The sequence below is a fragment of the Aulonocara stuartgranti genome (genome assembly GCF_965226115.1).
Source record: "Aulonocara stuartgranti genome assembly, chromosome: 6".
NCBI lineage: Eukaryota > Metazoa > Chordata > Actinopteri > Cichliformes > Cichlidae > Aulonocara > Aulonocara stuartgranti.
Window position 1 is genome coordinate 17436054 of NC_138944.1, and position 249914 is coordinate 17685967.

Below are 249914 nucleotides of genomic sequence, written 5' to 3' on the forward strand. Positions count from 1 at the left end.
AATGTAACAGCCACCCACTCAGTCAGTGAAGTCGCTGAGCTCTACCTAGTGGCTGGGCTGTATATTTAACCATCCTGGTTTTGTAACTGATTTATATGTTAGGGTGAGAAAATATACTTAAATATCTATTACACAATTTAAGGGCGTGGTGACGAAGCAGACCTCTGAGCGGAAAGTTGCTAAACTATCTGGGAAAATATGGGTGGTGAAAGACAGCATTTTGAGCAGAATTGCTCCAGTAGACTTTACTCAAACATCAGAGTCTGAGTCTGGATTAGCGCTGCTGAATAAACATCACATTCATTTAATGTTAAAATATTCCTTGAAGATGAAAAGATCAGCATTTAAAAGTAGGCAGATATTATCAGCTGTTCTAAAGCACAGCACTTGGTTTGTTTTTTATTTCATTCAAATGGAAATTTGTGTGTTTTCTATTGAAAAAATTTTGATTTATGTGATCGTTCTGTGACATCATAGATGTCTGCATAGTGAGCTGTGAGCGCAGCAGTTCAACTGTATCTCCTTTCTTGGCAAGTAAAGTTGGCCAGCAGCACACAAGCAAACAAAATGCCCATTGTACCACGAGAGCCCCGAGCACAAACATCAGCAAACTGTGCCACTGTTACCTACAAGCTCCAACAAAACAGGGCTCTCATTCATTTCTACTTCAGTTCAGCTATCTTTGTGACCTTTGTGAGACTTTTCACTGCGCTGTACATTCCAGCGTGGAGTTATTGCAAATGTCCTTGGTGGATCACCATAAGGACGTCTGAGCGGTTAAGACTGCATGAAAAGATGCAAAGAAAAGCACACAATGATTGATTAAATTCCTCTTTCAGTTGTGTTAATCTATTTTGTTTTGGGGGTTTTTGGAGGATTTTTAAAAACATGAGAAGCATCGGGAGTCACGGACAGAGCCGGGAATTTTGAGATAGTGAAGAAAAGATTATCTGTGGACTCTTATGTTCCAGCGACAAGTAGGTGGTGTGGTGATGCAGCGGTTAGCAGTTTTGGCTCACAGGAGAAAAAACAAACAAACTTCTGCACGTGAACCTTCCTGAGGCCTGATGCGTAGTTTGCATGTTTTTTCTGTGCCTGTGTGGGTTTTCCCCCGGCGCTCCAGTTTTCTTCTACAGTCCGAAAACACACATATCTTGGTGATTATAACTGTTGATTTTAAGTTCATGTGGATGTGCAATAGATAATAAATAATAAGAATGGATTGCATTTTATATAGCGCTTTTCAGGACCCCTCAAAGCGCTTTACAATACCACTATTCATTCACTCTCACATTCATACACTGGTGAAGGTAAGCTACAGTTGTAGCCACAGCTGCCCTGGGGCAGACTGACAGAAGCGAGGCTGCCATATTGTGCCATCGGCCACTCTGGCAATCACCAGTAGGCGGTAGGTGAAGTGTCTTGCCCAAGGACACAGCGACCGACCGGCAACCTTCCGATTACAAGACGAGCACCCAACTCTTGAGCCACGATCGCCCCGATAGTGGGTAGAATAAACGTTTGATACGAATATGCTGATAAATGTGTCTTTATAGTGTAAAGCATTTGGTGTGGGAAATGCACTATGTAAATGCCAGTCCACTTCCAAGTGTTTTTTTTATTCCTATTTTACTGAACAAAAGTAAAAATATTCATTTTAATCCTCTTGCAACCGTGATAATTTACTCACCCCATCCCCCTTCGTTCTCTACATCAGGAGTGTCAAACTTATAGGTCACATGCAGTTCAATGGTAAATGGTAAATGGCCTGTATTTATATAGCGCTTTTACTAGTCCCTAAGGACCCCAAAGCGCTTTACATATCCAGTCATCCACCCATTCACGCACACATTCACACACTGGTGATGGCAGGCTACATAGTAGCCACAGCCACCCTGGGGCGCACTGACAGAGGCGAGGCTGCCGGACACTGGCGCCACCGGGCCCTCTGACCACCACCAGTAGGCAACGGGGGAAGTGTCTTGCCCAAGGACACAACGACCGAGACTGTCCAAGCCAGGGCTCGAACCGGCAACCTTCCGATTACAAGGCGAACTCCCAACTCTTGAGCCACGATCTCATTTTAACAGTAAAATCATTGCACCGTAACCTATTTTAAAAAAAACTAAGTGTAAATAAGTACTTCCTTAAAACATTAAACCTGAAATAAATCTAGCCTAAGAACAAAAAATAAATTTACTTACAGCAAAATTTCTGTTTTTCAACTTTCTATCATTAAAAAAATGTTTCAATCAAACTCAATGAACCAGGTCAGCATGGCTCTTTGTTAAAAATTACAGAGTAGGAGTTTTCACCAATTTACCCAGCATCCAGTGGTCCAGATTGTACCCCACCAGGCCAGTTCTGACCAATGGCCACTAAAGCTCAGAAATTAAAATAAAAGTAAATCACTTCCTTTTTAGCCTTTTGTTATGACACCCTAAATTCACACACACCCACACACACAAAAAGCTGAGATGACCTGAGTGATCCCAGTGAGCAGAAACCCAAGAGCAGTAGCTCTTACTAGCCAATTACAGAATCCAAATCAAAATGAAAAGACAGCAAAACTTCAAGTTCAACACTTTATTTTGTGCTTTCTTCTTCAAATAGTGAAGTGAATAATCTCACTTAGATTTTAAAAGTATTTATATAAATAACATTTCAACAAATCACAATAAGGGTTGCTATTTACAAAGAGGAATATTCAATCCTATTTTAACAATAAATAGGAGTAAATTCAAACTCTAAGTACATCTAATTAAGAAACACAACTATGCAAAGCAATCAGGGTGCACAATGTCAAGTTTTGTAAATTAAAAAAACAACAACATACAACTGTTACAATTCTTACACAAAGGAAATAATTAGAAAACACTGGGGGCGGGGGGGGACTATCTACAAATGTGCACTCCCAATTCATAGGGAAAACAGATATATATGTATATGTTCATATAAGGTGCCTAAATTGCACTGTGCAAAAGAGGTGTCTACAGTATATAGCCACCCATCCACTGAAAATAAGCTGCCAAGACAATATGTCCTGTCACATAATAATGCTGAGCCACTGTTAACAAAAGAAAAGAAAAATCCTTTACACAGCAACAAAAATCAAGTTACCAGGACTGAAGCGAAACAAAGTGTGAGGTTAGGGTTAGGCAAAATACACCCACTTTTCAGGCTAACTATGAATGTGCGAAAAAAGCAAGTCAATCATATCCGGCACACCTGAAGCTCGGGCCACGTCTACCGCTGTCTGACCGCTGACGTTGGCGTGTTTAAGGTTGGACCGTGGCGCCAAATACTTCACAACATCCCGGTGGCCTTCCCGGATGGCGATGTGAATAGGAAGCGCGCCACTCCTGTCCGGGATGTTTACTGAGGCGCCGTACTCCACCAGAACCTCCACGGTGTCAAGGAAGCCTGTTCGAGCTGCGTCGTGGACAGGCGTTATCCCGTGCCTGTCCTGGACGTTGGGGTTGGCTCCTTTTTCTAACAACAGGCTGGCAATCTTGGAGTTCCCCATCATCATCACCTGTTGAAGACATTAGAGGAGAGGTGAGGAGGGTGCACTCTCAAATTCAACACCAGTGTGCAACCCTGAGAGTTTTTTTTTAACAGTCTTGCATCAAGCCGGATTCTTTTTCAATGTAATAAACACAAGCAAACAAAGTAGGAAGAGTTAGGCCTTTAGTACATCTATGCAGGAAAAACAAATCATGCCAATACAGCAGCCCTACATTAAATTTTACACCAGTGTGTTGCATTCATCTAGTGTTTCTGGGTTTTTTTTTGTTTTTGTTTGGGGGGGGGTTTAGAAGAAAATGAGTTAATGTTAACTATTGTACTTAAATAATACTTGAAGTCAGTTATAAAGCATAAATATCAAACAGCTTTTTAGTTCCACTTCTGAAATTTTGAGGGATTTTTAATATATTTTATTACATATGAAACATCTCAAACTCAAAGTTTCGTCACCCTGAGTTTAGAGAAATTTTGAGGGACACTTTGTTTTCACTAAATTTGAACAGTGAATTAAATAATAAACACAATAACTGCAGGCGACATCCCTGTTCGGGGTCGCTCTATAAATGTTGAGGACATATTAGGTGGACTCCAGTGTGAGGTATCACTCCTATTCACTGCTGTTTATAACATGACTATAACGCTAAATACAGGCCATATAACTAAACGGGCTGTGGGGGCAGAAGCTTTCGCTTTAACTTAAATAATTTATAATTTTACTGTCTTTACAGACACCTTTATTGACACGCTTTATTCTAACATTAAAAACATGGCGCTACAAGCATATTCGAGAGAAGCGGCTGGTAATTTTTCCGCAGGCCATCGTTACAAAAGAGAAGGAGATTATTCTCAGACCGTAGGACGAACTATGTTTGTCCACCAAATGAAATGTGGGCTGTTAATACTTCTGTATATGTTTATAGATCTCACGTGAACACTTGAATTGATCCTCACCTGTAGGGCAGTCCTGCTAAACTCATTTGGAGTATCAGGATGCACTCTGCATTCCTCCAGGATCCTCTGCACCTCGCTGGTGTTCCCTTTGGCTGCTGCCGCCGTCAGAGCTTTGCCGGCATCCATCTGACTAAGGACCATTATAGTCTGCCTTCCTGCCTGCTCGGAGAGAGACGTACCACAGTTACGAGGAACGCAAAACAAACACGATAAGAGGGAGAAAAAAACCCAAACTGAGGCTGGCAGGTTATTGTCGCCTACAGCTAACGTTACTACAGCATCCGGCTAACGTAAGCCGTAGTTCCCCGCTGACGCCATGTTATATGACTCCGTGCTTACTATTCGGAGTTCTGCCGGCCGCTTTAACAAAGCGTACTGCTGAACAACACAAATATAAGCTCTACCGCCAGAGGCAAGTCAACTGAAAGACACAAACAACTAGCCTCCCGGCTAACAGCTAACGTTAAAAAGAGAGCTAAAAAAACAAAACGAAAGCGCATTCAAGCTACCTGGTTTACTTCCACAATATCCAACGCGTCGCCAAGATTTTCGACCCCGCTGTCTCCACGAACCAGTAATTTTTAAAAGTAATTAAAACAACATACGTTTATCAACATTACAAAATACATTTGCGCGCTGAGCGCTATACAGCGGTGTCTCCAGACTACAATTTACAAACATTGGGGAGAACATACGCTGGCCAATCGCAGCTCGCCAAGAGGGTGTTGCGCTTCCATATATGGTAAATCGGGAGGAGTTACAACTCTGTTACTACGCTGTCACTGTGGTAACAGGAGCATTTGACCAATCGGCGCACACGGCTAAGAAAGCGGGCGATTCGTATACGTTGAGGTCTTCAAAGGCAGTTCATTCACATTTCTAACCTTCGAGTGTATTTCTCCAGAGGCAAGTGTGGAAAAAGGCGGGTGTAAGCATTTAATTTTGGGCGGAATTTAGCGACTGTGATTGCACAAAGCCTTACTACAATACGATGGCAAAATCCACCTTGTGTGGTGTTTTAAACTCAAGAGAAAGACAACGTTTTTCATTAACACCAAGGTTAATGATTACAAACTGTTCTAAGTGAATCATTTTATTAATTTAATAATTAAATAATTTGCAGTGCTCACACAATAGAACATCACAATCAAATTGCTCATGGATTTAAAAAACACAAAACAACACACACAAGGATCAATGTTACACAGAGCAGGTGAAAATTTAAAGACATTCTTTCAGTCTAGTTAAAGTGATCATTTATGCTCCTTAGGAAGTCCTTGAAGTGAGGAAAATGTATTCAAGTTTCTCCACAGGTGTTACACATTAGTCCTCAGCTGGTAATCTAAAAAAATAAAATAAATAAAGAGAGTTAGAAAGGTTAAAATTGGACTCAGTTATTGCATCTGGGTAGGTCACTTCCTGCTTGGTAGAACCAAAGTCCAACAGACTACTAATATACCTCCACTTTGTGTTATGTAGCGGACCCACGGTAAAGCCTGGTACCCACTTTTTTCTATAATCTTCATATACCGCACCTGGTGGAAAAAAGCAGCAAGACACATTTGCGTAGTTAAAGTCCAGCTTCCCACAATCATTACACCAATTGATACTGGACCAAAGGGGTGAACTACGAAGTGAGATTAATGGGTTAGTGAGCTATACTGAGCTTAAAGAGCCTTCTGTGCCAGGAAAGTGGCTCACTTTATGCCTGGCTAAATCACGTGTTCAGAGGTTTTGCTTAAAACCGGATGAAAGTGCGATCTTTTATCTACAGCATGTTTTAAGTGCGTCATAGATTCTCTGCTGGGGAACCATTTACATTTAATATTTAATACTTTAGAGTCTAAATGTATCCAGTTTAATGTCCAGTCATCACCTTAGAAATGAAGAGGATCGCAAAAGAAACTTACGGATAAATCAATTAAATGCTTATTTTAACCTTCTCTGTAATTGCTAGATTAACAATTGCCTGCAATATTGCATTTTATTATTATATTTAGATTTGTAATTGCCATGTAATTATCGTATGATTGTGATAACGTCTCTGATTGGAGTAGGATAGTAGTCATTTTGTGTGGAAGAAAAGTCACACGACCCATGAAACACACCTTTTTGTATGAGCGAGCACAGACGTTGAGGCAGAAAGCCCGGCTTAACAGAGCTGATAACTGCCAACATGATACCCATTATCTCCAACTGGGGTTTTAGGTTTTGTTAAGTCAAGTAAGACAAAGAAAGCCTGGCTGTGTTGAACTTTATTCATAGTATAATAAGCAGAATAGGAAGCTTCCCGGGTACCACTTAGAACTTTATAATGCATAAATAATAAAAACAGTATACAAGACTTTCCATAAAGATGCTTTGATTGTAGTTTAGTCACACTACTTGGGTTTTTTGACGTTAAAGGAAACCAACACACCTGTATTCCTGAGACTGTGAAGTATGGGATTTCAAATTTCACAGTTATGGGAGGTTTGCTCTCCGCCTCTTCATTCTCCACGCTGGGCAAACCAAAATGAGCTCTCATGAGAAACTCTTTACCTCCCTGCATGGATGGACACACACAGTAAAAATGTGTAAGACACAAGAAAGCATAACTTTAGTCTGCAATCCAGTCTGCAATAGTTACAACATGTTGTGAATTTCTTACAGGAAAAGACTTGATGGTCCACACAACCAGGTTCTTCTCAGGCACATATTTGGCATTTCCTGTGCTGGTTTTGAACTTTGGCGAGTCTGCATCACTGGGGACAGGGACCCTCACTTCTACGTTATTTGCCACCGACTGCTTTTTAAACTGTCCCTTTGCCTGCAAATACAGGAATGTTATAGTAGGATATCTTATGAAAGTCACCTTTTTCCTGTTGTTTAAGGGAGACTGCCCCGTCACTGGACAGGCAGCGTAAGGACGTCATTGGTTTTTGAAACCGAACAAAGACAGTTAGTTACTGATGGTTAACAGGGAGTCGTGTGATTGTTGGTTTGTTTTTTTCTAATACTGTAGGGTCTTTACCTTACGATATGGAGCACTTTGAAGCAACTGTTTCTGTGAAAATCAGGCTATAAATACAATGGAACAATGGAAATCACTTTTTGCTCTAACAGTTTGTCTCTAGCAGGTTTGGGGCTAAACAGTTAAACCATAGATATAAATGTAATTGTGGTTAAAAAAAAACCCAAATATAATTGAGTAGAGTACCTTAACCATAATTTCCACTCGACTGTGAGAAAATTTCTCTATGACAGATTCGATCCATATCAAAGGCTTCACCTTTAAAAGACAAAAGGTAGAGTTTAGTTACACACAAGTTTAACATTTTATCTACTTAACATGCAAATAATTCTGTTTAAATGTTAATTTAATCCACGTGTTAATGTATAGTACTGTAACGCTCACATAAGTTTGCTTTCTTTCATTCACTTACTCTGTTTAAGTCTTTACACTGTTTCTTTTCCTTATCATGTGAATTTCTCAGTCATTTTTATGTATTTATTTATGTAACTAGTACAAGGAAGTAATTCTATTAGCAACTTCTACAGTGCACAAAACATAAAGATTAATAAATGCAACAAATATCTGAATTTCATATGAGTATAAAGTAGTGAGCTGGACAATACATGAGTATTGATGCGGTAGGACATGAGTTCAGACTCCCCATCTGGAGGAATGAAGGAGATTGTTCGATCGCTCTCAAAACGTGAGAGACGGACACACTGATGGAACTTCACGTCCTCCATCATCACCGTCTTTCCTTTGTCACCTGAGCATAAATCAACACAGAGTACTTAAAGTACAAATAAACAGCACCAACTTGTTTTTCCTCTAAGACTGGGGTAACACAGTGATAATGGGTACACAGAGGTCGCATACGTACGTCCAGTGAGGCCAAAAAGCACTCGATCATTGAGGCCCAGGCGCAGTTCGGGCATCCCCGACAGCATGGTTTTTAGCTTGATGCTGCCCACAATGTCACTGCTCATCACACTGCCATTAGCATTCACCTAAACAAATGACATTATTAAATCATTTAAAAATGAGTTATTTTGACAAATATTTGAACAATTATTAAGGAGAAGAAACGGATTTAAATAAAGGATTTTGACTTTGTCACAAAAAGTATTTTGTCACTTAAACTGACAAAATACATCAATGGCTTCACTAACACACTGCTAAAATTTAAGGGTACATCACAGTATAATATCAGTTACACATATCAGTAACAGTTACACACCATAGCCTCGGAGGACTAAACAGACTTCATCATGCTGAATGCTGCTAGGTGCCAGGTTGAAATTCAGGTCACATGCACTACTACGTTTTGCACTTACAGTTTGTATAGTTTCTAAGACTTTAAGACTCTCTAAGACTTGTTTTTTTTTTCTTGCTTTTTATATATACTGCCTATTTAAAAAACATAACTTTTTTTGCATGTAGAAGAGTAAAGTGAACAAGTCAAATTCCTTGTTTGTGTGGACAAACTTGGCCAAATCCTCAGACCCCCTGCGAGACCTTACACTGGTGCAGTGGGCCCTGGGTTACTCGTAGTGCAGGACATTGCCTCATCTCATGAGACATGATTTCCTGGAATATCAAAGCCAGACCTGAACCCAATCAGAGCATCTGACAGCACTACAGACTGTCCAAAAGCTAATTCATGGACTACTCGAGTTCTGGGAGGAGATACCACTGGACACAGTACCAAAATGTGGGAGCTATATCAGCCCGTGATTTCAATCTTTAACCTTAATTTTTGGGGTGACTTTGAATCCACCCCTGAAATGTGTATGTCAGCAAAGATTTTTTTAATTTGAATATTGCATTCATCCAGATCCAATGTGTAATTAAAGTGCTCCCTTTACAAAAATGTAAATAAGCAGTTAGTCCTAAAACTAACTTAGTTATAGGACTAACTATAGAACTGAATTGAACAAGACTTCAGAAATGAATCAATAATGTAGTCGTTACATAACCAAACCAATAGTTAGTATGCAAGTCCAATGGATTGAGGAATCCTTCCTTTCATCTTACCAATACATTGATGGACTCGATGACATCAATGAAGACCTCGTTCTTTTTGTACTTGATACCCTCTGACCTCCAGGACACAGCATTGGTCACAGTTGTCGGCACCTTGCTCTTTGCTACTTCAAGCTTGGCACCTTCCTGAGTAATGTACCTACAGCAGAGAGGTGAAGATTTGCTGTCATGCAACACCAGACTAGTTTTTAAAGATATATTTAAAAAATGTGTGTGTGTGTGTGTGTGTGTGTGCATGTTGAAGATTCTCACTCTTGTAGTATCTTGCTGTCAGTAGTCTGAGGGAATCCAAAGTCCATAAGTTCATCCAGCAGCTCATAGACAACCACAAAATTATCCTGAATGCTCTCCTCTTCCAGTTCTTTAAAGTACTCTGTGAACACCTGTGTACGGACATGCAAACATCGTCATTATCTGGACAGGATTTGAGTAACTGCCAGAATTTACTCTGGATTACAGCCATCTTTGACTGTCATGTTTCACTGATGTCCCAAAACAACAAAACCATTTCTTTGGAACCAGGATGCACAGGCAACAGGAAATATTTACATTATTCACCACACCAGGCATCACTCACCTCAACTAGTTTGTAGAGAAAGGCATACACCAAGGAAGCGTTGGAGTTCTTGTTTGTTGTAGCAACAACTGTATCGAGATCAGGTCAAGGAATGTTATGAAGTTAAAAACACTGCTGTAAAAATCAAGGACTCATCTTTTCATATGATTGCTAACGGTCATTGCCTGCAAAGGATGTCATTAAACACTTAGGACAGGGATACGGTAGAGGTTGCTGTGTTTGATCCACATGAAGTGAACGTTGCCGTGTGACATTACGGGACAGAGAAGACCTTCCTCTTCATGCTGCATGAGCAAAGGCATGAAGTGGTCTATCTCTGACATGTCCACATCACCTTTGTAGTTCCGACAAATCAGCACCTGAAGAAGGAAGCATACCAGCACGTGGTTACGAGACAACTGTTAATATAGAAATTACTACTTATGGAATGGCTTCTAGTGTCATTCTGTTAAATGATTGAAGGACAATGGATATCAAAATAGCAGAGTTTCAAACAGACCCTCAACTGGAAAAGCAATTAGAGAATGATTGGATATAATCACAATAATAACAACTGATCTTGTGATTCTCAGTAAAAAGAACTAAGCTCACAGATTTTAAACAACACTGATGAGGAAAAATATTAAAATTGTCTTTATTTTTAAGAAATACTCTTCTTTCTCTTTAATTAAAAATTTCTCAGATTAATTATCATTTTGTCCCTAATAGTGGGACAAAGTGATAAAAATTTGTCACAGACATTAAGACAAGACTCAGACATCGACCTTTTTTTAAGGTTCCGAGTCTTATTCATAATATTTCTCATACAAACATGTAATCTGTTAAAACACCAAAATATCCATAAATATCCTTTAAAAAAAACAAAACAAACCAAGCCTTTATCTACCAGAAATTTACACAAATTAATCCATCTTTAATTAAACATGGCTTCATTTAGACATTTAAACCTAAAAATTCTGATGTGTGAATAAAAGTAAACAAGAAATTGGAACATGGCCTTACTCAGCGTTCACATTCCTGTTTAGGAATGATATGTACATTTAATATACGTTAAAATACACAAACAACCAAGATGGGCAGAAATGTGAACATCAGAGGGACAGGACAAGCTGAGCACTTTGGAAGCAAAGTTAGAGAGGTGAGGCTGAGATGGTTTGGAGGGCAAAGGATGTTCAATATGCAGTTGTCAGACAGAAAGAAGACAATAGAGAAGGTTCATAGATGTAGCAAAAGGAGACATGGTGAGGGTTGGTGTGACAGATGAGGATGCTACTGGATAGGGTGAGATAGAGGCAGATGATCCACTGTGGCAGACTCCAAAGGAAGCAGCCAAAAATATTGAAGATTCTTCATGGAAGTAAGCACCTGGGGAAAAGCATATCGTCGAAACTTTTGAACCCTGACACCTGCATTTTCCTCCCTTAACTGATCAGACAGGAAAAGAAATTTTAATGATCAGATTATGAGATAAATAAAATCAAACAGGCAAACTGCATTTTCAAAAGACAAAACCACTAAATATAAGAAAATACCAGTCATTAGTAAAATAATAGCAGAAAATTAATGCTTTTAATCACCAATATGGCAGCACTTTACAACAGATGCTGAGACAATAATTACAATGATTAGTTACAATGTGACTATTATTATTATTATCATCATCATCATCATCATCATCATCATCATCATTATTATTATTATTAGTTCTAGCTATAAAGTAGACAAAAATTCACCAGCATGCAGCCTGTTTCAGTTGCTCCTGCTTTTCTTTTCTTTTTTAATTTTTTTCTAGTTACTTATTTCTTTGTCCTTTAATACTCTCTAAGGAAATTATGTAAAGTATTCCGATTCTAATTCTGAAGTGGTTGCTAATCTACTCTAAATGGAAATAATCATCCTTTTTTTGCCCCTTCATTTTAAAAGTATTAAAAAAAATGGAAAGCTCGAAGAGAATAGTATTTTTGATAGCTCTGTATAAAGTTAGGATCCATAAATATTTTTCTTTTAGTTGTTGATGGGACTGATTGTGTCATGACATGTATAACAACAGTCTAATTCACCCAGGTCATACATGAGAAGGACATATTATTATCTGGTGATGGAACCTTAGGTGTAGGGGAATAAAAATGTAAATAAAAGTTTTTGATGATGATTTGTTTAACCAATCAGAACCCAGACCCCTCCAAAAACAGAGCTATATTTGGTACATCCCCTCTCCATCTCAGTGTCGACTGGCCTTGGAAACGACACATGCAAAACCAACCAACCTTGAAACTTGCTGGTGAAAAAATAAATAAAAGAATGTATGGATTGAGCTTGGGTTGGAGTAGATAAATAGTAATGTCACCGCATCGCACACGCAACATGAAGCCACGAGAAACATTAACTCGAGGGTAAAGTTACATGTTCTGTCTGTCATGCCAGAGTCATGCAGGCTCCTGTGTAAACATAAACGTGACGGTGACACAAACTATCTACCTGAAGGCTACATGTGCTGCAACACGCTTTCGCTTCCATTGTTTAAAGCTTAATTTGCATTGCCATGTATCCGGAAGTAGAAAACTAAAAGTAAAATAAAATAAAATAAGAAATATAAGAAAGAGTGTGTCGCACGGTCTGTTATAAATTTTTAACAACGCGTTTAATGTTTAACAATTAAAAGAGCACCAAAAAAATTCAACCCAGCAACCAAAACTAGTTGCTGTGTTGTTACTTATTCCTGCGCGCGTGGCAGGAATAAGTAATTATCAGTTGTCTAAAATTAGCTCGAGCTTTGCTCTTACCTTTCCCTTCAGATCCAGCACAAAGATAGCGGAGGCGGACATCGTGTCTGAACCCGGAGGACCAACAGCGTGAGATTTCACGAAGCGCCGAAACTGAGTTTAAAGCCTAACTCGAGACTTTTTGCTGCAGCTTTGTCCTGAAAATGTCAGGAACCGTTTAGGCCGGGCTGATCGCGGAGTCCACGGTGTCTTTTTCCTGAAGGTCCAGTGACGTCACAGCATGCAGGTGAAACATTAACTAGCTCACCTGAGTAAATGAAGTCCAGGAAGGGTGTGCTCCCCGCTTTAGCCGCCAGAGTGCGCCACAAACCGACAAATCATAGCAGGCACCGCGACAAGTGTGTGACCTCGTGACCTCTGTTGATCGAGAGGTTTTTCAGCGTTGATCCACCCCATCACCCCCTCCAAATGCTGCTTCATATTACAAGTTAAAAAATAATGTCATAAACTTATATCTGGAATTGGGTTTTCAGAAGCAGTAAAAGCAGCACTTCTTAAGCACACCTGATTATTCACCTGTGAAGATTGTGGGTAGGTATGATGTTAGCTTAAATCTTAAGTCGCAAGTAACATTTTCTTATTTTAAGCATTTTCTTGTTGCTGTGTGACTGTTGTACAAGTTAAAAGAAATACTTGTTATTTTATTTTATTGTATTTTATTGATGTAATTGTGGTTTTTAAGTTATCGGTTGATTGTCTGTAGATCGATGGTTGGATGTGTTGTGTTGTTTTTATCTGTGGACCCCAGGAAGAATAGTTATCGCTGCGGTAACAACTCATGGGAATCTGAATAAAGAAAGAATAAAGACTGAAATTATTATACTTCTTCTTCTTCTCATAATGATAATGATAATATTAATAAAAGTACTTTGAAAGTTGAAAAATTCAAACAGAAGACCAAAAATAAAATTAAAAGTATACAGATCAATTTTTAGACTCAAAATTCAAAAGTCATGCAAAACATCTATCCATGTCTATAAATATTACATGTAAATACAAATTTTTACAGCAGCACAAACAGAAAAGCTGCCAAACCTGTTGTACGACTTTTTGTTTTCTTTTTGCTAAAAATCTAAGCAGCACCTATTGAAGTATGTATTACACACTGGGGATTTTAGACTTCGTTAGTTAGTTGGTTATTAGCTTATTGGTGATGCAGTGCTCGGCGCTGTCACCTGTTTCGACCCTTCTTGGGCTTTCTGCCTAGAGTGTTTGTCCTGCCCAAGTTGAAATCTTTTTTGGATTCCTCCATAAGTCCAGTTCACCCCCTATCAGATGAAATATTCTCCAGCACACCTTGGCTCTACTTTTAGTGTAGTACATGCACTTATACTTGGAATGACAGGTATTGCACAAATTTATGAGCCCTATTAAGAACCCCATGAAGACAGAAATCCAATATAAACATATCTGAGACACGTGGTGACCTCGGCTTATGCTTGTTGCTTTTTTAAAGATTATTCTTCTTTGATTTGTTTGCAGTATTTCTTTCATTGTTTAAGCTTGATCATTCTGTATTCACTATTGACATTTATAATATGACATTTCTTCTCTTAAATGACACCTGTCAGTACTTCTTCAATGATCAAGCTATGTTTTAAATGAACAATAGAAACAAATAGTTGCAGTGTTGCAGACAAACAACACGTTGGGTGTTATTAATCCCCCGAAGATTAAATCCTGTTCTACGTTGATCTGCGAGTGTGGCATGCTGTCTTTAGCTTCAGGGCTGTACAAACATTTTTCTGCTCACATGCTTCGGGAGCTCGGCCTCTCCGTATGGTATTATGCCTCAGATCTCAGCCTCCACTTATCATCTGTGTGTAAAGAGGCTTGCCTTAGAATAACATGCGCGTGTGAACATTTGCATCAGGACACCAGATGGAGATCAGTCGTTTCCAGTATCCCACTCCTTTTGACAATATAGGGTTGGTTCCTCTTATCTCGTCACTTTTTTTTCCTAATGATAAATTACTTTATCTTAGCTATAAAAAAGAAAGGCACACCTTAGACATGTTGCATTCACACAGGATATAAGATACAGTAGAAGTGACTCAGAATAGGCTGGTGCGCCGATATTAGTCATTTTATATGATGCATTTTAATTAAAATTGTGTGCCGCTACAGTTTCTTAGCACTGTGCAGCTTTTTCCATTCGAGATCTAGAAATGTTTTTCGTTTTAGGTACCAGCGTCTCTGCGTCTTCATTTAACATTTAGCAATGAGCAGAGTAGAGTATGTGTTTGGCTCTCCCTTATTAGTTGATGTTATCTGAACTATACAGAAATGACAATGGCAGAACAGAAACGGCTGCAAACATAGGGAAGCAATAGTCAGACGAGAAGAAAAATAATTTCCTGCTGCTTACACACTTGACAACAAAACAATAGTATTCCCACTCCTAATTGTATTAAAATACTTCAGATGTTTTAATCTGCATCCATTGGAAATTGTGTCCATGTCAGCTTAAGGAAGTGAGCATGACTGAGGGTTGGTTTTGACCTGAAATGTCTGCAGAATCTAAAATTCAGCAGAGCATTAAATATTATTTGCAATGTTGTAGCCAAAGTGGGATTTAATCTTAGATCCTAGCTTTTTATCTTTGAGTACAAAACAAACAAATAAATAAATAAATAATTAAAACTTAAAAATGGTTTTCTTTGATTTGGATAGAATTTTTTTTTTCTTCTCTTTCACCTACCTTTTCTGCATTTTGATGGCAAAACAATCACTCACAATGCCCTAATGTTATTAACATGATTTGCTGTGCAGAGTTTTCCACAGTGCCATCAATAGAAAATGGTCATCGTCAATTTTAACAGGGTTGATACATTTGTCTTACTATGACACTGGAAATATATCTGTTGCGTATATCTAAAGTCTCAATTATTTTAAATCCATTCATTTATATATAAAATAGAAACGGTCTTGATCATACCTGTCTTAATGTGACTTAAAATCAGGAGCAAATGTAAGACATTTCAGCAAAACACCACTCAAATTAAACCACTTAATCATTGTGATTAATGTTAATGTAAAATTAATATTAATTAATTTTCTTAACTGATGCTCCCATGATATCTCCAGATACAGTAGGGTAGTATTTTGTACTATGCAAGATACCAGTAAAACTCACCTGAACATGGTAAATATACAGCACAGCAATAATAATTCACCATATTTAGGCATTAGCTAAGCATAAGAGTTAATTTCTTACTTATAATGACTCGAGATTTGTATCCTTATCTCTCCACAGGTGCTAGAAACATTAGTGAGCTTGGATGTGTGAGATAAAGTGTAATACAAAATCATGATTCTATGGGAAACACCAAAACTTTGACTGTCAACACTATGCGAAAGCAAACGGAGGCTGCTGGGATCAGGGCGGTTGAACTCAGCATGGTGGCTCGGGGGGTGAAACTAATATCATTGAAAATAAAGGCTGTGAGTGCTAGCTTTGGACCGGATGTCGACTGTCCAGCAGAGATGTACCTGACTTTGCACTTTTCTCCTCATCCAATGGAGCCTCTTCATTTTACAGTGTGTTAAAACAAACAGCTTTCCATTTTACAGCACACGTATCAGCCGAGAGATAGCCAACCCGTTTGGCCTCTACAACGTCAAACAAAAGCAAAACAGGTTGTTGCTGTTACCTTGCCATCGGGACATTTGGTACTCTGTTTGGTAACCTGACAGGGGAATATCTGTCCTCCATCTGTCACCCATCTCCTCCCACTGCCGGTTTTCGTAAACACTCCCCTTTGCTTACGAATCAGTGGTGTGAGATTGAGCTCCACCCTTTTTTTTGCCACTAGGCCAATCGTAAGACAACAAACATATGTAAATGGTGAGGCGATTAGAAGATGCAGATGAAAGCCAGCATAGCGGGGAACAGGTGTCACTAGTCACCTGAGCCCCAAGGGTATCTATTGTCTCCTGGGTATACAGACAATGGTTCTCAAGCAAACTATCCGAGTGTCAACAGTGATGCTGGTGGCGAGGGAAAAATAAGGTTTAGTTTTCTGGATATGCTGTTTTACCGTACATGCAATCAGGCCAAATCGTTTGATTTAAATATGCAACCACAAGCTGACTGAAAAGCAATTGTGCAAAATATAGAGATGACATTTGGCCTCGAGCAGATGTGAGACTGTTGGGTGTGGAAATTTTCAAGTGGAATGTGGATCCCAGTTCTTGACAGACAACATACCACAGCTTTCCAGTGAGTCAACGTGACGATGATGCAGCATGTACCATCGTACGAGCAGGGCCCAAACGTGACGTCAAATCACACTTTAGTTCTCTTTATGATATGCCATAAACACAGTCCTAAAATAAGTCCAATAATTATTTATGTTATTTATCTTTTGATGGCTTACTTTGTGTCCTGGCAAAGAGACATCCCTCTAATATGCAAACAGATAGATAGTACAGTAGGTAACCATCACACGAGTAATACTTGTGCTGCATGCACAGTCCATAAAATTAAACCTTTATGACTTAGTTTTAATCATGTCTTTACTTCTCTGTTAAAATCAGCCGAGTATTATGAGGAAAACTCACTTAACTTCCTTCTGTCCTATCATGATGTTACCTTTTAGCTTTTATAGAAAGACCTTTTTTATTGTTTATTGTGCAGAACACAGAAGTATACCACATATATGAATTGGAACTTATGGGTTAGCATGACTGTTACTCTCTTTTACTCAGCATACCTTAGAGTAGTGCTTTCACAACACAATGATACAGTAAAGAAGTGAGTGAGTGTATATGACTTGCTGTAATTTACAGTCTAGATTAGATAACGGGCCCTTTTTACTAACTTCAACACTTTGCAACAAAATACAAAACTGTTTATCTGAGTTTATCAGCCCCCACAACTTTCGCTAAACAATCTTTTTGCTGTGAGGCAGCAGTGCTGATCACTGCACCTCTTGTTTTAAAAACTTAGAGTAACAATGATGTGAAACTTGAGTTTTGACTCACACCCTATGCTGCAACCTAGACACATCATTAGTGGTGTAACCTCTGGTTTTTCAGGTCTTTCAATATGATCCGCCCTTGTCTAGACAACTCAGTCAGGGGTAACCAGTCCCAACTTGTATAAAGGTAGCTTGTGGGTTCACCCTTTTGGTCCACAACAATCTTGGTGTCTTTTCAGCTGCATCAGTGATGTGCCTGATGGCTATCTTGCTGTGCAGTTCCCTGATCCCCAGTAGCTTGATAGACCTGTAGAGTGGCTCTCTGGAAAACTGTTGGCTGCTGACCTCATTCGGGGAGGAATGTAAGCTTCCCTCTTCCTCTCAAATGCCACTGACATCCCATCTTCCCAGCGAGCAGTCAACTCCAGGAGGACTACCTGCCTCGATGGCTCTGTCATTAGAAGAATGTTAGGCCTGATGACAGTCACACCTATCACCTGGTTCATTGTCTGCTCCCCTCCACACCCTGTCGCATCTCAGCCGTTCTGCTCAAGTGGGTTCCCTCAACACCTGCTTGGATCACTGCCTGGACCACCCAGCTTCTGTCTTTCCCTGGTGTTCTTGAGTATTGACAAGTCCTGCCTATCCTGTCACTACCAGCAAACTGTGCCACAGCCACTCATTAATCTGATCAACAAACTCTTTACGATAAATTTACAACACAACAATACCAACAACACTCTGGAAATTAAGCCAACTGAACACAAAAATAAAAACTAAATAAGATAAAAACAAATGAAAAATAAGTCTCATACCACAGAACAAATAGTGTCATAAACTGATGGTGTTTTCCTAAATATTTCCAGTTTGCATCTTTTATTTCTTTTTGTCATTTTCAGTTTTCATCTCCTCCCCGACTATAGAATTAGATGCCGAAAGAGGCGCAGGCTTCATCAGGCTGTTACTTAACAAGTCTTCATGGTCTCTGTCATTGGTTTATATACTTGCAGTGTGTCTTAATTTTTCCATGAAGTGGACTATATCAGTTGGATGAATTATTCTAGTTGCTATTAAAGATACAGCACCTCTTCCTTAGTGACCAGCACTAGTGTTCTCTGCACCCTTTTAATACACAGAGGAGAACCAGAGTTATGTAGGAGGGTTATTAGATTTATGAGGGGATGTGTTTTGGTTGTTCTTGTTTATTAGTGTGTCGGGCCATCTTGGACTCTTCAAACAGTGCTGCACTTTCTTTCCTTTTCTTTAATGACTTAGGCTGAATTATGCATGTGTACTGCTTGACCACAGGGCATTAAGGATAATGTGTTTGGCCATTTATCTTTAATGGATATCCATATGCATATGGGTAAATAGAGAGCAATTCCACTCGGAAATTCTCAGTACAGAGATGAAAAAAAAAGAGTTTATTTTCAAACTTAATTTTTGTCCATTAAGATGACAAGACAAGAATATAAACCACCAACTCAAGTCCCATTAGTAAACTCTTTGCAGAATTAGGACAGCCATTAAGTTCCCGGTGAAAAATAAGCATTAGAGTACATGGATGCATTATTCTCTGCTGCGCTGTAACCGAATCAAAAAGCTGCCCCTGTCTGTTGTAATGAATAGAGGGTATTGGCTTTTCTTTATTTAAGTGTTTTAAACCACATGTCTCTCTGTAAAAAAAACAAAACAAAACCCAACAACAGGTGAAATGACGCTTATTTGAATGTGATAAAAATGATTTGTTTATGTTTGCTTAAGGACACAAAGTTCCCCATTGTTCTCTGGAAAAATACAAAGAATAGAATTGCTGGATGAGAGTTTAATGGTTATTAGCTGCAGCACTATTATACACTGTGTGTGCTTATTTTATTGTGTTTGGAAAGTAATGGCAGCATTTCTAGGCAACAAAAGAAAAACAGGGTCAACAGACATCCATTGTATGTTGTGTTAAATAATTAGCCCTGGCAGTGAAGGGCAAACATTCAGCCAGGTGATCAGCTTCACATTTAAATGCTTTAAACGTCCACTTGAAAAAAGAATTGGGCTCGAGGATGAAAGATTTTTTTTCCCGACTATTATAAGTCTCCCTATGTTCATCATCAGGGGTTTTTCTTCAAATTACAACCTTATAAAAATGGTATTAGTGAATACGTCCATTGTGGATCCTCTTTAATTAATACACCTCACTCAGAAACCTTCAAAAATAGCTCAGGTTGTTCTTTGGTCTAAGTACAAGTGTCCCCAGGGTTGAAGGTGCTTGTGTTATGAGGTATGTTGTGTATGATATAATTTTAATCATCACACTAGGGCTGTGTAGTACTTACAAACCTACTGTCAGCTTCTTCTTATTCACAGATGGATACTGTTTCTGATGCAACCCCCGAGGGACTTGTGTCTCCTCCTGAGATTGAAACACAATGGAAATTTCTGGCACAACTTCACCTATTGCTAAGTTTGTGGAGAAGAGCAGAAGAGGTTGGTTGAAGCTACAGCAACAACTTTATTACTTGACCAATGCAGATGTCGTCATCCCAGAATTGAACCAGGGATATTTCCCTTGAAATGTGTAAACCATTACACTACAGAGGCTCTCAATGTAATGGTTACACTATTTTTTCACCTGTGAGAAGTTTATGGAGTTTATTGCACTGCATTTCCTGAGACTAGAGTACTTCAGCACCACATTCATACATGCTATCTCTTTTTTAAAAATGAGCCAAGGGAGACATTAGAAATATTTCCTTTTTTGTATTTTATTAAAAAAATACCAACACAACCGAAAAGGAAAAAAAAAAAGATATGTGCATTTAACAAAGAGAAGAAGATATACATACATTCTGAGTTGAATGAGAACATTATGCTTTGTGTACAGTCGTGCTGTATGTGCCTCAATCCCACAATCAAAACAAAACATCACAGTAAAAGAAAAAGAAAAATAAGTTATCTGATTCACGGCTGTATTGAAAAAGCAAAGGAGTAAGGAATAATAAGTTTCTTCAGTGCTGCTGTGTAAACCTTAAAATGCTAATAAGAGTTCTCAGGTGTGGTGACTTGTCCGGGAAACTGAGCAGCGTACGCAAAGGTTTGACTGACATAACTTAAATAACAGCTGCACGACGTAGAGGTTAGCCCACCTCTATTAAAACACCTCACTTAACATGTAGTAAGTACCACATTCACAGCCAGCAGACAACAATCAAAAACCGTAGCTCTCATATTTCCATAAATAAATAAAATAATCTATTACCTATTTACAGTGTTTCTCGATTAAAATTTACAAACGTAAAAAGACGACACCAAGATATATTTACAGAAAATATATACAGAAACAGTTCATAGAGCTGTGTAAGAAATCATCTACAATCACTTTTACCTTAATTATCTTCATAGCAAGAAACAGAAAAAAAAGAAGAAAAAAGGATTTTCAAGCATTTTCTTCATTTTGGTTAACTTCAGAAAACGTAGCAGCTTTGGTGATTTACAGTGTAAACCATATGTAATCCACCACACTCATATCTTATGGATTCAAACAGAAAACATTAGAGATGACGGCAATATAAATGACTGACTGTCAAACTCTGTATGCAGGATAACAGAAGGCTATATATGATGCTGTGAAGACTATCAGTGGAGTGCGATTACTAAGGCATTTACTGTATGTGCATCCATAAACTTCACTAACCTAAAAGAGTGTGACTGGAAGGCTTACGGGAGTGTTAAGACAACATGGTTTAGGCTTTTCAAGTTAAGCTCGTAAATCGGCACCTAAAGGTGTTGTAACAATCTGTATCTTTTTTTTATCTATGTTTTTTAGGCATAAAAAACATAGATAGCATCAAAAGAATCACGGCTCCAGGACTAAGAACATCATCTACTGAAACTATCCAATAGTCCTTCATTTAGTAATAATTTAGTGGTCGGACTGCTTTATGCCCTATTTTCCTAAGTTTCAAAGATTGTTTCCTTTTCTTTCAACCCTTTTGCAGGCTTGGACGGCACAGTGCTGAGGTCAGAGACATAAGCCACACAATGAGGTCAACGGAGAAAGGGAATGATGTTGTTAAGCAGCGGTTCTTGTTTCCAGCACTTCAAATAAAACGAGTTTTTTCTTCATTGGCAGGTCAAGCCATATCCGTGTCATCCATGCTCAGCATTTGCCGCTGGAAAAAAAAGGAGCAACATCGTATGAGCAAAGCTTTCAAACTGATTAATTAATCTTTTTTTTTTTTTAGAAACAATATTTCTAAAATGGTTTTAGGTTAAGATACCTCAGGATACACGTAGCCGTCAGAGCCATTCCTGCAGATGTGTAACTCATCCTCGGTGGTTTTCTGGTACACGGGGTTGTCAAAGTGAATGGTGTTGGTGTTCTTCCTATGCCAGTGTCTCCAGAGGTACATTGCTCCAAATACCAGAAGAGCCAAAATCACTGCAGAAGAGAAGAGTTACAATGCCATTCAATGAAAAAGAGAGCAGATTAAGTATCCTTGAGTAAGTGAGCAGGTTTAAGATATCATGTTTTGTTTCACAGAGAGCTGTGAAGAGCTAAAAAGTAGGACTTACTCAGTGGCAACACAACGTAGAGAGCAACAGGGTGGGAGGGTGGGGCTTCTTTAGGCTGCACGGCTGCTTGTCTGTCACCTGCAAAAGCAGAAAATAAATGTTTTCTTCATACAGTCTCTTAAAAAACGATAACATCTTATTTGACATGAGCCAGAAGACAGTTAGCTTAGCGTCACACCCAGTGGAGTGAGTCTAGGAAGTTAGCCATAAAATTACCCATAAAGATATAACTCAACATCATATCACCCAATAAATAAATATCATTCAATAAAACTACTACTGGTCATTTCAACCAGGCAGTAAGTAAGTAGTTAGCTTTCTGTTGTTGTAACAGTTGTAACAGTGCCAGTATACAGTAAATGTCAAAATAATAACTTCTATTTTGGCAAAAGTTAGAAAAATACATACATACAATATGATACCAAAAGCAGCATCAGTGTTTTTGGCCACAATTTAAAAAAAAAATCATAAATAGGATGAGAACAATAATCTGAGTGTCTAAAAATGTAAAGAAAGTTTCTGTACCTTGAGCAGTGACGGCAGGCTTCTCTGTTTTCTGATTAGGCTGCACAGCAGAGGTAGTTGTGGGTTTCTTGGTGGTTGTAGTTGTGGTCGGGTCTGGCTGCCTGGGTGTAGCAGGATCTGTGGGCCCTTTTGGTGGGAGCGGAGCAGCAGTTTTGGGAGGCGCAGCTGTGCTTTCTGCAAAATAAAAATAAAGGGTTTAATTTCAGGATTTGATGTCAAATTCTATCTTTTTTAGTAACAAGAGGAGCGGACGTTTACCTGCCACGCATTTCTTCATGTCAGGTCCCAGGACCATGCCATCAGGACAGGCACAGGTGTATCTGGGAGACTGTGGGTCGTTCTGAGGGGCAGGTAGGCACAGGAACTCACAACCTCCATTCGTGCACCAGTTCGAACCTAAAATAAAACAGGGAAGGCATTAGAAAAAAAGATTCTAATTTCACAGATTATTTTTTAATATCTCTAATGTACAAATGTTTCCTTACTGGCTGGCTGCTTCAGGTTGTGGTGCAGTATGATGTCTTCTGGCTGGCCCAGGTCGTTTGCCAGCTCAGTGATGTCGCTTCCTGTCAAGCGGTTGGCACTAAACACAGCAGCGTTGTTCATGTCTGTCCAAAATACTTTCTCCTGTTTTTAGAAAGAAATACAACTTGAGTTAAACCGATTAAGAATTAGTGCGGTGCTCAACAATTGAAGCTCTGGCTTTGTATGTTAAACCATTTCAGATAAAAACCCTCCGTGAACTTTGTTAGACTTGGACTGGCTGGTTTTAGCAATTTAAGAAAACAACTAGTGTTGCCAATAAGTCAGGCAGATTTGTGGTTCCCGTCCTGCAATCATTACCAAAAGGATTCATCCTTAGTGGCAGTTTAATCAAATAACAACAATCCCTTTGACCTTCACTGAGTCAAAGTTAATCTGGGAATACACTGCCTTCATCACTAACCTCAAAGACTGTCAGGGAGAGTGGGTGGGAGAGTTTTTCCTCATTAATAATGAGACTGTGTCGGGCCCCTCCATTCACATCGATGCTGGAGAGAGAGTGCAGCTTGGAGTCCACCCAGTATAGACGTTGGTTGACCATGTCTGGTAAGAAAATGAAACACACAAATAATAGTTTTGACTACGATATTTTCATTACACAGTAAATAAAAATCACTGCTAAAAATGCATTCAGGAAGCTGTGCTTACCCAGGGTGATGCCATTCGGCCACACAATGTTGTCTTTTACTAAAGTAGTGCGATCTGCACCGTTCAGCCCACTCTTCTCAATCTTAGCTTCTTCACCCCAGTCTGTCCAGTACATCAAACTAAAGAGGACACAGTAAAGAAATCATGAGGCTAAAGACAAAACGCACCAGTTCATGTCAAACTATAATAATACATTTTATTTATAGGCGCCTTTCAGACCCTCAAGGTCACCTTACAAAAACACATGAGCAATAGCAGCAATAAATATATATTAAATATGGTAAAATAAAATTTAGACATAAACAGTCATAAAAGTATAAAGGCAAATATAAAAACTGGGCAAGGTAAAAATGGACTCAGACAGATCAGGTGTATGCAATTCTAAATAGATGAGTCTTGAGACGTGATTGAAAAGTGGTGAGACAGTGTGTGGTCCGGAGAGCAAGTGGAAGTGCATTCCAAAGTCTCGGGGCAGAACAACTAAAGGCTCTGAGTCTAATGGTAGTCAGGCGAGCAGGTGGAACTGACAGAAGGGAAGCTGAAGAAGAGCGGAGTGTACGGAGGGGTGAGTATGTATGGAGAAGATCGGATAGATATGGAGGAGCAAAGTTATGAAGCGCTTTGAAAGTGAGAAGCAGGATCTTGAAATTGACACCGAGGTAAATTGGAAGCCAATGGAGCTGTTTAAGAACAGGTGTTATATGTTCAGTGGATCTAGTGACATTAATGTAAGGAAACGTACTCGCTGTGATGTCTGTTTAAACACTTACTTGTTTACTGGATCGACTGTGATGGCTCGTGGCTTGTCCAGGTCCGTTGCGATCAGGGTCTTCCTCATACCGCCATCCGTTGTTGCTACAGAAATAGTCTTCAAAACACTGTCAGTCCAGTAGATGTTGCCATGGATCCAGTCCACCGCAATGCCCTCTGGGGCCTCTATCCCACTTTCAACCACCACATTGTGGTGAGAGGAATTGCCAGCCACATCTATCATAGAGCTGTTTGGAGGAAGGCAAGAGTGGAGAGATTAATTTCATCTGCATCATGGGTCTTGAATGAGAGCCACTCCATACTATGCAAAATGAAGCAAGAAACTCATAAAGAAATGTAAAAAAGAAAGGACACAGATAAAGATTCTTACCTGTAGATTTTCTTCAGAGACAGGTCAGACCAGAAGATCATCTTGTTTGGCATATCCATGTCGAGAGCCACTGCGTTCTTCAGCTGTGGGATCACACGCACGTACTCGCTGCGGTCCACTGTCAGCTTCCTCACCTCGTGTTTGATGGTGAAGTACAAGGTGGGCACTGAGCCTGGTGGAGGCAGAGGAGGACAGTTCGGTTAAACTTGCTTGTCTTGTCTGAAGGTTGCGTCACAGGATCAAGCGTTAAGTGGGTTTAAGTGGGCTTTCTTTCTAACATTACCTGATTCAGCCTTGCAAGTTTTGGTCGCAGGGTCAATCATATAGCCCTCTTCACAATCACACTTGTAGCTGCCTGGCAAGTTGATGCAGATCTGAGTGCAAGTGTCTGGCTCAGCACATTCGTCAATGTCTGCAGAATTGAAGAAGTTGGCTCATTTGTTTGTTTCTATTGTGCACATTGTTAAATGACATGTTTACGATCTGTCTGGTTCTTAAGAGGCAGAATTTTAAATGTCTCCGTCCGCTCACCTTCACAGGTTTTGTTGTCCGCCTTCAGCCTGTATCCAGCAGGGCAGGAGCAGTTGTAGCCAATCTTCAGATCGTTGCAGTAGTGAGAGCAGCCGCCATTTCCGGTCAGACACTCATTGTTGTCTGCAGAGACAAACAGGCAAAAAGCTTTCAAATAATATTCACGACAACCAAATCCTTAGCTGACCGGGAATTTACTCATTCAAACCACAAGCTATGTAGGTCAAGTCAGGTATTCTAGTCATATTTCCCTACAGGCTGGCAGCCATGAATGTGTACAAGATGACTTCACTTACCACACTCTTTCGCTGGTTCATCAGACCCGTCCTTGCAGTCGTTCTGCTTGTTGCACACTTTCTCCGTGTCGATGCACTCCCCACTGCGACACTGGAACTTGTTTGGGCCTTCACATACTGTGGAAGAGACCAGGGGAGTATGAATGAGACCGCAATGTAATCATGTGGGACTTTCTTTCTTTTCAAGAAAGAAGCTTTTGATTACAGTTTGTGGGTGAAACTGAATGAAATCTTTTTACCTGTATCACATTCAATCTCATCAGTGAGGTCCCCGCAGTCAGCACGTCCATTACATTGGAGGCTTTTGTTAATGCAGGTGCCGTCCTTACACTGGAACTCATCTGAGCGGCAAGTGGAATGAGCTGGAAGAGAAGGAAGAAGGTAAATGAACGAAAACACAAAAAGAGAGATGGAGAGAGAGAGTAATGGAATAGAGATTAGAATAAGAAGAAACATAATACCAGTACCTCCAGAAAATATTTACTGTCAGTCTCCATTAAAAATGTAATGTGCAGGTTGGCTTTAACAATAAAGAAATTTTTAAAAACTCACTGCAATTAGCCTCGTCCGAACGATCCTGGCAGTCGAACCCTCCGTCACACTTCCAGTTGCCAGGGATACAGTCCCCATTCGCACACTGGAACTCGTGAGGTCTGCACGTCTTCTCTGGCTTCCTTCCTTCACAGTTCTGGGGCCACTCGTCAGACCCATCGGAGCAGTCTCTGTCTCCATCGCAGCGCCATATCGCAGGCACACACATTGAGTTGTTGCATTGGAAGGAGCGAGAGTTACAGGTGGGTTTGGGACAGGACGCCTCATCTGAGCCATCTGAGCAGTCGTTGTCGCTGTCGCAAACAAAGCTCTTGGATATGCACTGGCCATTGGCACAACGAAACTCACGGTCGTCACACTGCTTGGCCGCTGTGGTGAAACATGAGAGGAGGATAGGAGTTAGAAATCGATCAATTATGATATCAATAACAACACTTATTACATATTTATTTATATGTATTAACTAGACTTCAGGATTATAAATACACTACTAGTATTAGCTTTTTTTTTAAAGATTACTTGACTTTAAGTCTGTTCTTCAAATCCCTTTTGAGATATTATTATTATACATTGAACAAAATTCATTCTTGCCAAAAACACTTTCAGTTAGTCGTGTCTTGTTTGTGGATGCTTTAGCATGAACTTTGAGGTGTAGAAAAACTCGGCTCTGGTAGAAAACTTACTGCAGTTTTTCTCATCAGCGCCGTTAGTACAGTCGGCTTTGCCGTCACATTGCCAGTCTTTTGGTATGCACTGGCTCATGGGATCGCCACAGTTGAACTGCGAATCCCGACAGATTTTGACTCCTGAGGAGAGAAACATGAAGCGTGACTCATTTCACGTGACCACAGAGAGACACAGCTTTTTGCTATTATGTCGTAAAGCTTAACAATCATTTACTTGTAGAAGCTGCAGTGACTTTGTTAATGTGTTTCTGATTCCCTGTGGTGACAGTTTGATCCAAAACTTTTTTTTAATTTGAATTATAAGTTAGTGAACTTTCTGTTTTTTAAAATATTTTCTAAATATTAAAAAACTATCAGGAAATTGGTCAGTCAAGCATAAAAAAACCTCAAGAATCCCAAGTGTAAGGTGTAGCTGATATGTGATAACATACCGCAGCTAGCGGGCAGCTCATCACTTCCATCACCACAATCATCAGTTTCATCACAAATCCACCTGCGGGTGATGCACCTCCCATTTCCGCACTTAAACTGATTGGCGTTGCATATGTAGGCTGCATCTGTGAAAGACAAAAATCACAACTGGAGTTCAGTGTGACGTGAGGACAAACTGCCACCCTGGTTTACATTCAATATCACCAGATCTTCTTATCAGCACTCATCAATTAGCTCACAGCTTATTGGCCCTAAAAAATGTTATTACTGTGCTGTTGAATGACTGAAAAATACACACGGAGGGAAAAAATTACAACTGAAGGCCACTGAAGTTCAGACAAACAACGGTGTAAAAAAGAAAACAAATCCAAATGTGCTAACAAAGGAAATTTGTTAATGTGAAGTACGGATAAGTGATGCTGTAAAAAAGGGAGAGAAAAAACAGGTTTTTCTTATTGCTTCACTCAGGAAATTAACAAATTAAGTTATTGACACTGTGTCTCATGTTAGAACTAATCAAAGTGACTTCAATATAAAGTATTTGGACAAAGAATTATTCCCCCGAAGTCATTCACATGCAAGGCCCAGTTTTTACAAACTTAGTCAAAAGATATAGACAAAAACAGAAAATGTATTCAGTCTCGTTTCTCTCTTCAGCAAAGAGTTGTTTATCTGGGTAAATACCCTGGTTTATGTGGCTTAAACGTGTGCCACATCAGATGTGTACAGATGGACCATGGCAAAGCATCGTTTCATGTAGGAGACAAACGTTTCACTACTGTGTTTAAAAGTTTAAAGCTTTGCAACCTTAAACTGACCATGGTTTCTTTCAGGCTCACAGGTCGCGGCGGTCACCTCAGTGAAATAGCCATTAAAAAAAGCCGGACACTGCCCCAAATATGCGTCATCCTCCATCCCCTCCTGAGTGCCTGTCCCTCCTGTGACCTGGAGGCTTAGCTTATTGTCAGGCTATCCCTTTAAGACAATAGCATGGGAGGAGTTGAACCATCACACCACCAGTTGCTGATTGGTCCCAAAGTGGCATTCCTCATAACAGCATCACCACAGTGACCCGCAGATGGAGGCGGAGGCTCTAAACAGAAGAAATTCTGTCATCCCAGAAGTGTAAATGAGTGATGACGCGTTACAAAAGAAACAGAACAGGTCTGACTGATTACGATAAGTTGGTGCGGATGGTTATAGCACAAAGAGAGGATGCTTTCTCAACACTTGATATGTGGCCAAGGGTTGCCTCCCTGCTTTTCTGGCACTGTGAAAAGTAACACTGAATTGAGAAATGTACTGTATTTCTTGTCTTGCTATTTTAGCAACATTTAGTTGAGTCTCAGTTTCCCTTAAAGGGGGGAAAAAAACGCTCTGCATGTCCACTTCTGACACAAACGTAGGATGAAGCCTGGCAAACAGCCAGCAGAGGTTCCAGGAACAGACTTTCCAAAACATACTAAAGAACTAACGCACATAGAGCACGTTATTCAGTGCTCATTTTACATCTACAGCAAACTTTAAAGAACTCGCACTCATTTCCCCTTTATGAAGCAGCCATTTAAATTGAATCCACTGAAAAAAAAGGAGGAACCAAAGCAGGTTAAAAGCTGCTTCTTCCCGATCTTTAAACCTTCAACCTCGTCCCCATGGGTGGAAAATATAAACTTCCCAAGCCTATGTTTTCATTTTCCACTGCTAATGTTTCCCACAAGTCTCTTTAGTCTCTCATTAAGACTGCTAAGTAAAATGAGGTTTCCATGAACTCTTTACCGTAAGTCTTTCTCAGAGACAAAATTAAAGTTTGCACCTGGCTGATGACAGTGATATACTGGTAAGTTCTCTCTGTTTTGTGTTTGACATTTTTAGACCTCAATGTTCAAAAATTCCCCAACGGTTCGTGGCCTCGTTTGCCACTTTGTTCATAACATGTCATAAAGCAAATTTGTGAACACTGCAGTTTAAATAGAAACTGATCTTTATCACTTTTAGTCAGTTTATAATCTGAAAACTAAGTTCAGAAGTATCACTACTGCATCAAAAACTACCTCTAGTCTATCTAGTCAGCTAGAGCCTTAAAACCTAAGACCACAAACTGCCAGTATGTTTACTAGTTTGAACAGGATGTCAGACAGCTCAGGTAGAGCGTACTTTGTTTCTGCAAGAGAAAGTGCACCCTCCAGTTTCTATTTATACCCACAGTATAAACCTTCAAAGCCACCAGACCTCACACATACAACACTACCATACAAGGCTATTCAGGCACTACCTTAAACACATGCCCGGCCGCTATGGTTCAGTTCAAAATGTAGTAAAGCTGAAGCTTGTCTGACAGCAGAAACTGGCTTTACAGAATCAGTCACAATGCTGAGTGACAACAATCATCCCTTGTGACTACATGAGACTTTGTTCTCTAACAATGCATTGCTGTCTTTCTGTGGTACGTGTCTGCAATATACACACACCAGAAGCCTTCATAAAGAGAAGGTTTTATTTATTCAATCATATACCCAGCAGTTAATTAATAACCAGGATGGATATCCATCACGAGGACCGGCAGCACTCACTTGTGCATTAGGTCTGGATTTATGATGATTAGTCCGGTCATGTAGCTGCACTTTATTGAGTCCAGTGGAGTCATTGCCTGATAAATGAAGACAGTAATGTGCTCGAATGACGTTAGATTGAAACATGCTTTGAACAAGTGCAAGACTTGATAGTGAGGTGGCCATCTGCAGAAGAGCAAAACTTGCAATGCTTTACTTTGTAACCTTCAAATAATTTTAGTATTTTAAGCCTATGAAAAGACTATGTTAATGCGTGAATGATTCCTATACTCTAAAGCTGGAGGTATTTCTAAATGATAAATAGGCAAGACTATAAAGTGTCTCTATTTGTGAGTCACTGCATTGTAAAGGTTTCTTCTCCCATGTAGGAAAACGAAGGCTTTTATTACACACACACACACACACAGACATGCACAGCTATACATACACTAGCAAATATGATGAATGGAAGCGGAAATCTGAAAAGCTCTTGTTGGAGAGTACAGATTTTAGGGAGGGTTAATGAAGCAGGGGGCAAAATTGTGCTGCAGAACATTGATTCCTCCGAGGGAGTTCACTCATTCAGTGACCATGTTTGAGGACGACAATGGTACGATGTAAGGATCAGCCCGAGACTTAACATGGCACAAAAGCCTGAATGCTAATGATATGAGGGAACAATTAAACACGTTTTAAATACTGAATCTTCATTAAATGAATGTTTCATTCCCTTTTTAATGAATGTTAATGTTTCCTCGTGTTAAATATTCAATTTAAGCCAGTTATGGGATATATCCGCCTTTTTATTATCTGCTTTGTTCAGTTAATTCTCTTTAGTTCATATTTGTATTCAAAGGTTTCTGCGTCTCTTCTGGCTCAGTTTCCCCCATTTTGCGTCACAGTGGAAAACGTAGGCTACATCCTGTCTTCTGTGAGGCCTGGAAACCTCTGAGTGTCCAAACTGTCCATTAACATGTACATTAACTCATTCTTTATGCAGTCAGTAAAAGTACTTCGAAGCTATTTCCTCGGATACTTTTCAACAAATGTGCGCAGCTACAGTAAAAATGCAGACTTTCTTGCATCCAATTTCCTGCATCCCGCTTGAAGGAGGAAGCCTCGCCTTTCAGCCGCACCCTCCACCCCTCCCAGCTCCATTCCTTGACAACGGCCTTTTTGGGCCACGCCCACCCGAAACTCAAAGCCGGCCGGCAAGTCGAGCATGGTTGGATGTTCTGTTTCATTTTACAGCGAAACGAACCAATCAAAACGCCGTGCGTACATTCATTCATATATGCAGAAATCGTAAACCACGTTGTGGAATTATCGTCAAAATTATTGACTTGTATATCTTTATGTACCGATACAAAGAATCAGGTTATTACACCTTTCATTTAAAAAAAAAAAAAAGAAAAGAAAAGAAAAAAACACGAGAAAGGAAATGCAGTTACCGTGAAATCTATTTCCTTACCTGTTTGAGGCAAACAATGAATAAGCATCAACAGACACCAGCAAGCGGACAGCCCGGCGAGTCCCTTCCAAATCCCAAACATGTCCCGTTTCTTCTTATATTGTCAGCTACAAAATAGAAGTCAGCTGCGCGCACAGATGTGAAAAAAGAAGGAAGAGTTCGCGGTTGTATCTGTGCGTAAAAAGAATCCGGAGGAGACAGAATCACAGAGGAGAGTCACCCAGTGCTGGTCCGTGAATGTCGAGTGTGAGCAAAATATATTAAGGAGCCCGTGTCACATCTCACCACTTTCTATGAGGCTGGCACGAGGGCGGTGCCAAACCAGTGGTGTGATGTTTGAATTTGGCCTTGAGCATTGCTTGGGGGTGGAGCCTGCTGGTTCCATCACTCCACCATGAAAAAGCATAGCTTCCTCCTGTGTGTGTGTGTGTGTGTGTGTGTGTGTGTGTGTGTGTGTGTGTGTGTGTGTGTGTTTTAGAACGTATAATATGTCTGAAAGGAAGAGGAAACTCTGACTGCACAATAAAGTATCTATCTGTAACACATTGATAGCACCTTTTACAAAAAAGCCACAAAATATATCACATGCAGTCTCACTACAGCCAGACTGACTGTGATGATAACACTTTGGTAAATGAAAACAACAAAAAGAGCAAGTGTGAGAGTGTGCTACAACATGTGGAGTTAAATAGTAGCAAGAAAGACACAGTGATGAGAGCCACACACATTTAGAGTGTGGTTGTTGTACAACTTTCAGCCCCCTCCACCACCACCCTTTTATTCAACCTAAATTCCATATTAAAAATTAACCAGACAATTCATGAATGATTCTAACACAAAAATGACTGAAAAAGCAAAATAATGATGATAAATAATTCATATTAATGGGCCGAATGCAGCGCAGATATGTACGATACATATCTTTGTACTCCATCAGTTTCGCTGCAGCCTGACCGCTCTCCTGATCATAATGCCTTGAATTGTCGGGATGCTTTAACGCTGACAAACTGCCATACTTTAGCTTACTGTATTAACCAGGTCTATGCAAAGGTTATTTGTGTCAACAGTCACTGTTCGATCTTCAAGCGCAGGCAGATCATTTGCAAAGCAAAATATCGGCTTTATAAGTGAAGCACTTTGTTTGCTGCAGAAAAAGCTGCAATTTACTGGAATCGGTCAGGTACTCTGGGGGCGAGATGCCTTCTTCCCTGGAAAAAACTCTACAGCCAAGAAAAGTGGTCTGCCACATCACCGTCTGCTCATCCCTCCCCATAATGCTGCTTGATGTAACTCCTAAAAATTGAGTGTCTGGTTATACAGAAAAGTGATTCCAAGGTTTTCCTGGCATGTTTTGGGGAAAATCACATTTTTAATAGGTTTGAGATCAGTGCCAATGACGAAGAGAGAGTTTTGCTTCAGAATACATGGACATGATACATATGTAGAAGTCAAATCAGGCAGATAAAATGTTTTAGTGTTTTTAAAGTGCTGTGTGTGAGTGCTCCCAGAGTAAGAAAGAGGGAGGAGGAGCTGGGCTTGGCTTGGCTCCTTGTAGGGGCAGGGAATAATCTGTGGGAGGCATTCCTGGAATGTAAAAAAAGCAGCTGGATTACATATTCTGGTTCCCGGCATCCCCACACACACTGCTAACACACACAGAGGTGCAGCTCTTAAACCATGTGTACACTTTAAATAGTGCCTACATCATGGCCGGTACCTTTAGTCAAACATCAACTCTACTTACTTCCGTAGAGGCCTGTGAGTCATTAGAAAGGCTCCTTAATAATGACTTACAAACCCCATTTTGTCCCCTAATACAAACACAGTATCACCACTGCTGTTAACAGGTTGGACCTGTTCCACTCTAGTGTGACACTGGGCCACCTGGACCTCAAACTGCTAAATGGAAGTAAGCCATTATTTTATTTTATTTCAGAACAATGTCAGTGAAAACATTTTTTTCTAGCATATACATATTATCATTATATACAGTTGTTGTAGATTTGGAACATACAGTGGTACCATGACTGGGGGGAGCATGGGTGCAAATAAACCATATGCTGTTTCTCGTTGCTTGTTGCCATTAACATGATCTTGTTCTTTGACATAAGAGTGGGAATGTTATCCAGCATCACTCAGTCCTAATTAATCAGCAGCTTTCTGAATTATTGCCAACATTCTCCATCTTATCCTGATGACTACTGTGTCTCCAAGTCTCCCTATCTACAGTGTTGGTATTCTGTGTTCACACCCTGATTGCCAATCACTGATTCATACCCTGAATTGATATTTTGCTTCCCTCCATTAGCAAACATATTAATAGTTGAAGATACCAGAGATGGAATAAATAGTAGACTAGTTCCTATAAATCTTCCCTGCTCTGTGAATTCAGGCAGCCTTGAATTCTTATTGACGCTCTTCTACTAAAGAGAGAACTGGACTCAGTCAGAAACACACCACATCATTAAATGCCTTGAGTTGTGAAAATTACGAGTGTCTCAGGGCCAACAAAGCTGATAAGTGTGCACATGCATACGTAATTCGTGTGCACACTCTGATGCCCGAAGGCCAGATGTGATGGCAAAGCAGCTAATGTCTAACAGGTTCCAGTTAAAATACAACTAACAAATCAGAAATCGGAAGAGTACAGACACACACGCTCACACACTTACACAACTTTTTCCAAGAGCACGGGTGTGTCTTTATCTCAGTGTTGCAACAGTGAAATTTTTGCAACTCACAGTCTTCCCCTAATTCAGGTCTGTCTCTGAACATTTGTGGTTCTGAAATCATATAATATTGTCAGCCAAATCGTTTTTCTACTTAAAATCAGCACTTCTCTGTGCTGCCTGTGAACACAGTGGAACTTCCTTTAGAGCAATAAATTATTTTATTGCTGACAGAAACGCAGAAGTATAAAAGTTATTGTGAAGCCATTAAAGGGAACTCTTCATGGACTTGGACTTCAAGCTTCTTCTGACAAAAAGCTCTTATTATAATTTAAAATTATACAAGGAAAAGTAAATAAATAAAATTACACACATATGTCCATGTTACCAGATATGTGTGCTGTTTGTGTGACGTGTATGTTCACTGCTTTGTCGTGGCAAAGAAGCCCAAAATTAGTGTGAATTACTTTTCCACTGCTGCTGCTGCTGCTGCCCCTCCTCCCTCCGCAGATGTTAACAGCTGCTTTTAAGTTGCTGCAGGGGCAGTCCAAGGGTTTCTAGAAATAAGGAAAACTAGTTTGTCCCCTTCCTCCTCTCATCCTTATGAATCAACAATGTGGACCTTCTGGAGTCTGCGATGTGTACATCTCCTTAGGCATACTGTACATTCAGGAGCAAACATTTTAGGGGAATAGCAGTGCCGTTTGTCATCTGCAAGAAGAGTTTCTGTTTTGATTTGCTGGTATCACCATACTTGGAGTGAGACTGTTACAACATCTACTTTTAGATTCTCTTGGATGCTTTGACCATGGTATTATTAATAAGAGGATTAAAGGTATAAATGAACTGAAGGACTCCTGATTTTGTACTTCTGGGATATTTTTTTTTTTAACTCACTGAAGAAAGCTCTTTGGGTGTATGGGCTTAAAATCACAGCCAGATCTAAAGAGCATGAGTGTGAGTTCACTGGGTCAAGCCTAAAATATTTCTTCTATTTGTATGAGACTTCCTCCTAGTGGTGAAATTGGATAATTACACCTTCCCACGTGTTTCATGGAGGGAAGAAATAAATAGTTTCCCCTGAGATGTTTCTTACTTAGAAGACTAAAACTTATAAATACTTCCAAAACTCACTTATTGGGATTTCTTCTTGTTGGCCTCCAGCTGTTAGGAATACAATCTAATGGAGTAACATCATCAGCAACTAACTTTTCAGTTCTGATAAATGTGCCAATAATGCTGAGTAGTTGTTTATACTGAAAATAATTCTTTAAAGTTCTTTGCCCAGCATAATCTAAACTTCACACAGTCTCACACTAAAATAAAAACAAAGCCGTTTAAAAGCTCAAATGAAAAAATGCCTTTAATCTAAAAGTATGCCTAATCTATGTCTCACCATATTATCGGCCCCTTAGTATCAACTGAGTGTCAGTTTAGATCATTTCAAACTGGTTTCCTGAACATGACAATGAGTTCATGTCACAGGGTGGAATGGACAAAGTTTAACTTAGTATTTTTATTTCCTTGCATGTAGTGTTTTGTTTTATTCTTTGATTTTTATTTATTTTTAACATGTAGTGTTTTATTTTGTTGGGTTTTTGCATGTTTTTGTTTTGTTATGTGATTTGTTCCGGGGAGATGCCCTCCTGATCATTAACCTGGCACACCAGAACGAAGAGTCAGACAGGACGACAACGATCCTGTTGGTTTTTGCGCCGTTTTGTCACGGTCTGCAGAGGCAGGCCGTGCGGTGGTGTGTGTAATGGACCCAGGAGCGTACACAAGTGAGTAGACGGGAGTGAGTTTAACAGAAAGCGAGCCTTTAATATGACTGAAGACCAGGAATACAAACACAGCAGGGATAGCGTGGCTAAACTATAACTAAACGGGGAAAACTAATACTGTGACAAACTAAGAGAACTCTGAGACGAAGATGATCACAAAAGACTGATCGTGAAAACATGGGGGTGAGAACACAGACGACGCGACACAGACTACATGAAACACAGAGACTAAATACACAAGAGGGATGATCAGGGGAAGTGGCCACACATGGGAACACAGCTGACACAGATAAACATAACAAGACATGGCAGGAGTAAACAACACTGACGGGAGACTGTCAAAGTAAAACAGGAAGTACACAGAGGTGCAAACAGGAGGAGAGAGAGAGCACGGGCATAGTGGGCTGGGGAAACATGGAATGAAACACAAGGAGGGGAGATGAGGGCTCACAGATACATAGAGGGGCACACAGGGGATAAAAGTCACAAGGGGAAGTCAAATAAGGAACAACATAACAGGACAACTCAGGAAACATGACCTAAATAAGGAACGAAATACAAAAATACAAGAAACTAAGAATACTGGGCCCACATGGCCCAGGACCATGACACGTTTGGACTCTTATGGGACTTGATCTTCATGGCTGAGGCTAGTGCATTTTAGCTGTATTGTTTTAACTGCTTTTAATGTTTTTAACTTCATTTTTCTGCCTGGCCAGAGTATTTTAGTGCTTTATTTTTGTAAATAAATTATAGTTTTAACAACTTGAGTTTATATTTACTACTTCCCTTGGCTGCTCCACTGCTCTTCCCGTCAGAAGCGTTTCCCTTCTGTTTTAAACTTATCACCCGTTAATCCTCTATTACATTAACAGTACTCAAATGGTCTCCACAGCTACCAGATCATCCAATGAGGCACCAGTGGGATGTGGTGACATGGTAGATTTGCAGGATGGATGGGCAGCTGACAAATCTGCATCAACGGTGTGACACTGCCACGGTTTAGGTTAGAAACCCCAAACAGTGATATCTGCATGGAGCAAGATCTCAGACTTGTTGACTTTATGCCATAAAGAATTGAAGCATTTCTGGAAGCAAAAGGGGTCCAAGCATGACATTAATGCCCATGATGAGTGTATGTAAACTACGCTACATGTGTGGTAGAAGAGGTAACTAGCTATGTGTCCATAAATTATAATGATTTTGCAAGCGGTACATCCGTGCATTGAAATTATAATCTGAAAATACTCTATGCAGTATATCCAACACCACACAGCCACAGAGAGGAGCCAGTGTCCAAAATCCAAAGCAGAAAAAGTGCAGAAATAATGAAACTGTTCTGAAGTCCCAAAGTCACCACACATCAGCAGAAGAACAAGTTACAGTACTCATGTATTACAACCTTGTGATTCCTGAATTCTACAATCAGCAGTTGTAAGTGCTCATACTGGAAGTGTAACAGGTAAGCCGCAGCAGCAAGGTTTTTATTCTGTAAAGTAGTGGAGAGTGACTGGGCCTCAGCTCCATCGAACCTCAGACAAATAAGAGCTTCTGAGAAGTCTGGAAACACCCTGCGTACACAGCTGGCTGGCTTTCCAACCTAAACAGTCAGAAACATGTGATGTACACACACCTCAGGAATCACAGCAGGTCCAGAGACTGTTGTCACAAAACATCATCAAAGTGAGGCAGAGGTGAAACAACAGCTCTGTTCATATCCAGAGGATATACGGAAGGTCAGGCAGCAGCTTAAGACTGTGTTAAAACACAGCTCAGTTGGCCTTCAGTGTTTATTTCCTTAAAGGTGTGAAACAATACTGAGTAAAGCACAGACTTCAGGTTATATAAGGAATTATTTACAGTTTGTCCAAGAATTAGAAAATACAGGTAACTGATTTAAAGGAAGCTAATGTTTTAATAGTGAAACTTGTGATGGCAATATTTGACCTTAAGACCCATGTTTGACATTTCAAACATTTTCTGTAACTCAGTGAGTGTTACATGGTTATGTTTATTCCAAGATTTGGTCATTTGTCCTCCTGTTGGCATCCATAAGTGGATACGACAAAACAGACAATTGGTGGCAGTATAGTAAAATGTAGTATTAATATTGGTCATCAATACCAATGCATTAACTTTTTATATATAACTTTTTATACAGGTCTTGGTGGCAGGTTCAATCTCATAGCCCTCTTCACAATCACACTTGTAGCTGCCTGGCAGGTTGATGCAAATCTGAATGCAAGTGTCCGGCTCAGTGCATTCATCAATGTCTGCAAACAAACAAATAGAAGAAAGAACTTGGCATCTTTGGATTCTTAAAAAAAGTAGTTTCTAATAAACTTTCTTAAATCACGTTTATGACCCATGGCCTGCTTGTTAGGGTGCAGAAATGTGTCTGTTAGCTCACCTTCACAGGTTTTGTTGTCTGCTTTTAACCTGTATCCAGCAGGGCATGAGCAGTTGTATCCAATCTTTAGATCGTTGCAGTGGTGAGAGCATCCGCCATTTCCGGTCAAACACTTGTTGTTGTCTGCAGAGACAAAGAAATATTTTAAATAATATTCATGAACAAAAGATGATTAGCCAACTGAAAACTCACATGCAGAAGCTTTGCTAATGTGTTTCTGAACATAACAATCAATGATCAGTAATATTCAGATAGGTGACACATAAAAAACACTTATTTAATCTAACACCGCATCTTTAGTAAGTCTGCTCTTTAGCAATGAATATGGCCCCCACTTCTTGTATGGTGCCTGACAACATCGGGACATGCTATTAACGACTGATGTCATCGGGTATCTCCTCACAGATCTGGACCAGGGCATCACTCAGCTCCTGGTCAGTCAGAGGTGCAGTATGGCTGTGTTGGATGAACTGAATCATAATATCTCCAGAGCTGTTCTTTAGGATTAGGCTGCACAGCAGAGGTAGTTGTGTGTTTGTTGGTGGTTGTAGTTGTGGTGGTCGGGTCTGGCTGCCTGGGTGCAGCAGGATTTGTGGGACCTTGTGGTGGGAGTGGAGCAGCAGTTTTATCTTTAAGGGGAGGTGCAGCTGGCTGAATTTCAAGATTTGATTTTAATTCCATCTTTTTTAGTAACAAGAGGTGCAGATGTTTACCTGCCACGCATTTCTTCATGTCAGGTCTCAGGACCATGCCATCAGGACAGGCACAGGTGTATCTGGGAGACTGTGGGTCGTTCTGAGGGGCAGGTAGGCACAGGAACTCACAACCTCCATTCGTGCACCAGTTTGCACCTAAAATAAAACAGGGAAGGCATAAGAAAAAAATATTCTATTTTCACAGATTCTTTTTAATATCTCGAATGTACAAATGTTTCCTTACTGGCTGGCTGCTTGAGGTTGTGGTGCAGTACGATGTCTTTTAGCTGGCCCAGGTCCTTTGCCAGCTCAGTGATGTCGCTTCCTGTCAAGCGGTTGGCACTAAACACAGCAGCTTTCCTCATATCTGTCCAAAATACTTTCTCCTGTTTTAGAAAGAAATACAACTTGAGTTAAACTGATTAACTATAGACAATCATTCTTTACAATACAATTATTATAGTTCTACAACTGTTTATACACTCTAAAAAGTAATTCATCAGGCCTTTTACCACCACTTGATTAAACCCATGGCTGCAACATAAAAATTCTAATTTATTGATTAAGATAGGCCTTCTAAGTTGCAAACTTTATTTTTTTGGGTTGTGTTGAATTAATAATGTTGGTAATTACATTAAATTAATTTTATATGTAATTTGAAATTAAATCCCAATGTTAGTGGGTTCAACCAATGTTAGTGGGTTCAAAATAAAATTCAAGTTGTAATTACTTAAAGAAATTTAATACATAACTTATTTTTTTCCACTGTAACTTCTGATTTCAAATTCCCTCCCCTACTGACTTAACTAGCCCGGGCAAATTCACACATGTTGCGTTGCATGGTGCAAGCTTTTGTAAAAAACATTTCAAGGTAAGTAACATTTCATTTACAAATAACAGTTCTACCAAAGCAAAGCATTTGTGCTAGTCACCTTTAGTGGATTTGTGTATGATGTGATGCTCATACAGATAAGGAAATACTTTGCACTACCACATGTAGCTAATGCTAGCCATTCTAAACTTTAGCACAGCAGAGGATAAGACTTATAAAGTTTCATTTGACAAAAGTCTTCAGCTAGAGAGTGCAACTGTGGCTAGGAAAAGCATGATTAAAGTTTTGCTACACAGTGCAATCTAATTTCGATCATAGGCTGATTTTGTTTTTCTTTTTACCAAAATTAGAAGCCTTTAAACTGTGAATAGTTCTTTCAGAGGGATAACCTAGAGGCTTCTTTTTTCCATCTGGCTCACCTATTTTATATCTTTATAAAACTTGCATGACCCATACGTAATATTACATTGATTTTGGTTAGTATTGTGATACAGCTTAAAGTAAGTATTGTTCTTGATCTTAAGAGTTGTAGCTATCTTTGTTTTGTTTTTTTTGTTTTTTGTTTTTTTAAATCAGACTGTGTGAAATATTGTTAATGTCATTCCAATAGCATTATTCTGGCATGGGCTATGTGAATCTACTTAACATTAAGACTTTATGTAAGCAGTTAGTATAGTGTGATAATCTAGGGTCATTAGTGCTTTGTTAAGTTGGGACACATTTTTTACAAAATGGGCTGGGAGTGAACAATGTGCAAATTCGAAACCTCTGCAAAAACAGGGTTGCTAAAGCATTAGAGATTACACCACGGTTATGGTGGGGAAGTCTCCCTTGTCTTCACCAAGATTGTTTTTGTTCCCTCAAAACTTGGGGTAGCCTTAGATCACATCTATCCTCTTTAAATAATGTATTAGAGCATTCATTAATGCAGTATAGCTAATAGTCTGCAAGGTTTAATTCTTCTCTTTCTGTGGTCTACAGATAAAGGAGGAGTTCAAGAGAATAACCACTGTAAGCCTTGAATAGCTACACTTGACCATTGCACCCCAAAACTGATGGATGTCATTTTATCAAGGGGAGGAGCTAAGGGAGTGAGAATCAGGCAGATCAAGGACATGCTTCTTGAGGTAGGACAACTATTTAGACTTTGGGTAGCTTTGAAATGCACTTTGTTGGCAGTCACCCATGTATTTTATACTCATACTTTATTTTTTCTTAAATAGCACAATACAATTGAAACATGCAGAGAAGTAACCATCTGCTGCCTTATCACTTTCCTTGGAGAGAAGGAAGAGGACCTTTTCATGGAGTTCGGTTTAAGTAATTCAGCATTGTGTGTGTGTATGTGTGTGTGTGTGTGTGTGTTCCATTGATCATCTGAATTCATTAAGTTTCAGTAAGTATAAAAGTCTAATCTATAATTCACTAACCTATTAATTACTTAACTTAAGGTTGGCCTTAAGTTAACACCGAAGAACTTAAGGCCAACCTTGAAAGGCAGGTGATGAAAACTGCCATCATCAGTGACCGGTACAAATGCAATTTTATTGCGTTTGACAAAAAAACTGAATTCAATTCTATTGTATTCTATTAACAATTAGTGCGGTGCTCAACAATTGAAGCTCTGGGTTTATATGTTAAACCATTTCAGATAAAAACCCTCCATGAACTTCGTTAGACTTGGACTGGCTGGTTTTAACCGTTTAAGAAAGCAACTAGTATTGTTAATAAATCAGGTAGATTTTGGGGTCCTGTCCTTTTCCTAACAATAACAACAATCCCTTTGACCTTCACTGAGTCAAAGTTAATCTGGGAATACACTGCCTTCATCACTAACCTCAAAGACTGTCAGGGAGAGTGGGTGGAAGAGTTTTTTCTCATTAATAATGAGACTGTGTCGGGCCCCTCCATTCACATCGATGCTGGAGAGAGAGTGCAGCTTGGCGTCCACCCAGTATAGACGTTGGTTGACCATGTCTGGTAAGAAAATGAAACACACAAATAATAGTTTTGACTACGATATTTTCATTACACAGTAAATAAAAATCACTGCTAAAAATGCATTCAGGAAGCTGTGCTTACCCAGGGTGATGCCATTCGGCCACACAATGTTGTCTTTTACTAAAGTAGTGCGATCTGCACCGTTCAGCCCACTCTTCTCAATCTTAGCTTCTTCACCCCAGTCTGTCCAGTACATCAAACTAAAGAGGACACAGTAAAGAAATCATGAGGCTAAAGACAAAACGCACCAGTTCATGTCAAACTGACACTAATCTAAGGAAACGTACTCGCTGTGATGTCTGTTTAAACACTTACTTGTTTACTGGATCGACTGTGATGGCTCGTGGCTTGTCCAGGTCCGTTGCGATCAGGGTCTTCCTCATACCGCCATCCGTTGTTGCTACAGAAATAGTCTTCAAAACACTGTCAGTCCAGTAGATGTTGCCATGGATCCAGTCCACCGCAATGCCCTCTGGGGCCTCTATCCCACTTTCAACCACCACATTGTGGTGAGAGGAATTGCCAGCCACATCTATCATAGAGCTGTTTGGAGGAAGGCAAGAGTGGAGAGATTAATTTCATCTGCATCATGGGTCTTGAATGAGAGCCACTCCATACTATGCAAAATGAAGCAAGAAACTCATAAAGAAATGTAAAAAAGAAAGGACACAGATAAAGATTCTTACCTGTAGATTTTCTTCAGAGACAGGTCAGACCAGAAGATCATCTTGTTTGGCATATCCATGTCGAGAGCCACTGCGTTCTTCAGCTGTGGGATCACACGCACGTACTCGCTGCGGTCCACTGTCAGCTTCCTCACCTCGTGTTTGATGGTGAAGTACAAGGTGGGCACTGAGCCTGGTGGAGGCAGAGGAGGACAGTTCGGTTAAACTTGCTTGTCTTGTCTGAAGGTTGCGTCACAGGATCAAGCGTTAAGTGGGTTTAAGTGGGCTTTCTTTCTAACATTACCTGATTCAGCCTTGCAAGTTTTGGTCGCAGGGTCAATCATATAGCCCTCTTCACAATCACACTTGTAGCTGCCTGGCAAGTTGATGCAGATCTGAGTGCAAGTGTCTGGCTCAGCACATTCGTCAATGTCTGCAGAATTGAAGAAGTTGGCTCATTTGTTTGTTTCTATTGTGCACATTGTTAAATGACATGTTTACGATCTGTCTGGTTCTTAAGAGGCAGAATTTTAAATGTCTCCGTCCGCTCACCTTCACAGGTTTTGTTGTCCGCCTTCAGCCTGTATCCAGCAGGGCAGGAGCAGTTGTAGCCAATCTTCAGATCGTTGCAGTAGTGAGAGCAGCCGCCATTTCCGGTCAGACACTCATTGTTGTCTGCAGAGACAAACAGGCAAAAAGCTTTCAAATAATATTCACGACAACCAAATCCTTAGCTGACCGGGAATTTACTCATTCAAACCACAAGCTATGTAGGTCAAGTCAGGTATTCTAGTCATATTTCCCTACAGGCTGGCAGCCATGAATGTGTACAAGATGACTTCACTTACCACACTCTTTCGCTGGTTCATCAGACCCGTCCTTGCAGTCGTTCTGCTTGTTGCACACTTTCTCCGTGTCGATGCACTCCCCACTGTGACACTGGAACTTGTTTGGGCCTTCACATACTGTGGAAGAGACCAGGGGAGTATGAATGAGACCGCAATGTAATCATGTGGGACTTTCTTTCTTTTCAAGAAAGAAGCTTTTGATTACAGTTTGTGGGTGAAACTGAATGAAATCTTTTTACCTGTATCACATTCAATCTCATCAGTGAGGTCCCCGCAGTCAGCACGTCCATTACATTGGAGGCTTTTGTTAATGCAGGTGCCGTCCTTACACTGGAACTCATCTGAGCGGCAAGTGGAATGAGCTGAAAGAGAAGGAAGAAGGTAAATGAACGAAAACACAAAAAGAGAGATGGAGAGAGAGAGTAATGGAATAGAGATTAGAATAAGAAGAAACATAATACCAGTACCTCCAGAAAATATTTACTGTCAGTCTCCATTAAAAATGTAATGTGCAGGTTGGCTTTAACAATAAGAAATTTTTAAAAACTCACTGCAATTAGCCTCGTCCGAATGATCGAGGCAGTCGAACCCTCCGTCACACTTCCAGTTGCCAGGGATACAGTCCCCATTCGCACACTGGAACTCGTGAGGTCTGCACGTCTTCTCTGGTTTCCTTCCTTCACAGTTCTGGGGCCACTCGTCAGACCCATCGTCGCAGTTAATGTCTCCATTGCAGCGCCACACCGCAGGCACACACATTGAGCTGTTACACTGGAAGAAGTGAGGGTTACAGTTGGTTTTGGAACAGGAAGCCTCATCTGAGCCATCTAAGCAGTCGTTGTCGATGTCACAAACAAAGCTCTTGGGTATGCACTGGCCATTGGCACAACGAAACTCATGATCTTCACACGGCTCGGCCGCTGTAATGTGATAAGAGAGGGAAATAGGAGTTAATATGGGTATAAAGGTGGAAAACACATCAACAATAAAACTTTTAAAATACATTTTTTAACTTATATTAACAAATTTTTTCCTACTGTAATCTACAGGTAAAAAGCACACAATCCCAGTCAAGTCTAGTTTTTCGCATCAGTTACTAAGCTTTCTTTCTGGTAATTATATTGCAATGCACTGCTGTTATAGTCAGCTTTTCGACCACAGTGCCATTTCTCTGCGACACAATGGTTCACATAGTTATGAACTGCTAAACCATTTCCCAACATGTTGTAGCTTTCATTAGTACCAAAGCAGCTGAAGCGGATAAAACAGCCCCTCTGCTACTTAACTGACCAGATCAATTTCCCAGAAGTTTAAATGACTTGATGCTGATCTCTGATTAAAAAGAAGAAATGATCGTTTTTTGTCTCAAAATGCAGGTAACAAGGTGCTCAAAGATACAGTGGGAATTGTATAAAAAGTAAAAAAGCTCACTGCAGTTAGTCTCATCTGAACCATCCTGGCAGTCAAACATTCCATCACACTTCCAGTTGTCTTTGATACAACTCCCATTCACACACTGGAACTCATGAGTTTGGCAGTGTGTTTTCTTCTCTGGTTCCCTTCCCTCACAGTTCTGGGGCCACTCGTCAGACCCATCGGGGCAGTCAATGTCTCCATCGCAGCGCCACACCGCCGGCACGCACACTGAGTTGTTGCACTGGAAGGAGTGAGGGCTACAGGTGGTGTTGGAACAGGAAACCTCATCTGAGCCATCTGAGCAGGTTTCGTTGCTGTCGCAAACAAAGCTCTTGGATATGCACTGGCCATTGGCACAACGAAACTCATGATCGTCACAATATTTGGCCGCTGTGGTAAAACAAGAGGGGAGGATAGGAGTTAGAAATCGATCAATTATGATATCAATAACAACACCTTGAGTCATTGCAATGGAAGGAGTGAGGGTTATAGTTGGGTTTGGGACAGGAAGCCTCGTCTGAGCCATCTGAGCAATCGTTGTCACTGTCACAAACAAAGATTTTAGGTATGCACCGGTCACTATCGCGACGAAACTCATGATCTCCACACAATAACAACACTTATATATTTATATGTATTAACTAGACTTCAGGATTATAAATACACTACTAGTATTAGCTTCTTTTTTTTTAAAGATTACTTGACTTTAAGTCTGTTCTTCAAATCCCTTTTGAGATATTATTATTATACATTGAACAAAATTCATTCTTGCCAAAAACACTTTCAGTTAGTCGTGTCTTGTTTGTGGATGCTTTAGCATGAACTTTGAGGTGTAGAAAAACTCGGCTCTGGTAGAAAACTTACTGCAGTTTTTCTCATCAGCGCCGTTAGTACAGTCGGCTTTGCCGTCACATTGCCAGTCTTTTGATATGCACTGGCTCGTGGGATCGCCACAGTTGAACTGCGAATCCCGACAGATTTTGACTCCTGAGGAGAGAAACATGAAGCGTGACTCATTTCACGTGACCACAGAGAGACACAGCTTTTTGCTATTATGTCGTAAAGCTTAACAATCATTTGACTTTGTTAATGTGTTTCTGGTTCACTGTGGTGACAGTCTGATCATTTCCTTCATCATGCACATCATCCAAAACTAAATATTTTTAGTTTTGTGTAAGGTGTAGCTGATATGTGATAACATACCGCAGCTAGCGGGCAGCTCATCAGTTCCATCACCACAATCATCACTTCCATCACAAATCCACCTGCGGGTGATGCACCTCCCATTTCCGCACTTAAACTGATTGGCGTTGCATATGTAGGCTGCATCTGTGAAAGACAAAAATCACAACTGGAGTCCAGTGTGCCGTGGGAGTCCATTCATACCTTGCTGGGCATTTGTAGTAACGTGTCGGACATGTGCAGAAGAGGCATAGCGGATATACTGGACAAAGGATGTTGAAAGTACAGCTGCCAAGCAGGAGGAAAAGAGGAAGACCACAGAGAATATTCATGGAAGTAGTAAAGGAAGATGTGCAGAGGGTTGGTGTGATAGAGGAGGTAGGATAAGGTGAAGGCTGATGATCTGCTGGGGGGGGGGGCTGATAAAAGAAGCAGCCGAAAGAAGAAGACAACAGTGTGTGGGGTTATGAAGCTAAACTGTGCCAAATATAACCGTTCACCATAAAACTATTTGACACTATAAGCCAAGCAAAGTGTTTCTGACTAACAAACAAACATCTGTCCTAGAGGGAAAGTTTTTTTTTCTTTTTTGCATGTAAACAGATGTACTCTTGGTTTTATCACACTCAGAGGAGGAGCCAGACATTTGAAACACCCGGGGCTTAGCCCTAAAGGGTAGTATGCATGTGGGATTTTTTTTTTTTTTTTTGAGGGGGGGGGGGGGGGGGGGTGTAGAAATGACTGAAAGATTAATAGGCTCTGTTTTGAGTTTTGTTCAAAAAAGAATGACTTCATATAGGGAAATATATATATCACACATGCAGGACACCTTAAACTAGTTTTTTAATTAAGCAGCAAGACAGAACGAAGTCGGGGCTGTATCAAGACACAGGGACTAAACCCCAATTCAACCAGACCCAGAACTGATCCAGAATTAAAACAGGACTACAACAGTTCAAAATCAGGACTACTGAGGACTTAACCAAGACATAACCACAATCAGAACTAGATGATAGTAGCACTAAAAATCATCATAGACCTGCACTACACTTATTTATTTAATTCTACCAAAGTACAATATTTAGATTGAGAAAAGTTTATATAATTATTTAGCCTTGTTGTGCAAACAAGCCTGCAGAACTTAATAAATATAGAATTTGAAAAATAGCAAACCTAAAAAGAAACACTAGGTACGAGATACATGAGTACCTATGATACAGTGATACTTTTAGTAAGCAACCATTTGACTAACATGTGTGTCTCACCTGCTCTTGTTCATCTCTGTTCTGTCCTCATTCTCCATCTCAATCTCTGCTCCTCTCTCTCTGTTCCTCTCTCTCTCTCTCTCTTTGTGCTGACAATCATCAAATATACAGTTGAAACCAGATATTTACAAACTCTTCAGATCAAAACACAAACACTTTTTTAATTGTAACATCAAATCAGACTAAATGTTTATTTTTTTAGATTGATAAATATAAAAACATATTTGTTAACTTTAAGAGTAAAGAGAGAAACTGTCTGTGTTTTTTAATTGCAAATGGCACCAAATTGTATTCAAACTGAGCCACACTTATGGAGCTCCACAGTTCTTTTCCTGGTGTTTTGGTTGACATCTCTTGATTTTCCCATGTCACAGAAACAGGCTTTGTGTTTTGCCTTATATGCATCCACAGCTGTGCCACCAATTTACTCACATGGACTCTACTAACCTATCAGAAGCTTCTTCAGCTCAGAATGGAATCCTCTGGAGTTTTCTTATTAATTAACAATAAACTTAGTGTATATGTACTCCTACATTTAATGAAAGTGATAAAAAATAGACAGCTCTGTCTCTCTTTATTCTGACATTTAACTAATTCAAAAGATATTTCAATATTTATCTAAAACAAAAGTTTACTCTAAATTGATGTTGTACAGTAAAAATGTTTTATGTTTTCTCCCTAAAGTGTATGTAAATATCTGGTTACAAATGTGAATATCCTGCTGTGTACTGAAATCCCTCTTGTTTTGCATAGAAATATACTGAACAACATACAAAGCATAATATATAAAATAACATTTACCTGAGTTTTTTCTTTGAAAGAACCCTCTAATGTCCATTCTTATATTTCAGTACATAACTGAAACCGAATTAGTCGGGGAGGGTAAGAACTGAAAATATGAAATAAACACACGTAAGCTAAGACTCTCTAAAAAATAGCATTTGTTCGGCTTTTCATTTCGCCATTTGTTGATTCACTTGAAGAGCAAGTAAAATAATATTGGTCAAGTGATCAGTTTCATATCAATCTTTCGTGATGCACCGTCATATTTACATTATTTGTACGGTACGAATGATTTGCTTTGGTACCTGCTCAAACTTAAGCTCTCCTTAGTATGGCTGGCTCCGTCTCTCCAACAGCGCACTCACGTGCAGCAGCTGCCCCGCCCCCTCGCTCAGTCGCTTAGTGCCTGAGCTTGGATCATACCAATATCAGGGGGGGATTCACGCACAGTCGTAAATTCCCACAGTGTGCACTATGTGCTTCGAATATTGTGTGTACTTTTTGTTTTATACAGTTGTCAGCCAGGCATCTAACTATGAAAAAATTACACTCCAAAATACCCCGGGCTTCTGACAAAACAACCCGGGCTTAAGCCCCGTAAGCCACCCCCACGCTCCGCCCCTGATCACACTTCTCCTTTCTTCATAAGTTTTAATGAAGCACATCAAATCTATTACAACACAGGAGGAAAGAAAGAGTTGGTGAAAAGTTCAATTTCTTACCAGTTTCAGACGAACAATGAACAAGTGTCAAAAGACACCAGCAAGCAGACAGTCCTACGAGTCCCTTCCAAATCTTAGACATGTCGTCTTTTATCTTCTTTTTCTTTGACAAGAATAAAAAGATGACTGTGAGCAAAACTATATAGAGAGCCTCAGTCACATGAGTGTTGCACCAATCCCAGCTGGGGTGTTTGAAATTGGGAGCAAGCAGCGCTGAGCCCACTCAATGTGCTTATCTTCGTCCCAACCAGTGGGTTTTCCTCTCTCTCTCTCTCTCTTTCTGTGTAAACTGACAAATACCAATGAATATACCTGTATGTTTTATAATGTTGTGCACAGATTTTAAAGGCGTTTTTGGAAACAGGTTTTTTTTATTGGCAAGAAGAGTTATTGCTGTAACACAGGCTAATAGGCAAAATATAAAAGAATGTTTTTCTACATTAGCAACAACACCCCCGAGAGTAAAAATCACTTTTTCTTTTTTAATCAGAGGTAAACATTCACTCTTTCAGAGTATCCGCTCAGGTGATGATATGGACGATCACATTATTCAGGCAGTACTATGGAGACAGGGTATCTTCTCCGGGAGGTGTTGGAAGGTGGCTGGGGCACTAAGTAAGCCAAAAGGAAATGTGTCAAATTGGTAAACACCATGTGGAGTGCTGAAAGAGGTCTTTGTCATTAACTTTGAAGATAAGGGAATCTACCAGTAGTCATTTGTTAAATCCAGTGTCATTAAAAAACACGGAGTGGACAACAAGTACAGGAGACTAGATGTGAGTGACACTGGCTTCAACATATACACACACGCTAGTTCACAATAATAACAACAGGGCAACACCAGGCACTCTGCGACTCTTCCGTTAGCTCCATCTCTACCATTGCGTTCAGTCCTTTCAGAGTCACCTTTTTCTCGTGTGAGTAAGATCGTACCATCTCACAGTCATTGTAACGTTGTATGAGATTTGTGTTTCCTAGCTAAGGAACAACACCCAATGACAAACCTACAACTTGGTATCATCTGGCCTCTGGACCAGCGAGAGATGGTCCTCAGAAAGGAGATGGCTGAGATTTGGAACCTGCGGCCCCAACTCATCTCTGTCATTCACAGGGCTCACCAGAGAAACAGGCTCCACATCCTTACTTGCTTTTAGGAGACCGAGGTGGTAGATTTGTTTCTCTCTGTCCCCTGATAGACAGATGCATCAACACACTGTCTGTAGATGCATCTACATGAATGACTGGGCGGGTCATCTGCTTCTATCATTTTATGCAGATGAAGCTGGAAATTGGTGACAACGGCACAGACGACACCATCATACCCTCCCTGCACCACTCGGGGAGCAGTTCCGGGTGCCATTGATTAGCCACTCTTGCTTCGCATGATTTACAGACATTTGATGCATTTAGGAAACAACTGATGATTTATTAACTGTTTCCCACATGGAGTAACAACACTCACGTCACTTTCCTCAGCTGGCACTGCTCCCTCAATCACTCCTCCTGGCAGCTGGATTAGAGATTCTGCTACACTCACTATTACAACACGCTGGTAAAACACAGAGTTTCACAAGTTTGTTTTGTTTGAGTTTGAGAGACAGACTGCCTCTCCGGTTGACCTTTGAGCTCATAAATCGAGCTTCCTCTCACTCATTCTGCTGAGGGTTGCACTCGGCACTTCTTCACTCCAGCATTTCATTACATCTTTCTTTTCTGTCTGTTTCCCTTCATCAGTGTTTTGTTCTGTCTACTTTTCTCTTGTCTTTCTTCTTTTCCCCGCACTGGTCGCAGCTGGCCCTTCCTTGAGCCTGGTTGTACCAGAGAAACGGGAGTTTTTTTTCCTTCCCACTGTCACAAAGTGCATGCTCACACTGGCTGGCTTGATTGTTGGGGTTTCGCCCAATTCTGTAGTGTGTTTACCTCACAGTATGAAGAGCATTGAGGTATCTGCTGTTATGAAATAGCGTTATATAAATAAACCTGGCCTAATGTTGTTTTTTCATTTTTTTAAACAGCGTAAAAACTAATGAATTTAGACAAAAACTCACAATGTAATGAAATTATACAAGATAAAAATACAAAAATGAAGCAAAATACACACATAAACAGTTTGGGTCATCAAAGCAGAGCCAGGTGAAAAACAGCTCAGCTCCCCTCTCAGCAGATGTTACATGTAGCAGCTAATTTTAAGTTGCTTAAGGGGTAAGGGTTGTGTAAGGGTTCCTGGAAATCAGGAATATTGACTCATCCTCGTACTTTCCCCTCTTCCCCTTAAGGCTGTGGCTACACTGTAGCTGCCATCACCAGTGTGTGAATGTATGTGTGAATGGGTGGATGACTGGATGTGTAAAGCGCTTTGGGGTCCTTAGGGACTAGTAACGCGCTATACAAATACAGGCCATTTACCATTTACCATTTATTGACATACAGTAAACTCACTGAGCTTTAGTTTTAACCAAAAAACTCGCACATCTCAACCTGTGACTCCTCTAAGCATGCTGTACATTCAGCATACTTCTGTGCTGTTTGCAAACAGTGCTGTTTGCCATCTCAGTGAAGAGTTTCTGTTTTGATTTGCTGGATCATACTTAGAGTGAGATTTTGGCAGCACAATTCTACTTTCACATTGTACTGGATGCTTTGAGCAGTAAGAATAAGAGCATTTTATGAATGCTCAGAAAGACACCTGATTTTATAGTTTAGGAATTAAAAAAGAGAAAAAAAAATCACTGAAGAAGCCTGTGGGACTGTTACAACACAGTGCTAATTTTACATTATGTTTGATGCTTTGGCCATGGTAAAAACAACTGCATCTAAAACTCACTGAAGAAAGCTCAATGGGTGTATCAGGCTTAAGACAACTGACAGACCTAAAGGGCATAGGTGTGATTTTACTGTTCTACTTGTATGAGACCTCCTACTAGTGATGAAATGGAGTCATTACACCTTACAGTTGATCCTAACAGCAGGTTTGTTTGGGTCTGAAGTTAAAAATCTGCTGAAATGAAAACTACTGCCGTAGCACTTTTAGTTTGTAGACATAGGATTTAAAGAGTGTCAACTGAGACATGTAAATACCCCCAAAACCTTTAACTCAGACGAACTTACTGGCGTTTATCCTTCTGGGCTCAAGTTGTAAGAAAAATAATAAATATAGCTGATTGCCTGACGAGCAGCTGACATTTGGCATTTCAACATTAAAAACTCGTGTTTTACTTGTGAATTTTGCCTCGAGTGTTCTGAACTTTGACCTTTACAAAATACAGTCCACACATGCCTTAATGTTAGTCATAGACTACAAGGAACACAGAACTGGGCTATCCAGTGAGCAAAGACCACTTAATCCTGCTTTCTTTTTTTTATGCTTGTTAAGCCCCTTTAATATATGTTATATGGGGCTATGCAAATAAAACCAAATTGAACTAATCCATGTAACAAGCCCTTATATGTTAGTTAAAGTGACGCAAACTATCAATTACCAACATACGGACTAATTTTGATTCGTTTAACCACAGCACTACATCACACACTGTCAATAATTTATTGTTTTGTTCCAAGTTTTAGCCACAATGAAACAACACAACACAGATGCAAACACCGATGCTTTGGTTCACTCTGGTTACCTACTGTAATGAGATAAGTACAGTACTGAATTTGCAAGCTGTACATACATGCATTGACATTATAATCTGAAAATACTCTATACAGTATATCCAACACCATACGGCCGTGAGGCATTCACAAACAGAGAGGAGCTGACGTCCCTCTGGTCCTTTGTCTTAAAAATTAAAAGCAGAAAAAGTGCCAAAATAGATGAAACTGTTCTGAAATCCTAAAGTCACCACACAACAACAGAAGAACAAGTTACAGTACTCATGTATTACAACCTTGTGATTCTTGAATTCTACAATCAACAGTTGTAAGTGCTTATACTGGAAGTGTGACAGGTAAGCAGCAGCAGCAAGGTAAAGTAGGGTGTTTTTATTCTGTAAAGTAGTGGAGAGTGACTGGGCCTCAGCTCCATCAAACCTCAGACAAATAACTGTGGTGTGTTGCTAAAGAGCTTCTGAGAAGTCTGGAAACACCCTGCGTACACAGCTGGCTGGCTTTCCAACCTAAACAGTCAGAAATATGAGATGTACACACACCTCAGGAATCACAGCAGGTCCAGAGACTGTTGTCACAAAACATCATCAAAGTGAGGCAGAGGTGAAACATCAGGACAGTTTGTCCAAAAATCAAACTTAATGTCTAATAGTAATAGTCTTGATGATAACATTTGAAGCTCCATATTTGGCATTTATAAGCATATGCAAACATTTAATGGTTACATAGCTGGATTCATGTATTTGTTAATAACTGTGACATGGCAGTATAGTCAAACGTAGCTCTAAATCAATAGAATATCTTGATGTTATAACCAATTAGTAAAAATAGGTACGCTGAGTCATACTATACTGGTCACAAATATACATTAAATGTTTATATATAGCTTTAAATAAATGCCAAACAGTGGAACTTTTAAAATAAAGTGACATTGCAGTACATGTTTCCATTAGACTAGAATTTGCCTCACACAAAGCTTCAGGGCATTTATCTGAAGACAGGCTGATGAAGACTCCTAGCATGTTATCTCTACACTGTTATCACATATAATATCTAGATAATTACTGAAATAGGTCTTAAATATTGGTACACTAAAATTAAAGAAGAGATCTGTTTTTAATTATAATTACACATTTTACTTAAAAAAAGATGACAATAAGGAACTTTTCCCACCTTTGCTTATTACAAACATGCACGTCCTGCTCTGTGTAGTGGGCAGCAGCTTTTAACTTATCAGAATACACCTTTATGTTACCGCCTCATGGTTTGCTGACACAGCATCTTTTGCTGTTGTGTTTTTTGTGTGCTATTCTCTTCATAGTTGTCACCAATGAAGCAGTAATTAGATTATATCTGTATACAAATATCTCAACACTCCCTGTGCAACATATATTTTATGGTATATGGAGCCATCTGATGATCACATGTCTTTGCAAATGTACAGAAAGAAACTCCTCTTCTTCGACTTCTCTCGAACATATTTGACTGAGGGTGGATGGAGTGGACCGAGGCATGTTTTATTACTTTAGAAGTGTTGATTGATTTGGTGGGATATCCCTTTATACACCCTTCTCTCCTAATTCACAGTACAGTTCAGGCCTCCTCATCGGTGGCACTTGGGGAGCGCTCCTGAAAAAAGGAAACAGAGATATGTTTTAGTTGACTGGGAAGGACTTCTAGTTTCACACATTTTACAGGTTTCCTGAGATATCCTGCAAACTAAGAAACAAAAAAACCAAACGTGTATATTTGTGCATCTACCTGCACTGAGCAAAAAACTATCAACCCCATAAAAATTCCCCACACAAATGCTTGCAAGGTTTAAAGGAAATTGACAAAAAAGTTACCTCTTCCTGCTCATCCTCAGAGTCATCATCACTGACGACCGGCTTTGCTCTGGTGCGTCCCGTCCGTCTGCTGCGTCCCTTCCCTCGATCTCCACCTTTATCCTTCCTGCTCAGACGGATTTTCACCTTCACTGAACGGGCTGGAAATCAACACACATGGAAAGAACATGTTGTCAGAGTAATCATACAGAGAATTTTGAGATGTTTGCCAGAGGACATAAAAGGACAAACTCAATCTAAATCAGTTAGGACACAGTCAAATACAACTGAACAGTTTCTCCTCTTTATGCACGACATGCACAGGCATGCTCACATTCGGACTCTGATCCTTCCTCCTGCTCTTCCTCCTCTTCTTCACTCTCCTCTCCCTCACTTTCCTCCTCTTTCTCGATCTTCTGCCTCAAGCTGGTGAATACCGACTGTAGAACGATGGAGTCCTCGTATATCTGCTCATAAACACAGCGGGCAGATGCTGATTATGATCATGTGGCTGCAGGGTAAAGCATTCAGCCTCAACACATCATTTAAACACTAATCATTTATCAGCAACTAGTAATTAAATGTCTGATACATTGCCCTGCATGATGAGTTTTCCGATGAGGTCTTTTATGCCTTAATGCGACCTCAGAGTGCTCGCTTTCGTCAGCTTTAATCAGGCTTCACTTTCAACTGTAATCCATCCACAGGAACTAATATGTACCAGTTAAATAACACAAATTCTGATTCAGATTTGTCTTGTGCAAGTAAAAAACAAATAAAACAGCAGGTGTTTTTCTATACAGCACATCTGTCTCACCAGCGACCCCTCCAGGTTGAAGGTCTGAGCATTCTGGAAGAGCAGCATGACGTCTCTCTCCAGGTCACCCAGACTGCGGTAGCGATGACTTCGAATCCTCTCCTAACATTGAAGACGCAGCACAAACATTGGGTATGTAAGCGAGAGAATAACACACCAAGCGAGTCTGTTAACCTTTAAACACGTTTTTTTTTTTAATGTGCTCTGCTGCAGGAATGAAAACATGTTACAAATAACACTATTTAATCTTACCTTGATCTTCCTGAAGTCTACCGGCTTGCGGATGAGTTCGTAGTACTCGGGCAGCTCTTTTCGAGACGGCAGCTGGATGAACACCTCGCTCAGCTGACGCCCACTGGCGCTGCAGGACATGACATTATTATCACGAGACCAAATATCTGAAATATGTCTGCAATATCAATCCAATTGATCATAGCTCTCAAAGCGAGTTTGCTGTTGGCTATTTATTAAAAGTGTTACAGGGTTTTTTGCCACCCCAGACACGTGAATGTGTTTAGTCCAGTCAAAATATAAACTGCCACCCCGGTCTTCCTAAAGACCAAACCTAACAACTGCTATCAGATCCTCTTATCATTATATACATTTGGCATAATCTTCAGTCTCAGCATTCATGAAATCACTTTGTGACATCATGGGGGCTACAATCTGGGGTTTTTACCCCTTTCTCATGACACAAAGAAAGCCTGGCAGGTTGAACTTTCTTTCTAAATAGACTAAAATGACTGAAAAAAAGTTTCAGATTTTCCACAATCACAATTTCTGCTACCTGTCTTTGTATTTGATGACAGCGTCCACAATTTTCTTCATCTTTTTTGTGAGGGTGGGAGGATTTGGTGAGAGTTTTTCGACAGGTGGCCGTCCCCTCTTCCTCTGCCTCTTCCCATCATCATCTTTATCCCCCCGTCCACGTCCCCCTATGGAAGAGGAGGGACCAGGGAGATCCAGGTCACGGTCTCGCTTCCTCTTGCGGGTCGTCTTTTTGTGCCGCACCTCTTCCTCCATCTCCTCCAGTGTGCCTTCCTCTATCGCCTGAACAGGGAAAGATACAGAGTGAGAGATTAGCATATAAGTGTTAAAATTACCCCCCCCCCCCCCCCCCCCACACACACACACACAAATTTGCCTTTTCCTCCAGAAAGCCAGTTAGTTTAGAAGCCAATTTATATCCTGAAATCTTTGTCTCAGGCGCACCTTGAGCCACTGCTTCTCAGTCAGCGAATCGCTGTAGTCCACTTCCTTCCGTTGTCGGGAACCTCGGCCAAACATTTTCTCCTCCTCTTCCTCACAGGTAAGTCGCTCAACCTCAGCATCGTCCTTCATGATCCACGTGGGCAGCTCGTCCTCCTCCATCAGCCGTGGTTTTCGTCGTGGGTTACGAGCCTCCTCGCGGCGTCGGTCCAGGTCCATACGCTACGGAAGCAAGAAGAAGAAAACACAGGGAAAGATGTGGGGACACAATATTATTGCGCGGTTGAATCTTTACCTCACATTCAAACACACAGAAACTCACCATGAACAGCTCGAACTCCTCTTCACTCCTAGCAATCATCTGGTTGACCGTCTCATCATCTGGCACCTCATCCTCCTCCTGAATACAGCAGACACACAATGGCAGGTAGAGCAGAGGAAAGCACACTCTTTCAATTGTGTGTTGGCGATGCACGCACACACATTCATGTGTAGGCACACGTCTTGACCCCAGACCTCGTCTTGCTCCTCGTGCTCCAGGATGGCCTGCAAAAAGGCCCTGCGCTCGTGGCTGGAAGACTTCTGGTCGAACATGCCGGCCTGGATAACTTTTTGATCCACATTTAGTTTGTATTTGGCCGCTGCCAGGATTTTCTCCTCGACACTGTTGACTGTACAGAGACGTAGCACGCGTACCTCATTTTGCTGACCAATGCGGTGAGCTCTGTCCTGTGCCTGCAAGTCCTGGGTAGGAGAGAAAGATAAAGAAAGTTAAGCTGTGGAGCCCAAACCTTGCCATTTCTGCTTTCACTGTCAATAAATTGTGAACACTACAATATTAAATACTGAAACCTAAATATCTTCCCCAGTATTCTGAGGACAGACCCTGGACTTTTATCTTCAGCCTCTAAGTGCAAAAAAAAAAGGCAAATCAAAGCTGATATGAGCTTGAATGCTGATTTGATTAAAAAAAAAATCAATATAAATATGCATCACACCTGATGTGGGTTCCAGTCGGAGTCAAAAATAACTACAGTGTCGGCAGACTGCAGATTGAGGCCGAGGCCTCCAGCCCTTGTGCTCAGGAGAAAAATAAAGTACTCTGACTCTGGGTCATTGAATGTCTTCAGTAACATTCCTCTATCCTCAGCCTTTGTTGTGCCTGAGAGGTATGAAGGTGGGAAATAAGAGGAAATGCAGGCAATAATTCACAAAAAAGATAAACCAAAGGGAAACTAATAAAAAGGGGACAACAAGAACTGATACGCATACAGATCAGTGTCTCACCATCCAGACGCAGGTATTTGAAGTTACGGTAGGCAAAGTAGTCCTCCATGATGGTCATGAGTGAGGTCATCTGACAGAAAAGCAGCACTTTGTGGTTTGTGGCTCTCAGCTTTGGCAGAATTCGATCCAGCACCTCAAACTTTCCCGATGCCCGATACAGGTCAGGACTGAGGGAGCGAAAGGAGGATATTTTTTTTACAAAGGCTGCAGTTTGTTTGTGCGTGTTTGAGATCAGGACCTAAAGAGGAAGCAGTACTTACCCCTGAACTATCCCACCAGAGAATCCTAAATGTTCAGAGAAGGATTCCTACAAACACAATGTACAACCGAACATTTCAGTTCAACGGTGGCTTTATTTTGATGACTGTTAGCTCACTGACACATCAAACAGAAGTCAGAAATGGCTGCTCTTATCCTCAGAAATTCTCTTTATTATAATAACAAAGAGAACCTCTGATGATAAGAGCAGGACTGAGAAACACAGGCAAATAACTACAGACAAAGTATTTATGTGTCGGGCTCGTCAGTGTTACCTCTATTTGCTGAAACATATAAGGGTGATTGCAGATCTTCCTCAGCTGCATGATGGTGTTCATCAGTGTCTTCGTGCCCCCTTTACCCTATTGACCGTGATATGATAAAAATGTTTTTACTGCTAATAACTGGGAAGTGTGGGGCGTGGACTTGAAGTACATGCAAAAAAAAAAATCCAACATGGAAAGAAAAGCGTCTGGACTTTCTTTCCAAGCTCCTTAGACTACGATGACCTGGATGACTGAGAACCTTCACAGACATAATACAATACAATACTTCAAATTATGTGTTCCTTCACCTTCTTGTCTTTCTCTGATCCATCAGTGAGCAGGACTCCCTTGGCCTGCATGTGCCTGTAGAGGACTCTCTGAAGAGAAGACATGTCACACTTGATCACATACTCCACCTGAGGGATAGGAGAAAAACATGTGTTTCCATTAAGCATGAATGCACAACATCAGAACAGAAAACCTTCATTTTCTATACGTCTCCTCAAGAAATGATGCTAAAGAAAACAAGAGCTGCTTAAACGGGATGTTGCCTTTACAGTGCGTGTGAAACATGCCTTTTCTGGAAGCTGTGCCTCCACCTCCTTCTTCAACCTCCGTAACAGGAAGGGGCGTAGCACTTTATGGAGACGACGAATAATCAGAATTGTCTCCTCTTCATTAAGGTCCACCTGAAGCGGAAGAAAGAGAAATTTCACACTCTTATTTAGCAAACCAGACCCCTGCTGCAACCTCAAAACTCTTCCTATATTTCTGCACACCTTCTCTCCAGTCATAGCGAAAGGGGCGTTAAACCACTGTTCGAAGGTGCTGCAGCACTTGAAGATAGTGGGCAAGAGGAAATTGAGCAGCGCCCACAGCTCAGGAAGTTTGTTCTGCAGCGGCGTCCCCGTCAGCAAGACGCGCCGCGGAGCAAGGTAATGGGTGTTCAGGACCTGGGTCAGTTTACAGTGGTGGTTTTTCATGCGGTGGCCTTCGTCTACAATCATGTACTTCCAACGGATCTGAAGGAAAGAAGAGGATCACGTGGGCGAAACCACAGTGCCAATACCCTGTATCACTGCTCCTGTCCAGCCACATCAAACCAATAACTGAAAGTGCGTAAAAGGAGGATTTTTTTTTGTCCACTTTGTCCTGATGACTCAAGTTGGCCCAGTCCCAGGCTAGTACCTGTAACCATCACATGGGAAAGCCTTGCCTGAAGCGCAACACCCACCTGTGAGCACAGTCAGGAACCCTATATGACTACATGAGTGCATAGCAGCATGATGGTCACAGAGGACAGTGGGAGACGTGGTTTACAGGTCGTGTCAGTGTGTTGCAGGACCTAGGAGAGAGAGCACTGAGATGCAGGGGGAGGTCAGATTGGCCAGACTCAAAAACTTTTAGAGGATTTGGGGGGATTTAAGGAGCCAAAGACACAAAAACCTTAAGTAAAACAGAAGTATGATAAATAAGGTATGAAAAGAAACAAAATGTTTTTAATCTGTAAAGGAAAATCTACGCCATCACAGCCTCAATGTGTTCGCTCATTTCCTTGAGTCCGTGTTTGTCCGTGCAGTCAAACTCACCTTGGCCAGTACTTGTTTGTCCTTGATGATGTACTCATAAGTGGTGAGCAAAACATTAAACTTGCCACTACGCAGCTGAGGGACAAACGCTCTTCTAGCAGCAGGAGACCCCTAAAAAAAAGGTTCAATATCTCAATAATTCTTTAGAAGATTTTAAGATAAAGACAGGCACGCCCATTTTTGTGTTACCTTGTAAGACACTTTAACGACTGATGGCGCCCATTTGTCAAACTCATACACCCAGTTAGAAAGAGTTCTGTCAATGAGAGACAGCTTACGTGTAGTTAAACAATTTATTACCGGTACATTCGTCTTTATTTAAGTGCTGTGCAGGACTGAAACACTGTCATAGCAAAAGCGTGCGAGCTCACGAAAGAGGTACAATGATGAGGTAGGGTCCGTTGAGCCGTTTGTGATCCATGAGGTATGTGATGAGAGCGATAGTCTGGATGGTTTTTCCCAGACCCATCTCATCGGCCAGGATCCCATTCAGGTTGTTGTTGTAAAGAGAAACCAGCCACTCCAAACCTTTAATCTGAAAGTCAAAAAAAAAGGAGGGGGTTATTTATTACTGCTTTGAAATCTGAGAGACTCTGTTTCCTATGATGTCCCACTTCAATGTAAAGTCCTACTTTTTAAGAATCTGCCAAAAAGGACACTCACATAGAAAATCGTAAAAAAAACATCCCAAGAAAATAAGAAAACATTAATGTGGGCATTAAAGAAATACTTATTTTATTGAAACAAATAGAATATTGATGGCAATGGTATAAGAATCTATGGGGGTACACCTATAGTAGTTTTTGAGTGCATGCTGGACAGACGGCTCAACAAATCTATAAGATTTACTATAAATTAAAGAATTAATTGGGTCTGAACAAATTTGAGGAGAAAGGCTAACAGAAAAGGCAAAAATAATAGATAAGTAGTGGAAATAGTCAAAAGAAATTATGAAAGAATAAAATAGAAAACGTTAGCCCCCCCAATAGACCCTATGACAGCTGCCCCCCTAAAGAGAATAGATAGACGGATGCAAAATAGAAAAGCCTATATTAAAAAATTCTACCCCTTCCATCCATCCATTCGCTTCCACTTATCCTTTTCAGGGTTGCAGGGGGCGCTGGACCCTATCCCAGCTATCATAGGGCGAGAGGCGGGGTACACCCTGGACAGGTGGCCAGTCTGTCGCAGGGCTAACACACAGAGACAAACAACCATTCGCACTCACATTCACTCCCACATTCACACCTATGGGCAATTTAGACTAATCAATTAACCTATCCCCACTGCCCACTACCCCTCCGCCTCAAATTAATTTGAAAATCCTACCTTGTTTTGTAAGAAAGAGCGTTTCTTTGTAAGTCAGCAAACTTACAAATTCAGCAGAGGATCAAATAATTATCTCCCCCACTGCATTTTGTAATAAAAAGCCTGAAAACCACTGAATTATGGCAACCTTCAAATTAATTCGCCTTTTAATGTCTCTATGTCTTTAATTAATATGGCAACAACCAGAAGAAGAAGCAGAGTAAGTGCATAATTTCCTTTGGGATTATTAAAGTATTCTGATGAAGTATAAACAATATCCAGTCCTGACCAGCGTGCAGCTAAAGATGTAAAATGTCTGAACTGCAGGATTTGTCAGTGCTTCGTGTACTTGCTTGTGCTTGTGCGTGTTCACCTGATACTGTTTAAGCTGCCCATTTATCAACAAGCTGGACTGTTTCTCCACCTTCTCTGTGACAGCGTGAGCCACAGAGTAATACGACTGGAGTCCTCGAGCAAACGCTGCACCGCTATACTCATCGTCCACGTCCTGTTTAGCATTTCTGTAAAATGACACGTAAAGTCTTAATCAGTCACAAAATTAATGACATTTGGTGGAATTCGCTGTATTTAAACAGCACATACGTTGCACAAAAATGAACGTTACATGAACTCACTCAATGATGTGTCGGACGTCCACCTCTGACACATCTTCACTGTCTGGGTCTGTAATCTTCATCTTGTCCTCTACTGGAGCTGCCGAAGGCTGAGGCTCCTCTTCTTCCTCCTGAGAGACAGCATGTGAACTAAAAGTTGCTTTTAACTCCCACTGGACGAACAAATATGAAGTGGCTTCAAACACATCTCACAAAAAAATAAAAAAATAATTAAACCAACCTCCTCCTCTTCCTCCTCCTCGCTGTCTTCACTGTCTGAGCGGGGAGCCACCTCATATCTGGACAAATTTACATAAATACACTTTGAAAAAATTTGTCCCTTGATATTGTCCTTTAACGCTGAAAGTAGCTGTCAGGGAACGACAAAACCGCTGAATGACAAATAATGACAAAGAGAAGATGTTGCTGTTCTTGAACATTTTGAATAAGTGGGGCAGAAATGTATATATGAGACTATTTTGTTAAAAACTAAATTTCTCCAAATGATTTAATCATCCGTAAAGCTCAATCTCTATCTGTGCTGCGGGTGTCGTTATGCTCAGCTGTGTCATTTTAAGTAAATGCTAATCACTTGTACAGTTAGTATGTGGTTGTGTGAAATTTTGAACAATTGGACAGATCGCCAGTCTATCGCAGGGCTAACATACTGAGACAGAGTCAAAGGAGCTTGCAAAGAAAAGCGTCTGGACTTCTTTAAGTTGCTTGAAGACGTTTCACCTCTCATCCGAGACGCTTCTTCAGTTCTAAGGTCAAATGGTGGAGAGTCCCAGATTAAAACCAAGTGGGAGTGACCCCCCACAGAGGGACAAAAGGACCCCCTGATGATCCTCTAATCGCCTGAGCTAAGGTGTGAAAATGGGTGTGGGTCTGGGGAGGGAACTCAAAACTGGATTATAGATGGTGTCAGGAGAGTCTTCTCCAAGCATTTCAGACCCAGCAACACGCTCAGACAGAAACTGGTTCACCCGAAAGACAAAACTCCTAAACACAAACTTAACAATGTGGTGTATGCTGTACAGTGCAGCGAGGAATGCCCAGACCTCTACATTGGAGAGACCAAGCAGCCACTTCACAAGCGCATGGCACAACACAGAAGAGCCACCTCCACAGGACAAGACTCAGGAGTCCATCTGCATCTTAAGGACAAAGGACACTCTTTCGAGGATGCCAATGTTCACATTTTGGACAGATGGTTTGAAAGAGGAGTGAAAGAAGCCATCTATGTCCACTGTGAGCGACCATCTTTGAACAGAGGCGGTGGTTTACGACACCAACTCTCTGCCATCTATAATCCAGTTTTGAGATCCCTCCCCACACGCTTTAACACCCACTCACATCCTGGGCCATCTGACCTCAGGAATTCGCATGAATAGGTGGGGCCAGGTTTCACAATGAGCTCACCTGAAACTCTGGCTGATTGGGACCCACACCCATTTTCACACCTTGGCTCATGTGATTAGAGGATCATCAGGGGGTCCTTTTGTCCCTCTTTGGGAGGAAACTCCCACTAGGTTTAAATCTGGGACTCCCCACCATTTGACCTTAGAACTGAAGAAGCTTCTCGGATGAGAGGTGAAACGTCTTCAAGCAACTTAAAGAAGTCCAGACGCTTTTCTTTGCAAGCTCCTTTGATTACGATGACCTGGATGACTGAGAACCTTCACAGACATATACTGAGACAGACAACTATTTATACTCAAATTAACACCTAAGGCCAATTTAGAACCACCAGTAAAACTAACGTGCATGTCTTTGGACTGTGGAAGAAGCCGGAGCACCCAGAAAGCACCAACAGGGAGAACATGCAAACTCTAGACAGGAAGGCTCCAGCCAGCGAATTCAAACCCAGGACCTTGTTGCCACGAGATAACACGCCGCTCTTCCACCCCTTAACTAAAAGTGTTGTCTGTGCTGTGTGTTTTGTCTGTCCTAGACATAGCTTTTCACCAGATTTTTTTGTCCTTTGGTGCATTAAAAATAAAAGTAATACGCATATCTATACTCCTCAAAAGCTGTAGATCACTGCACATGAACTGAAATCAGTTAACAAAAGAAAAGAACAAAAGACAGGCTAGTTTGATGTTTTTTTTCTATGAAAAGTGTGGAGTCAACTGAAGAACCTTTGTAATGTAACGACATAATTGCAAGTGTAATGTAATTACAGTTTTAATGAATTTGAAATGAATTACACCCAACAGGCTGTGTGATATCACCATACCCTCAAACATCAAAGAATGATCCCTCTATCCTTGATCCTGAATGTTTGTGTTAAGATCTACCTAAGAGACTGTGTTCAGTATAAGACGTGCAGAAAAATTAATAACCTGTAAACATCATCTCTCTGGGCAATTGCATTAAAACATTTATATGTCTTTTCTATAAACATTTGCACAAGTTCCTTCCTCTTTGCATCCAGACTCACCCAGGGTTCATCTCCAGCCAAGTTTCCAGCTGTCCAGCTTTGGGAGCGTCCACCCCTGTCAGGATATTCCCACTGTCCACGTGGATGACCTTCACCGGCAGGTCACTCATCTGACTCGTCTCATCTAGAGGCTGCAGGAGTAGAGAGGGTTTGTTTAAGACTTTAAATGCCGACAGAGATTCAGATGGTTAATCACTGGCGCTGCAGCTATTTGATCAAACAAACAAGTTCACAGTATCAAGCAAATTCCCAATTATTTGTAATTCAGTACAACACGTGCTCTATAAATATTTTTTACAGCGAAACCACTTTGCTTTCTTGTTGTGATAAAGTCCAGGTGTTTATCATTGTGCTCAGTCAAATAGCGGGTGATATTTTGCTTGTTTTCCGAGTAGCAAAAGGCTTTTGTTTGGTCTCCTGTTGCGGGTTACCATGTCATGTGATGTCAGCGCCGTTTGTGCCTGATGAGAATCGAGCTGAAGAAATGATTCCCCGCAGTGAACAGTGACTTAAAACTGCAGCTTCTACTCCTGTACCATGTCTTTATCTCTACAGTCTTCATTAAGGCTTCTGCATTTGCTCACCTCTCCATCAGGACCCATAGCAGGAGTCTGACCCTCTGCATTCTCCACCTGCAACATAAGGGAAAAATAAGTAATCAGGTTATACGTGACAGAACATAATCAGAAACAAAAATCAGTGTTACGCAGACTTTACAGTGGAGTGTCTGTGTTTGTCGATGTACCTTCTTCTTTTTCTTTTTCTTCTTTTTCTTCTCCTTGAGGGCCTGTGCAGCTTTGTGAGCTCGGACCAGCTCTGTGAGGTTTGCAACGTACTCGTCGGTCTGCTGCAGCAGGTAGGCCAAGCGCTTATCCTTCTTCTGGTCGATGAGTTTGCGGTAGCCCTCCTCATCCTCAGCCTGGGTAAAAAATATGGTACAATGTGTAGGAGGGATTTGTGTACTGCTACGTTCGTGATGGGCATTAAGTGATATTATAGTTTCTTCTTTTTACCATGAGCCTCCTCATCCTCTCTTTCTCAATACGCTCATTCTCCTTCTTCTGCTCCCGCTCGGTGTTGGCGTGGTAGGTGGCCACAGCTTTGGTCAGTTTCTGGATTTTGCCTGTGATCGAACGGTGGTACTCCTTGAAGTCTTTGGCGTGCTGAAGGATGCTGTTGAGGTACTCCTTTGTTTAGATTGGATGAAGGACAGAAAGAGATTATCAGTGAGAAGCAAAACTTTAAAAAAATATCACAGTTAACCTCGAAGTTTGGACTCAACCTGATGTTTTTGTCTACGTTTGCGTTCTTGTTCAATCTTCTGCTGTTTCTCCAGTTTCTCTGTGATGCGGGCTTCGCGGAGAGACTGTCGCTTGCTTCGCTTGTAGGCCTTGGCATCAAGGGCGGTCTCTAGAGCTGTGTCACGGCGCATACACACCACCACCTCTTGACGCAGCTTTTAGAGAGAGAGAGGAACAATAGAAAACACACAGAAAATTAAACTCACCAGCAGAACCATCCACACTGAAAACACACACACAAACCGTAATGGTCTCTGATTCACCATAACTGCCAACGATGCATTACTGTTAAGGTTCGAGGTGAGGATGTGACTGTAGTGCATACCTGTCTCTGGAAGTTAAGTAGTCGCAGGGCTTTGAGCTCTATGGTGGCTTTGGTTCGTAAATCACCAGCCAGAGAACCCGGTAGATTCTCTAGCTCAGCAATGCGATGGGTTATACGAGCTTGTAACCTGAAGAAGCAGGTACAACGAGTAGTTATATCCCAGAAAAAAATGTTGTTTGTGCAGGAGCTGATGGTGAGAATTATGAAACATCAAAACCACAACTACCATAGCACACAGAAGAGAAAAGGTACTACTGAGATATTAACAGCCTTTAGTCTAGGTGTGTAGAAGTATGCTAACACTAACATTGTGCCATACAACTAAATAAGAACTAGAAAACCAAAGTTCCCTTCAGAGAGAGGGGTGCATTGAAACCAGGACAAAAACAAAATCACTTTGCAACTGTGTGAAGTGTTTGAGGTGTTGGAGTCGAGAACTTTGCCAGTGGAGTGCCGACATCTTTAAAAGATTTACAGATGACATGCTAGGTCCTTACTCCAATGAGCTGTCAATCATTTAAATAAAAGAACTGATGACATATTACACAACGCAGAGGCAACTTAGTGCAGGCACGAGTACTCATGTATGGGCTTTGAACTTTAGCTTTAACTTTGGTGTGACTTATGCAAACAAGTTTGAAAGTCATGAGGTTTGTGATCACTGCCATCTGTTTGTCTCCTGGTCAGAAAGATTACATAGAAAGAGTCGAGCCAAATTTGTGGGAATTTGGTGGAAAGGCAAGTGGAAAAGGAAGAAATGATTCAATTCTGGTGTGGAAAAAAACAGCAAAACTGGGTTTGATAGAAGATTTGCTTCCCAAATGTCGATGCAAAAAAATGATGTATTGTTTTGTACTTTTGATTTTTTTGTACTATATTATAAACATAAGATAGAAAATATACAAGAAAAAGCTTGTGGTAAATATTATATGCTTTAAAAGTTTTAACACAAAGTAAAGTAGGCCATCTCTAAATATATGTACTGATTATGGTACATATACAACCCTTAAGAGTCAGATAACTAAAGCTCAATTTAGCTATTTTGTTCAACAGATAAATAAATGGGACAGAGGATAGCGCATCCCCCAAAAGACTTGGTTACCTGTACTCCCTCTCCTGCAGTATCTCCACGGGGTCGAGGCCACAGGGTTTCTGAATGGGTGTAATGCGGTTCTGTTTGGCATGGTAAGGCATCATGGGAGTAGGCTGCGCAGGCTGGCCGGGAGACTGGGTCTGCGGGGGCATCACCGGGGAGGCAGCCGGCGGAACTGAAGGGGGAGCAGGAGATGGCCGGCCAGTGGGCTGAGGGGGGATGAGTTTTTGTGGAGCGTTGGAGGGGGCTGCTGCATTCACCATGGGGCCTGGAGGAAAGTGTAGTGAGGAAAAGTCACTGTGGTCTACACAAAATGATGAACGTCTAAAGGAAAATTAGGAATTACAGCAGAACTAACACTGTACGACAGCATAGTTCATCTCTTCTATCAGCACTTAGTCGGCCGTTTTTACGCTAACAGCCTAACTAGGTTTCAACAAAGATGCTCCTAGTGAAGAGACAGTCAGTTTTCACAAGGTCTTATAGCAGCACCACGTACCTTCGGGCCATGACTTGGGAGGTCCATTAGTATTTTGACCCTGCATCCCAACTGGGGTTCCTGATGGGCCGGGGGGAGGCATATTTGGACCCATCATTCCTAAGAAATCAAAGAATGCAGATTGAATACGGCTGATATCCATAACAAGGCCTTGTTAAAATTTTAGAAACAATACTGTGGGAGATTTATGAAACGCTGAGGAAGACTTAAAGTGGAGGTGTGAATTAGTCTTCTATGTATTCACCCTCAGGTTATAAGAAACAGTACTGCTATTTCGGACATTCCTCATGCTTGCTCACCGTGACCTCGGCTGTAGCCTGAGCCCATTGGCCCTGGCCCTGGTCCTGTTGGACCACCTCCTGGCCCTCCTCCAGCTCCGGGAGCCAGACTAGGCATGGGCTGCTGCATCCCTGGCATTGGCCTCTTTCCTTGGACAGCTATTTGAAGGTGGTCTGGGAGGGGCTGTCCCCGGGCTAGCATCTTATAAGCCATGATCTGGGCTCTAAGTTGGTGAAGCTGGTTCTGGTTAAAGGGAGTTGGACCACCAGGACCTCCAGGTCCCGCAGGGCCGCTGGTATCAAGGCCAGGACCAAGGCTAGGGACACTGGGGCCAAGACTGGGTCCAGGGCTTGGACCTGGTCCAGAACTGCCTGGAGGGACGGGTCGGTTATTAGGACCCAAAATGTGCTGATCTCCACTGGAGCCATCTAATGGTGTAGAGGCAGAGCCAGGACCACCAGAGGAAGAGGAGGAAGATGATGAGGGCATAAGGGGCCCAGAGGGGGGACCATTTGAAGGGATGGGACTTGAGTGATCAGAGCCACCTAATGGAGAGTGGTAGCCTGGAATACACAGAGAAAAAGGCAGGCAGGTAGAGAGAATCACTCTCTACGGGTCCTCAAAGGAAAATTTGATAATAATCTTACAGTCTTCAAGCCAAGCACAAAACACAAAACTTATCATCGTACCAAACCTGAGGCAAACTCTAACAAACAATAAATTATTGTCTAAATTTGATCAAATCCTGGATTATTATTATTATTGTTATGATTATTTCCAGGAGATTGTTAACTGTGATTCACCACGTTAAGCCTGTCTATATCCCATCCTTACAGCACAGAGCAGGCTGTCTTTGTCTGAGCCAGACTGAGCCATGACAGTTGTATATCATTCAGTATTTCAATAATGAAACAGTGAAACGGTTTTCATGGTTCATGTTACAGCTGGTGACAACAGAGACACTCCCCTCTGAGCCAGTCAGGACACATAGTCACACCACTGCCGTTAAGTCATGCTTAAAAGCCGTCACATGTCTTACGCAATGTAGGAATTAAGCAAATTGCTTAAGAATGGTTTAGGTAACATGCCTACCTTGTGAGTGTTGGTCTAGAGGACTGGGTGGGGGGCCCATACCACTGTGCCCGCCCTGTCTCACTGACAGTCCCTTCATCTGACTTAAACGGCTCTCCTCACTCAAGCTTTTCTCGTGCAAACCCTCCATGGGCTGTGGGAGGAATCAGACAGTACTGAAGTTAAACACTATCAGTTTTGTCAAAAGTCGCCATTGCAGAGGATTTGCAGAAGTTTCACTGAGTTAAAAAGCAAATACCAAAGGCAAAACTTAAGTAAGCAGAAGCATAGTTATATGAAAAAAAAAACATGTAGAGTAAGAGCAGTTAACCAATGTCAAGTCAAACATGTTCGATTTTTGGGTCAAATATGGAAGAGGAGCATTGATTGCTCACAGGCACAGGTGCTACTTAGTGCATATCAAGTTTTCAACTCTCAGTGAATAATAATGTTTAGAAAAAAACACTGAAATAAATCACGTACCCGTAGTTAGTGGAACAAATCAATGGTTTTCTTAGGTTAAATATTTCTGATACATTCTCCTTCAAGCTTAGCTAGTAGTTAATCATTTATTTAGTGAATAAATATTAGATAATATGTGTGTCTATTAACATTATACTGATATTTAGATCTAATAACTACAAAGAGCAAAATTAAGCATGATGAAAACATCAAATTTAAATGAAGATGGAAATCTGAAGATGAAAATGCTTGAAAGCTTTGCTGTACATGTGCATCATCTACACTTCATTCTTAAGCAAGTGAAATTAATGTTTAAATCCTTTCTGTTTAAGAGTCACTGTAAATATGTAGCAATGAGGTTTAAAAAGTAATTGCTGACAAACTGCGGTTCCCTAAAGGACGGCAACACGAGCAGCTGCTGAGAGCGTCTCACTGGGACTGCTGCCTGAATGCCCTTACTTTGTGCAGAGGGTGCATGCTGTCCGGGCCATATCCAGAGGGCCCTGGCTGGGAGTGTCCAGAGGAGGGAGGACCAGGGCTGGGGCCCATCATACTGTGAGAGGAGCCTGGGGAGGGTCCGGGGCTGGGGCCAAGCATAGCCCCAGGAGAAGGACCCGGACCAGGGGAGGGACCAGGGCGAGGGGTGCCTCCCATGGGGGGATCAGGTGTTGACATGATCGCCTGGGATCTCCTGCTCCTGGATGAGCAGGAGGGACCTGAGAGAAGGAAGAGAAATGACAAATTTCAGTAAGAGGGCAATGAAATATGCACCAATTACTTATCTGAGAAGGAAGTAATAAGGTTTTGGTTTGGACAATTAAAAAATCATGGCAATAAAGTCTGCATATGACTTCAGCTGCATTTCTAATAAATGATGAGGGTGCACAGTCTTTGCGGGATAGGGGTGAATTTTTGTCCAGCCTATCAGATGTAGACTCTCTGCTCGCCAGCTGCGCTGCACCAAATCACCCGTTGCGCGCATATGCAATTACAGCTGCCGGGTCTACCACTGAACTTGAGCTGAAGACGGGGAAATACAGTAAATTATGCACAAGAGCCCGTGCTGCTGAGAATCTTTTCACTCTGGCATGAAAGGGTGTCTCGTTAAATATAAAAAAGGGGAATGGCGGACTGTGCTTGTGCGACAGACCTACCCGCATCAACAGGATTGGCAGTCCTGGGTGGATTTCTGCGCTCCCGAGCTGATATTTGCGGGTGATGAAGGAAGATGCAGCAGTTGTCGCAATTAGCCTACTCACCCTCTTTGTAATCTGCCTGCAAGCGTTGATTTCTTTCACCGACGTGGCTCGAGCGCCCCCCTCCACAGCTCCTATGACCGAATGTCTAGTCACGGCCGCACGGCAGCGCGCATGCGTGCGCAGAGACGGCAAACCTGTACTCGGCGTGCATCAACCCTGAATTCTTGTTTGAAAATCCAAAATAATCGTGGAATATTAAATGTCGAGATAACCTGTGGCTAGATTTCACCCACAACAGTGAAATCGTGAACGGTGGCTGTGAACACAGGTATTAGAATCACGCGACTTAATAACTGCAACCTTCAAAAGCAACACACACAACCAAAATACACCGTTTTCTGCAGTGCACATTTGGCATTTTTAATTTTGAGAATTTATTGTGAGGTTTTGCACTTTTCATTCATTGCCTGCTTTCTTTTAAATATGCAGTGTTATCCCGTTTTTTTAATTTAGTCTCGATTCTGTAAAGCACAAAAAAAAAAAAAAAAAAAAAAAATACATACTGCATGCTTGTTTTCCCCCACAATTTAAAATACAATAAGTGGTGTCATGGTGGCGTAATGATGTGGAGGATATTTATCATATATTATTTAAATGTCACAGCCTGCCTTGGTGTTGTTGAACTGATGATAAAGTCACTGTACTCATATCGCCTTCAAAGTCCAACATCTTTGAGATGTGGTGGAACAAGAGATTCAAAACCTACAAATCTGCATTAACTGTGCGATGCAATCATGTGATATGGACAACAATCTCAGGAATGTTTCCAGCACCTTGTTGAGGGCTCCAACGTGGTATTAACAAGGTGTGAGTAATGAAATTATATGCCACATGTTACTTCAGCATCTGCTGCATAAACTTTACAACAAGCGTATTTGCTCTGACCCTGCTAACTACAGAACATTGAATTGATCATTTCCCATCGCTCTCGTTCCTTTGACAGCGTATATACCTGCAGTTCAAATCTACACAAAAAACGCAGTAACATGTACTGTAATTCCAGTGTCTGAAGTTTAATCAGGACAATAAACTCAATAACAGTAGTAGTGCAACTTGCAGTAGTAGCTTTTACAGAAAAAGGGGACAAACAAAAACACAGAGACACTGCAGCAGAAGTCTGAAAATCAAGCAAACAACAAAATAAATTAAAAAAAAAAAAAAAAAAAAAAAAGATCTCCATTCAGCTTCGGTTTGTCTCATTACCTTGGCTGTGCAAGGTAAAATCTAGAACACGTACATAAGTAAGAGCTGGGTGTTTTACTTTGCAAACATGTTTATATAATAGTATAGCGGGAATGATTTAAGCCACAGTTTGACAGGCAAAAATACAAAAGTCATCTCCAACTTTAGGCATTGTTTTTCTTTATACCTGACCTTTAGTTCTTTAAGCAGCAGGAACAATGTAACAGCAGATTTCTTGCAGATTTTCATATCCTTAATGAATAAAGAGTCAGAGCTGAAAGTGCATGGGCTTGAGACCACGATGTCTAAAAATGAATTTACAGCTGTTCAAGACGCTCGTGGAAGAATCTGAAATTTATCTGGGATGTAACACGGCATAATCCTTAACACAATTTAAAAGACAAATAAATTACACTAACAAAACACTCACTCGCACACAAAACACACATTCTTAAATCTAATTAATTTAAAGAATAAAAATTAAAAAAAATATTCAGCAGAGGGAATGTGATATAATACAAGTCATGAACAATATCGGGCAGACGAGTGAGCCAATTAAAGATGATGCAGACACCACTGAGGCTTTTTTTGACGTCGTCTGATAAAATGAACCAAGAACATTTCAAGTACTTGAAAACGTTTCTATCCATTTTGAAGTCACCTTCGTCAGGTAAAGCAGTGCTCCAGCCAGTAGTCACTAATGCCTGTTAGCTTATAACGCCACCCACACAGAGGTGATGACAGCAGCCGTGTTGACCAGTGAGGAAGACAAAGCACAAAAGAGTTGTGCCCGCCTTGCAGCCGCAGCATCGACAGAATCAAGTCTTTTAAAGGCAATTGAGTGTCCACTTCTGCACCCTACAGATGGGAGAGCATCGTCCTCAGAGCTTTACAGGAAGACAAACTCTTCACTGCTTCTTCTGTTGTTGCTTCTGCCTAGTCTCCCTGGAGGCAGGATATGAGCTGGAGGTCCACTGTGATTGCTGCTGTGACCCTCAAGTCCATAATCCTGACTGTGGCCCTCCACAAAGGTGAAGACAGGATACTTCTCCTTCGACGATGACAGAGCCTGGAAGGACAACAAAGTCCAGTTAAAGCAGATAATCTTAAAAACAAAACAGAATATATCGCACGCAGAGAAAAAGAGGAAAAAAAAAAAATCAGTTTTTGACATTTTTCTTCTTCAAACTATCATAACGATATCTCCCAATTTATTATATTTAAATTTGTTTTGGGAAAATATTCCAATTTTGTTCTCCCACAATGGTAAATAATACTTCTAAAAATTAATGCATGAATTACTGAGAACACTTCAAGACTGGGCCAAGCTCTAGCAATGGTGAAAAATGTAATAATTTTAATGCAAAAGCCCAAACAAACCAATTACATCCTTGGCACATATATTATTTGAATGGAATATGAAGATCTACATACAGTACCTGCTTCGATTGTGTAGCACTCGCTTTCTACATTTGCTCTCGTATTCAACTGACTGTTAGGCATTACAAAGAAAAGCAGCCAAGTCTCATGTTTTGACCTCAACTCAGAAAAAATAAAATCGGAAATCTTTGCTTGAAAAATTTGTGTAACTTGAGCTATTGAAATTGTATCTGTGCAGAAATGAAAACAGCAAGATGATTATTCAGCTTTCTGGAGCCGAAAGTGATGGCTTAATATTGCTTTTTTTCCCTCCAAACCAACTCAAACATATTTAACTGTCAGAAACAGGACAGATTTATCTCTACGAAAGAAAGAAAAAAAAATGCTGCTCATTTCTAGTATGTTGTATAAATTAAATCAGAGCCACAAAAATGTGAGGAGGTTGCAAAAACTCACCTCACTGACAGCAGAACATAGAGACTCAAAGTCCTTCTTGTTCTTGGCGTAGAAACCGATGGTGCAGCTCGGATCCATACGGTTGAAGGGCATCTTTTTAGGAGAGCTACAGTGGAACGACTGCAGAGTGGTAAAAGGAGACATGGGTCATACAATAAACAGATCAGAGCCAACTAAGCAGACATGTTATCTTTAATGACCCGTGAATGAGTTTGAAGTCATATGATATGATCCCAGGAAAAAAAAGGAGATAAAAGCCAGACAGACAGAAGAGAAGAGTAATGAAGCAGGCAGCAAACCTCCAGTGAGAAGTTAACTTGACTGACATCGACCACTGGCTGGCAGTAGTGAGGATCCAGATACAGCAGCTGCTCATCTGCCAGACAGAGAGGAATCCAAGTATAAAACAATAAATCAAATAGTTAAATGATGAATAGTCTCTCATACTTTTTATAATTCAGACAGCTTGTTCCTGCTGACCTTTGTAACAACTACCACAGAAGCCCAAAGCTGTAAGTTACAAACTCTACTTCCTTAACAAACCACCAAAACATATGTATAATATTATATTAGACATTGATACAAAAGGCACAATTTATATTTTTAATTTCAGAGAGGCTTTGTGATGGTTCATACAGGAAGTTTCCATTTGTAGTGTGAAGATTTATTTGGGATGTGCTTTTTTGCCTTAAGGGTTTTAAACCATTGTCAGGTAGCAGTTAAACACATTAGCAATCAGCTAATAAGCGACAAAGTGACAAATGACACCACAGTTTTTAAAAGCACATTTTACTTATGCTTCTAGATATCCTAAGTTTAAGAGTAAAGTGTCGTGAAGAGTAATGCAGAGCGTGATAAGCAGAAGTAGCAGTTCTGCACCAAAGCAGCGCGTCATTATCCACACCTGAGAGAATGTGTGGCTCCTGCATCGCCACTGCAAGAATAATACGGGTTGCAGAGGAGCATAACAGCAAAAAATGTCAGTTCTTCCCTAGCTGCCCTTGCTTCGGCTGGATTTATGCAAAAAGATAAAAAAAAATAAATGTACAGAGTATGTTTTTGGCAATCCTCACCTTGGAAACCAATGAAATACAGCGAATGTTTTGGTTTGCCTCCGATTATTCCAATACAGCATTCCAGTTTCAGGAAGTTCTGAGAATGAACACAAATATTTTTAATATGAGTTTAGACAGTTAAAATCCTTTAGGAAGTGGGGTCAGGCACTGGATGGTTAACAGACCTTGACACAATCGATGTAGGATGGATTGAGGGCCTCCCCTCCCAGCCGGACAGGGACCAGTATGATAACAGACTTCCAGTCCTGACTGGACGGATTGGAAGAAGTCTGATTCAGTGACCGATCACACAGATGCACCACATCTTCTTTGTACACTACAAGGCACAGAAACAGTGAGGGTTAAAACAGGCATGATGTAGAGAGCAGACACTTTATTAGGTACACCTAGTTAGTACTGGTTTAGACTCCCTTTTGCAATCAGAACTGTCTTAATTATTTCCGGCACAAATTGAACTAAGCACTGGAAACATTCAGAGATTTTGGTCCATACTGATGTGACAGCATCACAGAGTTGCTGCAGATTTGACAGCTGCACATCTGTAATGCAAATCTCCTGTTCCACCACATCCCAAAGGTGCTTGGTTCATGTGAAATTTAAGGCTACGTCCACACTAATGTGTTTTTGTTTGAAAACGCATTGTTTTCTCTCCGTTTTGGCCTCCCGTCCACACTGAGACGACGTTTTCCCGTCTCGATGACGCATTTTAGTCATGTGGTGCAGTCATGTGACCAATTAAACAAAGATAGCGGAGTGCATTATACAGCAGTTGTTTTGATTGCTCTCAATTCTGACAGCCCTAAAAATGATTAATATCAGTTTGTACATGCTCCGGATAGCTTTTCTTCAAATTCTTTAATTCTCACTCGCTTTTGTGCATGCGCAGGACTGGAACGTAAGCGTTTTGGGTCGTTTCAATGTGGACGCACAACTCTGTGAAAACGACTGAAAACGCCAGTGGAGGCGGAGCGTTTTCAGACGAAAACGCAGTTTTCAAATCTATACAGCCTATCCGTAGCCTAAGGTATCAGTCGGTACTAAGAAACTATCCCCCACACCATTACACCACAACCTGACAGGATCGATTTTATGTTGTTTATGCTAGACTCTAACCCTAGGATCCAAATGATACAGGAAAAAATAAGACTCATCAAGCCATTCTTCTGTTGTTTTGTTGAGCTTGTGTGACTTCTAGCCTCAATTTCCTGTTCTTAGCTGGTAGGAGTGGCCCTGGCATGATATTCTGCTGCTGTAGCTCATTACCTTCAACGTTCAAAGTGTTCTACATTCATAGAGGCTCTTCTAAATACTTAAATTATAATGAGTGGTTATCTGAGTTTCTGTTGCCTTCCAATCAGTTTGAAGCAGTCGGGTCACTCTCCTCTGATTTCTGGTATCCACAAAGCATTTTTGGCCAAATAACTCCTGCTCACTGGATATTTTTCTTTACTTTGGATCGTTCTCTAAAACCCAGAGATGATTGTGTGGGGAAATCCCAATAGATCAGCTGGAATATTCAGACCGGCCCGCCTGGTGCAAACAACCATGCCACATTTTAAGTTTGTTAATCCCCAATTCTGATAAATGCTTTTAACTTTAGATGTACAAAAACACTGACCGGTGAGTGTATTTACACTCTTAGTGCAAAGCAAATATCAATCTGCTCTTTTCTCATTATTAAGCTAAACAAATATCTGCTCTATAAATCTCACCTGTACAATCCTGAGCCACATATACAGCCAGGTTTGTGACCACAAATGTTTTGTCCACTGCTTTCCTGAAAGGGACAAGAAAACAATTCCATAATTCTGGAAATGCTTAACAGCTGTGTAAATGATTTCAGAACACAGAAAAGCCTTGCTTGCAAAAACGAGCCCTTACCGTAGTATGTGTGCGACTACAGAGGGGCCATACCAGTCACCAGCCTTCTTCCCCGAACCTTTGCCAATATCCACCAGCTGGTGAACGCCAAAAGGTGCTGGGGGCTGATCCCCAAACCAGGTAACAAGCCTGGAGTGGATGTGCTCTTGCCTGTCCTTTGTGGACTCGTAGACCCTTTTCTTCTGGCTGCATCTAGGTGCCTGACTGCTTGGCAGGGATTTCTCAGGGGTGCTGGAACCTCGTGGAGAGCCAAAGGAGGGTATTGGGACCCCTCCAGCCCGGGCTGGGGAACGTGGACGGAATACCTCAAAGTCCACATCAGTAAGCTGCTGAGACTCTGGCCAAACCCAGTCTAGAAAAACAGAAACAAAATGTATTTATTTTATTTTTTTTCTTCAGACTTTAAACGATCAGAGGATGTTACAGACATGAGTATACACACAGAAAAAAAAACAGTATAAAACTGTGTATAAAACAAAAGAACGGAGTTAGAGAAAGGATGGGTTGTCAGTTTTTGAGTCAACCATAGACTGTATATAAAAGATGGACATGGCTACCATGTGGGAACCTGTAGGCGAGATCCCAAACCTGAGGGTTTTCTCCTTGCTATCATAGTGGTGGTTGATGTGACTGAGAAACCGAGGACACTGCTCACTCATCTGGAAATGACACCTAACTTTTTCTGTAACTGACCGAGGGGTGACGGGCGACGAACTGGGATAGTAAATTAAATGGTCTTTAACTGGCCAGTTCCAGAGTACAAAGTCAATGAATGACAAATGTCACACTGAGATTAGCACAGGTTATACCCTGGTGAATTCATAGCTTCCTGCACCCTCTACTCAGGTATCTCTCTTGGCTAAACCAGAAATGAGACACGGACCATCTTTAGCTTTGAGTTATATGTGAGGACACATCTTGGTCAGTGCCGCAACCTAATTTTTATGATATTTTATATTCTTAATGGATGAACACTTCTTATGTTTAAATGTAAAAATGTGTGTACCAGATGGAGAGTTCTACCTCTGGGCATCAAGTGAACCAGGAGCCCCTGTGCCAGCAGCATCTGCCCACTGCGCAGCATGCAGCCCCAACCACAGTCTGTTGTCCAGGTGGAGCCCTCCAGCTGAGGGAACTCTCTCCTATAGGTCAACCAGATCCTGGACACAAACGCTAGGCGGAACCGCTCCACCTCATCTGAGAGGGAGTGAAATAGAGAGGTGGAGCAAGAGACACACAAACACACACATATTTAGAGCTCTAGCACTTTGTTCAAGCATTAAGCTGTTTGTATTACTAATTTTAAATGATGAAAAAGCTCAGTTATGATACCTGCATATAATATTTTGGAAATAAAAGCGCAGGTTTTGTCTGTTTTAGTTCCTACTGCTCAGCTTTCTCATGTCAAATAAACATTTAAATAGGAAACGGTTAACCAGTGTGGTTAGCCACAGCACACATCACTACAACACCTGGGGTCTATTCTTCTTTACGTTTCTCTAGAGAGGAAATAGTTTTAAGATGTATGAATACATTTAGCACTTACCTTCACTGTTAAGCAGATAGGAGTGACCCAGGACAGTCACAGGAGACATCTTGTTGAAGGAGGTTTTAGACTTAACAGTCCAGCCTGCAGACAGAGGCGCAAAAAAGATTCTCAAAGCAGAAATCTCAGTACTCCTCTATATAAACAAAAATCCAACACTCAGTCTTCATTACTTTAAACTGACTACAAACCATATTTGACATTATTCCACGCTGACATAAGTTTGGCCTTGAGTTTGTCCATCTCGTCAAGCTCCCCGGCGGCTTCTCTGCTGGCACCTTGAGTTTGTGGAGGCCTGACTCCAAAGCTGCCCTGCCGCTCCATGGGCTGCTGCTGCCTCCCCCTGTCCACCAGCTCATCTTGCATGACTCCCCCTACGTATTGTGCTGCACTCGGGGAAACTGAGTTCATGGCTCCGAGACCTCAGAGCTTACCTCTTGTGCTCCTCATTGCGACACAGAACTGATGAATGAACGAAAAAGAGGAACAACACAAGAATCTAGGTAAAAAATTAACTACTGATGCATCTTGTACTCAAAACGCTTTTACACTCATCCTGCCACTCATATACTTATTAACTCAAATATTTACTTGGATTTAAACTCATTTTAAAAGTGGCTTTTCTTCTTTGAATACACAGCACACAGTTACACTGGATTTTTCCTGGCTCTTAATTATCTGTGCCATCTTGTTTAACAGAAGTCTGAAATCTCCCTGTTATTTCTAGTTTATAAACACAAGTGGATTTTATGTTTCATCAAATTAAACTGTAGGTTTGAAAAGCCTCTTGAAATATTTAGTGCTGAATGTTTTTCATCTTCTACATTGCCGTTGTCACATATATCCAGTTATCAACGGATAGACGTGACATTTGTCATCCATGTGATGGTAATAAGTAATAAGTTTCCATTCTGTAATCAGAATGCTAAATATACATTTACTGATGCCTTTTGCTTCTGGTCAAGTACCACCCACAGGTCTTGAAGTCTGGCGGTATAAGAATACTGATAATCCTCTGTAGTGCCTGGTGTATTTCCACTCAATAGTTTTGTTTATGCTGACATTCTACCTTGATGTAAAGAGCAATTTGGAAAAAAAAAAAAGTAAGATTCAGAGGCTCCATGAATCCTGTACTGATCATTTTCTATGGTATTTTCCTTTTATATATTGATTATTAGCCTGTAAATTTAGAGAAACTTTTCATTGTTTAGCAGATTCTAACTAAAGTACACATTTTCAGTTTCAACACTGCCTTCAGAGATGAGCACCTGTTTCTGGTTTGTATGCTCTAACATTTTTTTCTCCTGAAACCTGGTTGTGTGTTTTCTGTTTGATGTAATAGGAGGACCAGCTGTGTTGGTGGTTGTGGGGAGTGTTGTCTTGTTTTCATGTTTCATGTTGCTAAAAACAAACAAACAAACAAACAAACAAACTCAACCCAATTTCTCTATTGTTAAAACGGAATTGGTAACAACCAAAGAGGCAGAGTTTGCACTTTGGCAGATAAATGACTAATTACATAAACCATTAGGGTAAAAGAAGAAGTCAAATTTTTAGCTGATGTATGCGGGTATGTAATTGCAACAAATTTTATTTCCCCTGAAAACATCAAAGTCATTCATTAAATAATACTTCTTATAAGAAGGAGGATTGTTATCCATGGCTAATCACTTTCTAACATTCACACAATAAAACTGAAGTAGCACGTACAACTCTGGATTCAGTGCCCAAGGACACTTCCGCAGGTAGACTTAAACGGTGAAGGAACCTGCTGACTGACAGATGACCCACTGAGCCACCTGAGCCGCAGTGACTAAGACAGAGAGCTGGAAACGAAAAGACCCATTCTATGTCCAACTTCCACATTTACTATAATTGCTGTATTCTTTTATGTAAATGTCACTGGTATTTGAATATCATTTTAATGTGTGCCCCTAGATATTTATATTTTTCTAAAAACTCTGTAAGGTCATTATTAATAACTACTGAGGAAGCTGCTTGCTTTTGCACCTTCTTAATCACATGTGCATTTGAAGCCTCCCTTGTGTATTTGTATCATCAGCTTGTATAACTGATTGAACTGTTGCCAGGATACTATTGCGAAAGAGATGTTTAATCTGAGTTGTCTGTCTGGTTAAGTAAAATAAAAACATGTTTGTATATGCACAATTTTCTTTTTAGTCCTCTTGCATTATACAGTCTGTCAATGATCCACACTCATACTTTCTGCTGAAAACAATATGCTTGCGTTTGAGAGATCTGATAACAGCCTAAGGACCTGAGCAGTTCACAGGTTTCCTTGTTTCATTATGGATGTTTAACTCTAGAAAAAAAACAAGAACAAAGTAAGATCCTTCGTTTTTTAACATCTGTAAGTCAGAATCAAGGGCAAACAGCACAAAGAAACATTAAAAAACCCCAAACTGTCAGAGTAAATCCGAGTAATCATCCACAGCTGCCCATTTGAAGCACCGCAGCAATTTCCTAATGTTGTAAACCTGCTCAACATTTGGCAATAAACCCCATTCTGATTCTGATTCTGATTCTGATTTCACAATTTGAAAAACACTTAAGGAAAGTACCAGAGACCTTTTTCACCCTGCCCTGAAACTGATGAGTAGCACTTTCGACAGGGAACAGAGAGTATTACGATGAGTACTAACTGATCCTGCTGATGGAAACGTTTCTATGGTAGAGAAGAAAAAAAAACACTCATCATGTGATAACCATTTGACAACCGGTATGTCGGGCTTTTCAACGTCTGTAAAAGTCATCTGATGATGATGGTGGCTACCATTTTTCATCACCTGTAAGTCAACCGGTTTATTAACCATAATCTATTATAGAAACACTCTCATGACACGACCAGTGTCAGGGTATATGAACGGATTCTGACCAGCAGCCTCACTGTCAATTCCCATTTACTGCTCTGGTCACAAAGACTCACCAGCACTATAGCGCATACCTAATTTAAAAAGCGTCTTTCACCATTATTAAAGAATCAAAGGCCAGCAACAATATACCTGATGTAAAGGTCGGTTAAGCAGGTCGGTACCCCGTAATAGAGCCACTCATTTCGGATATTTCCTCCCTCCTGGCGTACAGCGGCAGCCTGAGACTAGCTGGCTGAACACGCTAACTTCAGCAGCTAGCCCCGGCGTTAGCTCTCTAGCACTGAAGACGGAATCCCCGAAGAGCTTAATGCTTTTATAATAAAATACAGTTAATGTACGAGTGGTAGACTTCCTCCCATTTAACACAGAAAGTCATTTATCTACACGGTTACGAAAATAAGCTACTACATAGCGTCTATACTGCTCCGTGTGACAGCCCCTGACCGGACAACATTTACTTCCTGTTGTCCTTTTCCGGCGCACCACTATTGGTTGAATTAAATCCTGTAGCAAATCTGATAGGATAATATTGCACTAATGCGCAGTGCACGGTGCTATTGGCTAATAATAAGTCCTGTAGTTATGCAATGAGTGACCTGGTTAAAAAGTATGCGTTACTAAACATAAATAATAAATTTAGGTACAAACATGCCAACAATTGAAAAAAGTTAAAATAATAAGTAACATACAATTTTGGTTTATATATTAGTAAATAATTATGGTGTAATTAGTTACCTTTGTGCAGCTTTCAACCAGAATAACCATCATACATCCAAAATCCAACAAAAAAAATCTCAAGCAGGACCCAGTAAGGAATTGGCAGAAACGCCAGCTACTGATAGATAGAGCAGTTTCTTGAGGCTGTAAGACCAGGGTGAGCACTGTAGACAGTCCAGGTGTTATGCCTGGACTGTCTACAAGAAAGCCTGTGAATCAGTCCCTCATGCATGGATCCTGGAGTGCCTAGAACTATACAAGACAGGACCTTAAGAGCCTTCTTTAGGAAAGTCACCATCAAGAGTGGGATTTACCAAGGAGATGCTCTGTCCCCACTGCTGTATAGGCATAGGCCCGAACCCCCTTTTAGCCAGAACATTAAGAAGACTAGATATGGATACAGACTACAAAAGGGAGCAAACATTAGCCACCTCCTCCATAAGGAAGGAATGAGTCTGAGCACTAATGAGTGTCAGAACCACCATCAAGGATGAAACAGCAAGGTCCATGAGTACACCAGGATGATGGTCACAACTGATTATGTGAGAAAGAAGAGGAACCATCATGGAATGATAAGCCTGTGCAGGGAACCCTGCGGGACTTCTTAATACAGACAGACAAACTAGTGATGGCTAACCAACTGGACATAGTAGTGGTGGATACGCAGAGGAAGACAGTCATAGTGGAAGATGCAGCTGTACCAAGTGAAAGCAACATGAGGGAGAAGAAACATCAGGAGCTCAAGAAATACCAAGGGCTAAGAGAGGAGCTAGAAAAGATGTGTAGGGTGAAGGCAACAGTGGTGACTGTGGTAATCCGATGACTGCCAAACAGGGGAAGTGGCTCCAGCAGATCCCATAAACGATATTCGAGAGCTCCGTCCAGAGCAGTGCACTGTGCAGGACTCTCAAGCCCCCAGGGCTTTGGTAGAAGACTCAAGCTTTAAGGATAAAGAAGGGTAAGTAACTTTATACTATATACTTATAACATATATTTTTAACCTGTCATCCTATCCCTGGCATCCTCCTGTGTCACACCAATCCTCTGCATGTCCTCAATCACTGCATCCAATCTTTTCTGTGGTCTTTTTCTCCTGCTCTCAAGCTCAATATTCAACATTGTTTGTCCAGTATATTCACTTACCCTCTGCTGTACATCTAACCATTTCAGTCTTGCCTCTTTAACTTTCTCTTGAAACCCCTCAGCCTAATTTGTCCCTCTGACATACTCATTTCTAATCTTGTCCATATCAGTAACTCTTAATGAAAATCTTCTCTGCCTCCTGTCTTTTGTCAGCATCACTGTCTTCAAACCAAACATCATAGCACACACCACTACCATCTTTTAAATGAGTAATATATTAACAGACCTGTCATATGTCTTCAAATACATATGGATACATTTTCATGTAAAAATAAATTACCTCCAAGCATTTGATTTTCAGGGGTTAGACTGATGGTTATAACATTGCTTAATTAATTAGCTATGAAAGTAATAATTTATTGCACCTGTACAGCTGCACAGCTGTTATAGGGCAAACTGCAGACAGGTTGCCAGTTTACTGTATCACAGAACGGTAGACCACTTAACCTCACATGCATGTCTTTGGACTATGAGAGAAAGTCAGACTACCCACAGAGAACATGCATCTCTACACAGAAAAGGCCCCACCTGGCCTGGTTAAGTCAGACCCAGGGCTTTCTCATTGTGAAGCAACAGGACTAACCACTGTACCACCATGATGCCCTAGTTCAAGCACACTATTTTGATTTAATTTATCCTTATTCTAAGAAAAGAATTCAGTGCGAGTATGCACAAGTAGTGCAAGTATTTGTTTAGTTCCGTCTTAACACGGCTTCACGTGTGGAGGTTACACATACATCATGCCCTAGACTTGGTCCCTAAGGTTAACTGGTGATTCCAAACTGACTGTAGGCTCAGATGTCAGTGTGTGGTTGTCTGTCTCTGTAGTGGCTCACAGCTTGTACAAGGTGTGCCTTTTTCTTGCTCTGTACCAGCTAGGAAATTCTCCAGCCTCCCTGCAACTCCAAAAGTAGGAGAAAACAGATGGGCCGTATTGCTCTTAAAGGATGTGAATGTTTTCTCCACTAGTCAATGACAGTTTTGTTTTGTTTTTTTCAGTAGAAGAAGAAGATTCCAATCCATTTTATTTTGTTAATAAATGCAGCTAACTGTAATCTTGATAGTCTTGGTAGGATCAGAGGCCTTTTCATTTGCAAAGGAATCAGCTTCATAAACCTTTTCACAGCTGGAGAAACACAGAGATAGCTAATAACATTAACTATGACTTTATTCCAGAGATTATAGCGCTGCAGCAGCTGTGAAAGGTTATTAGCTACACCTGTCTTTGACGGCTCTAAATGCTCTAAAAGAAGGTCTATTTTTTAAAAATGATTCATATTTGCCCCTAGGTAACACCCTTTCATAAAGTAGGACACTGAAGTCAGAATTAACAACACCCACCAAGCTCTCCTATTAGTAACAGCTACGATGACATGAACATCTTTTTTCAGGTGTAAAGAACTTATTAATAATTACCTGCACGCTGTAGCCAGAGGTGTGCTTACTGTGATAAATGCTGCTGTGGGATTAGAGGTTAAAGCCAAAAAGAGTGAGATCCTGCAAGTTTTGGAACAAAAACTGAATTTTATTCCACGTACTGCACTTCAGGTGTCTGCATTTAGGTCACACCTATCACAAACAAAAATGCCGCAGTGGTACAACTAAATACACTTCGAGTGAACAGAGAAATGTGGAATGTTTTTATACTTATCAGACTTTTGTGTTCATTTGTAGAATCCACATTGTATACAGGATAGTAACTTACAAACAATATCATCAACTCAAGATTTTTTTTCTTTCAAATAAAGTGCATTTCTACTACTCTCTCTGTCAACCACGGAAAGAAAAAGACATTTTAAAACATGTATTATAGACACCACTGATCAGCAAAAGGCCTGAATTTTGATACAATAACTGCAGGAGTTTGTTTTCTTAATCGGGTGATTTGAGATGACCTGATGACTCCTTTATTACATCAAGGTATAAAAGAACTCCTTGCTGTGAATATAAGACAGTATATTTAAAAACGTAACTATTCACAAAGATATAATTAACAGTCACAACGGAAAATTAATAATTCATGTTTCAAGTGTTCATTTTATAATTACTGCAAATATTTTGTCATTAGAACTTTAAATGCATATTTGGTAACCGTATGGCTAACAACAACCATCAAATCAGTGCTCTGCACTTCATCAAGGAAACACTCACTCCAATAGATTATGATATTTCAAATGTTTGATATTGATGCTAACCACTGGAGGGCAGTAGAGTAGTGTGTCAAATGGGAAAAGAAATCCCTGCCAAGCATGTAAGGCATGGGATATGTTTTCATATTCATGAATGGTTATGTGAAAAAACTGCTGCCAACACAGCAGAGATCAGCCTCCTGGTTTGTAGCTCTATGCAGTCTTAAGCTCATTGTTGCGGATTTCCAGGCAGATACAACAATGTAAAGCAACAAGCGGCTGCTCTTCGTTAAACTGTACACTGAACACCCAGTCGGAAGTGACCGAGACAAACTTTCACTAGATATGTTGTGCAGATGAACCACTTGTTTGAGGTTTGGAGGTAAAAGTACATTTTAATCCGTGAACTTCTGCATTGGTGTCAGATTTACATGCTGTTGTTGGCTGAATCAGTTTCCCTTTTATGTTTTTAGAACCTTGAATATCTACAAAAAATCTAATCACTGGCAGAAAGTGACAATTAACAATCACATCTGGATTAATCTGTTTAGCCACCTACTCTCACACATGGATTTGCATAAGATTATGTACACTGGATAGTCATGAATTACAAGAAAGTGACTATGACCAATGAGAGAGGAACATCTTTTTGTGTGTGTGTGTCTCCTGTGAACATTTCCCAGCATTCCTGCTGAGATCACTGACAAACACTTTTATCTGTACGTTGCACAGCAAAATGTGAGGATTATATTAATCAGTCTGGACAAGCTAACTTGTAAGTACCTAAATACAAAGTCATTCTGATTACACTGTAGATAGCCTGGTTTAAAGAGAACGGGCTCGATGTGATATTCCATGTATGCACAAACCCTACTTTTGCTATAGAGCCCTTTAACAAGTAGATTATAGTATGCTACATCCATGACTGCCTGCTTTTTCAGATTTGACTGAAAACAACACACGGGGTTCACTGCATATGTGCATAATACATTTTTCTATGCCTTAACATGCTATAGTCTCCCAAGCAACCTTCACTGTGCCGGTTTGATTTGTTGGGGAAGGATTTCCTTCCTGCTTAAAAAATAAAATAATACTTTAACTGTTACTGGATCCTGACTGCTCATTTTGAGGAGAATTTTCATGCCAATGACCCTCGCTGAGTCTGCCGAGTCTTTGAACAGACACAAACATGGTCACACGCTTCTTAATCCACTCATAAACACACTTGTGTCCTAATTCGTGTGACCACAGGCGTATGGATTTAAATGCATGAAAATCAGCTGCTGACACGGCTGCTTCCTGTGGCGATGTGCGAGTGTGTGTTTGCGAATGTGGCAGCAGCCAGAGATGGAGTGAAGAAAAGGGCTGCGGTAGCCCATCCTGCGAAGGAGAGATAAGCGCCGAGGTCTGACGTTCTTGCTTTCCTCTGTGGCCTTCAAGAACCACCAGAAATTGTCCCAGGGTAGCTAAACGCACATGCGCTTGCACACACAAACACACACACACAAAATCCCCTACGACAGAGATTGCGAGACTGTGCTCGCTGTGACGTCCACTGACAGAGTGCCTGCTTTGGCTTCGTCTGACCGTTTAACTCAGGAAAGTAAACTGCTGGATGATGAATAAAGAGCTCAATTATCTTCTTACTCAGTAACTGTTTGATGTGTCAACTTTGATTTGACTGTTTCACTGCTTTGGTTGACGAGCAGTAAAAAAAAAAAAAAAAACCAAAATCAAAAAAAACCCAAAACAAAAAAAGGGCTGGCTGAAAGAAAAAATAGAGTGACTGGATTTGGTATTCACAGTATTCAGCATGTTTTGATCTGTAAAGCACTTTTTGACCATCTTGTACCTATTACACATGTACAGTACAAACCATGTGACATGCATTCACACAGACTCACATATACATCTGATAAAGTGTTTCACATTACATTTAGAGTCCTCTTATTAAAGTATTTATAATAGAAAATCAACAGTTAATGCACCTTTACAGTAGATCTTTTACTCCTGGTTTTAGGTTAGATTCAGTCAGTGATTGGAATCAATAAATAACATTTTATACTCTTAAACTGGAATGTACATTGGTTTTAAGTGCTAGTCTTCTGTTGCATTGTCCAAAAAAGGCATCTTCTTTTTTTTTTCTTTTTACTAAAGTCCCATTTAGGGACTCCATGAGGTCACATTTTCGGCAGGCTGCTACCTGTTGCCTTCTCTAGCGGTGAACCAGCAGGACTCTGGGTCACCACTGCAGCCCCAACAACCACTCGACCTCCAGCTGGAGAGTCAGACTTTCCCACTGTGCCTCCCTGTTTTTCCTCTGCTGCTTTAGACTGCTGCTCTTTGCTCTTGGCCCCCTCTTGAGAGCCGAGCTTGATCGGCCCGAGGACGTTTTTGGCCACAGTGGTCAGCTGGCTGACGAAGCTTGTCTTGTCACCAGGGGAGACAGGCCGTGACTTACAGAGGGAAGGTCCACAGAGGGAGGGGGTTACCGCGGTTGGGGAAGGAGAAGGAGAGGGTGAGTGCTCCTCCACCACCTCCAGACGACATTTGTCCTCCCAGTCGAGTGATCCCCGGTAGCAGTTGACAGCCCCGAGTCCCTGCCTTACTTTGGCCAGTGACAGCGCCTGCCCATGCGGGGGAACGACAGGAGGGAGGACCCGAGCTGGTAGTTTGGGGCTTTTGGAGCCAAGGTCTGGTGTCCTTGTGTCACTGCTGTCAGTCCCCATCTTTCTCAGGGCGTCTCCAACTCCTGATGGTTTAAAGGTTTTGCTCAGAGGACCTCCTGTCACTGTTGTGATGATGCCAGCGGACTTATCTGGAGCAGAAACAGAGCTTTTGCTGTAGGCAGCTCCAGGAAGACCACACCGGCTCTTGTTGTCTCCTTCCTGCTTTGATTCAGGTCTGCCCCCTAGCTGCTGCTCCTGTGGATGTTTACTGTTAGAAAACAGACTTTTGGCTATCTTGGAGTCTAGCTGTTTTGGAGACATGTCCGCCTGACTCTGGGTGAACTTCTCAGGCCCCTTGTGAGCACCTAAACCCCCTGTTGTTTTGGTAGGCGTGCTAGGGGTTATAGCTTTAGTAGTTCCTGCACTTAGTACAGAGCTTTGTGAGTTCAAAGGCTGCTCACTTGCATGAGGTTTTCTTCCTAAGGATGACTGCGATCCTGTCCCAGCCTCCTTCTCCCTCTCCACTCCTCTCTCTTTCTCTTCCCTCTCCCTTCCAGCCAGTAGTGTTTCCCTGCTCAGTGGTGACTCCTGTCTCCCTAGTCTCCTCGCTGGCTTCAGCACACCAGTCTCTGGGGAAGTTGAGGATGAGGGTAGAGGGGGAGGATTAGGAGGCAAATTTTCCCCTTCTGTCTCCAGCAGGCTCTGGAGCCCAAGCTCGCAGAGGAAGGCGTCCTTGCGGTACTCAGAGTGCTGCACCTCAAGGCTGTGTTTCCTCAGTGGACCCCCCAGCCCTCCTGTAGAGCTTGACTGGGTTAGAGGTGAGCCGAGCTTCTCTGCTGACTGCACGCGTTTGAGGAGAGGTGATCGCGGAGGCTCGGCACTCTTGGGCCTGGGACGTACCACCGGCGGGGAAGAGTGGAGCTTGGCAGGGAAAGACTGGGTTGTGTTGGAGCTCCCTACAGTGTGACCTGGTAAAGGTGGAGGTGAAGACTGGGTGGGGGAGGGCGTGTGAGCCAACGGGGACAGTGGAATATTACCGGCAGACTTACAACGGGCAGACCGATACTGGCGATGGAGTTTCGGGGAGAGGCCGTGCAGTGAGCTGGGTCTCATGTGCTGTGAGGGAGCTGGGGAGTTTGGAGTGCTGGATGCTGCAGAGCTGCTCTGAGAGGACGCACCTGCAGAGAGCAGAAAAGATGAGTGAAGCTGTCAAAACCCCCAAGGAAGTAAAATTAATTTGTGCACTGTTTATTTTCAGTGTCCTACCCAAGTATGAGGGCTCAGGGGTGGAGCGATAGCCCTGAGTTGGAGACCGTGCAGACAGGCTGTGAGTTGGGGAGCCGGGAAGACTCTCACTGGAGGACAGAGAGCGATTCAGGGAGGACAAGCTGCGGCTGGTGTGCAGGAGATTGGACTGTTTTGTGATCTTGCGGAACAAGGAGCTACGCTTCTTACTGCGGGATAGAGAAGAGAATAATTAAAGAAGGAAGAAAGGTCTGAATTGGGAACAAAAATAACCGACAGTAATTTACAGTATTTATTAACTTCGTTTAAAAGCACAGTACTGATGGGTTTGCAAGTAATGCGTACTAGCTACATACAGTACACTGAGTATTTTAAACTGTTGCTAAGCATTTCTCAAAAACACTGCACAATTTTGCATTAATTCTCTATTATTTTAATCATATCAGACATTTTGTTTTTAACTAACCACTCAGGGCGATGTGCTGCTCTACAGTGTTTTGACAAATTTCCTGTCATTGCTGCATTCAAGATAGCTTTGACCTTAAGCAGTTACTGACTTCGAAGTCTTGTTATAGTCTCCGAAGATATTTTTTTTTGTAGTACATTAAAATAAACAGAAATCAGGTTCTGCTTTAAATGTATAATGTGTACCTCAGCCACAAAACTGTTATAATCAATAAAGCAAAACACGTAAAGCTCTTCAGTTAGTAAGGCTAACTCTTCTTTGGTCTATAGCCATTATAATAATGAAAAATATGTTATTGAGGCGAGAGTTCAGCTGAGTCGTTGTATAAGTGCAGTGTAGCAGCTACTTGTCCTACTTGTCCTGGCTGTCTTTGCCCATCGTCCTCTTGTTTCGCCGGGCCATCTTGCACTTGTAGCTGGCCTTACGAGCAGGGCCCACTTTAATGGAGGTGTTCTCAAAAGGTGTGGTTGTCACCGTCACCTTGTTGCCACTCTGCACAGAAGAGCAATAATAATTTCCGCACTGACAAGCCCATTTACATAAAGCCTTCTCTTGAAATTGAAAGCTGGTTATTTATATTGCCAGCGTGGAACAACTGAGAATAAATAAGCCTGCTGACCTTGAGGATAAGCTCCACTACTTCAGTGTGGACCAGACCGTGGACGGGCTCCCCGTTGACATGAGTGATGAGGTCACCAGCACAAAGGCCAGCTTCCTGGGCGGGGCCACCGTCCTCCACATGCTGCCAAAACGCAAAAAATATTCAAGTTTGCGGAAGGGGGAAAATCACCTCCATGTAAACAGAATGCTCATGTTGTGATTCTCACTGGTAAATCTCAAGACAAGACAAATATTTTCAGATCAGATTATGTAGCATATTTGTGTATGGTGAGATTAGAAAAGTGGCTCTAACGTTCAACAGCAGTGATCTTGTTATGTCCCTATTGTCCAGCTTTACCGCCGTCCTAATCCTGCTCTGCATTCTAAGTGCTTCCCTTCAGTTTAATCCCCTTTTTTAAATTATTGATTCCTATTTAATGGCAGCTCCACTTCTAAAAGCACACTCACAAATCAAAACACAGGCCATCCCTCTTTGCGTGAGGTTATGGAGTTCAGCTACAACATTAATACATGTCTGAGAGTTTCTTACCCAAACAATGTGATGTACGCTGTAGATATCACTGTCTCCAATGTAGACTCTGATGGCTCTGAGAGTAAAGCCATATTTCTTTCCGGAGCGGTGGATGGTAATGGGGGAGCGCAGCACACTGACTGCTGGGAAAAAGTCTCTGCTGGGTGAAGAGTCGCGTGACGAAGGGTTGGAGGAGAAAGAGTGGGGCGACATGGGACTGGCCAGCGGGGAGAAGCCGCCATGCTGCTCCACTAAAAGCAAGGAGACGGTAAAGAGGAGAAATAAGTATGACGTATCAGTAGTATTATTAAATGTTTCATTGTCTCTTTCCTTGCCCTTCTTACCTGACGGTATGATAACAGACAGGGCCGTGGCAGAGGCTGATTTAATGACCTTATTGCCTGCTCTGGAGTTTCGCTTCTCTCCCTCACCAGACAAATGCTGATGGCGTGCCCTCCGGAGGACCAAGTCATTTGTTGCTCGTGGCCCCAGAGGGTCATACAGAGGAGTCATCACATCCCGGCCGGTTGCTGCAGGACCTGGGGATAATGTGGTGATGGCTGTGGTAATGCCCGGTGTCTCTCCTGGCCTTGGAGATTTGTCTGTGAGCACACAAATTAATAACAATGTTAAAAATGACTCAGCTGACTCAACAGTAGCCATCTTATAGGCAAAACCTCTTTTGCTTTGTCTATCTGCTCTAAAATCTGTCACTTTCTCTCCTTGCAAACATTTCACTATCTTTGAGGCTTTCCCGCCTGCTGACACACCTGCCCCATTGATCTCCTTCAGACTGTTCCTTTGCTCCAGCAGGCTCGGTGAGGGGACAGTAGTCCCGTCCAGCGAAGTGCCACGGACCTTCATGTAGTTCTGGCGGGACAGGAATTCGGACTCGCCCTCTAGAGGTGAGGCAAAACGATGCGTGTCCATCAGAGCTGAGAAGCGTCGTCGGGCACCAAGAGGAGGGCTCGCATCACCTTCTGTGTAGAGGGACTCTGAACAGGACAGGCGCTTCCTGTAAGAGAAGGATGCAGTCAGAGAAGGTAATTGCACAAATTTCTCTGCAACCACGCAAGTGACTGTCTGCTCTAACAGTGCAGCAATGACTATTACAGCCCTACAGAACCTGTGTGGGTGTGTTTTGCTTTTCCTTCCCTGCTTTTGGTAATTACCATTCTACAAAAATTCAGCCGATGGGAATGTCTATGATTCTAGACTAGGAATAATAAAAACTCACAATTTAAGAAATATGACAAAAAGTCTGAGACGATACTTTTTAAAAAAATTTCTAAGGAAAACATTTCTTTCTAGTTAATGAACCACATCACTTCACTTTGCATTTGAATTAGCAGTAATTAAACACCAGTGATTTTTTTTAGCAGAGAAAGACAGGACACAATCAGATCATGTATTTTTTATTATTTTTCTAATTAAATCATAATTAAATAATGAGCTGTAAGAAAAAACACTTGGCTGAAGAGAGAGATGATACAGATAATGTCCATTTGTTTTGGCTGGGGAGAAAATATGTAAGGTAATAAATAATGAGTCTCTTGATTTTCTATTATGGAGACAGAACCTATCAGTTATTTCCTTTCACGTGTGAATACAGAGTGATTTCAATCCCGACAAACAGCCTGAGGTGAAATGGAGACATGAGAAGTAATGGAAATCTGTTTCCTGTGTATGCAAACCACAGTATGAAGGAATTAGATCTCACAATGAGAGTAAATTTTCCATTTATGCGAGCTACAAACTAAAATGATTGATGCAAGCTAATTAGAGGTCTTTAGTTTTCAATATTAAGATTGAGGCAGGCGTTTCCTGTAACAGACGAAGAGCTAATAAGCTGTGTCTGTTAGGAACTGAAACAGCTTCAGAATCAAGGGTACAAGTATCATTGAACCACTTGCACTCAAACTAATGAAATGGAATAAAACGAATGAATCTGTTGAACAGAAACATATGAGGCACCAATCAAACTCGGCTCTCCTCCTTCAGACTGGGTGGATCTGATGCTGTTTTTGTCTCAAAGTGAGTGCAAATCCTCACACAAAGATCTTTTTATACAACGAGTGTCAGAACTGGTGTGAGTGAGATGGAAATAAAACTCCAGACAAACTGAAATAAGTGAGGCTGCCAAAAGGAAAAAACCTTCAGGGAATCACCTCATGAACATCCTCATACGTTGCTTAGGTGTAAAGAACACCCCTCCTTACTGTGTCATACCTACAATAAACTGAACCTTATTCAGTGCTGCCCACCACTCACATCTCAGGGGATCCAGTCCTCCAGCTCTTGTCCCTCATGCTGAAGCTGCCCATGCTCTCTCTCTTCGTTACCTTGTCCTCCCGTGGGCCCTTGTGTTCCCGACGGGACACGGAGCACGTAGCTTTCTGTTCCAGCTGAGAAAGATGCTCCATGCTGCTGTACACCTGCAGCGGGACACAGTCAGATCGATGAGCATTTGGTCTGTTGGCTTTGATTAATAGCTCAGGAGAAATGTTGCTTTTGAGTTGGAGTTGCAGATATACATTCTGTGTGAATTTGTTTCAGACACATGCCTTTATTTCAACAATTACTGGTGATATGATGGTTTTTATTATTCAGTTCAGGTGGAGATAGAGTGTTTTTGGCATAGACTGTAGATAAAAGTCTGTGACATCAACCAAAGCTTGATGTCATTTTTTTCCCCTGAAACCAGCAACTTCACAAAGCTGCCCAGCCTAAAACGCACACTGCTTTATCATCTATTTTACTCTAATTGGTAACATAACTTACAAAATTAGTAGCATGCAGTATTCAGTATGATTGTCAAGACTGAAGTCTCTTCAGGAAGGTATTTATGAGGTTATAGATTAAGCGAGTGCATAGTTTGCATAGCTTTCCTATAGAAAACTATGCAATCCCACTTCAGTTTCCTTTGAGCCACGTCCCCATTTGACCTGGAAACTCAATCTTTTCAGTCTATAGTTTCTGGTAGCAACCTGGCATAAAATACACAAATAAATGGACTGGTACTATCATTGACACCTTTTGTCTCGTTGTGCTTTAGACTACAAGTGTCATTTGGACAACCACCGAGTGCACCTATACGCACTTTTATCTAACATTGACCGATGGATTGGTAAGAACTTCAGTTTCCGTATCTCGCCCCAAAATATTTTAGCACATGGACAGGAGGAGCCAGCGATACTTCTGATTAGAAGGCAACCCGCTGCATTGCCTGAGCTACAGCCAACCAGTGGGGAAGATGTCAGATTCCTTAAATTTCACCAGCTTTTGCACTTCAGTTTATTTTTACAGGTCTGCTTATGTATGAAAGTTGCATAAAGGATAGAGCCAGCAGTATAACAAATAAAATAATCAGATATTCACCAAACGTCTGTAGCTCACTCATAATCACTGCCTGAGGCTACATCCAGTGCTGTATAACACACCTGAATCCCCAAGCAAACTGTGGTCGCACTGCAATTTCAGTTATAGGAGATAAAACCGCCCGCCATGAGTCTGAAATGCCAAATCGATGGAGGACTTGTTAATGGAGCATCTCGGTCCAGGTTTTAGCTTTCAATGTGGTCTGCCAGCTCAAAATGTGTGCAGACCATTAAAAAAAAGATTTTACTCTTTTAGATGATTCAGCCTTTAAAACATGCATATATGCCTCCTTAGGAAGCCTCTAACAGCTCAGGTTTGCAATTTCTGTGGAAAATTATGTGTCACAGTCTGGCCAAAATACTTTAAGAGTCTGATAAGGAGAACATTATGAGCTGTTAAATTTTAGGACATTCTGGCAGTCGTAATTTTCACTATTGGCAGCTTCAATTCAAAAATACAAATTTCCACCTTGGCTTTTGCAGATATGTGAGTGAGCAAGACTGGAGAAAATGTCCATTTGGAATTTATTAACCAGTTTGCTTTGATGCAAGTCTGTGTGCATTATGTAATCATGGCAAATGGTTACTGTGCTATATAATCAGTGGGGTTTTAATCGTGGGAACACTGTGCATCTAAAAGTAAAATGCAGTTAACTCATTTGCCTAACATATGTTTGAGAGCAGAAGGAGGCATAAATCTTTGGGAGCATTGTGTCAGGAAGGCCCACCTAGGGTAAAAAAATAAAGTGGATCTCTCAGCTGCCTGTTTTTAGAAGATATTGTAGAAATATTACAATATCACTAATCTATGAATTTAAGTACAGTATTTTTGGGGGGTTTTTTTATTATCAAATTAAGTGGTTAAGAAGCTTTGCACTACTGTAAAGACACTCCCAGCAGCATGAATGTTTTCTCTGCATGCAAGTGAGTATTAACGTACCACAAAGACATGTGCATAATTCAATTGTAAGGCCTTTATTATGTGCAGAGTAACACAGGAAAGCTAAGCTGTGTGGGGGAGGACAAGAACTGAGCTGTGTTAAGGAAAGCCTGAAGAATATTCTGCAGTGCACCATGGAAACAAGTATCAGCTGAAGACTGAGCTATCGGCTTAGCAGGAAAAACAATGTTAACAGCTACAAACAATTTCTTAGCTTCATGCATTCCTTCTTTTGTTAAATGCACCACAGTCATTTAGCAGCAGTTTCTTCTGTTCTATCACCTAGTTTTATCTTTGTTTGTTAGTGGTTCAAGATGATCAAGACAATACAGCACTATGTAAAACCCCTAATTTTGCTTCAAAGGAGTCAGATTTTCTTGTATTTTTAAAGTGATCATCAGCAACAGTTCTCCAGGCGTTCTGAAGGTACTTAAAGTCATTAAGCTCATTTACAGTCATTCACTCTCAGTCCAGTCCTACCTGATACTTTTTTTCATTTAACTCTATGAATCCCCTTAACTCTATAAATCACTCAAACATTAAAAGACACCTAATTCAAGGGAACAACCAGTGTTGTGTCTACAAATAACAGGCAACTTAACTTAGCAAAGAATCAATTTTACGCTGTACCTTCAGGCACTTCGATACTAGCAGTATGTCGTAAAAATGGATAATTTCTTTAGTTGAATATGAAAAATGACAGCGCTAGCAGAGTTTGATAGGCATAAAATAGCATTTTTGCGACTGGAAAAAAATCCAGCAAAGATCTGACACAGGACCTGAGAGATGCATCTGGCTCTTCAGTTATCCAACCTACTGTTTGCTGAAGCCTCATCAAAAATGGTCTCAGTGGAAAAGTGTCTGTCAACAAGCCCATTTTTAGAGAAGGGAAACAGGAAGAAAAGGCTGAGGACTGAAAATCAGTGTGATGAATTAAAAATTACATTCAAACTGTTTTCAGTATGTAAGGAGGAAGTTTGGAGAGAGGTGTCCAAAGACCACCTTGTGCCATACAGCATGCTATTTAAACTTCCCCTAACTAAGACCCTTATTCAAGTGACCTAACTGTGTTGATGCACATTCATTTTGATTCTTGTTTCAGCCAGAATGCTGATCCATGGATAACTGGCTGCTCACTGCAGCCTCCATGCCCGGACACACCTGCAAATGCTCCTCGGCTTCTGGACAAATCCCCTGCCAAATATAAGTGCTTGTTAAAATTGAAGCTTGAGATTTTACTGGGGCACTTGTCCCAAAAAAGGGGTCTAGCAACACTGATGTATGAGGTGACACATGATATTCTGTTATAGCATGCAGAAAAAAGATTAATGAGTGTCACCGAACCTACTTTAAAAGTGTGCTGGTCTAAGTTTTGCATTCACGCCCTTGTTGGTTGCAGAACGACATTACAATACTAATTAAATTGTTCTTGAATTTCTTGGATAATGATCTAATAGCTTGGTGTCACAGTGTCTGGGTTTTGTCTTATTTTGAGTTTGGAAACCTTGCTAATCAGTAATCACTTCCTTGTGTATAAACATTCCTGTCTTCCTTTTAGTCTTTATCTGACAATCTGCTTTCCCTCCTGCATGCTCCGAGTAAGGTTCCTTGTTCCCGTGCTCATAGTCTGGTGTGGACAATGTCAGAAAGCTTTCAAATAAAATACCAAAGTTTGTCTCACTCTCAGTCCAAATGTCAGAGATTTATCTTTAGGGCTACACAAGTAAGAGAGAAGTACCCAGTCTTCACACCAAAGAAAGTCAAACCAGCAGACTTTTGCTTATCTAAGCCACTTAACTAATAATTAAAGTAGTTTATGATTAAATTATCATTATTAATAATGATATTTCTACAGCAGTACATTAAATTAGTGTAATAGTGTATTTGCCACAGATCTTGTCGTTTCAGGGTGCTTGGCAGATGTCTCTGTTCACGTGCAATACCTGTAAAAATCTGCCAAACAGCCTTGCAACGCTAACTGTAACGTTATTTTAAATTTAACTGAAATTGGGATTTCATTGAGGCACTTTCTGTTTCCAAGCAGGGGTGGACGGAGCAAATGGAGGGAAGGCAGAGCGAGTTAGACAAAGAGATATGAAAAGACAGCATGAGGTGAGAAAATCCCATCAGAGAGAGAAAGTGTGACAGAAGAGGGAGTCACAGATCAGAATTGGAGGAGCCAAGCAGAAAGTGTGAATGTGAAAACAAATATAGTTAAAAAGATGTCTGGATCATAACACATCTGTAGATAGGAACAGCAAAAAATGTAGTGTGAGGAATTAGAAAAATAGCAGGTGGAAGACCCTGACTGTCTTAAAATAGAAAGAGAAAAGAGCATCAGTGATGATGGCGGAGTGAGTCCAATTAGAGTTATTAGCAGCAGACATGAGACCTGGTCCGACCTCCAGATGCTACACTATGTACAGGATGACCTACTTTTATCTAAAAATCTTGTCTCTTCACTCATTTAATCCTGTCCGATGTCTGTGTGACAAAATGTGACAGAGTGAGGAAAAAAAAAGTAAAAGTGACTGAGACAGAGATTTAAAAAAGTGAGAGGCAAAGTCAGACAGACCTTGCTGAAGCGAGGAGAGCAGGATGAGAACTGTCTGATCTCCACTGGCTCATCGTCATTGGTGTCATCCTCGTCGTACGTATTGATGTGGTGATAACGATCGGAGCGAGCTGGCAGACACGAGAGAGAGAGAGGCAGAGAAGATAAAATGTGATTTTCCGGCTGGGGTTGTGTCAGAACATCTTTAAATAACCCATGAACCTAATATTAATGTCATTTCACATAAATCTAGACACACGTACTATCAAAGTAGCTTGTGTCCTCCTCTGACTCCAGGTGAGGGATGAACTCTGCCTTCTGTCTCAGCAAACTGTTCCAGTCCAGCTCACTGAAGAAGGAGTGCTGCTTTACCTCAAATGCGCCCCCTGGTGGTGGGGGTGCAAACAACATTAATTGTTACCCTCATCCAAAAATAAAGATGAATGAGATGAATAGTCTTTCAAGAACAAATGTAAAATATATTGCAGAATGCCAAGTGGATATGATAAGATTTTTTATGATACTTTTTTATGCATTATATAAACGCTTGTGCCAGAAAGTTATAGGTGGACAGGGGAGAAACAGCTTTCCTGTCTGTGTCAAGAGGTGAAGGATTATTATGCTCTCTTAAAGCCACAGCTTGTTTTAGGTGGCTTTATCTGTCTTTCAGCTAAGCTAGCCAGTGGCTAGCTTTAGCTTCATATTCTGTGTGCACAAAAAGAAACAAGACCCAAAATACTTTTGTTTTATATTGCACATGGTCCTTTTAATGTTACTTTGCATTCTTATTCTTGTTGCAAATAGCTGCACATGTCAAATCAGATATCAAGTGAAAGAGCAAACCAGTACCTGTACCGAGCCTGACCAGAGGGTTGGTCTGTAACAGGGCAGAGATGAGGGATTGGGCATCTGCAGGCAGGGCCTCATCACCATCTGGCCAAACTATGTCATCTACCAGAGGCGCAAGAAACAGAGAGAAAAAGGTCAGAATAATAATAAAGAAAAAAAAACATACTTAGTTTCTGGAACAGAATTTTAAATCTTTGGTTTCTAACCTTTACAGAAGGCTTTAAGTCTTAGTACACTTATCATTAACCACTTATAATCTTTGCAGTTTGAAAAGGCGTTTAAAACATAGTAGCAACATAGGTTTATCACAGTTTCCTCACCTGTGATGACCTGTCCAAACAGCTCCTCAGGAGTGTCTCCAAAGAAAGGCACACAACCCACTAAGAACTCATAGAGGATGATCCCCATAGCCCACCAATCCACCGGCTTCCCGTAGCCTTGGCGGAGAATCACTTCTGGAGCGATGTACTCTGGAGTACCGCAAACCTGTGAGCAATGATTGAGACAATTTGGAGGAATGGAAGAAAAAAGAAAATGAGAAAAGGAGAGAAAGACAAGTTAATCATCCTTAATAAAAATAAGCTGCTACTGTGGACATCGGCGTAACTTTGTGCTGAACATTGGGGGGGTCAAGATCTCTGTCTAAATAAATAAATAAATCTGGATAAATTCCTAGATGATTAAACATGCAACTATTTTGCTGGTAATAACTGAAATTAGTAAAGAAAGTCAACAGCCTATCTATGCAAGATAATTAATAATTTTATTGGGGGGGTCATAACCCCCCTAACCCCCCTGGAAATTACGCCCCTGACTGTGGATGTAATGGAAGTGTTCTGGATAAACAAACAGTACATCAAATCTGAGTGACACCTAGTGGGAACTATCCAAAACAAGAGTTGTGGACAAATTATATCAGACACATCAGGACAGCCCAATAGTAAAAGTTCTGACTGACTGAGAAATTCTCTCTCCGCCATAATCTCCACCACAAAGCTGCAGTCTGTTTCTGCAGATGTGAGCTGATTACTGGCAGAAACACAGATGCTTGCTTCCACTGAGAAGATGAAAAGGACACGCGGCCCAATCTGACTGCTCATGACTGGTTTAATTCAGAGTATAAACAATTACTGTAATTGCAAAACAGGATTGTTATGGAGATGGAGGGCATTAATGATTCACTTATTCAGACTAAACAGGAAGCATTATAATGCAGCATCTTTGTTCGGATAATATTGATTTTGCCAGATGACTTGGCAGGTTTGCATGCGTGGTTGAAAAAAGGATTTTTTTAAATGGGATTCAGCTAATTAGCCTCTAAGTGGACATGCACCTCATTCATAAAGTTACTAATTAAAAAGTGAAATTAATTATTACCATGTTACATTGATATGCTGTACTTCGTGTTTTAACATGTTTAATGCGACCGGTGTGAGGTCGTGGGTACCGTACCTGCTTGTCCAGAAACTCCCTGGCATCTTTCTCAATGTGTCCCTCATACAGGTTGGTGGTGAGGCTCATTAGGCCCATCTTCGACAAGCCAAAGTCAGTCAGCTTAATGTGGCCCATGGAGGTAATCAGGAGACTACAAGGAGAGAGAAAACAGGCATTCATTCTGGCAAATGACATGAAAAGCCCCCCCAAACAAAACCAAAAACAGAAGTTTTTATACACCTATAAGCCATAAAGCAATCCAAACCAATCCCTCAGCAATTGAGGAGCTGTGTAAAATCTGAATAAAACAGAATGCAGCGATTTGCAAATCTTGTAAACCCATATTTTATCTGCAATAGAAAACATTAAACACATCAAATACTTAAACTGAGGAAATTAAATACATTAAACATGTTGAAAAAAAAGAAGTTGGGACTGGGCCATGATCAGAATACTTTATTAAGCTCTGATTATGTGAAAATATGCAGTCAGAGAAGCTCCGACACAGTAAGTACCGAACCAATTAAAGTAAATTAAATGATACAATACTGTATATTACAAAGTTACAAAACATGACAAAATAGTTCTAATAGATATAAATACCTCTGATTATAAATACCCCAGTATATTACACAAATTACATAAGGCATTACAAATACCATGGCCACAGCCGTGTCGGGAAACTGAGGAGATCCGTTGTTGAACTTCTGGGAGAGGAAAGTCTCCTGTTCCCATATAGGATTCAGTCTGGGGTCTTCTTTGTTGTATTTTTGGTTTCATTATTATTTTTAAGTTTCCAGTTAGTGAAAGGACAGAGGACACTGGACACGGACCAGTTCAGCAGCTGGACTTGTTTAATAGGCTGTTGCACTCGATGCAGTTTGCAGTTTTGATTGTCTTGTTGAAATATACAAGGCTGTTCCAGAAAAAGACCTTTGGATGGGAGCGTGTGCCGCTCTAACATCTGTGTATACCTTTCAGCACTGATGGTGCCTTTCCAGATGTGTAAGCTGCCAATTCGATTAATGAATGCACCCGATCAGCGATCCAGGCTTTTGACTTTTAAAGTTTTATCAAGGGTTGTTTGTTAAAGAAAAATTTGGATGTTTTGTTTTTGCATTATCTTAGGCTTCGGTCCATGTCTATTATTATTATTCGTTTTTATTACTATTATTATCATCCATTCAGTCATCTCTCCATCCACTTTTATGATTTAGGATCACACGGGGCTCGAGCTGTCATAGGGTAAAAGGCTAGGTACACCCTGTGCAGGCCATCAGTCTTGACTATGTCTACAACCCAAAATGCACTGGGTTGCTGCCATATGATTGGTTAATAATATATTTGAACAGGTGTAATTAAACAAGTGATTATATTGATTGATAATATAAATTTTAAACACTCACTTGTCGGGTTTGAGGTCTCTGTGGACGATCCCATAGTTGTGCAGATACTCCAGGGCTAATACAGTTTCAGCAAAGTACATCCTCGCAAGCTCAACAGGCAGAGCCCCGATGTTCTTCAGCAAAGTGGCACAGTCCCCACCTGCAATCACATAAACAACACACGTTACTGTTAATGTGATTTTGTAGTTATAACATAAATCTATGCTCGACGTGTTAAAACTTTCAAACAAATGGTGCCAAACCCCAGAAAGACATATTTTGATGCTCTGATTAGGGAGAACAAATTCATTAAATATGACTCATTGTTTTTATCACCAGAACATTAGAAGTCTTTTCTGAATTAGTAAAACGATTTGCTTTTTATGTTTCTATTTTTTGGGTTTTTAATTAATTTTTGTGCCATCCATATTTGGCACTGCCATCACACATGAGTCATAAATTCGTACCTACCGTTGACAGCTCAGTGTGTCTGTGAATCAACAGCGATCTTGACAAAATAATAGAATTCAGCACAAATAGAAGGAAAACTGAGTCGAGCTTTAGCCGTGAGCCAGTAAAACTCCCCTGCCCTTTTTTGTAACTGAGACATTATACTTCACTGCACGTTTCCTGAATGCTTGACCTTCGGTTTAGAAGCCAGAGGCTCAGGTGGCAATTTTTATTCACAATTTTAAAAAATAAGTCCAGGAATTGAATGAAAATTAAAATAAAAAATGTAGATAAAACAGAAAAGGCCATGGCTACAGCATCCAAAGGAAAGGTGGCGTGAAAAGCGCATCCTGATGTGCTGGAGGTTATTTCACAGATGTAAAAGAGTCAGGGAGGAAATGTGTTACTTTACACACAAGGCACAAACTTGACCAACACACAACAAAAAAGAAATCAAGGCACGTGTTTAGAGTAGCTTCATGCGATCTTATCAATTTGAACTCAGATCTAGTGAAAAACCACAGCCGACCCCCTTACCTTCAACGTACTCCATGACCATGCAGAGGTGTCGTCGCGTTTCGAAGGAGCAGAACATGGAGACGACGAAGGGGTTCTCCGCAAATGTGAGTATGTCCCTCTCCACAAACGCCTGCTGGATCTGGTTCCTCAGGATCAGATTCTGCTTGTTGATCTTCTTCATGGCGAAACGCTGGCGTGTCTCCCTGTGTCGCACCAGGTAGACGGCGCTGCAACGCAGGGGAGACAGAAGAGTACAGAACAGAAGAAATGAGGTATTGAGGAAAACAGCAGGTGGTACAAACTGCAGAGGATATTTCATCTCCTTTCAGACACGAGCTCAATAAAGTGTGGCTGTGTGGACACATCAAGGAGGATATTAAGACTTGAAAACCTCCAGCACAAAATGTCAACCCCCGAGCTCGTAATCTTCATTTTATGTTTGATCCTGAACAGAGTTTTTGAACTACACCTGAAAAATAACCCATTTTCTCTCGTGGGTAGATAATGGTAGAATAATGCTGGCCTGCCAAGTACAACTCTTTCTTCGCTGATCCACCTTACTCAGCTTTTGACAGCCTTTAACATGCAGCAGCATGTGACCCGGTCAAGGTGGAGAGGAGACCATATGTTACTCGTGTGTTTACATCCCCACTGGCCGTCTCTTTGCTGTGAAGTGCATTTTAAATGTATTATTATTTTATTTTCTTTCAAATCATTGAACCCCGACAATCCCGATTCCTGACAACATGTCAAATGTGCATTTTAAAATACATCCCATCTGAATCTCTCTGTGCGTTTTAATTATTCTCTGTGACAGAATGAAGGATTAAGCGCTGCTTTTAGTGTCTGTATTTATTATTTCTTTTTTTTTTTCCTGTGCCGTGCCAATTATATTTCATCCCTCATGGCATTACAAGACAATATAATATATTTTAACACTAAAAATACATAAAACCTTGCTAATAATTTTTATCTAAACAAAAATTTACAACCACCAAATTCTATTTTTGGTAATACTAATAGAAGTACCTTTGTTGTTTTGTGATCTAACTCAAGTTTTCAGGGGTTTTTCCCAAGCTTCATCATCTTTTAGTTGGTATTTTTGGCTCCTGCTCACATTTCCGGTATTATCATTAGTATTTATATTAGTATTCACAGTGCCACTGTCTTCTTTACATCCCAGGATCCTGAGGACTTCAGTGACTGCTACCGTGTCCCAGTAACATTTTCTATTAAATGTTGATTCATTTGGATGCATGATTGGGATCATTATGCTAATAGAAAATCTAGTGATTACCAACCTTCAATTTATGAACCCAGGGCATTATGATTTTGTTTTTTTTTGGGAACAGAAACCATTATCAGCTTTGCAGCAGTAACAACATATCAGCAGATTACATTATAGGGAAATCGTTTACAGGCGGACACAAGTACCAAAACTGGTACATAAACTGTTTTATGATCACTTGTTTGATAAAGCAAACTAGCAATTTGAAAACACAAGATCTTGGCCACTTTCACTATGGCTGTTGACAAAGGCAAGAACATGTAATTTCTACAGTAAACTAGTCTTGCTTTCTGAGTGATCTTATCGTTAAATCATGCATATTCAACCATTTAGATGTCAACTTGTAGAAATCTGAAACATTTTTGTTTTTTTAAAACTTGCTGTCAGGGATTTGGGAGGAAACTGAACCCCACATACATGAACAAAATAGTGTCTGTGGATGCAGCTTGCAGTGTAACAAGTGCTTTGAATACCTTGAAAGCAAAAGGTTAGGTTAGCTGGTGATTCTGAAGTGGCTGTTGGCATGACAGTAAATGGTTATCTGTCTCTCTGTGGTAGCCTGCTAAAAAAAAATAGACTAAAAAAAAGGTGACGGATGTGCCAGCATGACAGAGCTGAGCCAAGGATAAAGGAGACTTCATGCATCAAATACATGAAGTTCATTAAATTGCACAGGAAAAAAATGTCACCGGATGAATGTTAAATGTCCTAACATAGCGCTATCACGTGGGTGAAAAGGCAGTGCCTCCACCTGCACAGCACTCTGCAGTTGTCATCGGACTACTGAAGTAACATGTAGCAAATGTGAATTGCTCGGCTTTACTTAAGACAAATGCGCTCTTGAGAAGCTTTGAAGTTATAAATTTCAGTTATTTATAGTCAAAGGTACGGTGGCCCTGAAAGCTCAAAATACACTCCAACTTGAAAAAGACTGCAAAGAAAAAACGCTGTATAAGCACACAAAACACAACAGAAATGAGGCATTTATCTGAAGGACCAACTGCAGCGGTTACAAAAAGTAAAATATGTAAAGGACTGCACCGAGACACGCTTAAAAGTCTTCATCAGTTTTGTGAGGAGAAGAAGAAAAAGATGCAAGATAATGTTTTTTTTTTATTCGCATGATTCATATAACACTGTAGATACGCTTGCTATTAGCCGTGTAGTGTTAGCTTGTTACATCCGCAGCTGGTCCGTCACATTATTATCTCTCTAAAAATACTTCAGTTGTGTTTTTCTAGTTCTGTCGTGTTTTAATCATGTTCTATTTTATTTTGTGTGCTTTTGCGTGTTTTCTCTTTGTTGTATTTTCTTAAGTTGTGCATTTGACCTTTCGGGTCCACCATACTTGAGCATTTAAGTCAAGAGTGTAACTGGTGAAATTTAGCCAGAGGTTGAAATTCTGTAATAGGCTATGTGCGCCTCAGCATATGCTACTTCTGGTGGGAAAACTCGTGTAGAGCGCTTAGTTTCCGGCGTGATATTCGCGCCTTGTTTACGGTCGGGTTTTCCAAAACAAGTCAACCAAATGGATGAATCAAGCGGTGATTTATATTTCTCAAGACGTCTTGGGCATTTACCGAATAAATCTGTGGATGATGTTCATCGACTTGTCGATATTTTCCCCCCGCGCCTCAGAGCAAAGGAGAGAAAGGATTCAAATTTGATATTTCTCAGTATTTGTAGAATTTTGAAGGTAAGTCACAACATACCCTTCGTAAATACTGATATATCGAGACCCTTACCAGCAATCATTCATTCATTTTTTAGATCCTGTGACTTTTTTTCACGATTTGTTGACGTGCTGTGTAGGTGTGTACTTGACTGTGCACGCTGATGTCGACATAACGGGGAGACATCTGGCTTTGACTAATGTTCGCCTGTAGTTTGAATGCTGAACATTTGCCTGTTTAAATCATTAGAACTGTCACTATACAGAGACGTGCTTCTGAATGTGGACGATGTGTCTTCTCATTTTGTAATGCAGTTCTGCTTGTGTTGAGTGATGTAAACAACCAATCGATCTACACTCTTCAAACGTCAAAACTGATAATTAGATTTTTTTATGACACAGCAATGGTGAGTGTTCCCACCTTCTGCTCTTTGTAACTTAACGCAATCTTTCTGTTTTCATATTTTGGCCATGATTTTGGAGTCCATCTTCACAATAGCGATTGACCGCAAAATAAAGCTACCGGAAATGTACATCCGGTCTTAAAACAGGAAGTTACTAGAGTGGAAAGTTTTTGAAAGCTTAACTGGCTAATGAATTTTTCAAATTAATGGCTCCAGAGGGACAAACATGTAAACTCAGCACCAGCATCCACTTTTGAAAGAATGTTTCAAATATTTGTTGCACTGCTCCTGATGGATTTGACCAGTTCCAATTTAGACTGAACAAATATTTTTTATACACATTCAAGTCCAATTCTAGATCTTTGCTGTTCAGTCTGACAATCTTTCTGCCGTTTGTGTTAGAGCTTGTTAGAAATCTCTTCATAAATAGCTTTCTTGGATGTTTTCATGATCCAAATTCTTCATGCTGTTGCCCTGTGTGTAACATAAAGACAGACAATATATCTGTATTGTAGCTCGAATATAAATGTTTTTAGATTCATGAGCTTTACCAAGTTTAACCACTGGATTAGTTTTAAAGCTCAAGGAAAAAATTGGATACGATTAGGTTTCTATGTGTGATCAGTGACGTATTAATCAATTACTCACCCATAGGCTCCATTGCTGATCAGTTTTATGGTCTGAAAGTCTTCCTCAGTTGGTGGCTTGATGGCTCTCCCTTTTCCCTGATGAAATCCCCAGAGTTTTACAATTATAATTCAAAGTTAAAAACAAAACAAAACAGGTAATTTGTTTCCTGTGTCTGTGCATGCGTGTTTCTTCGTCACCTCTGCTGAGTCATCGGTCTCTGGAGTGTGCGGACCCTCACTGTCGTAGCTGTCAAAGCCCACGATTTCTGTTGGGACACGTGTTAGTTAACAGACAAACCTGAAGTGACAATAAAAAGCGACACTAGGCCCCCCACACCGCTGTGAGCAGTTAGAAAAACTGCAGCTCTCAACCGCTACAGACCAAATCCCACAAAGTAAAATATGAGAATTAAAACAGCTTCTTTCTATTAATTTTTCTTCTCTCTTTCAGATTTCCCTCCTCTTCACTTTGTTCTTACTCCCCTCATGAACAGTGGCAGAGGAGTGGCAGCTAATTTCCAGTGTTCTTGCATTTTTTATATGTGACAGCTGCTTGAATACACTGATTACACAACTGTTTTGTTGAAATAATTGAATGATAATTACCTTTTGAAAGCCCCTTTGTGGTTCTAAACTTTATATAAGATAAAAGTCACTGAGCTGGAAACTGTATATTCTGTCAGTGTCTGTTTGACACTGTTTCTGTGTGAGAAACCAAGAAAAGAAATGTGAGTGCGAAAGTGTAAGCAGCTATGTGGGTGCGCATGTGTGCCTATGCATGACAATGTAGGTGCTAAAGAAAGTGCAAGATCAAGATATCAGCAGGCACATTGTTAGACGAGATTAACTCACAAAGACATAACCAGATACATCTCTCATGAATTCTGAAATAAAAGCACCGTGGCTTATTGTGAAGAGTCATTCTGAGCCATTTAACCCATCAGCTAATGCGAGCTCTTGATGGATTAGACTGGGAGTGGCTGAACAGATGGGAATAGTGAACTGTGAGTTTGGGGGCTGATTTCGAGCCATGATGATGAATGAAAAAGAGAACTGCAGCCGCACCACCAGACAGCAAATGATCCAAGCAGCTCAGACTCTTCATCTCAATATATCCTCATCATGGACGTAAAGAAAAGCTGATCAATATCTCAAAGTGGCACTTTTTAAAGCTTCATACTGCCACCACCCAAAATAGAGATGAAACATTTTTTCTGTGGATTTCTCTCACATGCTTGCAGATAGGATGAGAGGAAAAGACACAAGTGAGAAGCCACGTTAGCTAAATGAAATGCACTTTTGCAACGACGACTGCTGCCAAATCTTACTAACATACTAAAGCAAAAACATCAAGCTGTTAAAGTGTGTCACTATTTCCTACTGTATCAGTTTAATACTAAGATTATGTGAAGTCACTGAACTGGAGAGTTATAGCACAAAACTCCCACCAAAATCTTACATTATTTATGCTAACTTGCTAAATTAACAGGCATAGCATGCTAATCTGTACAGTCAGTTGTATTGGTGGCTCAGTTTCCCCCCTTGAACAGTACCAGGCTAGCTCTTTCCAGCAGCATTCGGCTTTTATAGAGAAGTAGGTTAATCAAATCTGGACTCAGACACAAGTGGTATTGATCTACTTATCCAGCTCTGGGAGTGAAAGTAAACAACTGAAACCAGCAAACATCTGTTGGAAAGCATTCTTGCAAATTAAAAACTTTACACTTTCATTTGTTTTCATATTTTCTATTATATATACACCTCTGGAATAAAACCTGAAACCTATTATTCCCATTTCTTACCCTCCAGTGGATCCCTGGTCAGTCCCAACTGACTGATAATATATCGAGGGATGTCTGCCTTCATCAGTTGTCCCTCCTTGGCGTGGTCCTCTGCTGCTTCGAGTAAGTGATAAAACTCTTCTGGGTTGAACTCCTATAATTCCAACAACAAACAAGGAGGGGTCAGGAAAAGCTACAAAACACTTGTACTGTACATGCATCTTAAATTAACATGATCTCACATACAAAGACCACTGCTGAAGTGGTGACGTGTGCAACACAAGACAATTGAAATCATCACAGCCTCTCTGAACATGTGGAAAAATTTGAATTATGTTTGCAATCATCAAATTAAAGCAGTCCTGAAGGCAAAAGGACACCCAATGTGGCACTAGCAAGGTGTACCTTAAAAACTGGCCAGTGATTATATATTTCATGAAAGGTCACATAATTTTGAGAATCACCAGACTAAACACTCAAAAATCTACATTTAATTCAGATTCAACTGATAAACCCAACAAATATTTACACTGTGAAAGCTATAAGTTAAATTATTACCTCGTATTATTTCTACTTCTATAGTTTCTATTTCAATTAAAATCACGAACCAATATCCTTCTTTATATACTTTAAAATATCCAAACTGTAGTGTGTTGATAAAACACAATAACAAAGTGAGTGTCAGATTACGTTTTTCCAGTTCAACAGCCGGCTACTGAACCACAACGCTCTAGTGTGGAGTCACAAAAGGATGTGATAACAGCTAACACTAGTCGAGCATAAAGAAAACGATGTTATGTTGTGCCATGTGACATAAACAGTAAGTAATTCTAAGAGTACATCCAACTTATAATCATAAAACTAGATTTTAGTTCAACCTGCAGCAATTTCATGACCGAACACTGTTACAGGGCTGTCAAACAAACACAATCAGTGTTAATACACTTCCAAACTTTAAATTGCTTTCTCTGAAAATGTTCATTTTTTCCTATGATACAGCCTTTTGTGGTGTCTTATGGGATTCGGTCTCATTGCTGTTGGTGGAGTAACGTTTTGATTAGAAAGCCTGGGGCAGCCAGGATCATTTCTTTCCATGCTCTCTCTCATATCTGCTCCCTTCGACTAGAGGGAAAAAAAAGGAGTATGGAGATGGGGAATTAACCTGGCTCTCTGATAGTTTGCGCTGCTGGAGGATAATATTCTTGCAGCTAACAGCCTTCTGACTGTGTGACATTTTCACCAAATCAGACCTTGTGACTGACTTGAATGCTAAATGAACTCTACGGACATGGACAAAATTTCATCTGTGTGTGCCTTCTCCTCTCTAACCCACGGGCCGTGAAGATCTAAAGTCCCCTCCACATCCTGCCTGACCCTATCGACCTTTTCTGACGGTCGCCTTGGTAACAGAAAGATGAGCCGGGAGGGTTTGGGAGGAGGGACCGCACCATCAATCAGGGAGCTGATATTCAGGTGTGTCCTGTGGATGCAGAGAGGCTTGTTATTACTAAATAAGTTTTGTTGAATTAATGAATCAGCATGTCAAGGACACAGCTCCGTCTTGGACTGGATTTGATGTTCTGTTGTGAAAACGAACAAGTTGAGGAGGTGGGAAGAACAAGAGTGAAAAATATCCTAAAGCAATAATCATGCAATTTGCAGCAACACAGGATGACTGATGTGCTGAATGACACAGCTTGAACAAAACCATGACCTCCATGTATAATACAGTGTGTTTCAACATTCATACACTCCCATGTGTTAAGAATGCTGTAGGTAAAGCAACGTTTACGGGAAGCAAGAGAATGGATTGTAGCAGCTACTTCCAAATGCAAGCAAAGGCATGTCAAGAGAAGACAGGTGTGAAACAAATAATGGTACATCTTCTGGCTTGGTTTAAAAAATATCACAAATTCATGGCAATCTGGCAACTGGTATGTCTAAAATTTCAAATTTTTACATATAATTAACAGGGGAAAAATATGACATGCTACTAAATCACATCGTGATGAAGTTATTTGTACTCTGATGGTCAATGTCAGTATTTCTTTTAAAAACGTGTTAGCTAGCTACCTTTGACTGCTCCCTTATCACAAGGGTCACCACAGCTTGTAGCTGCGTATGTTTGATTTGGCAGTTTTATGGCAAATGAAGCTCCTGATACACAGTATTTTATGCTGATGTTAATGATAGACGAGGTTTGGACCTCTGCAGTTATTTAAGCAGCAGAGCATTTGTGACTTTTCACACTATGGACCTCAGCACTTTAACTTTATGTAGTCAGACATTTCATGGCAGAGTGGCTGTTGTTCCTGAAGGCTTGATTTTATACACCTGTGGCAATAGGGGTTGAACTACCTGAATTCAAAGATTAAGAGGTGTTGTGCATTGCCTTTCTTGTCTTTTATAATCTTGCTTATTTCATCTCCATGTTCCACTGGATTGGGCCTGTATCTCATTACCAACTGGTGATAAATGTGTTATGTGTGCGCTGAAGTTATGACAGAATAAAAACAAATCAAGCAGAGTTGGTTAGAGCTTCAAATATGCAAGATTCAACACAGGAAATGCAGGGAATTTAAAGGCCCAAATTGCTTCTGAATTCTCTAAAATCTGAGACAGAGGTGTTTGCCATGTTTGATGAAATTGTATGCAGATTTTCTTTTTTAGGTGTAAAAAAAAAAAATCTTACTTCTGTAAAAATGTCAGGGTTAACGGGGAAAAAAAGCAGTAGCAATGGGATACCCCAGGGGATGGTCTGAGGTCAGTTGGTTTGAGGTCTGTTGCTATTTGGCAATAACTTACCACAGACATCTTCTCTGGCTTAGTAGCCAAAATGTTGGCCTCCTAATGCTGTGTAGAGACACCAGTGTTGCTGTAGTTTTATCTGTAAATTTGGACCTTTATCCTGTTCTTTTTTCACAGTTTTATTCCACCACAGTTTTATTGCTGCAAACACTACTTGTTTATACTTGTAAGTTGCAAAAGTGAAACACATAAAGAAGACATCCTGTCTTGTCTTTCTCTGTTAATAACATACTGGTAAAACAGATGCAACATAAAAGATTAAACAAAACTTGAACCTTTCCTGACTGGAGTGGCAGCATAGCTTCCTGCAGTGACACACTTATGTTTCATCTGTTCAGAATGAACGAACAGTCGACACTCTGCCCTACTTTTAGATTCTGTAGTACCAGTTCAGCATATTCGACCCTCCGTTTCCATGTGGGAGGATGGGAGTATCTTCGAGCAGCTCAATGGGGTAGAAAATGCCTCCAGAAACAAAGAAAGTCTGGATTCTCGATGTGTTTGAAAGTTTAGCCACAATCAGATAAGCAGGGCGGAACTCACCAAGCACTCCAGCAGCCTGGCAGGACGAGATATGATGATGAAGAGCTTTTTGACAAGCTCGATGACGAAGGTGAGCTCCGAGCTCTCCGAGCGCTTGTAGACCTGATGAAGAAAGACAGAAATTTGGAGAGACAGGGTCAGTTAGCGAGGTTTGGAAGCACATCACATCAGATTCCTGCTACACAACTCACGTCGTGCAGCATCTTCTCCAGATTCTCCTGCAGTTCACAGAAGTAAACGCTGGTAATGACGCCCTCGCGTGATTTGGTCAGGCAGTCTCTGGCTAGCTCGGTTATCTGGTGGTGGATGAAGCTGAGAACCCCGTCAGCCAGTGGCAGAACACTCTCTGGGGAGTAGTTCTGGATGAAGTCTGCCAACCTCTCTTCCATCTGAGCTGTGGCCTGATTAGAGACACAACAGTGGTTAATAGTCAGTGAGTGTAAGATAATACGATCACCTGTCTTTATCTCAATATACGGTGCTCAGCCAGCTCCACACATTCTATATATGGCTTTAGACACGACACTCATTGTTTTCTGAACAAGCCTTTGTGGAAGGGCCTTGATGTTTTTTTGCACTTCACTGTTCATTCCCTGCAGAAAAAAAAAAGATTTTTTAGGATGTTTCTTTCTCAGGCTGCAGAAACTCAGCTCAGCTAAGGCACCTCAACGAAAGTGATGTGTGAAGTGATGTAACACAACGTGACGCGCCCTGTGTTCGGTCCTTGTTCATTTGGTTGCTATTGCACCTCTTTTGACTGTGTTATTCTTTTTAGTATTTCCATCATATTCATAAAACTCAAACCTCAGGAGGAGACCGACAACCACATTAGACTTTGCAAACTTGTGTGTATAAAGGCTTATCTTGATTTGTTGTCACTTTTTCAACCTTCATATTGAGTGCATTTTTGTGCTTCCAATCTGTATGTATTTCAGCTTGCTATAATTATGCCACAGTAAAGTGCTACTTTAGAGAATTAATGTGCCTTTTCTGCCTATTTTATTTTCAGAAATTACCAGTACTCATGTATGGTGAAGCAAACAATTATCTGGAAGGATGCTACTATTATTTTCTAATAAGTAAAGACATTTAATTGTCATTATAATTAATTCAGCTGTAGGGCTGGGCCATATCATACCGTTCACGGTAATACCGGTATAATGTTGGGCAACGATAAGAAAATGAAATATCGCGATAGAATATGAGTAAAACGCGCATGCGCAGTGCCTTTGTTTTCATACGCAGACGGCGGAAAAATCATGGCGGCGATGGAGAATGAGAAGGGCGAAAGCGGATCGTTGAATGAAACGAATGAACCAGAATTGGTTTGTAAAAATGCTGCAACTTCAGTGGTGTGGAACTGGTTTAGCTTTCGTCCCTCAGATACACAACAAAGCACTATTTTTGGTAGAGCATGCTAGCGGGCTGTCGTTATTACCGTGTTTTTTGGAAAATACGGCATTTTTCTGAAAATCGACAGCGCCCCTTATAATCCCGTGTGCCTTATGTATGAATTCTGGTTGTGTTTACTGACCTCGAAACGATTTTATGTGGCACACGGCGCTCGAAAATCTGTCAAATGTTTTAGTACGACTTTGCTAAATTTTTAGATAACTTTAATGCACATAAAAAACAGCTGCTTGTTTAAGTGAAAATACATTGATGTTTTTGGGGTTTTTTTGCAAGTTGTGGAGTTGTAAAGTATTTTGTCTAGTGTCAATTATATCGTGAGTTATATCATTATCGCAAATTTTCAAATGTATATCGTGATAAATATTTTTGGTCATATCGCCCTGCTCTATTCAGCTGACAGGTTAACGCGCCCAAATATAAACAGATTTCTTGGGAAAGAGCAGGGAGAGATCTAGAGGTTTCATTAACTGGAACCTCTCCTCAGTGCTTGAGTTTTATACAGTTGTTGCAAGTCTTTTTCAAGTATGCAAATGATAACTACTCCTACAGTAACATTAAAAAAAATACAGCAATATTAAACCTGCATTCACCAACTTGGGATTTGTGAGTGGGACGACTCGTGCTGCTTCACAATGCATCACTGTGAATGAGCAGGATTATAATTGTGTGTGTGTGTGTGTGTGTGTGTGTGTGTGTGTGTGTGTGTGTGTGTGTGTGTGTGTGTGTGTGTGTGTGTAGGCAGGTGTTTGAGGACACCTGCAATGTGAAAGATTTCCTTGCACACACTTCACTGTTCATCAAAATGGTTGGCTCCCTGAGACACCGAGTCATGTTTACACGTCTCAGAGTCATTTAAACACATCTAATTGACTTTTTAATTATGATCTGCTAAAGGACTTTAGACATGGATGACCTTTTAACAGCTTACCATGAACCATGTAATAAATTAAGAGTGGTGAGCATTGTTTAAAGTACCAAGCACACAGATACCTGCTTGTTGTAAGAGAAGTGTGCATTAGGAAATCTGTGGCAGCAGAAAACCCTGAAAGTGGAATCCAGTACTAACTGAAAATGAGTAGAAATGGGCACAGAGTGTGCACTACACTTTGAAATAATTACATGTTAAATTCTAGTTTTTAAATGGTTTAAAATAGGGTGTGTGACATTCATTTTGAAGCATTTTTAAACACAGCCATGAACCTCAAACTGGTCCTGGTCAGTAGTCACTGGTCTGCTGGTTGGTGTAGCAGCAAGTAGTTTAATTGGTGTATATGCCATCAATGTTTTGGTCTCTGCAGTCCATCAGGAGTGCAAAAGAGGGATGGCAAGCTTCATCATGTCACCAAAGTGTGCTCAGGGAGAAATCTTGCAGTGTCCATTCATCTCCCTGCCTATAATTTCTATATATTCATACTCAAAATCTGTTTAAAGCAACATCAGGACCTTAACTCAGTTATTTGTTCCCTCTGGAAATAGAACTTAACATTTTACCTTTGAATTATTTTAACATCATCACAGTAAATAAGCGCAGCTTTTATCACTGTCTGAAATTCCAGGGAGCTGCTTTGCTGCTTTTTTTGTTTTACTTCTTGTTTTGTTTACATGTTCAGCCCCTCCAGCACTTTTAGATCATCAGCTGCTTACTTAAAACAACAGATTCTTGCAAATAGTGACTCACTTTGGATAAAAGAAATATAACAAATATTTTAAATGTAGCTGAGAGATGTCTGTTGCCAGTATGCATATTGTGTATGTGTGCGCTCGCGTGTGTGTGTGTATTTTGAGGTGTGCGTGGAGGTACAGTTTACACTTGCGTATTTGTTGTGCGAGCCTGACCTTGGGGAAGCGCTCCTTGTAGACATGGTTCATCATCACTATTTCATTGTCATAGCAGGATGGTGAGCGCCCCGGGCTGAAAACAGACAAACAGAGAGCAGGAGTGTAATATACAGCACCGACTGAGCAGAACAGAGTGAGAGGAGGCAGCCCAAAGAGAAGCAATTCTGTATTTTTCACCTGAACGGAGAAAATATTCACCGCACTCCCTCATGTCTGTCCTGTTGGTATATAACGCTAATAAACCGATCAGAAATTCAGTACGCCACGTTTCTATTATGGACGCAGTCCCTTCCTACATCTCCTCCATCCTGACCGTGGCAAAGATGTCACAAGCATGTAAACATGAAAGTTCAGCATATCCTTTCACAAGATGTAAGCTAAACCAACATATGGCAGCAAAAGTCTACTTTGTTGATTTTATTTCTCAGGAACTGAGCTGATCTACACATCTGTAAAGAAAAAGGAACTGATAAAAAGTCCTTTATGGGAAAACACATTATAATTTAACATATACACAATAAGGAAAGTCTGCGAGCTGATTTTATCTAGGCCAGGAACTGCTGAGGAGCTTAATATGAAAACTGATTTCTGATTTCTGATTTCTGAATACTGATGAGTAGTGATGTGTCGGATGTAGTTAGGACATGTTGCATCCAGAGGGGAGGCTATAATAGGTGTGGTTGCAGGGAGTGTACACCAGAGGCTTCAGCTATTAAAGAAGCTGCTGCACCCTGGAGATGCTCAACACACTGGAGGCTGGACTCGCTACTGATATAATAACAGTGGTGGAAAATACCCTAACCCTAAGTACAGAGACATCAGTGGTGTGCTACAGTTTGAGGCACTTGTACTTCTACTTCACTGCTTTTCAGAGGAAAATATAAAAACGTCCTCAACCATTTATCCTTAACTGTTAGTTTATTATTCTAAACTGTTTATTATAAATAGGGACCAGTTTAAACTGTTTATGTACGTTCTTAGCAAACTGCACATGACAGCTGACATCTTAGAGATAATTACTGGTTATTTTTTGTTGCACTGGTGGAAACAGTAGACAGATTATTCACTTAAGTAGAAGTACAGCTAGTACTTGCATTCTGAAAGATTTAGGTAGAAATATTAATTTAATTTCTTTTAGGTCAAAGTGAAAACTAGTGCTACCCCTCAGCCTCCTATTAGACACACCTATGGTATCAGTTTGAAGCTCCTACGTTGCCTCTTTGTTGAGTTATCGCATTCACAAACGTAGGTGTCCACGTGGCTCGCCGCCCCGGCAGCTTAACGACAAAAAAAGTACAAAGTAACTCTTCGAGGGGTATTCCTATCCGCTAGTTTTGTGAAAAGCTAACTGATCAATATCTTTGTTTTTGTTTGTTGTGTGTCATGAAGCTGCTAATGGTACTTTTTTCTGTCACAGGTCCGTCTTTGCTCTCTTCCCTGCATCTCATCTCTGCGTCTTTTACGCCAGTCAGAAGCAATAAGCACTGATGCTGGATCCACCAACAGGATTGTCTTTCATGTTCCCTCTATTTAGGTTCAAATGGGTTTAATGTGTGAAAGGCAAAATATTCTCCTAAAATGTGTTAAAACTAGAGCCTAGAGTGGTAACAGTAAAGTAGATACTGTTACGAAAAGTAAAGAAACATGTCAGAAGAATAACTAGTCATGTAAAGTGCAGGTACTCAAGTAACATATTTGTACTTTGTTACTTTCCACCTCTGTCGACTGTGTCCTGCGTACTACTGCAAACCTATCGCTATACCATGATAAAGGGACATTTTACAGTGTTGCATTGGTGCCGGTACAGCAAGGACTTAAGTACTGTTTATCAAGGTAGACACATCTTCAAAACAGAGCATGCTGTGTTTGATGAAAAGGCCTAACAAACCTAATGTCCCCTCTTTGTAAATGCGAGCTGCACCAAATAAAGCACTGGCACATTCACAAAAGGCGACTCATCTGAATTAATGACTGAGAGCACGCCACACCTCTTAATAACAGAAAGAAGTTGGTCCTGCACAGTAACTGAATAAAAATCGCTTTTATCATCTTTAATGGCTGCTAAATGTCCTTTGATAACAGCTTGCCATGTTGAATTTTGGCTAGTTTTGTTATGTCTTACACAGAATACTCAAACATTTACAAATAAAGCTTTGATGTTGACATCTTTATTCTCCAGTGTCACACAGGAGGGATGGGATCCTTTACTTAAACAGTCTTTTGCCCATTACCTGTCACGCTCTCACCTGAGGCTTCGGGAGCGAGGACGGACGTGCGGCGAGCGGCGCCCGCCGTCGTCGTCTGTGATGCTCTCTGTGCTGCCAAAGTGCTTGGACAGGAAGTGCAGCTCATCCATGGTTGGCTGGAAGGGCAGCTGGTGCAGACGCTCCTGGGATGAGCTGGATGACTGGAGAGACATGAAAAGGAGGCAAGGTTAAAAAGTGAACTGGCCGTCGTTTGATTTTTTTTAAGCCTCTGTAAGAGCTGCAAGATCAATAGTTTAAAAATAGACATCCAGTGATGAAAAAGAACATCAAAAACAAAGAGAAGAGAAGACAAGAGAAGAGAAGAGAGGAGAAGAGAAGAACAAGGTGTTCTATAATGTGAGTGGGTGTAACAAAGAACTGAAATGAAGAAGAAACCAAGTTAAAAGAACAAGGAGAGAGGTGGCGAAACAAGAAAAATATCCAGAAGGAGTTGGTGTAGGAGTGCAAAACAGAGTAACGCAGACTGAAAAACAGAGCAAAAAGACTGCAGGGAATCAAAAAATCACCCCGAGTAAAAGTTGACTGCTGGTTAAGCATCTCATGCCTCTGGGCGATTAATGGCAGCGCTGCCTGGTTTTAAACAAAAGACTTTTCTACAGCACCGAAGGAAAAAAACAGCCTGGATCAATGGGAGCCTTAATGAACACATCTCCCAATGGGACATAATGGTTGGCTTTGGCCACACAATGATTTCTGCTATAAAAATCCATTAGAAACTCTTTTCAGGTCTTACTCTCGCGCAGGCTGAAGAAAAGTATAGAAATTGCAATGCTTAGAGTGCAACATGATCAATTAAGAAGTTCCCCAAAGACAGAGCAAGATTGAAGAATGAGGGGAAATGCCACTGAACATGATGGATGTCATGAATAAATAAAAGTTTATATGATTTGGTTTTGCTACTTCATTTGGAGCATTTCTCCAACTTGTCAGTCTTTCTTCACTTCTGCTTACTTACTACTAAAGAAAAACAAATATGATAAATATCTCCAACATTTAGTTTTGTTATTATGGTGGCACAGCTGAACCACTGGTCATTCAACCTTAATGCTTCTGACCTTTAATGGCTTTGAGGCTAAACAGAAAGCGAAATTAGTCTCTGCATGTTTTTCCTGAAATATATTTTGAAGAATATGCAGATTCATTTCAGGTGCATCGGGCTTATAAATGGAGTGAGAAAGATTTGCCGCTGAGAATAGCCTGAGGAGGAAATTTTTGAAGATCATAAAAAATGCTTGGCTTTAACAGCTTTATAGGAGAATATAAAGTCAGTCCCAGAATGGAATATTTACTGGAAGCATTGCCTCTATATAAAATGATTCTTTTTCACTGCATTTACTAAAAATCTCAAAAAAGTGAATAGCAGCAGATCCTTCCAAAGAGTTGAAAAGTGTGGCTTAAAGATTCAGATTCATGATAAAATGTGTTATAAAGTCACTACTGGTTTAGGGCACGAACATAATAAATTACAAAATAGTCTCAGCAACATATAGGTTGTATGCTTAGAACCAAATGCACACAGCACTTATAATGGTACAAAAATACCAGGTTGTATGAGCGGAATGCATTTACCATTGGATTGTGTATTGACACTGCTGCACTTATAAGCTATGAAACTTTTAATTATAAATGAGAATGTCTCACCATTTGAACAAAAAAATTGGAATTATTTTCTTTAATCCATCCATCCATCCATCCATCCATCCATCTTCTAAAGCTCATCTGGGTTGCGGGGGCAGCAGTCTAAGCAAAGATGCCCAAGCCCCCTCTTAATGATCACCTCCGTCAGCTCTTCTGGAGAAAAACAAGGGTGGTTTTCTCCAGAACTCCAGCTGGAGAGATGTAAACTCTTTAGTTTGTCCCGCATGTGCATCAGGGTCTTCCTCCCTGGAGGACCTGCCCGAAACACCTCACCTCAGAGGTGATTAAGAGCTAGATGTCCAAACAAATTCAACTGACTCCTTTCAATGTACTCCTATCTCTAACAAAGAACCAAGACAGAAATGTAAAGTATAATCCGACATATGGCAAAACATAGTTTCTTCCCACTACAAAGGTTTTCAGGGAAATATTCAACATGTTATTTTTAAAAGACCAAAGTGCTTTTTCAGCTCATGACTGCACTATCAACTATAAACAAGTTAAAGGTAGAAATAAAAATATAAAAAAATAATAATAAATCTGAGCATTGGGAGTAATATGACAAGCCTGTACCTGCCCTGGTGTAAAATTGCTGTTTTGCTGTGTGAGGCAGGATCTAAGCAGAAATGAGGAATCTATTGTTTGTGTCATCTGTAAGGCTTAAACCGTTACATATCCACTGTCTGTATACACTTCCAACTGTTTCTGTAGCTTTTCTCTAAAATATTATGTCATTTCTACCTATAGGTATACACACACATACACCTTGTACTCTGATCTGCTCTGTTCAGTATACAGCGGCCCTGCTGTATCTAATCAAGCAAGTAATGGAGAACAAGGAGAGCACTGAAAACTGATTGATGGGACGGAAGGCAGGGTAGGAGGAGTGATGGAGGTGGAGAAGATTATGGAGACACAGAGCAACCACCTTCAATCTCAGTAAAAACAGATCAATGGGTTATCTACAGTGTGTGCGTGTCTCTGCACGTGCAGCTGTGAGGAGAAGCCGGGAGGCAGTCAATGAAAGAAATGATGTGCGAAAGACAGAAGAGAGGCTGAGGGAACGATCGCGTTCAGGACGGCACAGAAATGTACAGGGAGTGGATTATGAGTCAACGCATCCACCTGAGCATCAAACACATTAAAGTCCATTTCTCAAATGGAGTCTTTACCAAATGGGCCTTGGCAGTGTTCAATTCTCCGGGTAGTCTCTTATGCCGCAAACATCTTGCACTCAAGAAGAAAGCGAACATTGTTTTTGGCTCTCTGTTTGCTTCAAATCGAGTTTCATTTCCACCTACACTCTCTTTTATTTGTCTCTGTTGTCCCTCTTTATCATCTCTCTCTGTCTTTGTGAAGAAATGATGGATGAAGAAATACATACTGGAACAGGCATGAATACAGACTGGTTACATTTCAATTATCTCTGCTCCACTTTTTCCAGAGAGGCCAAGTCATCAGTTTCAGATAAATCAGGTCGAACATATCTTAGCAACTGATTACTTATTTTTAGTTCTGATTTACACATGATGCATGTTCTTGCCACTGAAAAGCTTCTTAACAGTCATCTGGGACTGACAAGAGGAATTACAAAGTCAAAGACTGCGGAGTTGTGCTTGTTTGTGTATGCATGGCATTTAGCCGCGACTGTGGCCTGTAATTGTTTCAAACGGAACAAACGTAGCACATGCAACTTTAGAATATGAATTCAGCAGCGCCAGAGCTGATTTTGTGCATGTAAATATATGCAAATGAATTCTTTGAGTGAAATCCATATTCATGCACAGGCTATAAAATGCACCTCATCTATTTAGCAATGGAAGAAAAATCGAAAGTAAAGTTCTGGTGCAGTTTCATGACTTAGGCAGCAAATTAGCCAAAGGAAAAAAAACAAAACAAAATACACATTTCACATTTTCTTGTTGTCATTTTTCATGATTCTCTGCTAAAACTATAAATGAACGTACGTAGTATCTGGTCATACTTCTCTGTTTTGCACTTTCGAAAGGGAGCGCGGGGGGAATGTCTACTAAAAAATACGATGATCACAGAGGCTCAACAATTTACTTCAGAAGGTTTATATGAAGCTCATTGCACCTACACTGTGCAGCATAGTTTGATAGACATGTTTTGTCTGACAAGGACACATTTAGTCAGCAGCAGTGGCTGTGCAGTTAATGATACACAACAGATGGAGGAAAGTTGTCGCCAAGGAAGCCACATCTGTTGTATGGTCAATTATGCTAGTAACCTCTCATACACCTGCTTTCATTTATTCTCCTTCTTTAATATTTGTATAGGAATAAGTGTCCTTAAGCATTCAAGTACTTAAATACTCAAGGACTAACCAACTACTCAGCAACTAATGGTCCACTCGCTGTATCATCTGAGCTCCAGCTGCCACATATGGTGGTGGAAGCCTTTGTTGATAATGAAGGACAAATAAACTGCTCTTACATAGTGATTTTCAACCTTTGCACAGCACATTTCTTTACAATTTGCCTCTCATTCACTCATTTAGACACACATTTACAGAAATGGTGGCTGAGATGGCAATGCAAGACACCTGCCCAGCATCATTAACAGGAGCGACCTCTCGATCGATTTGTCTATATATAGTATGGATCATCTGTCCAGGCTGAATGCCCATGTGCTCAGTGATTGTAAATATCTTCATGCAGGCAATAATCAAGTAGAAATATGTCAATCAAATGATGACTAGACATTTATCGCCCTCTGATAGCTAATAGTGGTGATTCTGACTTGAGCCCTCAAGGCCTGTAGGTTATCTTCCACCAAAGAAAACACCCTCTGATTTAGTGGTGCCGGAATGAACAACCTTGGGCTCGACGGATGAGACGCATGGAAGATTTTTGAAATGCGATAAGTCTCCTTATCTTTACCCACAGCCAGAGTAAGATATGAAAAGCTGCGGCAAGTAGGAACAATTTCATTTCCACCTTACGGAAAGTGTAAATTAGCGAGTCAGCCTTCTAGCAACAAAAGCTTTACAACAATGAGTCAGTAACACTGATGTTTTTGAAGATCAAATCTGACAAATCGGATTAAGCATAAATGAAATGGGACAAATGCTATATCCTTTTTTTGTTCCATTAATCTGTATTTGCCTTTCAGGTAGCAAGGAATGTAGCAACGCACCAACAAGGTCAGGAAAAACAGACGGGATGTAAAGAATAAACAATGAAAATATGATGAAATCAGCCTTGCATATGTTTTACGGCAAAGGAAATGCATTAAATACATTAACCAGACAAAAAAATTCCAGCAATGATCACATTAAACTGCAGGAATGATAATCAAAGAGTTCGATCTTCTGCTGAAACCTACCGTTGAGCTGGGTGTGTTGGTGCCATATCCTGAGGAAGGCAAAGAAGCCAAAGACCATCTGCGACCATCGGCCCTGAGAAAAGAAATGAAAAACAAAAGTGAAAAACAGGAAAGCATATGTTAGACACAAAGGGAACCAAAAACTGTTTTTCTCTACAACTTTTAACAGCCAAAATTCAAAATGTCAGTTTCTATTTTTGTTCCTCCAAACAGGACAATTGGCTGTTATACCGGAGCAATTCTGCCACCTTCACTGCCTTTTAATCTATCCAATTACACTTTCACTCCTTTCATCCCTCTCTTCCCTGAGGCCTCCTCCGGCTGTCCCGGAGTCTGACACTTCCCCTGAGTGAGTGATGAGGGGGGACTCGTTTGGGCAAAGTCCAGGCACTTCGCCTGATTCATGTCGGCCTGTTGTCACGCCTCAGTCACACAGACCCAGGACAAAGCTGCAGCTCCATTTTACACGTGTGTGTGCGACTGAGTGGGTGTGTTCCCTGAAGGATTTCACTGTGTGTTTGTGTGCGTGTGTCTCAGAATAATCCTAACAGCAGTCAAGCTCCAATATTTTGCACAAAAGAAGTGATGCCAACCTTCGAGAAGAGGCAAAGGAGAAGTGGGCAGGTCCGCTTGGTGAGAAGTTGCGCGGGCTGTCCAACGGACTGCTTCCTAATAAGATACATATGGAGAAAAAACAGTTTAAAAAAAAAAACAGACGCTCTGGGTTACCGGGCAGGGTAATAAACTAAAATACATTCTGTTTGTGGCTGTTTTACATTAAAAGTCAGTTGGTTTTGTTCACTTCCTAGAATATTCAGAATAACTGTGTCAAAAGCTTTAGGAAATGTGCATCTCATTTCTAATCCCTCTGCTTATAAACATATGGGTCCATGTTTGCATGAGCGGGTTCTTGGATGTTTTTCTGCTCCTGCATGCAGATGCAATGAGACAGCCATGGGGATATTTTACAGCTTTCTACTGATCAACCTGACAGGATACACAGCCAATGCAAGCAAGCTGCAGACTGCATGCAAATGCAGAAAGAGTCAACAGAAAAAATATAATGACAATCCTTTGGCTGGTGTAAAAACAGTGAATGTAAATTTTGTTTTATTTTCAAACTTTGCACCTCATATAATTTTTCTTTTTTTCTTTTTATTTCAAATTTTCAACAATTTATTTTGGCTTTCATAGCAGATAATTGAGATGCTAAGAAACAAGCGGTGGGACAGACTGATATGATGTTCAGGAAAGGCAGCTGGAATCAAACTGGGAATGTGGTAAAACATATACATTGGGCATACTGACCTATGTGTCCGGGCAGTGGTGAGTGCGGTCGTGGCAGGGTGGGGGAGGTACTGGTCAGGATGAGGCTTTTCCGGTTACTGGTTCTGCAACTACAAACGTAAACAAGAACAAAGAACACCTCAGTATTTGTCTTCATTAGATCAATTAACAGCTGACAGCCCAAACGACTCAGGGAGCCCCAGGTTAATGAATACACTCGCCGAGCTTGGCCGTGCGCTTACATGACAGCCCAAATAACTCTATAGCCTGCAGTTAAATATTTGTGTGCACAAGTGTGCATGCTGTTTATCTTGAGTACACTATGTCATTCTGTGTGTGCATGTGCCAGAACATAATAGAGGATTTTATTGACATCTGCAGGTCCACAGGGGAGTGCGACAAAGCAAGACAGATTTTAATTTCCTCAAGGTCCAGCTGCATGATGGCTGCCGCTGTGAAATATAAAGGCTAGATTGATGGAGGGCAGGAACGAAGACAGGGAGGAAAAGAAGGAACAGGGAGGGCAGGTATAGACCATAATGAAGGAACGAAGTTATTGAACCATAAAGACTACACATGCTGCCGCCACTAGAGGTGCCGCTGTGCAGTTTGATGGAGAGTGCACAAGGGTCATTGTTTTATGTAACAGCTCATAAAGAGGGAAGAGGAATTTTCAGGTGCTCTTTTCCTGTAAGGATTGCTCGCAGGGCTTTAATGTCTCTGTGTGTGAGTCACATTAGTGCCCGTCAGAGCAGATTTTAGAAAGCAGCACCGAATCTGACAATCAACACAAGTTTGCTTCTTATTGCATCAGCTAGCATGCTGCTCTACATCTGTGCAGAAAGTAAAAAACAATCACAGCATTTACACCCAGGAGTAAAGAAAAAAAAACCCAAACATGGTCACACAACACACAAACCCTGTAATCTATAATCTACATCCCAGTCTTAGAGTTCCTCCCTACCTCCCTCATCTCTATCCTCTTTTTAAATGCAAATCTTCAGCGCTTGTTTCTAGCAGTCTGAGAAGTCTAACTGGCAGGATTTCATTGGTGGCAGTGCGCCTCTGTGGGTGCCAGCTGAGGGAGAGCTTGTACTCAGTGTTGCAGAACAGAAGACAAGCACATTGAAATATTTAAGGGGAATGCATTAGCTTTGGACAGAGGGCTAGAAGTGGCTTAACACCATACTTTGCTTCAACTCTCTTAAAACGAGAACAGAGGAAGGGGGAAGGGTAGCAGAGGAAGGAATAAAAAAAAAAAAGGCACAGAAGACTCGAGTGCACATTTCCTTGAACCTGTTTGAAACTCACTTTCATTTCCCTTCCTCTTTTTTCCTAGAGGCATGAAAAATCCACATTCTCACTGCTGCTCTTTCTCAAAACGCTGAATCGCTGGAGCGTACACCACTCAAGCTTCACTTCAGAACACGTTCTCAGCTTTTGATTCATGATTCATCGTATCTACAGGAGAAACACTCTATCAGTGACTCGTTAAATGGGAGTGATTCACTTTCAGGTCTAGTACCTAATGTTGCAAACCACATAATACTGGGAAGGAGCATTAATTCTACCTGCCTCCTTTTTGCGACTTTCCTCCTATTCTCTATTATCCCCAGTCACAACAAATGGTGTCACCATATTCTGATATCTCCATTCATGCCCAGATCCATATTGCTTTCTCCTTCTCCCAAATTAACTCTCTAAATGATGAATAATTGAAATGTGTGACGTCAGGAAAAGTCATTCTCTCCCCTAACTCCCCTTTAAGGCAATACAAGGTTGACTAAACTATTAAAAGCAGAATGAAAACCCTACAAAGGCAAAGCCATCTAATCTTCCTGTGGAGTTGAGAGCCTCTTTGCATTACAACATTATCTTAAATGAAATGCTTCAAAAGGGTATCTTGCCCTAAGCATTTGTACTGTAGCAAAGGTTAAATAGGAGCTCTGCTCTTTATTCTATACTCCACCTGCCAGTCACACCAGTAAAGGTCACCGTAAGAGCCCTGCTACTTCAATTCTGTTAAAACTAAGTGGAGCACATATGACAGACACAGTGGGGGAAAGGGGGGGCGGGTCGTAAAACCATCCTACCGTGGTGGTTGTATATTCCACTGTTTGTTTTTTTTGAGATCTCTTTCAGTGTACCTTTCTAACATTTACCAAGAAGTCCTGTTTTTAACAAAACCAGCATGAACACACATTTACAAAAGCTTTTACAAAACTGAAACCATCGACCTAGCTCAGTGCCTTGCAACCTACTGCAACCTGGTTTGTTTGGGTTACTGTTGTTAGACAGACTTACATACAGAGGCCAAATCAGTCACACATCAAAAGAAAGCCTCATAAAGTGCTTTAGTGCTCCTCGGCATAAAGAACCGCATTCTAGCATCAAACTTGATGCAGCATAATTAGGAATTTGAGTACATAACAGTAAAGACTATACAAAAAATGAAATAACACAAATTAAATAGCATTGCAATATTGTATATTACATTGCATTGTTCTAATATATATATAACATTGCATAATATATTTTCCTTTTTTGTTTACAGTTCATAAAAATATTGTTTGTTTTGTATAATTATGTGTGCACACACGATTTCCAGCTTTCCTGTGCTTGTATTTTAAGTTTAAACAACATATGAATGAAAATACTGGCAGTCACCAGCGCTGCCGCACAGCCTCCTGCTAGATGAATCTATGGCATAAATGTGAAAATTGGAAAGGGGAAATCTTTGATTTATTTTGTTCACAAGATTTTCAGAAAACTTGACCTCTAACCTCGACCCTGAGGTCGAGGTCACAGAGGTCACCATATATTGATCATCAACAGCTGTATAGCAGCATTTGTAAATTTTTCCTCAGCTTACGTGTTTATGTTCTCTTAACAAAACGTCTGTTTCTGTTTGTTGGATGTCTACTATATTGTCTCTCTGGCCACTTTATCAGTTTTAGCAGCGACTCTGATAATTAGGGGTGCGACGATACACAAAATTCACGGTTTGGTTCGGTTCGATACTTTGGTCTCACGGTTCGATATTTTTTCGATACAAAAAAATGTTCATGCTTTTTAAATTTGTTAAATTTGCCATGTTGCAACGAGCTTAGCTTCTGTCTTGCTAGCTTGCGCTGCGCTCAGTGGATCTGCGCTCGACAGTGCAGCCTAGGCGGAGTAGTCGAACGCAGATCCACTGAGCTCTCAACACAGACAGCATCGTCAGAAGAAAAGTTGATAAAATAAATTAAAAAATTTGTATTGTTCGATACATATGCATACCGAACCGAAAGCACCGTATTGAACAGTTCAATATCGATACGAGTATCGTTGCACCCCTACTGATAATTTGTTGTGATCCAGACTCAAGAAAGTGCTGGAAACATTCCTCGGACATTTCGGGCCATAGTGACACGATACTACTCAGATGCTGCAGATGTGTTGGCCTTAAATTTTTGATGTATTGTTTAAACACTGTTCATTATACCACCAGAGCAACCTGAGCCTTTGATTCCAGCTAGGATGTTTTTACCGCAGATTCTGACCGTTTCATCTAAATGTTGCAGCACAAATTGCAACTCATCAGATCAAGCAACACTTTTCTAATCTTCTATTGTCCAATTTTGTTGCGCATGTGTAATAGCGGTTTCAGAGTCCCATTATTAGAGGTGGGTGTGGTCTTCTGCTGCTGCGGCCCACTTACTTTACTGCATGTTTTGTGTTCAGAGATGCACTTCTGCATGCCTTAGCTGTAACAACTGGTTATTTGAGTAAGAGCTGTCTTTTTATCAGCTCAAAGCATTTCGGCAATTCTCCTTTAACCTCTGGCATCAACAAAGCCATGTGATTGGCTGATTATTTATCTGCCCTAATGTGTGTTTGAACAGGTATATCTGTGGTTCCTTTTTTACTAAAACTACAATTTTAAGAGGAAATGGGAATGTGATGAGGTAAGACATGAAACAGTATTAAAACTGAAACAGTCAAAACACAGAAAAAAAATCAGTCCTCGTGGATAATTAGCTGATGAACCAAAAACATTACAGTTTGCTGATTGCTGTATCTGGCGCACATTTCTGTCTCTTATTGTCTATATGTGTTAGAATGAATATGTTTGTATCTTGGACTGTTACTTTGATAAAACTTCATGTGGTTCACTTGATATTTTAAAGTCAAATTATAAATTCACCAATCAATTCCTATTAGCTGCAGCCCCAGTTATTATGTGTGACATCGTGGGGAGTGAATCGGTACAAAAAGGCTCACTAATGTAGCTATAGTTGCTCTGTTTTATGGGTATGCACACTCTATAAAAACTGTGTATTTACACCATTGTCCCTTCTCTAAGTTAGTACCAATAAGATCATTTAAGAAAGCTCATTAACTGTAAAATCCAATCATGTTCACCCTATATCCCTTCCTGATAATTAGTAGCAGTCAGTGAGGAATATAGGCGCTATAGGCGGCTGTTGGGGCTTCTGACTAACACGCCGTGGATACACTTCACTGGGAAAGCAAAGGAGATAAGAGAACTGGGAAAGCTGGTGTGTGTGGTAATGTGACTTGGTAATGTGACTTTAAGTCACTCCGTCACGGTTATAGCCGTGCAGCCTGAGCTCATCTTCTTTCAGTCTGGTTAAGAAGATGTTAGTATGTGTGTGTGTTTGTGTGTCTCTGTGTGTATGTGTGGGAGAAACGTAGACGCAGTTAATACGCTGTACACTGCCGTCTTTGGATCATAAATCTGCCTCTAGTTTAGTAGTCAAATACAAACAGTTTACAGTTTGTCAGTTTACAGCCAAACAGTCCTGCAATACATCATCTGCCAGCTTCTCTGTTTTCAGGCTGACGGTGATATTTGGGCTCATTCAGTCATCCGTCTCATGGATGCATGAATTTTAAACATAAGAGGCTGAAGCGTCACTAAAAACAAGACTCTTTCCTTTTAAAATATTCAAACCACTTCAGATCAGATTAGGCCAATCAAGAGAAAATTCTCTCGATCCATACAGAAGAAAGACGAAGAGAAACTGGGGGGGGGGGATGTACAATGTTACCATAGCAACAGAGCAACAGATTTAGAGTTACACTCATGAGAAGCAAACGGCGTCATCTACAACTGTTTGGTTTTAACCAGAGCGCGCAGCAAGAAAAGAGACAGCTTGTATTAAATTAAATAATTAAGGTGAGTACGAGACTGAATCAGCTCTAACCTACAAAAAAATGTGGAAAAAGATTTCACCCGGCAGTGAACCTCAGTACTGAGAACCAGAGTCTGCTCACACAACAGAGCCAATGAGCATTTGTGTGTTTTTCTCATGAATGCCAGTTTTTTAATCCATCATAATCCATTGTGTAATCCATCATGCAGACTCAATCTGTGTGTGACAGAGGGCTAGTGGCGAGGCGGGAGGTTAGTGTCAATCAGGCGGCGTGTAATTCACTGGGGTCAGCGGTGCATGCTGCCATTGTGTGGGCCTCTGTGGACGGCGACCAGAGCTGACGAGAAAGCTGCGAGTGTGACACTACTTTTAATATGGGAGGTAGAAGTAAAGTGTGTCTGCGTGACATTGTCATCTCTGTCAAAGCATAGCACATACATGTTTTTGTTGTTTTTTTGCTTCTAGGTATAGTCTAAAGAAACATCTCGAGCATGAAGAAGAGGTGGACATACTTGTTAAATGTTAAGGCTTTTCTTAACTGCTCAACAAATTAAGGCTGGGGAGCTGGCATGTATCCCAGCTATCATATGGGTATCATAGGAAGGGTACACCATCTCAGAGCATTCACTTTCTAAATAAGAGATGTTCTTGATTCCACTGGCCAGCAGGGGGTGACTCCTCTGCTTGCAAAAATAAGTTTGACTATGTAGAAGAAACGATCGAAGTGATCGCAATTCTTACTTCGTTTATAACATCGGTGCCAACTTTTACTACTGACTTTATGGTCTTGATCACAAGTGTGAAGTCTTTGTTAATACAAAGTTCCATTGGTTTTGTAAATGATGGTTTCCTTTAGAGTAAAACAGAAGTTAAAAAGAGTAAGAAATAGGGTGTGGTTCCCTCTGGAGTGAGAAGTTACAGAAGCTACAATGTGAGCGTGCTGTACTCTTTGATTACAGTCAGAGCCACTGCTAGCTAGCCACATCATCAAAACATGGGAAGCAAGCCAAGCTCAAGAATTCATAACGTGTAGTGTCACTGTGCTACTTCCATCTTTTATATACAGGCAATCATCTTGTAATATTAGCTGATTTTCCTACAAAATCTGCTGTTAATATTAATCAGTGACAAAGAGCAATTTTAACATGAGATTAATGCTGAGTGCAGATTAAACAGTCAACAAACGGAGCCCTGAGGTGCAATTTATATGCAATACGCTGGAGACATAGCACACGGCATCCAGGTTTGTAGCAGAAACTATCAAACATCCTCAGCAATGACAAGCTTCTGCTTCATTCACGTCCCCGTCAAGTACTTCTAACTAACAAGAACATGGTAATAAGCCACTTAAGGGAAACTTAACTCAACAATGTGATTATACAGAAGTTAAATACCACATACCACAAATATACATGTAGACAGCCAACAACCCCTGCCTGTGTCCCAATCTCCCAGTGATGAAACCCAGTGCTGTAAGTGGTTATGATGCTCTGGTCAGCTCACTGCGAGGGGGTCAAAGGTTAAATCTGTGGTAATGACTCGTGCAGAAGCTTTGACGAGCAATTATCCCCCTACAGGCATCTGGCTGGCATAGGGCCATTAGTATCTTACACACAAACACACCATGGAGAAAAACACAGGGTCAGTCCCCATAACACCGACCAAAAATTCAATAAACTGAAAATAAAAATGATGCAAACAATAACACATGGATGTGGGGGATTAAATCTGGGATATTTAACGCAATGCTGGGGCTGATATAGTCTCTCTCTGGAAGGATAAACAACCTGTTTTTAAATCAGCACAGATGTGACGTATATTGTAAGCTTCACCCCGAAGGCAAATTTGGGTTAATTAAAATCCAGATCTTCATGTGATAATGTAGTATGCCTTAAAGTAAGAACTGGGAGCTGAGAACATAACGGTATTGGAACAACCGTGAAAACCACGAAACCTCAGGAAACACAGGAAGTGATGCAAATGTGGCTGTGAAGAAGCGATTCTTAAGAAAGGGAAATGAGGAGAAAAGCCTCAGGTATCCCAAATTAAACACAACAGTGACTGTCTATAGCACACTGGAGCCTCTGTCATGGTTTAGGGATGTGATGTTGGGGATCTTGTCAGAATTGATGGGATTCAAAAAGAGCTTTGAATGTATTTCGAAAATCTAGAAGAATTATTCCTGAAAACTAAAGAAATTACAAGAAAGTTTGCCTAAGAGGTTCAGCCTCTGAGGTTATCAAACACTGACTTTCAAGCTCATTAAAATGGTACAAACTCTGTTTTGGGGTTATTTTGTACATTTCAATAAAACGCTCCAACTTTGTCCCATTTTGCTAGCAACACATTAACAACTCAAGGGTGACTCATGACTTTTCGACAGCACTGTACTAGTTTGAGATATGAAACACTTAGGTTTCTTTTCTCATTGATATCATAAAAGATTTCAGCTGTCTGACCACATTATAGTCAGACAGCTGAGCACACTAATTACAACAAATGGTCACTGATACAAACCCAGCAGCTCCGTATTAAATACAATCAATTAAAGGACAGCAGATTCTGAATGAACAGCCTAACAGTGCATGATGAGGGGTTTACCTGTCATAGGCTAACATGTGCATGCAAATAGAAAATCAGTCATGGTCCACCGGCGTACACACAACACCCACACGCACACACACACATGGAATGGAAACACACACGTTTTTACCTACGTCCATTTCACCATCCATCAGATGGGTGTGAGCGAGCGCCTGTGCATGCTTAATGTGCTTTACCTTGCTGATTATTAACTCTCTCTCTCTCTCTCTCTGTGTGTGCGTGTGTGTGTGTGTTGTCTATCAGTCAGTGGTGTCATCTTCTGCTCTAAGTGCTGACTCACAGGGCACACAGGACACAAGACCTTTTCGATGGGTACACCATCGATCCATCCAGTCTCACTTCCTGTCAGGTGACATTCTCTGTCTCTTGCCAGGACCTCTTAAAATAGAGTGCATATTTACAACTGTGGGAAAAGGGCTGTACCTTATAAAATGCTGCCCCTTTAAGAGACTGGTCCTTGTTAGTGCATCCTCTGTTCTTACAGGCACATTGTGAAACGGTCACTGAGACCTGGATCGATCCCAAACTTGGGAAAGTGTCCAAATCAAGCCATGTGGGCAGATTTTTTGAGCATTGGACATCTAGATGGAGACTGAGAGAATGAATGAGTGATTCTGACAGGCAGCAGATGAAATAAAACAGGTGATGCAAAAAAAAAAAAAAAGACAAAAGCAGAAAAGATAAATGATGATGAAGAAAACAGGAGAGCAACAACAGGACTGTCTGGATGTCAGGAGTTGCTGCAGGGGTTAGTCACATGGCCTTCTTGTTGCTATGCCATGTAGCACAGAGAGACATAAATAGAGGCTTTTGGTGTTATTCCTCATGAGAGACTAACCGAGGGGAAAGCGTGACAAAGCCGGACAAAAAAGTAACACCCATAGCTTCACCATTGTACAAGGCAGAAAAGAAAAGGCTATTTAAAAAATGACAAATAGAAGAAGAGGATTGAATAAAAGAGGTCACAGGAAAAATTTCAGCATGTCAAAAAACTATTTTGGAAATTTATGAAAAAGGGACAATGCTCACTTGTTACTAGGAGTTGCTGCCAATTCATTACTTAATACATTGCTGTGTTTTTTTTAAACCTAGCTGTTTATGCAGCTGTTGATTGTATAAGAAAGTTGGCTAACAGACAGTGAGGCTGACTGTTTAATTTGGTGACCGGTCTGCTGAAAACTTGTCATTCAGACTGACTTACTGGTTGAACTTGTGACTGACCATGTGGGTAGCCGATAGAGGAGACTGACAGAGTGCATTAACAATGAATAACGAAAGGATCGTGAACTCTACAAAAGCTTATGACTCAATTTTTAGCATTTTGTAAATGATTGCAAGTAGTTCCCATGAATGTCTGGCCACAGATTGAGCGTACAGCACCTTTAACATTTGCATGACCACTTTCAATTGGAAGGCGATTGCACAGACTGACTGCAATTACTCTGAGATCAGTTGGTGAAGGTTTGAAAATAACTGAAGTCTAATTGATAAATGCAGGCAGATTGTAAACATGCTGCAATCAATCTGAGTGAGTCTGTGCTGACAAGTGCAACTTCCCTGCGACATGTCTCTTTGCAAAAAGAGACTTAACTCTGGTGTATGGTCGTATACTATATAAAACCATGCCTTTCACCTGTGCTTTTTTTTGTTAGATCACTGTCCTGCAGCAACTATGTCACTATTTTGGTTTGAAATGTAAAAGGATCTTGTTGGACTTGTTGGATGTGAAATTCTGTTTAATGTTTCTATGTACGGTATGTAGACAGCAGAGGTCTTTTGATTTTTACCAATTTTTCACTGTTATACATTGTATTATTACAAACAGATTTGACCCTGATCCCACTGATTTCCCTACTGTTTGCAGCAATAAAGGTGATACAAAAAAGGTCACAGAGGAGATCGTATCACAACATGGTTAGAAGCAGCCAAGTACTCTACAGATGGGTTATTCAACCTGGTATGCATGTAAACCTGGTATCTAGGTTGCATTTTTTTTTAAAGTTAAACATCTTTTGGGAAATCTGTTCAGATTTCAGATTAATAGCTCAGCTGCAATATCTACAGATCCCCTGATCTCAATCCCAACCCAAATCAGCTGATCTCCACCCCACCTCTTCATCTTTATGTGTCTGACTTAATCAGTGTCATTTCTGTTAACATGGATGCCCTCTCTGCGCTGGGGTCTTGCTGCTGCTCTGCCTTTGGCTTTCCATGGAACGATGGAGAGTTGCCAGCAGAGAGCTACACGCCAAAAATAAGTTACTGTGGATGGAACTAATTTCCTTTTAGCTGTAGTTGTTCTGGACTGCTTTAATTCATTGTTAGGTGTTAATTGAAAGATGCCTATAAGTCTTGTTTTGTTGTGTACTGAGTATACACAAAGATCAGTAATTAGCTTAGCTTAGCATAAAGAACATAAATTAAGGTTGGTTGAGGAATGACGGTATATTAAGCTGTACCGAAATCTTCACCGGTTCTTGGAACAAAACCTGGACGCCTCACCAAGTTCACACGTGTTTGTTTGCTAAAAAGTATCAAAGTGTCTGTTTAATCAAATCAACATGGACACGTCACACCAATCACAGCTAATAAAAGACTAATTTAAAGGCTGCAGCGCACACTGCTAATTGATTGTGGTTACAACCTTGTGAACCTTCGTGAAAGGTTCTTTCCTATCAAGAGAAAACTCAAGTTGGATTAGATTTCTTAACTTAATTTTTATAACTACTTAAAAAAGACAGCTCACATTATCACAGAAGCAGCAGCACAGCACAGCTTTCTGTGTATTATGAAAAAAGTATGATGACACAACATAGCATTCAAAGATTCACTGGTCTCAAAGCAGTGCCTCAGTCAGGGCCGAGCTCATAAATATGACAAATAAATAAATAAAGTACTGGGTACAATAAAAATCCAGACATCTATTTCAGTCACATCATTCCCTCTATAGATGAAGGTGTTGTCAGATGTCCTGTTAAGGTGTGGAAGTGTATCCTCAGGCAGAGTGATGCAGCAGGAAGTTGCGGTAGTGCGAAGAGCTATCTGGCTCTTTCTGCATGTGTCTATCAGGCCTTTCATTTGCTGGTTTCCTGTTTGTCTGCATTACTCTCTCCACATTGCGTTGATAGCTGTGTCAGCTGTCTGCAGAGACTGCATGTGGAGACCCGAGAAGTGCTCTGAATCACTGCAACAACGGCATTTCACTTTGTTCCCTTCGTGACCTCATTCACAGCAAATGATCCGTAGCCACCACCTCATAAAGAATAAAACCCTTCCATGAGTGAGCAGCACTCGTTTGCGTTAGTAGGGAGTCTCATGTCTAGCACACATTAGAAATCACGTGATTATGGGTAATGCATGTGAGTTCACAAGAAAGCAAAGGCACAACATCTCTTGGAGATAGCAGTGGGGAGATTAACTCAGTGTTCCAAGACAGAAAAATGACTCAACTATAAATGAAACCATTTTGACATTTTCTTATCAGATATGTGACAACGCTGTTACCACAAGATGATTTAGTGCTAGGAAGTATAGATGTGCCTTTACAAAAACAAAGCTGTTCTCAGTTTGCATTTCTTTCTACAGTCGCGAAGTTTGAACCACTGTCAAAATTACTGTGCATATAGAGATCATCAAGTGCTCTGTTCTCTGTCTGTAGTTAAGTGTGCATCACAGTGTACCAAGAAATACTGTGGCCATCAGCATGAATACAAGGCAGAATGGACCTCTGGCCTCAAAAAGGCATTTTCACCCCGAGAACTGCAGGTCACTGGATATTATCTCCTTTTTTGGACCCTTTCTGCAAACTCTAGAGATGCTTCTGTGGGAAAGTCCCAGTAGATCAGCAGTTTCTGAAATACTCAGACCAGATCATCTGACAACAACAATCATACAATGTTGAAAGTCACTTAAACTACCTTTCACCCCGATTCTGAAGCTCAGTTTAAACTTCAACAGGTCGTCTCAACCATGTTGTATTGAATGTCTGCCATGTGACAAGCTGATTGTCAAAATCTATTAATTCACATTTTTATTACTTTTAAGTTGTTGTTTGTTTTTTTTATAAATACACCAAATCATGCATACTGCAATCACATCTTTCCAAACATATTTAGTTTTTGTAATCACAAGCGAGTCAAGAGCAGAGACAACTTCTCTTTCTCACATTCATAAAACCCACCCACAATCTTATGATTATTAGGACAAAATTTGAATAATCAAGCAATCGCCTTAGTCCTACTGTTCGGTACAATATGAGGGCGTTATGTTAAGTTCGTAAGTGAAGTACTGCTGCAGTCATCAAAAGATGCTTAAAATGTTACAGAAGTAACATTTTATATGAAAATCCAGGCTGATCATGTTACCTTTAACCAGAGATGGGCACGCGTTACTGTAATCTGATTACTTTTTCAAGTAACGAGTAAAGTAAGTGATTACTATTGCAAAAACGGTAATTAGATTACCGTTACTTTCCCGTAGTAACGCTGCGTTACTGCGTTACTAAAACCGTGATTTTTTGCGAGAATGTCTCACGACAGTGACGTAAGCGAGTGCAGTGACAACAGCTGTGTGCAGATCAACAATGGATCATATATGGAGTGCAGGAGAGAGTATGAGCGTGCAGCGTTTAAAGCGTGGAAGTACTGACCTTATTTTAAGTTTGATTCCATAAAAAGTGACAAAAACATTAGCGTCCATCGTGCGTGGGAAGAAAACTTCTTTTTACAGCGAAAAAAACCCCTAAACTTCCAAGCAAGCACCGAGTGCGCAACGACATAATGGGAAACTCACAGAGAATCTCGGCGGATTCTTCAACTGACCGCGGCACACCTGCACCAGGGTAAACCTCCGCCTACCGCAGTCCTGCTTTACAGGTGAAAATAGAGCAACAGGACCGCTGAGTCTTTGACTTTATTTATTTCCTGCTGTGTTTTACTTGCATCTATTTGAAATAGTGAGTGTAAACACAAAAAATATTTTATTTTATGTGCTGGAATGTGCAGAAAATAGGTTTAAATGTTAAACTAATTTATTCAAGTCAGAGAATGTTGCATAAAGTTAAAAGATTAAAACTAATAAAACAAGTTAAAAAAAGAGACTTTTCCATTTGATTACATTTTGTATGATGGATTATGTAGAAAAAGTAGAATTGGGCTGAAAGATCTATCGCTTTATCACCTCTTCAGGTTGTAAATCGTGTTTTTAAAAAGTAACTAAGTAACTAAGTAATTAATTACTTTTGAAAATAAGTAATCAGTAAAGTAACGGGATTACTTTTTGGGGAAGTAATCAGTAATTAGTTACTGATTACTTTTTTCAAGTAACTTGACCAACACTGCCTTTAACACATTTAACTAATTATTTAACTAAGGTTACGATATATGACTGTGGTAACAAGCATTGCAACATATGTTTTATGGATGTAAATGATAAACAAACACAAAAACAATATCACTCTGACAAAATAAGACAGACTTTTGCACTAGTGCGCCATATCTATTCATATTTACTGAAAACATCATCCACTTTAAACCTTATTTCACATACCTCATGGAGAAAGCGACTCTAATATGTGTCTGAAATCTCAGTAAATTGCTGATAAATAGACATCAACTTGTTTTGTGTTAAACTAATTTGACACAAATATTTTCTGTTTGCAAGATCAAAATGAGCTCAGTGTTCTTGGTCAACTCTAATAAGAGTTTTCAATAACTCTGCATGTAAGAAATTTATACTGAATAAAATAACGGACACTAGCTGCTCAGTTAATTTCAAAGCTTTCCTTGTGCTGAATAATAAAGATGAACTTAAGAAAATGTATCTTTATCTAAAAATGTCTTATCAGAAGATTCAGGTTTGATATCATGCAGTTCAGGTTTGCCAGGCTGTCATCCAGCTCAGGGGTCTATATGATAAGTTGTGTTATAATGTCATCGCAATATCAGAGTTGAACCAAAAACAGTCTGTGTGTTTTGGTCCAGGCTAGCCTGAACACCAGCCAGTAACAGATGGTGCTGTCACGGTACAAACAACAGGCATACAGCACGGAGAAGAGAATCCATGTTCGATGCTGAACATTTTCTTTACTACCTTTCTCTGCACAGCTATTTCAATAAAAAACAGCAGAGCAATAAAGCTGCTCAAACACCAAATGACAGACCCAGGTTTTATGCATCTGCTGCTGCAAAGTGCAGATAAGCAGGTTCCTGTTTTTAACCTCATACATGAACACTGTGCTGACAAAAATATCTGAAAAAGGACCATTATTTTGTAGCATCTAAAAGCCATAACACCACTGAGTATGTGCTCAAGCAGATAATTGTGGAACCTACTTATGTCTGGGTATCAGGTCCATCAACATAATGTATGCTCTATTGAAGCTGAGAGTTTCTTGTTGCAGAGACCACAACAACATCTGCACATATCAGATTGGTACAATGGAACTAGTATTTACAATATTTAATGAAGTTAGATTAGAGTAGCAACATGTAATAAAGCCTGCAGTTTGGTGCCCAGTTAGTAAAGAGGAAGATTCAGCTAACAGGAAACCTAAATACTAATGATCGCTCCTTCTGAGTCACAGTCTTTCCTTTGCGTTGCAAATGAAAAATAAACATTAACACCTGCATGTGAGTGGGATGAAACGTCATGAGTTGACCTGATCATGAGTGGGTTCATTGGTACACTGCATGATGTCCAAAATGAATTTATATATATATATACAGTATGTGAGAGAGAGGTAAGGTCTCTGGCAAGAAAGCCATTAAGACTTCCTTCACTTGTTTGTCATCCAGTTTGAATCTTTTAATTCTCCTTTCGTTTCCCTGCCTTTCTTTCAGGATCTCAAAATCCAGAGCAACAAACCTCCAGAGTTTACCTTTAGATGGTGAAATCAAGTAAGACAGAATGAAGCAGACAAGGACTCAGACTCTATTGTCAGGGGCTGCACTTAAACGTACACTGAGACTCTGCTTCAGGCTCTGCCTTTCCTCCCACCCCACTCTCCTTCTTCCTGCTGCTGTCTCGTGCCTCCTGTTCTCTTTCTTACTCACACACTTTTACTGTCTTCCTCTAGCTCAATCTGTTTGGAGTGGACACAAAGCATTATCTCTCTTAATTGCCACAGTCAGCCAAGAAACCCCACACACAAACACACACACAAAAGAAAGAGAAAGGAAGATAATTAAAAAACGCAGATTAAGAGAGGAAGCAGGGATGATATTTATAACACAGAACCTGGGACGGGTGAATGTTTTTCAGTGCTCGTGCTGATACAATAATTGAGTCTCAACACTTTTACAAAATCAGTATGCATAACAGGGATGTCACCAGAACTTATGATACCTTTGTTATTAAAATTATGAAAATGTGATAAAGCTTTATTTTTTTAAGATGTAAATATCACAGGTAGCACATACATATATTCCTTTTTGTAACAGGATTGATACCAACAGTGCAATCACACAACAGCAGCACTGTAGACAGGCAGACACACAGCCCCTCCCATCACTAGCAGCTGAACACCAGAACAGCAGCACAACAAACGTCTTAAAGAACAACACTGTGGCGAGAGGTCAGTAAAGCTCCCATTTAAACAGTTATCATAAATATTAACCTGGCTGTTGCACACACTAACGTTATGTGTTTAACTAGTAGCAATGACCCACATTAGCAGTCTGCTAAGTTATGGTTAAGGTAGCGGCTAACGGCTAGCGGCTATGGCTAATAATAAAATAATGTCACTGTTGGGGCTAGGCAGCAAATATTATCAGTCCTGACCATCTGTAAGGTTAATAGACAGTCTGTTCACCAGGTTTCAGCCAGCAAACATCACTGAAACCTAGACGTCCTGTCTCTGGTCAAAAGTGGCAAAAACTGAACTGTAAATGGACAGATGTTGATGTTGTTTCGATCTAGAATAGAGGGTAAGTCATACGTGTCTTACAAAGTGAAAAATATAGATCAGGTCATTACAAAGAAGGAATGAAATACATTTTTTAAAAACAAATGTGGTTAGTACACTGTTCTGGACAATGTCATATCCACGTACACTGATTAGCATAACCAAAACCTTCTTTTACAAAACACAGCATTTTATATTTTAGTCTAAAATATTATTTTATTCTAATCAATAACGAGATTGTCCCAGACTGAAGCAGGTAAAAGTTCACCAACAAGTACACAGAAAAAGTGGCAGTCTGCCTTAACTCTTTGTGATCACTAATGAAAATGTGGTGCCAACTCACCAGAAGCACAGGAGACAAACAGACAAACAGGGCTGGAGCTGAATACATTTGCACGGAACATCATTGTTCTAACTCTTATTTTTAAAAATGCCTTTTGTTTTTTTCCCCCCTTTTCAGCATTTTCCTGGATATTGGCATCGGATTTGAAAATACAGTACTGTAAAAACCCTAAAGCAAAATTATGTTTAATAAACATGTTTTCTGCAAGATCTCTGTCGAAATTAAACTTAAGAACTGGCAAATTATTTGTTTGCATCTTAGCAAAGAATAAGAAAACACGATTATGAATCTAACCAGGCATCTGATGCCAACAGTACTTGACAGCTTTCCATATTTAGTGCTGCAGACAGTGCCAGGTCAGTGCCAGCAAACATAAAAACTCGAACGGTCAGAAAATTAATCAATAACAACTTTCATGAATGACTAATTGCCAAGACAAAAACAAGCCAAAAACGAGCACAGGATCACTGGATTCATATTGATGTAAATTCATACTGTGGTGGATCTGTATTGCTATTTTACAGTCATCTGTGTAAATATAGACACGAGTTCAGATCATACAGGGAATTCAAACAGACATATACAGTCTCCCAAATAAACACATTTTCTCTAAGCCACATACAGTAAGTGGGGTGGCTTTACTCCTGTTCACATACAGCACATGGAGAGGGACAGTGAAGAGTCCGACTAATGCCCCTGAGATGACATGAGATGAGAACAATTAATCACAGTGGAGACCGGCGAGGAGGGGATAATGGGGGAGGAAAAAAGACACAATGAAAAAAGATAGATGGAGGATGCTGGGGACAGAGAATAAAGGAAAGAGAGAAGGTGGAGGAGAGGGAGAGAAGTGAAGAGGAAGGCACGAGCTTTGCCAGGCAGCCAGCACTCTAGTACTGCCCACTGCTGGCTCTCTGCTACACAAGCACTCCCTGGACACTGGAAATGCTTTCACTTCATAAAGCTATCTCTGACACGCAGGCTACTAAACAAGCACACACATACCTTCCAGAGTGAGTGTGCCAGACAGAGCCCACCTAACAACCCATAATCTAAAGCATGTGCAACTCTAAAATACAAATAACAAGTCTTATGCTGGACTGTATTGTAAAATAGAGATGAGCACACATAAGGAGTGTATAAGCAAACAAATGATGCATTTATAAAAACCCTCCTGCCATATACCTGTCACATATAAAAACATGCTGTGTGCACAGAAGCACATTATACGCACACATATGTATGCCAAAAAACAAACACACAAGTACACACACCATATTGCTGAAGCTAAATGGAGACAGGGAGACAACTGTGAGACAGCATGACAGTTGGCAGGGACAACGGACACATCATGGAAAAACACAACAACCTCCTCCGATGAATCAACACATACTAACAACAGCAGGGCACCACACCGGTCACAAAGACTGCACGTTGACATATTGCTGGCGTTTACCTTTTTGTGCGTCGAAACATGTTGGTAGCGGCAGAGGCTGTGTTGGCAGATGAACATGAGAGCAGCTGAGCCTCCACACGTACACACACCGAAATAAACTCTCTCACACACACACACAGGCTCGCGCTCAGTCAAGAAGCAGCGATTACGCTCCACGCTGGCATGTCAGCTTCCTCTGGCCAGTTAAAAACACACACACACATTCTCTCTTTGATGTCTGTACACGTGAGCATGCCTACAGGAGTGTGTGCAAGGGAGAGAAGAGGGATTTGGAAATGTCATCTGTGTTACAGATGAAGAAAATGAGAATTTAAGTTGGAAAAAAAGGAGAGACGGGGAGAGAGAGGAGACAGGGGGAACAGGCTGCCGAGCATCCCTCTCGGAAGGAGAGAGGATTGTGGAGCTGTTTTCAAGGGTATCGTGCCAAGCCAGGAAGTGTACAGCGACAGAGCAAAAGGGGGAGGGGGGGGGGGCACCAAAGAGAGTGAGAGAGAGAGAAAAGGGAGGAGGAGAACGAGATAAAGGGAAGGGGTATATGCTGTATGAATGAGAGAAAGAAAGAAACAGCATGTGGGGGGAACGCAAGTGAGAGGTGGAGAGATGAGGGGGGCAGTGAACTGGAGACTAATGTGAATGACAAGAGAGACACAGAGAGAGGCAGAGAAAGAAAGAGAGGAGGGACACTGCAATGTGATTTTCATGTGTTATTTTGTGTGTTTTTGTGTATGCTACAGCTTACACATGAGCACCACCAGACAGGGAATGACATCATTTAAAAAACAGACCATTCAAGGACAATGATGTTATATTTTTCTTTCTCTCTTTTCTGCCCCATGTACTGATGCCAACATTAACTGCCCTCTGTGTTTGTATAGTTTGCTTTAAATATTATATTATCATTATATTGTATTATCGTCAAGGGCAGCAGAGTGACACAGTGGTTAGATTTGTTGCCTCACAGCAAGAAGGTCCTGGGTTTGAATCCACTGGCTGACTGTGTGGAGTTTTTACAGTCCAAAGACATTCATGTTAGGTTAGTTGGCCATAGTGAATGACTGTCTGTTTTCTATGTGTTAATCCTGTGATAGACTGCCAACCTGTGCCATGTGTACAATTATGATAGCTGGGATAGGATCCAAATGGATGGATGGTATTAATGTATGTAGGTTTCATGATAAACAACAACTACTAACATGTTTATTTTTTGATAATATTATCAAGCCTTGTAGTGCAAAATCTACTTGCATTAACACAAGAATTAGAAGAAAGCTTTTTATAGTAACATTCAGGCTGGTTAGATAGCTGACAGTAAATTATGAAGCAATTTGTTTTTTAATCTTAAAATCACAATATTTTCCTAATTGTTATTACTTGCTTTCATTGCCTGACCCTAACCACAAATGTGTTGTCTCCCAGTCTGCTCATAGATCATCAAAAGGTGATGCTTCATTAATTCAGTCAATCAAAAATGGCCTCTGAAGCTCTGTTACTACAACTAAACTAGGTCAGGTTTGCAGTAATGTAATATTAGATATTCTAGGAGCCATCATTGCTTACTGCCTACGATACACACGTGCATTTAGTCAGAAAATTTTGACACCAATACTCTGGGTTTTTAATAAAACACTAAGTACTTTCTTGCTTTGCAGAGGCAGGTGATAAAAAGTCAAAATAATTACTGGTGTTCATGTGCAATGCAATGGTATGGGGAGCTCTATAACACAGAGGACCTACCAGGCGTTTTGCTACACTACAATACTTATTTAACAGTAGGATAAATTTATCCTTAGATCTTCTGTTAGATTTATTGGGATAATCAGAAAATATATGCAAACTCATCCCTTAAAAATATTTCTTTAAGCCAGTTATTGGTTGGTATGTTGCCTTTTTTCTATTTTTAGTTACTCCCACATGCATTGTTCTACTGCTGGAAATTAGTACTTATCTGCAGATGCAGATGGGGAAGTGAGAAATTACTGAAAAACAACAGTTGTGATCATAAGTTTAAATACACTCATTGTGGGCAGAATTTTCTGTAATCCACACGGGTTCAAAAGTAAACATACAGGCTCAAATATATCCATACACTCACTTAAATCCTTTAGTAATTTGTGCTAAATGTTTTACAGGGTCTTTTAACTTATCAAGGTCAGGGTCTATTAATGTATAGTTATTGATCATGATTGAGTAGAGTTGGTTTTTTTCGAGGTCTGAAAGAGGACCTTAACTGTAAATGTCAGTTGGGAGGAGATTGGTTAGGATGTTCAGGGACCGGCAAGGCTCAAGCCTGCCATGAACTAAAAACTGCAGGAATACCAGTATCACAGTGACACAGTGAGTTTTACATCACCATGTACTGGGAGGTTGGCACTTAAAAAATAAGCCTCTGCTCCAAAATCAAGACCTTCAAGCTTGACTGAAATTTGCGGCAGCCCACATGCACAAGCCAAATGCCTTCTGGAGAAAACTTTTATGGTCAGATGATACAAAGACTGAGCTGTTTGGCCACAATAACAAGACGTATGTTTGAAGGAGTAAACGTGAGGCTTTAAAACCTAAGAACATTGTACCAACTGTCAAGGATAGTGGTGCTAGCAAAATGCTCTGGAGCGTTGCTGCCAGTGGTAGTGATACATTGTACAAAGTGGATGGAATAATGAAGAATTGGAAGAAGGACTACCTCCAAATTCAACATCTAAAAGGCTGAAACCTGGACATATTCGGGGGTTCCAGCAGGACAATGATCAAAAGAACTTTTGGAATGGCCTTTCCACAGCGCTGACCTCCTCTAACCCTGTTAAAATTTTGTGGACTATGGTTAAAATTTGAGTCTTTCCTAGCAAACCAAACAAATTTAAATTAATTCTACCAATTCTGATAAGAAAAGCAGTCAAATGTCCAGCCATAGAACGGTAGAAGTTTTTGATGGTTACCAAAAGCAATCAAGATGACCAAGATGTAATTTGCTAAGGGAAATTTAACCAAATATAAGAAAATCAAAAATAAGCTTGTTCACCCAGTTCTTACTTTTTAAGTCATTAAAGATGTATGCGGCTCAGTCATTCCACCCTGTAAAAAGAACAGCTCAAAGAAATCATTAAAAGCCCTAAATCCCCATGATATTCATGCCCATGATGACAGCGTGTAAACTTCTGACCACAGCTATATGCCAGCCTTTTACTTTAATGCATGCATATAGAAACACACTGACACAGTTATGTTTTTTTTTCTAAAATATGAAATGCCAGATTGGATGAGCTCTGGCACTTGTCTCTTTGTCCTAGATATCACAGGAGCTGCTCTGCAATGCCCAACCACGAGAGATGTCATTTCTGTGTGTGTGTGCATATATGTACGCCCTCCCTCCCTCCCTCCCTTTGAAACAAATCCACCAAATGTTAAAGCTGACGTGGGGTGACAGTTGCACAGTAGTGCTGAGGGGAGTAATTCAATAATGGATGCCGTCTCTAATGTGGGAGTCTGGGTGGATAAAATATACATGGGAGAGAAGAGAAGGAGAGAAGGGGAGGAAGTGGGAGGAGGGCGGTGATATCATTGAAACACAGCGGAGGTCACAGAGAGAGGGATGGGTGGCATGATATCATATAGAAGACAAGGTGGGTGTTTCCGTGTTTCCGTGTTTTCTTGTTGGTGACCCGCCTGTCCTTCAATTTATTTTCTGAATAAACTGTCAGTCATTACACCCACTGCCCAACACGACACGCATGTAAAGAAAACCCAAAAGCAGCACCAGCTGTGAGCCTCCAGCTCTCCAGCATCATCTTCATGTCATGCTGTGACATCTGCCACCCTTCCACACAGGTCAAAGGTCACGGACAAAATACATCCAATGACAGCCGCTGGAGACACACATACATGATTCACATAAGAGCGCACACAAACACGCATGGCCAAACCGAGTCTAACAGTAAACTGCAATAAACGTGGATACAGACGCACATTAACTACCCCTGGCATGTATAAGCTAACAGTGTCAGACTACTGCTAGCAGACATTACCTCTGCTCAGAGTAAGATGTATACAGAATACTAAACAGAGAAGTACACGCAATAAAAAAAATGAAGTTAATAATATTTTTTTTTTAAACTGAGCTCTATGGGGAGAATTAATACCATGCTTCATATTTATAACCCCCTAAACGACCAGGACAGGCAGTACAACAATAACAGTTTACATGACAAACTGACATGTGAGCGAGCTAGGCGATTCACATTCAACTCATGCACAGCAAAAGTGGGCGAGCTGAAAATAAGCAGGGGAGGGAGGAAGGCATGGCTACATCGATTTCAGATAATTTTCAAGGATTTCAACACTTGAAGCAATGACAGCAAAGAGTTAGCATATAGAGGAAAATTACACTGTCCTCCAGGTTCAAAGGTATTTGCCGGCTGCATGTTGAGCAGAAGGCAAATTTCCAAATTCTCCCTGATTTTGTGGAAGGCTTTTAACAGCAGGAGCAGCAGCAAAAGAGAGGACACAGCCAAAAAGTAAAGAGCAATTAAGACGGATGGGAGGAATAAAACAATGCTTCTGATTTTTAAGAACACCAAAATTTTTATTATATTGGCTTCCAGTATATAAATCTAGATTTAAAAATAAAAATACTCGTTTAGTTCTATTATGTTGCATTCCAAGGACAAAAGAATCAATGATAAACCAGCAAAAAGTGGGGAACTTGGTTTCAGCACCATGGACAGAGACTCGCACGTCGTTTAAGCTTCTTTTATACATACATATATTTCATATTTTAACCAACATAGCTGTCAAATGTGAAGGGGTTTCACACGTTTGTGCCACACCGCGAGCCATTTTAATTGGTTCTGTCAAACCTCCAAACTTCATTCTATCCCATTCACTCCTACACTTCACAGAAAGCACCTAACTTAAGCAGAGTTTCCTTTCAGTATGAAAAGTCAGTCATATTTTTGTGAAGCTGACTCTGGATTCGATAGCTTTAACGTGGGACATTATGAAGGAATTCCCATTAATCATTTCATTCAAAGGCACAACTACAGCAAAGTGTTAGTGGGTCTTTTTCTTATAGTTTTCAAGTTATAATCTTGATGAAGTCATGTACAAAATGAGTCATACACTGCAGCCAACTCAACCAACATTTTTTGTGTTTGCAATATGAATGTTACTTAAACTTAAAACACAATGAGCGTCAGGCAACCTAAAATTATACAGAGACTCTTATTTTCTATTATTTATAAGCCGTTTCTTTCTTGTATTTTTTTCTCTCACAATGGGCATCGGACATACCCAGGGAAGTGTGAGTCATGCTGATTCTAAAAATATCTGCTTCGTGTTTTTTTTCTTCATCTGCAGCCAGGAGCCAGTCAAGACAAACCGAACTTAAACTAAAACAAAACCTTAAAATAAAATAAAAGTGGGCGTAAATTTAATTCTGAAATATTAAGCGGTGTGCATAAATATTAACTGGATAAGCATTTAATTTTTAATATTGGGAAGTCAATATACACTCATGGTCACTTCATTAGGTACACCTGTTCAACTGCTTGTTAATGCAAATGTAGAATCAGCGAATCACATGGCAGGAACTCAGTCAACCTGCTGAAATTCAAACATCAGAATGGGGAAGAAAGGCTATTTAAGTGACACTGACCGTGACATGGTTTTTGATGCCAGACCGGCTGGTTGGAGTATATCATTTGATTTAAAGGGATTTTCCAACACGACCATGTCTGGAGTTTATAGATCAAAGAAAAATATCCAGTGAGTGGCAGTTGTCTGAGTGAAAATGCCTTGCTCATGTCAGATGTCTGGGGATAATGGCCGGACTGCTTCGAGCTGATAAGAAGGCAACAGTAAACCAAATAACCACAATCAACCAGAAATACCAACTGAGCATCGTTTAAGATGCTACCAGAAAATTGTTGCTCATCTTCTGATGGCTTCTTCCAGCAGGATACCACATCAAGTTGCAAAGCTCAAATCATCTCAAACTGGTTTCTTGAGCTCTCTGTACTCAAATGGCCCAATAGAGCCCCTTTGGGATGTGGTGGAATGGGAGATTCCCAACAAATGTGCAGCAAATGTGTGATGCTATCATGTCAAGATGGACCAAAATCTCTGAGGATTGTTTCCAGCACCTTGTTGAATCTTTGTCACAAAGAATTAGAGACAGCTCTGAAGTTTAATGGGTGTCAAACCCATTACTGGCAAAGGATATATGCGTAGCTCAGCTTAGGTACGTGACTCTTTTCTTTTCACCTCATTGTTGCCAACCTACAATAAAGCACTTTGTGCAGAATCTATGGACACGTTCTGCTTTGCAGTTAAGGTCTTGCTCTCCCTCTGCAGACAGCTCTCTCTCCCTTTCTGTGCTCCGTTCACTAAGAGACGAATCAGCCAACCGGGGCACCCAGACTGAGGCTATGAAGAGAAAATGGTAAGAGACATTCTGTTGCTCTGAATATTTCTCTGAGAATAAATCTCAGCACAGCCTTTATCTTTACCGTATGTGTAAGGTGATTTTTGTAAGTCCTTATTTCAGTCATGTTTAAGAGCTTCGTTAACTATGTCAGGGTGCTCTTCACTGTCTGATGCCTTACTTAACCAACTGTAAGGGCTTCTTGCTATGTTTGTGTTTGTCTGCACTGGGTTCACCACGGGTGGCAGTGTAGCACAGCCTGGCAGGGGAAACGTATAAGGGGCACAGGTGTAGCAGAGTGACTAATCATGCTTGGATGACGAGGAGATGACACAGTTTTCACCGATTGTTACGCTTGAACGCTCACAGTTTTAGGATAGCCACACCAGCTATGGTTTCGTCACGCAGGGTTGTTTTGTTTTGGTGACACACCAACTGTAAGTTTGCAACAGCAGATATTATATTGGTAATTCAATAAACAAGCAGTTCTCCCACCACAAGGTAAGTAACTAAACATTTGACAGCTTAAGTCCTAGGCTGCTCTGCTCTCTTTTCTCAACCCTCAGACCCCTCTCATCCACACGGGGCATTGAGGTCACAGCACGGTGCTCCTGCTGCTGATCTTTCATTGCACAGCTCAGTGGTGCAACAGATTGAACCAGCAGAGAAACTCCATGAGTGAAAAAGCTCCTGCAAAGCTGAAACATGCTGCAGTCAGTAGATGAGGCTCCCACTACACAATAACATCATTTGACCATGACTTCTTGTAATAAAGCTGAAATGGTTCCAAGTCTTTAAAAAATATGATTCCTTCTTCATTTTTCAACAGTATCCCATTCAAGTCAGACAACTGTGCCCATACAATATACAAGGAATTGCAAAATAGCAGTATATTGTAGCAAAGCACATTAAATGCTCTTTCCTTAATACCTTGCAGATAATTATCGTACTTTTCACACCAGGATCTCACAAAATTCCAGATATTCCACAAGGCAAGAAAAAAACTCACATCACACACAGCCATACAACCAACATTACAAAGAAACTCTCCAGGAAGTGTTCTGATGATGTCACACATGTGCACTACAGATGCTACTGAATAAAAAAAACATATTATTATGTAGGAGAAATGCAGAGGAAAACTTACCCACTACTTTTTCGGGGCAGAGGTAGATCCTTCTGGTGAGAAAGAGAAGGCAAGAGAGAAAAGGAAAAGTGGAGAAAAGGAAGGAGAGGGGGAGCAGACAAATGAGACTGGTTAGAGTTTTACACATCATGCAATCTGCAGGACTCATTTCTAAAAGGCAGAAAACTGTTACTATTAGTTATCTATTAGTGTGGTAATGAAATGTGAATTAGCATAACATCTCTTGTAATATCTCATTATACAGACTGTTACCAGCAGGAGTTTATGATTAATCTAACCACACTGATATAATTACTTATTAAAGACACACAATTACCAAATTTTCTGTCGTATTATCAATTTAATGTGGCATGAATTTTCCTTTTGTATCCCTTCACACATTTTGCACTGATGTTTTTAAAGTTTTGTTTGAAGCACAGCATAATTTCTCAGAAAACAGGACGAGCACGTTCAAATCAAGGTCAAAACTTAGACTGATCTTGAGTTACAAAAAAAATGTCGCAATATGCTGTTTTCTCTGCCTTAAGGCAATGTGAACATACACAGATTTTTATACCTTTATTTATGTGTAAGCACTCTGACTTTACATATAATGAAGCTTGGTATATAAATAAAATTATCATTGTCCTTGCTTGTGTCCTCTTGTTTCAGGTGGGGATTAGACGTGCCTGTTTCAATGTGAAATGTTCTGGAACATACAGGAACCTGAATGAAAGCACACATTTTGTCCTAAAGTCTTTCAAAAAAATTTCATCATGGGTGTTACTAACAGATATTTGTCGAGTTACGAGCCACATTAGGTACACCTGTTTAAGCGCTTGTTAACACAAATACCTAAACAGCTATGTTTACATTGGGGCCATGAAGACATGCTCAAAACAACCTCCTGAAGATCAAATTGAATATCAGAACGAGCAGGGAAGATGTCAGTGGCTTTGAAAATGGTATGAAAGAATGGCTCTCAATCCAACAGAGCAGCCAACAAATCTGCAGAAACTGTTTGATGACATCAAAATCTCTGAGGGATACTTCCTGCACCTTTTTGAATCTATGCCATGAAGAATTAAGGAAGTTCTGAATGGTCCAGCCCAGTAATCCAGTAATGAAGAGGCTGATAAATGCAAATATTGATTGATTGATTGGTAATTTATTTCAACATGTGAACAATATACAAGTACATTTAGAAAAGAAATGAGAGAAAAAAAAATACTATACAAATTACATACAAAAAAACATTCTGATTAATTTACATGTTGAAAGGGAGTGGGAAATATGACACAAGGGTAGAAAATAATTACCACAAAACTAGGATTAAAGTACATTTAATGTAAATCCCATGAGCCTTATACAGTATTTCTTGTACTGTGACTGTGCCCCCTAAATATTAATCACATCCACATATTGCAGAAAAGGTTTATGAGATTTACTCCTGCAATTGATAGCAAAAGTTACATGTAACATAAATATTAACTACTGTAGGTAAAGGAAAGATTTTTCTTTCTTTTGCCCATCAGTTAAAAAAAAAAAAATCCTATGTGCATCACAGCATACATCTGTCACCTGGTACCACCTCCTCATTTATCTGAACCATAATTGTTTAGCAATAACATATATATAAATGGTTAATCTTCCTAAAGTCGCAATCTGTGAATTTGCTCTTCCTTAGAGTTCACCACTAATGCTACTTGCTCACTACTTGCTTAGGTCTGCAATAGGCTAGTTTCCATTTATTCAAAACTAAATGTAATTTTGTATATGCAACATAAGCATATCATTTCTGAAATGACTATTTTGGTAGAAAAGGTTGCCGACCCCGGCACTACAGCCAAACCCCGAGCTGATTTTAAAATGCATAAAGTATAACACTGGCTTAAGTGTTTAGAGAAGGGATCCAGGGTATGTTCAATATGTCATCTTAATAAAAACACCCTAGATGAAAATTTTAAAAAAGAGCAATGTTTTAATTTACAGCTTGGCTTTAAGGTGATATTATATTGTTCATGTATCCTGTCAGTGAAAAGCAGTTTGACAAATAATCCCTCGTAAGTGCTTGGAGACCTTAGGGCTTCAGGAAACACCAGGTTGGAGGGAGACAAAATCAATTTAAAAATTGTTGCTGCTATATTTATGACACTGGGACACAACTGTAAGGACTCTGATGTGATTACGATCTACTGGGATGAATCTGTATGCTGCTTGTTACCCATCAAGTCCCAATTTAAAACCATTAAACATTCAGTTTAGCTAAGATCAGGTTACTGTCAATTTCTCTTGTCAGCCTGTCCTGTGTCGCTTATCAGGATATTTTCTACCTCTCAATGGCTTTGCTAAAAAGATAACATCTTTTCCCCCCCACTCGGCTTGTCACACACAGCCATGTCTGTGAATTCAAATGAATATAAGTAACTAGAGACGCTAGGGTCACATAAGTTGAGGGACATAAGGTAATTATAAAGGACTGCGACTGGTTTTCACTGGTTTTGATTTGATCCTGAGAGTTCTGTCCCTCCGTCTCCCTCGTTGCCTTTGTTTAAGTAAACCAGCATTACAAAGTCAAACTGATGAAACGTGACTTGACAGCTGGAGCTTTTGTCTCCAGTCTCAAAACAAGCTGGCTACCCAAACCCGCCCAATTCCAACACCGTGGGCCATGAACACACTTGCAGTCCGTTGATAGAAAATTACATTACAATATTCAGTATTTAGCACGACAAGAATGGTCCATGTGTTAAGGTATAAAAGGTTTTAATACGCAGAACAGTTGATCCAGATGTTTAGAAACTGAAGTCAAAGGTAACTGGATGAAAGGACAGAAATCTTTTGTCTGCCTGAAGTCTTTGTCTCGCAGCCCTCGGCAGATGCTTCTTATCTGCCTTGGTGATGCTCTCACACTGCAACCACCTTTAGCTCTTGTCGATATCTTTAGCCCAGCTTTCAACAAGAAAAAATCAGACTGAGTTGAATAATTCTGGTTGCTTTGGCTGCGTGTTTTGATGCATGCGGCTGAATTTGAGCATACAGTTTGCTCCTGTATACCTCCTCATTCTTCTGTCAGCAGTGCAATCATACATAAAAAGCAGTGTGCCAGTTAAGCTGGCAGCCATAGGTGGCCCAGCCATAGCAGACCAGCCGTTATGTTTGATAGATGAGGTGGTGTGCTTTGGGTCATGAGCCATTTTTCTACATATTTTGTTCTTGTCACATCTTTTTTTCCATGAGTCCATAACTTTGTACAAGAGCTTCCACTTTCTTTCTGGATGTTTTCTGTATTGTTTTATAAGTTTCAATCTCATATAGGATTTGTTTTTTCTCATTGAATCATCGGATGATCAGTTCATTACATGATCATTATTATTTGCCTGCAGATTATTCTTAACTTCCTGCTGCCCTGCTCGTGTTTCTTGGTTAGACATTTTTTGCTTTTTTAGAATGGGGCGATCGTGGCTCAAGAGTTGGGAGTTCGCCTTGTAATCGGAAGGTTGCCGGTTCGAGCCCCGGCTTGGACAGTCTCGGTCGTTGTGTCCTTGGGCAAGACACTTCACCCGTTGCCTACTGGTGGTGGTCAGAGGGCCCGGTGGCGCCAGTGTCCGGCAGCCTCGCCTCTGTCAGTGCGCCCCAGGGTGGCTGTGGCTACAATGTAGCTTGCCATCACCAGTGTGTGAATGTGTGTGTGAATGGGTGGATGACTGGATATGTAAAGCGCTTTGGGGTCCTTAGGGACTAGTAAAGCGCTATATAAATACAGGCCATTTAGAATGATCCCAACTTTTGTTTTAGCCAATCAACTTACTATCTGTCTCACAGATTTAAGCTTGTGCATCCAATTATTTTTTAAGTCATTAAAGATGTATGCTGTACAATCATTCCACTCTGAAAGAAATCATTAAAAGACCAAAAATTACCAAAGTTAATCACTTTTTTTGCAGAGAATTACATTACAGGAAATCTACCACTCTCGTCGGTGGTATGGAGCAATGTTCTTCCTTGTTTTCAGTCTTTATAATAAGAGACACTTATCATATCCAAACTGAAGCTTCATACATGCTGAACAGACATGACGTCTTCACTGAACTCTTGCCAAGAAAGTGCTACTTGACAACTACTCATTACAACTTATATTCAATATTAAAATATGCAACTTTAATAATAGCATTTCAGGTAGAGCGGAGGGCAGACAGTTTTTATCTGGGAGTGACATCATCTATCATGGTCAGTTTTTTTCAGGGATGCTAATACGGTACATCATCAAGAGGAAGTGAGCTACGCCAGGGTGACTCAGAGAGCGCCCCACTGGAGTCTTGTGTGTGTGTGTGTGTGTGTGTGTGTGTGTGTGTGTGTGTGTGTGTGTGTGTGTGTGTGTGTACGTACATATGTGTGTGTGTGTGTACGTACATATGTGTGTGTGTGTGTGTGTGTGTGGATATGGGGCAATAGGGATGGCTAATGGACCAAACCCCAACACCTGCTCCCTCTCACTGTCTTTTCAGTTGACAGCTACTGTATGTACTGCTTTCTTGTTACTGGCTATTACTAAGCGTATCACAGCAAGATATAGGCACAAGCCATTATTACTATTATTCTCTGAATTTTAGCTCTAATACAAGATTTTTCCACTGTTCAGTATTTACATGATTTAATATAAAAAAATGATAGTAATGTAAATCTGAAACACATTTGACGCAGTGTTGCACTGATTAATTGATCCATTATTTTAAAAAGATTATTGGTAATTATCTGAAAAATCCTTTACTCTTCATAATTAAAAAGCCATTCATCAGAGATTTGAGATTATTTAATTCCAGAAAGTTTCTCCTTTGCTTTGAGTTCAGAGAAAAGAAGTTCTGACAATGACACAAACCTCGATGGACATTTTTCCTTTTTCTCTGGTGTTTTCTAGTTTAGACTAAAAAAGATTGTATAAATAAATATTAAATGTAATAATTGTAGATTTAAGCTACACATTAATATACAATAAAATTAATCAATAGCAGCAGTAGCCACAATCTCCTGACACACGTCAGACCTAAGCCAGAAGACAAAAAAAGGGCAATCCTTCATTAATCAATAAGGATTTCAATCTCATAAATAAATCACTGTGCATCCTTCACATGATGTAGCAAAGTGCTATTTCAGTCTCTAAAAGCCTGAATGAAAAGTTAATACATATTTTTGAATCTATGTGTACAAACAAGTGTTTTTGTTCATTTTTAGTAAATGAATTAATACAGAACAACAAAAAAACTGACAATTTGCTGATGTTCCTCGATTCCAGGTGTGTGCAAGTAAATGTAAAACCATTTTATACAAAGTTGTACCAAAAGTTAAATTTTGAGATTTTGAACTGATTGTAATGCCACAAAGAGGTCACATTACTAAACAATTATTACATTAATTTAAAAAAAAAACAAAAAACTGATCAGCTGATTTAAGAAAAACAGTTACTTGTTTGCTTCTGTTTATCTGACCTCTGTTTCATCTCCTTTATGGTATTTGCCTCCAGGCGCCGTCACTTTCATGCTTAAGAATGAATCATGTTCAAAATAAAATCACTTTTTATGACATTTCATGTATTTTATGCATTTCTTTTTCTAAAACAACTGACATCTTGGGCACATATGAAATGATTAAAGATCATCCTTTAGAAGATGCATAAGCAATACAGTGCTAGCATCACTGATGCTCATTATTAAAACTCATTCTCGGTCTTCACGGTTATACACTCACAAGCCACTTTGTTAGGTACATGTGTTAACACAAATATTTAATCAACCAGTCATATGATTTATGACCATTTGTGACCAGTCATATGGTCATACAGACACGGTCAAGACAACTTGCTGAAGTTCATCAAAACAGAACAAAAGGTGATTGAAGTGACTTTAAATGTAGCATCATTGTTGGTGCTAGATAGGGTGTGTAGAATATTTCAGAAACTTTTGATCTTGTAGGATTTTTCTACATAGTTATCTCTAATGTTTACAGAAAATGGACCAAAAGTTGAAAGCAGTTTTGACTGCTTCAAGCTGATAGAAAGCCAAAAGTAACTTGAATAAATACTCGTTATAACTCAGGTATGGAGAACAGCATATCTGAGCAGATGAGCTACAGCAGCAGAAGACCACACTGGATGTCATTTCTGTCAGCTAAGAACAGGAAACTGAGGCTACAGCTCACACAAGCTCACCAGTATTGGACAATAAAGAACTAGAAAAATGTTGCCAGGTCTGATGAGTCACAATTTCTGCTGCAATATTCAGATGGCCAATGTAAGAATTCCAAATCATTCCAATATGGACCAAAAATCCAGCACCTTGTTAAATCTATGCCATGAAGATTTAAGGCAGTTCTGAAGACAAACTGAGGTCCGACCTGGAACTAGTAAGATGTACGTAATAAACTGACCAATGTGTTTATGGGACGTTTCATTATTAGCACCCATTTTCTGCCTTTGTGCTTATACTAATGCAAAAATGTGTCCATGTTCACACTGCAACAATTTAGAAGTGTGATCTCGGACACACATACAAATTCCAGTTCACATTCATGGCACCGCAGTTACATTACATAACAAGAAAGCCTCCATACAAATATTTAAACAAAAACATCAACTTTAAAAAAAGTTCTGATGTAACCTGCGTGCACTACAGAGATGCAAAAGCATTAGTTAAGCATTTTTTACAGCTTTAATTCAACATAGCCAGACTCATGGAAATCTGCACATACAAACAAACACCTCCCCGGCACATTTAATGTATTATGCACAGCTTCCGTGCGCCAAGTAACAGCCCATTAATCACATGCTCCTCGGTTGCTATGCTTTGCGAAGACAGGACAGTTCAACCCAGATTAAAATATTATGCAAGTTTGCCAAAGACGTTAAGGCAGGGTGTCAGATGTTTTTTCTTTGGCTTTTGCTTTTCAGTTAATATCTACCCAAGGACCAAGTGAAGGCCAAGTGCAAACCATAGAAAAGAAAAATGTTAATATGTTGCTCCTCTGGGCAGAGTCATGAGACTTCTGTTCTGTTTCCACTGCCAAAACTCAGAGCAGATTGGAAGGCAAATGTCACACAGTGTATTGTTCAGTTTAACAGTCTGCAAGTCTTCAGTTTTTTCTTAATAGCCTTCAATTCAGAGCTCTTGACACTAGGGTCTGAAATAATGTAGCATCTCGATGAAATGTGCAGATTTTGAAACCTGAAGAGCTGGTATCTTTTTCTTACTTCATGTATTTCGGGAATTAAGCCTGGCAAAAACTTTATTTCTTTAAAGGTTTCTGGCATGGGAATTCTAGCTCTGCAAAAAGTAGTTCAAATATTTGAAAGTATTCCCAAATATATTGTGGCCTAGATTTGTTGCTTTGATGTACACTTTGCTCTACCAGTGCAAAACCTACCCTTTTCTGAATAATACTGACATCAGAAGGACGTGTTGAGGCAGAACAAAGAAGTGGGCATGGCAATGAGTGACAGGACTTGGCAAACAGAGCTGGATCTTCTGCAGTGATCACACTCTTATCCCTCGTGCTTAGCATATTGGAAATGGGCACACTGCCCAGAACAAAATATTGGACAAATTATGCGTGTGTGTGTGTGTGTGTAAGTGGCTTACTCCATACTCCTACATGAGAGCGGGATGAGACACACAGCATGATTTGTGTTTGTTTGTGTGTGCGTGAGTGAGTGTTTGACCATATGGGTTAAGTGTAAGTATATTGTACTCCACACACGTACAATTGCTCGGACAATATGATAACCTTCTCTTCAGATGAAAACAACTCATATGACTGATACACTTTCTCCCACAGCAGAGACTACGGTTACAGTTGAATAAAATGGATGGAAAGGTGCCTAAACTCAGGGTGTTAGTCATGATTGCTGGTGATCTACTTTCTATTATTGTGTATTTACTAATGAGGCAACTGCTTCTGTTGCATGACAGCATGACTTTGTGTAACTGATATAAAGTCTTTGGAGCACTACAGTCTGTAATTGTCATTTAACATGATATCAAATTCACATGAAAAGTGTAAGTCAGTCTAAAGCTGTTGTCTTTTTTTTTTTTTTTTTTGCCTGTCCCGTTTGGCTCTTTTGCCATCAGAATTGTTGTCTAAAGGCAAAGAAAGATGCCCAACGGATTTACTTTACCAAATTGACCATCCCAGCCTTGCCGTAATGGTCCATTTGATTCACCTTTTATTGTTTATTTTATTTTCACTTACTGAATACGGGACAGACTTGACTGGGGGAAAGAAGGGGAGAAAGAAAGAGGGAAAGAGAAACAGCTGAGAAGAGGGATGGGGGGAAGGGCAAAAGACAAAAACCAACAGAACGGGCAGAAGAAAGAAAAAAAAGAAGAAGAAGAAAAAAAATGCATATATCAATCACCTGGATCACCTGCTAAGAAAGAAAAAAGAAAACAAGCAGAAGAGAACAAGAGTAATAGAATAAACAACATCACAATGATATATGGGAATATGACAGTGAATACTAAACATAAGATCAACAGAACACAGTGTGCTTTGAGGTAGGAGCCAAAAAGGGTGTAGTTTGTGGGTGTGATCACCCGTGTGTACACCTGTGAGCATGGACGCGCCTGAACAACTACAGGCCGATCTCAAATCTCCCGTTTTTAAGTAAGATCATTGAAAAAGCAGTTTCTCAACAGCTCAGTTACTTCTTAAAACAGAATAATTGCTACGATGCCTTCCAGTCAGGTTTTAGACAGAACCACAGCACTGAAACCGCTCTGACCAAAGTGTTTAATGACATATGTCTGAATACAGACAGTGGAAAAATGTCAGTCCTAGTTTTACTGGATCTCAATGCAGCATTTGATACAGTTGACCACAACATATTACTCAAACGACTGGAGAACTGGACAGGTCTTTCAGGAACTGTACTAAACTGGTTCAAAACATACGTAGAAAACAGGAAATACTTTGTATCAATAGGTAACTTCACATCTGAGCAGACAAGTATCACATGTGGAGTTCCCCAAGGTTCCATCTTGGGACCCCTTCTGTTTAACATCTACATGCTCCCACTGGCACAGATTATAAACAACAACAAAATAAACTATCACAGCTATGCAGATGACACACAAATATATATCACAATGTCACCAGGAGACCGAGGCCCTGTACAGGCTCTTGGTAAATGCATTGAGGAAATCAATGACTGGTTGTGCCACAATTTTCTCCAGCTAAACAAAAACAAAACTGAGGTAATAGTCTTTGGCGCCAAAGAAAAACGATTACAGGTCACCAGAGAACTTCAATCTATACACCTAAAAACCACAAACCAGGCGAGAAATTTGGGTGTAGTGATGGATGCAGACCTAAACTTAGAAAAACACATTAAGACAATAACAAAGTCAGCTTACTATCACCTCAAGAATATATCAAGGATAAAAGATCTGATGTCTCAACAGGACCTGGAAAAACTAGTCCATGCATTCATCTTTAGTAGGCTTGATTACTGTAACAGCATCTTTACAGGTCTACCTAAAAAATCAGTCAGACAACTACAGCTCATTCAGAACTCTGCTGCTCGAGTCCTCACTAAGACCAAAAAAGTGGACCACATCAGTCCAGCTCTGAGGTCCTTACACTGGCTGCCTGTCCGTCAGAGGATAGACTTTAAAGTTCTGATGCTGGCCTATAAAGCTCTGAATGGTTTAGGACCAAAATACATCAATGACCTCCTGACCCAGTATGAACCATCCAGATCCCTCAGGTCATCTGGATCCGGTCTTTTATCAGTTCCCAGAGTCAGAACCAGACACGGAGAAGCTGCATTCAGCTTTTATGCTCCTTATATCTGGAACAAACTCCCAGAAAGCCTCAGATCAGCTGAAACACTCAGTTTATTTAAATCCAGGTTGAAGACTCACCTGTTCTCAGCTGCATTTGAATAAAGCACCAAATCCACACTTTAAGCTTAAATTTCAAAACTTACATTTAACTACTGATTTTATCTACTGTTCTGATTTTATCTGTTTTGATTTTATATACTGTTTTGTTTGTTTGTTTGTTTGTTTGTTTGTTTGTTAATTAGTTAGTTAGTTTATTTGCTTGTTTTAATCAATTTTAAATCATGCTTTTTATTTGTTCTTGTTTCTAATGTCTCTGTAAAGCACTTTGAATCACCTTGTTGTTGAATTGTGCTATACAAATAAACTTGCCTTGCCTTGCCTTGTTTTTTTAAAAGGTTCCTTCATGTAATGATCTGCTAGAGGGTGTGGGGGGGCCACAGCCCCGTCCTCCAGGGCATGAAGCAGGTGTGGAGGAGATCAAAACTCCAGACATCCAGAGGCCCCCAGAACACAAGAGACCAAGGAAGACCAACAGAGGGGCAGCCGCGCCACTGTCCCAGAAAGAGCTGAGGAGAGTCCCAGATGAGGGCTCACTCAGCAGCTGCGGAGCAGAAGCCAGGGGGAGTTGCAGTGACGCGCCCGTGAGCTCCGCCGGCAGCCAGCCGTGCCTGACTGACCGAGCCCCAGGCCGAGAGGCCGGGGGCACCCCACCTCCGAAGTGGCCCGAGCGAGCCCCAGGCTCCAGGCCCCGATAAGCGGCCGCCAAGGAGTGAGCCGGTGTGTACCTGGACGCCCATCCCCGGACACAAAGAACCACCAACGCACCGATGTCTGAGGGAGTCCGCCACTGGCAGGGGAAGTGGTGGTAGGGGGGAGATAGGCCTCCAAACCTTGGAGGGCCTGAGATGTCCCCAGAGAGGTGGCGCCTGACACCCAACCTGACATATAGACACAGACATACAGGCACACACAGACACAAACATCCATTCCCACCCTCATGCTCTCATATGCACTTACTCCACACTCAACCAACGTGGAGACAGACATAAAGAGACGCTGTACACACGATCACACTCCCCAAGCGTACTCTACAAACCGGGTCTAGGTACCCTTGCTCCTGGAGGGGGGAACTGCACCCAGACCCAGGTGGTGTTACCCTTTTCCCTGCGGTGGGGGGAGGCAGACCACCCCGACTCCGCAGCAGCAGGGAGGCCCCACACTCCAGACCGCAGTCGGACGGCCAACTCCTCCTCCTAGCCCCCTCGCTCCAGCAGGCCGCAGAGAATGGGGGTGAGAGAAGACTCCAAACCTCCCTCCACCCGCTCATTGTAGTGTTGATGCATGTGTGTTCTAAAGTGCATTTAAAACCCAGGAGGGCTTGGAGCTACCTGCCAGAGAGCAGCAGGTAAGCGCATGGTCCCTCCTGCTAGCCCTCAATGTCTACGTGTATTCAAAATTGAGAGGTGGGCAACGACGCCAGGGGTGAGGTGTACACCCTGATGGTAATTTGGATTCCGTGTTTTGTGCCTAAAGCTGTTGTCGCATGTCCAAAGATCACAGAAAGGACCAACAGGAGATATGGGGGAAAAAACATAAACCAAAACTTTAGATCAAAACATCTACTGAACGTCAATGTTTTACAGCGATTTATTTCTCTGTGTGACATCATAATGATGTGGCAGCTGGACAACTGCAGAATGAAAATGATACAGTCAGAAGGAAGGATAGGTGGATAAAACACGTGACGCAGATGAAGTGGTATAAAACATTACTGTGGATCCAGTGGAGATAAATGACTACTAAACTATAGATGACAGCAGGTTTAGCCAATCAGCAAACTACTGACCATGAAAATTCACATGCTTATATGTTTAATCTATTAGCTAAATATGTCTGGCGTGCCAGCCACAGAAGAGTCAAGCATACACACTCCACCTACAGGGCATATATTTTCATCAATATCCACCCATTATGCACATAAACTGGTGTTGAAATTGCAGCACACGAGTGTCAAAGATACATCTCGATGTCCCAGCTACAGATTTCTGTTGGCACACCTCTCAATGCTGCCTTGTTTTCTGTCCAACGAGCCCTCCAAATTAAAAGATAAAATTTGCCCATGCTCTCCAGAACAAGAAAAAAATCTGATGCACCTATTGATATGAAAGCATCAGTTTTGTGGCCCTTCAGAAATAAATATACAATTTCATGGGTTTGAGTTTAAATGATGACTTTGTGAAGGTAAAGCAATCATTAACAAATAACTAGTTAGCTAATATTTATGATCATTTATAAAGGAAATCATCTTTGGTTGGAAAACTGTCCTGAGTTCTGATGTTTTTGGATCTCCTGTTATTACAGACTTCGCTGTCACTCCGTCATAACATCACCTCACTTCCTCCTTTGGCACCACCATAATTACGACAGGCCATGTATAATTGATGTATATTTAATACATGTTTTCAATAATACATCTAACTTCTGTTTCAGCGTCGCTGGTACTAGGATGAAAAGCAGAAAATATTTTCCACCTCATAGTACAATGCAATCATTTTTTTCATTTAGCTCCTTATTGAATCATATTAAGATTTACATTTTTTGAAGCCTTTACTTTTTTTGTATATTCTGTTATTTTCAGTTTTACCAAGCTTTTTCTTTAGTTTTATTTTTTAACCTTTCTTACCTATTTTGGTCTGTAACATTGCATTTATTTTATTGATATAAGCTGTTTGGGATATTGTAACACAGTATTTTACCTATTTTTAGGATTAATAAAGTATTTCTTATCTCTGAAAGTTTTGATATACAGTGGACCTCATGGCTGGACATGTGTAAGTGTTTGGAATGGGGCATTCAGGAGGTCTAGCAGCCCTTTTCCACTAGTACCTACTCAGCGCGACTCGTAGTACCTGGCACCAGGTACTTTTGTTAAAGTCCCATGTTTTACCTTGTATCTTCTGTTTATGCTTTATTGATTCGAAAATAAACTGTTGAATGCCAAAGATTTAGTGATTCATCCTGACATTTCAGATCTTAATCCCCTGGCATCAAATCTTAAACATCAGAAAATCTTGTTATCTTTGCTTCCTTTCTTAAATTTGACTCACAAATTAAATCAAGCGTTAAAGTCTTTCATTTAAAAAAAGAAGAAATTATTTCTTTCTATCAATGATCCTGAGGAAGTCATTCATGCTTTTATTACATCTAGACTAGAATGCTGCAATTCCTCATCTGTTGGACTGAGCAAAACCTGATATCATGAATGCAGCCGGTTCAAAATGCTGCTGTTAGACTCTTGACTGCTACATGGAAGTGGAATCATATTCCAGTCATTCTTAAATCATTGCACTGGCATCCTGTGACGTACAGGATCAATTTCAAAATGTTGCTTCTCACATGTAAGTGCTTTTGTGGGCTTGCTCCAGTTTCCAGCTTTACAATGCTTTGTTCTATGACGCTCACTTAGTTGACTTCTTGTAATTTCAAATTCCCGATAAGGTTGTGCAGGTGATCAGGCATTCTCAGTCAAAGCTCCAAAACTCCCTGGAATCATCTTGTTTCTCAGGTTAAGTCATCTTCCTCGGCAACTGAAAACAAACATCTTCTCATTAGCTTTCTCATCTTCAGACTATTGCTTAATTTTTCCTAATTCCTCTTTTTTACTATTTGTATTTTATTATTTTTATTATTATTTACTCTATTTTTCTTTATTGTTCTTAAATCATTAATATTATTCCTATGATAGTTTTGATGCTGTGCAGCACGTCTCTGTCTGTTGTGCCTAAATGTTCTATATAACATATATATATAATATTGACTTGAAACATTATTAGATGACCTAAAACATTATTGCACATTTATGTGTTTCAGCTACCTGTTTCACCCCAAATTAGTTCAGTGTCCACATTCATAGTTGACCAGTGAAGTAGTCATCAGTGCTAAACACAAACATGTCATCAGTATATACACTCAGTCCTTTTCCTCCCTCCTCCATCCCTCTGGTATGAAAGCAGATCTAGGCAGTAAAGGGATCCAGATATTGTAACAAGCACTTAAATGGGGTCTAGTATAGCCCACAGCTGCTGCCTTCTTCTAATCTATGCTGCCGCCACCCTTCCTCCTCCTCCTCCCAGCCTCGAGCCCTTTCAGGCCATCCTGCTGCTGGTGGTTGGTCTTCCTCCCTCAGGGCACACAGGGCTGTTAGGCCACCATTAGTCCTACTAATGGGCCTGACAAATGCACCACATCCTCAGCATTTAGACCTCCTCTGTCTGAGATATGGATATCGACCACTTCTCAATGGAACTGGAGAGTATAGGGCCAGAGGGTGGGAGTCGATTTTGTATGTACATATACAGAATTTGTGTGTTATGCACGCACACACAAAAACTAACCGTTGGCTTCAAGACATGTCTTCACCTTAAAATTCATTGGTTTATGCTACCTTAGGGGAACTTCATGATCCTATAAGGAAATCTAGTCTCCATAACGATTTGTGGAGACATGATTTTTAAATCAAAATAATCTGTAAAAACTAGAAAACACACCTACACATTAAACACCACATGACTAAAAAGTACACGAACCAAGTACCTGTGTCTTTCTATGTGGTTATGTGTTCCTGATTACCATTACAGTCCAATTTACAGAGTGTGCGAGTGTGTCTCTGTCTCGTTGTGTATTTGCATGTGCATAACATTAATGTGCACATCAGATTGCCTCTTGTCCCCTGCCAGTTTACCCGCTCTCTGTTTCTATTGACAGTGTTGAGATCCATGGCTGAAATTCCGATATGATTAACTTCTGAAGAAATAATTCAGTACTAAGGACTTCTCAGTGTTTCATTCACACACTGAAATCTGCCAAACCATCATTATAGCATAGAGCAGTCATTGAGGTGAACTAAATTCTACTCTAACAAGCTCTGGTACTCATTTGCGGAGAGGAATATCTATATTACATATCTGATCCAGATCTCTTTACTTCTTTGATGTACAAGATCAGTCTCCTGGTGTGAAGAGTTAAGAAGGTGCAAGAAACAACTCTAACACATAGGGATTCATCAGAGAAGCCCATTCAGAGCAGAGCTGAAAGAATAACACCTGTTTAATAAGGAAAGACACCGTCAAGATTTACTACTTTTTATACTACACGTAACCGGTGAAGGCTGGTAACCTGCGATTGCCATGTTTCAGTATATTTTAACATGGTGTCTAATCTTTCAGTCTAAAAATACAGTGTACACATAAGTTCAGAGTAAAAACAACTTACTTGCAGCAAAATGCAAAATTGAAGCAACTATTTTAATGATCAAAATTTGACGTAAAACTCACAAACTTTTATGGTTTCAGGTCAGTCCAGGTTAGTCATTTGATACTGAAACAAACAAATCAAGCTCTCTCAATAGAGATTAATGTTGGATGTAATTTCATTATTTTCTTCTGTTTTATAGACTGAGCAGTCAAACTAGACGGTAATCAGCATAAATCATTTAGATGGAGGAAAAGCTGATGGGAGTTCAGCTTTAATAAAAGGCGACACTCTGGTAAATAACAACCTGTTAATCACGCACAAATGCATTTCGGGAAGTACACAAACATTACTGCTTCCTGCACTTTTATCAAATGCCTGGTCTTAATGTCAACACAGAGTTCAAGAAGTGCAGCTCAACAATGGCAGGGATGGCTGTGATACCCACAGACTGCCTTGTTTTCCTCCTGACCTTACAGTGGGGACACAGGCAAACTACAATCTAGGGAATAGCATTGCAGGAAATTGTTTACATCTATTATTTTTTTCTATTATTATTACTATTTATAAGTGATGGGAACTCTTCTACAGAAGGATATTTTTGGTAGAGTTTTCAGCAAACTAATCTTACTGTAAATTAATTTAAAAGGCAGCTCAGACAGACTAGCAAACAGTGGCACTAATGGTGAGCTTTGCCTGTCTCACTTGATTAGTTTCACACGCCCACCACACGAGCGTCAGAGCAAGCTTTTACCGGCGCCTTGACATGTCAGTCACAATAAAAGTGACTAACCTACATAATGCAAATGTAACAGTACAACCCATTTAACTTACTCAGTCTCCAACACGACTGATTACTATGGATGTCCAACATATAAAGAAAGCTTCATACTGTCTGCGATTCTTATCTGTTTATTATCACTTTATGTAACCACTACTAGAAATTAATGATCTATTTTAATAACTATGACAACATTATGATTTGTCAGGTGTCTGTGTGCCAAATTAGCCAAGTATTGCATTCATATTCTCAGTTGTGATACATGTAAGCTGGTTAAGAAAAGGACACCGACATTTAAGGAACTGTATTTTAGAGGCAGAACACAATAGTTTTTATGTGCTCTTTAGATGCTTCCAAAACATTTGACATCACAAGTAGTTTGTTAAATTGCAATGCAGAGGGGTCCCTGCATATCTAATTAGGATTTTACAGTGTTGGTACTCACATAGAACTATGCAAGTTAAGTGGAATATGGAGTTATCTGAATCTTTTTCTGTATAATGGAGTAAGACAAGAGGGAATATTGTCTCCTGTTCTATTCGATCTGTATCTTAATCATCTTTCTGTCACGTTAAATGACTGTAAGACTGGTTGTATGCTGGGTAATCTTCTTGTTAATCATTTAATGTAAGATGCTGATCTTATAACTGTAATTTGTACATCCAATGATCTCTACAAAAACTACTTAAACTGCATCGAATTTAGAGGAATGCGTGTTACACGAATCTATCTTACATCTACAAATCACCACCATGCAGCAGCTTCTGGCCAAAGAAATCTTCCATACTTTCATGAAAACACTTTCTGTTATTATGAAATGACGGCATTTTATCCAAGTAATGACTGCGTTTGCGTAACACCCCAAAAGTTCTCACCTGCAGCCTCCGTCTTCGGATGATCCCTGAATCATCCATAGCGCGTGTCAGAGGGGATGTCACACCTGTCGGTTGGTCTCGTGGCCCCCTGGTCTCCAGGTGACGGGGCGAGAAGAGGGTCCACTCTCGCGTGGCTTTCAGCGAGCCAGCAAGACGTGATAATTGAACGCTAATAAGCCGAAATTCCCGACGGAGTGTCGGTAGGTGTCAACATCACTTTTCAGAGAAAAGCAGATGATGTTCCGGAGATTAGGTGGCCCTGTTAAGGTCAGTATGAGAAATACCACAAATCCTATATATAAATACGCATATATAAACGTTTACCGTCACGTGCTACAAGGAAAAAACTACACCGGGGTTTGACCAAAATATAAAAAGTGCCGCTCCTGTGCTCGACCGCAGCCGACATCCCATGCTGGCTGAGACTGACAGAGAGTACTGACTAGGCTCCTCTGCGAAGTGCTGAATAAGCAAGAGGCTTCACGGTGGGATCAGCTTGCTCTGCATGAACTTAAGTCCAGCTTGGAGATAGAGAAGAACCCCTCACACCGAGGCTTATCGAGGCGAAGATAAAACAAAGTTTGCGCACATCTTCACTCCCGAACAGCCGGTGATCCACGGCCAAAGACAAAAAACATTTTCACTAAAATTAAATTAGATCACCATTTTAGATGCTTCTGTCGCGATGATGCTCCGTTGGTTTAAAAACCCAGTAAAGAAGTCCTCAAGCAGCCAAGCCACATACATCTATGTGCTGCGTGCATGTACACAGAGTTCACTGCATGCATTCTGCACATCACTACCACAGATCTCGATCTTATCACACATCCACGTCAGGGAATATGTGCATTTAAAAAAAAGAAAAAAAGGAAAAAGGGGGGAAAGGCACGATGAATGAGAAGCGCCTCTACCCGTCCATCTGGTGAAACATGCAAACACAGCGGCATCGAAAGCAGGTTGATCGCTTCTCGTTTTCGTCCCCTGGGACACGGATTTGTCCGTCTTCGGGTATTCGATGTGTTTAGTCTGTTCTTCTTGGGTGTAGCACCGCTTTTCCTGTGAAGAAATGATCTGTGTTTGCTTCACAGTCTTTGCTCCATCCTCGGCTCCAGCCACCCACTTCCTACTACCAAGCGACGTTTAACCCCTCAGCGACCGGAGACGGTGAGAAAGACTAGCTGTACCGGCTGAGATGTGCGATTTTCTGTTCCTTATTCTGATAATAGCAGGAGTTTCAGGTAGGAACTGAGCAGGAGGAAAGTGGAGACACGATTTCTTTTAAAGATGCTTGTAGAGTGAAGCTGGGGGACATAGTGTACCTGTTTCTTCATTTACTGGCCCCTGGTGTTGTTCTATAAATAGCTGTAGAATATTTTTATGTACTGAAGAACTCATTGAGTGCTCAACCTGTTATTTCAACTCTTACATATATATTAAAAGTATTAAACTAAATGCAGTCGTTTTGGTAGAGGAGTTTATTTTTGTATATCTCAATTACCAGCTCCTATTTAGCACCATAACTGGCAAAGGATCACTAAATGAAAGTAAATCTGAAAAAAAAAAAACCAACCTTCCACCTGAGCTGTTTTCTTTTATTTTACAATAACTACAATCATTTCATGGGTCATGTCATTTCTTCCTGTTAAAAGGGAGTTTTTCCTTCCCATTATTGCCGAAGTGTTTGCTCACAGGTGGAAATAGGATTGTTGGGAGTTTTCGCTGTTTTCTTTGCATAGGGTCTTGACCTCACAGTATAAAGCACCTTATTAAACCCCCTATATAATTTTAAGGGCCTGTAGAGCAAGGATGTCAAAGTCATTTTACACCAGGGGCCACATACAGCCCACTTTGTAGGTAGGGTCTCAAGTGCGCTGGACCAATGAAACTGTCCTTTCTGTCCAGTCAGTGTATAGAGGTTTGACTGGCCGTTTAATCCCTACAATATCTCAGTGTAAGAAAAATAAGTTTAATTTGAACAGTATACCTCAGTTTTTTTTACATGATAAAGAAATGCTGCTGCAGCCAATGAAAGAAAGCTATCATTAAGGCTCTTTGAGCTTAAATTGTAATAAACAAATGTGTGAAAAATAACAGAAAAAGTTAACTACTGTAATTAACCGTGTTCCCATTTCTATAGTAGATAATGAAAAAACAGTTTTTTTCCTGTCATTTGAATATTTATTGATTAATGCATTACTTTAGTGTGGTATGAATGACTGTGGGGGAAGGTCTTAATCAGCAGGAAAAGCTTTAACATTTATGAAAATACTCGAAAGTCTAAAATGTATGCCTTCACATTTCCCAATGTGTCTAGAGTCTAGAGGTTCAGATTTGAATCTTCTTGTATTTGACGCCTCTACTCTAGTTGAAGATGAAGATCAGTCAGTCCTGGGGGTGAGGGACATTTGTTTGATTTTATTTTGTGGATGTTTATGGACACACCCTACATGACAGTTCGTTGAAACCTGAACTCCTACCTAAAATAAATTAAAAATAAAAAATCCTCCCTTAATGTTTGCATTCAGGGTTATTAAGTTACCTCCAAGTTTAAGATTTAACGTCTTTGTTCATAAATGGTGTCTTCCAGCCGCCTCCTGACATGCTTTCTATTGGTATTCCTATGAAAAATGGCATCAAGTATTATGCATTATTCAACATTCACACCTGTCACACATGGGATTCATTGGCACATAACATTTCACAGCTCCTCACCCTTGAGTTACTTGCATCCCTGATCCACATGCTAATGAATGAACATGAGAAATTTCCACTGCTGTGGTTTTAAAGACAAAGGCCTTTTGGGATGCTGGCATATTAAGGGAAACTGTGTGTCTGTCTGTTCTGATATTATCCAAATCAAGTGAACCATGTTATTCCCTGCTGAGCCTGAAGACAGATGTGAATACATATTCAATAAAAGGAATGCACATCCCAATCAATGCTAAAGAAAAATCACTCCACAGTAGTAATCACTGACTGCACTGTAACATTTAGGGGCAAAGTCCATCACAGTGTTCACACGATGTCTCTGAATGATATTATACTGTTAAACATTGTCACAAGAAAGAAAGACAGAAATGTTGGTCAAAGGTGGCTTGTGAGAAGGATCAATGTGGAGATGGAAAAACACACAGGAGGCCAGGCAGCTGGTCTAGCTCCAGCTTCAGGAGAGGGGGAGACAGGAGGGGGACTTTAATGGTTTTTAGCATTGTGGCCTAAATGATCCCTGTCTCTCTGAGCAGACGGAGCTGGCAAGCTTTACTCCCTCTCACTGCGGGATTTAGTGCTGACAGATAATTCTGAGTTCAACGTCAACTCCCCAAATACTCCACCACCAAAGCTTCAGTCTTACTTTGAAGACATAAGGAGAAAAATGCCCTCTTCTAATGTACAGTACTGTGCAAAAGTCAACCTTATTTCTTTATGCTTTGCTAGGAAAATGGGAAATGGCTACTGGGATTTATTCAAACATGACTGTGCAAATAAAAATGGGAATACAGAATATAAGGCAAAACCAGAGTTTGTACAGTTCTAACAAGCTTTAAAGTCAATATTTGGTATGTCCATCTTTATTCTTCAACACAGCCTGAACTCTATTAGGGAAGCTTTCTTGTGTTTTCTTTAAGTCCCAAAGATGAGGTTTAGGGCCACGGGGCCTATACCAGCTATGTTTGATTCATTTCAAACTGAATTTTTGTTATTACTGTGGCGCCACTGCAGTACCTTCGAGGCCCGCCAGTGGACCCTGGCCCTTTTTTGAACATTGGATGCCTTTTGATTTGTTCTCTGTCAAGATGATCTCACTGTTTCAATAACATTGAGCTCCCGGCACTGGGGAGGCCAATCCATGTATGCTTGTGATATTTCCTCTATGGCGGATCAAAATCTGTATTCATAATTCCAACAAGTGCGACCAACACCACTGGCTGCAATGCAGACCCAAATCATAACAGAGCCTCTATGTGTTTTAGAGATGGCTGTAGACGCTCAGTGTTATACCTCGCTAAAGCCTGGTACTTTAAAGGGGGGCTTTCTGTAAAGAATCTGCATGGGCCCACAGTCCAAAGACATATTTCCTGAGTAGTTGCCACAGTGGTTGGACACGCATGTTTGATTTGGCACAGATGTTACATGACGCAACCCTTCCTTGGGGATCGGCACAAGGAGCACAGCTTCTCCCAGTGTTGAACTAGAGGTCACTCACGTGTAAGGAGATACTACATTGATTGGTGCCTCTGTATTGAAGATGAGTATATGGACATGAGTGTATAGTGTGTGTGTGTGTGGCAGAGTGTACCTTTCTTTTTGTCCTATATCTGCTGGGACAGGCCCCAACCTCTATCCCTGATACCTCGTTTGATAAGTGGTTAGGATATTGAATAAAAAATAAATCTATTTTACCATGGCTATTGATAAATATGTTGTCCTCTAATATAGAACAAAACCTTCTACTTTTTACAACACTGCTGTTTAAACCACGTATTACTTGAAAACAAAAAAAAACCAACCTATGAGATATTTGTTTGATTGTTTTAATCGTACAAACAAAACTGTACACACAAGCAAAAATAATTCCTGATGTTTTTAAGCTTAAAAAATGAGAACATGGGTGCGGCAACCATGTTTCTTCAAGGGGATTTGACCAGTATTAAGCTGTGCAGGGCAGCCCTGTGCTTTAGAAATAATTTTAGAACAGCTTTCAATCTATTCTTGTTGAACCTTTTTCACAATGGCATCTGACATTTACTGAAATGAGCAACAACTCAGACCCAGATACTCATCCCTTTAAAAGCCTCTGTTTCTAATAGCACTTTTACTGAAGTATTGCTCTGTGTGTCCACAATGTTTTTAAGTGAGTGATTTTCATTCAATTAATCAATGAGATTTCATTAATAAATACGGTTTAAGTTCAGGTTTAACTTTAAAAATCTGTGAGATGTAACATAGTGCTACATGTTAACCATAAATCCAATCAAGTTGACACTGGCCTTATGAGCAGGAGCGCTTACAAACCATATCTGACAAATATGGTCATCAGCATGTCAGAAGGTGAAAAATTATAGGTTTTAGGTAGTGACCCAGTTATCAGCTTATGCTGCTTTTTGTTCCGTAATATTATTCAATAATGAATGAGGGCACATGAATTTTACATCTTCTTGTTCATTAAATGCTGCGAGGTCTGTACAGGGGGAGGAGGTTGCAGTGGCAGAGCTCAGAAATTGTGAAGTTTCACAGGCAAATACCTTTTTTTCTGTTACTCTGTGCAAAAGCTCCCCAAAATGATGTCATACTTTTTCAAAGGATGCCCTGAGGGAGGTCGCAATGGGTCAGCTTTCAGCAGCCAAAAGCTCAGCGGGGCTGGGTTTTGGAGTATGCCTGCCGCTTTTGGGATCCCATTTCCCATCGTGGTTAGCCTGCCACAAGAGCCATGTCAGCTCACATCTCTTCATAGACTGCAAGTGGTTCCCCCTGCATTCAAATCCTCTGTGCATGTGTGTGTGTGTGGAGACAAACCGTAGCATACTGCTGTTACTGGGAACAAGCAGTCATACATCATATTTATATACAAGGAGTATACAGTAAATTAGAGAGCCCCAGTAGGATGTTTTACAAACTATCAGAAATCCCTTTTGACCAATTAATCAGCTATACGCTTTTTCTTCTCCAACCATTATTACACCACAGTGTACCAAAAAAACATGAAAAATGTGTTAATGATAATGAAGTCCAGTCAAAAAGCTGCACAATAAATACAACATTCAGAAAACCAACAGAGTAATTGTCTTTCATTGTTTTGTGTAACTTGTGGTGTTTTATATTGTACCTTGTTTTATCACACGCAGGCTGCAATTAACTCCATTGTAAATCTGTAATTGGTCAGCTAATTGTTTTCTAAATCAAAAGAAAGAAAATGAAAGCAGAGGAAAACAAATCACAATCCCAGAAAGAGACTTCCTCAAAGTGCAGCTTGTGTCTGTCGGACTAAACCCCAAAGAACTCCCACATGCAAGAATAAAACCACTAAACTCTTAACTCTAACTGGTTCAGCAGCCAACTGTTTGATATCGCACAATGTGTGTATGTTGGATGTGGTCTGACCTGCAAAAACAGCTACTTTAAAATCAGCCCCGACAATGAGTCTCTAGTCTTTTTCAACTTAAACAATTTACTCAGTGCATAGCAAAATAATTAATTAGTAAGAGTTTATATAATTCTTTGAGAAAACCCTCTAAACATTGAGCCATGATGGCTTTAAGAAGGTTGCTGGAGCTTGTTTGTTTGTTCATACAAGTGCAAAAAGCCACAAATTATTTAAAGCGATAGGCTGCTACTAAGTAGCATTCGGTATTCATACATGCTTGTATTGATGAGCAGTGCTTACCGTCTGTGGTAAATAATTACCTATATTATCCATAACATGACGTTGCATTGACAGCGTTGGCTAAAGCATTATAATGTGAGTTTAGAAACTAAATGAGGTAAAACAGATGAAATAATCAGTCTGATTTCCACCAAGTACACCACGAATGCTTACATATAATGTGATCATTATTACTGTTATAAATCACACCTGCAGTTATCTTGGTATGATACATTTAATTGTTTAATTAAAAAGAACATACAATATACAAAAAAAATAGTTTGTGGGTTCTTTCGCTTACATGTAGTCATGTGAAGCATAAAATATTTACAGCACTCTCTGCAGTCCTGTGAAAAACTACATGCAGCAAGTGTAACTTGCTCAGTCATGTCAGAGGTTTGCTGACATTTCTTTATGGATTGCTCTCTTAAGGTCCCACCACAGCATTTCAAAGATGTTGATGTATCGACCTTGACGTTGCAGCATCTTGATTCTTTCATCTTTTGTTGTAGATTATGCTGCTGTGCTTAGGATCATTGTCCTCTTGCATGACCTAATTTCAGCCAAGCTTTGGCTATCAGACAGATGGCTTCACTGAGGCAACTCAATGACTGCAAGGTCATCACCCCTCCACCTCCACCATCATTGCGCTGATATGCTGTGATCGGTTTCCATGAAACTTGGAGCTGTGCATTAAGTGCAAAGATCTCAATTTTGGTCTCATCTCTCTCACGAACTTGTTGCAGAAGTCTTGTGGTTTGTTTAAATCAGGGTTGGGGGAACTCCAGGCCTCAAGGGCCAGGGTCCTGCAGATTTTAGATGTGTCCTTGATACAACACAGCTGATTTAAATGATTAAATTTCCTCCTCAACAAGACTTGAAGTTCTCCAGAGGCCTGGTAATGAACTAATCATTTGATTCAGGTCTGTTGATCTGAAAACCTGCAGGAAACCGGCCCTTGAGGCCTGGAGTTCCCTACCCCTGGTTAAAATGCAACTTAACTTTACAAACCTTAGCCGTGTTGCCATATTTTTTTTAGAGCAAAGAGGCTTTGTTCTGGCAACCCTTCCAAATGAGCCATACTCATTCAATGTTTTTCTAATACTATTGTCCTGAACTTCAACATTTAACATGCTAAAAGAGGCCAGTACAGTCTGAAATGTTGCTCCTATGCATTTTGTAATTTCTCTAAGCAGTGGAGAATGACCTTGAGGTGAATTTGGTGGGTTGTGTTAACAAACCTCTGAATGCCCCAGACCAGCAAACTGCCAAAACATCTGCTTTTATAGAGGTGCTCACACTTGTTGATGATCAGTTAATAGAGTGCATTTCATTAATAGGACCTCGGTACTACCCACAATTTTAGTTCATATAGAAGCACTACGGGTGTCTTTAGGTTTTTCATAGAGTCCTGGGTAAATGTTATTTTACACGACTGCATATAGACAAAATTTCTGCATCAACTTTGCAAACATCTCAAAATCTTTAATCTCCCAACACTCATCTTACAGCCCAGTCCTCTTTACGTCCTCTCATTGTTCTCTTTTTTTATACTTACTCATTCTTTTTATCCTACAGATCTACCTCCTTATTCATTTCCTTACAGCCCGTACAGCTCCCACCTTCTCCTCATTGCCAGCAGTGTCTGTGTATAAGTGGGTCACAGACTACAGCTGTGCTAAAAGCCTAGTCTAGAAAGTGAGTGTCTTTAAATAAAACACCATACGATCTGCAGTCTCGGGGGTGCCTCATCATACATACATAAACCTACCAAAATAAAGAGAAGGGGGAACGACTTCAAGAAAAACAGAAAAGAGATACTGTGTGCATCTTGGTTACCTAAAGTGGACCCTGTCTCTAAAAAATAGAACAATTCCAACAATATTCAGAGCCACGCCAAATATTGTGCACCAAATTACTGTGAAAACTGAGCTAGGTGGGTAGAAGATGAACTGAAGTTATGTGCAGATTTATAAAATAATTGGCACTTAAATCAGCCCATTACAGAAGGATATAGGAAGTAAGAAGGTATAAAGTTAATAATAATAAAACATTATTTCAATAATTCTTTGTTTTAGTACAATTTTAGAAAGCAGCACCATGCAATAATTTGGGCAACCAATGAGATTCGAGCGTTCGCATAGCCCATAAAACTAATAAAAAGACCTTACTGGAGCTTTAGTGTTCACAATCATCTCTAGGGAGGGTGAGGTGATGCGAATCTGAAAACATTTTAAATACTACTTATTAATATTTTATTAATACGCCTAAGCAGCTTCCCAGCACTCTAAGAAGTAAAAGAACTGAAGCCAACAAAGCAGACAAAGGCTAAAGGAAGATAGAAAAGTGTTTTCAGAGAGGTGTTTGCTCAGGTTAAGGTCAAGTTGACACCTGGAAGACAAATGAAACTTCGTGAGAGAGATTACAACAAGAAGGACTTGTAAAAGGACCCCTCCTTAGGAATGCAACAAAATGCAAATCGAAAACCTTCAGCAGACTGGAGCGTTGGCGTACTCGTCTACAACACATTCACAGCTGTGACCTTACTGGAAGAGTCTCCTGTGTCCTCACCATAAAATTCAGTACCTAGATCTTGCAAAACAACTTCTAAAGAAGCCTAAATCATTTTGGAACAAGCTTTTTAGCAGTGACACGCAAAATTCTTCCTGCTGGAAGTAAGAGAGCGAATCAAGCAGCTTGGTCTCCAAAACAAGAACATTTCACTGGTGGGGGAACCTTGATTTAGTTAAACCTCTAAATTCTAACGTCACCCAGTCTGTAAAAAAGCTAAAGAGCACAAGAGGGTGGCTTATACCACAGAGAAGTAATTCTAAACAGACCATAACACACTCCGTAACAGAGTACTTCAACAAACACAATCTTAAGATTTAGTGATCTGCTTCACAGTCCTCAGACATAAACATCACCAAAAAAGAAGCGCTTTTAGGACAACTACACAGTCTCTCACATGTGGAAGAGTTTAGCAGCAACAAAGCAGAAATATCTCCTAAACAGGAACAGAAGGGTGCTTCAAAAAGCCATCACTTACCCTGACATTTTCCAAAGAAGATACTACTAAGCACTGATCACGCAGGGCTCCCAAAGTTTTTTTAAAACTGCAAAAGACGGACATAAAAAAGTAATCCTGCTTAAAATGTTAATGAAGTGTGTCATCTTTAACATCTGTAACTGGAAATCAGGTCATCTTTTACTCGTTTAGCTGAAAGAATAGCAGTACAGATTTCTTTACTATTGTTATTGCCTCCACCATTGTGTTATGCACCAGGTGGATTGGTCTGCACCTTGCTGTAACCCCTCTGTATTTCTGTTTATGTAGACTCTGACCATGATGTGCCTCCTTGAGAGTATTCTGTTGTGAAGCCGTTTTTCTTAACTATGGAAATAATGATAATAATAATTTAATAATTCTTTTTATTTTTCTTCCATCCCCTTTGAGGTGCTTTCATGTTTCTGAGCTGACCAGAGTGTTTATTTTAAGTCATTCTTTTTCTGATTTGGACACTCCTGTCGGTTTTACTCTCTCTGAATCATTTATTTTGTTTATTTCAGCCTAACGATGGCCTCTTTCAGTTACATCAACATTTCTTTGGACCTCATACTGAGAGTTCAAGTGAAAAAACATCCTGTTGATCCTTTTGTTAATCATCTAATACCGTTTAGCAAATTGAAATTACACTTAAACTACCGTATTGGGTAAACCTGGGAAATACAGTGCAATTCAATACAACTCTGCTATAACTTTAATGAACTATTTATTTTTCACTTGTTGCTGAGATCATCAAAAAGGTAAAAATCGTGTTTGCTATTGAGGCCATAATGGGTGAGTGTGGTTTACTGGATTTTGGGTTGCCCTAAAAATTGCAAAATAGCAGCAAAGTATTAGGAACACTTTTAATTCCCTTTAGTGCATGGCCTAAATGATAAACATGAAAATAAAAAGATCACTTTTTGATTTTATCATGGCCAATCTGTTGTATTGACTTCACGGGTGTATCTTATAAAGTAACTGGTGAGTTGATGTCAGGGTCATAACCTCTTTCTCTTCACAGAAAACATCTCTCTTTCATAGATGTGCAGAAGCTTACAGTCCAGATACCAGTGTGGGGCAACAGAGACACCATGTGGACAGGATCGGCTAGTTCAAGCAAAACTAGCTGGCCTATGGTGAAAAGGCCAAGTGAAATGTTAGGCCTCTTGAGACAGCCCCACAGAAAATAATTTATCTGAATTTTAAGACGAGCGGTGTCTGTGGAGGTTCAGCAAAGCACAGCAGGAGTTCATACTGCTGACCCACAGAGAAGAAGCAGCTTGAGATCAAACTACGTTCAAGGCTGTGGGAATATATACCAGTGACCTTTAGCAAATACAAAATGACGCCCATATGAATATAAATTACAAATAAAGCAGTGTCTTATCTGCTGAATTGTCTTTAAATCTTTAGGCAGAAGAAGGCAAACATGAAATGTCAGGCAGACGTTTCTGCAGTTTAATGAAGAAATCCTCAAAGGTCACTTGACACAGATGATGGCATTTACGAAACATTTAGCCATCTGATATTTTTTAATAAGATGGTGCAGACTGTCTTTGATATTAAATAAAACAAAATCAGTAACATTATCTTGACTGTTTAAATACAACATTGCATCGAGCAGCTTTTTGCATCACATTGAAAATGTGAAATCACAAAAGAGATTTGTTTTGAAGGGCAACCCTTTTTTAATCACAAATTGAAATTCACATTGTTGATATTTTTGTGGAAATGTCAACAATGTGAACGGCCTCCTTCACATTTCTCTTAATTACAGCACAGTTTTTCATGCCATAGCAACAGATCTTTCATTCTGAAGATACTGCAAGTGATAACCTTATTACGTAAATGTTGCTTGGATGCTTACAGTGAAAAGAAAGTACGCCCAATACTAAGTCTTTACATATCCATCCATCCACCCATCACCTTACATCACCTGATTTAAACACAACCTCAGATGAACAGAACCTAAGCATATTACACTGTGTTATTATTTATTTAATTTGAATTTTGGCAGCAAAATCTTCCCATGACTGGAGGTCCTCCAAGGTCAGACTGTGCAATACTCAGATAAACTGCAATAAAACAAGAGTTAGAATATTAAATTTCATGAAAGTACAATTAGAAAAACACCGAACATGCATGGCTTGTTTGGCAGGGTGAGGGCATCTGTCAATTAAAGCTCGGACCAAATTGGATCATACAACAGGACAATGATCCAGCACATATACAACAGAATGGCAAGAACCCAGTCAAAGTCCAGACCTCAACCTGACTGAAAGGCTATGATAGGAATGTGCATGAACAACTGAGCACAAACCTCAAGGAAATGAAGCAACACTAAAGAAGTGTGCATCTGCTCTTATATAACTATCATTAGCTTACAGCTTTAAGCTTTTAAGGTGCTAACTAAAAATAAAGACAAGATGATAGTTTATTCAATTTTAATGAAATTTGCAGATTGTTTCGGTAAAGTTTAATAAACTCCTTGCTATCTAAAATATAACAGGACACCGGAGTATATTCTCCAGCATCTCACACTTCTGATAATCAGCTGTCTGCTTGACGTTTATTCAGCTGTGTAAAAACTATAACTTTAATCTCAGACAAACTGATTTACTCAGGAACAAATAAAATACTAAAAAAAAGCCAAACAATAACATTTTTAATTTATCTAAGTGACTCATATATATTTAACCTGAGTCGCGAAAGACGGCGGTGGGTTTGAAAACAATTTGCCGGGAGTCCGGTGTTCTCACGGCGCTAGTGACCTAGCCCCCGGCTAGCTATCGAGCTAGTGGGTAACAGACGTCTCCGAAAACGTCGGAGCGCTTTTGAAAATATGTGGTGTCCTGATAAACTGAGCAGATATTTGAGGTTTACACAGCTACATTCTCGCCTGAAAATATGTTAAACGTTTATTTTGTGACCCAGAAAGAATAATAAGAGTAATATTAAAACTAACTAGCTACCGCCATTGTTGGAAACTAAGCTGGGCCGCGCTATGAATTCTGGGACACAGCTGCTTCTTCTTCTTCGGGGTTTAACGGCAGCTGGCATCCTTGTACATGCTGTGCTGCCATCTTCTGTTTCAGTCCGTTATTACACTCTTAAATCCTGCTATTATTCCTGCGTCTTTTGCGATCTTACAAAGCTTCAAACGACACGTCGACTATTAAATCAGTCGTCGACGATTTTGATAGTCGACGTAATCGTGACTAGTCGACAAATCGTGGCAGCCCTAATAATGACACAGTGTAATATGTCATGTGTTGCTGTTCATCTGGGGTTGCATTAAATAATTTCAGAACCTGGTATTATGCCCTAGTATGTAAAACCTTAGGACTGAAGGAGGGTGCTCTTATTCACATGACTTTAGGTCATGCATCTCTATTACAGACCTTGTTAAGTTCAGTCTGACATTTAACGGGTCAGAGAGCAGCAGAAGGAGTGTTTGAGTTGTGATTAGTTACATAAATAATTCCTATTTTTGGACAAAATTATGCAGCGTGATTTTCTTGTCTCACACAACTACAACAGCTCCACCACCAGAGATTAATTCATGAAAGCTTTCTGTGCTAGTAGTGGAAAAAAACCAGTGCAATCCAATTAAACAATTAAAGAGATGAACTAAAGAAACTAGGACTACGTGTAATGACAGATTTAGAGACCTGCTGACCCCTTGTGCCTGGGTCAAGACAGGATATGTTCCTCAGTGCCAAAAGCCAGCTCAAATTAAAGCTGGCTGTACAGTCTGACCTTTGGTGGAAGCTTTTTCTTACGTCTCAGTGAATTCAGAAATTACTTTTTTACACGTACAGTTCACTGTATGCTGTATATATGTATATTTCACTCATGATCAATGATATCAGTTCAATCACAAACTAAATATGTTAATAGCGTTAGGAATTCTAAACAAGTAATGTGGCATAAACAAAAATGATTGGGAGTAAAATAATACATTTGGGCCCAATTATCAGTGTACTGTTTAATGCATACAATGTTGAAAAATAGTTTAAAAATCCCCTCAGAAAAATCTTTCCTGATTTGTTTCAGCAAAAGTCCAGGACAAAATCCACAAAAGTCCTTTCAGCGTCACTGAGTGTAATAAAATGTAAGAGTATTTGCGATATAAATCATATAGAAAACGAAGAAAGATGAAAAATTATGTTGGCTGTGGAGCATTTCATTAACACGCTGGGGTTAAATGAGAACAGATTATTTAAAATGTATCAACATTGAGTGATACTTATAGCTAATATAAAATATATAAAATATTTGGAAAATGTATTTACAGAATGTTAATTATAACTTTTAGGTTGATGTGTGTACGTATCCTGCTCAGTTTCCTAAGCTGATGTACTCTTGCCTGCAAATCAGCCTGGATCTTCCCCTGATCCTTTTCAGTCAACAGCTCAGCTTTCTTAACGAAGGGGGCAGACGTTACGTGGTCGGGGAAAAAAAACAAAACACAACAGTCCTCTTTGACGGTCCTCAGTGACTCACAAAATGTTTGTAGGTTCTGGTCTGCTTCACCTCATGTCTTCTTTTCTTTCTTTTTACTTTTTGAATATCGGCCTTACTTTATCAGGTTTAGCTTTTCATATTTATTTCTCTGACTTGAATTAAATATTAAATGTGGAACGTATTTAAAGTTGGATTTAAAAATCAAAAGAAATATTTGGAGGGTAAGGTGGTATAGTTTCTTTTTGTTTTGTCATAAAATGTTAAGCACACCTGTTCAACTGCTCGTAAATGAGAATATCTAAACAGCCAAACACATGGCAGTAACTCACTGGCATGCAGACATGGTCAAAATGATTTGCTTAAGTTCAAACTAAGCATCAGAATGGGAGAAAAAAATTTGATCAAATGTTTCTGAATGTGCATCTGTATTGGTGTTGGTGCCAAATGGGGTGGTATGATTATTTCAAAAACAGTTTATCTACTGGGATTTTGTCCCACAATGATCTCCAGTTTACATGCTATAATCTGAAAAAGAGAGAGGCAGTTCTCTGCCTTGCTGATGTCAGAGATCAGAAAATGGCCAGACTGCCGCAACCTGATAGGCAGGGAACAAAAGCTCAAATAACCACTTGTTACAGCTGAGATCAACAGTAGAGCATCTCTAAATGCAAAACACATCAAACTTCGAATACATGGGCTACAGCAGCAGAAGACCGTACTGTCACTCCCGTCAGCACAGAACGGGACACTTAGACTACAACTCGCAGAGTCTCAATGAAACTGGGCAACAGAAGATTTCGAAACATTCTGCTAGGGCTGATATTCTGCTCCCTTATTGGGGGTTCAGGTTCAAAGTGGTAGTGCAATGGTGTGGGGGATATTTTCTTGCCACACTTTGGGCTCCTAAATGCCAAAAAGGCCACAGCCTGTCTGACTACTATTACTGACAATGTCCATGACCACAGTGCATCCATCTTCTCATGGCTGTTTCCAGCAGGAAGACACTCCATGTCACAAAGCTCACATCATCTCAAACTGGTTTCCTTAACATCACAATGAGTTCACTGTACTCAACTGAACTTCAGTCACCAGATATCACCTCTGGCATGTTGTGAAACACAAAGATTTGCATCATGAATGAGAAACCAATTGGTAGCAATCACGTAATGCTATCACAATCCATGATACGTTCAGCATCTTGTTCAATCTGTGCCATGAGGAATTAAGGTAGTTCTACCAAGTATACCTAACAAAGTGGCCGATAACTGTATGTTTACAAAGTGCAAGATTGTATTCCATATATAACGCTGCCTATTCACTATGGAACAAAGACAGGATGATCTAATAGAATTACATTGCGCAGTCCTAAGCTGAAATAGATCTGCATTAGTCATATCTACACATGGGCCAACCGCTAACTAATCCCATTGACGCAACAGGACATTGAGCTCCTCAAAGGACTTAAGAGGAGTCTGGGGAAGTTATAAATGACCATAGAAGAAGGATCAAGAAAGGAATCAGCAGCACAGAGTGATTCAGACAGCTCCAGCTGAGGCTACAGCAGCCAACTTGCCTTGGAATTCAGCTTTCTGACATCTGACTACCTTCCACAACCATGGAGCCAGTGGCACAGACAATGACTGCCACGACAGCCTTTGACAGAGAAACTTTCCCCAGGAGAGCTCTGAGAGCAGCCCCCAGAGGAGCCTCATCTCACTTTGTGGGGAGCTCTATCATCATCCTTTCCTCATTTGCCGTCTCCAGCTTAGCTATGAACTGCGGGAAGAGGATCCAGGAGTCCAGAAACAAACCCAACAGCAACTAGCAAGGTGGAGAAATGGATTTCCCTCCATAGCCAACAGCTAGGCTAACCTAGCCAGAATCTATTTTCATATTCATATGACGGGAGCTGGAACTCCTAGCCAGCTGCCTTTCATCATCCTGTAGTAAAATGTGATGCATCATAACGTGTCCTGGAGAAAAGGCCTAGAAGAGGATAAAGCGTGGGACAGATCCGGAAAAAGAATGGCTGCGATTTCTGGAATATAAACATTTGAAGGTCATCTCAAAATTCAGCTGTGCTCTCTAAATGCACATTGTTGTATTGATACAGATTACAGAGTGGGCTTTAAAGAAGAGAAATATATGCAGTAATACCATCAAACCTCATCCTACTTCTACCTCATATCTGTTGCATGTAACACTGAAGACAACAGAAGCTAAACATGATTAAGTTCCAAATATCCACCCCTCGGTTGTGATAAAAATGTACCATTTTATTTTTGAGATGCTTAGCAGAAGTTTTTGTAACATGTTGTTTTATGTTGTTTCTGTTCTTGGCAACCTGTCTGTTAGGACTGATGACTCAAGGAAAACCTGGACTGTCATTTTTATTTAGTCATAATATATCAAAAGATACCGTCTCCCTACAAGAGCTGGATACAGAATCACTCAGTGTATTATCACGTGAAATGCAACGACAACAACTACCAACTGCTGTGAAGTATTTAAAGATTGTATTAAGATACTTAGAACTGTACATTTTTCTTTGAAATTACTAATTTACAGAATTAAAGGCTGTTTTATTGTGACAATATTTATGTTGCTTTTTTGTTAAAATTAAAGACGCTTGTTTTAAGTAGCGCTGTGTTTTATTCTCAACTAAAAGCTACAATCTGAAGAAAACTGCGCAGAGTATGAAGTGTGTTCCAAATCTGCAATGGACCACTTCCATCGGTTTTTACTGAAAGTATACAGAATTAATAAGTTGTTTAGATTTGCGATGAAGCTGAAGATTTTACTGATGTCAGACTTCGATGAATAATTTGTTCTTCTTGTGTTGCCAACTCGAATAGTAGTTGCTGCATTCTGTTGATGCTTTTCATTCATTTTACCAATGGAGGGCAGTATTGGCATTACAGACTGCAACGCAATCCAGCAATGAACCCACCTTCGTTCTTGATGTATGGTACAGAATGCAGAACACACTTTAAAACATATTTAAACAACATCTTTATATATAAAAACAGTTACAAACAAGACAAATACAGACAGATGACTGAAGTTTGCATCTGTGTTACAAAAAAAGTCCCACAATGCATTTATGACTTCCAGGATGTATGTGAAGGCCCTCTAACGTGTCTTTAGAGTGTGTTGAGGCTCTTCAGCCTCCGCTCAGTGAAGAAGCGGTGTGCCTGGTGGGTTGCATTTTGGTCGTTACCTCCAGCTGATACACTGAAGTAGGACAACATTGACTTGTTGCTCTGCCTCTGCGCTGCCTTCTCGCCATCCTCTTCATCATCGTCCCTGAGAAAAGATTTACGAGGACAAAGATTGTTTTTTAAACTCAGTGCCAACTACTGGTCTCCTAAGGTCAAGCGATTAGCACAGAGATTAAGTGTAACCTGTGATCTTGCAAGTATTCTTATCTAACAGACACACTGAAAAACAAAGTATTTTGCAAATACACTATGAGAAATTGGTATCAGCCAGATCTGTGCTCACAAATAGCAGAAACAGTATAAGAGCAGAATCACAGAAGGACAGATGCTCCTTTAATTGAGGATTTCATAACCAAAGTAGGACTTTGATCAGAATAGAGTTTGAAGGCTCTTTACCAATGCACATTAACCGCTTTGCTGTCCATTAGGGTTTGGGCAGTGCTCCAGCTAAATCGAACAAACTGAGGGTAGCCAAATACTGGGTCGAGGTACTTCAGCAGCCACGCTTTCGTCTTGGGATCTGGAAACAAAGAAAAGAGTGGGACTCAGTGCTAGTTTTTCTACAAAACTTTTACATGCAAATAAAATTATTTTAGCATAACAGTCTTAAGTAGGCAGCATTAAATTCAACAAGTGAAATGTTATTTCAAACTGTTAATCCCAACAATGTCCGTCGCTAACGAAAACAGTGTCCCTTTGATGTAAATTGTAATGTGATATACTTCCGGTTACTTGTGTAACCCCGGTTCTCAGAATAGCATGAGTGAGATGTCTCACTATGGGATGGGCCTGACTTCATCATCAGATCTTAATCCACCGCTTAAATCATATGGTCGGGATATCTGGATCTGTCCTAAAGTGGTTCACCTTATTTCTTGTGGATAGAGCACTTTTAGTTTCAGTGGGAAACTTCTGGTCAGATATAGCTAAATTTTCACGTGGAGTCCCTCAAGGATCGGTTTTAAGCCCCTTGTTATTTTCATTATATATTCTTCCTTTAGGCCATATAATCAGCGGTTTCAAATTTTTTTCCTACCATCTGTATGCAGACGATATCCAATGATACATCTCCTTTAAACCTTGGGAATTAGACAAATTATCCCTCTAATGGGCTGTCTAAGGAAATTAATGGTTGGATGACAAACAATTTTTTGCAGTTGAACGCAGACAAGACTGAGCATTTAATTCTTGCCCCAGAGAGTATCAAGCCCCAAATTAGTCAAAGTCTGGGTTCTTTCTAATCCTTGATTAAAGCTACTGCTCCGAATCTTGGGATAATTTTTGATCACTCTCTGTCTTTTGACAGAGATCAGATCAAGTCTATGACCTGCTCCTGCTTTTTTCATTTAACCATTTAAGACCTACCATAGAACCAAGTCCGCCAGAGCTTATATCATATTTTTACATGCTGTGGAGCCATTTTTGGGAGCATTTCAAGTTGCTATACATCAATACAACCATTATAGCCCAGATTTTAATAATATGTATTCATTAAGTGCATAGTAATTACATAAATTGCAAAAAAGTGCAATAAACTACAAAAAAATTGAAAATCGTTTTTGCTTTTTTAACATATATTTGTAGTTAGAGAAATTTAAGAGGCTTATCCCTCAAAACTGTAAATACAAAAAAGTTGCACAAAATAGTTTCCCACCACAGGAAATTTATTTTGAGTGTCTTCATAGTTTTATTTTTGAAATACACCAATTTTTATACACTGCAGGAAAAACGAAAATAAATATTATACTGCAAATTTGCAAAAAAGCAGCATATGCATCAAAATAAACTATTTCCAGCAGTGCAATATGAGTCCTAAGCATCCCAGAAACGACACAGAAAGTCATAAAGTCAAAGATAACTTTTAAAAAGACGAGTATAGGCCCTGAGGCCCTGATAATAAAAAAGACTACATTTCCGCGAAAATGACGTCACTTCCGGTTTCGGGCAGGTAATGGCGGAAATGCAAAAGTTCGCGCTGACGTCTATTCCAACGTAGGAAGTGTTATGACCAGCTGATTGGATCGGTAAAGCGTGTTTCTGGAATATTATGTTTTTGTTCCTGCAAGCGCTTTTTATGCAGTTTTTGCAAAGCTTTATGTGGAAGGAAACCGTGACCTAGGACAAGCTGATGGCATAAGATGTAAGTACAACTCCTCCGGTTTCATATGCAAAAAAATTTTTGCGCTAGCTTACGTGGTTGCAGTGCTACCGGGATTTAAAAATAGTTACGCAAAACAGAGCGTGCCCGCTCCGATCGGCTGTAAAGGGTTAAGAAATATTGCTAAACTTAGGACTATTGTCTCCAAAGGTGAAATGGAGATGCTTGTCCATGCCTTCATCTCCTCCCGGTTAGACTATTGTAACCCACTCTTTTCCTGTCTGTCTAAGGCCTCCTTAAATCACTTTCAAAAATGCTGCAGCACAGTAATAAATTCTCCTATATCACTCCCATGTTAAAATCCTTGCACTAGCACTAACTAGGGCTGGGCCATATTATACCGTTCACGGTAATACCGGTATAATGTTAGGCAACGATAGGAAAATGAAATATCGCGATAGAATATGAGTAAAACGCGCATGCGCAGTGCCTTTGTTTTCATACGCACATGGCCGATTGTTGAGTGAAACAGATGAACCAGAACTGGTTTGTAAAAATGGTGCAACTTCAGTGATGTGGAACTGGTTTGGTGTTTGTCGGCCGTCGTTATTGTCGTATTTGTCGGACTAAGATGCTCTTAAATCTGGGAGTAATCTGGGTCCTAAACTCCGTACGCTTCAGGTCAAACGAACACCGCAGCATCACTGAGAGTTAAAAACTGTCTAAATTCTTTCATCTTTAATAAAACGATCAGCATTGCGGCTTTACCAGGTGTAACTATGAAGTTTAACTTCCAGGCATCCATGAAAACAAAAGTTATTACATTTAACGGAGTTAGAAGTTAGCAGGAAGCTAGCGGAAGTTAGCTCGCTAGTTTCACTAGTTACCTAAGCATGATATAGCACGTTCTGACTGAGAGATTTCTGAAAAAATTCAAACGTACAGCTCTGCTATCACTTCCAACATAAATGAAGACAGGAAACTAAACAGCAGTGACGTTTGTAGGGTTACTGTAGTTGGGCTAGCTGGTATATAATGATGTGCTACGTGATCGCTAGCGACACAGCTATGTTAGCATAATATAAACAGTGAAGCTGGAGGACGAACGCTAACACTTTTCCACTTATAAAAGTTAACGTGAAGGTTCCTCATAGTTAGAGACAAATGCAATCGCATGGCAGGATGCTGTAAACGGACCAAACTTCAGTCAGAAGAACAACTGAGATAATCCATCCACAATACGAGGTTAGTCATTAATATACTGCAACAACATGGGAATAGAGCCGCTGCCAGAGAATTCAACATTAATGAATCAATGGTACAGAAGTGGAGGAAGCAAGAAGAATGAGTTTAATAAAGTTTGATTTATCTGACTGCTTTGTTTCGCTTAATGTGCCTTATAATCCCGTGCACCTTATGGTCCGAAAAATACGTACTTACGTTTAATAATACGTTTAATACGTTTAATGTTACAAAGCACCTCTTTTTAACTTCAGTGGATATTATACATGGTTATGCTCAGGATATGTCAGCCCATTTCTACTGGAAATGCCTTTTGGTTAAACTTTCAGCAAGGAATTTGCATTTGCACTGTTACATTTTTATAAAGCTTTAATGTACATAAAAACCAGCTTCTTGTTTAAGTGAAAATAAATGGAAGGTTGTCTTTTTGCGCTAGTAATGTTGTGGAGTTGTATTTTGTCTCGCATCAACTATATCGTCAGTTATATCGTTATCGCAAATTTTCAAATATATATCGTGATAAATATTTTTGGCCATATCGCCCTGCTCTAGCACTAACTATGTGATATGCTTTTATACTTCCTTAATATTGTTATATTGTTTTGTTCAGTATGCTTTTATATTCCCATGTGAAGCACTTTGCAATAGCTTCTTGTCTTAAAAAAGTGCTATATAAATACATTTTACTTACTACTTAACTTCAGCTCCCAGGATGAAGTTGAGAGTGCTGCCTCTCTCTCTCTCTCTCTCAGAGAGAGGGAAGGAGCGGTGTCTCGCCCACCCTGCGTGTCCTAAACACTTGTGTTATGGGGACATCTAGTTGCAGAATATGGTTGTAACACCTAGATAACACTAGCACGCGTAGGGTGTCAAGCTTCTTACAGCATCGGCTATAGCAGTGTTTCCCAACCACTGTGCTGCAGCACATAGGTGTGCCGTGGAAGAATATCTGGTTCGACCTGATTAGTACTCTAAGCAACCGGCATGAGTAACGGGCAGAACAATTACATTGTCTTCCACTAGAGGGCAGTACAACTACATGCTTTGATTAAATGAGTTGCTAACTGCCAGGGAAACAGAAGACAACGAAAAAATTACATAATACCGGTAGTCATGCTTTGAGACAATGCAGTGTGTAACAGCAATCGATAAACATTTGAAAAGAAAAAGTAGTCAATTTAACCTGGGTCCTGTTCAGAGCCAGATGAAGGCCCTAACATGCAAAAAAGGTAAACTGGGGACAAACGAGCCCATTCCGCTATACCTGATGCACGGGGAAAAATGATCAATATGTCTTATGTGACATTTTTGTTTGGTGGCGTGCCGTGTGATTTTTATAATATGAAATATGTACTGTGGCTCCAAAAGGTTGGGAAATCCTGGGTTATAGCATGGTTACTGAGGTGGGCAGCAGTGCCCTCTTGAGGCAGCAGTGCCATAGTGTTGTTTATTGACTTTTTGAGCGCTCTAGACAAACCCCAGTGCCACGGATTGGTACCAGTCCGTGAGTCGTTTGGTACCGGGCTGCGAGAGTTGAGGCTCGGGTGTAGAATTTATGGTTTACAGGATTTTTAAAACCGTTAACTCGTTTTCCCTGGGTTTTTTCCCGTGTTGTAGTCGAGTGTCTTATTTTGTTATTTTGAAAGAAATATTTACGCATCACCACAGCGACCAGAGAACATTAAGGGGCAGAGAGGAGGATTTTATTCTTAATGTTGATGACGCATTTAAGGAGGACGCTGCTAATAAAGTTACACAATTACACAGTGAATTTGCGTTAATTATTATATTTACAAAATACCACCGTTTTTGCCTTAGTTGTATCATTTTATTTTGCTGTATTTATCCGCGATACGGTCCGTGAAAATATTGTCTGACATTAGACCAGTCTGTGGCGCAAAAAAGGTTGGGGACCACTGCTCTAGACTGTGCCCTCGGCAGTGAGTCTGGACACGGCGGGGGGACATGTTGAGTGTGCCTGTGGGACTTAGAAGTAGCAACAAGCAACATACTCCGCAGACTTGGTGTGCACTTTTACTCTAGATTTTGTCGCCACAGCTAGCCTAAGCAGGTTGAGATATGCTCCAAAGCGAGAAGAGGTGTTTAAATACAAGTTACATAATACTGTAAGCTCTTTAACAAATTTCCCACGCGTGGGACTAATAAAGGTTATCTTATCTTATTTAAGGGTGGGTGGTTCTGTCCAAAGTGGTAGTGGCAATCACCAGCCAATCAGGATTTGTGGAATGAGATAAAAACTTCTGATGAATGAGCTTCTGGGGGAGACGCATCCCATAGTGAAACAGTGAATACAACCATGTATCTTTTCATAAAAAGTGTCAGCATTAAATATATTGTATAATATATAAAGCTGATGCAGAAATTAATTGTAAAAAACAAACAAAAAAAACCAAAACATTTTCCAAAGAAATGTTTGGGTTTTTTTTTTTTTTTAAATGGCACAAAGGCAGTGATATGTAATAATGTAATAAGTCATATTTTTTCCATTGAGGTTAAAGTAATTCTACACTGTTTATGTGCCATGTTTAAGTTCAAATTTTCACTGTGTGGCCCACCCCAGCTTTAACAGCTACACTAAGGTATATTAAGTGCATTTAATTTAAAGTTAACTAGTTAACTAGGTTAATATGACTTATCATTTATGGTCAGTGTAAAATGTTTGTACCCACACTCACAGCAACATTTCAGAAGTTTGCTCTACTTTATTGTTCCACAGCACTAACTTTACATACTTTTACTTAAGCAAAACAAACTTTTAGTTTAAAATAAAACATGTTATTGCGGATGGATAATAACATATGTGCATGGTTTCCTACCATTAGGGTACCCTGAGCCATAGTCTGTATCCACCTCTCCCAAGTCCTCTGTAAAGTTCCAGCCTTTCACGACACGATCCCTAGCAACCTGCAAACCAAAAAATAGCACCAGAAAACTCTTTAAGAGCTGAAAATATGAAATATAAAATATGAATATTCTTTAGTAACAGCAACGGTAGGTCAATAATCGCAAAAGGGAAATTGCTCCTTTTGGTCTGCTGTCTACTGCAGTAAACCAGAAACCATTAAGTGGAGAAAAAAAACATCTCAATGTAAAATGCTGAATATTTGAAGAACCAAAACTCTGTTTTCTACACTAAATAATCGCATAAGATATATCACTAAAAAAATACCATAAAAAGTGTGTAATCCTTACACGAATAAGGACATAATTTTGTATTATTGTTCAAATGCTTCTCTTTAGCCTGATAGTAAAGTTGTGCAAAATCCAATGAACAACTGTTTTGCATTTACTACAGCTTGTAAAAACTACTTGTTTCAATACTTCAATGAAATCTCTGAAGGTAGCTTTACACCCTAGAGATAATAAAGTACCAACCAACTCTAATAGCCAAGGAATTTAAAAACAGAAAAGACTTAAATCCAGCTGAGGACTGATCACTAACCTTTGCACAGATACTGGCTGCACTCACAACTGGAAACAGGGAGTCAGCTTTTGGCCTCACAGTCACTTGAATACCCGGAAACCGCTGAGAGAGTTTATGCTCATACTTGTCCGCTGGGCCAACTGTGTCCACATAAATCTGCACAACACAGAGATAGTAAAAGTTAAGACAGAGGCAAATAATACACAATGAAAAAGTCAGGTTGGATCACTCGGAGCTACAACTTAAAACAGTTAAACAAAAAGGATAATTACTACTTCAAATATAATAAAGCTGCGATAAGACAGCGATTTATTATATTTTGGTTTTTATTTGACGATACAGTAGATCAGACCTGGGATGTACGGTTCTAGACCACCTGTAGCGGAGGTCATTGGTGGACTGTTCTGCACTAATATGCCCACTAACATGAGGGGGAAAAAAGAAGCATTGAGGAATGTGTCTATCTCAAGGCAAACAGTAACAAGACAGATAGAATTTGCAGGAAGTATGGAGTTTCCATTGAAAAACAAAGCAGACAACTCTGTTTTCTGATTGAACTTTGTCTCCTTGGCTCCATAATAGCTATAAAGTCTGCAACACATTTTTCGACGTTGGAAAACAAAAAGGTTTGAGGTCAGTGAAAGTTAGGAAACTGCAAGCTTGGATAGGCTGTAATGGAATAAATTGCAGGTGTAATGGCAGGTATTATAACAAAACAAAAAGTCTGACTTTTGAAGCAGATGCAAGATAAAGTGTCTGAATGGTGACAGAGGCTACCACACAGCTGCATGTGGCTCATTCATGGGCAAGAGTTTGGGACCTGAGAGCAGAAATATAAAATTGTTTTTTAAGAAGAAAGGCAAGCACATCCAGAGCTCTAAGGTCCATAAGGCATAATGCATCTCAGGTATTAAACCCAACTTGAATTTACTTGTTCAAGCCCAAAAAAGATTCTCTCATTGAAAAAGAAAAAAAGAACTTAAAAACTGCAGATAAAGTAATTAAAACTATAACCAAAACAGCAAAAGTGCTTTGTTTAAAATGAAAAGTCTTTGAAATTTTGCAAAAACATGTAACTTTTCTTCTTTAATTTTTGGAAATGTTGATTAAATAGTGATAAAATAATGGTGTTTTTACTAGCTCTATTTCACATTTTCATTGCTTAATTGTAGCATCTTCTCTTACCAGAAACTGTTTATACAGACATCAAGAGAGTTTAAAGAGATTAATACTGAGCACAGTTAAACCCACCTTATTAGTGTGGCTCTCCACAATGCCCCTGCCCTTTAACTGCCCACCCACACAAAAGTGCCCCCTTAGGCTCAAAGGACAGTTTCAAAGCAGATTTAGCTTTTAGGAACATAGAGGAAATATGACCTATACAGGACATTGCGGACCCTATTAAAAGAATAATGTGCACATATTTAAACATTTCATGTAAACTGTTTACCTACCTCTTTAAGCTGTACTCCACTGTCCAAAGCATACTGTACAAGGTCTATTGCTGTATCGTGTGAAAGGGCGTTGAGGTTGTATTTTGTCCTTGAAGGAAAAATACACATTATGTTAGTCTGCATGAATGATGGTAACAAACCTCCAAGTGCATGGCGCTGTATGCGCAAATTACCTCCGTAACATGCAGGTAGAGATGGTGTTTGGCGACAGAATCTGCAGAGCCCACCCAACATAACTCTTAGCTTCATCCAGTTTTTCAAAAAGATTCTCTCTTTCTGCCTCTGTCAGGGTTTTTGAATCTAAAAGAAAAGCAAATAATCACTGAAGACACAATGACAAATTGTATCTTCAAATGTGGAAAGGAAAACACTGGGGGGCTTTTCATGCTCATTTATTTTCTGGTGACATTTTTAGTTACTGAAACAAAGTAAATAATGATTAGCAAGCTTCATACTTTTTAGGGCTGGGCGATATGGCTTAAAATCCATATTGCGGTATAATTTGAAGCACGTGCGGTAACGATATATATCACGATATATTCTTTTCTTCTGTATAACGTATTTTCCACATTATAAGGCACACTTAAAATCCTTTAATTTTCTCAAAAATCAAGAGTGTGCCTTATGTATAAATTCTGGTTGTGCTTACTGACCTCGAACCGACTTTGGCGTGCAGAAATCTGTTAAAAATGTTTTAGTACAACTTTGGTAAGCCGCACAGCTTGATGGATTGTCAGAGCATTACGGCTGCCGTAGTGAGGAGCTTTGCGGAGTAATTTGGGTCCAAAACTCCGTCCACTTCAGGTCCCAAAGTCAAACGAACGCTAGGAGTTAAAAACGGTCTAAATTCTTTCATCTTTAATTAAATCATCAGTGTTGCTGCTTTATCGGGTGTAACAATTAAGTTTTACATCCATGAAAACAGAATTTATTAAATTTAACGGAGTTAGAAGTTAACAGGAAGTTAACTCGCTAGTTTCCACCTAAACATGACATACCATGTTCTTACTGAGAGATTTTTGAAACTAATTAAAACATACAGCTCTGCTACCACTTCCAACATAAATGAAGACAGGAAACTAAACAGCAGTGGCGTTTGCAGGGTTACTGAAGTTGGACTACCTGGTATATAATGTTGTGCTATGTGACTGCTAGCGACACAGCTATGTTAGCATAACATTAGCTAGGGCTGCTCAATTAATCGAATTTTAATCACGATTACAATCTGGGCTTTCAACGATCATTAAAAATGACTGAGCCAATTATTAGCCCCTCCCTCGTGCTTTACTCTCGCGCTGCTCCGTGTGGCAAATCGAGCGCACCTCTCTGCATTTCGAACATGCATCACAACAATTAAGAGGACCCAAGGGAAGCTCGGAAAGCTCGGAAAGCTAAGCAGAAGTTATTTGGAGAGGAGAGTGACTGCCGTTGGTTGAAAAGAGAGGTAAAAAAAAAAAAACAACTTCAGTGGTGTGGAAACATTATGGGTTTGCGGAGTCAGACGTGGATCAAGTAGACATAGTGTGTAAACTTTGCTATGGTGTCATAGCTGCACCACAGAGCAACACTGCAAAGTTCACTAAACATAGATGTTTACATTTTTCATTTATTTTTTATATTGCAAACATTTGCACTGTTATCAGTATTTGTACACTATTTTATATTATTTTTTAAAGTCATTATTCAATACATTGTTATTGTTAACCCTTTAAATCCCTGTAGAACCAGAACCGCGCAAGCTAGCGCAATAGTTTGTTTTGTATATGAAACCGGAGGAGTTGTACTTACATCTGATGCCATCAGCTTGTCCTCGGTCACGGTTTCTTTCCACATACAGCTTTGCAAAAATTGCATAAAAAGCCTTGCAGGAATAAAAACATAATATTCCAGAAACACGCTTTGCCAATCCGATCAGCTGTTCGTAACACTTCCCACAATGAAAAAGACGTCAACACGAACTATCGCATGTCCGCCATTTCCTGTCCGAAACCGGAAGTGACGTCATTTTTACGGAAAATTTAGTTTTTTACTTGTAGGCCTTAAAAGCCTATACTGGTGTTTTTATAAGTCATGTTTGACTTTTCTGAATAGTTGCTGGGATGCTTAGAACTCGAATTGCACTGCTGGAAATAGTTTATTTTGATGCACCTGCTGTTTTCTTTGCAAATTTGCATCATAGGATTGTTTTTTGTTTTTCCTGCAGTATATAAAAATTGCTGTATCTCCAAAATAAAACTATGAAGACACTCAAAATAAATTTCCTGTGGTGGGAAACTATCTTTTGCAACTTTTTTGTATTTAAAGTTTTGAGGGATAAGCCTCTTAAATTTCCCCAAGTAGAAATATATGTAAAAAAAAACAAAAACGATTTTCAATTTTTTTGTAGTTTATTGCACTTTTTTGTAATTAAAGTAGTTAATATGGACTTAATGCATACATATTATTAAAATATGGGCTATAACAGTTGTATTGATGTATAGCAACTTGAAATGCTCCCAAAAATGGCACTGCAGCATGTAAAAAAAAAATAATATAAGCTCTGGCCGACTTGGTTCTATGGTAGGTCTTAAAGGGTTAAATAAATATCGTCAAATAATCGAGATTTCAATTTCAGTGAAAATAATCGTGATTATCATTTTTGCCATAATCGAGCAGCCCTAACATTAGCACAGTGAAGCTGGAGGATGAACACCAACTTTTTCCACTCAATAAAAGTTAACGTGAGGGATTCTGGTGGTCAGGGACAAATGCAATCGCATAGCAGGATGCTATACACGGAGCAAACTTCAGTCAGGAGAACAACTGAGATTATTAATCCACAATACGAGGTTAGTTATTAATATACTGCAACAATATGGGAATAGAGCAGCTGCGAGAGAATTCAACATTAATGAATCAATGTTACGGAAATGGAGGAAGCGCAGTTTTTGGCTTTCCCCATATTTCAAAAGTGCTTCATCTCTTTGCTATGACTGTCGCCCGCCATAATTTGCAGATGATAATGGTTTTAGCCGCTGCGATGCTTTCGACCAAAACAGGGGCAGCTTGATGACATCATCAACATGCGCTATCGCGGTAGAGCAGTATAGTCAAAATCTCTATCGTTGGCCAAATTTATATCGTTTCTATCATATATCGTTTATATCGCCCACCCCTACTACTTTTCTTTCTTTTTTTGTTTAATTGTACAGGAGGACAGCAGTGACAATGAGTTTAAAGCATTATATTCAGAAAGACTGCTGCATTTTTCTCCGTTTAAATACAGCAATACAAGCAAACTGGTTTACCTGCTACTTTCAAGTCCTTCAGCTCCTCCTTTCTGGAAAGTGGACAGAAACATATCCCATACACCATCGGCCCTGCATCACAAGTAACATCAAAACTGTTAGATTTCTCTACTAAATGTACATACTAATTCACCCAAAACTCAAATGGCAAATAACAGGAAGACAACAAACATCAATATCAGCTCATAGCTACATGGTTGGCTCCTATCAACAAATAACATGGCATTTACCAAAGATTAAGTAACTATCTTGTGTCAAATATTTCCACTGCCTTAATGTTTAAGGACAGTGAGATGATCAGAAAATCTGTTGGTTTTTAACCATTAAAATGTTCTCGTTTTTCTAGCAAAGAAGGGATATTAGAAACAAAAGCATTGGACAAACTGTTCTTTAACACTGGTATTAGACCAGAATTTCACATTCTGTGTATCCAGACCAGTAAACAAAATTATTAAATTTTAAAATAAGTTGTAGGATAAAATTTCTAAACATTTTATGAAGGTTTTTAATTAATGTTCAATTAAAGGCAAAAATTTGCCAAATTTGGCAAACATTTAATTTAGTTAAGTGCAATTTTAACACTATGTTTCAACATAACTTTACATACCTTGCACTCTGTGTTTCAAATATAGAAGAACCTCGAGTGGTTAGCTTAGAGTAAGTAAAAGTCACGTACCCAGCACAGGCCCCCTGCCAGCCTCATCAATGCCAAGACAGCAATCCTCCGTTTTGCAGACTTCAGGGATCTCAGAAACCAGCCGGCAGCTGACGGAGTTGTCATCTTCAAAGGGGCTGAGGTCCATGACTGATGGCTGAAAGAACATGCAACATTAAATTACATTTAAAGTTGACTTTTGTCTCAGTGAGCCACAAAGTAAGGCGTGTATTTATTATTTTACTTACTTTAAACTTCTGTAAGAGATGCCCCTGATAAATACCCTCCAAACTTTAATTAAAAAGACTAAAACCAAATAATTAAATAAATATAAGGATCAAACCCACTACAAAAATAACTGAAGCCTAACTGAAGAGAAAACAAATACTGAAAACCAAAGGAAAAAAATTAATCAGAAAATGTAAAACTTTTTTAAATTAATTTTTTTGAACTCAGAAAAACTGCAACAACACACTTAATACATTTTGCTGAAGAAGCGGCATCATTTAATGCCCTGTTTAGCATCTAAATCAGGTGTGTCAGGGCACACAGTGGGGTGTTAATGTTTCGACAGCATTGACTGACCATACATTTGTGCAAACTTAAATAAAGTGTGCAAAAAAACAAAAACAAAAAAACACGCTTTAGGATCAGGTTAAAAGTTGCAGTGTGTAAAATATCACTGCTAGAAAGACTGCAGTAAACTGAATTTTGTTTTCTTACTCCTCCCTTTTCAAGTCGATATCCTAACTATGGTGGCTGTTGAAGGACAAACAAGTTTTAGTCAGCCAAGAGAAACCAAAAACATTAAATTTAGACTGTAACCCACAAGGGCTGCAGCTGGCTGGCAGGTTTCTACTACTGTTTAAAAAAAATAAAAAATAAAGAGAAAAAGATTTCCACACACTATATTTATGAATATTTTAATATCAATATTTAGCAACAAATCAGGAAAAAACAAAGAAACTGATATGTAAGGTGGGTAAGAAAAACAATGAAATACACAACATTGTTTTTCTTACCTACCTTACAGGAGGAGAAAAAAAGCTCTACCCAGACTGAGCTCCTGACAGGAGAGCAAATGATGATGTGTGAATCTGTGGGTGTGTGTCGGGAGCTTAAAGGGACTTTATGAAGGGAGATGTAAGATCCCACTGTGCGATGGTACTCTAAAAGTCAAATGACAGCAATGTGAGATCCAGCTCTGACTCATTAAGTTATACACATTCAGACACAATGAAACACACACAGACCTACAATCGGACATGGAATAACCACACACAGTTATTCCGTTGTTGGATTACATGATTGTATGACAATTAACTTAAAGAAATTGCTCCTACATTTATTGCATACACAGAGAAAATCGCCACATTTCGGATCCTTACAACTTTAGAGAACGGATATTTTATACGAGGATTTTATCAACGGAAAAGGTGCATTTCAGAAGAAATATGAAATGCTCTGTTATTATCCGTGTGGCTGCTGTGAGCTTAAACGTTAGCTAAATGCTACGCGCCACTCAAACGGACAGTTTTAACCAGCTCGCCCTGGAGATTTGTGCTTAAGTCATTAGTTTAGGCTGCTGGGAGAAAATGCCAAAGTAGCACACATCGTCATAAACGCAAGCAAAGTTTATGCTGACCTGCTCAGATGATGAAAACACCCCAAACTTCACCTGACGAGTACTTCTGTGTGCACCGTGCAGCAGATTTGGCGCCCCTGGATTGACGTCATCATCGGTTCTTCTTCTCTTGTGTTTGATGGCAGTTCTAATTCTCTAGAGTTGTATTACTGCCACCCCCAGTTTTTTAGTCAATGATTTCAGTCTTTTCTTCCCCCGTACCGATTCCCTTTAGAGGGCCGCAAGTTCCAAAATTAGTTAAATAAATACATTATTAAATAATCAAATAAAAGTTTAATTAATTAATTAAATAATATTAAATTATAAATTATAAATAAGTAATGTATCAAATGTTTTAAATGAATTGGACAGCTATTTAATACAATAATTATATATTCATTAATTCATTAATTATTCCCTTAATTAATTAATCAATAAAAAAATAATAAATTGTTTAATTATGTATTTATTTCCTTTGTTTTGGGACTTGTAGTCCCCCATAAGTCCCTACACTGAAGTTTTTTAACTCTCTGTCACCGTCAGGAAAACTCTAATAATCTTTATTCTTGCATCATTCCAGCACAAAGTCGAAACATGCTGTTTCTCTTTCTGAGCCAGTAACCCTATAATATTCCCTATAATGAAATTTTGTATAAACTAGTGTACTATTCTTTGAGTCAGAATGAACATTCCTGTCACAAAGTAGAAGCGCCAATCAGGTTTTGGAAAACTGAATTGTACGTATCCTTTATTTATCCAGATACTAAGGTCTCATTGACTTTAGAGATGCCTTTTTAAAGAGAGATCTGGCCTAGAGGACATCAGAAATTGCAGCTAAACATGTTAAGAGGCTAAAAAGGACTTGACTGATTACAACAAGTACAATGATGCAGAGTCCTAAAGACACTTGCAAAACAGATCATTTCATTTACTATACAGGCCCATTAATATAGTTGCTTTCAACAACCCACTAATTGAGTTTATTTCCTCTACTAAATCTGCACAGCTTTAATTTTAACCCTAGCCAATCCTTGCACATACATAACTTTTTTCTGCAGGGGATGAGGATGTGCTCTTCTGTTTCTGTAATAGCCATGAAATATGATCCGTTTAAGCTGCTGTGACCAGTTCTTATCTGCTCTTTATATTATTTTCAGTCTTGTGTCTTGCTTCTTGCCTCCTCTACTTTATTTTCTGTCTCATGCAAATGTCTCTTATTGAGCTTTCCCAGCTCTTTAGCCATTTTTAAAAGTATTGACCAAACTATGATATTCCTCTTTGATTTGACTGAAAAGTTGGCATCAGCTAATGAGCAATTCATAATGGGACCATGATGATTTCTTTTTGCTGTTTTAGTTGTTAAGTATTCTGACACTCAGTCATTATTCAAGGTGACAAACTACCTCACATTTTGATTTGCAAATGTCAGCATACACGAATCTCACAAATGTGGTTAAAAAATAAATGTTTTGGTCTGTGCCTGGACCGATACTGTAACTCAAACATGATTATGAGACAAAACAGCAGCTGAAATCATATTTCACATGTTTAAAAGAGCTTAAAATTTAAAAGCTTATTTAAGTGAATAAATTTAGCTGAATTGTTTGTGTGGATGTATACAGCAGCTCTGCCTCTCAGCATTACAAATATAGCTGTGATTTGTTCACCCTGTTACATATGAGAATATTCCTTTCTATTATTTTCTCTTCCCAATGTTCTTCTGAATCCCGTCTGACAGCTGGAAACACTAACTGCTGCTTCTGTTGCCTGTTTCTGCACTGAGGTCTTCTTCTTCTTCCTCCCCTCTTTTTATGGCATCAGCAAACTGTATCGAAACTGTAACCGCCACTGTTTGTTGAGGAGTGATACTGCACCAGCTTCTTCTCTTTAATCAGCATTTGGGCTGCTGTCTGACCCAAAAATGTTATAACTGACAAGCTGGAGTCTTGTGAAAAACTATGTACACTCCATAGTTTTTGTATAACAACCTTTATCAGCAGTAACTATCTGTTTTTTTTCTGCAGTAAGTATCTGTTTTTTGTGTCAGTCGCTCACATTTGTGAAGGAATCTCTGCCTACTTTTCTTTGAGGTTGGCATGCATGCCGCAGCATTCAATCAGGTTTTGACTAGGACCCTGCAACACTTTGAGTCTTTTCTTTAGCTTTATCTCTTGGGCAGATTGTGCCAAATTTAATTCTAGAATACTTTCACTCAGTGACTGCAAGGTGCCAAGGACCCGTGTCGTGCATTAAAGTCAAACACCCCCATTTTGGTCTCAACTATCCAAAGGACATTTTTCCAGAAGTCTTGTGGTTTTTTTCAGACACAATTGTGCAAATGTAAGCAATGAATTCCCACTTATGACTCTTTGAGGAATTTGTAGCATGTGCATTTAGATAATCATGTGTGCTCCTGTCTAACACCAGTGTCTGTGCTGTGAGTTGCTGTAGCAACGTTACGATCACCCGAATAACATAATATGAATTACTTGAGCTTGGTTTGGCTGATTTCTAATTTAGCCTTGAAAATGGATGAAAGCAGATAAGTAATATAATAGTATTACATTATAATACTATTTGGGATTATTTGATTATGTATAAAAAACTAAATCTTTGAAATGAAAGTATTTCTAAGTATGGTCTTATGTGAGTTTATTTGGACTCTATATGAGTTTATGTAGCATAACACAATAAACTCACCAATATTTAACAAAGTATGAAATGCTTTATTGAATAAAATGATGTAAAGGTGCAGAAAAGCAAAAATGCAATGTTTTCATGTGAATATCTATATCTACTCATGAAACTTGCTCAGAATCTTTTTACATTCTTAAAAAAGGTTTGGGTTTTTTTTAGCGCACTCCTTCACATGCCCCCTTTTAAAAGCCATTCAAGGTTTGTTTTTCAGTTTTGTCATGGCCTGGAGGTAGGCAAAAAGCTGGAGCCATGGCTGCTTATCTGTTTTTTTCTCATCTTGCCCACAACATGATTTTAAGAGTGTTTATTCTCCGACTGGTTGGATTAATTTAAGATGCCACAATTTAAGATTAATCTAAGATGCCTTTGTGTAATGTAACAACTTCCCTTGGGCTTGGGCTGCTCTTTTCATTTAAAACTCCCACTTCCTTATTTTGGCGCATGTCTGCATCGCCCCCAATGCAGAGAGAGCAATGAACTTGACCTTTGAATTTTGCGTGCCATCTGAATGAGTTTAAACTGCAGCTGAGTGTGGAGGCAGGGAGGGAGCCTCAGGTGGAGAGGAGAGGGTAGAGTGAAAGGAAGGCCATGTACAAAAGTCCGAGTGTACGCTGGTTACTGAGCTGAAATTGGCCTTGCCTCTGACTCTTTACACCCACCCCTTCTCTCTTTCTGTCCCTTGCTTTCGTTGAATGGCTCTCTTTGTCTTTCTCAGTAACACGCAGTCCCCAGCCGATTAAATGTGGGGGAATTAGTAGTCAATTTTAGCCTACCACACACACAAACACACTAAACAGCTTATGGTGGTGGGGCTCTGGTTGTGTTGTTATTACAGTTCACACGTCAGCTGCGTGTTTTTAATTAATTTCTAGTTTTTTTCACCCTTCACTTGCTAACTGCTTCATATGTTATTCCTGAACACCTACCACTGCATTAAATCACTCTCACACAGGACTTTCTTTTTTATAAATAAATTGATTTAATAGATGACAACAATAATATTTCAACATTGCTTTTCTGGTAAGGAAGCAAAATACTCAAGTGAATGTATAGCAAACACTTTACAAAACTATCCAGAATTATACAAAATGGAAGAAACAAAGGTGTGACACGATGCATTATTACTTACATAAAAATATCAACTATGTGAGAAAAGGGTCAGTATAAAATGATAAAGTATGTGTCACGTAATAAAGATGAAGCTGTGGTAATGACCATTATTCACATTGGTAAAAGGGGGGAGAGGGCGCAACATAGGAAGAAAGTGTAAAAACAAAAGCGTGGCTTTGGCCCACATGTGGAGCAGAACGGCCGTACATGTGATTCTAATCCTTAAGCAGGACCCAAGCTGGCCAATTATCTTGAGAGATTTGGTTGAGACTTTGCACTTATAGATTTGAACTCTGTTAAAGGTGGATCAGGAATCTTTTAGGCACTTAGCAATCAAAAAGAAAAGTGGAAATTTGCTTTAGTCACCCATGTATCCAGTCATATTTCTCCTTTGCTGTTGGCACAAAACAAACAGAGCTGAGGTAAGTGTCCGAGACTGAGCAACAAGTCGAAATGCATCTTTTAGAGCTCTCTTTCCCTCTCTTTTTCCTATTTTTCCCCTTAAATGCTTCATTGATCACTTCAGCAAAGTTAATATGAAGGCAGGACAGTGATACAGTGAGACTGCGCTATCTACAGAGAAAGAAAAGTTGCAGCTATCCTTTTCCGGCCATGAAAAAACAACCCCAGGGATCATTGAAAGATGTCTTTTTTTTTTACCCCCCAAAAGCAGTGGTGCAGATGTTGATGTGTAATATCAAATCAAACACAATAAAGTTACACCCTAGGATATCCACAATGACAATAAACTTACTACTCATATAAAATAACACAAAGACATCACAAACAACCTTTAGTTTGGTTAATAAATTCTGATTATGTCAGTCTAAACCCAGCACTTCTGGGTCAAATCGGAGTCACTCATCAATCCATTTGTCCACTTTCAACGTCTCGTTCACTTGTCTATCTTTACACCCTTTCCTGTATGTCCCAACATACGAAATTTTTGATGGCACATGTTTGTTAAGTTTTCTTCTGCTTTTGATTGGCGGGTGACCCAGGAATCACACTCTATACTGTGTGGGTATTTTTTTTTTAACTGTTTAAGGCCCCATGGATGCACATTGCATTAAACTGACTAAAAAAGTAAAAACTTCTAATATAACATCGATATGGCACGGGCATACACACACACACGCGCGCTCACACTCACATTATTTGCACACACACAGATCCACTCACACACTTCCCATATTTCCTTCTGCTCAGCTGGTCTCCCTCAAGGTCTTGTGAGTGTGGTGTAAACAGGCTGCTCCCAGTGAGTGGGGCTGTGAGAGGGTGCCACGCTGGAGGGGTCTCCTATGGTAGTGTACAGAGGCCTCTGTGTAGGGCCCATGTAGGAGAAGGCTGAGTACAGCCCAGGGGCTTGGCTGGAGTGGGCATAGTATGCCCCGGGGGCCTGGTGGTCTCCGTACTCAAACTGAGCTCTGGAGGCCAACGATGGAAATGCAGAGCCATAGTGAGGCAGGCTGAGTGGGGTGTAGGTGACATGGGTGCCTGAGGAGGGAGAGGATGAGGCTTCGGCGTAGTGTGTACCAGAGACAGATTCACTTTTGATCTGAGCCTTGGATGGGTCGGAGGAAGACGGGGAGGCCTGAGGCTGTTGTTGCTGTTTGGACAGCCAGGCGGAGTGCCCGCTTGCAGCAGCCAGGGCGTAGGCGTAAGATGAGGCCGAGGATCCAGCTGCAGGAGCCCCAGTCGCGCTCTGAGGGTGACCATTTGGAGGGAGGTACTGGTCAAACTCGTTCACGTCAAATGGCTCGATGTTGGACATCACCTCATGGCTGATCTCGCCGATGTCCATGGTGCCAAAATCGATGTGGGGTTTAGCACTTGAAGATGAGGGACCACCGGAAGACCCTTCAGCTCCAACCCCAAGGGCTCCCCTGGGCCCCCCTGATCCTCCAGGCGCTCCTGCTCCCCCCTCCCTCTTGGCATCTGACAGTTTCCCAGACTGGAGCTCTGTCTTTGGGGTGGTAGGTGGAGTTGGCGGGCTGTGACCCTGACCTAAAAGAGAAAGAAGGAGCAACATGATAAGGTGAACTTTGACATCAGATACAAAAAGGCTTTTGTTTGTTTTGTTTGTTTTGTTTGTTTTACCTAACTTAAGTTATATTTTGAAATTACAGCATAAATTAATAAGTTTCGAGATTTTTGATTTAAGTTTTGAAATTTTGGATCAGGTCTCTCGCAACGTGAAAATAATAATATCATTAAGACATCCATAGAAACGGGAAGACACCTACCAGCAGGATGGTGGTGATGATGGTGGTGGTGGTGCAGGTCACCCAGTGGAGACCCAGCCCCGCCATTGTGCTCAAGATGCACAGTCTTGTAGTGTGACTGGGAGTGGCTGGCCTCCCCTTCCCCCTGGCTATCTGACTCATTAGAAGGCATCAGTTTGCCATTTTTGCGTCTCCGGGGCTGGTACTTGTACTCCGGGTAGTCCTTCTTGTGCTGTTTTCTCAGCCTCTCTGCCTCCTCGATGAATGGCCTCTTGTCGGTCTCATTCAGTAGCCTAGGGGGCAGAAAAACAAGGACTAGTCTTATATTGCTTCCAAGTTCATTTTGAAAATATTTTTATTAAAATATGTCTGAAGATCATAAATATCTCCTGCTTTCCGAATCATGCGTAATGCATAAATATCTTTTTTTCTTTACTTCTTTGGGTTAAAATCTGTTTGTTTACTTTTAAAATTCTCTCTGTAAAGGAGAACAACAGAAAAACACCAAGTTTTTATTTCTATCTGATTTAATACCAAACAACCACAAACTGAAGCGCAAACATTTTACGCTTAAATTCAGCACCGGTACATCCTTTACGCACAAGAAATGTGCCGCTTGTATGGCCACACTGTTCCTTTTTTTTTTTTTTTTTTTTTTTTTTTTTAAATACAAACCTCCACAGTTTGCCCAGTGTCTTGCTGAGCTCTGCGTTGTGCAGGTGGGGGTACTGGTCCGCAAGTTTCCTCCTCGCCGCTTGCGCCCACACCATGAAGGCGTTCATTGGCCTTTTGACGTGGGGTTTAGCTTTGTTTCCGTTGTTTACGCGCACCGGCATTGGCACAAGTGTCCAGTCATACCCGTCCAGCACCTGACTGACCGCCTCCCTTATGCCGATCGGGAAACGATCGTCCTCTTCCTCTTCCTTGGCTCTGGGTCTGCCTCCATCATCACTGCTGCCGTCCACACAGAGCGCGGTCAGCTGCTGCTGCCCCGTCAGAGGTGAGTCCTGGCCGGGCGTGGCTCCAGGTTGAGTCGGTGACAGTGAGTGACCATCGTCTGACCCTGCGGGACTCAGCTCCGCCTCGGACAGGCTGTGCTCCTCGCCGGACATTTTTCCTTTTCAATTTCGTTAAATTATAGGACAATCCTCAAATGAAAACTTTGCCACAGAACTAACTTCTCGGAGTAATTAAATGGGTTCAAGTAAATGTCCGTGGTGTCAAGGATCCCAGTTATTGTTGACTCTTCTAAGGCAAAGACATACTGCTGCGTAAAAGTCTCCAAATGCTTTCCACCTTCAGCTGGAAATCCTTTACAGCAACAGTGGCTAAATCTAAAAACCACACAGACACAAATTTGTTACAATTATCATTTTAATTTTGGTCCGAAACAAAAGAACCGTGATTTATTTAAAGATAAACACGTTAAGTTACTTAACGGGACTAAATGTGATAAGAAAGCGATTGAAACTGAATTTCTTTTCGATAATGTCACATTCCGGAAAATAAAATTCCGCCGGTAAAATATACACATATTGTTATTATCATTATTATTATTATTATTATCATAATTATTATTAATCCAACTTAGTCCATACAACGTTTAATAAAACATAATAATTACGCGTTTGGCAAAAATATTAATATCAAACATTCACTTTTATGTATAAACTCTCATTTTTTAAATTACATAACTTACCAATTTAGATGTCCAGTGGTTCAGCATGGAAGTGTGTGTGGCTGACTGTAGAGCCGATGAATGGCTGCTCTGTGTGGCAACACCGGAGCTTAAAGAGCGCCTTGTGAGAGGGACAGGGAGAAAAAAAAGTGATTGAAAGTGGAAAACATTCCCAGAGAGGCAGCATTCCAGCACAACCAGCCCCGCCCTCCCAATAAGACTCTGCTCTGATTGGTCCTCTAATTATCCCGCTGCTCTCCGATTGGGCGGAAGCCACGTAGCGTTAATGGCCGTCTGTCCATCACTGCAAGGTTTCCAACGGAGAAGAGGTGAGATTTTTACCTTGGAGAGGCTTAAATGACTGTACAGTGCGCCCATTTACAGGCAGGAGAAGGCCAGCTTTGTTGGACGTGTTGACATGTTATATCAAACAAATAAACAATCATGAAGAGAGTTATTGCCCCGTGCGGTTCCTGAAGAAAAAGCACCAAATGAATTGTAAAGTTCAGTTCAGACTGAACGAAACTCTGCTTACAAAAAATTATCTTACAAATTTGAGAGATTTGGGTAAACAGAAGTTCGGGAAGAAAATCCACAGAAAAGAAAAAAAACGCACGAACGCCAGTTTAGGCAGGATGTGTTGAACGGGTTTATGGATCATGAAATCATAAACGTTATGCTAAATAATCATTTTGAATCTATATTTGACCTCATAATGATCACACAAAGCGTCATTACCTTTTTTAAGGTATCTCCTTATTCCTCGTAGTATTATCTGCAATTCATAAAACAGTCACGAAATTTATTCTATTGATTTGTATTCGTGGATGCGACTTTAAAGAGGGGAGGGGGGAACCCAAGAGTCTGAAAGGAGGGACGTCTTGAAATGATTTGAAGTTAGCTGATATGTCAGATATTACACCTTTACTTGAAATAACCTTTGACTTTTGAGAGTTATACTTCATAATTGAAATGTTAGACGAGAAATCTATCTTTAAGAGTTATTTACGCTTCTATCTGCGTGAAAATTGGAGGAACAGACAAAAAGCGTGTAAAGACACCTGGATTTAAAATGATAATAATAATAACAGATAATCTCAATAAATAGTGACATCTCTTAAAACAAACTAGGTGCCATAGTTATTGTTATGATTTTAATCTAATGTTGCATTCTTCGTGTCTCCTTAACCTCCTCTTCCCGTGTCCCGCTCTGCGTTTGTTCGCGTGTTAGGATCTATTTGTAGGCTGCAGGATTGAAGGCCGCGATTTTAATGCATGATGGGAAAGATAGAGAATTGACTTAAGCAGCATTTGATGCGCAAACGGACACACACACACACACACACACACACACAAATGAATGCAACAATGACCCCTGTGTATCCTTTTGCCTCTCATGTTGAGCCCGACTCTCAGTTTTCTCCCTCTCTCTCTTCTCTCTTTGCTCTCTTTGTCTCCATCTCAGGTGAATTGTAGCCATGTGATCAAACGCCCAAGCCTCTATCCATTAACCCTCGTAAATGAAAAAAAGGGGAACAAAAAGCAGTTTTGTGCTGCAAACATGGAGAAAAAAATGATAACAGAGAGCGATGTGTGCGTCTTTCTCCCCTTATGTCCTAGCATTGACACTAGTCGCGCACACATAGAAAATACTCCGCAGCAGACGGGGACACATGGATCTCTCTGTTTCTCTCCCGCTCCGACACTTTGCTATCTTCAAACACACACTGCGGCACCTGGACATCGGCCTCGGAGGTGCTAATGGTAGGAAGTTGATGTTTGGAGGATGACGAGTTGGTAGTCGTAGTGGTGCTGGTGGTGTTGGTGATGGTGGGGGACACCTACCTACATGCTGCACCCCATCGACCAGCCCTCAGCGCTCGGACTTGCGGTGAGGCCTCCGAGTTTTGTGTTGTTGTTGTTTTGTTGTTGGTCTGCAGTAGAAAGAAAACGTGACCCGATAGTTGCTGTTTAGTTTTGTTTGTTTGTTTTCAAAAAAGAAAGTGATCAAAATTTTGTTTGCAATTTTCACATCAGCCCTGTGCAGAAGAGAGGGATGGGGGAAGTTGTGGTTTTACGGAGAGTGTTTAGTTAGTGCAGCTGGATGTGCACGACCCCCCAGGGAGCATGTCTGAAAGAGCCGTGAGGTTCCTGTGTCGCCAATTTATCAGAACGCCATTAAAATAAAAAGCAGGCAGTCGAAACCACATCCAGGTAATAATCAAAGCTTCTGCTGCTCGTTGAGGTGTATCTGATCATCTCAGCGCAAGGCTCGTCTCATGAAGTCCTTATAATCAGCGTAAGTTATTGCTACTAACATTAAGTTTCTGGAATCTGTGACGTTTTTATGTTTTATGTACTCCGTGAGTTTATCGCGTAATTATCGCGTTTTATGTTAAACGATGCAGAAAATATAACGAGATTCTTACAGCCGATTTGAACAAAATTTCCTCTTAAGATTAAAAATAAATAAATAAAATAAATAACTTTCTTCCTCTGGTTTTATCAGGCATGACAAAAAAAATCTGACCAAATTATTTTCATCATTCATGACTACATGTGCGACAAAAGTAAATGCATGATTCATTTTTATCGAAGAACATAACCGAACCAAATGTTCCTTTGTTTTTTGCCACACTGAAACAAATTAAAAAAAATCAAACTTCAATTAGTGATAGTAAATTATTATTTTATTTTATTTTTTAAGCGACTATACAGGCAATAGGTAAATATTTGACTAATAATTCAACTAAAACAAATATCTGTCAGGCTGCTTAATTAAATCAAGTGTCAAATGTTTAACGAAGCCCTGTGTTTCGGTCTGAAAACTCATCACAATTTTACAAATGAATGGGCTTTTAAAAATAAATAAATAAATAAATAAATATGTGCATGAAACGGACTGTATTTTAGTTTTGGCGCTGTGTACAAATTTGTTCATCGGTTCTAAATTCAAAAGCGTTAACAGGCCCCAGAGAGCAGCTGAAACCCACTCCCACGCCCATTTGGATTAAACTTTGTGGATGTTCACTTGGATAAAGTCTTTCTTTTTTTAAAAGTCTTTTGATATGTAGCGGAAGAAAAATAGACCGATAATTTATTTAGATAAACTCAATGATTTTGAAAACAATTACTCATCGCATGGATTCTATTTGTATCTTAGATGTGATTGAATTCAGTTAAAACGAAGTCGAGCTCCTTTAATTTATTGGGGGCAGTCTGCAGTGCCAGCTGTGATTCACTGTCATATAAAGGGACAGTATTTTATAGCATTTACGACTTTCACTTTTCTTCCTCTTCCTCTTCTTCCTTATACTGAAGCTTATATGCTTCACTTAAGCGTTTCCCTACGTGCAACCATGATATTTGGATGTGCGTTAAAAGTCCCCTTTTAAAAAATAATCAAAAACTTAAAAGATTCTTAAAAAGCAAAGGTTTAAAAGTCACGTGGGGCTTTGTAAACATCTAATGTCAAGACCTCGCCTATTACACCTGCTGCTAAAACCAAAGATCACCTTCATCTCTTTAGAGCTGACTCGTTTTTGCACAGATAAAAAAACAAACAAAAAGACAAACAAACAAACAAAACAAAACAAATGAGAAAGAGACAAATTTTATCTGAAATCTAAACCCCTCATGCACTTTCTGGCATTTTATATGTCCTGTGTGAAACTCTCATGAGCCCCAGGGCAGCTGTAACTATTTAGAAAATAGAGCTCACATGGTCGCATCAGTCCCTGCGCTAACCTGCCATGTGACTGCAGTAATGGGCCTCTCCATGGCTGCACAGACCACTGTGTCACAAGAGCTTGTTTCCTGTGGCTCCTCGGGGAGAGGATGGCAGGACGAGGTCCCATGATCAGCAGGGAGGTCAAAGATCCTGATCAACAGGCGGGTCAAAGAGCCATTCTTCAGGTGCACACTGAGCATTTTCATGTATGAACAACATGAAGCTGCTTCAGATGAGTTTATTTCTGAAGAACCTTTTCTTTTGGGTGTTTCGTTTGTTTGTTTGTTTTTTGTGAAGACAGTAACTTAGATGGTCAGGTGGTGGGAGGAAAAGGAAAGTAGGAAAAGAGAGAGCACCCTCCAGCTTTGGCCGTAATACTTGAACGGCTCCCAGGGGGAAATTCCTGAAATTTGATGATGGATAGAGAGAAAAAGCAAGAGAGAGGAAAACTGGCAGATGCAGATAATATGAGAGAGAGAGAGTGTGTGAGAAGGATGCAGATAAGGAAAGCATGCACAGCGGTCAAATATTCACATGCTGGGTCACATTCTGCATCAAACTGGTGCATAATTGATGGAAGGCATTCATTCTGATGTCAATAGGCACATTTGGCCTGAAATGAATGGCGTCATTTGTTCCGAATGATGGCAAATGTAGAAAAAAGAAGAAAAGAATCTGAAATTATATTTGAGAAGTGGCACATTTAAGCCGTAGTTTCATATTTCACCACAAAATATTCCTATGAGATTGAAGCAGTCTCATATGTTTGGTTCCTCTGTGTTTTCTTACTTAGTACAAAATGTGATTCATAAACACTCTTAGTTCCTCTGAGAGTCTTTACCAAAACACAAAAGAACAGTCGAGGTCAGTGCATTAGCTTGGGGATTTCCAGCTCTTAAAGTAGACTATCAATAAAACTGAACATCATGTGACTCCACTGTCAGTAGGTCTGAGACCTGTACACTGAAGCGTTGCATGTTTTCTCTCTCAGAGGTTTTCTGAGTCAACAACATACAGTGGTAACTGACTTTGTGACTGGATGTCAGACGATTGACTTACATGTTGACCGAAAATGTGGGGGAAACAGGGGTCATATTGAGACTTTGAGCAGGTCATGATCATAGGGTCGTTAAGCTTGTTTTAAGGGGCTCTGTGAAGCCGGTTAGATTTGGACTTTCTTCTGTGGGGTGGCTCTAAATCTTACTTTTACAGACTCCGTGTCTGCAGGTGTTTTCTGCATCCATCTCTCGACTGATTTCTCAGGAGATGATAATGCAGCGACACGCCATCCGTAGGGATGAATAAAATAGATTCTGTTATCTGACCTCTGTCAGTCCTTCTTCACCCATTTTCACCCAGTGAATTAGTGCAGCTGCACCACACTTAAATGGGTCCCCCTCTTTTTTCTCTGGGAGTGTATGTGACCGGGCATGAATCCTCTCTTTGTGCTCAGTCTGCAGAGTTTCCCCCCCTCTATAGTTTCTTGCCTTCTTCATCTTTTTTATTTGGGGAAAGAGGGGCTTCGGTTGCGATGGCGGCAGCACTGGTGAGGTGGTGGCAGCGGTAGGGATGGCGGTGGCGGCAGCAGGGACGAGGAGGGGAGGACGGGGGGGAGCGAGTAACTTGTTGGACCACATTCCTGTGCAGCTGTGGAAGCTGGTGCAGGGTGGGGGCTGGAGGGCAGAGCAGGATCATCATTGCATTGCAGGGCATCATGAATGGTCTATTGTTTGGTGGTTTGCTGTGTCCGCATCTCTTTGCACAACTTCAGCCTGATTGAGAGCAATGGGGGGAAACTAAATGAACAACAGGGCGACCAAGGAAGAAATCTACAAATTATTTGGTGACTTATATGAGATGAGGCTTGAGAAAAACACATTTGTGACTCAGACGCAGGAGGTTGCCGAAACTCACAGCGTAATGATGATGGTGATGATGAAGATGGGGATGATGGTTATGCAGACAATGGCGGCATTCATGGTGCAAATTTATGACGGGTTTGCCCCTCAGTCATACGTGCCGGCACAGTGTTCAGTCATGCATTTATGTGCAGTGTTATCTATACTCAAGATTCTTCCCTGCAGTCCTGCAAGGACCAAATCTGAGGTTGCCATCAATGTTTTCTTACTTAATATGAGAATCGCCCTTATATCATTTTTTTTACTGTCACATTCAATTAATCGCCCTGCACTTGTCGACCATATGAACACGAAACTCTGTTTGCCGTACATACATGTTTTATTCTTACACGTTATGTCTGCTTCTCATTGTTTCTTTGGAGTTCTATTAAAATTAGTATGATGTCGAGATAAGGCTTAAGTTGAGCAAAAGTAAAGAAGATTAGGATCAAATGGACCCAGGCGAACTCAAAACTCAGGTATCTTTTAATCTCAGAGGTTTTCATCAGTCAGCGTCTCTAAGGACAAGCGAGAACTTTTAGCTGCACACTACAGCACTTTGTTTTGGGCCGTGATTCTGTTTACAACAATGTGTGAAAGCACAAGGAAAGAAATCACAAGGGCACATCATTTTAAAAACCTTTAAAAGAAAACCTTTATACACTCAAGCCTATTTAACCTGGTAAATAAAGGTTAAATAGCATTTATGACCAATAAAGTGTCATATGTGTTGAAGAAGAACCAGTGCTATTGAAGCCAAATCAGTGCATATTAAAGAAAAAAGGACATTAAATGTCAAATAGACAGTCTCCTTAAGAAAATACAAAAAAACTTGGAAGACTAAAACAAATTTCCTTTTTTTTTTTTACATGAAAAAAAATCAAAGCAACTTTTTATCCCTTCCTGCTCTGGATTAGGGTGATTTCAGTGTTCACATACTCAGAATTGCATTCAATATGAAAAAGCTTGAGGTCCTCTTTGACTGAAAACAACGGGATAGACCTTTGTTTGTGTTTATCTATGAAATCCTCATGGGAGAGTCTTCCTATTGCTACACTGAAGACTCTTCGACTCTTCAGTTTCTATGCTTTGACCACCTGGAAGTAAAAAAAATTACACTAAAAATGAGTTTCTGTAACTCAGTTTGAATAAATGAAACCATTACGATTCTGTTTTACTTGAGATGCGTCTCATATTTTGATCTTGTTCTTTAATTCATTTCATTTATATATTGTGTCGTTGTTTAAAGTGTAAATTTTACTGTTTTTGTGGATTTTAAACGATCGTCATGGTTGGGACTGAGAGCTAGCCCTGATTTGTTTTAATTTAAACATTCAATGAATTAATCCAGACCTGCCTGTCTCTTCAAAATCACTCAAAAAAAAAAAAGACAAAAAAAGTGGAGCACAACAATCAGCCACTGTTAAACCAGAACACATTATTAAATGTACCTCATAATTTCTGATTTTTTTATTCCCCTTCCAGCTCCGACACTTTCTGCTCAAGTTTTGATGACTGTAAAAAAGAAGACAACTCGGATGTATGCTATCATTTGTGTGTTAATTGATCTTAAACCACAAATAAAGCAATAATTTTTATGAAAACAAGAACATCTGTGTTTTCATTAAAAAAAAAAACAAACATTTGAAATGCCATCAGGGACAATAACTCAAATATAGATTTTATGACAACTTGTATGAGAAAGAGAGAGAGGTAGAGAGAGAGACAGGGAAAAAAACAGGAGAGAAAGCGGCATCCACTTTCCAATCATGAGCTCCTCTCAGAACATTTAATTACTGTGTGTGAACGAAGGAGAAAGAAGGAAAATGCCTGAGGGTCGGAGCAAAAGATGACTACATGAAAGAGTCTGTTGTTGTCTGAGCAGAGGAAAGGAGATAAAAGGCAACAAGACAGAAAGATGGATGGGATATTTAGTTGCAGAGGGTGAGAAATATGGTGATTTTTTATTTATTCCTCACGTCTGTCATTTTTTACTTCTTTCTTCCACTCTTCTTTTAAAAGCTTGAATTTTTCCACAGTTTAACAATACCAGAGGACTCTGTGAACGTATGTCACAAAGACTGCAGATAGCAGAGAAATTTACACTGGTCAGAAACCTCTGAGCACACGAGTAGGATGTGTAAAAGCCTGGAAAACAGCCTGACGCACAGACAGCGGGGCAAGTGGGAGATGTACAGATATCAGAAAATCTGGGATTGCCTGCAAAAAAATGGACAAGATATTTAGATTAGGAAGTGAAGCAGCACTCATCTAGTTTGACATTTTGGAAAGCTCACTTATTCACTTTTCTTCCGGGAATTAAATTAGAAGAGACATACCTCTCTTATATATTTGTCCTTTCAGAATCAGAGTGCACAAAGGAGCCAGTTAGCTCAGAAAGAGTGTAGACAGGAGGAAACTGCCAGCCTAGCCCTGTCCAAAGTAGTTTAAAATTCACATGTAGTAGTTAAGAACAAATTGTGGGATAATCTCAGAGATTTCACAGTTTAGATTTGAAGTAAACCCATCATGTGGTGTTGCAACAGAAATGCAGGATACACATAGACAGACTGACAGACAGAAGATGCAGGAGACAGACAGAAGCATCCAGAAGATGTTTGCCCTGTGGTGCTTCCAGCCTGGTTCAGTCAGGCCTCCCCTGCTGGCCTGAGCTGCACACAATGCTCCTCTGTCCCCGCAGCGAGCTGCTTCACAGCTCAACAACGGACAACAGCTCATTATGGAATCAAAGATCCCCCCAGCCACGGCTCCCGGTGCCTGAATACTGTCCCCCGCTGAGGGCACACACTGTCACCAGCTCCGTCGCACAGCCTGAGGCCGCAAACAGCCAGTGAGGCCGGAGAGGGCATGCAGATATGCAGGGTGTCATGCACATGAAAGCACACGCACACACTCACACGCTTAACCTAGACGAAGAGGAACACACACCACCTTATTAGACAGGATCCTAGTCAGCCATTAGCAGCCTTAACAAAGGTCACGCAGGTCACCCAGCTGCTCTCCCTCACGGACACTGATGACAGGGGATGTGACGATACGGATAATTAACCGACATCAGAAAACAGGCTGATAGACAGACAGGGTGACAGCAGGGAGAGAGGAGGACTGCAAAGAGGGGAAATATCTCGTTAGAACGACAGGAGAGAGCATCGGTTTTCACCTGAAGGACTCTGAAAGCATAAGAAGGAAATAAAAAGAGCAGGAGGGGGGAAGTAGAGCACTAATTATTTATTGAGCTACTCGATGGCAAGAAGTCCCCATACAGCAAAAACAGGAAGAACAACAAAACCCTGTTTAATTAAGCTTTCACTGAGATGCCGTGACCTTGCTCTATGCTTTAAAGTCCATTACTACTTTTGTGTATTTAGCAGCTACCTAGATTCACACTTTTAACAGCATCTCCCGAAATAGAAAGACTGCGAGTCTGCTCCAAGGATGGTCAACTCAACAACAACTACTTCATTTTTTAAAGCTTGATTTGGATTCAGATTTGCAGATAGATAAATTATAATGTGTGAGGTCATGTGCGGAATTTGCAAGGTCAGATGTTAGCATATTTGCAACAAAAAGTTGCTCTTTATTAACAAATGGCCTGCATTTGTATAGCGCTTTTCTAGTCCATAGGACCCCAAAGCGCTTCACACTACATTCAGTCATTCACCCATTCACACACACTGGCGATAGCAAGCTACATTGTAGCCACAGCTGCCCTGGGGCGCACTGACAGAGGCGAGGCTGCCGGACACAGGCGCCACCGGGCCCTCTGACCACCACCAGTAGGCAAACATGGGGTTAGTATCTTGCCCAAGGATATTTGGCATGCAGCCAGGATGCAGCCTGGGATCGAACCACCGACCTTCTGATTAGTGGCTGACCTGCTCTGCCACCTGAGCTACAGCCACCCAACAACTGTTATCTACACTTTTATTTAGTAAACACTTCAAATCAAATCAAATCAAATCAAATTCAAATTTTATTTGTCACACACACACAACCATACACAGTATGACATGGGGGTGAAATGCTTGTAGCTGTACAATGCCCGACCATTAAATGACAGAAGAAAAGTTTTACAATATTTACAATTTACTACAAAAATTTACAAATTAACTTAGGAATTTACAGTAAAGAATGTGCAAATAGCAGAAGAGATTATAAAGATAAGGATTATAAATTATAGGAATTATAGGATTATAGGAAATGTGTGGTGGTGCGTGTGGTGACGTGTGTGAGAGTCCAGTCTTATAGTGACGTGTTTGGGAGAGTCCAGTCCTACACCTGGTTCAGGCCCCGAATAGCCTGGGGGAAGAAGCTCCTCCTCATTCTCTCTGTTTTGGCTTTAAGGGAGCGGAAGCGCTTCCCAGACCTCAACAGTGAGAAGAGTCCATTGTTGGGATGGGAGAGGTCCATCATAATCTTCCTAGCTTTGGACTTGCACCGCTTGGTGTAGATGGACAGCAGGTCAGGGAGCTCTGATTGAATGATGCGTTCTGCTTGCGTATTGTATAAAAGCACAGCTGTCACACTGAGGTCTTGTTGCAGCGTGTACAGGAAATATGATTAAAGCAACTTAAAAGTGATCTGGACTTGTGAGTTTTCCTTTAAGACAGGCTACACCTTACAACAGAAAGTGTGACCTTGGTCATGACCGAAACCCTGAGAGTATATGTGCCCACCTTCTCTGTTGTTAAATGGGATTATTTGGCCTGATTCAATGATAGGGAATCCTTTTTACTTTGGTGGCAGGTTGAACGTCTCTAGAAAATTTCTGTCTGTGCTTTCTTTTTTCTTTGTCCGTGAACTCCTCTTAGACCATGAGGAGTTGAGCATTATAATTATATATTTATAATTTATATCTACAAAAATTGGTTACAGGTTGCCTGGCAACCAACAAGAATGTGATAAAATGACCTATCTTTTTTTTAACCTTTTAGAACCTAAAGCAGCTTATTAGGAAACTGCTGTTGTTTTAATTTCATGACAATAACATCTCCTTTATATCCACAAAAACTGAAACGTACATGCCTGGCGACCACCTAGCAACAGGCTGAAATGACCCATTTTTAGCATATAAACAACAGCTACCATCCCCTCTTTTTTCTCAATGTGGTTAAGTACTGTTAAGTATAGCAGTTTGCCGACAGCACAAACAGGCGTGGGCACTTACTAGTGTTCATAAGACATAAGCGCTTCCAACAAGTAGTCTTCACTTTAAAATCTTAAAATCTTGCTGGAGAATTCTCAGATTTTAGCACCTTTTCCGATGAGAAAAAGCACATATTGGGTCTAATAAGTTTTAGTGGCAAGTTGGCTACCCATGACAGAAATCAGGGAAATCTAAACTGAAAATCCCAAGATGTTTCCCACATTTCTACCCAGCTGATCCTCTTCAGGGCCTTATGTCTTTCATATGACTCCTTGGAAATGTTGTGAACCTCAGATTTTAAGCCACTGTGCTAAATTATTCCTGTGAGTGATCACCCTTTAGAAAAACCACCTGTTTACTCCAAGGGTTTTAATCACATTTTAATAAACATCATGATAATAACAGTGTAGTAATATTACAGGTCTTTCCTCATGGTATCACTGTTCAATGTCGCAGTTCAGCCACACGATGGAGCCTGCAACCAAGGAAATTCCTACAGATTTACTTCAGTTTCTCTTGATGTTTTAAATGCTCTTTATATATTTTGCTTTGTTTTTCTACTTCTGTTTCTTTATGTCTTTATTCTTTATTTCAAAGTATCCTTTCATTCCAGTCTACGATTTGTCAGGCTGAAATCTGACCTTTTCTCTGTGACTCTGTGAAACAAAAACACAACCAGATTAAAAATATTGCATGTGGGCCACTGCAAAGTGCTCATCCTTGTCCAAATGTAGGTCTTGTAGGTGAGATTGATGGAGGGTTCGCCCTTCATATCACGACTGAATTAGCCTGCCTGTGAACCCAAGGGGCAAAGCTGCATCTAAGTCCCCATCAAGAGCACACGACGACGTTTTTGCAGAAGTGATGGTATTTGGTACTCACAGTGGTTGCTGTTCCTGAATCTGGTTGTTCCATTTTGCAATCTCATTTTAATCTTCTCATTTGGATTTTATTTCAAAATAAATCTTATTGTTACTTAACATATGTCCACAGGACTCCCCAAATCGTAATACTGCTTTTTGAGAATTGTTTTTGTTCATTTATTTTGTTAAAAAATAAATACAAACCACTCTGCAGCCTCTCCAGTCTGCGTGAACCAGTTTAACTATGTATTAGAAATTCTGTTTTCTCACTGGAAGAAGGCTATTAATTATCTGCTGCCTGTCATTAATAATGCATTGTGATGGTGACCAAATTTTAATCTTAGCAATTGGTTGATTAGTGCTGAAATTCACATTAAAGACTAATGCTGTTGATCTTATCATGTGAGAATATAACTTTGAGAAGTCATCTCTTTATCTAAGTCTATAACATATATATCTAAATTATTATCTCCCATGTCTAAACTAATTTGTAATGTTAAAACAAGTTTATGTAACGTTAGGCTGACATGTCTTAGCAAAAACTGTAAACAAGGTTCTGTTTTTTTCTGGCTAGTGACATCATGATATACCTGTAGGAGTTAGGTCTGTGGAATCACATGGTTTTTGATGGGTGCAACATGGAGTGGAGTATAATGAGAGCAACTTAATATATTTGTTGTATAATTTCTTTGTTTAAGTAAAAATTTTAGAAGAATGTATGGGACTCAGAAGATTTATTCCTTTGTGTCATACTGAAAGCAGAGCACAGGCCTGCTCAGTAGGCCTCAACTCTTCCACCTCCAGTGCCACCGCCTCACTACCGATCCCAATATCGATCGTGGCTCAAGAGTTGGGAGTTCGCCTTGTAATCGGAAGGTTGCCGGTTCGAGCCCCGGCTTGGACAGTCTCGGTTGTTGTGTCCTTGGGCAAGACACTTCACCTGTTGCCTACTGGTGGTGGTCAGAGGGCCCGGTAGCGCCAGTGTCCGGCAGCCTTGCCTCTGTCAGTGCGGCCCAGGGCGGCTGTGGCTACAATGGCTCCACATCACCAATGAGTGGATGACTGGATATGTAAAGCGCTTTGGGGTCCTTAGGGACTAGTAAAGCGCTATATAAATACAGGCCATTTACAATATTGTCAACAAACATCATAGTCCACAAAGACCCCTGCCTGACCTCATTGGCCACTATCAAAAAGAAGGGGCTCAAAGCAGATTCCTGATGTAATCCCACCCTCACCTTCGCTTCTACTGCACACCTCACCGCTGTCTCACAGTCCACGTCCTACACCACCACACGTCTCTGCCACTCCTTTTGCTTCCTTATGCTAAGATCACATCTGCAGTGCGTTTTCTTGACGTGAAGCCATACCTTTGCTCACTGATGCTCGTCTCTCTCCTTAACCTAGCTTCTTGGTTAGGCTCATGAGGGCTATCCCTCTGTAGTTTCCACAGCCCCCACACCACCTTATCAGTGTATCAGTACACTTCTTCATTCTTTAGGCATCCTGTAGGCATCTGGGTGGCTGTAGCTCAGGTGGCAGAGCAGGTCAGCCACTAATGTGAAGGTCAGTGGTTCGATCCCAGGCTGCCTCCTGGCTGCATGCCAAATATCCTTGGGCAAGATACTAACCCCATGTTTGCCTACTGGTGGTGGTCAGAGGGCCCGGTGGCGCCAGTGTCCGGCAGCCTCGCCTCTGTCAGTGCGCCCCAGGGCAGCTGTGGCTACAATGTAGCTTGCTATCGCCAGTGTGTGAATGTGTGTGTGAATGGGTGAATGACTGAATGTAGTGTGAAGCGCTTTGGGGTCCTTAGGGACTAGAAAAGTGCTGTACAAATGCAGGCCATTTACCAGTTACCATCCTCTCACTCTCCAGGATTGTTTCAAACAATCTGCTCAAAAGGTCTGCTGCTCTCTCCCCTAGACATCTCCATACCTGCACAGGTACAGTGGGGCAAAAAAGTATTTAGTCAGCCACCGATTGTGCAAGTTCCCCCACCTAAAATGATGACAGAGGTCAGTAATTTGTACCAGAGGTACACTTCAACTGTGAGAGACAGAACGTGGAAAAATAAAATCCATGAATCCACATGGTAGGATTTGTAAAGAATTTATTCGTAAATCAGGGTGGAAAATAAGTATTTGGTCAATAACAAAAATACAACTCAATACTTTGTAACATAACCTTTGTTGGCAATAACAGAGGTCAAACGTTTACTATAGGTCTTTACCAGGTTTGCACACACAGTAGCTGGTATTTTGGCACATTCCTCCATGCAGATCTTCTCGAGAGCAGTGATGTTTTGGGGCTGTCGCCGAGCAACACGGACTTTCAACTCCCGCCACAGATTTTCTATGGGGTTGAGGTCTGGAGACTGGCTAGGCCACTCCAGGACTTTCAAATGCTTCTTACGGAGGCTCTCCTTTGTTGCCCGGGCGGTGTGTTTTGGATCATTGTCATGTTGGAAGACCCAGCCTCGTTTCATCTTCAAAGTTCTCACTGATGGAAGGAGGTTTTGGCTCAAAATCTCACGATACATGGCCCCATTCATCCTGTCCTTAACACGGATCAGTCGTCCTGTCCCCTTGGCAGAAAAACAGCCCCATAGCATGATGTTTCCACCCCCATGCTTCACAGTAGGTATGGTGTTCTTGGGATGCAACTCAGTATTCTTCTTCCTCCAAACACGACGAGTTGAGTTTATACCAAAAAGTTCTACTTTGGTTTCATCTGACCACATGACATTCTCCCAATCCTCTGCTGTATCATCCATGTGCTCTCTGGCAAACTTCAGACGGGCCTGGACATGCACTGGCTTCAGCAGCGGAACACGTCTGGCACTGCGGGATTTGATTCCCTGCCGTTGTAGTGTGTTACTGATGGTGAGCTTTGTTACTTTGGTCCCAGCTCTCTGCAGGTCATTCACCAGGTCCCCCCGTGTGGTTCTGGGATCTTTGCTCACCGTTCTCATGATCATTTTGACCCCACGGGATGAGATCTTGCGTGGAGCCCCAGATCGAGGGAGATTATCAGTGGTCTTGTATGTCTTCCATTTTCTGATGATTGCTCCCACAGTTGATTTTTTCACACCAAGCTGCTTGCCTATTGTAGATTCACTCTTCCCAGTCTGGTGCAGGTCTACAATACTTTTCCTGGTGTCCTTCGACAGCTCTTTGGTCTTGGCCATGGCGGAGTTTGGAGTCTGACTGTTTGAGGCTGTGGACAGGTGTCTTTTATACAGATGATGAGTTCAAACAGGTGCCATTCATACAGGTAACGAGTGGGGGACAGAAAAGCTTCTTACAGAAGACGTTACAGGTCTGTGAGAGCCAGAGATTTTCCTTGTTTGAGGTGACCAAATACTTATTTTCCACCCTAATTTACGAATAAATTCTTTACAAATCCTACCATGTGGATTCATGGATTTTTTTTTCACATTCTGTCTCTCACAGTTGAAGTGTACCTCTGGTGCAAATTACTGACCTCTGTCATCATTTTAGGTGGGGGAACTTGCACAATCGGTGGCTGACTAAATACTTTTTTGCCCCACTGTATGTGGACGCCAGGTCCTAGGAGGTTAATGTAAGTTTAGTTTATAGCAACAATGAAAGAGTGCAACAAATAACCCAGAGCCTTTGTTAGAGCCCTTTTCATAGACTGTATATAAAAGATGGACGCAGGCACTGCAAATCACCAGCTTATTAAGCCCCTATAAAGTTGTTTTGAGGGTTCAAATATAGAGACTGAACCTTTCTTCCTTTTTTTTGCACTAGGCTTTAAACATGCTTCAGTTTTTAGTAGTTTGAAGTGGTTTTAAAATTTTTTTTAGAAACTCCTCATTTGTATTCTCTCATAGAAAAGCACCTGTAACATCACTAGAGATGGATATTGATAAGATTTTAACGATTCCGATTCCATTTTCGATTCTGTTTAACGATTCGATTCCTTATCGATTCTCTTATCGATTCTTTTTTTAAAAAAAGGAGAACACTAAAGTCGATTAGCTTAGAACTGTGTTTTATATCTTCTCTTTGAACAAGATAGAAATTTAGGAGTAACATGGCCTTACAAACCCAACAGTGAGATCTTAAGAGATCCAGCCTTCGGCTCTTCAATGGGGTGTCACAGGGTCCCCAGGAAAAAAAATGTAAATGTAAAATAATAAAATAAATATTCTCCTGTAGCAATAACAAAGTTTAACATAAATTATTCTGTAGCAATTACACAAGAATATCCAGTAATGTCCCTGCCTACAATTAAACACATTCACTTACCAAAGTGAAATCGGGGGCATCTGCTGTGGCAAATGGGTGCAAGCCTTTGACCACAAACTTAGACACTGCTGGGTGACATTCGTCTATCCTGGCCTGAAAGGAGACGCTACCGGTAGACTGCAGCGAGAACTGCCAGCATCTGAGCCAGCCAGACTCTGTCTCTCTCATCATGGTTATCTAAATGCACAGTAATAGCAGGTTTTGTAATAAGGTAAATCGCGCTAACATAATATGCAATGCTAATTGATTAGTTACCTGCAGTATTAACGGGAGAGGACGTGGAAACGCTACCGCTGCTGCTGGGTTGAGCTTCGCTAGTCCGGAGCGGATCAAAAACACGACATTCGTTGAAAGCAATCGCGTGTTTTTTGAGCAAATGCTTTTGCATATTCGTAGTGTTTCCTCCCTTTGATGAAATCTCTACTTTGCAAGTATTGCACGTTGCCCTGTTGTCATCCTTTCTCATAAAGTGTAACCAAACTTTTGAGCGTTTGTGCCGCTCAGGCGCCGTGTTTCCTACTGGGTAAAAGACGCTACTCAACGTGATGACGTCATTCGGGGCGACTGGAATCGATAAGGGAATCGTTTTTAAAAGTGGCAAACGATTCCAAGGAATTGAAACAGTGGGAACCGGTTCTCAACAAGAACCGGTTTTCGATACCCATCCCTAAACATCACAACACATAATAAGGCTAAAAGTATGTCGTAATTGGACTGATCAAAGTGGTAAATGACACGAAAGCTGTAAAATTATTTGAAAATGTGAAATAATTTCGAGACTGACGAGAGGCAGTTCCAGTCATAACAGTACATACTGCTGTTTATTAGGTGGTTTTGTTCATAGAAAACATAACACAGTTGCAAAGTGTTTGTGTTTGTTGAAAAAAAGTAAGAGTAAAGTGCTCGTTCATCGTGTGCACAGGTTTGAATTGTATAGTGTGGTTCTGGATTTCATCTGTGCTTTGTTAGCGCTAAAGAATATACAGTGATGAACTTCGAAAGAAAAGAGAGAGAGAAGTGCTTACTTATCAGATGTGAAATGCAGCAGAATTCAGGCAAGAAGACAGAAGATGAAAATGCAGAAGTAATTTATTTTTACACAAAGAAAGCAAGTGTGTTAAAGTTTGAAGCATTTGCGTCATGCTTAATTTTTTTAAAATCCTGTAGCTATCTGCATATGATGTCAACTCATTATAAAGTTAAAATAAAACTATATCATATTTACAAAAACAAAAATGAATGGAAATCAATAACAGAAAGCTTAGTTGCGCCTAAAACACAGGTCACACAGAAACAGACAAGTAAGCAATTGAACGTTCAGGGTAACTCATGATTGAAGACAATTACCTCGTCACCGTGTTTAAAAGCAGGTGAGCTGTGCGGTTCGACAGATGTTGATGTTACACTGAAAGTGTGCATTATCTGAAACCATGTGAACTAAAAGTTGTGTGTATTTTCGCAAGACGTGTGTGCTTTATTGCGTTCACCGTCTTTTATTTTTTACAAGAGTTCAATACTTTGGTTGGGTGCACGCAAAGAGAGGAAATAAATGGAAGAGCAGTCATTACCAGTGATTAAACTCCTGACTCTCTGCTGATGTATAAAGGTAGAGCAGGCTGTAGCCTGTCAAGGCTGATCTGATTTTCTGTGTCCAGAACACATAACATCTCCACTCTCTGCTCTTCCACAAATGTCTCCTTGAAACCTAAATCGCCCAGCTGCTCCTTTGGATCTTTCTCATCCTCATCATCCCCACAGCACAAAGCTACCTCATTCTCGTAGCAGAAAGCACTGGGAGAGTGTGAGCCCAGTAGGCGATGACTCGCCCTCGGAGCAAACGGTGAGGGGGACTGAGAGCAGCTCGAGCTGGAGGATGAGGAGTGCCCCCTGTGACCCATCATCTGGTTCAGTTCCCTGGCACTGCAAATAGGTGTAGATGGCACTTCATAGGTCTTATGGAAGCGGGAATAGTCCACATGGTAGCGATCACCCTTCTCAAACACCACAGGCTCAAAGCGGTGACCCCAAAGGATCTCCTTAGCCAAGTAGGAGCTGCGAGCCTGAGTGGTCATAGCTGTCGCCTCCACCATGCCCTCCAGGATGACCACAATCTCAAAGTCCTCCTTCTGCAAGTCATTGCGGTTCAGGTTATACAGAGGACTGTTCTTGTTGATCTCGTGGACCACCACCAGCGGCGACACCAGAAACAGCCGATCCAGTCCGTCATCATAGCCGACATCGATGTCCGTTTGCTCCAAGGGGAGGTATTCGCCCTCTGTAGTCACATAGGGCTTTATGAGCTGAGCACGGACGTGGGCCTCTACAATGTGGCTTTTGCGCATGTTCCCCAGCCGCCACATGAGGCACAGCTTCCCGTCTCGCAGAGCGATGACAGCATGATGCGAGAACAGCAAGGTCTGCGCCCGCTTTTTGGGCCGCACCATCTTTGCCATGATGGTCCCTATCATGAAGGAGTCAATAATGCAGCCCACAATGGACTGCACCACAACGGTCACCACTGCAAACGGACACTCTTCGGTGACACACCGGAAACCGTATCCAATGGTGGTCTGGGTCTCTATGGAGAAGAGGAATGCCCCAATGAAACCCTGGATGTGGAGAATACATGGCTGCCACTCGGTTTTTCCTTCCTCTGCGCTACTTCGAGCATCTCCGTCCTTATCAGGGATGCGAATGTCAAAGTCTCCATGAGCGTATGCCACTCCCCAGAAGATCAGGCCAAACAGCAGCCAAGACAGAAGGAAGGTGGTGGTGAAGATGAGCAGGAGGTAGCGCCAGCGTATGTCCACACAAGTGGTGAAGATGTCAGCCAGGTATCGTCGTGGTTTATCCTCCATGTTGTTGAAAACCACGTTGCACTGGCCGTTTTTCTTCACAAAGCGACTGCGCACACGCCCGATGCCCAGATCCAGGCCCAGGCGGCATGAAGGTGAAGCTCGGCAGCTGTTGTGGACAATCGGATCATTTGTCACCCTCAGAGACAGAGCCCCTCTTCCGTCATCGCTTCCGGGACACTCTCCTCCTCCCCCTCCTCCTTCCTCACCTCGCATGCAGGTCCCGGATAGCGTTTGCTGGCTCAGAGGACTGTGTCCATTGTGGAGGCCCAGGCTGGAGATCTTCAGGGCATCTTCATCTGTGGAAACGATGCTGTATCTGGAAGAAAAATGAAGGAAAAAAAAGAAAAAAAAATGAGTCTAAATAAATTCTTAATTAGTAGTTTATGGAGCCTAAAATGAAAACTGCTGTTTTAGATTTTATCATCCACCTGTATCAACAGTATGAATGGTTGCATCAAGCTAACTTTGACTGATAATGACTGATTACATTTGTTCGAACAAATATGAATAAACCCACATGACACAGACAGGAATTAAAAAACTCTCTCATGTGTCCAGAAAACTAGTATAAAAGCAGATATAAATACAGGCTGTATCAACTTTAATCTATATTCTGCAGCCGTACTAATCCTTGCATCATTAAGCCTGTAATTCAATTTTTTAAAACTTGGAGTAAAGCTGTGCATCTGTTTCAATCTAACGCTTTGATTTTGTGGTTTACTTTTAATATATCTGTGTTTAAAAGGCTACTAATGAATGGACATACTTTGCCAAATTGAAAGGAAGAAATGTTCTAAAAGCTGCATCCACTGACATAGTTTCAGTCCCATTACCTCTTACCTGTTGACCCGCACCGCTCCCATGGCACCGGTGATCATCAGGCTGTATCTGCGGGGGCAGTAATGTAGGTTGGGGCGGGTAGTTCCAACCATTAACGTACTGTTGCTGAACAGGGAGGCAGTATGAGCTCAGGTGTGACTTGCGTTTGTTATCAGCACTGTGCTCTCTTGGTGCATTTTCTGTGAATGTAGAGGACAAAGAGGAGCCGTGCTGAAGTTTTTTAGAATATGAGAATACATCAAAATTTGAGCACAGATCACAGCATATAAAACGCAACAACTTATGGAGGGGAAACTGAACATAGCTCATTCCTGGGAATTCCTAGGAATATGATAGCCCCCGAGGGTCCAGGAATTAACCATCTTCAGTTTCCCCTCCATCATTTCCATCGTTATATATAGATATATAAAAGGCACTGATGTACAACACCTACACATCATACAACACATCAATAAATCCATAATTAATGATCCAATGATATTATTCACACGATTATGATTCCCACTGCCCCTTCCCATGTCATTCCATCACATTATAAAAAATTCTGTCAGCAGTAAAATGGACAGTCCTGTCTTCTTCAGTAACATTCATGAACATTATTGCCAGCTCTAATGCAGCTTATTCAGTTGTTTTACTGTAAACCTTCTGCACCATTCCTCTGGCAAATCTAGAGGATTGCTGCATTACATTTTAATGCACCAATTTAAATTCCTGAGAATTTCTTTAACACTGAACATTCGGATAATTTTCACCTGTCTGTTTATCACTCGCAGTCTACATTATCACTCACTGGACACTTTATTAGGTACACCTGCATAGTTGGTCATTAAACAATGAACCAATCTCCAGCATCTTCAGTTCACAGCCAAATCCATGCCACGAAGAATAAGGGCAGATCCGGAGTCAAGTGAATATACATTCATTCACCACACAAATATGTTCTGATGTGATAAAATAAAGATTGAAAAAGCAGCAACATAAAAAATAACAATTTCGCTAGTTTAGACTTTTTAATGGAGAATAACAACCTAAAGCAATCTCAAAGACACTGAAGATAGTACGACTGATTCTCACTGGACCGTGAATATTTGTAATAAAGTAATGACATCTCGTCAAATGGGGGCTAACACACAAACAGAAGACAAGAATCTCCCACAGCCCACCATCCATAGTTCCATAAAAAAGGTCAAAAATTCACAATCAAAAATCCCTCACAAACTTTGGCCTTTCCTAATGCATGGAGCAGACCAGACAGTTTTGTATAATGACAGCACATTGATTAGGTCCTTGCTAGTGATTAGCCTTAGGGACCTTCAGGCCAAACCAGGGGTGGAAAACCAGACAGGCTGTGGAAGGGACAAAGGTTTTAAGAGATGAATCAGTGGTAATCTACTGTTAGAGGAACAATTGATTCGCTGTTTTGGCCTGATGACAGGGTTATGTCAGCAAACCGGGAACCAGGATGAACAAAAACCACAGGGTTGCATAACCAGTAGAGGGCCAGTCACACGCAACACAACAGGCCGTTAGTGGTTTATGTTTTATTGTACATGAATCACTTTGGCTGATGTGAATTAGGCCTGCATTAATGAAAGAGCAGAAATGGATTGTCTTGGGAAAACTTTTGACAACTGTAGTTTAAAAGCCTCCGTTCGATATCGCCGTTACGTCAATAACAAGCACATGCCCCGCTACACATTTTAACACACATGAGCACACACACGCAAGCAGATTTTGATGGGATTGGATGTCGTGTAATGAACCCTTGTATGCAACGGTTCCACGCTCGTGTTACACCAAGGACAGATGTTATGAACTGGCTGCTCAGTGGCTGGATAAAGGATGATCTTCTATTGGATAATCCCAATAGGGCAGATGATTACATCATCTTAACTCTCACAGCTGGAGGAGGGAACCTTTACTTATGGAGTTCTTAAAGACGTCAGGCAGTATGCCATGCCACATGGGTCAGACCCGTGTGAGTGTCAACGAGTTCATTTGTTGGCTAAGGCGAGCACGACACAGTTCACAGACTGGTCTGTTTGGCCTGCATTTATAATGGGACAATTACTCTTTCTTGTTGCCCTGACTTATTGTAGATTTGTTATATTTTGACTAAATTTTGTTTAGAATTGTCAGCAGAAACATGTTGTTAATAACGCTATTATATTTGCTTCTTTAGGCTTTGCAGTTTTACATGACATGCTGTTTTGCTTCGCTTCTCAAGATAAAGTTTGTTTTGTTTTTGATGATTTACAGTTTTTCCAAATATCAATAATTTCATCTTAAATTGACTAGTATTGACATTCACACACACACACACACCCAATGCCATACTGACATGATAACTTCACACAAATGCTGTTGATTTGTTGTTCATCTCTCATTCCAACACATCACAGAGGTGCTCTGTTGGTTTGAGCGGGCCATTTAAGTAAAGGGAACTCATTGCCATTTTCAAGAAACCAGTTTGAGGTGATTTAAACTTTGCGACATGGTGCGTTATCCTGCTGGAAGCAGCCAACAGAATGACATGGTCAGCAAAAATACTTAGGTAAGCTTTGCCATTTAAACGATGCTAAGTTTGTACTAAGACGCCTAAAGTGTCCCAGATATTCCCCCCACACCATTACACCACTGATAGCAGCCTGAGCTACTGATGCAAGGCGAGACACAGCTATGTTGTTGACACCAAATTCTGACCTGCAATCTAAATTAAGACTCATTGGACGAGGCAACATTTTTCCAGACTTCTTCAGGTTTCATTTATTTTGTGTTCAGAGATGCTCTTCTGCATACCTTGATTTTAATGACTGTTATTTAACTTACTACCTTTCTTTCAGCTCAAAGCAGCCTGGCCATTCTCCTCTGACATCTGACATCAGCATAGCATTTTCAACCAGAGAACTGCCGCTCGCCAGATATTTTCTCTTTTTTGAAACCAATGCTGTTCTCTCTTTTGAACAGCAGCCACAACCATACCATGCTGAACCTCTGCAGGACAGCTAGATCGTGTCTGCATACCCAAATGCAAGGACTTGCTGCCATGTATTTGGATGATTAGACATTTGGATTGAACAGGGACATGTAGTTAAATTATCTGTGAGTGCATATACCCTTGTGCTTTTCACATTTAAGCGAGCACTCAGAATGCTTTTAACTCCACGCCACATTCATGAAGCACGTTATTCTATACGTTTAAGGATATTTCTTACTTTCATGCACACATTTACTCCGATGGATACATCAGGACTAATCTGGGGTTCAACATCTTGCCCAAGGACACCTTGAAAAACAAATTCACCCTTTCCACCTCCCTTATATTAGTGCTTCAGCCACATTCACAAAATCCATTTATTACTTCTGTTTTCTTGATTAAACTGAACTGCCTATCCTTAGTGGTTAAAGATTGTTTCTTTTTTATTACAATGGTGGAAATTAAAATTATAAGTTTATTATGCTTTATTTCGTTTGTTTTTAAGTTTTAGTCAATGTCAGAAATAAAGAAGATTTTAGGTTTTAAAGAGCGGACAACACTACTCAAAAATATAAATAAATAACTAAAAATCAATTTACAACAAGGTTTGAAGATATGAATGGGCATGGATATAATAAAACAAAAAAATGATAACTCTCAAACTATTAGCCCCCCAACAAAACTTTTTTTTTGTAGTTGTAGTTAAGCCTTTGAAGCCATGTTGGCTGATCTGTTCGCTCACAGTGTCCAAAATAAGGGAAATACCTTGCAGTATTTATAGTACAGCACAGCACAGCAGTATAGTGTTGTTGCCATGGTGATCATCATTTTGACAAAGCCATAGACACATCTTTCAGTGAACGCAGTTGAATACAGTTCAATGTATTTAATGATTATAGAAGTAGTGGTTTCACAAAACCAAGTTCACCTTCTAGGAGTGCAGGCGAAACTCCTGATGCTTCAGAAAATGCTGTCACTTTATTGGGCTGTTAGAAAAATATTCTGCTCTATGACAATAAAAACATAAAAGAACATTACAAGTTTCATAAAACAAGCTTTGTTCTTACTAAAACACGAACAAAACAGCTATGGAAGTAAACATCATGAAATACAGGCCCATTTTTGTTTCCACCAGTTACGAAATGAGTAAAAATAAAATAAGGTAGTTTGAACAACCCCTTTACTTTAAATACGAGCCTTTACCATCATGTAACACATGTTAAATTGCATCCATCAGCTACGAATATGAAACACTTCCTGTGTGGTGTCTCTTTAGGCTGCCTAAATGTGACACAAACTACTTAAAATTCCTTCCAGCTTTAGTCAAAATGCTGAACTGTGGTGCTAAAACCTAAACCACATGTACATAAAATATACAGCATGTACATGTGGATTCAAATAATCCTAGCAATTTGAAATTCACTGCAATTCTTCGCTGAATTAATGTCTCCTTAAGGTATGTCCACATATCACTTATCATGTATCGCTTTGAACCTGACCGTTTGTCACTAATGGACATTCAAGGCCCCTGTTGCCTAGGTAACCGTCTATTACACTGCTATATGTCATTCAGTGGTTTGCGTCCCCTCGAAGTTGAGAAAAGTTTACCACAGACCTGCTCACTACCTTTTCCTGTGTCCTCTAAGTAAAACAACGGACTGTAGCGCGATGTCACTTTTGGATATTTGTACTTTCTCTTCTATTTTCTTATTCCTCATCATTAGTCAGTTACTGTTTTTTATGCATGCTGGTTCCTTTTCCCCAGCTGACAGTAGTCCAGGGAGAGAGCTACAGTAATTGATGATCATAGTTAGTGTATTAGCTGTCGCCATAGGAACATCTCTCCTCTCAAAGGGACTGACTTGCTGTGCCCTGTGTGTTTGTGTGTGATGATGATTTATCCTGTGAGACAGGACGAGATAAACTGACAGAGAGGAGAGAGCCATCCACAGAATCGCACCGAAACTCAACAGGGATACAGCACAGTGCATGACAAAGCTCTACAAGATTAATATTATTATTAAATACTGTGTCAAAGACTCTGAGAGGGATGCTCATGCATGACGTAGCTCTTATTCAACTACGTCAGCCAAGCCAAACTTTCATATTCCAACATAATAATCCCATGCAGAGGAGAGGATGGAGGAAGCCCTCTTCAAATAACAGATTACTACTTCCCTTAATCCCTCGATTCAAACAACAATACGAAAGGTGGATGGCAGTAGCTTTATGACCTGGCTTAAGCCCTTTTGTGTAATCTGATCATGTAATCTGACATCTGAGAAGAGGGGAATGAGAAAAAAGAAACACACAGATAAAGAAATAGGGAAAGAAACAAAGAAATAAAGGTTTACAGGTGCAAGGTCACTTGAGGTGGCCAAAGAGTGGGAAAAAATACAGATTAAGATGAAGAGATTATAACATCAGAGGATGTTACTATAAAGTGTAATGCCATTTGCATAAAATTAGAAGATTTACACACACACACACACACACACACACACACACACACACACACACACACACACACACACACACACACACACACACACACACACGTGTATTCTGCACCCTGTTTTTGTATTTCTTCCTTCTGCCTGTGTAAAGGCTTTTTAATAAAGAAATGTGCGAGAGAACTGGCACGCTTTTGGGTGTGACTTTTTTTTTTTGTTGTCCTCTATTTTTCTGTATTTCTGTACAAGATGTTCTTAAGTGAGAAGGACCTACATATCCCTGAGGACAGCACTGGCTCTACACTCTGTCCAAGTTAAAAAAAATAGGATCTTGATCACTCAGCAGACCTGACCCCACACACACACACACACACACACACACACACACACACACACACACACGAAATAAGCAGTGACTAGTTGAAACTGTTGAAAAGGTTTAGTCTTAACAAAAGAATTATAGTCTTCTACATATACAAGCCAGTGGTTAAAGTAAGTGCTGGTAACAGCTGCTGGACTAGCATACTGCTGGTATTACATTGCCCAGCACCACTGTATGACCAAATACTGCACTTTCTACTTCACACAATTTATTGTAAAGATAATAAAAAATAATCAACAGCTCCAACACTAAAGTGATCAACAGCAATGAATCATTAATTATGATCCAATAAGAATATATATGTGATTTTGAAATGTGTAACATAACGAGTATGTTTGCTTTATTTAATTAAAATATTTTTGTTTGTATAACTTTTTGTGCACTATTAAGCGATTGAAGTACACTGCAGAAAGTTCCATAAAAATTCTGTATTATGAACCATCTTAAAGAGAAGGAATTTTCTGAATACAATTTTTCTGAATGTTTTTTTGTATTTTTAACCAGACCTTGAATTTGATTATTTACAGAGATGCAACCTTAATAAATAGATCATGTGCCATCAGAAGATTATTAGGGTATTCTCCTTTTTCTTACTTTTGTTTTTGTTTTTAAACATATAGGAATATAACTTTTACTTAAATAAAAATGTACATACTTTTTTTTTTTACACTTTTAAAACAATTGCTGTGTCCAACACATACAAAAATAAAAACATCAACAGGACATGCAACATCAAACATCAACAGGCTGTGCATGAAGCAGAGAATCTTGCCCAGTTTTTCTACACTGACTTTTAAATCTCATTAAGTATTTGGATTTCCTGTGCTGCACCCCTGCCCCTGTTCCTCGTGGACCCGTGTGTCACCCCAATTGCAAAACCCTGGAAATGTCCCTGCGCTTACCAGACTCATGGCTTCATGGACCTCACAATAATGAACACAGGCAAATCAGCTCAAGTAAATGGAAAAAAAAGGGAAGAATGGTTTCCTTTCTAAGGATGCAGCTGCTGTGATAGTTGGTGGATGGTTGTTCAGTGTCGTGATTTTCACTGTTCAATTTGGAGAATGAACAATGAACAGTCTGTCTGTAAATTTTAATTACACACAGTGGTGGAATCTAATCTTTATTTTTAAACTTCTGTTCTTTTCAGTTTCTGCTTCAATTTTGTACATTTCAGAAAAAATATTACTCTTCTCACTTCACTTTTACTTCCCTTTAGAGTGCATTAGATAAACATACTGGTTTATATGACCTCACACCTGTATTTTTGCTCTGTAATAGAGATGTGGATGAAGCCAAACTCTAGTCATTAATCTTGAGACCTTTGACTTGACAGGAAAACAAAAACTGGCAACTGGACTTTGATTTTATTACCACCGACTTCTGACTTCACTTGAACATTTGCCTTTGATTGTGGGGCGATCGTGGCTCAAGAGTTGGGAGTTCGCCTTGTAATCGGAAGGTTGCCGGTTCGAGCCCCAGCCCCAGCTTGGACAGTCTCGGTCGTTGTGTCCTTGGGCAAGACACTTCACCCGTTGCCTACTGGTGGTGGTCAGAGGGCCCGGTGGCGCCAGTGTCCGGCAGCCTCGCCTCTGTCAGTGCGCCCCAGGGTGGCTGTGGCTACAATGTAGCTTGCCATCACCAGTGTGTGAATGTGTGTGTGAATGGGTGGATGACTGGATATGTAAAGCGCTTTGGGGTCCTTAGGGACTAGTAAAGCGCTATATAAAATACAGGCCATTTACCATTTACCATTTGATTGACTTGATATCCTGCTGATAATGAACAGGGACTGAAACTCAAGGGAATGAATTTTGCTGGTATTTGAGTGACAACTGAACTATGGCATCAGCACTTTCAATATTAAAAACATTAAAACATTTAAAACATATAAGATTAAGTTTCCATCTCTGCTCCATCCATCCCTGCAGGAGAAGGTCTAACAAGCCGATCAATGGTTCACACAGTGCACACAAAAGTTATGACGGGGCAGTTTTCAAACAAAGCTGCAGCTATGACGTGTGTCCGTTTCATTGAGGCCACAGGAGCTGTCCAGTGCTGAAAATCAATCCAAAGCCTGCAGGAATAATTGACAGCTGGGAGGTGGAGGAGGAGGAGGGTGGTGAGAGCGGAATACTATCCTAACCTTGAAAATGATGTAGTCCTTTGAAATCTTTTCCTCTATCTGTTTGCCCTGCCCACATTTATTACAGTTGACTTATTCAGTAGCGTCAGGGTTTCGTTTAAGTATTGATTACATTTTCTCGGTAGTTAATTAGTTAGTTAGAACAGGGAAAAAAGAAGTGCAGCAGAGCCTACGAAGGTGGCAGCTCCTTATAATGCACTTTTAAAGAGATCTAGACTTGGGTGAGGAAAGGAAATACGCTGGGCTAAAAGCTTACATGTCATTGTTCCATCATTATAAACTTAAAACACTTCTTATGACTAAGACCTTCCCTGTGGGGGAACAAACATAAAGATGGAGCTTTAAACACTCACCTTTGTGTTATTGCAGACTGAATTAGTAGTTTCATCCTCCAAAAAAAAAAAGAAACTTGAGTGGATTTACAGTCTCTGCCGCTCTCCCCTCTTTTTCTTCCTTGCTTCCCTTTAATAGAGAAACACCTATGTCATGAATACGCTCCAAGAGTTGTCTTGCACAAACTTGCACATGCCTCCATCCTGAGCTTGGGCTTGTTGCTCCATAGTAGCTGATGAGAGCTGCTCCAGCCTGGTGGTTGTGCATCTGCCCTGATCCCTGCTAGCGTGAGTGTGTGGGAGAGAGGGAGGGAGGGAGAGCGAGAGAGAGAGAGAGAGAGAGAGAGCTCTGATTATGATCCTATTTATATGTGCTATTGTTTTCCCCAGAGAGTGGAGATGTGGACTGTATAATTTAGACTTTAGCCCACTCAGGCAGATACTGAGACTCGCATCCAAAAAAAAAAAGAAAAAAAGAAAACAAAAGATAAACACCAGTGAAGACTTTTGTAATCCTGACAAAATCCTGTAGAAATAGAAGAAGTGTCTGTGAAGCATTTTAGTGTGTGTTTATATGGAATAAGGACACAACATGACTTTTCTTGTGTAATATCAAAGCTATTCCTTAAATGCTTCAGTGGAAATTATCCCCACTTTAGATGCATGTTTGGAACATCTACAGTTTCATCTTCTTACTGGGAAAACTGCTAAATTTATTCTGTATGATTACACCGATTTGCCTATTTATTAGGAACACATATCTATGGCTAATACATACGATAACACATACAATCAGTCCTGCTCAGGTTCTGTTTTGACCTGAGTGAAAACAAAAGAAAATAAAATCACAAATTTTATGTGTAATATTGATTCTAATTACAAAAACCTTGTCAGAGATTATTTTGAATTAGGATATTAAGAAGCTCTGGTGTTGCCAGGACACTTTGTCTGCTTGATTGAAAGTATTATTATGCTCAATATGTCTTTCTGGTATGATAACCTGACTGAAAAAAAAGGAAGAGACCGGACAGGATTGTCAGAAGTGCAGAAATATTTATAGGTTCACAGCAAACCTTGATCTGTAATCATCTGTAGCATTGTGCCATTTTCAGGGAAGCCCATTGTTGCTAATCAAGGACACGTCTTTATTCTGATTTTGAATTAATACTCTAGAGGATGGCATTATAGGGTTAATAGCAGAACTGTCATATTACTCTGCATCACATATAACAAAGTGGTGTACATGCAAAGAGGAGACCACGGTATTCTTCAGTTACACTGGTGTGGGTCTCAGTCATCGATCTGGCTATTGAAAAGACAACAAACAAAAAAGACTTGCAGCTTTACTTTGACATATGACATCTGGCTTAGCTGACTTCATGTTAATCAGGTTTCATATTAAAAAGAAAATCCTGCTATGGTTGATGGTAATGTTATGAGTTTTACTGAAATGTATTCATAAATCAGTTTGAGTCTGAAATTTCAATAAAAAGAATCAGAGATTACTAAATTTAATGCAGCTTATGTTGAGGAAAGATAAAGGTGTACTATTTTACTGGATGTGTGAAAATTTTCCTTTTTTTAATGCAGCCATTAGGATTCTCAGCTGCTAGAGCAAGAATAAGAATGCAGGGTACACAGTGGATAGCGCACCTATCACTGGAGGGGGACCAAAGTCTCTGCACAAAACTTTTTGGCCATTAAATCTCTGTGCGTGGACTCTCCATGCTCGCCTCTGCAGATAGCCTCTGTGTCCAGGTTTTGGTTGTGCAGAGTTCTCGTGCTCTTCAAATCAGTGTTGTCACTTCACGCCAGCTTACAGTCAGCAATCGATGCCTCATATTAACACATGTGGATATAAAAAGTCTTCAGTAGTCAACAAAAATATACATAGCAACATGCTGGACGCTCAGCTATTTACAGGCATAGCACACCGACACACAGGATCTGACTGGTTTTGAATCATTTAAAGCTTCTTTAAAGGTAGACAACAAGAGGATACTGTAAATGGCACATGCTTTACAACCAAGTTGACACACAAAACGGATCTCTTCCATTTTTTTTGCAGGATACAAATGGCTTGCACTGTCAACCCTGATGACTGAACAACCAGTCTTTTGACAAGAAGAGTGGTGGAAGAGGGTAATCACTACAAACCTTCCACCGGTTCAGTTCTTGCTCCTCTAAGAACCCACCATAAATTATGTGAGACTAAATAAAATGGAACTTTTGTTGCTGCTCCCAACTCATTTGTATTTTTCATTTGATTAAGTGTTATTCAAGTGAGATTAACATCTGGTTTAACAGGTTACATAACAATGTTTGTGTCAACATCCTGGAAACTTCAACTGAAAATTTGGAAATAAAAATCTAAAGCCTCTAAGTTGCAGATAAATTAAACTCGACACTTAAAAGAAAATTGAGCTGCAGCTATTATGACCACATGATTTTTTTTTAATTTCTCACCAAATTTAAGACAAATCACATTTTGTCCATTCACGCACTTTCACATGCGCGTTTGCATTTGTGTGTGTGGGTGGGGGGGTGGGGGGTATGCTGAATAAACAGAGCACCTGTCTGCCAAAATAATCTCTCCTTCTTTGGTTTCTTATAAGCGTCCATCCCAGAAATAGACAGAACAGGCTGCTACAGTGGCCAAAACCATGTTGTGCTTGTTCTGCACAGATTGAACTATCAATCTGTGTAAATAAATAAAGCATTAATAATAAATCAAAACAAGCAGTGCTTATTGTGCGTTGTCATTCATTTCCAAACGAGTGTGCAAGGCCAGCTTTATGGCCTTTTATTTCAGACCTCTTTGAAGTGTTATTGCCAATTAGACACAATTCTTTAGTTTCCATGGAAACCTTATTTTTCCCTTCTTTCTTTTGCACATAAATACACAAACGCGCTCGCCAAATGGTTTATTTTTAAAAACTCCTTACTTTCTAGTCATGAGACAGCAGGTGGGCGTTACATCGCATGAGGAGGTGTTGGGTTGCAGTAAAATAGGACTAAGTAGTGTAGGCACAGAGGTCAGAGGTCAGGGAATCAAGTAAGTGAGTACACAGAGGGACAAAGTGGGCCGACAATAACTCGAAGGAACAGCGTGTGCTGCCTCTAAGAGGTCTGAATGAAACTAAACTTGTTATTACTGTTTTGCCCATTAAAGGCAGGAGTGTGATGATTCACAAAGTTTCACAATCAAAAACAAGGTGGCATTTACACTTGAATGTGGGTTACACATGAAAGCAGTAGAATAATAATCACGTGACAGATCTTTATTGTACACTGTAAAAATTTGTCTGTTAAATTTGCACTGAGAATGGCCAGAATTAATCTAGGAGGCTATACTATACTTAAGTACTCATAAAGCAGTTATTTAATGTATTGCAATTTGTATGATTTTGATTACATTCTGTGTTATGTTTCTGAGTTTCTTCTCTTCTTGCACTAAGGTGTGTTGCATTTCTCCTACCCACTTTAGATGATACTGTTAAGGGAATGTTACTCTACTTACCCATTCAGCCATGAATACACCTGACTAACATTCAAGTGACTGAGTCGGGTCATTTATGGGGTATATTTATTTTCCCCTTTTGTCATTTTTTATTGTCATTGGGGCGATCGTGGTTCAGGGGGTTGGGAAGCTCATCTTGTAACCGGAAGGTTGCCGGTTCGATCCCCAGCTCTGTCTGGCTTGGTCATTGTGTTCCTGGGCAAGATACTTCACCTACTTGTTGGCCAGAGGGGCCGATGGCGCGATATGGCAGCGTCCCAGCTGTCAGTAGCTGTGGCCACAAATTTAGCTTCCCTCCACAAGTGTGTGGATGTGAGAGTGAATGAATAGTGGAATTGTAAAGTGCTTTGAGAGTCTTGAAAAGCACTATATAAATGCAATCCATTATTATAAAACGTTTCTTCCTAAATGTTCTCCTCCTAAATTTATTTATAGATTTTTTTTAAAACTTTTGTATTAAGAAAATCCACTCAAAGTAATATATATACGTATATATAGCTTGGTAGCTTTTGCAACCACAGCCCTAGCCCCTAGGTGGCCCTTACAAAGATGCAGGTTACAGTCACTTTATGCTGACTTTACTTTTCAAACCAAGGGACTACTTTACTTTTTTCTGTTTTGGTTTTGCAGACACATGACCACTAGCCACACAACATTTACTAGTCCACAGTTTTTGGCTATGTGACAATCATTGTGACAACATTAAGTCACACACAGTGACCATCTGGCAACCATATGCTGCTGGGGAGAAAGTGTTTATGCCTAGTCAGCCATTAAAAACCTTCCTGTGATTGTTTTCTTCACTATCGCTACGGTCATAGTTTTTTTTTTTTTGTTTGTTTTTTTTTAAGTGACAGACTTGTGTATCAGGGGCGATTCTAGGATCAGAGCTTTGGGGGTGCTGAGCACCCAGAGAGCTGCCCAGCCAGGCAAGATAAACTTTACTCGTCACGATGAGACTTCTTCCCTGGCTCTGTCAGTCCCTGCATCCTTAAATGTCTCCAGTTGTCCCGAGTTCCCTCTGACTGTCTCCTTGGTGCATTTAAACCCCTGTTCCTCCCTGTCCTCATCGTCTTTTGTCTTCATCTCCGTTATCAGTCATCATAATTTTACCATCTCTGTGCAAGTCTGCAAATTTCTTTATTAAATCATAGGATTCTTAAATTCATCAAGTCTCTCTGTGCCTGGGTCCTCGTCACAAAACATGACATCATTGTTTTGTACATTTTAACACAATTTAATCCCCACATTTGTGAAAGAAAAGCAAAACACTTTTTTAAATAGGCTGTATAAATTTCAATGGGAGCAACAGGACAGTCAAATGTCGCTGATTTTACTACAGAGCAGGACGGATTGTAGAGTAGCAAACATTGTCAGAAAACAAGTTTTCAACACTGCAGGTTACCTGGGTGTAATGTTTTTCAGCTAAAAAGAGTCATGGTCTGATAACTACCTAACAATATAAAGAGTAACTGAAGGTTAAATGCAGCTAATATGTCCTGTTTTAAGCCAGGCACTTACACCTCTGCTCTGCTACATCTCAGCCACCATCGCTCTGGCACCAAGGGTGCTAGAGCCAGAGTAGGGGAGAGGCGAGCTGGAACAAACCATTTTGGGAGGGGGGGGGGGGGGGGGGGAATCTGTACTTTTGTTGTTAAAATGTTACGTCTCAACCAAGTACTGTATGCTTTTTACATTTCTAGTAGTGTCACACAAACAGCAAATATTTTCAGAGAAGTAAGAAATCTTTGGGGGTGCTTTGATTCATTTCGGGGGTGCTGAAGCACCCCTAAAAATGGGCTAAAGTCGCCCCTGTTGTGTATAAATACTCACCAGCTACTCTTCAAACTTTAGAGAAACTGTGAAAAGTGTGACGCCTACTGGAAATGGAGACAAGTTGCCTTCAAAGTAAAAGTTCTGCCCTGCAGATGTTGCCTGCAGTTCTGACCCACAACTTTTACTTTGAAAGCGAACATTCTCCATTTCCAGTTTGTGTTGAAGACTTTATTAAGACGTACTAGTACCTCCTGGGCTAGTAGTTCACGAGTACATGAAAAACTGCAGGAAGCTGTGACAACCAAAGCATTCACTAAGAGCCTTTTGATGTTATATGTAAAGTTAGGGTATTAATAAAGACCTGGGTAGGGACAGAAATGATCTTGAGCTTAAATCTTGTTTAAAACACAAGATTTAAGCTTTGGTTTCATGGTTGCCATGGTAATGTCTCTTAGCTTTCTCTGACAAAATAGTGCTTCATGCACAAAATATACTTCCTATTGAAATGCATTACTTACAAATTCATGCTTACTAACACACGTGAAAAAAGGGTGACAAGTTGCATTCATCAACACAAAATGGATGTCACATCACAGCAATCTAAAGACAAAATAACTAAAATAAACATCAAAGTATGTTTAAACCGATTCTTTTAGCTTAAATATAAAACTCTGTATTACACTAAAATGTGTGGTAGGTTGCTGTTAATTATTTTTCTTTCTTTAGAGGACTAAGCATTCACAGTATTTAGTGGTTTTCACACTAAATTGTGCATTAAAGGACTTAATTTCTGGTATTTTACAGCAGTTTGTTACAGTGCAAAAGCCTGAAGCTGAAAACAGCCGGAGGATCCTCTTACAGCCATCCTATAAATACCAAATACTGTGTCTAACAGAAAGGCCTGTAATTAGTGAAGGGAAGACTGTCACTGCTGCCAACAGAGCCACCTGTGTATAGATATAGCACCCATATAGGTGGCAGTGGGATATCAATTCATTTTAGTGACATGTTTTGCTGCAGGCAAGTCTCTGTTTCAGACATCACTTTTCCCTTCAAAAGCACCCACACATTTTCCCACAGCAAACCTAATTGAGAAGGTCAACGATGGAAATTATCACCAAAAGCCCTCAACACCTTTTTAATAACTCATCTCTTTAGTCCTTTTTAAGTTTGATAAGCAGTTGATGGGAGCTATTTTCTGTAGTGCTGTTCGTCTCTGTGGCCCAGCTTGATGACTCCCCCTCAAATGCCACGAGAGCCAATTTACACAGAAGCAGGCGGCTGCCTCATTTCTCACTTTGAGAACTGATCCAGGTCAACATGTTTTTAGAAAAGCAGGCCGGGAGGGTGGGGGACAGGAGGCGGTTGAGGGCGGCCAGCATTGTTCCCAGTGCATGAATACATTTTATAAAAGGAAATTCCAAATAAGATCTGTACACAACGTTGTGATTAATAGCGGAAAAAGGCATTCACACGTCCCTGTTTAGCGTATTTTGTTTTCATCCGACTTCAAAACAAATTTAATGAGACTGAAACAAAAACAAGTACAAATAGAAACAAGTACTCTAAATCTCAGTCTCTCCAGTCTGTGATCTGTGAACTCAGTGGAGTCGAAAAGCTTTTTAGACTCTATTTTATTGTTTATTTCTTTTTCTGTTGGTTTTATTTGACGTGAAGCACTTTGTCTGAATTTGTATAAATTTACTTACTTACAAATGTAAATGTTATGTCAATGTTTCTCAAGCTCACTGTTTGCCCCCTTCCTGATTTCTTAATTTCTTTCCATATTTGTTACACACTAGTGTTTCAGATCATCAAACAAAGCTTCCACACTCAGGCCTGACATCAACAGAGACATTTCTAAGCCCTCGGGTCTCCAGTAAACTGTGGCAAGAGGTATCTTCAACAAATGGAGAAACCTGGAACAGGAGTAAACCTTCCCAGTGGGAAGAGTGACCGACCTACCAAAATTACTCCAAGCACACACCAATGACTCATCCACAGTGTTGGGAAGGTTACTTTTAAAATGTATTCCACTACAGAATACAGAATACATGCCCCAAAATGTATTTTGTAACGTATTCTGTTACGTTACTCAATGAGAGTAATCTATTCTGAATACTTTGCATTACTTAATGTATTATCATTCTTTTTTACAACTACATGAATGTACTATTGCTTTGTGATTTATTACTATTACTGAAGGCTACTCGCCATACCAACACCAACTAGATTTTTAAATCTTAATATAAAATGAGTAACAGTAGGTGGACATTAGGTAAGGCTGCACTTTTTGAGGCGATCTCGTATAGAAAACTATTCCACGTGTATATAAAACAGGTCCGCGGCTCCGAACCATAGTAAAGGGACCTCTAGCTAATGCGTCAGGTTCCGTGTCGGCTCGTAGCCGAAAACTAGCTTTACTTTGTTGTCTGGGTCAACTTTGCTAGCGAGAGACAGAGAGAGCCGTTGAAAGACTGCTCCAACGGAACTTATTGTTTCGGAGGAAAACATGAACACGGTGTACAGTCGAGTCTTAATAGCTTACTTACAACTGGGCTCGTCATGCACTCTTTTCTTTTTGGCTGCAGTGGTTATTATATTTACATGCTTCCAGCTCCCGTTTCTGGTCAGTGACAGCTCGTACTTTTCGACTCTCCTTTTTCTCCCTCCCTGGCACTCACGGACATAACGGGTGTAGCAGTCCATCCTCCCTGCAGCACGGACTACACTACCCATCAGGCTGCATTCTTTAGGGAAATGCCTGTAAGACTCTGCCTATTGCCTTCATATTAAATCATTTTTAAAAATATTTCGTTACGTCATTATAAGACACAAGACTGAGACACAGGCATTAGAGCCTCTTTTGTTTGGGTTTCCACCGGCATGGAATTACCAAAAATAGAGATAGCATAGCCTAAAATATGAAACAGGAAAAGACCGCCGTGTAATCCCTTTATTTCAACAAAGTAACTGTATTCTGAATACCACCTTTTTGAATGGTAACTGTTACTCATATTTTGTATTTTAAATACGTAACGGCGGTACATGTATTCTGTTACTCCCCAACACTGCTCATCCAGTAGATCTAAAAAGAACCCAGAACAACATCTAAAGAATTGCAGGCCTCGCTTAAGGTCAAGGTCAGAGGTCATGATTCAAAAATTAGAAAGAGACTGGGCAAAAATCGCATCCATGGGAGAATTGTACGGCCAAAATCACTGCTGATCAAAAAGAACTCAAAGGTTCGTCTAGCATTTGCCAAAAAAAAAAAAAGATCTCGATGATCCCCAAGACTTTTATACTCTGTGGACTGACAAGAGAAAAAGTTTCACTCTTTGGAAGGTTTAAGTCAAGTTAAATCTGACATAAAAATAACAGAGCATTAAAAAAAAACTAAAAAAAAAACATCATAGCAACAGTCAAACATGGCGGTGGTAGTGTGATGGTCTGAGGCTGCTTTGTATCTTCAGGACCTGGATGACTTGCTGTAATTGATGGAACCATGAATTCTGCTAATACACCCGCGAGTCCACCTATAAATGTTTCAATAAAGAAAAAAACAAACAAATAAAGAACAAAACAAAGGTTTTAGAGAGGCCTAGTCCAGAATTTTGAAACTCCTTAAACAGGATGTTCATGCTCGAAAACCTTCCAGTGCATTTGACAAAAGCATAAAGAGTTCCTCCACAGTGATTTCAGAAAAAAATATTTTACATAAACAGCTGGTAAATATGTTTTGACACATTGGACGGATTCATTGTTTTGCTTCATTATGAATAATATGGTATCCATGCAAGTATAGCGAGAGATATTAATTCATACACCAATTATGAATGCTAAACATAAGGGAAGAGTTAAAATGTGTTACAGTGTGAAGTAAATTATTGTTAAGGCTATTTATGAAGTATTTGCTATTTCACCATGGCAGATGGGTTTGGGAGACTAAAATAAAAGATAAAGTAGTGAAAAAGGAGAAATTACAACCTTGGAGCTGCTTCGTGTGCTAGACTTGTTGCTGCCCCATTGTTTTTAAAGATTTGTAAGACACCAGGGTAGCAGATGATGGCAACTAATGCCAGCAATGATGCAGTAGAATAAGTTGGTAAATACGGTAGCATTTAAACTAAAGGTATATGCAAGTCCAGCTGCTGTAAAACTCAAGCATGCGTGACGAACACCTAGACTGCTTTAAATAAAACATCAATTATAGATTTCTAAAATGTGTGGCCTTGTTGATCTGACAGTGAAAAAGAGGGTTAAAGTTGTTGAGTTCAGAAGGTTGTTCTGATCAGGAGCACTGGTCACGATCAATACTTGCCTTGGGTCAGGGATAGGATCCAGGATGAGAGCAATTTTTGCCCTCCATGCTGAGGTAATTAATGATGGTATGCAATTAGTCATGTGTGATTGGTTACATTGTAACAGACTCTGCTGGAGAGGCCAGTTTCTTTGTCCATCATTTATTAGTGTTTTCACATTGTTTCTGTTCCAACGGAGAGAGTGATGCAGAGATGCAGACCAAAGGAATCGATCACACGTGATGGCATTTGTAACTCTGACGTAAAAGCCACAATACTAAAAGCTGAGCACATGGCGAGTGGCCCCATGTCCAGAAGAGGGGTGAAGTAATGGAAACATTGACAAGTACAAAGCATGAAGCTGAAGTGAACACCAAGCAGTTCTTGGTCTGCTGTTAAAAGATAAGAGCCCAACATGCAAACAGTTGAACTACCCTTTAGATTGCATTTCTAGAGTAATGATTTAATTATTTATTTGAAATATATTGCACCAGCAAATCACAACTACCACGCTGTAGTTGCTTGTCTGTTATGTTGCTTGTTGGTAGTTGCTTGTCTGTTATGTTGCTTGTCGGTAGTTGCTTGTCTGTTATGTGATGCAGGGAAAGTAGATCTTAACCCTGTCATGTATGAATTATGACAACCACAATCAGGATTTTCAAGTATTTTTATTCATCTTTATGTCACGATCTGGTACAGGGATTCAAACGCAGAGCGGTAAGGTATCTCCAAGGTGTAGTTTATTTACAGTGCCAGTGCAATATATGTACAGTGAAGGGATCCAAAACTCCGGGGGAATCACAGGGTAACTCGCTCACGTCTTCTTCGCTCACACTCACACACGTTCCCGCAGCAGGGAGGTCGCAGGTCCCGGGGGGGGGAGGGGGATCTGAGGCAGACGAGAAGGCAGGTCACCAACTAATCACAAATCACGAATATGAAGCACAAGAGCTGTGAGAACACTAACGTTAGGGGTACAATCATCCAGCGACGAGAGGATCTGTGTTCCAGCCTCAAATAGTGCTCCCGGTGATGATGGGTGAGTGTTGTCAGGTGTGTGTGTGGGCCAAGGGCAGGAGCCAACAGTGAGCTCCGCCCAGGCAGAGAGGGAGAGAACAGAAACAGCAATTGTAGCCTTGTGGGGCCGACCGGGCAGGCACGGAGACCATGACAGTACCCCCCCCTCAACGGGAGCCTCCCGGTGACCCACCAGGCTTACCTGGATGCCTGCGGTGGAAGTCCCGGAGCATGGCCCCATCCAGGACAGCAGCTCGAGGCACCCAGGAGCGTTCCTCTATCCCGTAGCCCTCCCAGTCAACCAGGTACTGAAAACCCCGACCCCGGCGCCGGGAGTCCATGATGCGGGTGATATTGTAGACCAGCTGACCATCCACGAGCCGGGGGGGCGGCGGGGCCCTGGAGGGAGGGCACAACGGGCTGGAGAGCACCGGCTTGACCTGAGACACATGGAAGACATTGTGAATGCGCATGTTGCGCGGCAGCTTGAGGCGGACAGACACAGGGTTCACAACGGCTTCCACGGGAAAAGGGCCAATAAACTGAGGAGACAGCTTCTTTGACTCAGTCCGTAGCGGCACAAAACGGGTAGCCAGCCATACCTGTTGACCGATGGTGTACACGGGGGCCGGTGTACACGGGGGCCGGTGTCCGGCGACGGTCAGCGAGGGTCTTGTTCCGCTCCTTAGTACGGAGTAGGGCAGCCCGAGTCGCCCGCCAGGCACGACGGCACCCGCGGAGGTGAGCCTGTACAGAAGGAACGGAGTGCTCACCTTCGATGGCCGGGAGCAAAGGCGGTTGATAGCCCAGGGACGCTTCGAAGGGAGACTTGCCCGTGGCGGAGGACGTGTGGCTGTTGTGGGCGTATTCGATCCATGGAAGCTGTTCACTCCAGGTCGATTGGTTGTGCGAAGCGACACAGCGGAGGGCAGCTTCCAGCTCCTGGTTGGCCCGCTCCGATTGCCCGTTACTCTGTGGATGGAAACCGGAAGACAGACTGACCTTGGCCCCCAGTGCGGAGCAGAACTCCCTCCAAACACGGGACGTGAATTGCGGCCCTCTATCCGAGACGATGTCCTCGGGGATCCCGTGAAGACGGAACACATGGGAGGTGAGGAGCCGGGCCGTCTCCAAGGCAGAGGGGAGCTTCGGGAGGGCGACGAAGTGTGCAGCTTTGGAGAAACGATCGATAATGGTAAGTATGGCGGTGTTACCAGCGGAGGGCGGCAGCCCCGTGACAAAGTCCAAAGAAACATGGGACCACGGTCGGGCTGGTGTAGGGAGAGGCTGCAGAAGACCCGGTGGAGGGCGGTTCGAAAGCTTATTCCGGGCGCAGGTCGAACAGGCCGCTACGTACTCCTTGGCATCCCTAGCCATAGCAGGCCACCAGAAGTAACGTCGGAGGAACGAGCAGGTGCGGAGGACCCCAGGATGGCATGAAAAGCGGGCGGTGTGAGCCCACTGGAGAACCTGAGAGCGGACGGCTGAAGGAACGAAGAGGCGACCAGGTGGACCAGTGCCAGGATCCGGTTCGGTCTCCTGCGCCTCTTGGATGAGCCCCTCGATCTCCCAGGAGATGGCTCCAATTACGCAGGCGGCCGGGAGGACAGGCTCAGGGTCCGAGTCCTCCCCAGTGATGGAGAATTGCCTGGACAGGGCGTCTGGCTTTACGTTCCGTGTTCCTGGCCTGTAGGTGATAGTGAAGTCAAAACGAGCAAAAAACAGCGCCCACCTGGCTTGCCGGGAATTGAGACGTCTAGCCGAGCGCAGGTACTCCAGATTCTTGTGATCCGTCCAGACGATGAATGGTTGTGCCGCTCCCTCCAACCAATGTCTCCACTCCTCCAGGGCCAGCTTGACGGCCAGAAGCTCCCGGTCCCCGATGTCATAGTTACACTCTGCTGGGGAGAGACGGCGAGAATAAAAGGCACACGGGTGCAGCTTACCGTCCAGCTGTTGAGACAGAACTGCCCCAACCCCGGAGTCCGACGCGTCCACCTCCACAACGAACTGCCGTGTAAGGTCCGGTTGCCGGAGTATGGGAGCAGTGGTGAACCTGTCCTTGAGCAGGGCGAAGGCTCGCTGAGCGGCAGAATCCCACTGGAAGGGAACTTTGGGAGAGGTGAGTTTAGTGAGAGGGAGAGCGATTCTGCTGAAATCGCGAATGAACCGTCTGTAAAAGTTGGCGAATCCCAAAAAACGTTGCACTTGGCGGCGATCAGGAGGAGTAGGCCATTCCACCACAGCCCGCACTTTCTCCGGATCAGTCCGCAAGTCCCCCTTCTCGATAATGTGGCCCAGAAAACTCACTGACGCCACGTGGAAATCGCACTTCTCCCCCTTCACAAAGAGCCGGTTCTCCAGAAGGCGTAGCAGGACCTGCCGGACATGGACCTTGTGCTCCTCGAGTGTCTTAGAAAAGATCAAGATGTCATCCAAGTACACAAATACACAACGGTTAACAAAATCACGAAGGACATCATTAACCATCGCCTGAAACACTGCGGGGGCGTTAGTCAGCCCAAACAGCATCACGAGATACTCAAAGTGGCCCCGATGCGTATTGAACGCGGTCTTCCACTCATCCCCCTCTCTGATGCGCACCAGGTGGTAAGCGTTGCGCAGATCCAGCTTGGTAAAGACGGTCATGCCTTGAAGCAGTTCAAAGGCGGAGGAAAGCAACAGCAAAGGGTATTTGTTCTTAACAGTGATCTGATTAAGGCCCCGAAAGTCAATACACGGCCGCAGCGAACCATCCTTCTTATCCACGAAAAAAAACCCAGCCGCGACAGGGGAAGAGGAGGGGCGAATCAACCCTGCCGCCAGCGACTCCGAGATGTAACGCTCCATAGCATCCCTCTCAGGCCGGGAGAGGCTGTACAGGCGGCTAGACGGCAGCGGAGCTCCAGGAAGAAGATCGACGGCACAATCGTACGGGCGGTGCGGGGGAAGGGACCGCGCCCGATCCTTACAAAAAACATCCCGCAGATCATGATAAACCCGCGGAACCATCGAGAGGTCCGGGGCGTCCGACGGCGAGGCCGTGGGTGGGAGCGAAACGGGGGAAGCCGCAGCCCGGAGGCAGTTCATATGGCAGGCCACACTCCAACCCAGCACGGCACCCTTCTCCCAGTCGATATGCGGGTTGTGGAGGACAAGCCAGGGGTGACCCAGAACCAGCGGAGTGAGAGGAGCCTTAAACGAAAAAAAACAAATCCTTTCTGCGTGATTGCCAGAGAGAGATAATGAAAGGAATTCAGAAACATGAGTGATGTCATGCAGGCGCTGGCCCGACAGTGCGTGAACGCGGAGGGGGCGTGACAGAGGCTCCAAGGCGATGTTCAGTTTGGCGGCGAGTGAGGTGTCAATAAAGTTCTGCTCAGCCCCAGAGTCAATGAGAACGGAGAGAGAATGAGAAACAGTCCGAACACGCAGAGTAGCCGGCAAAAGAAGTCTGGGGAGAGGGCTTTCACTCGACAGATCGCCCACCAGCACCCTCACGATCACTGGTGAGCGCGCCCTTTTGCCAGCGTTGGGCAGGAGGAGACAGAGTGGCCTTTACGGCTGCAATAAACGCACTCACCGGAGGCAAGACGGCGCTGGCGCTCCGCGGGCGACAGCCGTGAGCGCCCAAGCTGCATGGGCTCTTCCCCATCCCCGGTGTCGGCGTCACACGACCCATGGGCTGCAGTAGGGGTCCCACAAAAGTCCAGCGGGGCATGCCCCGAACGCGCGCGTGCGCTCCGATGTGCGCGCACCTGATCGTCCACCCGCATACACAAAACCAGAAGCGCATCCAGGGAGGAAGGCAGTTCACGGAGCATTAGTTCATTCTTTATTTCCTCATTAATATTAGTGAGCAATGCACTTTTAAGGGCCTCTTCCCCCCATTTCGCCTGTTCAGCCAAGGTAGAAAAGTCAATAGAAAAATCAGCCATGCTGCGTTTACCTTGTTTAAGCGCAAGCAAGCGCTGGCCGGCGGTGGCAGTTGTGGCTTTCCTGTCAAACACACCTTTAAACTTAGTAAGAAAGTCAGAAAAGGTGATGTCCGGCTCCGCCTGAAGCGCAGCTTGAGCCCAGGTTAGAGCACGGTCCTGGAGTAACTGGACGATATAAGCGATTTTCGCACCATCAGTAGAAAAGGCTTGCGGTTGCTGGCGAAACTGAAGGGCACATTGAGTGAGGAAACCAGCACATTTATCAATCTCTCCCGTGAAAGCCCTGGGAGTGGGGAGGAATCTGTCAACGTGAACAGGTGAGGGAGCAGGTGGCGCGACACTTACTGCTGGAGCTGGCGCCTCCGACGGAGGAGCGGCGACCAGTGGAGCGGCCGGTAGCGGTGTTAGCCGGGCCACGGCCTGTGTGAGGTTCGCGAGCTCTGCTCGAAGGTGAATGAACATCTGCTCGTGGCGTGCCAGCATCGCGGCCAAAGTGGCGAGGGTGGGAGTCGAGACCGCTGGATCTGCTGAATCCATTTCTGTGGCTGAATGATTCTGTCACGATCTGGTACAGGGATTCAAACGCAGAGCGGTAAGGTATCTCCAAGGTGTAGTTTATTTACAGTGCCAGTGCAATATATGTACAGTGAAGGGATCCAAAACTCCGGGGGAATCACAGGGTAACTCGCTCACGTCTTCTTCGCTCACACTCACACACGTTCCCGCAGCAGGGAGGTCGCAGGTCCCGGGGGGGGGGGGGGGAGAGATCTGAGGCAGACGAGAAGGCAGGTCACCAACTAATCACAAATCACGAATATGAAGCACAAGAGCTGTGAGAACACTAACGTTAGGGGTACAATCATCCAGCGACGAGAGGATCTGTGTTCCAGCCTCAAATAGTGTTCCAGCCTCAAATAGTCAAATAGTCCTCAAATAGTGAGCTCCGCCCAGGCAGAGAGGGAGAGAACAGAAACAGCAATTGTAGCCTTGTGGGGCCGACCGGGCAGGCACGGAGACCATGACACTTTAGGCATGAAAAGATGAATAAAAATACTTAAGGAAGAAATCCTGATTGAGGTTGTCATAATTCATACATGACAGGGTTAAATTACAATAATTACAATGAAACACGTCATACATCTATAGTAACATTAAACAACCAGTGGGTGGAAGGGTATGGAGTGACACATCAGTGTCCAATGTAGTCATTTATGTCCATCAACACTGACACAAATACAAAAAAACGGCCTTTGAATAGCTGTCCACTGTAGTGACCGCTATGCGTGAAAGGGTTAAACAATGTAATTTTTATTGTGAAAACTAGCTTTAAACTAACAATAAAAAAAAGTTTGTGTCCAGAATCACTTTCTATATACTGTATAATGCTCTATTTGAGCTCCAACACATGGAGTGTTACATTTATCCACCATACAGCTCCCAATCCATCAGTGAAAGGAAAAGATGGACTTTATAATAACAAATAATCAGGGAACTGAGTGATTTTTCTTTTACAGTGCTTTGTAAAAATAAGTACATCCCATAGTTCAATAGCCTGCAGCAACAGCTTTTGCAGCAATAACTTGAAATAATCATTTTCTGTAAAACTTCATTGGTCTCTTTTATGTTGTTGCAAGCCCTCTATAGTTTTGTACTACTTGTTTATTCCATAGAGATTTGAGGGCATTCTTTAGATTCCAGCACAGAATTTCAATCAGGTTGAGCTCTAGCTTTTGAATCGGCCATTCCAACAACTTGATTCTTTTGCTGCTGTGCTTGCTTTCATTGTCTATTTGCATTTTTAAGCCATGCAGAGAAGTTCATGGTCAACTCAGTGATGCTACACAGATGCTGTGGCTGCAAAACGAGCCCAAACTGTCAGCCCTCCACCACCATGCATGCTAGTATGAGTTTGTGCTGACATGTTGTGTTTTAATTAAGATAGTACGGTCAAACATTTCCACTTTGTTCTGTTATTTCTAAAGGACATTGTTCCAGGACAACTCTGCAAACTTGAGCAGTGCTGCCATGTTATTTTTATATAAAAGAGACTTTCTCCTGGAAACTCTTCGAAACAAGCCATACTTTTTCAGCATTTTTCTAAATGTACAGTCATGTGTTTTAGCATTTAGCATGCTAACTGAGTCTGAGATGTAACTCTTGAATTTTTGCATTTTCTCTGACCTTGTTAGGACATCCAAACCTAGAAAGCCTGACAGATAATGATAATGATTGATCAAGTGCATCTGAATATCAACACCTGGCTGGATGTACTTAGATGTACAACACCAGGAAAGGCGTACTTAGTTTTTCACAGGTCTGCCAAAATCTTAATTGAGGAGCCAATTCAGACCTTAGCTTCTAAGTGTGTTTATGAACAGTAGAGTCATCATCACTAATTACTCAGGAAAAACAGAAAAATTGACAATCAGAGAGCACATCCCTCTCCACTGCCAAGGACACATGCTTCTACTAACATTTGAAATGGATAGACCAAGGTTGCAATTGTATAGTAAAAATGATCCAGATCCACACGTTTTGCTTGCCTTTTTGTTTTTTCATGCTACATCTTTCCGCAAAGTTTATCAAAATTCAGTCAGCCAGTGTTTTTGAATAACCTTGCCAGAAAAAAAAAACAGCAACAGAAAACCTGGACTACCTCAGTGCTCAACATGGGGGAGGAATAAAATCTCTATGTGGCCATGAAATAGCTTTAATGCAGTCATTAACATGTTTACCTTGGTGTTAGTTTCAACTTGTGTGAGGTGAACTTTTCCAACTGCATTTCCATGGATACTGGCGCCACTCTCTCATTACACCAACTGCTGCCAGAGCAGCTGAATATAGCTACAGTACGCATGTGACACACAGCAAAGACAAAAATATCTCCCCTTAATTGTCATTTTACTTGCCAAAAATCTTTAATTATACTTCGTCTTGGGAGTTCATTTGATACCGCTGCTTGACAAAATGTAGGCTTACGAAACTGTAATTAATCATCACAAACTGTGAACATGTTCTAAAACGAGACACATGCGCACGCTCACAAGAAGCAAAGTGGGCCTGAGCGCTTCATTCTCAACTGTCATTTTATAACAAGAGGCAGATTAAAGTGCGTTTATAAATACACAGAACCTCTGCGGACGTTTGATGAGCAGTGTGGGGATCTACAAGCAGATGGTCCGTGGCCAGGCACTGTAGGGGGAGAAAACAGTAGAGAGTGATTGTGAGCATTTAATGTTTGTCCTCAGTTTGTGTACTGTACGTCCCTGTTGAAACCAAAGGCCCCCTCTCGTGGCTTGCTCAAGCATAATAATCCCAGAAGAAAGCAGACTGAGTATTCCCGATAGAAATTAGCCAATGATGCCAGCAGCTCTCAGAGATTTGCTCACTTATAGGAGTTTGCTGCAAAAAAAAATTGGCTGTGTTACTGAATTTGAATTAAATTAGTTGAGTTCATGTTCTGTATTACCTTAACTTTTTTTCTGTGGCCCATTTTGTTTAGGCTAAGGTTGTTTGAATTCAATCCATCAAATAATTTGATATCAAGAAATATTAGATACACCATTAGAGATACAGGGCTGGGCCCCTTTTTGTCTTGAGAACTGTCTTAATATGAATATCACAGCAGAAACTTGTACTCAGACCAGGCAATGTTTGAAGTATTGTGTCCATTTGCTATTCTTAGCTGACAGGAGTGGCACCCGGTGTGGTCTTATGCTGCTGTTAAGGTGTTGTGCATTTAGATATGCTCTTCTGCACAGCTTGGTTGTATTGAAAGGTTATTTGAGTTACTGTTGCCGTCCTATGAGCTCAAAGCAGTGCAGCCATTCTCCTCTGACCTCTGGCATCAACAAGACATTTTTATCCATAGAACTGTTGCATTTTCATATATTTATTTGTTATGACTCAGGGAAAACATTTTCTTCTGCTTTTCCAATTCAGGGTTGTTGGGGACCAAGAGAGTACCCTGCAGAGAACCCACACAGACACAGGGAGAACAACAACCTTCTTGCTACAAAGCTGCTATGGCCTCCATCACTACAACTTTACAGACATTTAACACCCATATAAGCATCAGCGAGTAACACCACTAAGTGTTGCTAGATTAAAGTTTCTGTACTGTGATTACCCTGGTATCAAGCCAATACTAATAACACAAATGACTTATGGTGTTTATTTGCAGCCCCCATATTGTGTAGGTGCAGGAAAATGGC

At 40.7% G+C, this 249914-nt stretch overlaps 9 protein-coding genes across 15 annotated transcripts; all 9 read right to left on the reverse strand.

Moving 5' to 3' along the window:
* Positions 1 to 2585: 2585 nt before the first annotated feature.
* Positions 2586 to 5487, reverse strand: cdkn2d (cyclin-dependent kinase inhibitor 2D (p19, inhibits CDK4)). Its single transcript, XM_082536970.1, has 3 exons — positions 4989 to 5487; positions 4480 to 4638; positions 2586 to 3535 (listed from the first exon to the last, which is right to left on the reverse strand). The coding sequence occupies exons 2-3, from the start codon at positions 4618 to 4620 to the stop codon at positions 3182 to 3184; spliced, it is 495 nt and encodes a 164-aa protein (XP_082393096.1). The 5' UTR covers positions 4621 to 4638; positions 4989 to 5487; the 3' UTR covers positions 2586 to 3181.
* A 139-nt stretch (positions 5488 to 5626) lies between these two features.
* Positions 5627 to 13109, reverse strand: ap1m2 (adaptor related protein complex 1 subunit mu 2). The gene is made up of 12 exons (XM_082536969.1): positions 12878 to 13109; positions 10297 to 10453; positions 10095 to 10162; positions 9770 to 9900; positions 9509 to 9656; positions 8355 to 8481; positions 8098 to 8240; positions 7679 to 7750; positions 7130 to 7288; positions 6899 to 7024; positions 5939 to 6014; positions 5627 to 5821 (listed from the first exon to the last, which is right to left on the reverse strand). The coding sequence occupies exons 1-12, from the start codon at positions 12917 to 12919 to the stop codon at positions 5796 to 5798; spliced, it is 1275 nt and encodes a 424-aa protein (XP_082393095.1). The 5' UTR covers positions 12920 to 13109; the 3' UTR covers positions 5627 to 5795.
* Positions 13110 to 20538: 7429 nt separating this feature from the next.
* On the reverse strand, positions 20539 to 49231 carry ldlrb (low density lipoprotein receptor b). Its single transcript, XM_082537092.1, has 35 exons — positions 49015 to 49231; positions 46266 to 46391; positions 45927 to 46049; positions 45078 to 45452; positions 44198 to 44566; positions 43886 to 44008; positions 43647 to 43763; positions 43351 to 43473; positions 43103 to 43231; positions 42820 to 42991; positions 42449 to 42676; positions 42215 to 42333; positions 41970 to 42109; positions 39545 to 39686; positions 39319 to 39456; positions 38606 to 38728; positions 38337 to 38468; positions 31743 to 31841; positions 27722 to 27847; positions 27288 to 27410; positions 26605 to 26973; positions 26292 to 26414; positions 26053 to 26169; positions 25757 to 25879; positions 25509 to 25637; positions 25226 to 25397; positions 24855 to 25082; positions 24085 to 24203; positions 23840 to 23979; positions 23379 to 23520; positions 23152 to 23289; positions 22894 to 23067; positions 22369 to 22446; positions 22074 to 22234; positions 20539 to 21965 (listed from the first exon to the last, which is right to left on the reverse strand). The coding sequence occupies exons 1-35, from the start codon at positions 49094 to 49096 to the stop codon at positions 21927 to 21929; spliced, it is 5361 nt and encodes a 1786-aa protein (XP_082393218.1). The 5' UTR covers positions 49097 to 49231; the 3' UTR covers positions 20539 to 21926.
* A 3310-nt stretch (positions 49232 to 52541) lies between these two features.
* smarca4b (SWI/SNF related BAF chromatin remodeling complex subunit ATPase 4b) lies at positions 52542 to 70846 on the reverse strand. 2 transcript variants are annotated; one of them, XM_082536000.1, is made up of 34 exons: positions 70527 to 70846; positions 69727 to 69983; positions 68827 to 68959; positions 67755 to 68297; positions 67456 to 67554; positions 66966 to 67224; positions 65864 to 65990; positions 65520 to 65693; positions 65251 to 65424; positions 64983 to 65156; positions 64822 to 64869; positions 64238 to 64368; positions 62036 to 62093; positions 61816 to 61925; positions 61554 to 61701; positions 60244 to 60407; positions 60062 to 60128; positions 59873 to 59983; positions 59063 to 59305; positions 58859 to 58972; positions 58592 to 58699; positions 58293 to 58379; positions 58020 to 58066; positions 57760 to 57926; positions 57471 to 57634; positions 56989 to 57216; positions 56795 to 56872; positions 56476 to 56694; positions 56051 to 56313; positions 55516 to 55624; positions 55264 to 55365; positions 54781 to 54913; positions 54468 to 54607; positions 52542 to 54249 (listed from the first exon to the last, which is right to left on the reverse strand). In XM_082536000.1, the coding sequence occupies exons 2-34, from the start codon at positions 69940 to 69942 to the stop codon at positions 54214 to 54216; spliced, it is 4974 nt and encodes a 1657-aa protein (XP_082392126.1). In that variant the 5' UTR covers positions 69943 to 69983; positions 70527 to 70846; the 3' UTR covers positions 52542 to 54213. The 2 variants fall into 2 exon arrangements, with proteins under 2 accessions (XP_082392126.1, XP_082392125.1); XM_082535999.1 differs by having other exon boundaries at positions 56956 to 57216.
* Positions 70847 to 71518: 672 nt separating this feature from the next.
* atg4da (autophagy related 4D, cysteine peptidase a) lies at positions 71519 to 81413 on the reverse strand. Its single transcript, XM_082535039.1, has 11 exons — positions 81071 to 81413; positions 78239 to 78509; positions 78048 to 78131; positions 77525 to 77698; positions 76502 to 76853; positions 76333 to 76397; positions 74785 to 74936; positions 74618 to 74696; positions 73844 to 73920; positions 73545 to 73664; positions 71519 to 72777 (listed from the first exon to the last, which is right to left on the reverse strand). Exons 2-11 carry the CDS (start codon positions 78456 to 78458, stop codon positions 72598 to 72600), a joined length of 1503 nt encoding a protein of 500 aa, XP_082391165.1. The 5' UTR covers positions 78459 to 78509; positions 81071 to 81413; the 3' UTR covers positions 71519 to 72597.
* Positions 81414 to 83938: 2525 nt separating this feature from the next.
* mast1a (microtubule associated serine/threonine kinase 1a) lies at positions 83939 to 165711 on the reverse strand. 5 transcript variants are annotated; one of them, XM_082536752.1, is made up of 27 exons: positions 164616 to 165711; positions 147895 to 147926; positions 122889 to 122977; positions 122174 to 122249; positions 121581 to 121653; positions 116574 to 116734; positions 114325 to 114400; positions 111267 to 111476; positions 111076 to 111177; positions 107746 to 107878; positions 106142 to 106209; positions 105963 to 106039; positions 101969 to 102177; positions 101003 to 101141; positions 99615 to 99747; positions 98483 to 98648; positions 98163 to 98264; positions 97577 to 97699; positions 97335 to 97444; positions 92714 to 92877; positions 91213 to 91457; positions 90787 to 91044; positions 90461 to 90693; positions 89930 to 90052; positions 89666 to 89802; positions 88866 to 89053; positions 83939 to 88777 (listed from the first exon to the last, which is right to left on the reverse strand). In XM_082536752.1, the coding sequence occupies exons 1-27, from the start codon at positions 164652 to 164654 to the stop codon at positions 87111 to 87113; spliced, it is 5133 nt and encodes a 1710-aa protein (XP_082392878.1). In that variant the 5' UTR covers positions 164655 to 165711; the 3' UTR covers positions 83939 to 87110. The 5 variants fall into 5 exon arrangements, with proteins under 5 accessions (XP_082392878.1, XP_082392880.1, XP_082392881.1 ...); XM_082536754.1 differs by lacking the exon at positions 147895 to 147926 and having other exon boundaries at positions 83940 to 88777; XM_082536755.1 differs by lacking the exons at positions 147895 to 147926; positions 164616 to 165711 and adding an exon at positions 140333 to 140611 and having other exon boundaries at positions 83940 to 88777.
* A 15776-nt stretch (positions 165712 to 181487) lies between these two features.
* On the reverse strand, positions 181488 to 195646 carry rnaseh2a (ribonuclease H2, subunit A). Its single transcript, XM_082537328.1, has 9 exons — positions 195540 to 195646; positions 193916 to 194051; positions 193240 to 193311; positions 190126 to 190252; positions 189953 to 190040; positions 188517 to 188654; positions 187891 to 187978; positions 182110 to 182233; positions 181488 to 181798 (listed from the first exon to the last, which is right to left on the reverse strand). Exons 2-9 carry the CDS (start codon positions 194040 to 194042, stop codon positions 181636 to 181638), a joined length of 927 nt encoding a protein of 308 aa, XP_082393454.1. The 5' UTR covers positions 194043 to 194051; positions 195540 to 195646; the 3' UTR covers positions 181488 to 181635.
* A 2643-nt stretch (positions 195647 to 198289) lies between these two features.
* Positions 198290 to 203399, reverse strand: LOC309708992 (transcription factor SOX-10-like). The gene is made up of 4 exons (XM_082537410.1): positions 203250 to 203399; positions 202226 to 202884; positions 201572 to 201843; positions 198290 to 201332 (listed from the first exon to the last, which is right to left on the reverse strand). Exons 2-4 carry the CDS (start codon positions 202660 to 202662, stop codon positions 200545 to 200547), a joined length of 1497 nt encoding a protein of 498 aa, XP_082393536.1. The 5' UTR covers positions 202663 to 202884; positions 203250 to 203399; the 3' UTR covers positions 198290 to 200544.
* Positions 203400 to 219959: 16560 nt separating this feature from the next.
* Positions 219960 to 231425, reverse strand: LOC309708521 (ATP-sensitive inward rectifier potassium channel 12-like). Of its 2 annotated transcripts, XM_082536637.1 has the most exons (3): positions 231170 to 231425; positions 222859 to 223037; positions 219960 to 222334 (listed from the first exon to the last, which is right to left on the reverse strand). In XM_082536637.1, the coding sequence occupies exons 2-3, from the start codon at positions 222948 to 222950 to the stop codon at positions 220735 to 220737; spliced, it is 1692 nt and encodes a 563-aa protein (XP_082392763.1). In that variant the 5' UTR covers positions 222951 to 223037; positions 231170 to 231425; the 3' UTR covers positions 219960 to 220734. The 2 variants fall into 2 exon arrangements, with proteins under 2 accessions (XP_082392763.1, XP_082392764.1); XM_082536638.1 differs by lacking the exon at positions 231170 to 231425 and having other exon boundaries at positions 222852 to 222941.
* Positions 231426 to 249914: the final 18489 nt, after the last annotated feature.

What these genes read in the sequence shown, in the direction of transcription:
- rnaseh2a (XM_082537328.1), bottom strand. Translation starts at nt 194,042, where the DNA reads ATGGACCTCAGCCCCTTTGAAGATGACAACTCCGTCAGCTGCCGGCTG. An exon ending in GAAGGACTTGAAAGTAGCAG is followed by an intron (nt 190,253 to 193,239) that starts GTAAACCAGTTT and finishes CTTTTCTTTTAG; the next exon opens with ATTCAAAAACCCTGACAGAG. An exon ending in TGGCTCAGGGTACCCTAATG is followed by an intron (nt 182,234 to 187,890) that starts GTAGGAAACCAT and finishes CTTTGTTTCCAG; the next exon opens with ATCCCAAGACGAAAGCGTGG.
- mast1a (XM_082536752.1), bottom strand. Translation starts at nt 164,654, where the DNA reads ATGGATGATTCAGGGATCATCCGAAGACGGAGGCTGCAG. An exon ending in GTCTGTTATCATACCGTCAG is followed by an intron (nt 90,694 to 90,786) that starts GTAAGAAGGGCA and finishes CCTTGCTTTTAG; the next exon opens with TGGAGCAGCATGGCGGCTTC. An exon ending in GCGTACATCACATTGTTTGG is followed by an intron (nt 90,053 to 90,460) that starts GTAAGAAACTCT and finishes GCGTTTTGGCAG; the next exon opens with CATGTGGAGGACGGTGGCCC.
- LOC309708992 (XM_082537410.1), bottom strand. Translation starts at nt 202,662, where the DNA reads ATGTCCGGCGAGGAGCACAGCCTGTCCGAGGCGGAGCTGAGTCCCGCA. An exon ending in ACACTGGGCAAACTGTGGAG is followed by an intron (nt 201,844 to 202,225) that starts GTTTGTATTTAA and finishes TCTGCCCCCTAG; the next exon opens with GCTACTGAATGAGACCGACA. An exon ending in TCATCACCACCATCCTGCTG is followed by an intron (nt 201,333 to 201,571) that starts GTAGGTGTCTTC and finishes TTTCTCTTTTAG; the next exon opens with GTCAGGGTCACAGCCCGCCA.
- ap1m2 (XM_082536969.1), bottom strand. Translation starts at nt 12,919, where the DNA reads ATGTCCGCCTCCGCTATCTTTGTGCTGGATCTGAAGGGAAAG. An exon ending in TGCTGGATCTGAAGGGAAAG is followed by an intron (nt 10,454 to 12,877) that starts GTAAGAGCAAAG and finishes TTCCTTCTTCAG; the next exon opens with GTGCTGATTTGTCGGAACTA. An exon ending in GAGTGGAAATTATGGTTAAG is followed by an intron (nt 7,289 to 7,678) that starts GTACTCTACTCA and finishes CTGTATTTGCAG; the next exon opens with GCAAAGGGACAGTTTAAAAA.
- smarca4b (XM_082535999.1), bottom strand. Translation starts at nt 69,942, where the DNA reads ATGTCAACACCTGATCCCCCCATGGGAGGCACCCCTCGCCCTGGTCCC. An exon ending in TCCCAAGTCATGGCCCGAAG is followed by an intron (nt 67,225 to 67,455) that starts GTACGTGGTGCT and finishes ACTTTCCTCCAG; the next exon opens with GCCCCATGGTGAATGCAGCA. An exon ending in AGAAAAAGAAAAAGAAGAAG is followed by an intron (nt 64,870 to 64,982) that starts GTACATCGACAA and finishes CTTATGTTGCAG; the next exon opens with GTGGAGAATGCAGAGGGTCA.
- atg4da (XM_082535039.1), bottom strand. Translation starts at nt 78,458, where the DNA reads ATGAACTCAGTTTCCCCGAGTGCAGCACAATACGTAGGGGGAGTCATG. An exon ending in CCTACATCGATTGTGTCAAG is followed by an intron (nt 74,697 to 74,784) that starts GTCTGTTAACCA and finishes GTTCATTCTCAG; the next exon opens with AACTTCCTGAAACTGGAATG. An exon ending in AAGTTAACTTCTCACTGGAG is followed by an intron (nt 73,665 to 73,843) that starts GTTTGCTGCCTG and finishes ACCACTCTGCAG; the next exon opens with TCGTTCCACTGTAGCTCTCC.
- ldlrb (XM_082537092.1), bottom strand. Translation starts at nt 49,096, where the DNA reads ATGTCTAAGATTTGGAAGGGACTCGTAGGACTGTCTGCTTGCTGGTGT. An exon ending in CATGAAGAAATGCGTGGCAG is followed by an intron (nt 38,729 to 39,318) that starts GTAAACATCTGC and finishes TTGTCTCTGCAG; the next exon opens with ACAACAACAAGTGTTTGACC. An exon ending in TCTCTGAAGAAAATCTACAG is followed by an intron (nt 25,083 to 25,225) that starts GTAAGAATCTTT and finishes TCCTCCAAACAG; the next exon opens with CTCTATGATAGATGTGGCTG.
- LOC309708521 (XM_082536637.1), bottom strand. Translation starts at nt 222,950, where the DNA reads ATGGTTGGAACTACCCGCCCCAACCTACATTACTGCCCCCGCAGATAC. An exon ending in GGAGCGGTGCGGGTCAACAG is followed by an intron (nt 222,335 to 222,858) that starts GTAAGAGGTAAT and finishes TTTTTCTTCCAG; the next exon opens with ATACAGCATCGTTTCCACAG.
- cdkn2d (XM_082536970.1), bottom strand. Translation starts at nt 4,620, where the DNA reads ATGGTCCTTAGTCAGATGGATGCCGGCAAAGCTCTGACGGCGGCAGCA. An exon ending in TTAGCAGGACTGCCCTACAG is followed by an intron (nt 3,536 to 4,479) that starts GTGAGGATCAAT and finishes TGTCTTCAACAG; the next exon opens with GTGATGATGATGGGGAACTC.